The 288,358-nt window shown below is 43.2% G+C and overlaps 3 protein-coding genes and 1 long non-coding RNA gene across 13 annotated transcripts; 3 read left to right on the forward strand and 1 right to left on the reverse strand.

Annotated features, from left to right (window-relative positions):
* Window positions 1–7,910: 7,910 nt before the first annotated feature.
* STX8 (syntaxin 8) lies at window positions 7,911–122,754 on the forward strand. 3 transcript variants are annotated; one of them, XM_053376174.1, is made up of 8 exons: window positions 7,911–8,070; window positions 10,919–11,018; window positions 14,201–14,295; window positions 15,055–15,165; window positions 22,691–22,815; window positions 25,255–25,347; window positions 59,951–60,052; window positions 122,361–122,745. In XM_053376174.1, exons 1-8 carry the CDS (start codon window positions 8,054–8,056, stop codon window positions 122,495–122,497), a joined length of 780 nt encoding a protein of 259 aa, XP_053232149.1. In that variant the 5' UTR covers window positions 7,911–8,053; the 3' UTR covers window positions 122,498–122,745. The 3 variants fall into 3 exon arrangements, with proteins under 3 accessions (XP_053232149.1, XP_053232150.1, XP_053232152.1); XM_053376175.1 differs by lacking the exon at window positions 122,361–122,745 and adding an exon at window positions 80,205–81,099 and having other exon boundaries at window positions 7,922–8,070; XM_053376177.1 differs by having other exon boundaries at window positions 7,994–8,078; window positions 122,361–122,754.
* On the reverse strand, window positions 87,059–216,219 carry NTN1 (netrin 1). 6 transcript variants are annotated; one of them, XM_053376169.1, is made up of 7 exons: window positions 216,128–216,219; window positions 194,827–195,920; window positions 133,491–133,679; window positions 117,837–117,986; window positions 116,346–116,399; window positions 100,151–100,225; window positions 87,059–88,424 (listed from the first exon to the last, which is right to left on the reverse strand). In XM_053376169.1, the coding sequence occupies exons 2-7, from the start codon at window positions 195,863–195,865 to the stop codon at window positions 88,096–88,098; spliced, it is 1,836 nt and encodes a 611-aa protein (XP_053232144.1). In that variant the 5' UTR covers window positions 195,866–195,920; window positions 216,128–216,219; the 3' UTR covers window positions 87,059–88,095. The 6 variants fall into 6 exon arrangements, with proteins under 6 accessions (XP_053232144.1, XP_053232145.1, XP_053232143.1 ...); XM_053376170.1 differs by lacking the exon at window positions 216,128–216,219 and adding an exon at window positions 199,905–200,000; XM_053376168.1 differs by lacking the exon at window positions 216,128–216,219 and adding an exon at window positions 198,949–199,351.
* On the forward strand, window positions 215,551–219,241 carry LOC128407618 (uncharacterized). Of its 2 annotated transcripts, none has more exons than XR_008328842.1 (2): window positions 215,551–216,052; window positions 219,084–219,241. It is a non-coding gene; the product is annotated as an uncharacterized LOC128407618 (long non-coding RNA). The 2 variants fall into 2 exon arrangements; XR_008328843.1 differs by lacking the exon at window positions 215,551–216,052 and adding an exon at window positions 216,228–217,325.
* Window positions 219,242–237,445: 18,204 nt separating this feature from the next.
* Window positions 237,446–288,071, forward strand: PIK3R5 (phosphoinositide-3-kinase regulatory subunit 5). Of its 2 annotated transcripts, none has more exons than XM_053376178.1 (19): window positions 237,446–237,697; window positions 265,477–265,589; window positions 268,752–268,852; window positions 272,050–272,118; window positions 272,965–273,103; window positions 275,928–275,997; window positions 276,979–277,153; window positions 277,682–277,838; window positions 277,962–278,045; window positions 278,326–279,064; window positions 279,693–279,843; window positions 280,134–280,259; window positions 281,081–281,209; window positions 282,217–282,310; window positions 283,420–283,496; window positions 283,778–283,871; window positions 285,953–286,035; window positions 286,186–286,298; window positions 287,302–288,070. In XM_053376178.1, exons 2-19 carry the CDS (start codon window positions 265,490–265,492, stop codon window positions 287,447–287,449), a joined length of 2,649 nt encoding a protein of 882 aa, XP_053232153.1. In that variant the 5' UTR covers window positions 237,446–237,697; window positions 265,477–265,489; the 3' UTR covers window positions 287,450–288,070. The 2 variants fall into 2 exon arrangements, with proteins under 2 accessions (XP_053232153.1, XP_053232154.1); XM_053376179.1 differs by lacking the exon at window positions 237,446–237,697 and adding an exon at window positions 237,805–237,992 and having other exon boundaries at window positions 287,302–288,071.
* The last annotated feature ends 287 nt before the right edge of the window (window positions 288,072–288,358 follow it).

Raw genomic sequence — 288,358 nt, forward strand, 5'->3', positions numbered from 1 at the left:
GCCCACTCCCTTAGTCTTTGTCCTGTCTCTTTATCAACTCTATTTTTGTGTGTACTGCACCAGCCACGCCACCTAACAGAAAACAAACAATGTCAATATATTTTTATTAATTGGCACAATAATGTTATCTTTCTGCAGAACTGGTTAGTAGCAATAGTAAATTATCAAAAAAACATTTATTTGTGTTTAGTTTTCCATTACACACACAATTTTTTTTATTAATGAACATAAATTTTCTTCTCTGCAGCAGTTTGCAGCTCACAATTATTACAGCAGCATAAGTCAAATCATATTTATGATTTGGGATACACTTTACATAGTTCATTGCTTTCTTCCGGCAGGGATGCTTCCTGTGCCATCACTTACCATAAGTTTATCTCCATACCAAGAAAAGCTTCACCAACTAATTTTTTGCATGCCATGCTGCTATTGAAAGCACAGGACAAGGGCCAAGTCACACTATGTATTAGCCTCCGTTATGGTGGCTGTGAGCCCTAGATTAGCAGATCTTAGCACATGTAATTTTAAAAAACAGTAATAACAATTATTACAAAACAGCAATAACAATCAGGAAAGCAACATAATGCCTCAGGACCAGAGGATAGTAGAGTCATTTGTAAAGGAGTGTTAGACCTGTCAAGAAGCAATGGAGTAACAAAATTAAAAATAAGTGTGTGGCAACAGTTTTAACTGATCACTCACTTGCGTGTTTGTGATTCAAATACTGATGATGCAAGCTTTGCAGTCTCTTCAGATGTTGCAGCCTAGGTTGCCAGAAGAAAAAAGAGATTGTGAAGCAAGATTGGTGTGTGTCCTGCAGAGAACTGTAGACTGAGTGGTTCTGTACTAAGAATAATCTACAGCAGAGGTAGAGCAGCTGCAAGGAGGATGTTGGAATCTAACTCTAATCAGTTCCAGGCCACATGGCCAATGGTCCAGCAGCATCTGCAAGACGTGGGCTCCCTGCCCTGATCTACAGTATTCTATAGAGCTGTGATAACATAAAAAGGAACAACCCTTTATAACTTAAGGGACGTTATATAATAGCAAGATGAGCCACGTTCCTGCAAGATTTAGTTGCAGTGATCGCTCTTGCATAGTCAGTGCTATCCCAAATGAGCCAGCAGGATTGATATTGAAAGGGTTAATCTCAATACTATCTGCACCTAAGCTAACTTCTGCAGTTGTGGTTAAGCAGCTAGCAAAAAACCGCAATTGCAAGCTGGGAGCTACTTCCTCTTTGCAATTGCTTGAGCTCTGCAAACCAGGAACTGCTCTCTGCGCATGCTCTTTGCTGCAGTAACGCAAGAGAGGAGCACACGAACAAGGGAAGGAGGTGGGCTTAGCTAGCCAGATAGCTATATACCATATAAGGAAATAAGCTTAACCTTGCTAGCTGATTGGAGAATTTGAAGAGGTGGGAAGAGATGGGCAGACTCTCAGGTATAAAGATGCTTGTTTATTTGTATCTATGGGCCAGTCTTTTGGGAACGATCCCACTGGCCACCTCTGTGCACAGATTTCAATAAAACTTTTTTTTCTCCAAAGAAGAATCTTTCCTGGTGCTTTTTGCTCTCTCTTCGGCCCTGGGGACGCAGGCAAACGATTCCCTGGCAAGGATAAGGCTTCAGCCTTCATTTTGGTGCGTTGACCCGGGAAACGCCCCACCCCAGGGGGCCGGGGAGGGCCAGGCCCGACCTAGGTGAACAGCCCCGGACCGGCGTTCGCGGCTCCAAGTGCGCACCCCTGCCTGTTCGTGGGGGGAGCCGGCCACACCGCTCCGGAGTGAGACACCTGGTCGAGGGAGAAAAGAGGACGGCCGAAGGAGGGGTCCGCAGCGGAACAGGTAACCCTAAGGGAAAGGGCGTGGTAGGAAGCCTGGACAGCTTCACCTGGCTGTGAGCAGTAGAGTGCCGCCAGAAAAGGGATAAAGGGTCTGGCTGTGAGCAGTAGAGTGCCGCCAGAAAAGGAACAAGGGAACTGGCCGTGGCAATAAGGTGCCGCCCCGCCAGACAGGGACGGGAAAAGGGAAAAGGGGAAACAGAGGTGGCAGTAGAGTGCCGCCAGTAAGGTTGGGGAAAGGGGAAACAGAGGGAAAATTATTTTGGTGTGTTTTGTGTGTTGCATGTTGGAATTATATTGGGGTGTGTTTTGTATGTTGCATGTCAGATACTCCAGTGGTTGAATTGTCAAGTGTGGGCCGGGGCTTAGCGTCCCCTTGGCCGAGCGATTGCAGGGCTGTGCATTTCTTGGCAACGAGAGTTCACCAAGTCACAGTCTGTAGTGGTTGGTGTGTGAAAGGATCTTAAGCCCGGTTAGGAGCGGAGTATCTGAAAAAAAAAAAAATGGGGTCTGGGGCAAGCTAACGTAGTCCTCTGAAATGCTTTTTAACCAACTGGAAAGCAGCTACGAAGCATGATGATTGGGTTCAAATTGAGAAGAGAGAGGATGAGGACATTATGTGAGGTTGATTGGCCCACCCAAGGAACTAATTGGCCCTCGGAGGGCAGATTTAATTTGCAACTAATCAACCCACTATATCAAAATATCTTGAACGTCCACCCAGACCAGATCCCTTATATTTCTACCTGGAAAACCAATGTAGAAAAGAATCCACCGTGGCTGAAAGCCTGCCGAGGCGACGCCCCACAAAATACAATATGTGCAGTCCGACCGGCAGGGAAGTCAGAAAGGCCCCCCCGGTGATACCAGAACCGGAAGGAGAAGAGGGGGAAGTCATTAAACCGCCGCCACCCTATGCTCCACCAACTGCCCCTCTAGCGAATCCCCGAGGCCCAGGGCCCCAGGACCAGGGAGGAGCCGGCCCTCAGCCTGAACCCTCCAAGGTTGATGAATTAGAGAGCAAAGAGGAAGAGGATGATGAGGAGTTTATGAAGGGACTAATTGAGTTAGCAAAGAAAGGAAAAATGTGGACACAGTATCAGACAATTGAGATTGCAACAGTATGTACAACCCTATGCGAAAGAAGTGGATGTTAGTTCCCATTTGTTGGCAGCAGCAGGATGTTCCCAACACAAGGGAAGAAATGGCAGAAGAAATGGATAGAAGCAGCAACCAGGGCGTCCCTCCATAAGTCCCATAAGGCACAGAAAAAGGGTGGGACTGCAATGATGCCTCTACGCAGAGTGTATGACCCACCAGGCCCCCCAGGACAGGGTGGGGAAGCACCACCATGCACTTATACAGTCCAACATGTGCCTTTTTCAAGTGCTGATGTGTGCAATTGGAGAAATTAGAACCCTACCTTTGAGGAGAACCCAGATGATATTGCCAACGCCCCCATTATAAAGGCTGCCTTTGTAGCTCAGGCAGCGTCCGATATTCGCCAAAAGAAAAAATCCAGAAGCCTGAGGGGTTCATCGGCCATGGGCTGGAATAGATGTTGGAAATAGCTCAAACCACTTACAATCAGAGAGATGAGGAGGCCCAGAGAAAAAAGGAGAAGTATCAAACAAGGAAGTTGATGGCATTACAGGCTACCACACCCACCCCTCAGGAAAGAGGAAGTGCCCGGGGAGGAGGGCGAAGCCGTCTGGGGAGGAATCAGTGCGCCATCTGCCGACAGGAAGGGCACTGGAAGAGAGAATGCCCTATTCTATTATTAGGAAGAGATTTGTTGGTAAAGTTGCAAGCCCAAATTATTTTTAAGCCATCGGGAGAAGCCACATTGTCCACTATGTCACTTGGGGAACTGGTTGTGGAGGCACCCCTGAGGGAGTACTGGCGCCTCATGATGGTAAAAGAAGAGGAGGGACCCATCCCCGCCAGTATTCTGGAACAAGTGAACCCCCCAGGAATGGCAAAGAATATCCCACCAATAATTGTGAAGCCCAAGCCATTTGTCAATCCTGTTGCAGTAAATAAGTATCCCATCCCACGAAGGGCGACTGAAGGAGTGTGGGTGCATCTAGAGCGACTGCTCCAACATAGGATCTTGAGGCAATGCCAATCATAGTGGAACACCCTTTTGTTACCAGTGAAGAAAGGAAGCAGGCTATTATCCTGATACCAGAACCAAAGAACTCCGTGGCTTTCTGGGGTCTGCAGGATTTTGTAGGATATGGATATTTAATTACAGCATCATTGCCAAGCCTCTACATGAGTCAACCAGAGGAACTGAGAGAGACCCCTTTGTTTGAGGCACAGAACAACAGCAAGCCTTCGTGGATTTGAAGAGGGCACTACAGCAAGCCCCAGCGCTTGGCATCCCAAACCCTGAGAAACCCTTTACTCTATTCGTGGATGAGGACCAAGGGACAGCGAAAGGGGTTTTGTGCCAAAATTGGGAAGCTGGCAACAGCCAGTGGCATACCTATCTGAGCGCCTGACGCCTACAGAACAAGGCTTACCGCCGTGCATGAGAGCAGTTGTGGCAGTAGCCACCCTACTGAACAAAGCAGACAAATTTATTTTTGGCCAAGACACTGTTTGTGTGACCCCGCATGCAGTCCCAGCTCTGCTTGACATGAAGGGTACCTATTTCCTCTCCCAAGCAAAGATGATGAAGAATATTTTAGCAGGCCTGACCTCAAAGATGAAGCAAACCCCCACTGGCCTTCATGGTTTGTGGATGGAAGCAGCTTTGTTAAGGCTGGACAGCGGAAGGCAGGCTATGCAGTGGTAGCCTTGGAAGACCAAGTGATCGAAGTGCAGCCACTCCCGCCTGGAACGTCGGCCCGGCTGGCATAAATAACAGCACTCACCAGAGCCCTGACCCTAGCAAAGGGACAGAAGATAAACATTTATACTCTAAGTATGCCTTTCTGACTTTACATGCCCATGGAGCCTTATGGAAGGAAAGAGGTTTGCTTACCTCCAGAGGAAACCAGGTGGCCCACCCACAAGCCTTATTGAACCTTCTGGATGCTGTATGGGAGCCCAAGGCAGTGGCAGTTATCCATTGTTATGGACACAAAACTGGACTAGGAGAAGTGGCCAGAGGAAACCGACTAGCAGACAGGGTGGCCAAGGAAGCAGCCCGGGAACCAGCTCCCGCGTCAGTTATTGGAGCACTGGTCCCTGGAAGGATCTTGAACACCGCTGATAAGCCAATATACACCAAAAGGAGAGGGACACTGCAGATGCCCAGGGGCTGACCATGTCCAAAGAAGGATGGTACCTTACTCATGATGACAGAATATGGATTCCAGAGTCCCTTTCTCGGCAGATTACTCAGAGATACCATGAGTCCACCCACATGGGACCAGATGCCACAACCAGACAGTTGAAGCAGTGCTTCTACATAGCCCACCTTTATCAACTGGCAGCCCAGATCTCCAGGAAGTGCCCGCTATGTCAAAAGAATAATCCCAGAACCGGACCCTTGGCTCCCCCGGGGATTCAGCATAGTGGAACTGCACCCATGGAAGACCTTGTTGTGGATTTCACTGAATTGCCCCGCTGTGGACTATACCGCTACCTGCTTGTGGTGGTCTGCACGTATACAGGATGGGTTGAAGCTTGGCCTACCAGAACTGAGGGGGCGTCCGAGGTAACCAGGTGCCTGTTATAGAAGATCATTCCCCGCTATGGACTACCTAGGTCAATAGGATCTGACAATGGACCAGCCTTTGTCCACTCAGTTTTGCAATAACCCCCCATGCTAGTCAAAATGTGCAGTTTGATAATTATGTGCAGTAATTCTCCCGAGATTTTTTCTCTTTCTTAACAGGTGGACCCAGGCCCACTGCTGTTACCTCACCCCTTGGGTCCACCACACTTAAGTGAAGAAGGCTATTTTAGATTGGACAGTTACACCAAATCCTGATGATCCTCTGAAGCTAACCATCTCCAGAAGAGCGCCAGACAACTGGACAAGTGGATGGGAGGGACGCCCGCGGGCAGCGTCCCCAACGTAGAGACTTTTTTTTTCCCCAGCAAATTCTGAGGCACCGCCAGGACTTTTGATATTGGGGCCAGAACTCTTTGATATAGTCACTCTGTGTGTCAGGCCTCTGCAAGGGTGGATATATATTCCTGTGGGTATATGTTAATATATGTAGAGGGAGAAGCCCCTTTCGGATACAGTGTGTTGGGAAGAAATCATGAGAGTATTAAGCATCCACAAGGACAGGTGGGAAAATTGGTTAAGATAATAGGCTCCTCCTCAGAGAGGTGGGACACAACCTCCCAAGAAGCAAGGCAGCTGATAGAGCACGAGTATCAGTGGGCCCTTCAGCAATAAAATAGATATGTCCCAGATAATAATGTCAGCATTTCAGCCACCATTGATCACATGGAAACAATGATAGCCAGGAACCCGCTGAAAACTACAGGAGGTGATCTATGGGGTTGGGTATGTTCCTGGCTGCCTCATGGCAGTTGGCTCAGGCATATTGTGGTATTATTAGCAAGGCCGCTATTAATCCTTTTGCTTCTTTGCCTCTGTATACCCTGCTTGGTGCAATGCTTACAAGGTGTGATGCAAAAAAATAAAAATATCATGGCCCTTATTGTTCTCCCCCAGGATTATAAACCCAAGAGACCAGGACGAACCTAGGAGATAGGTTGTCCAAAAGAAGAGGAGGGAATTGAAAGGGTTAATCTCAATACTATCTGCACCTAAGCTAACTTCTGCAGTTGTGGTTAAGCAGCTAGCAAAAAACCGCAATTGCAAGCTGGGAGCTACTTCCTCTTTGCAATTGCTTGAGCTCTGCAAACCAGGAACTGCTCTCTGCGCATGCTCTTTGCTGCAGTAACGCAAGAGAGGAGCACACGAACAAGGGAAGGAGGTGGGCTTAGCTAGCCAGATAGCTATATACCATATAAGGAAATAAGCTTAACCTTGCTAGCTGATTGGAGAATTTGAAGAGGTGGGAAGAGATGGGCAGACTCTCAGGTATAAAGATGCTTGTTTATTTGTATCTATGGGCCAGTCTTTTGGGAACGATCCCACTGGCCACCTCTGTGCACAGATTTCAATAAAACTTTTTTTTCTCCAAAGAAGAATCTTTCCTGGTGCTTTTTGCTCTCTCTTCGGCCCTGGGGACGCAGGCAAACGATTCCCTGGCAAGGATAAGGCTTCAGCCTTCAATATAAAGAACAGTAATACTTAGAGCTTATCTGCTCTTTCCAGGCATGGTCCTCGCTTTAAAGCTCCATCTCTGAGCACCTTTATTTTCCCTTTTCTTTTTTGCTTTGGACCTTTCCCCGTGAAAACCCACTATTTAGCACTCAATCGGCGCAAACAACAATCCACAAAAAACCCTCATCTGTGTTTGCGCCGATTGAGCGCTAAACAGCGGGTTTTAGTGGGGAAAGCTCCAGGGCAAAAGCAACAAAAAACTAGAAACACCACAATCACCTAACTACACACTTGGGACATTGAGCTTTATGGCTCAGACCCGTGCCTGCAAAGAGGAGGGCAAATAAGTTTGGATAAGCCCTTAGTGATTTCAGTCAGTGCCGCGAGAGCCTAACCCGGTGGCGCCAGACTGCTCGGGGACACAAAACAGGTACGGTGAATTCTCCGCTGTTAATTGCTACCAATGCAACCAATGTGCAAGCTTTCCGCGTCGCACAGAATACCTCACCAGGCGATGCCCACGGACAAGTCGCATGTAGGCATTCAAGCCCGTATTAACGCCCTATATGTCTACATAGCTGTCAACTTTCCCCTTTTTTAAAGGGAAATTCCCTTATTTAAAGGGAAATTCCCTTATTCCGAATAGGATTCCTCGTAAGAAAAGGGAAAAGTTGACAGCTATGCATGCCTAGGAGGGGGAGAAGCCCGGCTGCATCCCAGAAGCGGCAGCATGGACCCCTTAAGCTGAGCGCGAGTTGTTGGGCAGGTTCGCGCACGCGCGGTTACCGTTTGCCCTGCCCCTTCCTCTGTACCCGGCGCCCCTTTCTCTTTCGCTTTCAGAGACGCCCCGCCCTTTGACCCCTCCATCGAATGCGCCCGAGGGTCGCGCTTTCCTCCGTCTCGTTGGTCGCCTGAGCCTTCGCGGACGCCGTTGTCAGCTGACCTGACTAGGAACGGCTGCAGGCACGGAACTCGGAATACTGGCTTTTTGGGTGGCTGGGCGCCGCCATGGCTCCGGACCCCTGGTAAATGTGTGTGTGTGAGGGGGGGGCAGACCTCTTGGTTGAAGCCGTGGAGCGTTTCCCTTCGGGGCTGCTGCCTTTGATCCAAGGGGTGGAGTGGGGGGGGGGCTTCACTCTGGGCCTGATATCGGCCAGAGAAGGGCAGGCGCGTCCTGCCCCTTCCACTTAATGCTAACCGGGCGTGGGCAGCCTGAAGGCATAGCGCTGCTTACCGCCTCTCACTTTCCGCCTTGTTAAGGCAGGGATGGAGAGAGTTTGACCCTCCAGGTGCTTGTGGTAGCATCTCCGTCCCCGCCCCCCCGCACACAGTTCCTGTCACCTCAGCCAGCATGGCCAATAGTTAGGGACAGTGGGAGTGGCAACCCAGAAACGCAGCACCCCCGTTCCCCCTGCAATATAGTATGAGGTTTGGTTTCTCCTCTGTCCTCACCATTCTTCCCTTCAATCTCCTTCCTTTGGAATCAGTTGTGGGGCTACTGCTGTAGAGATGGGAGAATTTTCACAGGTGCAGCTTCTTCCGCCTTGGTGCTGTAGCAATAGAAGACAAAAAAGCCCGCACCTAGCGTGGATACAAAGGAAGGCTTGTACTTGGATAGTAGCATAGCAGAGAGAATTTGCACATGTGTAGCTTTTCTTTGTTTTATTATTATTTTATTTATGATGTTTAGTTTTATACATGTCAGTAATTTTACAATCATTTCAACATTGCAAAACTGAACGTCCCTCCATTAACTTAATTTACTCATTTATTCATCTACTTTAAATATATACTCTTATAAAACTGCAGGTTATTACAATAATCCTGTCAATGTTCTTAAATGTTTACAGTTTATTTGTAAATATTCAATAAACCATTTCAATTCTTTTATAAAAATTTTGTTATCTTGATTTCATATTTTTCCAGTAAATTTCACCATTTAGGCATATTCCGTAAGTTTTTGTATCCATTATTCTTTTGCTAGGACAACTTCTTTCCATTTCACCTCTAGCTTTTCCTTGTTTGATTCCTCCTTTGATACGGCAAGTGCTTAGGTGTAATATAGTTGTACTACTTTGCAACAGAGGGAGACAAGTTTCTCCTCTTTCTCACACTTTGTAGTAGACTCAATCTGTTTTGGGGATGGGGATTCCCTAACCTGTTTGCCTATTATGAGATATTTAGATAGAATGAATTAAAAAACTAAATAAATTATATGTTCCTTGTGCTGGATAAAACACTTCTGGTTAAGACTTTTGCATTGTGGTTGGGATACAAGGCAATGCTCCCCAAGTTTGACAAGGGATTGGAATTCTATTCAAGATAGCTTGCTTTACTTGAACAGGGATTATTGCCAGGGCAATAACAATAGCAATAAATACCTCAAGTGAGATGCTTTATTTTTTCTTTAGGTTGACTGACTGTATGTTTGCTTCAACCACATATAATTACTGTGAGAGGGGGAAGTTGACCACAGTGTTTGCATGTGAATTCAGTGTAGCACTAAGAAAATTGCTCAGTCAGCACAAGCCTCTCTGCTTGTTTAATAGAACAATCTTCTTCCCCAGTACATTGTACACAGTATTCAAAACTCCCATTGTTCTAGGTGCAGTACTGTGCCTAAGATTTCAGATTAAAACTGCAGAGTGGAAGGAAAGGACCTTTTTCTGCCTCCCCACTTCCAGTTACTTTCTGAAGAGACCCTCTTAAGAATATTAGGGGGTGGGTAGGGGAAAGACTAGACCATGTGAAAAATGAACATAATATTTTTGCTGCAGTTCATTCATTTTCAGCTTTGTTTGTATTCTTATAAAAAAGTGTGCCTAGACATTACATTGTTGTGTCCATAATCTAGGTTTAAGGTGCCATTTAGCTCCTAGCTTTCAATCTGTTTCAAACATTGATTGTACATTGTTCCAGGGATTCTCTTGACCCCTGAGCAGATTTGAGAGGTGGGGCCTTGTTGCCCCCTAGGCTCATTTGGAGGAAGGGTGGAATAGAAATAAAATAAAATATCTTACCTTGGTGCTGTTTATGAATTGTGACCATGTGCTAAAGATCCTCAGTGGTGTTTCAGCATCCTGTGTCTTGTTACTTGCTAAAACTTGGTGGCAATTAATATATTGGCTTCTCTATAGGATGTTTGTTGGGATAGCTTCTTTAGCTATGCTCTAAATTTGGAGGAATTTTTTAATGTATAAGTTGTCCATATTTGTTTTATATCTTGTTTCCATCTATAGACTGCTTTACTACCTAAAATATCTGAAAGCAGTCTACATTACAGTATGTTCCACAAACCACATCAAATGATTTGCACCACAAAATATATTTTAAAAATCCATAAACATAGTATAAAATCAGAGCGAACTACTAGGCAGTATAATATAAAATTTCAAACAGCGCAGCATAAGTGCAATCATTCTTTCAATCTCACTCACCATCCATTTCACACAACCACTACAACCATTTGCTACACCAAACATTACCTCTATCAATTACTCATACTTTCAACCCACTCACAAAAAGTCATTGCCAAGCATACACAATAAGATACACTTCTAATACATGAAGCAGTATTGAACTTGTGTTCCACACTCACTGAACGATCTAATACTCATCTCCCGCCTCTCCCTGTTGTGAGCCCAAGCTCTCACCCTGGAGGGTATAGAACTATTTCCGTCCATGCACTGCCAGCTATGGAGTCTCATCATGCATGGTACTGCATAACCTCAAAACCTGATACAGAAACAATCAACTTGACTTGAAATAGGCATCTTTATGGGTCAAGGGGCAGTGGTGAAAGATTGAATATTTTGATGAACAATAAAGGCAGAAATGTATGTATATTAGTTAAACTATATTAACTTGTTTTAGGTTGTCGATGTATGAATCCACTTGCCATACTGCCCAAGAGGTTGCTGAAAAAATTCAAGAACGCAATCGATGTCAGAGGAATGGTGAAAGTACAACTAAGGTACTGCATAATTCATGGACCACCTTCCAGCTTTGCTTTACCTTCTCTTACATCTTTTAAGATCAGCAGCCAGTGTCCTCTTGACTGAGCAAGCTGTGTGCACCTGAAAACTATTTAAAGTAATCATGGTAGCTGCCTTATAACACTGGAGCTCCTATCCTTAAAAGACTCATCAGATTCTTTGACGCTGAGTGCTCTAACAGACCAAGCTTGTAGAGATTAGTAACTACCGTATTTTTCGTCCCATAGGACGCTCCGTCCCATAGGATGCACCTAGTTTTTTTGGGGGGAAATAAAGGGGGGGAAATTCCCTTTATTTCCCCCCCAAAACCAGGTCGGGGAACAGCGGGGTGGCGGCGCTGCGCCTCCCCGCTGTCCCCCGAGCTTGTGGGGCTGGCCGATGTCTGCCCGAAGCGCGGGCGCTCTGCTTCAGCGCGCCCCGTGCTCCGTGCAGCAGGCTGCTATCCGCAGCCTAGGGAGCCCTGCGGGAACTCCCGCAGGGCTCCCCAGGCTGCAGATGTCTGCCCGGCGTGAGGGGTGCTCTGCTTCAGGGTGCTTTATGCGCCGGGCGGCAGGCTGCTATCCGCAGCATAGGGAGCCCTGTGGGAACTCCCGCAGGGCTCCCCAGGCTTGCTGATAGCTTCCTGAAGCCTGGAGAGCGAGAGGGGTCGGTTCGCACACAGATTTCCCCTTCATTTTTGGAGGGGGAAAAGTGCGTCCTATAGGGCGAAAAATACGGTAGCTATTCTATTCTGTCCCCACTCCTCCGCATTGGCCTGGATTTGTAAATTATAGTTACCTGTTTTAAATCCTAGTGACAGAGTGAGATAAAAATTGGAATAAATATTTTTGAAACAATAATATTTTGTTTGGTTTTGTAAGGGTAGGATACAGACTATGATATCAGTTGGAAAGAGGATGCTCTTGATGTAAGATAGCCACCTCTGCTTCAGAACATGGACATGGCACTTTGAATCCGTATTGTTGTCAGGTAAAATGAGTGAGCTGGACATTTGCTGCAGTTCTTTTAGTTAAGTCATTGCTTTCAGCTGTCCTCCGAGAGAAGGCAACAGCACCAGAACAAACCCAGTGTTGGGACAAAGCAGAGGTTCACATTTCCATGGTATTATTAATCCGGAAATAGGGAAGCTAAGCCCTAGCTGTCAGGTAAAGGCCCAGCTCAGGTCAGAAAATACTCAGTAAGCTGGACTGAAATGACTAGCTTCATGTAAGATTGCAAAATCCTTTATACTTTCAGATGATAGGAGAATCCAGAAGGTATGGTGAGCCCTAATAATTTAGGGCTACTTCACATGCAGCATTTGTTTCACAAAGCTGTGTTTCACTTAGTAGATACCTGAAGTATGAAAGAAAGATGCACATCTTGAAATGTATGTCTGTGACTAGAGCAGTGACCAAGCGCAGATGTGTCAGGACCACCTATTGTTCCTTTGCGCTCTCCCCATACTGTAGGAACAGTGGTTCATGTTACAAAATACACTGCTCAGTAGACGAATGGTTCCCTGAAGAAAACTTTCCATGTTTGTACGTGAGTAGAATTGCAGGCACTTGCTCAGTGAGCAGGTAGGAAGCCAGCATTTGAGTCCAGTGTAAACAGGCTTCCAACAATTGCAATATTTATTGCCATAACAACTGATGTTATGGGCTGATGTTGAAAAACATTAAGCAGCTCAGTCATGTTGTCTGTGGCCAGGGAATGTTTTAATGAAGAAAAATGTTCTTTTCCCATGTTTGCCAAGTAGAGGAAATGTCATCAGTGTCTTGTTTTTCTGGGATTTTGCCACTTTCATGCGCTAAGACGTTTTTTAAAAAATGTAGTGAGAAAATCAAGCATTTCTATTGCCATTCCGAATGAGAGACAAAAGAAAGCTTATTCTTATTCCTAGTTCTTCCCCTCCTCATCTCTTTGCTTTGTTGGTAGATAATGCTTAGTGTGAAAGATTGGAAACATTCCTCAGTAAAATGTATACATTTTTTAAAAAAATGTGGAAAGCAAATGTAAGTCCACACTGGACACAAATCTCTCAAGAATGTTTCCCTTATGAATTACAGTGACATAAGAGCACAGTTAGGTGTCTGCACAAGTCCTATAGTTAAAACTGGTCTTGTTTTGCAGAAATGAGCTAGTGGATTGTGACTTCAAACTGAAAATTGTTTGTTTTCTTAACCTATTCCAACCACTTTGCCCTGATGTAGCAAGTCTGTATTCCTAAGAAGTTAAGATTTATTTGGAAGTAAATCCCATTTTAAAAAATCAGTGCGTATTACGTCCAAGTAAACATATTTAATGCAGAGGCGTTAGTGAAATTTGCCATCCACCCCTTTTTTGCTTTTAAATCAAATGTGTACGTGAGACAGGGCTAATGTTTCCATTGGTCCTGTGAGTGGATGGTATTGCTTCATTACCTTGGATTAAAGTGACATGAAATTCTGGGGAGTTCCTGGACTTTAACAGGGTTAGCTGTCAGCTTATGTCACCTTAGCAATACTTGCTGCTCTTGGACTTTCAGTAGATTGCCTCAAGAGTGCGCTTGAGATTCTGACCAGAATGAAGTCCTTGATGAATGCTTAGCACCACATTCCCCACAAATTAGCAGTTCCCTGTGGATGCATGTACTGTAGCCCTCTTCTGGTCATTCTCTGTTCCCAAGATGGTTGGCATTCTTTACCAGGCTGGCAATGCAGGGTCTGCTGCGGCTCCTTGGCACTATAGTATTGTTACAAGGGCTGACAGTTGCTCTTTGATTAAAATGGATAGGGTTTCTTGCTGGATCCTAAGGGTGGGGGGGAATGATCTAACTTGAGTGTTCTTTTCCAAGCCTGTTGTGTATAGCTGGCTTCCTTTTTCATGAATGTCTTGCTTTTTGAAAGCTGTAGAAGGCATTGGCTCACAAAAGCAGTAGTTTAACTGGAAATCAGTGGGCCAAAACAACTCAGATACATGAGTAAGTTTGTAAGTGCACCTTCCGGTTAACTGTCTGGAGTTCTAATAGGATTTTTAATAAAACTATCCTGCATAGGCAACTCTTCTCTACTTTGATGGGGTAATAATGAGTTATACACTGTTTTTATTTGCTTATTTCTATGTGTTTCTGAATGGTCTCATCTGCTAATGTTGAGCTGATCTCACGTATTTCCCTTTTGCTCTTGTCTCCTTTCAGCTCAATGTTTCCATCAGGTCACTGTTGCAAAACCTCAAAGAAAAGACGGAGCGTCTGAAGGACCTCTTGCTTCACTCTGTATCAACACGTCAGATGTATCCATGTAAACAGCTGTATACCAGGAAGGCCAGTGAGACAAGAGTGGGTCAGCATTCTGTTTTGGAAAAGGAACGAGACCATTAAATCTTTGTGTTTAGAAAATCCCCATCAACTTGGGAAAAACCCAGGTACAAAAGAAATGTTTGCAGTCTTCATTTTATTTCCAGGGTTTGTTCTGTATGTGTAAGCACTTCTTCAGGGCACTCCTAACTAAATAGGTTGCAGCAAATGTTGTGTCAGATCCAACTGGGGCCCACTTTACATACGCAACTGAATGGGCTGTGTAAAGCTGTGCCCATGTGGTTGTATTACAAGTCGATGTTCACTTAGGTAGCTGCATGTGTGAGTCTGAATTCTGCTATAAGTAGTTGCGCAGTTATGACTTCTGCCACCTTACTGTTTGTTTTTAAAACGTTCCATGTGTCTTATAGACTTATAAAATGAGGTAAATGTTGTACTTTTTACACATAGAAAAGTGTTATAAAAATGATAGTAGTCTGTCCTCAGTTCTCTGCCTAGGACAAGATAACCTCATATCCTTATTTAGTCATAACAAAACTTAGATATTTTTTAACTCTGGCCTCTCTGGTATAGATCTAGTATGGCATTTCCTGTACTGATAGGTACACATGTGGTTCTTCCTGACTGGATAAAGAAGTCATAACTTACTTGATTTGTGACTTAATACCAAAAGTATGAGGTCTAGATGTTCAGTCATTTGTTTCTGGCAATCAACCTTAACCCAGTTCCTGCAGAACACAACTTGAAGGGGACAGGCGGCAGAACTTAGTGGATGACCTCCTCACGCGACATCGTCATCTTCAGGCATCTTTCAAAAATGAGGGGACAGAACCGGATGTGATAAGGTACAGTTCTAAATGAGAAATGCATGAGAGTAGCTCTGTCTTGAGCTATGAAGCACCATTGCACCTGTACCCCAGGAATCATCCTGATGCCTGGTCATATTGGCTGGGGCCTGTTGGGAGTCCAACAACATCTGGAGGGCCACAGGTTCCCTGCTTCTGCTGTACCTTATTTCCACACAGACCCCTCCTGTTTTGTGTGTGATCAGTTATGCTCCCCTTCAGGATATTGTTTTTCATGTATTCTCTGAGTACCTTACCAGGTACCCAGATTTGATGGAGCATCTGCACGCAGAATCAAATTAAAAAATTGGAGCTGAAGGTTGCATCAAAGCCTGTCATGCTAAAAGGCTGAGTCTTAAATGGTTCAGAGCCAAGGTCAAGCCAAAGCAGACTTTAACAGAGATGGGCTCAGAAGCCACGCAAGACAAAACTTCACATCACAATGCCCACAGAAAGCAAGTGTGTATTGGAATTTAAGAGTCATATGGTGTCAGAGATGGATGAGGGAGATAGATGAGAAATAAAGAGACAGTTGCACATAGTTTGTCTAGGCAGGGTGGTTTTGCGTTCTTAGGGCACAGGCCAGGAAAACTGGCCAATTAAAAGAAAGGCAGTTACATTGTCCAGAGCTACAGGGGGATCTATGGCGTGGAATTTCCCAGCAGTGCATACCTTGTCCTTGCAGTGTTGCTCTGGATTGCCTGAATAAGGGAACTATAGAGATCTATGCCTTAAGAAAACCAGTCACACTAGAAATTTGGAAGGAGAAGGGTGGTGGGGCATAGTATTGGTCTTGCAAATTGGTTCAGGATGTACTTTTTACATTACATTGATGCACCTTTTAGTAATATTTAATGATTATATGCTAACATTAATGATGATATTCTGATTAATTTCCCACTTGTCCTAAGCTAAAGGGGGGGGCAACATAAATTTTGAAAATAATTCCAGCTGCTGGTTGGGTTTTGATGATCTATCCCATTCTCTTTTTATCTCTTCTACACAGAAGATTGAAATAGTTAAAGCATATATGTATCACCCAAGACATTTCAGGTGGAGAAAATGTGTTTTGGATTGCCTGTGTTGTTGAAAGAGGAAACTGTGGAATAATGTCTAATCGATTAATTGTTTTTCTGGCCTTGTAATCCCTTGGCAAGCAGTGCAAATCCTTCCAGCTCTCCTGTGTGCTGGATTTTGTATTTAGCTAGTTTAACTCAGCATGAGAAATCAGTCGGGCAGTGCTTTCCATATTGATGGATTATCTGAGTTGAGTCGTTGTTTATTTCATGCTCCAGCAACAGCATAAAGTGAGCCTATGCAACATTGTCTTGGGAATTTCAGTACTACTGAATTGCCACCAGGAGGAGCATGCAACTGTTGCTTCCTCTGTCCCTGAACCCACAAATACAAATTGCACCGTAAACAGGATTCCTCTTACATTTCAAGTTTTTTATAATTTCCTTTCCTATCCTCACCTTTCTGAAACAAAAATAAATGAAATATTGGGGACATTAGTGTGCCAAAAAAAGGTGGATGGCGGTTAGAAACTGCTAGTGCTAGAATTATTGTTGGCTATGGAAATTTCTGTGGATTTCTCTTGGCCAGCCAAGAATCTCCAAAGCTGTAACTCTTAGCTTTGCATGTGTATTTTAAAAGAAAAGGTATTCCAACTTGTACCTGATAGTTAGATTTTTCCAATTTGGCTGTAGTTGCTGTTGAGCTATGGCTCCCTTAGGGGTCTATAATTATTGCTATTTTTCCCCCTTTAAAAAGCCCAACCATTCTATATTACAAGCCAAATTCTATTTCATCATGCCCATGCATATTTCTATTTTCATATTTTCTTTTCAGAATTTAGAAGTTGTGTGATGTGGGTGTGGTTGGATATAGTGGGGTCATGACAGTTTGGTCTGACTGTGAGTAGGCATTCTGTTTTTCTCTTCCTGTTCCTATATGCAGGCTTCACCTTTCTTTTGTCTGATCCATCCTTAAAGTACACCCCACGTTTTCAGGAGCTTTTTTCTCACTTCTCCCTCCACCCCCACCCCCGTCCTATCCCGTAGTCATCCCCTTCATTAACCTTCTTGCATCAGTGATCACATGTCTTATTGTCCTCATGGTGTGCAATTGTGAAAGCATTCTCAAAATTAATCTCCGTTTACGTTTGGTCACCATTCAGTGAGTTTACATCCTTTGAAATCTGCTTTAATGCGAGTGCTCTTGGTGTGGTACAGTGGCCTTAGTACTTCTAATTCTTATTTTAAGTGACAACCTGGGCCACGATACAGATCAAGGCATTGCTTTATGAGGCACCCAAGTAGCTTACCTTCCGGTATTGTCAGACTTAATTAGGACACAGTTCTCAGTATCCGAAATGGTTGTGCCATATGTATAGCTGCTTCAATGCAGTTATTTCTCCCAACCCAAACCATTTTATTCAGTTGCCTTTAAATTAACCATGCAATATCCGAATGTGAAGAAGACTTATGTATCTTACACGTAGAATGCCAATTTCATGAACCATCCTAGAGATGTCATTGGGGCAAAGCTGAGGTCCAGGAAATTGTGAGATATTAAACTTAATATTTTCCCTGCGTCCAAGGAGATGTTGATCCCTTTACTAGACTCCTAATCAGAGAATCTATTAAATGGATGAAGTTGTAATGAAATGGAGCTTGATATCCTGTGACAGAGTAGAAGGCAAAAAGAGCAAACCCACCCACTTCCTGCGAAACTAATAATGCAGCTTTTGCTAATGCCGAGAGTGAACTTGTATGGCAGGGCATTTATAATACAGTTTGAGAAAAGTCCCCATCTCTAGCTTTCAGTAGCTGCAGTTGTGGGAGGTGTCACTGGAAGTATGGAGAGTGTAAAAGGAAATAGAATGAAGAGGGTGATGAAATGATGCATGTCACCTGTAGGAAGCTAGCATCTTCCTAAACTGAAAACCCTAGCTAATGCTAGCCACAGTCGTGATTAAAACCATCTGCCTGGGAGCCTCCTTCTTCTTACACAGCTAGCATAGAACTGTAGAAGTCTCTTCCACCCTTGGACACTTGCCAGACCCCAAGCTGAGCTTCTTTCAGCAGTGCTGAAAAGGCTTCCTTGTAGCTGGCTTTTGACTGGCTACAGGTAGAGGGCTTAATATTTGTATCATGTATTTTGAATTACCTATTGTGTGTGTGCTTGTACATATACTAAATGTTGCAAAGCCCTTACCCCAAGCCTAAGAGATGTAAGCAATTAATGGTTCTCAACAATCTGATTGCTAAGGACATAGATGGCAAAATCTAGATTCAAAATTATCTTGACAGGCTGGAGCATGACCAAAACTGACAAGAGAGATAAATGTAAAGTCCTGTGTTTGGGTTTAAAAATAAAAGTAAAAATCAAGTGCACTAGTTACAGGATGGGAGATCTGGCTTGACAGCAAGACATGTGGAAAGGTTCTGAGTGTCTCTGTGTGCATTGTAAGCTGAGAGAGCCAACCGGGCAGTGCAGTCGCTAAAGAGGCAAATGCAATTATGAGTTGCGCTAATCAAGAAAAGTAATAATGCCACTCTGTCCTGTGCTGCTCAGGCCACATCTGGAGCATGTCCAGTTATGGGTGCCACATTTTAAGCAGGAATTAGCATGTCCAGAGGAGGGTGACTCTGATAGTGATGGGTCTGGAAACGTCCTGTGAGGAACATTTGAAAAATCAGGCTACGTTTAGCCTGGAGAATAAAAGGGGGAGGCATGGTTGCAGTCTTCAAACAACTGAAGGGCTCTCTTGTAGAAGATGGAGCAGACTTGTTCTCTTTTGCTCCAGAGGGCAGGACTAGAAGCAGTGGGTGGAAATAGCAGGGAAACAGATTTTGGCTGTTAGAAATAGCTTCATAACAATACATGTTGCTCAACAGTGGAACAGACGGTCTCAGGAGGAGGTGGGCTGTCTTTTGCTGCTGATATTTAAGCCGAAGCTGGGTGGCCCTCTGTTAGGGATGCTGCAGTTACATCCTGCATGGCAGATCCTGCATTGAGCCCAAGGGTTGGACTACATGGCCTCCAGCATCCCTTCCAGTTCTATATCCTCCTAATGCCACCTGTTGCACCAATACAGCAAATAAAATGAAAGCAGCACCCAGTACTGGGGGGGGGGGGATGGGGAAATTCACTATATTGCCATGCAGACTGTTCCAAGGGCCTCATATCCAATGTTTTTCAGAAACCCCCAATCACATTTTACAGCAATTTATGAATCCAGATTGAAGTACTCAAAACACTTCAAATATTATTACTGTACTGCCATATTCACAAGGGGAAATGTGATTAATCACATAGACCAATGTCACATGACCTGGGTTTTTGTTTTAAAATCACTCACGTTGATTGTTCTAAGGCTTGAAAGCCTTCATGTGTGGCCGTGGTCTAGGGAAAGGTCTGTTTGACTAATTTGTGTTTCTTGGGAAATTTTCTAAGAATTAACCAGTGAAACAATGCAGTTGGGAAGATAAGCTGCTGTTTGTTAAGTAGAGGCACAACCCTTGATTATAACCCTCCAGCTTCCTTTATATTTGGGCACATTGCTAAGCCTTTTAATTAGTTAAATCTGCTCCTATAATCAAAAGCTATCTGCACACTCCACTGTGCTGTGACAATTTCAAAGATTTAAGTGATTAACTTGGCAAAAGCAGTGGGTGGCTAATTGGATAAACTTTAATCTTCACACTGCCAAAATGAAACAGAGGAAGATCAGAAGAAAGAGGAAGTTGGGCTGCCCTGGGTGGGAAGAGAGCTACCAAACATGTCAGAAAGATTATTTTTAAAATGCTAGCAGGTCACTTGCCACAACCAAAACTAGAAACCATGGTTGGGGGTAAAACTGTGCCACTACACGACATACACCCCCCTCTCTCATTGACATTTTCAAATGGCAAAAGGTTTTTCTCATTTGAGCTAGTGGAGCCACAGCTGTTAATTTTGGAGCAGAGGATTTGGCTAGACCATCTTCTCTTGGGAAGACAATGATGAGAGCTGCACCTTTTTATTTTGACAACATTTAATGGGGACTTGGGCCCCTTACAGGAGTAAAAATGTCCCCTATGGGAGTTGGCTTTTTAAAAAACACAAATGTCCCCATTATACTGTATTACACAATATTCTTGTTGAAGCCAATGAGGGTTGTTTTGCTAAATATAAATATATTTTTCCTGCATGTCACATGGCTGCCTTGTTTGCTTATTATTACTGTGAGCTCTTGAGGCACACAGTAATAATATGGCTGGTGAAGACTAGGGGAGTGCTTTGGCAGTCATTTTGCCAGTGCAATCTCTTCAGCTTGCCAGCTAGAACGACCCTCCCCCTCTGGGTGCTGTTCTGGGATTTCTCCCAAAACTCCCAGAGCCATTTTTTCTTGTGGGGTGTGTGTCCTCTGAGGAATGCTCTGTTGCGGTAGCTGGAGCCCTTCAACTGGCTTCTGCTAGTGGAACTAGAATCACAGAGTTGGAAGGGACCCCAAGAGTCATCTAGTCCAACCCCCTGCAGTGCCATTGAATCCCGCCCTACTTCTTCTGTAGTAGTTTTAATTCAACTGCAAGTGAAGATGGTTTTAATTAGAGACAAAACAAGCAGGTAAATGACCTTTAGGCTCCTTCTGTCCTAGTGAGTGCAGCTGACATGTGTAACAGGTGACAAATTGAATGGCCAACTTAACTATAGTGGATTTAATACAGCTCCTTCCTGGGTTGTTTATTAGCTAGAGATCAATGCTTTGGGTCCCCCAAATTTCATTTTATTTGGATTTGTAAATGAAGAACTCTTCTCTTTGCTAAAAAAAAGACCAAGAAGATGCTGTGGCATCTTAAGGCCTTGCCAATTCGTAGTAGCAGGGCCTGTCCACTTCTTCATATACCATCAGATTTGATCAGTGTAAAAAAAATACAGCTATCTGCTAGCTAATTGATGTGGCTGGTGGATACCGAACAGGTGAGATGGCGGTTGACAATAGAACATAGAAAAACTGCCTTATACTAGGGTAGATCATGTGTTCATCTAGCTCAGCAACCCCTGCCATAGAGAAATACTTGTTTTTATTTGGCCTTAGGGCCACATTGCGGTAGACCACCCCACTGAGAGCCACATGCTGGGGTGGATGTGGCCAATGCACACTTTCATGCACAGCCAGCAGAGGAGGAGAGGAGCCTCCACACCGCAGCTCTGGTCTAAGAAGAGAGGCTCCTCTCCTCTTCCTTGGATGGGGAGGAAAGCCCTTCAAACATTGAATGCCTCTTACTACCTTTGGAAAAGTGCTGCTTCTCCCCCTGGTGTAGCACCATTGTCAGAAGGCCTTAGAAAAACACAGCAAACAGTTTTGGAAGTATTCAGTTTTGGAAAATAGCTGTGGGCTACTAAAAATAACTTCGTGGACTGGGCTGAGCCACAGGTTTGTCACTTCAGTAGACCTTGGATGGCCAATGCTGATATCGGTCTCTCCCAGCCCTATCAGGAGGTGCTGGGGACTGAGCCTGGCATTTTTTTCCATGCAAAGCAGATGTGCCAGTGACCCACCAGTCCTTCCATAAACTCTAAGCACTAACATGTAATTCATTTGGTAGACAGGTATTTGATTTGGTGGACAGGGCACTCTTTCTAGGTAAAGTGATCCCCCCCCCTTTTTTAGCATGGCATATGCTTATAGTCAGCGGTTAAATGTATCTAAGGCATGGAGAACCTGTCGCCCACCCAACTCTCATCATCCTTGACCATCGGCCATGCTGCCTGGAGTTGATGGGACTCCAACAGCACCTGGAGAGTCACAACTTCCCCAGTCTTGATGTATCTGAAGGGCTTGTGCAACTTGCATTTTTAGCCAGCAGGTGTCTCTCTCATACTGAAAATCCACACATTTTCTGTATGCTGCAGAAATGAATTCGGTAGAGATCCTGGTTTTCATCCATTATACCTCATTCTTCTTCTGTTGCATAGATGCACTTCAACAGAATATGAGGGCCTGTCTCTGTCTTTCATTTATATTAATATTGCAGTGCTGCATAAAATCCTACCTCCAGGTTAAGTGCATGCCTGTGCACTATTTTGCATGCAAGTCCCTCTGAATTCAGCGGGAGTTCTCCCAAGTCTGGTCTGCTGGCCAGATACCACAGCAGCCACCCTGCCTTCTGGGTCCTCTCCTCTCCCAGCACCATCTGTTAAGTAGGGAGCAGCAGAGCTGTAGCTGCAGGAAAAAAAGGGCTTTGGTGTCATTCAAAGTCTGCAGTTGCAGCTCCTTCCTCTGTATAAAAAGATATTGCAAGAATAAAAGTAGGGGTATGTTTCACAATATACACATGTTGTGATCTTTGCAAATATGCAAAAAAAGTCATTCATACATTTTGTATGTGTGCAATTTTGGAGACGCAGTTGCACTTTTTTATATTAAAGCTTCAGATAATTATGACAGGCTTGCTGGGGGTTTTTTTCCCTCCTTTGAATAAATTATTTTAAAATGTTGAAGCTTGTATTTTTTAAAAAATATATATATTTCCAGGTCTAGCCTAATGGCTGGAGGGGTCAGACAAGGTGTCGTAAACCCATGGCTTGTGGAGGAGCCTGAGGAAACAAGAGGGCTTGGCTTTCATGAAATCCAGCAGCAGCAACAGAGAATTATAGAAGGTAAGTCATCCTTCTTGGTTTTTAAAGCCTTAATCCTATCCTAGAGCCTCTACATAGGCCTCATGGTTGATAGCCACTGGTGTTGATTGCATCCTTTTACTCCAGTGACCTAGGTCAGAAAATCTTCCACCTTCACCTTCTTTTGTATAGGATGGAGGTATTGATTTCTGATGTCCAGCTTGTTTTGTCCCTGACCATCCAAAACATTCGAGCACTTTGTTAAATGTTTGTTTTGAGTCCAGGGGGCATTTCTCTGCTTAAGTTCACACACTCGTCATTTGAAAAACAATTCTGTGGGTAGCTAGGAGCTGGCTTGTTAAACCGGAATTCCTTAAGATGCCTCAGATAATTAGGCACCAAGCCTTAAGTGCCAGCGGAGTTTCAGTTCCAGAATTTTCTAGGCTCCTTGGAAGATATCAGTCTTCTGCATCCCTTGGTTGCTGGTGGAAGGTCTTGGACGTACTTCACACTAGTCAGGCTAACGTATGTCAGTGTGTAGGGAAACCTCATTCTTATCCAGGCTTGTTTGTGAGGGATGAAAATTCTTACTGGCCCACTTTATCTTGCAGACCACTCTTAGCCTGAAACAACCAGAGTCTGGCACCTTGATCTGGGCTGCCTCAGCATTATGAGCTTAGAACTGGCTGGTGTGGCTTGTGTCCCACCAAGAAAATGTGGCTTACTTGGGGCTCGGTAAGCCTTTGCTGTAGGTGTTGAACCTTAAAACAGAGTTGTCAAGCAACTGGCAGGCAGCAGCATAAGCCCAGCAGGCTGTATTGGCATAGTGAGCCACAGGTTGTGCAGATCTATCCTGGTCTCTTGTTTAAGTAGATCGAGTCCTTCCCCGTGCCCAGGTTTCCATCTCCGTATAGCCTGGGGATGGGGAACTTCTGACCCACAGACCCAGTTAGGTCCTCTGGGCTTCCCTGTTTGGCCCTCAAGGCCATTTTGGCCAAGGGACATCCGCCTTCCCAACACCCGATGTCAGGTGTGGGGCAGGTAAAATCCTGGCTCAGCCAAAAGTGGGTCAGCAGGCACTGCCTATCAGCTTTTTAGCAGTGCCTACAAAAGGCTTGGAAGATAGTGCTTTGAAAGGGGCTTCTGAAGACTGATTGTCTTCAGGGGCCTGTTTCAAATTGCTGTGCGAAGACCCCTGTTAGCAAAAAAGGCCACCTGGTGTCATTGCCAGCCAGATCCAGTTACCCACACAGAATATAGCCCTTTCCTGCTCCTCTCCATTGTCATCATTTCTGTCCCCTTAGCTCTATGCTTTTTCTTGAACAGTGATTTTATGTGAAGTAGTTGTGAGGCCTCTTTTGCTGATTAAGTTCTACGTCCTTCTCCCTGATGGTAGGAGGAGTATTTTTGGCCTTGGAAACGCTCTCCCATGCACCAGCAGTCATAACGGTGTGGTGCTTGGCTATGCCATCTGTATGGGAAACAGCGTCTTGATGCCAGTAAGCCAGCTTTTCCATAACAACTTTCTGCTCCTGTAGTGCTTGTCTTAAAACCTCGTGGACACTTTGGGGGCATTTCAAAGCAATTGTATATGCTGTCAAGTAGGGAGTTTTTTAAAAAATAAAAATAACGACTTCTGCAGAAAGATCTATTGAGCCATCAGTTAGCCATTAATCTTTTGCCCTCTTTGCTTAAACAGCCATTGGCACACAACTCCCCCGCTCCGGCACCTGTAAAAGAACCCCCTCCCCTTTTGCAAAACGCTACCCACAGTAGTTGATTGTGCTGTCTTTGGAGGACCTCCCCAAAAGCAACTCTCCAAGAGGGCTCCAGTACAAAAGAGAGCTGTGTACGACTGGAGTGTAATTCAGTGCCATTGGGACCAAGGGTGTGGTAATGCCATGTGCTCTGGATTACAATAGGGGGCATTTTGTAAGACTAGAGGGAGACTTCTATTGCGGCTGTGCTGGCTGCAGCTCCCCTTGCCAAGAGTTGGATTATCTCCCCCCATAAACGCCACATTTACACGCAGCTTGAGAAACCCTTTGGATTCCTTGGTGCTTGCATCACCTATTTGTTTCTCAGTCATGTTAAACCTTCCCTGGAAAATCAAAAAGGCTTAATCAGGAAACTATATGAGTGTGCCAAAATAAAATAAAAAAACATCCAGTGCTCTTACGATGGAGGAGCAGCTGCAAATCCAGTTTCTGAAGGGTTTGGGACTCTTGGCTAAACTTTCTTTTCTAAGACACTACCCAGCTCTGTCACTTTTACCCTAGTTTCTTAAGATCTGTCTGTTTTGGAATTCATTGTCATGCCATCGGTGAGGTCTTTGGGTCATTAAGTTTTTAACACTTCAGTTGCAGACTTTTCATAATGTTGCTCTGCTGTCGTGGGTCATAAATCTGGGGTTTAGCATCAGAACACTGGAATTTAATTAGATTCATTTTTTGTTTTGTTTTTTGTTTCTCCCCTGTGCAGAGCAAGATGCTGGTCTTGATGCTCTCTCTTCTGTCTTAGCCCGTCAAAAACAGATGGGGCAGGAAATTGGGAATGAGTTAGAGGAACAGAATGGTAAGGACCGTCCTTGCTTTCAGAGTTTGATGGGTTCAAGAGAGCACACAGTCATTATTTTCGGTGTTGTACCTTCTCATAGTTCTGTTCTACTGAAAACCTTCGGCGCGTCGTCTCTGTTGCATCATTATTAACCACTCCCAATGATACTTCCCCCCCCTCCCCGAACAGTAATAGAAGAGCCACAATTAATCATCTCCATTTCTAAGTGTGATGGTATAAAAGTGAATTGACAACAGAGTTTGCTTCCCACTCCTAGCATTGGGTTCAGGCCGAGCAATGGGAAAGAGAGAATGCTGAATTTTAGGTCATCAAAGTACAGATTTCAGAGAAGTTTTAAAAAGTGAAGAATTGTTTCAAAACTGTTACTCAATCTGCCCATGTCCGCCTGGATCATTATCTCATGTATGGTTTGGTATGGCCTAGATGCCACTGTGTCATAAAATATTTACTATGCCTCCCCTTCTCTTCCATCAGTTGCAAAATTAACCAGAGTACATTGGTGTGGATGCCCCTTGGACATAGAATTGGGCCTCAGGGTACTTTTATTTTGGGCCCTGTGCCTTTGTTGGGGATCTGCCTCTTAGATCTAGAAAATGAGCTGTAAAAGGAGGACAGATTATACAGCAGTGTCCCAGGAACAGTAGGGCCTTTGCTCAAGAGGCTACAGTTTCTGTTTGTAGGTAGGTGTAGGGCAGGGCCTTTCAAACTGTGTGTCGGGATACATCAGTGTGTCGGCTGCAGTGTGTAGGTGTGTTGCACAAACACTCCTCATGCTTCTCCCAGGGCTGGAAAGGGCTTAGTTTAACCTCCGATTTGCTAGTAAAACTGAATTATTGCGTTGCAAAATGATGCAAAACTGAATTACTGTGCCACGAAATGATGCATGTCTAAAAAGTGTGTCACTAACATATAGCTCTGGTGCAGGGTGTTTGTGTGCCAGTTCATACTTGCGCTTCTCAAGGGAGCCTTCCATGAGAGGAGAGAGAGACCTAAGCAGGTTAGGTACGGTTAGCTGTTTGATTATTCCTGTCTGAGCCAGTAGGTGGCAGCACAGGACAGAAAAATGCCTAGTGCATGATCGGTTCTTGACCTTGAGGAGCACATGATTGGTGGTTTTTCGTTTTTTCCTGGAGCTGTGCAACGCACCTTTTCCAGTTTAGCATTATTTTTACCTATAGTTTGCCCTTTGGTCTGGGAGTATGCTTACACATTCTCTTTTAGTTTAAATGATCACATCTAGGGCTGACGATTAGAGCAGCCTTGCCATTATAAGCCCTGAAAAGTTGCTAGCCTGACTTTTTAAAAAAACTAAAAAAAAATGAAAGAAAAGTAGCCTCTTTGCTGCCATGGCCTCAGCCTCAAGCTCAGAGTTGGGAGGATGAACTGATCGACTCTTTGGCTTTTGCACCACCCACGGGCTGAGGAACTGAACAATACTGAACTTACGGCCAGCAGTCAGGAATGTGTGGACCCTGAGCCAGGACCTTCACGGGCACCTTGCCCCCAGCGTGATTTGCCAGATCAGTCTAAGGCCTCCTGTTTCACATGGTCCAGGAGGCAGGTCTGGCAGGAGGCCACAGAAAGGACCGCAAGCACTCTCCTTCAGGACAGGGTGTTGGCATTTTAAAAGTTTTGGCCTCTTTCACCTTAGTGCTGCTTGCTTTGCATGGATCACAACATTTGCGGGCTAGGTTTTATTATGATTATAAAGTCTCTTAACAAATGAAGCAGGGGCAGTTGTCTCTGCCCCTTGTCTGCCAGCCTACATGGTTTCCATGCTGGCCGTGGGGGAAGAGGCTCAGCTTTATCCTCTACCAGTATGTAAGCTCACTTGGTTTCTCTGCCAGCTGCAGAGGAAGCGATTTGCTTTCCTCCAGCAGGGGATATGCAGGAAGCTCCTTCCTCTGTGCCTAGGAAGGAGGGCATCAGGTTCGTGAGTGAGGGATAAGAGTGATCAGTCTTTCCTCCACCGAACGGCTGTATTTTCATTCTTGCTACAGAGGTAGACACTTCACTTCCTCCGCCACCAGTCTGCTCACTCACCTGATCGCAATGCCTTGTTTTTCCTTGTGGTGTCCCAGGCAAGTAGTTATATACAAACACCCGGCTGTATTTTACATCCTGAAGTTTCAGTGGGATCAATTGGATCCTGCATTAATGTAGCTTGTAGAAGTCTGGTGATGCACACCCTTTTCTTTTTCCTGGACTAGTATGAGAGACAGATTTGAAGTTAAACCATACTGTAGCACTCACTCAGTTGTTGAGATGACCCCATGGGAGCAAATCTATAGATTTTTGAGCTTTTCTTTTTTCTTACAATATGGTAGAACTTTGAAATGTTTCCAGCTGTGTGATCTCTGCAAAGATTTGATCCATCTGGTCTGCTTCTAGAGAGGGTTGCATGAACATTAAGTGACTGGAAGACAGCAGCTCTGATACTTCCCCATTTGCTGAGCACTTTCTTCATTGAGAAGGTGTCACTGCCAACAACAACAACAACAACAATAACAATAACAACAACAACAATAATAAATTTATACCTCACTCATCTGGCTGGGTTTCCCCAGCCACTCTGGGTGGCTCCCAACAGAATATTAAAAACATGATAAAACATCAAACATTAATACTAGTAGTCTAAGGGTCAAGTGCACATTTTGTGTCCTCATGCCCTGTTCTTCACCCTTTCTGCTCCCAATCTGATCCTGTTTTTTTCCAGGGTTTTGAAGGTGCATATTCAGCCCTGGCAAGCATTGCACAAAAGTTAACAGACTTGCCTGCTCACATGTCCCTGAGTTTATTAATTTGTTATGTACTGCGGGAATGATGGAGTGAGATCAGCCTTGAAAATTAAAATTCACAAAAGTTGTCCTAGCCTACAACAACTTTACTTGCCTGCCAGATTTGAAATGGGAAACTTTTTTTAAAAAAGAAAAGCATTTCTCTAATCTCAGTCCTCAGAGAAAACAGATTAAAACCCCAGCTGTTCTGAGATTACTAAACTGAAGGCCTTAGGAGGGAAGAGATGTGGAGACTTAAAAAAAAAAATCTGTCTTGACATAACTTTAAAAGAGCACCATAGAACAGCATTTGCAAAAAGAGCTGGGGAGAGTGTTCCATTGCTGGTTTCCCATCACAGATTTAAACTCACAAAAGAACAAACAAATAAATCAAGGTAAAATGATAATGATCTGCCCACACTGATACCAATTCTCACCAAAACTTCACAGTACGTAGCACGTGAATACCTTCTGCTGCTCATGTGTATGTTTGTTTAGTCAGAGTTGGAGTTGCTGAACTTCAGTTTGGGTCTGTCCCATGACTAGTGCTGAGAACTCCCATTCCTAGGCAATATAATCAGAACTTTGCACATGGGGTCTCTGATTAGCCTTGTGTGTGATGTGGAGCACATATTTTTCCAGAAGTGTTCCGCCCTTGATTAATATCAACTCAGTATCTGCACAAATTATCGTTCAGTGATCTGTCTTGGACAGAAGACACAGTTCCCTCATCTGTGTATTTTTGGTCTGTATTGAGGCCATTTTCATAATATGTAATCTCTGACAAGTGTACAAGCAACTGTGAGTGTTTGGAGCCAGATGAATTCGTAATGGTCTGCAGGAAAGCAGCATTGCCGAGCCTATGAAACTAGCTCCCGTAGATCTTGTTGCTCCCCAAGAGCATGGTAAATGACTGTAATGCAAACTGCAGTGAATCGAACTACCCATCATATTTCCATATCGCCACCGGAGTTAGGAGAGCCGGGTTCAAACCCCCGCAAAGCTCACTATGTGCCTTGTGCTGGTCACACACTGTCCCCCTAAACTACTGATCAGGGTTGCTGTGATGGTACAAATGATAGTGTTTACTGCTCCAAGAAGGGTGAAATAAAAATGAAATTAAAATTAATTAATAGTAAATGAATGTTGTGGGCAATGACAGCATAGGAAGCAGGTGCTTTTTGATTTTTGTTTCTTTGAAGAACAAGACTGTCACCAAAAGTGATTTGCAGAGTGTTGCAAACAATATCTTTCTAAAGAGTGAGCTTTAAGTACATTCTTGATTCTGTGAATGTTCTAGTTCCTGTGGTATATTTAATGTTTTTCTCCTTTGAGAATGGCTGAAGTATGGTTCTGTTGCCCACGCATCCTTTTTTACAGCTTTGTGACATGACTTGTATTCTAAGCCATCAATTGTGCCCCTGGGACATCTTGCTATGCCCTTAGTTATAGGAAATTTCATTGCCATGATGACACAATTCTGAAGTAAGCTGCATCATCCTTGGTGGGAAGAGAGGAATATCAAGCCTGCCTTCGTCCATCTTGGAGATATGCAGCCAAGCAAAAGAAAAAAGAAGTTTTAAATACTGTACACACAAAGAGAAAAATGAGCATTAAAACTTATTTCTTATTTGATTTTACTTTAATAGCAGGTCTGTGATATCTAAGCTCTAGTCTCATGAAAGGCTGATATTTAAGTGTAAAATAATTTAAGTGGGAAATATGAAATATATGCAAGTGTCTTCCGGTTTTTATTTTTAACGTAGCTTATCTGTCAGTCTGTTGAAGCTGGAATAGGTGTGCTAACTCTAAATTGATTCCAAACATAAATCCACTGAATAAAAATGTCCCACATCCATTTCTCCTGCATTATATCACTGCTACCATTGCATCCCTTTATTATGTGCAGAGAAAAAACAAAATGAATGGGAAGCAAATGATTAATTTTGAAGAGGAAGATATGTTGCCAGCTGAATTTTTTACCTCTACCTTTTTCCAGAGCACCTTATAAATTTAAATCCACAAAAAATGTAAATTCTGAATTCCTGTTGTTCCAGTTGAAGAAAGCAAATCCATGAGCATCGTATCACCAGAATTGACCCTTCAAAAGCTCCCCCCCCCCGGTATTTTGTAATGATGGGTAACCTATTTTTTGTCCCAGTACTGGACTTTGCATGCCAAAGGCTAAGAGTTTGACATACTGAGAGTCGATTGCATCCTAGTGATCTCATTGAAGAGGCTTTTGCCTGTTCCTAGTTTACTTAATGCTTTTCCAAGAGGATGTGTAACCCAACCCAAGCATGAACAATCATACCAGAGACAGGCAATGGAGCCTACATCCTTGGGCTGACTTTTGCCATGAGGTGTTACAGGAACAATCTGGGCACTCAGAATCCAGCAACCACAAAGTAATGAGTCACTTAGTCACATCCTGTCATTTACAGTAACTCAGGGTGATAAAGATATTTGTGTGTAATATCTAAGGAGCATAACCTCAAATGGGACACCCTAAAAGAGTACTGTTCTATTTTGTAATAGGAAATACCTTGGACAATACATATTCTAGTGGTGGAGAAGAGTCATTGGTTGCTGGCATCAATCTTGCATCTCAAGGAGTTTATAAAGCTGATAATTCTGAGTACCTCAAACATTTCGTTTCCTTACATGTCTAGGAAATGACTAATTTTATATGGGTTTGGTATATAGATGTGGTTATTTATTTTGTGAATCTTTTCTTGCCTATTTTAACATTAATCTAGCTCTTTGGATTTTTAATTCTCCATGAACTACTGCCTTCCTTGATATAGTATACTTGGACTTTCAAAAAGCTGTCCTCGAAGCAGCTCATCAAAGACTTCTCAATAAGCTTTAGTCATCAAGGAATAAAAGGAGAGGTCCTCTTGCAGCTCAGGAATTGGTTAAGTTGCAGAAAGCAAAGAGTAAGAATAAATGGACAGTTCTCCAAGTGGAGAAGCTTAGAAAATGGAGTCCTCCAAGGATCGGTATTAGGACCTGTGCTTTTTAACTTGTTGATAAACGATCTAGAGCTAGGAGTGGGCAGTGAGGAAGCCAAGCTTGCTGCTGATATGAAATTGTTTGAGTTTGTAAAATGGCAAATGCAGTTCAGTGTAAACAAGTGCAAAGTGATGCATATTGAGGCAAAGCATTTTATTTTCACATGTATGTTCATGGGGTCTGAACTAGCAGGAAAGAGACCTTGGGTAGCTTCATTGGACTGCTCAGTGAAGATGTCGACCCAGTGTACAGTGGTTGTGAAAAAGGCAGATTCCATGCTAGGGATCATTAGGAAGTGACTTGAACATAAAACTGCTGATATCATAATGCTGTTATACAAATCTGTGTCACGACCACATTTGGAATACATTTGGAGTACAGTTCTGGTTGTCGCATCTCAAGAAGGATGTTCTAGAGTTGGAAAGGGTTCAGAAAAGGCCAACTAAAATGATCAAGGGGGTGGAGCAACTTCCCTATGAAAAAAAGTTGCAGGACAACATCTTTTATTCTAGAGTTTGGGAGATGTAAAAATATCCTATGGTACTTTTTAAAGAACTCTAATAATGTTTTAATTGGGCCCAAGTAAATTTTAAAGCTGAAGTTTAAAAACAAGCTGGTTTTATTCATCATTACTGTATGGCTTCTTCCTACTAAAAACATATTCAATAAGGGAAAAATAATTATTCGTCAGCTGTATCTTGTAAAACACTTTATATAGCAACTACAATTATTGACATTAGCAAGAGATTTGTTTTTGGAAATAGAAAAGCTTTTGAATGGTTCCTGTTAATAATAATTACAGGGGGAAAGGAAAGTTAGTTACTTTAAAAAAAAGGTTCCTTGCAACAGAGTCTTAATCCTCATGTTCTTCTCTGATGGTTTGTAGAAAGTCTGTTGCTTGTACCAAAAGATTCAGTTGACACTACCAACCATTTAATTGTAGAGTTACAAATGGAGAGTTCAGATTGCTTTTTAATCCAGTGTAAAAAAAATTAGGAGCTGAATATGTTGTGAATAATCTTTTATCTCTATTCAGGCAATGATGTTAAAAACTAGTCCTTCAGGGAATGTATTATTTGTGTAAAATGGGATATTTTGTTTTAAAGTTAATTTTTAAAAAAATCTTTAACCTTTCCTGTGATACTGCAGCAATTTTCTCCATTGAGCTAATCAATTACAGTGGTACCTTGGTTCTCAAACTCCTTGGTACTCAAACAACTTGGAACCAGAACGCTTCAAACCGGAAGTAAGTGTTCCAGTTTGCAAACTTTTTCCGGAAGCCGAACATGCTCCATTTTGAGTGTTACGCTTCTGATTTGAGAGCCACACTTCCAATTTGAGTGTTACGCTGAGGTCTGTCTGGTTTTGCTATTTATTTTGCGTTTTTGTTTTTGCAGCGTTTTGTTTTTGTGTGTGTGTGTGTGTCTGCATGGAACCCAGTTCAGCTACTGATTGATTGATTGATTGATTGTGTGATTGCAGTACATTGTTTATTGCTTTCATTTCATGGATCAGTGGTCTCGTTAGATAGTAAAATTCATGTTAAATTGCTGTTTTAGGGGTTGTTTTTAAAAGTCTGGAACGGATTAATCCATTTTGCATTACTTTCTATGGGAAAGCGCACCTTGGTTTTGGAACGCTTTGGTTTTGGAACAGACTTCCGGAATGGGTTAAGTTTGACAACCAAGGTGCTTCCATATATGAACTTCTAGTAAGTTCATTTATGTGTCAAAATCAAGGTTTTATATGACAGCTAATGTACCATAGTGAATAGAGTGAGCTGGTAAGGCCTCACCTCAACCACAACTTTGCTAGGTGGCCTTGGATGAGCCACTGTCTCTCACCCTCAGCTCCCTAATTTGTAATATGAGAATGAAAATTACATTCCGCACAGGATTGGTTTAAGGTTTGTGGAGATTGGAGGTGCAGAAGGCCGCTGGTAAAACCCTGTGTGAAATACTGGAGAGCTGCTTTCAGTCATTGTAGACAAAGCTGAACTAGTACAGCTTCCTATTGTGTTCCTATTGTGCATCTGAAGTGGTAGGAGGGGAAGTGGATTTCATAAGTGAAAATTTTTATGTATTATATTCTCAGAAGGACTGATTGTCACCTGTCCTACTTTCCCTTCAACTTGCATGCGGAGAGTTTATAAATAGTGCATTAGAGCTGTATGCCACTAGTGATGGTGTCATTTACATATAGCTTCCATCTGGTTCCAGTTGCTTATCTTGCTCATTCTTCACCACTTAAGTCTTAAAGGTTACAGTGATTTTAACCGCTCGTACAGCCAGACTTTGGCATCTCCCAAATGGGGAGAAGAAAGGGATGGGCAGTTGAGAGGATAGGCATTTCGCCCTTTTGCTTTCACAGCTCATGATGGCTTATTCCTTAATGAGCTTTTGTGCTCAGTTGTTAGAAACCTACACTGCTCCCTGCCAATGTATTACCTTAACTTTATTCAGACCCCATATCATTGGTTTCCTCCTCTTTAAGTGGAAACAGCCTGGGGCTGTGTGCGTGTGAGATGAGGGCGGGCCCTAGTCTACAGTGCTCCCTCTTCCATCACCCTCTCTGCTTCACTTACTTTGGGGAGTAAGTAAACCAAGGAAATCCTGGTTTTGAATTCCCACTATGATCCTGGGAAGAAATATTGTCCAAAATGACCCACTGATATTTCTTTGTGGAAGAGGATTAGCCTCGCACAGATATTTATTCTGCAGCTTAGCCACTTAGCATGCTGCCAAGGGGACTGAACCCACCTTAAGGTCAAATGCTGGGTTTAATGTACTTTGCATGGGCAGAATCTGTGTTGGGGGCATTCAGTGTGCATCTAATTAGCAGATCTGTGCCAGTACAAACATGCTTGGTTTTACGTGAAGAGTGAATGGTAATAAACACTCTTAAATTCTAGCTGTTCACACCTCAATAATGAGGTAGCAATTCCCATAATCACTGAGATCGTGCTCTATTTCTAACCCTCTGAGAGTCCATACTGATAAAGCTTGAGTAGCTGTTTATCTTGCGGTGTGTTCTTTTTTCTATTCACAGTGGTGCCGGGGGTTGAAGGGTATAAGCTACTTATACCCAACAGAAGACACACATTCATTCCAGAAGAGATGCTCTCTCTGCCTTGTAACAGTGTGGATAAGCTCACAGGAAAACTGGAAAAGCCAAGCAGTGAACTTTGAGCTATTTGCTTTGCAGAGGTATGCTCAGTGAGAAAGAGCCCTGACACTGAGCTGGAATAGAAAAGTTTTTCCTATTTATCCAAGGATTTAACGAGTTATGGAAAGGGACTATACCTTATGATGATTTGCCTTTCTAAATGCTGGATCTCATTAAAGATAGGGACCCCTTAAATATAATTTAAGCCATTCCTACAGGGGTAGGAAGCCTGTGGCCATCCAGAGATTTTTGGACTACAGCTCCCATCACCCCTGACAGCCATGCCAGCTGGGCCTGATGGGACTTGTCATCCCGACGATGTCTGAAAGCGTCTTCATCTTTGCCTTATCCTAAACTAAAACTTGAAGGCAAAAGAAGGTCTCCCTCCAGTTCTTCAGGAATCTGCAATGCTTTATAAATTCAAGAGGTATTTAAATATTCTCATTGGAAGCAGAAATGGTTGTTTTGAGAGTGAACAGCCGTTTCATGCAATCTTAATTTGTCAGTCACCACCCTTCCTCCCCACACAATCCTTCATCTTTTCCCTCAATTAGCAGAGGTTATTTGAAATAAAATGCTTTGAGGAGGAGAGTGGCAAATATTTTCTTTCCAGAGCCTTTCTTATTTTTCTTGCTTTTAAACACCACATACAATACTTATCTTCTGTTTTATAAGCACTTTTTGGAATAGAGGATGCCATACTGGCCAGAGCTGTTGGTTTGTCCAATCTATTATTCTGTCATTTTCAGCATGCAAAATCCTCCCTTCCAGTCCTTCCATTTCCTCAAAAAAAATCCTGCATTCAACTATACAATTCATTAGGGATGAGTGAGGAGGAGAATGTGTCCTTTAACTTGAATATTTGAAAACTCAACCTTGCAGTGAAATCCTATTATTCATGGTACATTGTTACCAACTTACTTTCTTCTTAGTAGATCAGTTCTGATCACTGGTATTTCTGAAGAAAATAGTTGATTGTTCTTGTCTAGCTGCAGATGGCGGTGGAATGTATATATTATATATTTGCATTTTGATCAATTTGGCTGCAGGGATCCCATCGCAGCAGATATTTGTGGTCTGCGTTCACTGTTGATCTGCTCCTTGGTGCAATTCAAGGAGTGAGTTCAATTTGCAAAGCAGAATATGGTTTTGTGACCTTTAGATAGTTCTTTATGCCATTGTGTCTGGTTGGGTGTCTGCATTACTCATTTGTTTCAGATCTAATATTTTCTAACTTCTCTTTTGTATATGTCTAATTGTAGCATATAGGACATTGCACTGGGTTTTAAATTTTATGCAGGGGATTGCCTAGAATTTAAGAGGTAGGGGTTGACTGAGAGTTGCATCTTGTTCTTGGGAACGTCACTTTGGACAATTGTAATCTAATATTCATGAGCACGTGTGAGCCTGTAGTTAGCTTGGCCTTCGTGTTCCCAGATCAGGAATGCACAATCTACCACCCTCTCAGCTTTTCTTATATACATACATACATACATACATACATACAACAAAAAACAATTCAAGATCCAAATATCGAGATTACTCTGAATCGCTTGCCTTCCCCCCATCCCTTCCATGGGTCCTAATAATATTTACAACTGCATATCAGTACTTGTCCAATTTTTTATCCTTCCAAATTGTCTATACTTTCCATTACTTTACAAGTGGTGCTAAAATCCTGCCAAAGTTTTAATCTGTTTACAATGGTCTTGTAAATAAATTATAAACGTTTTCCCATTCTTTTTAAAAGTTCTTATCTTCTTGGTTTCTAAACTTCCCAGTTAATTTCGCCACTTTGGCATAGTACATCAACTTGGTTTGCCATTCTTCTCTGGTAGTGGTTGTCTCTTCCTTCCATCCCTGGGCTAATAGCATCCATGCGGCTGTTGTCGCATACATAAACAGTCTTTTCTGGTCCTTTGATATCTTGGTACCTATAATTCCTAATAAAAAAAGCTTCTGGTTTTTTAACAAAAGATATTTTAAACATTTTTTTCATTTCATTATATCTCATCTCCCAGAAACTTTTAGTTACTTTACACATCCACCACATATGATAAAAGGTATCTTCTTTTTCTTTACATTTCCAACAAGTATTTGGACTTGTTCTGTACATTTTTGCTAACTTAACCGGGGTCAAATACCACTGGTTTTCAATATACATTTTCAATATACTTTTTTTGGTACTGTACTGGTTTTCAATATACATTTTTTTGGTACTGTACTGGTACCTCCTGAAAGGTGTATGTTCTGAATCATGGTTAAGGCATTCTGAGATAGGTACCAGCTCTCAGGGATGGGCACTATGATCTTTTCACATGGAAGACTGAACTATGGATGAAAATGGCCCCCAAGGTAAATTCCTTCCCTAGTATTCTCCATATGTGCAGGAAAGGGAGTCTCTTTGTGCCTAGTGAGGAAGTGAGGCCAACAAATTGCAAAGCTCTGCATTTTTCACTTACTCCCAGTGGATGCTGCACAAGATGATTAATATTTTAACATCTTTGTGTTCTCTGTTTTACTTTTAACACTGGAGCACTTTAAATCACTTGGGAAGAAGAAGGTCTGTCTCTTCTCCAGTTACATAAACAATTGGTGGTACTAGAACGAAAAAGGGAAATAATTTGGGTGGAGTTAGGAGAGAAGGTAGGATGAAGAAAACTGTTTTACATGTAACGTCAAAAACTTAAATTTTCCAGCACCTGTGTGCAGAGTGCAGAGTTAGATTCCTATGTTCTGCTGGAATTGAGTTCTACAGAACCTCTGAAAGTGTCTTGTAAACAGTGTGTTGGAAAGTAGAGAGAATATTCCAGGTCTTCAAACAAATGCCTGTCCTGTTTTTCCACCCATCCCCATGTGGATAGGCCTCATTTATTAGAGGATGAAAAATGAGTCAATGACCTTGTCCACTGCCCTTCCCACATTTTATGTATTTGAGTCCTGTTTACTAGAGTAGAGATGTAAAATTTATGGAACTGCTAGCAGCATTGATAAACCTCCCCCCCCCCACACTTTTGTGGGTAGGAGGGGGGTAATGATGAACATTTTGTGAAACTCTGAAATATTAGTGGTATGTGCTTGAGAGTTCATACTGCATTTGATAATAGCCATTGGGGTCAGAGGTACTTTAAGAATAGAGATGCCCTTAAAATACAACAAACTAATGTTTGAAATAAGGAATTGCAAAGTTAAATATATTGAATTGAATTTCCAAAATATAGTAACTGCCACCAAATGTTAATAAAATAATACTGACAGTGAACCAGCCATTTACATCAGTGTAACCATTTCTATTGTAGCTTTGAAAAAATGAATGGTGTTTTTTTCCCCATATTCTAAAACCTGTATTTGAAGACTCCATGGTTTGTCATCTTAACCCAACACACCGTTATTTCTACAAATTGATCCTCTGTACCAATTGGTCAGGATCCTTAGGGTTGGGTTTTTGTTTTTCGTTTTTTTACACCTAGCTGCCAATCCCATTTTGCTTTTAAAAGTCTGCCAGCCTTCAAAAGGGGCTTGCCATGTGTATCGGAGGACTGCTGCTGAGATTACAAACCCCGTTCCAGAAGTGGTTGTTGCATCTCTCTGGAATGTGGTCCTTGAACTAGCTTCAAGCCTTTCACATCTTGGTTTGATGCTTAACTTTTGTGCATTTCCAAATTTACCTGATAGGCAATAATCAGAGGGGAATTTTTTTCCCCTTTTAAATTGCTCTTAATAAAATTAGAACAGGTAAAAAATATTTAAAATCAAAATAGTGGTTGGATATTACATTTTAAATGCTCCCTTGTTTATTTATTTGCTTTTGGAGGTAAGATTTGAAAGATAGGCTTAACTGTGGGGTACAGACCAGTTTGAATGGAACTAAAAAACGCCTGACAGGCATGCCACATTAGTCCTCTTGCCATTGTCAGTGTTTCTCTGTCTTAAAGTGGATATATGTTGACAGCTAGTGCAATTGCCATTTCACACAGCTTCCTTGTAAAAGACCTGTTGCCTGGCTTAACTTGCTTCATCCCAAAGGGTTTTTTTTTATAAAAAAAAATCTTTGAAATTACCCAAATGAATGATTCACATAAGTATATGTAATTATCTATGGAAGAATGAATCATCTTGCAGCTGCTTCCAATTAATGTCTATCATTTATGAAATAGTTCAGATACTATTTGGGAGAAATTGACACTCTGTAACTATACTGTTTGGGTCCCCCTCTGCATGTTAGTGCTGCTCTCCTGGCCTGCTGTCATCCAAAGATTTGGGTCTCTGCGCTACCCTTATGCGGATGACACCCATTCCATCTCTCCGTTCTGTTTGAATCAGTAGTAGCAGCTGTGCAGTGCTGGACCAGTGTCTGGAGGAAGTGATGGGCTGAATGAGGATCAGTAAACTAAGGCTGAATCCTGATAAGATGGAGCTGGGATGGACAGACAAGTCCTGTGTCTGGAAATTAGGAGGACAACCTGTTCTGGAAGGGGGTGCACTCCCTTCTCTAGAGGAACAGGTTTGTACTGTGTGCTCTGGGAGTAGTATAAAATACTTGCATTCTGGCTATTTTGTGATGGCTGTGGATCCGCTGACAAAGCTCTGAAATCTTAATATCTTTCTTTGTGTTTCTTCTTGTATACTAATACTTTGTCCCTTGCTCCAGCCCTTCAGGGTGGAGGAAGCTATGCATCCAGTGGAAATGATTTCTTTTTACCAGAAAGCAGCTAAAGAACAGTTTTGGAAATGGCAACATTACCCTCTTTGTTTTTACCCCAGCACAAAATCAACATTGTGTCATTTAATTTTTTTTTTTTAAGGCAGTTGCTACTTCCTCTAGAGGTCTATATTGCTGTTTTAATACAAATCACTCTCTTGATGATTACCAAATCCATTCCACTGCACGCTTGCAATAACTTAGGCTTTTTACTATTTTGCTTGACTGCTAGTGATATATTGATGTGATCTTTAGAGAGGAAGAGATGATTGAGCTAGAATAATAGCAGGGAATCTTAGGAGATTGCAAGGACATTTTTTCATATTCTTGTGTAGTGGGAAGTAGAAATGTCCTAGATGGAAGGGCTGACCATTTAAGGGCAAAACGAAACATTCCCTGCCTAACTGTTATGGAAAAACCACCCTATTTTGCCTTTTTCACAACAAGATCTTCATTGAGCTGTTGACTCATGGTCAGTCACCATCTGTTAGGACCCGGTTCACATATATGATTTTATTTTATTTAGAAGATTTATAAACTGCTCAATTGAAGAGCTCTCTAAGCAGCATACAATAAGTCGTATCTTTGGTCTCAGCTTTAAATCATAACCAACTGTCCTTTGGATATCTTCTCTGTTTGAGTCCTTGCGTTCTTGAATTTTGGGACAGTGCCATCACATATGGAGATCATCAGCTGCTATTTGTCCACATTTTCAACATCCGTATGTTTTGTTCTTATCAGTTTTATTTAATTTATTTAGGGTTAAATACCAGCTATATTACAGTTGATAAAAAAGCTAAAACTGACACAGATGGCATTGCTTGCTGTGCCAGTAAAAACAGATGTCCATCTGCATAGAAGTGTCAGTCATTTTACCCATCTCTTTCTAAAAAAAATCATTTTTCTGTAACACTTATTTCATTAGAAGACGATATATTTTTGATGGTAACCCCTTAGTATTGTCTGTTGTCAGAACTTAGTATTCAAATCCTGAATACAAGGTTCATTTTCTAAAAATTTCCATGGTTACATAATTTCTCAGTTGACAAATTTGGAACCAGTGGGGGTGATAAGAATCTGATGGCTTTTTATAATGTCATTGACTCTTATAATACTGGTTTTTTTACTCGTAGAGCACTCCATTTGCAGTGCGAGGTGTTTCATTACAAATAAAATATGACAAAAGGGATATAGAAGAACTTTAAAATATTTGTGCAAGATGTTAGCGTTTTTCATATTGTTCAAGAACTCTGGCATTTTAGGCTTCTGTTGTTTCTCAAACTCACTTTTAAACCCCAAGGTAGGTTAGTAAATGGCATTTTAGCATTACCTGGTTCCATCGCATACTCAGGATCAGTTTGGTGCTCTTTGGCAATTAAATTCTGTTTTAGACATTTATATTGCAGGCTACATGATGCAGTTGCAGCTAACTAACCCCCTTTTATGGCAGGAAAAGTGAAAACTGGTTGTTCTGTAGCAGTAAGTAAGTAGAAGCTGCTTTTCTTCCGTTTCTCAGAGTTTATGCTTCTGGGATGAATAATCTGTAAGTAATTTGCCCACGCAACATAGGCAGTCTGTACTATAAAGACTAGGCACTAATAGCACCTTCCCCATTCTGACTGCTCATTCACCCATTGCTGCCTCTGCCTCTGAAAAACTGCCTAGCATTTGTTTATGGAAGTCCAGAGCATGTAGTGAAAAAGCTGAGTAACAGTCCTTCTTCCTTTTCCCAGAGAGAGTGCAGGGGAAGATGCATTGGGCTTAATATGACCTCAGAAATAACTTCCTTAATCACAAGTTTGTAGAGGGGGAGTAAGCTTGTTGCGCCACCTGTATCGCACTATTCCCTTTTCATATGTTAATCAGTAATTAATCTTGATTTTTGTTGGGTTTAGGAGTTTTACTCTTGGCACATGTGCAGAACCAATTATATCGTAAATCACCCGCGTTTCAGCAAATGTCATTCTGATAGTTCCCTACTGCATAGAGCACTACTAGTAAAACATTTGAGGTCAGGAACTTGGATTCCTCAACCACTGTATTCAAGGAAACCCATTTATTGTTCTGTCTCAGTAGAAAAGGTTCATTTCTCTTAGACTTATATCACATTGGCAGCTAATCAAGGAAAGTCATAATTGCATTTATGCAATTGGGGGCGGGTGAGCTGAGGCCGCATTAATCTGTCTTAATGAATTAATACCACTGGCCTCTTTTCACCCCCAATATGAATGTGGCAGATTCTTAAGAATACAGTATTTTACGTTCTTTATTGAGCAAGAATTACGCTTTGGGCACTCAAACAGAGTGCTTGACCTGTGTCTCTCGCACTGTAAAATTGCTAAATGTATTCTTTGTACTTGATTCTGCAGAAGGATTTAGCGAGCAGAAGGATTGCATGAAGCAGTATTCATCTCAAATTATCCTGAGCTGACTACTGGGCCTTTTTGATAGCCTTCTTGTGATGATTTGTGCTGTGGATGATAAAGATGGATGATTTTAAAAAATCAGTTAAAAGGATCTTTCAGGCTAACTATTAAATTAGGTCTATGTAAACTGGAGGGAAAAGCAATCATACCACGTCTTATTTGGGAAATGAGAATTGGCAGCTTTCTTCTTGTCATCGCATCAGCTGCTTGAATTATGCAGAGTCTAATCATATCTCCAGGTTGTTCAGAGAGCATGTTGATTAGATACAATATACAAAAGTGCTTATAAGAGCATCCTGCATTTAAGGGAATTGCTTTTGCGCTTGCCAAAATCAGGGATGTGAGCTCTTTAATCTTGCCGCCAGCTCAGTGGGAAGAAGATGATGCATCTGTTTCAACATTTTCAGTGTCCTTGGTGCTCCTAAATGTGTCCAGCTCTCCTTCTCAGGGTGTCCTAAATGTGTCTAAGCTCTCCTTGGGCTAAACTAGTAAAATCACGATTCAAAGGCTGCATCATAGATAATCCAAATTAGATTTTGTATTTCTGTAACAATGTTTTGGCAATGGCTCGTGAAAGGCAAGGAAGGGCATGTGTTGGGCGACAGACAGGGCAACAAAGATAGGAAGACACTTTGAGAGACATGGACCCAGAAGCTCAGCCCAGTGACTGGAATGCATATCCGAGTCCTGTATTCCAGTTTTGCTCCACACTATACCATATGCAAAGGTAAATGAAGCATTTATAGCTTAGAATTCTTCTTGTTATGCCCCACACTCAGGCAAGCATCAACAGCCAATGCAATTTAGACAATTGTTTCTTAACACCAGCTCAAGGATGATGAAGAAGCTGTTGGACTCTAGTTGTTAGTAGCCCCAGCCAACATGATCAGGGATGATGGGAGTTGTAGCCCTCCAACATCTGGAGGGCCACAGGTTACCTATTCCTGCTCTAGATCCCCACTGTGCAAACCAGACCTATTCATTCTTGCAGCTCTCTCCAGAGAGAGGATTTTAAATGTATGACTTCATCACAAGTCTATAATTCCATCTTTAGTTGTGTTCCTTGTGTGTCCTGACAAGAGCTGGTGTCAGGGTTTGACTCCAGTTTTTGCTAATCGGCCATTTATTTGCTGTTTTTTGTTCCCACAGTTATTTTAGGAAGAGCTTTCTCATATTCTAGGAAACAGATAGTGGAATCCCTTTGTAGAACTAAGGGCAGAGTAAGGCAGTTTAATCAGCAACATTTTTTGTAGATGACACAAGATGGACAACATCAGATCAGTACTCTTTCTTAGTCAGAGTCACCAGTCTTCTATGCATTATTATCCCAGTTTCAAGTTCTTGCCATGTTGCACACTTCAAAACCTGATTCCATCCTGGCCAAGAATTACCATCCTTCCACACAGTGCTGCTGTCCTGGCTGCAAAGTGGGTTGTTTCTTCTGGTTCTTATTACTTAATGCAGCCTCTGTATCTGTATGTATGCATAGCTTTCCTGTTTCCATTATTGTGTCTGGAGCAGACACAGCCTGACATACTTAGCATTACCTCCCCTGGTGCTTTCCATATAATCTGACTGGATGGGGAAGGGTGAAGAGAGTGAGGCTGCTGAGTGACTCTGCTGGGAGCACTGGAGCTTTTGGCTGGGGCGCTGTGGTCCTCCCCACGTGGGCCAAATGCACGGCCATACTTGCCGTTCCATAACGACCCCATTCACATTGGCTTAGCATTAGCGCCCTGGTTCCCAGCAGGAACTCATTGGAAACTATTTATCATTTCTGACACAGAAGGTAAAATCCCTCTTGTTTTATTGAAAATACACTCTTTAAGTTTTCATTTAACAGCTGCTATGAGGAGTCTGCCGAGTGCTGGGAACTGTTCTGTGAGAACCGCAGCAATGCGCCAGAGAAGTTAGCAGTCAGACCTCAGTAAAATGAGGCAGTGTGGTCGTTAATCATATCTGTTTACTGACAGGAGGCTCATGATATATCACTTGGTCCACCTGTTGGATTAATGCTTTTCCTGAATGTTTGCAAATGGTTTTTTGCTAGACAGGTGAATGTTATCTTTTCCTCATTCTGGGAGACGTGAGGTGCAGAAGTATGAAGCCAGTATAGTCAACACGGTCAGTGACAAGGGAAGAGTTTCTTTGAGTTCCTGATATCTATGGACATTGATTATGCTCTACAATTTCTTATTTGTTTCCTTCTGATCTAGTCTAGAACTCTTTGTATGCCAAAATGTAGGATCCAGGAATGGACAATTGGACATACTCTGCCTCTTTTATAGGTTTTGCCATTTATGGATACCTTTCACCATCCAGTGGTTGAAATCAAGGCTTGAGCAACCATGATTGTGTTCTTTTCATTTTATCTTGTACAGTGGTACCTCTGGTTACAAACTTAATTCGTTCCGGAAGTCCGTTCTTAACCTGAAACTGTTCTTAACCTGAGGTACCACTTTAGCTAATGGGGCCTCCTACCGCCGCCATGCTGCTGGCGCACAATTTCTGTTCTCATCCTGAGGTAAAGTTCTTAACCTGAAGTACTACTTCCAGGTTAGCGGAGTCTGTAACCCGAAGTGTTTGTAACCCGAGTGTTTGTAACCCGAGGTTCCACTGTATGAGCAGTTTCTTTAAAAATTTTGATGTATACCCCACCTTTCCTCCACATTGAAGAAGAAGAAGAAGAAGAGTTTGGATTTGATATCCCGCCTTTCACTCCCCTTCAGGAGTCTCAAAGCGGCTAACATTCTCCTTTCCCTTCCTCCCCCACAACAAACACACTGTGAGGTGAGTGGGGCTGAGAGACTTCAAAGAAGTGTGACTGGCCCAAGGTCACCCAGCAGCTGCATGTGGAGGAGCGGAGACGCGAACCCGGTTCCCCAGATTACGTGACTACCGCTCTTAACCACTACACCACACTGGCTCTCCAGTGTATTGCTCAAATACATTGGTTTTTCTCTCCCCATTTTGTCCTCAAGAACCCTGTAAGCAGTGCTTTTTTTCAGGGGGTACTCAAGGGAAGGGCACTCAGTACCAGCACCTCTTTTTTTGGTTAAAAAGTTGTGACACTTACTGTAACAACTTCGTGGTGAGTACTGGCACCTATTTTTCTAGAAAAAAAAGACAGCCACTGCCTAAGGTAACGCAGTGAGCTTCATAGGTGAGTGGAGATTTCAACCCCGGTCTCCCAGGTCCTAATACAAAACTCTAACCGCTGCACCACACTGACCCTTGCACTGTTTCTGCTCTGAAAACATGGACCAAATGTAGTTGGAAATGATCTAGGTGCAAGTAAGTCCAGTCCAGCTCCCTAATTCCTGGAGAACTGCCACCAAAGGATGTCAAGCCTCGCCATATGCACCTCGTACAAAGCTGAGATGGAAAATCCACTGAATGTTTCTGGGATGCACCCCTATGAAAAGAATCTCCTTGGCCTAGGAAGGAGCCCATTCCTAGCAGCAGCATTTGAGAAAATCTAGAGCTGTGCTCCAGGCTTACAAAGCAGCCGGCATCTCAGCTTCATATCCTGTAATATATTTAGGGAGAATTGGCTTCCGGAAGGATACCCCTGGTTTACTACTTTTTCATAGACTTGGATCCCAAAGTGCATCTCAGGGCTCTTTTGGAATGACTTCATGCATGTTAATTTAATGGGAGATAGAGACATGGGGTGAAAGCAGATGATCAACCTGCCAAGTAATAAATGTGGGGAAGCTTGTTTGTTTCTTTAAAAGTGGGTTGAAGTGCAGCAGTAAAGATGACCATGCCTGGCTTAGTAGGATTCTGTGGTTGCTCTTGCTCCACCCCAATTAGTTAGTCAGTCAGTTGTTCTGTTGCCATGGAGTGAAGACGAACTCCACCATGCATTGCTGCAGTGTCTTGTCTCTAATTCCCAGCTCTTTGTTTCGGGAAGTAGATACTTAATATATCCTCACCAATAAAACATTCTCTCTTAGAGGATTTTTTCTGGGGTGGGGAATTTGGGACATTTAAAAAAGTAGATTGTGCTTTAAGTAATAGATGTGAAGGCATATGCTCTGTGTACTTTCGCATCGTAAAAGCAATATTTTGTATGCACATCCCACAGAGACTCTCAAAACTGACCTCACAAAACCATCAGGATTTCACAGGGGTCTTTCCCAGGCCTATCAGGAAATAAATTGGGACCTTCTGCATGTAAATGCTGTACCCCTGGCCTGCAGTAATAGTTAGGTTCTCTTCCCTAAGGGGGAAAATACAGTAGTCATGAAATTAGCTCGGAGGAATATCTTCCCCCTCTCAGTGTCACGTGCCATGGATTCGGCTCACCAATTTACCAGATGGTAAATTTGGGAAGTCTCATTAAGAAAGGGCGCTCATCTTTTACCCCACAGTCAGATGTGTGACAGAAAAAACTGCACCACATTTTAGAAATTCTGTAGGACAGGGATCTCACATTAATGCCATTAAAAAGTGTATCACATGCTTAAAACAACTACATCAGCATAAACATTTAAAATTCACAGTGAAAAATTACAAATAAGCAATATCACACAAAGAGCAGATAAAGTAAAAGTAGCCAGTTAAACATCTTTAAATTCAAAATGCACACTAAATAAAATTGTCAAACGGCTTAGACGAGTTACCCTATCAGCTCTAAAGTGGTACCTCGGGTTACATACACTTCAGGTTACAGACTCCACTAACCCAGAAATAGTACCTCGGGTTAAGAACTTTGCTTCAGGATGAGAACAGAAATCGTGCAGCGCAGCGGCAGCAGGAGGCCCCATTAGCTAAAGTGGTGCTTCAAGTTAAGAACAGTTTCAGGTTAAGAACAGACCTTCAGAATGAATTAAGTACTTAACCCGAGCTACCACTGTATATTAAATTGGAGATTATATTTCTGAAGCTTCCTGTATAAGATAGGACTTTAATAGTCCTCCTTTTCTCTTCAACACTCAGTTTGTTTGGTTGTGCATTGTCTTTTCCCTTCTAATTCCAAAACATAATAAAAATGACACTTTACAATAAAAATGTTTCTCTGCCTTCCTCCCTCAATTATTTGATTATTGAAGAAGGAATATCTTTTTGGTTCCATCTGTGTCAGCCATTATTGACTACCTCCAAACCCATGTCTTCATGTATTCAGACAGCTAAGACAAAGCATGGTAGAAAATTCCTTACCACTTAGTAAGTTGGTTGCCTGTGTGGAGCTATAGAATTAGAAGATACTAACCTCTTTTCAGCTTAGTAGCCAGAAGTGCAATCTTCTGAGTTTTATCAGACAAAAAATTAGTATTAATAGCATATAAGGGTGGCTTAGGCGCTTATACTCTATACCTGAGGAGGCATGCCATAAATGGTTTCTAGAATATTGTTGCACATCGGGGGGTCAGTGGCGCTCCATAGACAATTGACCAGCTGGACCACACATTGCAGTCTATCTATGAGGGGACTTCTACACCTTAGTTATTCTAGAACTATAGAAAAAAGAAAATCTATTTCCATATCCTACAACAGTTAAGCTTCTTAAATAATAATTAGAATCTTAAAAATTAAGATTGACACTTCAGTATCTTTTAAAGCATGTTGCTCATTTCACAGCCCTCAACCCCGAAAGAATAGAAATATGTGACCCAACTTGAAAGTGTGGAGGCAAAAATGTGTGGCCTTGTTTCTTCAATTCTTGCTGAGTCTGAAAGTGCTACCCTTTCTTCTCTTCCACTGCCAGCTACCTTTTTACAAGGAATCTTTTGTTGTTGTATGAATTCATAATACAGACACTGTTTCTAGCAATACATCAGCAAGCCTTACCATAGTCTGAGCATAAATGGGGGGAAACGTGAGACACTAGTCTGAAATTCCACTTTTCAATGTGGCTGTACTGTTTGAAGAAGACTGAAATCTATGTGCCATGTTCTGCCTGTGTAATGAAGTTTGCATTGATATTCTGTTAATGCTGATGCCACTCAAAGTCCAAAACAACTGCATTTAGGCAGCACATCTTCTTGCATGGGATGTTCTTGCTTTTTAGTTGGGTTAACAGCCCGATGAGGTCACTTCTTTGCATATCAAGCTGGTGTGCATCACCTTTTGTTCCTAAAAACAAACTTCACAAAACCACCACACAAAATCATCCTTTTTTTATTTTCCCCTATTGATCTTCAAAGGATTGCATTCTAAACAGTATATTGTGGCCTGTGAATGCAAGTTCCCCTAGTTTAGGACCATTTCCTCTGCTGATAGGCAGAAGTTGTAAGGATCATTATACTTTTCATTTAAGCTGTAATTATATTAAATGGCATTTGTGATTGGTTTGTAGCACATAAGGGATGTTTTATGTTGCACTCGTTATCTGTACATAAAATGGGCAAGAGTTTGGTAATGGTGTGTCTGCAGAATGAGACGAGGGAGGGTGGTCCCACTTTATGCAAGTAAAGACAAAAGTCATAGCATGTGGTTCCAAAGTGGTTGAATAAGAGGTACCAACATTGCTTTTAATGAGGAGTTGCCAATACTAGGTTATTATGATCCAAGTGTTAAATTAGAAAATCCTACCTAAAAAATTAGATTCTACAACTCACATCTATTATTCTCTAATGAAGAGGATATTTGCTTGATATATGCCAAGACTTAGAACCTCTCATTAAATCACATTTACTTACAATTTAGATTTTAGTTTCTGTAATGGTAATGTTGAAGCAACAAGCTCACCCCATCTAACCCAATTTGCCAGTGAAACCAAGGGGTGCTGGGCTTGCGAAACAGTGTCAGGGATAAGAGCTGCTCTCAAGTTTGTGGCACAAGCAGTCTGGAGCCCTGGGTTGCTCGTGGGAGATGAGTACTCAGCTTTATCAAGACTGCATGCCAAATATCAGTTTTTCCTTGCTGTAAAAATAATATGTGAAAGGGCTCTTGAGAAATCAGCAATGTATATATTATATGAGAGTGGGAATGAGGAGGAATATATGTGGCATTCATTCAGCAACCAGATGTAGAGGTCCCGAGCTTCATTTTTTCTTATTATAAACCTGTTGTGAATTAAAAACAAGAAAGAAACAAGCTACCGTGAGATCAGATGTAGCGTTACTGCTGTCAGGTGCAGGATTTATTTTCAAGAGCAAGATTTATCTGCGCAAGTCCTTTGGAGAAGTTGTCCCAGGGAAAGCTAGCTGTACTGTGAGTTTTATCTTCTTTCCAAACTACACTTGTTTTTAAGTGCACGTTTGCTGTTTTCCATGACCAATCACCCTCTTCCTAAAGATTTATAACTCAGCTGTTTCAATTTGTGATGGGCCGAAACTTTGGAATGCAGATTGTCAGTCCAGATGTCAGACCTTTCCTTAAAAAAAGAAAATGAAGGATTAAATTAGGTATGTGTGATTTCCCCCCCTTTTCTTTGAAGGCTCAAAATGTCACTTGAAGTCCTAAACTTATTTCCTGTTTCCTTTCAGATGTGATGGTTCACTTTTAAAAGGGAAAACATATTGCTGAGCACCAAGTGCTGAACTATAAAAAATAAAGTTAACTAGAGTCCTATGGCTAATGTGTAGACTTAAATGAGAATGTTATAGTATCATCATATGTAGTTTGTTTATTTATAATAATATTTATATATCACTATTTCATTTTTTAAAAAACAAAGCAGTTAACAACAATAACACATAAAACCGTACAATTAAAGCCATATGGAAGTTAAAATCAGACTTCAATTAACTATTGTGGGAAGATGTCTTCTTCATCGCCTGCATAGGCTTGGCAGAATAGAAAAGTTTTCAGCAGGCATTTAAAAGTTGAAACAGAAGGTGCCTGCTGAATCTCTGTTGGTAGAGTACCCCACAATGTTCTCTCTTTCTTGTTGTTATCAAATGAGCCTCACCAACTTGGGAAACTATTAGTGACACTCCTGAAGATGAAGTACTGAGATTTATGCCACATACTGTTCAGGCCTTGCCCATCTGTTTCAGCAGCAGCAGCTCCTCAGTATAAAGGTAAAGGTACCCCTGCCCGTACGGGCCAGTCTTGCCAGACTCTAGGGTTGTGCGCTCATCTCACTCTATAGGCCGGGAGCCAGCGCTGTCTGGAGACACTTCCGGGTCACGTGGCCAGTGTGACAAAGCTGCATCTGGCAAGCCAGCGCAGCACACGGAACGCCGTTTACCTTCCCGCTGGTAAGCGGTCCCTATTTATCTACTTGCACCCGGAGGTGCTTTCGAACTGCTAGGTTGGCAGGCGCTGGGACCGAACGACGGGAGCGCACCCCGCTGCGGGGATTCGAACCGCCGACCATGCGATCGGCAAGTCCTAGGCGCTGAGGTTTTACCCACAGCGCCACCCGCGTCCCTAGCTCCTCAATATACCAGGGAGCAAAATTGGACTGCATAGTGCCAGAGGGGGCCTCCAGGAGCACAGATAATTAGATGGCTTCCCAAATAAAGCCTTCAATAGTCATGTCGTGATTGGTGTCACAGAATGAATTTGGGGGCCCAACCACCCCCTAAAGCTTTTAAACACTTTAAACTGTCTGTGTTTCCATTTTGAGCAAATAGGAGAGGAAAACAGATATTATAAGTAAGAATAAACACACTCGATAGGGGTGTGATCTAGCTTCTGGTTACCTGAATATTAAGCACTTAATCCCTTTAGATATATACTAGTATCTGTAGCCTGCCTTCTAAAGCTGAGACATCCCTTGCTGCCACTGGATAGTCCCCTATCAGTCTGAGGATTGTTAAAGCACGTGAAAGGGAAAGTTTCCCCAAAGGTGCATACTGCTTGCCCCATTTTCAGATTTGCTTTCCTGCTCTCGCTAAAAAAAATTCCCCTCCCCCAGAAAGAGGTTGATTCCAGTGTCAGTCATTGCTTTAGGAGCTGGGCTGGCATGCTGCCCACGGTTGAGACAGACTTCATATCCCCAAGTTTTGAGGGGGAGATGTATGGACTTCCTTTCTGACTTTACAAGCAGTCAGGGTGTTTTGGAATATGTGAGCATTAAATTTCAGCTTTCTGTGTGTTCAGTGGCATTTTGGGTACATCCTTCAGTTGAGGTATCAAATGAGGTCCAATCCATTTTTATATATAGATACCCCAGTGTTTGTTTAAGTCTGGATTTTTTTAAAAAAAGGAAATTAGTTCCCTCTAATTTTTCAGGAATTCCAGGTTTATTCTTACTTGTCTTCACCTATGTAATTCAGGCATTTCCAGAATCTGAGACTCTTCTGAAAGTGGAGGTATTTAAGTTTGGTTTCTCTTCAAGCACAGATAATTGTCACAGTGACTTTTCTTGCATGGAAGAATAGTATGAGCGCTCTGATCAGTGACTTAAAGCTCTTGGTTCTGCAACTAATGGTGTTTACTTTGATCTAGTTAAAGTAAACTGCTTGCAAGGTGTTTGAGATGCTATCGCTGTACTCCCATGTGGCAAGGTCTTTGTATTGCAGCAGGATTCCTGCCTTTTGTGAGTTATCAATCAGTGCATAGCTTTCATCACTCAGTGCCAAGCAGGTCAAACAGAGGAGTTCACATCTGTGTCTTGCTGACCAGTGAGTGTTTTCTAATGGTCCTTTCACTGGTGATATATTGCCAAACAGGCCAGCAGCTCAGAACGGCAGTGGGGATTTATTGGGCTGAATCTCTTGTTGCCCATTGAAGTTTATGTGTGTATTGGCTTTGGGGCCACCTTGTTTCATAGTTCATGAAGGGCTATCCAGCAGGAGACAGTATCATTTCAACATAGATTTAATGGCCCAGTGACTAAAGGATTACATGTACATCTCTGTTCCCTACTTACCAGGGTCCAGTAGTTCTTCATTGGGATGTAATATGCATATATTCTGTCCAGTGTAGGAAATATGGACAGAATATATTGATATTAGGTGCTAATTTTATTCCAGGTCCAAAGCCCAGAGTTTTGCACAATGCAAACACACCTGTGGTTTAGATTCATACACACGCTACAGCAGGAGGGAAATTATAGGTCTTGAGGACATAGGCAGGACAGTTATGCAAAACTAGGAAGTATCAGAAGATCCGTTGTCATTTCTTACCTGTTGGCAGATGTTATTCATGTTTTCAAGCTGGCTTCAAACTAGCATTAGAATTAATCATATTTTGATTTTGTTTTTCATCAAAATGACTTCATGTACCAGTTTGGGGTAAGCGATGCTTAGAATAGAATGCAGTCAAAGTTAAGGTATCCACATCCCATTTGGGATGGAAAAAGGATTGGAGCAGCTAATTCCCTTTGATTCTTTAGCTTAAACTAGATTAAATTACTTTTGTTGCAGCTGCTGTTTGTATTTGTCTGTGTTTTGATTTGTGTGCCCACAGTGGGAACAGAGTGGAACGGAGAAACGATGCACACAGAGCTGGAAAGAAAACAGGCTGCAGCTTCATTATAAATGTGTACAATTGCTTGAAATAGATGGCAGGAACCAGAGACTGACAGTACTCAGGCCATTGGTTCGGTTTAACTTTTCAGCTGGAAGGAGTATGGCACCAGGATGATGGCTGCTGCCCATAAACAAATTATTGAGGCTCAAACTGGCCATGACTTTAAACACATGGTTTTAAACTGTGCTCAGACTAGCCATGCCTCTCTGTTTGCAAAAAGGTCCTTATCAGGGCCATGAAGTGGTGGGAAGATGGCTTACTTCTTCTCTCATGCTGTTTTCCTGCCAAAAACAATACCCTCTGAAAATGCTCTTACCTATAACTTCTAAAAATGTGGGGAAATAACAGTTGGGGAGAAGGAAGTTATCAGCAGGAGAATGCCCCAAATTGTTAGCCCTCATCCCGTGCAACATCTTCCACTACTTTTTGCTTTTTTGTAGACAAGATGTGACCAGTCCAAGCACCTTCTTACATCATGTGCTTAAAGCCCCATCTAGTTAGCTCTTGAGAGGGTAATTGCTTTCAACTCTGCCAGTCACAGAATGTATTTGTGTGCTAAAAACCACTAAGGTCCTTTAAGGAGGCAGCCTTTGAATTTCATGCAACTCCTATCCGGCTTCCCCATCTCTTTCCAAGCCTCTTCCTTAATGTAAAACCTTCTGTGTAACAACATAGGCAGTGCTTATATTCACCACTCCTCTTAGGTATATTACCCCTGCCACACCCTTCACTGGCCCTGCTTTGCATCCTCCTCAAGTATGTATGTCTGACTAGATTAGAACATATCCCTGATAATGCAGCTTGCTTGCCTGGATGGGAATAGAGAGGAATGTGCATAAAAGATAGTCTATTGTACAAAGGCAAGCTTGACATTTATTGTTCTGTTCACTTTGGTTTCTGGTCCTGCCCAGCATTGGCATATGCCCCCCTGAAGGTTGCCTAGAAGGGAATGTGACCTGACCTAGCATGTTGGAAAGCCACTTTGGTCAAGTCGTGTTCTGTTTTACCCTAAACCCTAATCAAGTACCAAAACTGCACCACTGCAGTCCTAATTCTGCTTCTGTTGAACATCTAAGGGCCAAACTAGATGTAACATTGCATGCATCTTTTCATTTAATATGTACATTTTAGAAATTAAAATATCACCTGAGGGGGGCTTCCTGTATATTTTCGGGATCATGGAAGGCAAGGATGTGAAATTTAACCTATTCCCTCACTGCATTCAATGATAACCATTTTGCTAAAGCTGCTATTTGCATTGGAAAGCAATTCTCCATTGGATCCAGGGTGACAGCCGGGGGCGGGGGGAGTTCCCTCCCAATACAAATTGTGATCATTATCAACTAGCCTTTCCTATTTGCATTTTAAAAAAAATAATGTGCAGAGATGTCTAATTTGGCTCATTTGCTTTGAGGAGTTACATAAGGTGACACGACCACAACATTTTGCCCCCATGAGTTGGAGTGGCCCATGCAATGTTTCTTGTTAAGGTCTTTCAGATTGCAGATGTTCATGTTTTTATGATCTGTTGCTTTGCTAACTGTTGGTCTGCCTCACATTCAATTTTAATGAACAGCAAAGCAAGGAAAACTTTAAGAATGAGGGGGAGAAACAAGTGACCTCGCTTTATATTCAAATGCTTCCAATTAAGGGGTCTGTTATCTTACCCAAGATAACTGGAAAAGGATACTCAAAATACTACCTTGTGTAAATACAGCTATTGCCTGCATTATATCACCAGGAGTTCTCAACACATCTGGAACGAAAGTAGTTCCAGTAACATTAAAGCATCCTATTTTGGTTGGCACGCAGATGCTGTGGTATATGCCAGTCAGTAATGGGTTTTGGAAACAAGCTGCTCTAAAACTCTCCTGAACTATTCTCCTGGGAAATTATTCAATTAAATACAACTAAAATTAATGCTTGTGTGTTTTGTTTGAATAAAACAAAATAAGCAGCTGGAAAAGAAAATCCCTGGTGCATGTTGGAGAGCAAGGGCTCCAGTTAATATTCATGGATTCTGAGCTCAGTTCTTGCCCCACTACTCTTTCCACCAAGTACTCATTCTAAGTGATGATTATTGCTGTAACTGATGGTGCGTAGTTATTCTTTCTTCATTCTCTGGAATAATTTTGCAAATATAAATAATTTCTTTAGTTTCAGGGTAGAGAACCTGTGGCCTTCGATATGTTACTGTACTTCAGTTCCCATCACTCCTGACCATTGACTATACTAGCCAGGGTTGATGGGAGGTGGAGGTTTTTAAGCAGAGGTTGGATGGCCATCTGTCAGGGATGCTTTAGCTGAGATGTTGTTGAACAAAATGTTCAGGGCGATATTCGTTCGTTCATTCATTCATTTGTAGATTTGTATACCAAAAATCCTAGGGTGGTTCACAACATAAAAATACAAAAGGAGAACACAAAATACATAATGGAAACAAGAACAAAAACAAAAACAAATGAACAACCCCCTTTCCACAAACATTTTATTATTTGCTAAATTTAGTAAATAGTCAGATGGAGAATAAAATCAAGGAGACATTCAAAAGAGGAAATGTTGTAGTAACAGGTGACTTCAATTACCCTCACACAGACTGAGTGCATAGAATTTCAAGATACCCTAAATGACTGTGCCCTAGAATAGTTGGTCACGGAGGCTACCAGAAGGGTAAGCAGTTCTTGGGATCTGGTGCATGATTAAATGTTGTTGAGCAGACTGGGAATAGGGACCATAGTGCTATCAAATTCAATATATATGTAAATGGACAGTTGCCAAGAAAACCTAACACACACATTTGACTTGAAAAGAGGAAACTTAGCCATTACCAAGATGTTCTACCCCTCCACTGTCAGAGACAGTATGCCTCTGAATACCAGTTGCTGGGAATCACAATGGGGGAGAGAGCTGTTGCACTCATGTTGGATGCTGAGCCAGGTGGGCCTTTGGCCTAATCTAGCAAGGTCGTTCTCATGATGTCAAGACCATTGCCTCTAAGCATTTGCTGAGGAAAGCAAAGTTTATATCAGCACAACTTGCTTCCGTTTGTTATTATTTGAGACTAGCTCTTGTGTAAAGGGCTGCTTATAGGTTGCTTCCTCTTAGACATTTATGAAACTTTCCCATTATTTGGGCATAGATGAGAATTTATGGCTTTCATTTGCTTTGGGTTTTAAATTTTTCTTTGGGCTTTAGATTCCATTTGGTGCTCAGTATTAAAGCACTCTGCTTCGCATGTGCACATTGGCCACAATCTTTTTCATCACTGGCATGATACACAATGTTTGCTTTCTTCTGTTGAGCATAGTGTTGCGTTGTTTTGAAGTGTGTAGCCTGGTGTTTTGCGTGATTCATTTCCTTGGCATTTCACTCTAAGGTGCTCCCTTGGATGGTGGCAGTGGCTATGGGGACTGGGTTGCCTCCAGATTAAGCTTCGTCATACTGTAATAATGTTCTTGGTATGATATGAAATGTTCTGGGCTTCAGGTTTTGAGATGTTTTTCTTCAACCCGGTTCCAGTATACATACATTTGCCATGTCCCATGACTAATTTTGTGGTGTATATTTTACAGATATACATTACTCTGTTGATATAGATCTATTTGGAGAAGCTGGGTTTTACACGGTGTACCTCCAGAATAAATATAAGGGATTTGAGCGAGGAAGCTACTGGGAGGCTTCCAGGCATCCTGATTCCAGCTAGCCAATGCCATCCATGCAGAGGCTGGCTGCATTGTCACTCATTGGTTTGCCAGCCAATTGTGTACTCCATCATAATCAAAATGGTAGGTGTGGGGTGTTCTTCTCTTGCCACTATACTAGTACAATGAACCCCTGGTACTAATGTAGTCTTAATCTCTTTCACATGCTCATCTGTTTCTCAGTCCACATCACCCAAACCTGCTGAACTACAATGCCCAACAGCCCTCCAGCCAGCATGGTCAAGACTGAAGGGAGATTTGGTCAAACAATATGTGGATGGTCAAAGGTTTCCCACACCTGCCTCTATACATACTCTCTGCTTGTCTCATGTGATCTTTTTGTCTCTCAGGTATCTCTCCCTCAGTCTTGCCTCCCTCTGTGCAGATTCACATCTCTAACTGCCTGACTTTTAAAAATATTTTCCCCCATCGTTTTCCATCACAGATGGCATCTTCTTGCTCTTCCAGGACATTTATTCATTTCTTTTTATAATTTATAGTCCCTTCTTCATGAAACAGAGGCAGTTTCTAATAATGAGAATAATGCACTTTAGCCACACAACAAAAATCAAATCAGTCCATTAGAATTGGCTAACATTACAGGTGAGAGGAAGGAAATCTGTGACAGTTTTCTCAAACAAGAATATCCTAGTTCCTCACCAGACCTGCTACTATGTACCTGCTTGTCACCAGTGCCCATCTTCTTCTACTTCTGCTGCCACCTCCCGAAGCTCAGTATGCATAGCAGCAAATCATATGCAGGACCTAGATGCAGCTGTTCCTCCACAGCTGCTGCCATCTCCAGATGGAGAAAACTTAAAGGGTTCTGCAGAAGCAATGAGAGGCTCACCCAACCCTGATACAGCATGCCAGCCAGATGGTAGAAGGACATGTTGAACATGGTCCTCCTCCTCCTCCATACAGAACTCCAGAAGAGTGACTAATTTCACTCCCCCCCCCCCCAATGTTATGTCAAAGGGTGGTTTCTGAGGTTCTGGGGCAATAACTTTTACCTGCAGGAGGTGGCAGCAGCAGTAGAAGAAGAAGAAGATGAGAACAGTGGCATTCTTTGCTTCGGTTACCTGTTATGTCTAGTGCTGAGGGCGCTGCCTTGCCCTGCCTTTGTCCACCATCATTCCTTCCCTTTGGAACAATGTGTGTTTGCCTGCACTTAAATCATAGGCACCATCTCTCTGGGTGCCTAGGCTCCCACAAAATGTTAGTTATGTGTGCCCGTGGGTGCCCAGCCTTCACTTCTGCCTCCTCTGCAGCTGCCACTGCACACTGGGTGCCACCACCACTGCCTTACCTCTTGCACTCTTGCACAGCCACTGGACCTGGGCTTCTGCCTCTGCCACAAGGCCCTGATCCAGTCCCCACCACGGTACAGGCCCCGGTCCAGTCACCACCATGACGCTAGAGTGCAAGAGGTAGGGCAGTGGCCGTGGCACCTGGTGTGCAGTGGCAGCCTGGCGTCACACTGTAACATCATCAAGTTCGAATAAAAGCCTGGCTTGGAACCTCACACATGGAAGAAAGGCTGGGTGGAACTGAAATAAAGGAAATCCTGCTCTCCTGTAGTCTTATTAATCTGTAGCTAAGATGCGATTGTACCTAGCACTGCTGCTAAATCCATTCCCCTCTTCATTTTGCAAGTGCAGTTTGTATTTGGCTTACTCAGTGGGCAGGAACTGTGAAGCCTGTTCTTTAAGGCAGCTGCCAAATCCAAGTAAGGCTTTTACATATTTTAAATAAATCAGAAAATCAATTAGTACAAATACGAGGAGGTTATATGGCAAGCAGCCTGCTTTTCTTCTGAGTGCTATAGGAATCCCGCCATGCTTGGGACTCTGTGTGTGGTTCAGAAGTATAAAAACTCTCAAGCCTCTTGGGAGAGGGCACACCTGAGTAGCATACAGACAGAAACTCTGATTCAGGATGGGATGTAACCAAGTAAATCTTCCTTCTCCCGTGGGGGTGGAGAGAAGGAGCATTTTACTTGCTACAGAACAAAAATGTTATTTACTTAAGCTGAGCAGTTTCCAGTTTTCCTTCTTCATTGCCCATCTGCCCTGAATTTCACAGAGTTCTCTTTCCCTCTCTACCCATTTCCCCCTCCAAATTCTTTCCTGGTGAATTCATGTTAAAGAAGAGTGATGGAAGGGAAGGCTGTTTATTTTCCTTTTTCTTAACATTTTGTAATGTCCTGGGTTCCTGATCGGTGCCTCACACAGACTGCATATTTTGGGCTCATAAAGATTAGGGACTTCCAGGCTTGGTCTACCTGGAAACCACAGTGGCGCCTTGCCATGAATGACAGCTTTCCTATACAATGTATAGTATACATGGAACACTTCAGGAATTCAGTACACTTCACATAATCTCAGCAGTCCTTGCTACACCCCTGTAAGGTACAGCAGTATTTCCCCTCTCTATTACTGATGGTAGGGCTTAACACCGAGAAGAATGTTAGCTTGCCCAAGATTATCTAGTGAATTTGTGGATGAGGTTAGCAGGCAACTCACAGCTCACACTCTTGGCTACTGAAATACAATAAAGTACAATATCATTTGTAAGGTTGGTATTCCAAATGTAAACCATCCCCATAGATGTAACTGTTTATAAAGTGAAGTGTTTATAATGTACAAACTACAGGGGTGGTTTAAGCAATGAGGCCTTGAAAGTACTGTGGTTGCTCAAGAAAATGCTGTACAATTCCTCTTTTTTATTGAATGTAAATGGACTCAAAGTGGGGCATGGTCAATTTATACACTTGGCAGTTGTTCTTTCTGGAAACAGTTTTCTGCTTTGTGCTCCAGAAGCCAGAAAAACATAATTCAAAGACAGTGACACTATTTTTTGTTTTAAAAACTACTTTAATGTGACTGTGTATCTTGTGAAAGTCCTCAGTTTTGAATTTTCATCGCTCGAACTGAGCAAAGGTACTAGTAGAAACTTTTTCTCATAAATTACTTCTTAACCTACCACCTGTCAGTTGGCCTCACCCCTGCCACACTGACTGTATATGTGAAGACGAGATTGAATTTACTAAAACGTTGACCTAATATCCGAGAGCAGGAGGCTTGCAACTGGAAGACAACATGTTGAAACTTCACTCGGATGTTGGCAGCTTGCTAATTTTTGTACTGCTTAATAATTTTCCTTGTTTTTTCACTCTGAATCCACTGCGAGGTCTGTGATGGAAACCACCCATTCTGTAAGGAGCTGTTTTATACAGAGTCACCCTTGTGAACCTGATGAGTTTTCAGTGGATGTATGGCATCCTTAGGAGATGCTTTGCTCTGCCGTTATCTATGATCTCTTCACCTGGATATGCCATCTCTGAAGAAACTGGAATGTTAACCTCTTTCTATACATATTTTTATGTTCTTATGCTTCTCAGTGCAAGTGGGACCTGTGCTAAGTGTGGAGTCCCAGGCAGCTGTTCCTTCTTTCCCCTCTCATTTCACTTTATCCCTCTTCCCTACAATGTTCCATTCTGCCCCCTGCCTTCCTTCAGCAGTCAGCCAGCATTCTGTGTCCACTGAACATGCTCAGTCTCTCCCACTCCCCTGCACCCCCCATTTTGGGGGAATACATGTGAATCCAGATTTGGAGAGTGGAGTTTGCTATTCACATATATCAATACCTGCACCTTGAATCTCAGCTGGAAACAAATAAGCAAGTAATGTTTTTTTAAATGCCAAAGTGCAGTTAGTGCTTGCTTATAGTCATGATGTCATTATTTGTGCTGAAAAATGGAATATTGGTGAGAAGAAGCACAACTGTAAGAGAGATATTCTATAAGGAAGCTGTTTAAACAGGATCATGCTTCAGTTTTTATTCTCAATTATAACTGAGCCTTAGAAATTGTATTTATACCAATATGCAAAGGTGCAAATATTTTCCATTTGCAGGTTTGGACAAAATCTGTGGGGCAATAGAGTGCAGTGCAAGTAGCATGAGGGCTGAATGTGTGGGGCCAGTTTCTAATCTCTGGTCATTTGCAGGTAGCTTTGGGGTGATCCTTGCCCATTGCAAAAGTGGAGGTTCTGTGCAGCCACTCCAAACAGCCCAGATAAAATTTTCACCCTTCTTCTGGTCTAAATTTATAAAGCATTTTGTTCTAACTACTAACCATGGGCCAAGGAACAGATGTGTCTGCACCTTCTTAATCCGTTATGCTAGCTAAGTGCAGCATCTACATGGGCTACACCTACCGTGATGCTTTTGGGTGGCTTCTGCTTGGCTTCTGTCACATTTAAAACAGCCATCTGTCTAACCTTCCTCAGAGGGCTGCCATGCCAATAAGTTAGATCAAAGCTGCAGAGCTCTTGGTTGCTGGAAGGGTGCCATAAAATGATAACATTGCATTTGTTTGGGTGTGATGGTGGAAAACCTGGATATTAATACTATATAACGATATCTCTTTTTTAATAGAAATCATCGACGATATCACCAATTTAGTAGAAAATACCGACAACAAGCTGCGCAACCAAACCAAGCGTGTAATGACAGTGGACAGAAAATCATCTTCTTGTGGTAAGATATGGTTTGACTTAAAAGTCTACTTTTTAAATAATTTTTTTAAAAAATAGCTGCCATTTTGTAGCTTCTAATTATTGGCCTGAAGCAGTCTAAATAATTTTTCACTGTCATCTTGTAATGGTTAATGGCAGTTAATTAAGCACAGTTTAAGCAGCTACTGCTTTTGAGAAAGAGAGTGAGGAGAGAAAAGAAGACATGATAGAAGAGGAGTAAAATTAGTATCCTCATATAGAGAAGGGGAGTTATTTGTAGAAGTGATTCCATTTGGTAAAATGTCTGTGCCTACAGATACCCTACAAAGCAGAGAGTTCTCTTATGTGAAGGCCACCAATGTTGCAATTTGTGTTTCTACTATTGCACTTTCCATATTGTCAAACATAATAAACCAGGCATAGGTAAACTCCGGCCTGCCAGATGTTTGGGACTACAATTCCCATCATCCCTGACCACTGGTCGTGTTAGCTAGGGATGATGGGAATTATAGTCCCAAACATCTGGAGGGCCGGAGTTTGCCTATGCCTGTACTAAACTATGTTGCCAGTTAAGCCACGTGTGTACATAATTTTAAATCTTTATTTTCTTGGCACATGGTAGGTATAGGATATTTAGCACCATTTTGTTTCCATATAATACGCTGGTTTAGTGCAGGGTTTCCCAAACTTGGGCCCCAAGCTGTTTTTGCACTACAATTCCCATCATCCCTGACCACTGGGATGATGGGAATTGTAGTGCAAAAACAGCTTGGGGCCCAAGTTTGGAAACCCTGGTTTAGTGCAAAACAGTATGAAACACTGGTTGGGCTGATAAAACACAACTGAATACTCTTCTACGATTCCTTGATGTTTCAGATAACTGCATGTGTTAAATTTCAAAAGACTTAGATGTAAAACCAGTTGTGTGGGGCAGGGGAATCCTTGATCTTTATTGTTGAGTTTTGTGTTTACAGTTCACTTAATTTACTGAATGTCTTAATACTGAATGTCTCTTAAATGACTGAAGCAAAAAAGAAGGAAGGCCATCAAGTTAGACTCTTCAACTGCACTTAGAAAGAATAATCCTGTGTTTGTTAGAAGTATTTGTATCCCTCCTTCTGTCTGGCAGAAAAGACTTCAATGCCGCGGACAGTAAATGGAAATTAATATTTAATAAACATAATATACTTGGTTAAGATAGGGGTGGTTCATGATGGCTCTGCGGGAAGGAGGGGATGATGATGGAAAATGTCTGATCTCCTGGCTTTAGATGTTGCTATAAATGTTGTCGTTGTTATTTATTAGCAACTTTACCATGGTACCGGGGGCGGGGGGAGCTTCAGAAGCATACAGTTTGTGCTAGCATTATTAGCATTAACATCTTAGGCCTGCTGGCAGTCAGCCATTTGATATTAAACCCCTACAGATTGCTGTGTAGTTGAGTTCTGAACCTGAAAGCAAGGATTTGCACCCGTATCTAGTCATGAAATCATATAGTGTAGGCTAGTGATACTTTTTCCCCATCATCAAGCAGATGGCAGTTGCTTTTCAGATTGATTCGATTTTACCTAGCAACCTGGCTCTATGAAATGCTAAGAGTCAGAGAAGAAAGGTATATTTCATCTGATATTTCCAAAGACAATTAAAGATGACTTAGTCTATCCGCCACGCTTTCCCCTCTTTCCCCGCCAGTTCTTCCAGCTCACTAGAAATGCATATGAATGGTAAGATATAGGAATGGGTTGTATTAAAACCTCCCATTTTCTTCTGTTCCACAAGGTGGCATCGCAGCGAGATGTCTCTTTGCTTTTAGTTTTTATGGTGTCTTTAGGGGAGAACAAAAATCATGGCTTTAATTTCTATCACCTAAATCGGTATGCGCTGCACTGTATTAACTTCTCACAGGAATATTATTTTTTTACGGTGTTCCTCAGACTTTTCTGCAAACTTTAAATAAATCTGCGGGGTTTTTAAAATGTGGATGACATCCTAAAAGAATGTCCCTAGAAAGTAGGAGTATGCCCCCAGCTCTCACCTTATTCATCATTCTGGTGCAGTACCCACATTCTTTGGCTATTTTTCTCAGAAAGTCAATTGGCTTGATAAATTCAGGGCTGCAAGTAATCAGGTTTGTTCAGCTGATGCAAAGTATATATATTTTGACGAGTGAAAGTTCCATCCGCTTTATTTTTAGTATTGCGGAGAGCTTAGTTCAGTGTGACATGAAGTCAGCCTTTCCTGTGGCCGGTTTGCCAGAAGATTGTGCCAGCGTTCTTTCCAATAACTGCACGGACAATTGCCTTGGGTCTGAACCAAAAGATGATTTCCCTGAAAAAACTTTTTTCCCTGGTTTATGAGCTGTTCCATTTTTCTCTTTGCTCCTTTTCATGTTCCCTAAGCCCAGCTATCTGGGTATTTGGAATCACTTTCCACGATGTTACTACCATTTGGTTTGTGATGTTGGCCGATCTTATTCCACGAAGTGTGTGTGACACCTCATACCGATAGCAGAGCAATGGACCAAGTTTGGAGAAGGGGCATAAAAACATAGTAACTTCTTTTTGTAAGATTGGAGGTGGGTTCTTATTTCAGCTGCTATTTACATAATAAAAATGTGCATTAATTTCATTTATGAAGTTAAGATCGATCTAATTTGGCCCTGAGACATAGAGATAACTTGTCTGGATGGTGGCCAACAGTGGCCTTTGGCTGCAGTGGGGCCCTGTAACTGCTGAGCTGTCATTTATTTCAGATTCAGACGCTGGGACCTCTGCGCTCATATATCATCCCCTTATGCCTGTCAAAATGTTTGTGCTTTTTGAGGACTTCAACTGCTGTGGCATGTTAATCAGAAGCTCAGATAATTGTGCCCAGCATGCTATGATTTGCAGAGTTCAAGACCCTAAGCAGCAGTGGACGCTCACAAGACAGCATCGTTTCATACATATTTTTTTCTTCTTTATATCTTGTCAAGAGCATCACAGATCCTAATATGCTCACCTCCTACCACCATCAGATGCGCTCTCTCCTTTTCCCATTCTCCTCTGGTGAAGTGGAGTAACGGATAAGTTGCTTGACTTGCCAAGGTCACCCAAACAGCCCCATGGCATGGCTATCATTAAACCTGTATCTCTGGAATTCTATCCCAATGCTTTAATCACTGAGCAACCTCTTTGTCACTTGGCAGAAGTCCATGGTGAAAGCATTCAGAAAGAAATAGTCTGGACAGTAAAATCCTTCCAACTCCCACAGTCTCCCCAAAGAAAAATAAACCCCGAGCTTAGTTAATATTTTGTCTCGTTAGGCTTCCAAGAGCAGAAATCTAAAAATTTAGAGTGATAAGACGCAGGATTGTGAGCTACTCTGGTAGGCAGTTTGGATCTGATACTCATAATTATATCCTTGTTATTTACTCTTTCTTGAATCTCAGAAGAGGATTTGGCATGTCTAGTGAGAAAATGCTGTTGTGTGTCCCCCCCCCCCCAGCCTTTCACCTTAAAGCAATGGGTAAGGGGAGTCTAGCATGCCTATGCAGGCTGGGTGAGCGGAAGAGGCCAGCAACACCTAGTTAATTACATTTGCATATGCAGCTGTTCAAATAGAGCCTCTCTGGTGCCTGCTCTCACCTCGTGGGGGATTTGGAGCAGCTGTTGCTAGACCCGGCAATCTGGCTCTGCCATTGGAGGGCTGGGGTGCGTCCCCGGGACGCCCCCTCAACCATCTATCATTTCAAAGGCCAAGTAATTAGTTATATTTGAATACAAAGAGGGGAAACCTGGCATTGTGTGAACATCCAGGGGCAGCTGCTTATAGTTTGGTTTCCAAGGATACGTGTCCAGGAGTTAAATCACTGCTTGATATTTCTGGAAAAAGTGCAGAAATGTGATAATCAGAATTTGACGCCTGCTGTTTATTTTATAGCACATCCTGCAAGTCGGAGGAGGCTTCCCTGTGATTTTAGGTGGTTGTTTAATTTTCCTTTAAAAACAGAAAAAAATACAATTGGCTATCGTGCTGAGGTTCTGTTGAGATCATGACTTAGTTTGTTTTGTTTTGTGGGAGCTGGGTGAAAATCATATGTGGCCCGCTTTCCTGATTCTGCATGCATTTTTCTGAAGCTCTTTAATTCCCTTCACCAGAAAGACGGGCATTTCAAAAGCAGATGCTAGGCAGCAGAAATATAGGGTGCAGATACTGGAAGGATGGTGGAAAGCTCCAGGATAAAGACTTTCCCCACTTATAAGGGCAATCTTAAGGTGCACGTCAGCCTCCAAAGTAGAGATGATAAGGATTCATAGTATTTCATTCCTAAAAGCAAGGACATCAGGGTGCTTTTTCTGGGTTAAAGATACCTTGGTTAACATACCTTGTTCCACCTGAAAGATTTCGCATATCCAACCAGGCAGTCTATTGCTGTTGCTCCTTTTCCTTTCATATCTGAAACAAAACTGAGAGATCCATTAGGAGCAGTGCAGACATCATTCCCTCCACCACATGAAACCATGTGCGATGTGAACTGGCCCTTCCTCATGAGTGCCTGATCACATGCAGGACTGATCTGTAGCATTTCTGAACCTCAGGAAAATGGCGGGACAGTCACATAAACCAATAGTTTGTGCAGTTGGCCGTTCATGCTGAGGGCCTGTTTGTGTAGTAGAGGAGAGGGACCAGCTCATGTTTGCTCTTCATTGTGCAACTGCAACCCTACTGTTGGTTTATGATCTGGGGCCAAGGCATTGACCATTTTTCAAGTAAATGAGGAGGCCAATCTTGAGGAAAGCATCTGAATCCACGGTGTTGTGTGGTGGATTTCACTGTTTCATTGCTGCCTTAGATGGTGTTCAGTTAACTCTATCCTCCCTTTGGAGTCCTCAAAAAGAAGGAAGGGTGGAATAAATGCCCCCCCCCCGCTTTCACCAGAGAAATATAACTGCAAAGTAATTGATTGCCAAAACAGTGGTGAGTGACAGTGTGGATCTGTGATGCCTGTCCTGTAGATGTACATGGGACTGTAATGTTTGGAAATAAGGGACACCTATCATTTCCCTGTATTCATCCTGGTCTGCGGTGTCTGGGCCAGAGACCGCTTTGGTGCATATGCATTTCATGGAAAGTGTCATAAGCCACACAAATCCCTGGTTACTCGAAAGGACTTCTCTGTTGCAGTTTTCAGTCTTCCCAGTCGTATTCCTTGATGGCTCAATATAACATTTGATGGCCTTTTCATATTTGCCTTTGAAATGCTCTCCAAATTTCTGTGGTCTCTCTCTCCCTTCATTTCAAGGGTTCAGATTTGCTCCTTGTCTCTGCTCTCCGTGGATTCGCATTGTGGAGCAGGAGAGACTGCTTTAGGGTGGGTTTATTTACCTAATAAACTGGCTCTTGTATCGTCTAGGAAATGCTGACATTTTTGAAAGAGGAACTCCTAGTAACAGGCAAACAAAGGTCCAGCAGTTAGGTCTGGTGAAACAACGAAATGAAGGTCAGCGAATATTGCCCTCAGCCTCTTTCCCGGTGGCCATGACAGCAGCGGAGGTTTATTTGAAGATCCCAGACTCAGAGTCATTGCTTGCATTGTCACCCATCTGAGCGTTCGAGTCTGTGCCAACAGTTTGGGATATTAATGTATTCCACAGATCAGTGAAAAAAGGAATTCCTCTGCACGTCTTTTCTTTTCTTTTCTTTTTTTTGTTTTCCCTAATTTCCCCCCCTCTCACTCCTTTCCATACACTTTGTTTGCAGTGCCTTTGTCTGGCGGATGTTGCTGGGCATTTCTAATGAGAAAGCAAAGAATTGTGGAGAGGGAAGGGGAGGGGTGTGTTAGCACTTTTAAAACATAAGGTGAAAGTTTTTTACAAGCTAGTCAGGTGCATAGAAATTCGTATTCTGGTTGGGATTGTGAATGCAAATATACAGTAGAAAGCTCCCTTTCTGACACATAAATCTCATTGATTTGCTTCCTGGAGCAAGAAAGTACTTTAGGAAAAATTAAACACTGCTGCTCCACAGGATGCCATGCCTCAGTGCTTCTTTAGTATTCATCCGTGCTTCATTACCACAGCCACCTCTCAGCCCACCCTGAGCAGCTGCTAAAAGGGGCAAAATTACAGCAATTCATACTGCGGGTGACTTACTGCCAGGGAATAATTGGTTTCTGTTTGCAAGGGACATTATCACAGCGAAGCTTGGAAAACAGAAATTGTTTGCTGGTTTTGGGGAGGGGGGTGTTCAATGGAATGTATTTATCAAGATTTTCACAGGATTTGTAGAAAGGGCAGCTCAATGGAAAGAAAAGCTGTTGTTGTTCTTGCGAAGAGACAATTATCTAATAAAGAAATGGGTCAGGCAAAGGAATTTGCACAGGTTTCTTAAACGTATCTGTTTATGCGGCTTCCCTAGCAGGAATTGTACTTAATACTTAGATATTTTTTTAATATATTCTTTGATCCTTCATGGAAATGTTAATGAGACGAAATGGGCTAAAGAGCTCTCCAGACACTGCCTGGAGAGGGAGGAATGAAATGCAGACCCTCTGGAGGGCTTCTGACACACAAGAAGTCCCTTTGTTTCCTGTTTTACAAACCAGAGACATGTCTAAAATCAGCAGCAAAAGAGAGCAGGCTGAAGAGGCAGTGCCGAAGACTAGGCTTTCTATATTTTAAGGGGGGGGGGGAATTGTTTGTTGCTGGCTGTGAATGCCTTGGCGTGCTTGATGGGCAGTGTTCTGTGGCTGTTTGAAGTCCAGAATGAAGGTACTCAGAAGATGTGAGCAGGATGTGGTTAGGCCGTCTTTCACTTAGACTTAATTAAGAATCTTGGAGGCTTTGTCTCTTGGGGAGCCTGTTTCTGTGAATAGGGAGCTTGGCCCCAAAATTGTATATACCAGGCCCACTGCCTTTGTGTTGGGTTGCCAAACTGAAGACAGTAGCAAGTGCAGGCCCCATGTTGCTGGAGGTCATCCTCTTGTTCAGAGAAGTGAGCCCACATCCCCAAGAGAAAGCGAGAGGAGCTGAAGGGAGCCATTCTTAGGAACCGGAGAGTAACCAACCTTTATATATGTGTGCGTGTGTGTGTATAAATAAAAAGCCAGTGGGAGGTAGAAGAGGTTTTGTAACACTTTCCAGCGGATGATTGTTTAGCCTTAAGGAAGGTCAGAGGCTAAACCACAAAGGGCAAACACTTTTCCTCAGGGAGTCAACACTGGGTCCATTTCTGTATGTGGGACTATATCTGGGGTTTCATACCCAGATATTAATGAGTCCAGGTATACAATTTATAACCTATGATGTTCCCTTCTAGAGGAGTCAGATTTATTTTTAATACTTTAATGATTAACAAAAAAAGATTCATTGTTATTTTGGTTTTTCACAGGAGAAATCCTAGCACTTTGAGAGTGTTGTCCAAAGCTTAATGGCTGGCCTTCCATTTCCAGCAAAAGCCTAAACTCCTGGTTATGGTTTTAGATAAGCCATAAGGTCAGGTCTTTCTATTCATTTGCATGAGAATTAATGCCTATAGAAGTGACATTTGCCTCTCAGTTCATCAGAGGTCTTGGTAGTTGTAACTGTGTTTAGGGGAGAGAAGTCGAACAGGTGAATAGTGAGGTGGCCTGGATAGGCACTTGAAGGACTCTCTATCCTCTATCCCATAGGCTGTGAACATGATTGGATGAGGTAGGTCAGGAGCAGGCGCTGTGTTCCCCTCCAGATGTTCTGACCACCCTGCGTCATTGGCAATGCTGTCTGTGGTTGATGAGTTGCAGTCCATAACATCTAGAGGGACCAGGTTGGCTACCCTCAAGGTAGGGGTGATGTCTCTGCTAGAAAAGCAACTGAGAAGAAACTTGGACCATGCGCTTAACTTGCCATTCATGGGGCACAACGATAGAGAGAGTCTAACTCTGTGCATTCCTGCATGAGACTGGTAGTTTTAAATCTGTTTCATTCTGGCTTTAGGCCAGATTTGGGCCCAGAGACTTCTCTGCTTGTAGTGGACAATCTCAGCTGTTGCTACTATACCTGCTGATGCCATTTGACAGTAGCATCCTTCTGAATCATATTGCGGGGTTGAGGTGATTCTGCTTCCTTTCTGACTGGTATAAGAGGGTATTATTAACAGCTGTTCAGTCTATTTCCCCACGATTCTTGTTTCTGTTTTGGGGAGTGGAGATCCACTTGTGAATCAGCATCTAAAAGCTCTTGTGGTTAGATAAGGTGGAATAGACTTTAAGCAGAAGGCAGACAAGACTGAAGATGCAGTGCTTCCTTCCATTCATACTCACTTAGAAGATCAGATACCTAACCTAGAAATGTCCCTAGTGGCCATGGGTGCTTTTTTTCACTTACACTCAGTATTAGCTGCTGCAACTCTTATTGGAAGGTAAGACCTTCCTGGGTCGCTCGGTCCCAGCGCCTGCCAACCTAGCAGTTCGAAAGCACCCCCGGGTGCAAGTAGATAAATAGGGACCGCTTACTAGCGGGAAGGTAAACGGCGTTTCCGTGCGCTGCTCTGGTTCGCCAGATGCAGCTTGTCACGCTGGCCACGTGACCCGGAAGTGTCTGCGGACAGCGCTGGCTCCCGGCCTATAGAGTGAGATGAGCGCACAACCCTAGAGTCTGTCAAGACTGGCCCGTACGGGCAGGGGTACCTTTACCTTTACCTTAAGACCTTCCTGGTGCTGGGGCGGGGGGGGGGGTTATCACTCATAATTGAATTATCTTAAGAATTTGATTTGTGTAATATGCTCTGTGTGAACATGCCTGGAAGCTTAGCTTATGCAATACTTTACTTGTATGATGAGGTATGAGACACTACCTGCATATTTAAAAATTCCACTGGTTACATGCTTGCTTTTTAAGAACAATTCATGGTGGTTATTTACGAAGCCCTGCATGGCTAAGTCACAGGTATCTCAATAAACACATGCCACATTAAAGTATTCCACGTGTTTGGATCTTAAGGAGAGTTTCCTACTCTGTATATTTCTTTTTCCAAAGAGAGGGAGGCATTTAGTGGAGGCGTTCGTATTGAGAAATTTTGTTCTTTCATAGCAATATTAAAAATAGAACATCGGGGGTTGGAGTTTCTAAGTTTACTCTCAAGCTGAGTTGCTGTAGCCCTTCATTCTCTCTGCTGATACTTGTGCACACAGAAAAGAGAAAAATATTTGCACATGGATTAACATTTTCTAGAACTTATTGCCATTTGTAGGGCAGGGAGAAAACAACAGGATTAGGCAGAGATTCGAATTAACGTACAGTCATTTTGGATTCTGGTTTATGAGGTGAATTCATAGGTTTAATTTGCTGCCATGCAGTTTCCACAATGAGTTGCATTTGGAATGAGTTGCAGTTAAAGTTCTTTTGGGGAGAGAAACAGTCAGACTCCTGATTAACTGAGGCAACCCTAGTTAAAACTAAGGGTGAGTGCCCAAAACAAAATCCCTTATACTTTATAGCAGCCTCCCTCAACCTTGGGTCCCCAGATGTTGTTGGACTACAACTCCCATCATTCCTAGCTAGCAGGACCAGTGATCAGGAATGATGGCAGTTGTAGTTGAGGGTTGAGAGAGGCTGCTTTATAGGTATTGGAGTATGACTTGGGACCTTGGGGTTCATTACTACTACTACTACTACTACTACTACTACTACTTCTAATGTTTTTCAAAGTTTTAATACATACATGTTCTACATATTTTCTTCTATCCATTCTTGTTGAATCCATATGAGCACCTTTCTGTCCTCAGTTACTGCAGAGCAGAGCAAATCCTTCTTTAAGGATTTTTCAATGCAGAACTGAGATTGGCTTTGCTTAAATTGTACGAGTAATAGCAGCTTCCTACTTTAGGGTTTGGTTGCTTACATCTCACTGTGTTTAAATCCCTTCCCCTCATAAACTAGCTCTTTCAACATCACTGAACAAGGTGGTTCAGTGGATTAAATGTTGGACACCGGAAGCCCTTCGGCAAGTCACCACCTCTTGGCCTTCTTTCTCTATATCTGCAAAAAGGGGATAACCCACGAGTGAATGTTCATGAATGAATGAGGTATGGAAAGTTCAATTGCAAGTTTAAATAATCAGTTTGAACTCTTGTGGCTGTTTTATAACAATTATATGATCTACTTGTGGAAGCCTTTTGCTTATCTTTTGTTGTTGATCAGGCAAGGCTCCCTTTTTGGACTCCTGCAGCGCTTGTCCTTAGCAGTTTGCACCAAAGGACTGAGGAAGTAGCTTAGGGTTGGTTGTTTAGGTTTCCTCTCAGTAACTTTATCTGAGCACTTTCTGTTCCTATCTACTTTCTCATGGATAATCTCCTTTCATTTTGTTGAACTCTTCCTGTAAAACAGTTTCTGCTGAATAGCACATGAGTAGTGGGCTATTTTCACATCATGCTATGCTTCAAGCTTCCTTCTGTGCATGTAAACCTATAAAGAGACTCATTAGTTATTCAGCCACAGGTAATTCTCATGCACGCTTAACACACCAAAGAGAAAAGTGTGTGTAAGGAAGGAAGTAGGCTGAGAGGAAAGGGGCAACACTCTTCCCTTATTTTCTCTCTTAACTGAATTTGATAACCAAAGCTACTGAGGACTGTTGAAAATTACAAAATCAGGAAAGGGAGGAGAATATTTGGGCTCCAGTTTGTGGCTGATAATGTTCAAGACTGAATTATAAGGAGGAAAGAACTGGGAAAATCAGACAGTGTAACTTGGTGTCAAGACAGCCACAGAGTTTTCTCTAAGCACCCATTCTTGCCAGGGCATGTATGTGTGTCTTTAGTGAGCATGATCTATCAGAGTGATTTAGCCAGAGATGCATCTGCATTTTTGAAAAAGCTGTTTTTGCAGCAGCTAGCGGTGAAGCTTTCTTTTGCACAAATAAGTGTGTTCCTTTCCACCTGCCATACCATTGGTAGAAGAGTATTGGAAGCTTCTGTAAAGGTTCTTGATAGCAGATTATCCAAATGCAGTTGATGAATGTTCACTGTCAGGAGCAGGAGATTTGGAGTCTGCATTTCCCAGGGTCTAATCATCTCATAGGGCAGCTGAGTGTGACTCCTTCCCCAATAATCTACTTAACTCAGTAGTTTTCCCCTCCTGTTGCCTCACAAGGAGAAAGAGGCTCCTAGGCTGTTTGCATGATAAGTAGCTTCAGACTCTCCAAGCCTTTGAAGGGAAAGCTGAGAGTTAATTGTGGCAGCTTGAACTAATGGTTTCCCATGTTTACTGGTAGGTTAAGTGAGAAAGAGAGCTTGAAAAACACCCTTCATTTAAGTGCAGTAATGGGCCTTATAGTGAATTTCAAGAGACAACATGTTAATAACTATTCACTGATCTGGGGGAAAATGTTCGCCATGTTCTAAGGCTGATGGATTTGCAGGAAGAGTATGAATAAGTACATCAGGGTTTTCTCTTGGGGGAAATTAACTGGGAGATACTCTTGTTTAACTTTTTAAACATCTGCATAACCTCTGTGGAGAGTTACCAGCAAGCTGAGTGACCTTTAGGTGGTAATTGATCATGTCTCACGAAAGTCCAACTCACTGCATGTAAAAATGCCTACCTGTGTATGTAGGAGATACACATACCCACAGGACTCATTTTACAGGCAAACCAAATATAAGCTACTCCATAACTATTGTACAATTCTGTGCTTTAGGTTTGTGCTGTTCATTTAAGTTTAGAATCATGGTTAGAAGCATTGTATTTGCCGTCAAATGGTAAAATAATTCCTGCATTTTCATGCGAAAAACAGCCAAAGAAGTGTTAATATCTTCAGCAGATTTATTAGACTGCACATAATCACGATGTCTGAAAACTTTACATAGAACTTAAATGCTTAAAAATCATCCCAGTTTCCAGGAACGTTACAGGATGGTGCACCCTGGGCCACATCATAATATACAGAACTAGCACTGGTTTGAGTTACTTAGGTATTCTGGAAACCAATTTAAGGTGAATTATTTCGAGACACTCCATTCAGGTGTGCAACATGAGCATGGAGCAATTCTGGCAGTAGACTTGTAACAGCTGTTACAAGCTGTTAGGCAACTGTGATCAAATTTGCAAGCTTAAAGGAATGACGCAAGCAACTGCGGCTGAGTGTATCATTTGTATCCCTTTTTTCTAATAAAATTGTGGTGTGTTCTTGGAGTCCCAGATGTCTCTAAATTGCATTGTTACCCAGTTTATAGATCGGTGATTCCTTAACATGGATTGATGATCTAGTAACAGGTCACAGGAGGCTTGTGGTGCTACCGCCAAAGTTTCAGCAATGAGCCTTGAAGACAAGCAAAGCAAAAGGTGCTAATGGGGCTTCACTTTAGAAAGTTAGGCATGTATTGGTGGTTCTCCAGTAGGGCTGCAGGGGTGCGACACAGAGTAGGATATATTTGGTCTTAAGTCATCTACCTGTAAAATGAGTCAGAGAGGTGTGAGATCATACTCGTGATGTGAGCTGGGAAGGGGTGACAGAGGGACCCCATTTTTTGTTTTATGGTATGAGGACAACATGCCAGCAATGTCTGATGCAATTAAAACTTAATAAAGATAAGGTGCGAGCTCATATTGGCTAGATTGAGCTCTATGGCTCTTGAAGCCAAGTTGGCATGATCTGTGCATTCTTTCAGCCCTGATGAAATGAAAAGTGAAGGAATGCTGCATGAAACAAATCAGTTTGGATACTTCAGCAAAATCTCACATCCCAGTCTGTTTGATTCTCATTGCCAAGTATTCAGTCAGAGATGCTGGAGTCTCTTGCCTCTCTTGCATTAGGCTTGTGTTGGAACTGATGGACAAGGGTTCACCAATAGTCGCAGGACTGGAAAAGAAATGTATATCCTCCTAGCTATAGGATGGCTCGAGTTGCTTGAGGATTTAGGAATATAAATACTGAAGATTAGATGATGCACTTGTGTTTTCTTGCTTTATATAATACCTTAGCTTCTGTCTTGAAGAGTGAATATCAGGCAGAGCATAAACTCAAAGTGTGTGTGTTAGTGGAATTTTTAATATATTATTTAATATCTGCATTTCCCATGGGATGTGTGCATTAATCCATCACACAAAAATCTGTTTGCTTCATAGGTTTGTTCTCTTCAAGATGAAAAATTATGTAGCTGGAATTTTTCATGCTTAATTTCTTAAAAACTGATTTATGATGGCAGTGGAGCTAAGAGTTTTTCATTTGTGATAACAGGGCTATGATGGAAATAGAGAATATGAGCCTGGGGACTGGGTAACCCATACTGAAATGTTTATTGCTGTCTTTGAAATGCAACATATTAGGATGAAGATGTGTCTTGGTAAAAGAGAACAGAGCAATACCAGGCCTAGGGGATATTTTTAGTCTTCCAATAACTGAATGCATTAAAGAGAAATCACTTTCATTGTCATACTATGATCAAGAATGCAGAAGTATTCCAGGGACCACAAGGCCCATAAGGATCTAATATTTTCAATATACCCTTCTATTTGGGTATAGACCTTTTTTGCATTAACATGGAAAAAACCCAGCCAGTGTATTTCTCCCAAATTATCCTTTCTTTTTGTTGTGCTGATGTAGTCGCCTGAGTCAGGGCTCACTTTTTCTTTTGCTGGAATGTCTACTTGCCTGCTCGTATGTTGTGCACGAAGACGACAATAATTCTAGAGAAAATGTCTATTCTGTAAAAGGTAAAGGGACCCCTGACCGTTAGATCCAGTCACAGACAACTCTGAGGTTGCGACGCTCATCTCGCTTTACTGGCAGAGGGAGCCAGCGTACAGCTTCCGGGTCATGTGGCCAGCATGACTAAGCTGCTTCTGGCGAACCAGAGCAGCGCACAGAAACACCGTTTACCTTCCCGCCAGAGCGGTACCTATTTATCTACTTGCACTTTGGCATGCTTTCGAACCACTAGGTTGGTAGGAGCTGGGACCGAACAACGGGAGGTCACCCCATCATGGGGATTCGAACTGCTGACCTTCTGATCGGCAAGCCCTAGACTCTGTGGTTTAACCCACAGCTTATGCTACATTTGTGGGTGGTTGGTTTTTTTGTTGGTGTGGGGGGGAATAGAGACCAGGTTGCAGTAGCTTGGTTGAGAACATGCTCAAGTGGCTGTTGCTGAACTCACAACTGGAGGTACTCACTGTTCCAATTTGAGCAATTGTTGTGGCTCAGGAAAGGGCTTCCATGACGGCAAAATCATGTTACAGTCCCAGTGTCAGGGTGCTAGTTAATACAAGCAGCCCTTGCATCTCAGTGCTTCGTGGCTGCTATCTCAGCATGTTTCTGCATTACTGAGGGCAGGGAGGTAACCAAACTGTGCATCTCTTTAGTTATTGTCTTATCTTACTATAGAACATTTTTGTAAGAAAAAGGTAATCATGCTGCAGCAGTTTGCCTCTTGGCGGCCATGTGAACTGCAGCACAATGAGAGCAGGTGGAATGAGTGAGAAAATTGTCGCAGTGAGCAAACGAGCAGGCAGCTGAGTGGCCCAAGTGGTCTTTCCCTGCTCCCCTGTCACTGCCACCACCCACCTGCTTGCTTGTTAGCTCGTTCACATGCACAAGCAAGAAGCTGAGGAAAGCCCAGGCAGGGAACCTGGCTGAGCAAATGAGCAGGCGAGCCATCAGGCCTTCATGTGCTTCCTGTTGCTGCAGCCCTTTGTCTGCTATCACTGTCAAAAGACACACTTCCTCCTCTTCATTCCTCTGTGAGGGGTGGCCAAGGAGGAAATGAGATTGTCTTAGAATTGTAGAGTTGGAAGGGATCCCTGAGGATCCTCTAGTCCAACCCCTTGCAATGCAGGAATCTCAACTAAAGCATCCATGACTGATGGCCATTCAACCTCTGCTTAAAAACCTCCAAGGAAGGAGAGTTCACCACCTTCCAAGAGACTCTTCCTGATGTTTAGCTGGAATCTTTTGAAGATGGAAACAACATTTGCTTATCTCGAGTCCACAAGGAGTGTTCTCCAAGAATTCTCAAATATTGTAGACAGAGGCTCTGAGATTACACTTTTGGTCAACTAATATCCTTATTTGCTCACAGCTTCCCCCATTTCATAGCCAGCAGTGGGAGCTCCTTGTGTTTTTGGAGCTGCAGACTGTGGGCTATAGGCATTTGAAATTACTCTTTCCCCACAACGCTATACAGAGGCAGTTTGTATCCTGTGAGTAACTTTTTTGCTTATGCTTTTTATTTATATGTTTGTCACTGAATCATGTCTGTTGTCTCTGTTTAGTTTCATTTTATTTTCAAGCTAACAGGGCTCTATCAAGTAGTCGTTATGAACCCACCTGAGTGTTTGTAAGGGTAGAGGTATGATTGGAAATACCATAGAGAGACAAACTAATATCTTTTGACTGGACTGCTACATGAAATGGAAATGTTTCAAAATATGCTCAAAGCAAGCAATCCTCTGATTGGAAAGGTTTGCTCTAAATAGAGGGTTTGAAGCAACTCTTCTTTCTGGAAAGAAAATAGGCCGTCTTTGAAATTCCACTTGGAAATAGCGATGCATATTATCTGGCATTGATTTCTCTTTTAGAAAAGTAGCAACAGATTATATATATATATATGATGGAACCAGAAATGGAGGTCTAACAATGATAGATGAGGGGAAACACTTATCTCATTTCCTCTCATTCAGTTGGGTTATGCATGTGGTTTGGGACCATAAACTCTAGGGATTATTTCATCATAGAGACAATAAACATTTTGGACTGAAAACTCACTACACACTTTTTCTGACTGAGTTTGACATGCAGGAATTCTCATGGACTTCTGCTTTTTATTTTCTCTTCTTCTCATTGCTTTGCCAGCCAGTCTCAGTGAAAAAGAAAAGAGTGTTTCTTACCAACTGTTGGATTGGGCTGTGAAGATTTTGAAACTGTTGTATCAGCACACATTTATTTCTGATTGGCATTCCTGTAGAGTGATTATAGCTTTAATCATTTTTAATCTTTCATACTGGAATGGTGATAATAAATAAATGCATAAAACAATCTCAGGTGTTTCCATGATTAAAGGATGCAGCTTGCCTTGTTTGATCTTGGAGGAGCTGTTGGGGTCAACGGGTCATACAATAAAGTTGATGGTGGCCTTGGAGGAAGATGTTATTAAATCAAAGGTGCAGGTTGTAATCCTTCTGGGCAGACTCTGTCTTGCCCTTGGGATGTCTACAGTGCCTAGAAGAATGAGAGTTTTAAAATGTGCACAGGAGTTGATTTAGAACTGTTGTTTACAATACAGCCTGAGTTGGAAACTGCATCTATTTTATCAAAGTATTATAAATCACTTAAAGCATTTTAAATCATTTAAAAATATGGATAAAAATGGAAGACAAATTGCACTTCAGACCTGAGCAACATATTGCACTTATGTGACACTAGAAATTAGACCAGAACTGGTAATTCATACAGGTTAGGGAGTGGGTGGCGCTGTGGTCTAAACCACTGAGCCTCTTGGGCTTGCTGATCAGAAGGTCAGTGGTTCGAATACACACAACAGGGTGAGCTCCCCTTGCTTTGTCCCAGCTGCTGCCAACCTCGCAGTTCGAAAGCACACCAGTGCAAGTAAATAAATAGGTACTGCTGTGGCGGGGAGGTAAATGGCGTTTCCATGTGCTCTGGCTTCCATCATGGTGTTCCGTTGTGCCAGAAGCGGTTTAGTAATGCTGGCCACATGACCCGGAAAGCTGTCTGTGGACAAACACCAGCTCCCTTGGCCTGAAGTGAGATGAGCGCCGCACCCCATAGTCAACTGTCCAGGGGTCCTTTACCTACCTGTCATATAGGTTCTTGAGATTTTTTTGGAGGTGCTCAGGCCCAGCATTAATTGAAACCCCACATTATAATTTTATATGGTTCAGAAACATAAAATTGCCAAAAAGAGAAATTAATTAAAAAACAGTGTTGCACAACACCTGCCTTTGTTTAGCTAATGGCAGGCAGAATTGTAGCAAGAGCGTCTGTCTCTGACTCGGCGCTTGTTAGTTGACAACTGTGTTGCAAATTTCATTTTTAGTTCCCGCTGGCATCCACAGGAGACACAGAAAATGTATCGGTAGCTTACACAAATAGTTTTTATCTTCCAACTTTTAAATCTGGAGAAACATTAACTTCACTTATGCCTTGCATGGTGTGTTAATTTTGACAAAGCCCTTTATGCTAGGTGGGATTTTGTAACAGTGCTACTTTCCAGAACAATCCAGATATTTACATTAAAAACATGTGGCTTATAAATGAGCATTTACTATTTTATTTAGTTCTTGTGGTATGGATCCTTTAACGAAATATTGCTACTAGGTTTCCATAATTTGGCCAGTAATCAAGCAGTTCCATTAAACCTGCCTTTTTAAAAAATGAATTTTTCCCCCCAGTATGTTATCATCATGTCTTGGGCTATTGGCCATCTGTGCATCACATTTACCATTTATATACCAGTAATCACATCTTTTCAACTTCCAACTTCTGAAATTGAATGGTGCAAAGGGATGTGTTTCTTTTATCACAGATTTGACTCTCTGTTTGGTGCCAAACTTGTTCTAGGAAGCCTAGGAAATTATACATTTTCTCAGACTTCCTGGATAGTTTTTGTTGGTTGCTATTTCTCAGCCTCAGTGCCTGGTGTGTACAGTGTAAGTGACCTACTTGGAACCTCTGTCACATAAGCCTAGTGGGAATTGTAAAGGGAAATGTGGAAGAGAATGTTGACTGGTTTGAATCAAAGCTGTCAACTTTTCCCTTTTCTTGTGAGGAATCCTATTTGGAATAAGGAAATTTCCCTTAAAAAAAGGGAAACGTTGACAGCTATGGTTTGAATACGACTGGTTTCTGCAGTAAATTTTAACCTGGGGTCTTTTGGAGATAATTGAAGAAGGAAAAGCCTGTTCCCTTCCTTGAGATTTGGGAATTGGGCTAACAGCCAATCCAATAAGCTTACATACAGACCCTCACCATTGGATGTGACTTTCTGAGTCTTCAGCAACCACTCACCTAAGCCTGCTCTTGATAACAAAAGCGGACTAAAGAGTTAACATTGTTTCCCAAGCTGTAACATTTAAAAATGAGGTCAAAAGTAATAACGGGTCAGTTTCCTTGGTGCAGGAGGCCACATATACACTTGAAATGTTTACACTGACACATTACTCAGGTGAAAGAGCCGGGCTGCCACAAAGTAATACAAGACCAATTCCCTAGAGAGGCAGGTGAGGGTATTTACAAATAAGCTACCTTGAGGGTGTGGAATATTGACTTAAGTGACTGCAAAAGTGATCACTTACCCAACAGGAAAATGTCAGAAAGGGAAAGGGTGAGTGCATGGGGGAAGTGTCTCTTTAACAGCAACAGCAGACTGGTTTCGGTTAGATTTATGCATTCATCTTCTAGTTCAGTGTTGCTAAGCTGGTGCTTTCCAGATGTTTTAGACTGCAACTCCATCATCCCTGACCATGAGCTGTTGTGGCTGGGGGCTGCTGGGAGCTCCAAAACATCTGCAGGGCCATATTGGCTCTCTGTGTCTTACAGTTTGTTCTCTGATGTCTGGACACTGTTAATTAATTGGAGCTTCAACAGGAAAATGAAAAAGAATAACATGGAACGGCAGTTCTCTGGTTGCAGCCAATCTTCGCTCTCAAAAACTGGTGACATTTTGCATAGCAAGAGCAACTTGCCTGGGCATCTTTATCACCCATTCCCAAGGTGTTGAAAAAGCACCAAGAGAACTGCTCACTAACTTGGCAAGACTCTGGCACTTGGAAGCCCTGTAAGGCAGGAGACAGTGCCCATCATTGTGCAGTCCTTCTGTAATGTATGTGAGTGAGTAAAACAGACCCGAGTGACTCATTTCAGGGGTACATTTCTGTTTACATTTGCCATGCACGATTTTGCATATTTTCTTTGGAGGCCTAATTTCAGTCATCATGAAAGTAACTACTTCCCTTTTTTGAGGCATAGATCTCAAATTTGTTCTTTTCCATCCAGCTATACTAGTCTGGCTTTCCCTCCAGATTTCAATCTCAGCCCCCCCTTCCTTTTCATCTTCCTCTTATATTTTAACAATTCTACCTCTCATGCTATTTGAGGGAGTTTCCCTAGAAATATTATGTATCACAAATTTCTATCTATGATCTTGATCTGCTTTCATTCTCTAAGAATCTTGTATCTTTTGACTACTGATTTTAAATTAACGCATAGAATCTAGCAATGAAAATGTAACGGATTTTTAAAAAGCACAGAGAAACATAGCAGAAAACTGAAGTATAAATATTCATTGTTTTCCTCCTCTTGTGCAAAGACTGTGCCTTTAGCTACGTCGCAGAGAAATGTACATCCTATCTTTCAACATAAGTAGTGCAATAAAGAACCAAGTTACATATGGCACAGGACAGCCTTCACTATCCTGATGCAGTCCAGATGTTTTGGATTACAACTTTCATCAGCCCCAGTCTCATCTGGCTGTGCTGCCTGGTGCTGATGGGAGTTGTAGTCCAAAACATCTGGAGGGCACAAGGATAGTGAAGGATGGCATACAAAATGGCCATCACATCTCCAAATATTTTTAGTTTTCTTTTAAAGCTAAGACTTCCCAATTGGACCGGAACACCAGCTAAACATAAAAGTAGCCTTGTTGGGGTCATAGAGCTATAGAGTTGGAAGGGACCTTGAGGGTAATCTAGTGCAAGCCCCTGCAACGCAGACACCCTGCCCACAGCCATCCCTGGATGGGTTCGAACCGCCTACCTTCTTGATTAAACAGCATCTCTTTGTAAAATTAGCCATCAGGGAGGTGGGATGAGAATAGTAGTGTCTCAGATGATCGAGTTATTTGAGATCAGAAGTTAAGTTCCAGAACTCATTTGTGTTTTGCTAATTACTGAAAATGTCCATATGGCATTTTTCATGTGCAAATCTCTTTTAAGCTTCTAATGTAATTTACAATCATATTGCCTTCATTAGTGGAGATGAGCTTTGTTCCCATTTCAAACTAGGGCTGAGTGAGCGGCACTTGTGCAGAATCCACAAATGCCCCTTCTTGTATTACGTCAGCTACATGGGAAGAAGCTTTTTTCTACATGGGAAGAACTGTTTTATGATGTGAAGTTGTTCTTCTAGAAACATTAATTTTGTATTTGAGATTTATAATAATTACAGAGATAATTAGGTTTTGTTTTGATTCCTTTCAGGGATGATGGTGGTGATCGTACTACTGCTGATTGCGATAGTCGTCGTTGCTGTGTGGCCCACAAAATAACCAACGGAGCTATTACTTTGGAGCCATTGCACTCTGAGGCAAGGAAAATTCGATCTCATTACTGACACTTTCTGTGGACTTGGCTGTATTTGACTCGTTCTCAGTGCACTGGCAGAAGCACGGCTGGTGGAGAAATTCATTTTGCAAAAATCTCTATCCAGTAGGAGTTGATATTTTTGAGAATGTTACTGGTAGGAGCCGAATCTCCTAACAAACATCAAAGCATAAATGCAATTAATTCCAGTTCCACCTGTCTCTGCTAGGTGGGATCTACAGTTAATCTCTAGAATGCCAAGCTAAGATATTGGAGTTTTCATTCTAACATTATCTTTGAAGCTGAAATTAATACATCTTGGTTTTGAATGTCAGGGCAGTGGATCTGGTGGTGTTCAGGCAAACTGCTGCTCTGATCCATGTTCTGTTGCACATGGATATTTGCACAAACCTTTCAGATGCACATAAATCCTGGATAATCTTTGGCTTGAGACAGAACAGTTACTGCTGTTACATTTATATAGACAGGAGCAAATTGGTATTGTTTGGAAGATCAGATGATATTTCTATCCTAAAATGCAAACACTAACACATTATGCTGTGCTGTGTAGTTTTCCTCCTAACTACATTAATAGCAGGGAAGAAACATGATTACCTGAAGCTCCAAAATCTATATTTTAGATGAGAAATTAAAATAGTTGAGAGTAGCAATACAAAAAGTCGCTATTTAATGTTTGCTTACCTCTAGAAATCATTATTTTGCTACATATGTGCCAACTTGATTGATCAATTTACTACAATAACAAGACGGAATAAAACACTTAATTTCTGTATTACTCTTTGGGCACATCATTATTTCATTTTCTGCCCTTCTTTTCTTTTCTTTTCTTTGTTTTGTTTTCCTGTGGGTCAGGGAAGTTTGAAATCTAAAGAACTTTAAAGACTGCCTCTGGCTGTCAACCCACCTAAGCTCTGATATTTGTTGACTGCATGAATTTTGGGAAATGGTTCTATGAGAACAGTAGATTTTTAAAGAAAGCTGCATTAGGATGTGTGTGCCCACATCCAAGACAATGCAGGAAGCAGCTGTGCAAATCCTTTTATAATCAATACTTCAGTCTCCAGAGCATGTTGTTTTGGCCATGCTACAGTAAATAGTGAACCTCTAATCTACTGTTGGGAATGGGTGGTATACTGCAAAGATGAGAAATCCTAGATCAAAAAGATATCCACTGGAAGGAGATGGGTGCATGTGCAATCATTAGCCCTTTTGTTAAAGACTCCATAGAGGTGGTTGGTTCTAGAGCTGCTCACCATATGGATGTTCCCTTACAATAGCCAAAAACAACGTGGGAACATGGGAAGCTGCCTTCTACTGAGTCAATCCATTGGTCTATCTGGTTCAGTATTGGCAGCAGCTCTCCAGGCAGGGGACATTGTCAGTCCTACCTGGAGAGGTTAGGGGTTGAACCTTGGACTTTCTGCTTGCAACGCTCTTATCACAGAGCAAGCAAAGAATGCAAAGGAGAATTATCATGCACAGTCATGCAGTGATCGCATAAACATGGCAGACTCTGGTGAGACATGGTCAGCAAAACTATGGATTCTGTTTGCGTTCTTCTGGAAAGTAACAGCACCACTTTCCACTGAAGATCATTCAAACATTTTGTGTTACTTATTACTGGAGGTTATCTTTTGAACCTGGGGCTGGCTGAAAGTTGTCTTTTCCATAGATGGTTCCCCCGCCCCCGATCCCCCTTTCTAAGTTGTAATAAAGAAATGAAAGCCAAAAAGTAAGTAAAGCAGCTTTTCTAGAAAGAGATGCATTCAGCCAGATCTGTATTGGAACCCAAGTTGGTTGAACTGTGTGGTACTGATTAAATGGAGGGAAGAGCAAGAGACATCACCAGAGTTGGGTGCTTCTTCCATTACCTGTGGTGTGGCTGGTACTCCCCCATGGCTTCCAGAAGAGCTGGTATGGAAATCTAGTGTTTCATTTCTAAAATGGTGCATGGAAGTGTCATCTTTTGAGCAGGAAGCCTATCCCTAACTTCAGATTTTGGAGAGGAGTTGCTCATGGTTCCTTGGTAGTAAAGGACTTAGTCAAGGTAAGTTCTCACTCTAATTAATCCATGGAGCAACAACAGTTGCAGGTTGGTGTTGCCACTGGAAAAACCTAGCAGTATTTCCAAGCTTCCCAGTGGGACCAAACTTACAAGAGTAGAACATACTTATTATCTGTGATAATGAGTAACAATACCCAATTATTTCTGCTTGGGAAGGCTGGTGTCTGGTGTACTTCCTTCCTTGGTTCAAATATATGCAGAATAATTGGCTTTCTCAACATGAAGGGTGTTTTGAAGGTGAAAGAAAAATGCAGTTGCTTCAGAACTTCACAAAGGCCGTAGTTACAGCAGAAGCAAAATTCAGTACACATAAAAACAGCTTATGTTGTTGTGCTTGCTTGATTCTCCACTTCTGATCTAGTATTGTTGCTGTTTTTCATTACTTTTCGAAACCTTAGAGGGAACAGTTGTAAGAAATATTTGCTTATTTTCAGTGGAAGATATTGTATTCCCCGAAGCTCCCAGAATCACACTGCTAAGTATGTAAGTGTCCTTCGGATCATACCAAAGGCCCATCCTGTCCAGCATCTTGATTTTCACCGTGACCAGTCAGATGCTTAAGAGGCGCCTACAACAGAATATGAGCACAATAATTAACTCTCACTTGTTTCCCACAGCTCTGGTATTTAGAGGTAGACTGCCTCTGATCCTGGAGTTAATCAGGATCAGCTATCCCGATTAGCAGCATTCGATAGCCTTATATCATCCATGAATTTGCCTAATCCCCTTTCAAAGCTAAGTTGATGGCAATTAGCACAACTTGTTCATCCTGTTTCAACAGAAGAGACTGGCATAAGGTGAGTAGAAGTTTACAAGAGTTTATTTGACAGATGTCTGGATTTAGTCCTATCAAATGGATCCTGCACAGTTACATGCTGCTCCTGGTTCAGTTGTCAGCCCATCTAACAAATAAAAGAAAACGGAGGGAGGGGGAATAAGAAAATCCACAACTTTTTTCCCACATGTCATTAAATATATTCATATATATAACCATAATATATTAGTATGCATTGTAAAGAAACATTGCCCCAAAACTATATGTAATAGTCATAACTAAACAACATTTACAATTCATGATATTAACAGGAATAATCAAAACACATCTGATTTTTTTTCCTGTGTAATAGGGAAAAGGTAAGATGATCAAGGGAATGAGCATACAATGAACCAGCTAAAACAAAACATAAAATGGGGAGGAAGCCATTGTTCAATGCTACTCATGAGTGGTGATTGTTTTGGCATTTCAGCTGCTTCTCAGAATGGTTTGTGTTGCCCTTTTACCCTGTCAGTGTAGAGCTTGGAATGTTTCTCAAGAAGACCTTGAATGTAGTCTGCTGTGTGGCACTCCTAGAGCAGGTGCAAGGCATCGACTTCCTTCTTTTGAGATTCATTTAAATACTAAATTTGGTGGTAGTTTTACTTATTTTCTCAACTGCCAAAAAAAATTAGTTCTTTAGGAGACTACGGCTTGCCATTCTGCTTCCTAAACCACCACCTTTGCTGGGCTGCTCTTGCCGAGTTCTAGTCCCTTAAATTTTGGCTGTGAAACCAACAGGAAAGGATTATTGACCTTCTCTGTTATGAAAGGTTGCGTAACTGAGTGTTAGCCTCCGAATAAAAAGGACAACCCTAAATGTAAGAGACAATCCTGACCATATACTACCTCCTAAGCACATTTGATGGTGTAGGAAGATTTGAAGCGCCACCAAATAAGTAGCCCCAAGTATGCAGAGGCTTGTTGCTGTATTTCTGTTTTAGAGAAAAAGAGAGAGGGGTTCTAGAATGTAAGCCAACCCCCCCCAAATATAACTCCTTTTATTTCATAGTTTACTGATGGAAGCTGAAAGTTCTCTCTGACTCTCCTATATGCCCATTGCAGTACACCTAGATAGGTATATTCTATAAATGTGGGATGTGCAAAACAAACCCTTAAGCCTGCCAATATAGATGACAAGGAAAAGGCTCTTCTTACTAATTTGGGATGAGGATAAAGTAATCTAAAATATTACATTTCTGGTTAATATACAGTTTCTGAGTTCTAGCCTATTTTACATTTTGTACTATACAGTCAGCATTCTTGGTTTTCTCTATAAGCGCCCCTCCCTTCATCTGCCTTTTGCTATCTTGGTGTCTCCATCCCCCTTTACAGCTTTCTAGGATATTGGTGTCCACTATGGAAGCGCAGGCCATTTTCCAGCTGTCCTATAGGGGATTGGGCACACGGTGAGGGTATCTGCTTGTAAACATTGTTTTGAGGAATCATTTAGTGGTTATCAGTACTAATTCCCAAAACCAAACATAGAACTGGCTCGTGAATGCTCACAGGAATATGTATGTGCTGCTGTGTAGTTAAGATGCAGAACAGAACTGTCAAGGGGAAACAACATCACACCAAGATCTGTATTGTAGCCAGAGAATTTCATATGGAAAGTGAGTATGGAGAGGTTTGTGTCAAGGAGAAGGGTGCACTCATCAAGCTGAGATGGATTTTTAGGAGCTTTGATTTTCAGGATAAATCTTTTCTCAGACTAGTTATATGAAAATCAAATTGTTTTTGTTCAATGCTGGAACACTAATGAGAACTCAGACATAAGCCCCTCCCCTCCTCCCTGCGTTCCATTGATTTTAAAATAAAAGCCAGGCTTTTTGAAGGGCTCTCTGTTTTCTTTAGTGTCTAGGTTCTATATGAAAAATAGATGAAATTTTGAGAGGGGCGTTTGAAAGCATGAATTTAAAAAAAAATTCAACAGTAGCAAAAGTGAAGCTAAACAACAGAGGGTTTCAGTTCAGCTTTAAACCCAATTACTACTTAAAAAATGAATGTTCCATACAGGAGTACCTACCTCACCACTGATGTTTATCACTCATGGGCCTGTATTCAGAGTCTATATCAGTGCTAAGATTTTACAGACTGCTCTTTCAATACAGTACACTTCAACATGTTGCTAACACAAGAAAGCTGATGGCATTTGAAGAGTTTTGAGCAGTGGTTTTCAAACTGTGGTCCTAGGAATCCTAGAGTTCCTTAGAAGTTTATTCAGGGTTTCTCCTGTTGAGAAGCAGGTCCTCTTCGCTCGCATTGCACAGACTGAGTAGAATGCTGCGTGGGCTCTGGGGAGCGTCTCTCAGGTAGGCCCAGCGATCATGGCGGTTATTGCACAACAACAGAGTGCACAGTTCCTCATTGGACAAATCAGTGTAGAACAGGTATCCTGAAGATAGGAAGTTCGAAAACCAATGACCTAATAAGATGCAGCTTTTCCGGAGTTACTTACTTTGGTTCTGTCATGCAGCAGGATTAGGGGGTAGAATCTGGAGGTGATAAAATGGATTGTACTACTCGTGGGTGAGAAAATAACCATTTTGAATGCTGCCTGGCATGCAAAATTCCCTGCAAGTTAAAAAAAAAAAGGAAACAAACTAGCATGTCAGGATGGTTCTAGCTCTTCCTGCTGTGCTACTTTTATATGTACAGGGAGTATTTTATGGAGGGCGTCACTCTAAAATACAGAACCCCACTATCTATATTATGCTACCTAATTTCACAGTATGAGTAGATCAGGGCAGTGTGTGGCTGAAACAGGACATGGCAACAAGCACTTTTTGTTTCAGTTGTTGGCTTGGCTCTTTTTTGTCTTCTATTTTAGTAGGTAAACTAATTCCCTCTGAATCTAAAATGAGAGTCAGTATGAACAACACTGATAAATGTACCTCAGCTGTGAGAATGTTCTGCATATTTCTTTTTCAGCAACTAGGTTCATATACAGAAGTGGGAGCCCAGAAACTCTCAACAGTGTGCCGAGCAGTTGAGTCAGAGCACTTCGTTCCCACCCCTTGCCTTCAGCCAGGGATCCTAACTCCTGTTCCCCTATTCTCGGCTTCCCCGGCATCTGGCCACTTTACACCTATTTGTGCTACAGTTTGTTTTATGGTAGTTTATGTCATTATATAAATATTGTCAATTGCTATAAAACAAGGCAAAACCACTGGAAAATGTCATTAAAAGGATGTTTCCATATTTCCTAATAGGAAACATCTTGGGGAAGTTTGTATTTTGCAGAGCAGGCGTCCCTGAGCTCACGCGTGAACCGCCTGCCTAGACAGTCCTAGTTTGCAAGTTAGGGCTGATGGGAGATTTGCATGAGTGGAACAAAAATCTCCTTCAAATGGAGGTTAGGGGAAGGAAAGCGTAGAGAGCTGCTGTGGGAGTGTTTGAGAGGGCATTTCCTTTATTCTAGGTATGTTATTGGCTGCAAAACATACGTTAATTAAAGCTACATTTTGGGTTCTTACAAACATGAGTTTCCTTGTCCGAAGTGACACTCCTTGCTCCATGTAAGCATTAGTAACACTTTTGTTCTTTTGTGTCTTTTCCCACTTGGTCTTCCCTGGAGCAGATATGGTACACATCTTTGTCAATTCATTCCTTGCAGACAGAGCCAGCACATAGGATTGTCTGCAGCTCAGCAACCCTCCTGGTAAAAGAGGAAGCACTGAATGGATCTTACACTGAGAGATTAATAACCATTGCTGTGGAGAGGCACAAAAGTGGTAGCTTTGTTTGTGTGTGTGTGTGTGTAGAGTCAGTTTGAATCTATCAGTGCTAACTTTTGCTTTTGAGATGAGTATTGATAGTCTAGTGGGTGTCTCAAGAAGTTATTACTACTTAAAATTATAGACAGAGTTTATTTCATTTCCTAGTGAATGCATTTAAAAATAATAATAATAATCCAGTGGTCTCAGGGTAGGGCTATATTCACAAAAGCAGCAGTGCAAGGACAACTCCTAAAAAAACGAGTCATTTATATTTGACTAATTCTTTAGATTACCCATTAGATCGGTGGTGGTCATGTTTTCAGATATTGCTATTAAGTAATTATTATTTCAATTGCTCCATCGATGCTTCATAGCTGTCAGCTTTCTTTCCTTAGCAGAGTGCCTTTTAAAGTCAGGCAATAAGACCTTAGTCTGGGGCTGCATTTTCAAGAAAACATACCCCTCTACTGACTGCCTTGTATGCAGGGTAAGTAGCTTATATCTCTGTGAACTTTCATTAGATTCTTATAAAAAGGTGACCCAGTCCATTAAATGCTGCATGACAGATAATGGATGAGCTACTCAGGCTGCTAGTTTGCTGTTCATTTGATTGTAGCCCCAGAAATTGGTTTCAAGCCATGATCCATATGCTCAATCTTTCCAACCAATAAGAACGTGATTTAATCTCCTTTGGAGGAGATGTATTCAAAGGGCAATTTCTGTGCAACTTCAACATCTCTCTTTATATTTGCTTCAGTGACAGGTTGAGTCCTTTCTGTGCCTAGACTTTAAGACTAGTTGATGTTAGAGAACTTAAGGCAGTTGGTCATTCTTCTGATTAGACAGAAATAAAGAGAGAAGGAAAGTCAAAGGGGATGATGGGAACTAGTAACTGGCCTAACATTTGTTACTATGGTGAGTAGGGTCTTGCATGGCTGTCCTTCTCTAAACTTGTCACTTCTCACTACATTTTGTGGTTTTTCTGTATTGTGAGGTACATAATTGGCATGTCTCACAGAAGTTATTAGCCCCTCCTTTGCCCCCCACCCCGTCACACATAATGCAAAGTGAGCTTCTTGCCAGTGACCCTAATCCCATTCGCGTCTGCTTCAAGTCCTACGCAAAGCAGTATGTTCAGTCTCTCTTCCCATCTCCAGTTCTCTCCCCCTAGGCTTTCTTGCACTTCCCCTTCTTTTCCCGTTGCTGGAACTTCCTCAGTCGCCTAGCCCATGTGTCCCTCCACTGTATAACAAGGCTGCTTTTGTCTGCCACGATGCCGTTCTGGTCAGGGGAATCCTCGTCGTGGCCCAGCAACAAGTATTTCTTCATGGGTTTGATTTTCGGGCACTTGCAGGCAATGTCCTTGGAGCGTATCCAAAGGAACTGGTCACCGCGCCGTATCCGGTTTGTCCCTTGCTTGTACACTGAGATGATGTTGACTGTGAACTTCCACCATTCTCCAGCCTTATCTGCTTTCAGGATGTGGATCTGGACAGCTGGGAACAGAAAGCCAAGAACAGGGACAATCAATTTAACACCTCAATTCTCCTATCAAGGACAAAGCAAATGTTGCTTGAACAGCAGTGGTTAACCAAGAGCAATCCAGAAATATGCATGAAGGACGTCATATTGCTGTAAGTGACAGACTTGTAAGTTACATGATAGAAATGTTCTTAATGTCCTTTATGGGGTAACTGATTTGATAGAGGAATGCTGGGGATGTAACTGCCCAGCTGCATTATGTTACCTAGAAAAAGTGTGATATGTAGTAGATTCCCTTACAATTCCTTCTCTTTGGAAAATGACCCATTATATATATATTTTAAATGGGATCGAGTATTCATCCAGTATTTTCAAATGGGTAGACCGTATGTATATAATCTGCAGATGAGAGGAGTTGTCTGTACTGCAGAGTCTGTTCCCAAACTGGAAGTTCATTGAAGGGGCAGTGGGGGACTATCAGTATCTGTCTGTCATTGAAGTAACTGGTCTGTTTGTCCTCGATAGATGGTCATGGGTTTAGTTTTAAGAGAAGAGTTGCCCTTACTTGTATTGCATTCAGATTTCATTTGATCCTGCCTATTTTTTCTGGAGTTGTGACCGAAATGTGCATTAGAGAGAAAGAGAGGAGCCATCCCATTTTTCCTGATTGTAATAAGTCGCTTTCAGTTTGGTTAACTACTTTGTTCCATTCTTTGCTTAACCCTTCATCACTCTTTCCTGTGACTACATATGTGCCTGCCCTAAGCAAATTGGCATTTGGGAATAATGTATCCAGCTCTCTTCTGCCTGTGGAGACAAGTCTCTCCCTGTCCAACTCTCCCTTCTTTTCATGCTGGGCATCTTGACCTCTGTGGTCTGTGCTAGTGTCCCACATTCCAAGTCTAAGTATGATGGTAACCGTTTCCATGTTTCCCTTACCTAGGGATTTGAGGCTCAATGAGAACTTTAAAAAAATAAATAAAATGTGAAGGAAGTCAGGGTCTTGTTTGGCTGAAGTCATGAAAGGTGGCCATGGTAACAAAAGGCACCCCTTTCATTTTGAGCAAAAGGTTGGGGGGAAGGGAATTAAAACCCACCAAGAACTTTGCCACACTGTTTGGTTTTCTGGCATGTACTGGGGCTAGCCTGTGAAAAGAATCTCGCTGCAATGCATCCCCACAGAGCAGAGTCCCTACCTTTTAACCCAATGCTCCTAGCTCATAAGCATGCAAGATTTGTCACACTGGGGAGGATGAATAGACTACCAGTCTACTGCCTTATCTCCAGTAGCAGCCAGTAAGGGTCTTTTAAAAAATGCTCTGCCTTCCCAGAAGTACTTGTGATAGTATACAGAAATGAAAAGGCAATCGGGTGACCCGGCGAAAAGTTTACAGATGGGTGAATCAAATCACAAGCGTAGATGCTGTTAGACTAACCAAATCATCTCAAATCCACAAGATTTTCATGGTGAGAAAAACAGCCCCAACCTAAAATCTCAATATTCGGTGTTAGTAATGCTGGGTAGAAACCATTCACAGCTTTGCTTAAAATAAATATGATATATGCTGCGCACCAATTACTTTTATTAAATTTCCTTATAGGCTACAGAACCTTTATCCTAAATGGATACTAATACAAAGGTTGAGGAAACTCAGCTGAAAGACCTGAGCAGTGTTCATGTAAGTCTCCAAAAGGACTGACCTAGAGCTGGCTCCCCACAAACTAAGCAACTTCTTCTGGTGTGCCCCCTCCAAGTCTTGCTGTGGCACTGAGCAGCTTCCCAGGATGGTCCGTTTTAAGACTCACTTTCAGCTGGGGTTGCATAGTTCCTCCAGGCTTATCCATGGGCTTCACCTCTCTTGGGCTAAAGCAACTCCCCTTGTTTTGAGAACAATTTTTCTTTCACACAGACAAAGTGGGCAATCAATCTGTAAAGTTCCTATGCTGTCAAAAGCACAATTTTGATGCGAAAATTGAAGCTGGCGACTGTTCAGCTCCATCCTAAGTAGGCTAAGTACTGCTGAAAAGGGAAGTGGCTGTTTGAGAATTCTTCCTCTGCCAGATTAGACAACTGAGAAGAGTCACACCCACAGTAAATGATGTGACAAGGGGGAAGATCTTAAATCATTTTGGAAAGCAGAGCATTGCTTGATATGTGGGAATAGGGTGATTGTTGGCTGGAGTGCTTCAAGTTGTTGAAAATAAAGAGAGCAAGGGGTATATATAGGAGGTTCAATTTAAAACCCAGTGAAGCTAAACTGATTTGGATCTTTGGTGTTCTTTTTTACAAGGTTGTGTTTCTTTATGTTATTTTATTTATTCCATAAAATTCATACATCCTCAAGTGGTTTGCAAAAAGATAAAACAATAAAGATGTGAAAAAATCACGACCATACTTTAAAGCATACAAAAGTTAAAATACTAGAAGTTCCAAACTCAAGCATATTTGATCTTCCAGGAGGAAAACAATTCCTGCAGACTCCACAATTATACTCTTCCCCTAGGCTGACTCTCAAAATCCCCATATCTTGGATTGTCAGGATCAGAAGGACAGGGCATTGTGTGAATAGGGTCATTAGGAATTCGTATGCCATACCAACAAACTCCACCTGCCCCACCATTAACAACCTGGATAGCAGGTATAGGAAAATGAGATGCACCGGAGTCTACTTAGTGTGGGAGCTGGCAGTTTCCTAGTATTCAGTAGGGAGGGGCGGGTGGAGGAAATTATGGTTCTGGTCTGGAATAAAAGGGATAATGGCTATTAATTAACTCTGGAGTGCCAAACTCAAATGGACTGGAATGGGGAAAATACTTTGATTGGATGGATGGGTTGGGGGGAGGATGAGGGAGCCAAGGGTTAACTTCTGAAAAGCAAGGTGCTGGGGTTCAAGCCTTCCTGTAAGCTTGGAAGTCTTACTCCTTAATCCTAGATATGTTGGGACTTGTTCAGGTTGCTCTGCAGTGAAGGAAATACACTGAGAAAGTTCAGAGGCAAACACTTTTTATTTCTTCCACATAATGATTTGGTATCAAATTCAGGTGGAACTGCATTTTTGGGTTTGTTTCTTTTTAAGCGAGTCTGGTATCTGTATGTGGTGGGTGGTGAAGTTGGCCTTCTAATCCATTTGAGTTTGACATTCCTCTTTATTGTTTCCTTTGTGAGTGAAATTGCTTCATCGAGAAGCTGAGTATAATCCAATCAGTTTCATTTCCATCACTTCACTATTTAGCACCAAGAGGAGTCACTATAATTTTAAATGGCTTCTTCTTACATCTGGGACCCTACCTGCTCTAGCAAATATCAGCAAACCTTATATGAATCTGACCACTATAAATACTTCCCAGACACCCAAGAGTGTTGCAAATACCCCCCCCCAAAAAAAAAAATATTGGTTGACAGATCAATTTATGAACATTTTGGCATTGTCTTTTTTTTTTGCTTGGAGATCACTTGTCTCAAATAGGGCTGCCATATGTCCAGATTTTCCCAGGCATATCCAGAATACCGCAGTTGGCAGCAGCGTCCAGGTGGAAATTCGGAAAATCAGGACGTATGGCACCCCACGTTGCTGCTTTTCCATTAAAATAGTGATTTTGCCCAAGAAGTTCAACAACTTTGGGCCAAAAAACCCTGAAACTCAACAACTTTTCTGTCCGGATTTTCACTGTTTGAAATACATCAACCCTAGTCTCAAACTGTGGTAATGTAAGGCACTGAATATTTTTAATTATACTTGGATTATATCTCAAGATGCTGCCATCAACTAACTGCTTTTTTAAAAAGCATATGCTGCACTGTAATGCAACCTCCCTGCTTCACCTTGCAGTCCCAATGTGGCACTGCTGATTGCAAACCCAAGACACAAAGGTCCGATCCTGGCATCTCCAGGTGCAGAAGGAAAAGAATCCTGCCTGAAAACCTGACTGTGTAAGTCAGCTTCCTATATTCATAGAGACCTGTCCGACTAGTCCACATAGAAAAATTACAAGCAACATTCAGCAACAATGATATGCCTGTTTCTTAGCCCCACAACCACAGGCCCACTCCAATTCTCTACCAGCCAAGCTGTACTGCACACAATGATACAAGGCAGCCTGGCTATGCTTGGAAGCAGTAGTTTACTGCTAAACTTTAAAGTGTGGTGGGAGGGGGGCTCTGGCTTCAGTTAAAATGAGGACAACCTATCCTGAATTATGCTGGATTTAGCCTTCTGTCCCCCTGCGAGAGTAACACAGACAATCCTACAGCTGCTGGCACATCCTTCCACAGCCTGCCAGAGTAGAAAGAGAACAAGTCAGCATTCGGTTAAAGGAAAGAACTGACAAGCCAGCTGGTTAACAGGGTTGGTAACCTCTCTCAGCAGGGAAGGAGGGAAAATTCCACCAGGGGCAGCATCTCTGTTCCATTCATGGCTGAGCTTGTGCTGTGAGCTACAAAGCCCCCCTCCCAGTCAAATCAGCACAAGCAAAGTGGATTAGACTGAGCCCTGGCACCAGGAAAAATGCGATGGGCAAAAGGATTGGGATTGGTAACTGGGGGCAAGTGGATGAAGCAAGCAGCAGGTGCCCCGTAAGCAGCTCTGCAAGCCTGCTGTGCTCTAGCAATGTACCCCCTGAGGGGGAGAACAAAATAAAATGAGTCACAGCTTTCACATTGAGCTTGCTGCTGCCTGGGCCCCCGATGACACTAGTTTCTGACACGGTGTGGCGTGTGTCCAGCTCCTCGCTAAAAATATCTCAGGCATGCACCATTGGGAGTATATGAGCAGAAGAGGGCAGGGGTCCCCAGGCTGCCATCGGCTCACGGCCCTTACTGTGCAATTAAAATAAGCAGCAGACTTGGTGTTTGTAAACTCTTCTTTTAAACTCTTGTTTAGAGAAGAGAAGGCCAAGTCAGCCAGGAGTCATCTTTCTTGGAAATTTAAAAATGACAACAGGAAAAAAACCTTCATGCATGGCCAATTTACACAGCCCAAGCCTTCTGGGAAATAGCTGGACAATAAGCTGAGCAATGAGCAGAGCTAGGATACGGCCTATTTAAGCCAGGAACACCTGTGGTGCTGGAAATACGTCTCCAGAGAAAGGACTGCATCAATAAAGAATAGAAAACAGAATCCACCAAATCCTTACCTACTACCCTGTAGCAGTTTGGTTGCCATTGCCTTCTCAACCTCCCGTTCTTACAGGGCTTTTAAATGCAGTGTTGAGGATAGATGCATATCCTTTGAGTGCGGGGCCAAGGCTCTGTTAACCAGCCACCAGGTGGCATTGCAGCACTTCAGGCAGCTGAGAAACTGGCAAGGGTCACAATCAGGGAGGAGGCACAAACCTCTTGTATTTCCTCCGCAACGTTACAAGTTACGCATTTATAAACACGTTATTTGAGGGCTCTTAACAGCACCTAAATGTTGTAACATGGATGCAGCGCCACACACACAAACCAAGAAATCTTGCTCACTGTGAAATTCCCAGACATGTAGCAAAACCTTTTACGTTCTTTAGGAATTATTGCTTGGACCGACAATACCTAATTGCAACTGCCCAGAGGTTTGACTGCAAGACAATCTCTCCCCACAAATGCTAGGAGTTGCTTTCTTACTCACAATACGTCAAAGACTTGGGAACAGAGGAAAATTCAATAAATTCACTGAGAGTTCCCCTCGTTCACCTTCCCATCCTCTCCAGATGTCCACAGGCCCTGAACAAATATGTTTGATATGGTCCTTCATTCTTTGAAAGTATCTAAGCCTAGACCAGGTCATTCTAGTTTCAACCCCTCTCTGGTGCAAAGTTTGTCATTATTATTATTATTAAAATCTTACTTTTGAAGTGGAGCTAGAAAGCTTATGGGGTTTACCTGTTACATCTGAGTTTAATATTGAAGATTTACGAGGTTTAATCTCTGCTTTTTGTGAAGGGTGTGACCCATCCAGTCACTTTCCTCCTTTGCAAGATTTAATTCATTTCCCCCTCTATCCAGTTTTATGGCCACCCTGGCAGGGCACATTTCCGCACAACTTCCCTTTATCACAAAGATACCCATGCACTACATATGGATGCAGTTACACCCAGGATTCGCCATGAACGAACTGCCACCCCAGAAAACTCCCCCCAAAGCTCAGAAATATGGTTTCACCATATTAATGTTTGGAAGGCTAGCTATTAGAACAGCATATGTTTCCTCTCCCTCTTCAGCTCTATCCTCAGGAGTTTTGGGTTTCTATGTGGAATACTTTTTTAAAAAAGATCTTTTGAAAACATATTTTTTTATTTTTCCACGTACTGCTGCCAAAGTGCCTTTCAACAAAGAGGATGACTAACCAGAGTCTCCATGAAAGAAGGATTTTTCCAAGGATGGCTAAAGGTGGTAGGATGGTGATATCACCTTTTGGGATAGGAACCCCCAGACTCACTCCTCGCCCCTGCTCCTTCCCAAAAAATAAATAAAAATGACGATTGCTGGGAAGGCAGTGGGAATTGCTAGGTTCCTACTGGTGGTTTGTGAAACAAAGGGAAGTCCTGTTTGGCTGGTTCTGTTAAGTACCAAATAGGGCCTCAAATGATTTATTATTTATTTTTCATCCATTTGCTTAGTGACCCTAATGGACCATAACCAGAGGCCAAGCACCTTGGACCAAGCACCTTGGAAAAAGAAGTCTACAATATTTTACAAATGCATGGAAGTGAACTAGATCAAAGTGACTGCCTGCCTGAGACGCTGACATTCCATCTGCTGTCTGGGGATGAAGGGGGGGGGTGCATGTGTGTCCAGGCAGCAGAGGAGAAGGAGTGGTGTGAACAATGCATAAGAATTAAGAGATTAAACAGCCCAGGAAACTGAAACCATCTCTTGCCTTTCCCAGTCCAGGTGTGGTGCTGCGCAAGCACACTGAGGTGCAAGGGAAGTTTATTCCCTTTGGACGCAAACTCATCTGATCAGAAGGCGATGGTTACCTGGGAGTGTAAAGGTGTCTCCATGCCCCACCAGATTCGGCCCAAACTTACTGCTGTTGCTTTACCTTCTCCACATGCCTATTTATGCATTCACCCACATCTCCCTCAAGCCCAGACATCAGACGTGCCCAGTATGAGAAATGAGTACAATCTAGGGATGAGCAAATCTTTTCTCTCCCCCCCCCCAAACATCCCCCATTCAATTTCATTATTATGCTGTGGTTTGGCTGTGCCCAGCATTTCATTCTGTCTGCCTTCCGGTTTAACTTGAAGAATTTCTGGGATTAATTTGGTGCATGTGCTGTATGCTGCAGTTTTCAGTTTGTATTTCTTCCCCTCGACCCTTTTTTTACAAGTTAGCAAACGGGCATGAGTGCATATGTACACTGATTAAAACACAGCACAAAACAGAATATTTTTAGATAGTGAGCTTGTATAGTGCCCATTGTAGTTAAGGCACTCTTAAAATGCAATTGGGACATAATGGTTATGAATAAAATAACAAGATATAAGCAGTTATGGGAGGGAGGGAGGGAGGGAGGGAGGGCTTCAGTGAAGATTTTTAGGAGGAAATTGGTAACATTTTTGCACTTTGAAAGGAAGGAAGCAAATAAGTAGCCACCTCTTTTCATAGCCCATGAAGCAGTGGCTTCAGCACTGGTGTCTCATGGCAAACCCTGCCTTTTAGTATTCTGTGGCTATGCAATGAGCTACTTATAAACGTCCCAGAATCTCACAGACTCTCCAAGTCTACCAGCTCATTTCCCCCCTAGCCTTCCTGTTGAAGTTAAGCAAAGTCATTAATTAATTCAACTTAGAGGCAAACCAAAGCAATTTTGGTTTGAGCCAAAATAAAGGTGGTTGAAATTAAGTACCCTCTGGCATTATTCAGCTCCAAATATTTGAACAGAATTAAATTTGCTTATGAATCTTTTTTAAAAAGGTATAAATAATAGTAAGAGACAGGATTTTTCTTTGTTTTGTATTTTTAAAGACACACTCCCCCTTTTGAGCCAGCAAATTAAAATGATGATAAAAGCTCTATAGAAGCTAGTTGTCCAGATGATAGCACCCCAATTTAGCTCACAAGGGAAGTAACCATGTTCAATCTAATTAGGACCTGTTAGGATATTCAGAACTGCTATCATTCCATAAAGTTGAAGAAAACAGTCTCCTAATTGGCTTCCTGCTGGGAAGTCCGCGAAAAAGCCTTTATTGTCCCTCTGTGTAACCCACTCTGCACTTTCTTTGCAGCTGGACTGTTTTGAACACTGTGCTGCCCTCACCTAAAGGCATGGCTGCAAGAAACTTTCATGCTACTAGTACGTGAATGTTACTTGGCGTATCAGGAGTTTTTCTCACAATCGTGTGTGCAAGGTCTCACATGCCTACTTGAATATCATTTGATTTTGCAGCACTCCTATCTGCAATCTGTTCTAAAACTGGGGGGAGGGGGGGCTTGAAACATTTAAATACCTGCATTTAAATTTTCCTCCTGTCCATAGGTGGGACCCAAAAACTGAGATGCAATGGGGTATGGTGCTTGCAATCTCTAAAGAATGGATTTTAGAAGAGCCAAAAGAGCAACTGCACCTGGGCTTAGATTGTGAGTTGAGAACACAACACCTTACCCTTAATTTAAGTGAACAGGCTCCTGGCACCTCCCCGCCCCCGTTTTACTCAGTTTCAAAAAGAAACTGAGATGACATTTCTGATTTTATGAAGCATTGCCTTTTACTTTCCTAGGGAGAGTAAGGTTATGCAACAACAGAGGCAACTTAACAAAGCAGAAAGTAACATCACACCTCAGTGCAAGAGAGGACAGAGAAGGTGGAAAGTACAGAAGTGCAAGATGGCTCTAAGCTAGATCAGAACTGAGTACTGAGGGGAGGCAGGACTGGCATAAGAGATGGGAGTATTTGGGCACCTTCAGGGACATATTGCAGTTCCCCCAGGGTTCTTGATCATGCTGCTGCTCAGTGCTGTCACTGCCCCTTCACCTGCCCTCTCTGAGTATGCAAGCAGTAACAAGGGGGAGGAGGAGATGTAGGAATATCCAGCCTTGTGCTTTCCCTCTGGGTGGTTTTGTGGGTTGGGCCCAGAGAGGGGGAGAGTATGTGAATGAGCAGTGGAGATGGAAGGAAGGGTGATGTGGGCTCTCTCAGGGAGTAGGCCTACTGAAGGCATCTCCTCTCCCCCCGCTCCAAAAAAAGAGAAAAGACTAGAGCTGGCATTGAGATGTGTGCTGTGCTGTGCTAGATATAGCCTCCCAACTCATGTTTGCTCATAGCCATGTGACTCTTCTTTGTAGCCCTGGTTATGAATATTTATTGTGGAAGAAAGGGAGGAGGGGCATTCTCATTTAGGCTTCAGAACACATTTGCCTTTTTGTAAAAAGCGAGTCGAAACAACAAGCTTTTGCATTTGACTCTCTCAATGGGGGACTGGCAAAGAAACTAACAACAGTACTTTTTTTACTAAATGTCACATACATGCACAGTCTGCACACTGTCCTTCCATCGGAAAAGGATGTGATAAATTATTCAGGGTTTATCTCTGCAAATGCAAGTTGGAATTTTGTTTTGCTGGAGTGGGCAGGTGGCCATGGCCTGGTGAAGTGGGAGGAGATTTTGTGTACAAGGAGAGGGCCGTTTTGTTACTTGCCTGTTATTTGGTGCAATCTTGCTCCCATGAATTTGCAATAAGCTGCCTAGATACAAAGCAAAATCCCAACACGTCCCCTGAACAGAACAAACTGAGTTACTGCCAGAAATTCCCTTGTGGCAAGAAGCAGTTGCGAAGGCGTGCTACCTTGAATTTAGTTCAGCATTTGCAATCACATCCAAAGTGTGCCTTAAGTTTCAAATGAGCAGAATGTGCTGCTGCTGGAAATTCTGATTCAGTGAGGAAACCGGGGGGGAAGAGGCAGAGGAATCTTTTCCAGAGACCTCCAGCGATCAGCAAAGTTCATCATGAGCATACATGACCGATAGGCATACCAGCAGTTTAAAGGCTACATTTTCAAGTTCTGCTAGAATATAAACAGACCATGGCCAGGATTAGCCTGAGAATGAGATTAGGCTGAGAAAGGGATTGATTTCGTTACCAGTAAAACCAATAGTAAGGGAGCTAGAAGAAACAAGGGTGATATGCACAAGCCTGAGCAGGACATTCCCAATCTGGGGAGAAAGAAATGCTGCTCAGGAGCAAACCTTAAATGCTTCTGCCCCCAAGCATCTGCAGATGCATGAATAGTGTTAATGATAACAATTATTTTGAACTTCAGACTTCTCAGATATGCCCAATAGTATAATAGTTAGACTCAAGTTGTATAGATTTTTGTACCACTGTTTAAGCAAAGAAGGTACCATCAGCAATAATCTGGATAAATACTCAGAGGTTAACCATTGCCTATTTTTTTCAAGGGAGGGAACGGGTGTCAAAGAATGTTGTATAGAATTCTAACCTAGGCTGCATATGCACCATTTATTCAAAGCACACACACCCTTCCCCCCAAAAAAGAATCCTAGGAATGGTAGTTTTTTAAGGGTGTTAGGAACTACAGTTCTTTGAGGGGCAAATATAATTTCCAGGATTCTTGAATCCAGGAATTTAGGGTGTCTAGCACCCACAAACTCTTAACACTGTCAAATACCTCCTGATCACTTCTACAGTATTCTTAAACAGTAAGCAAAGTTAAACACACCATACTCTTACGAATAATTTGGGCATGCCTCAGGTACAGAATAGCCTATTAGTTCCCATTGATGTCCTTTTAGTTCCAGTTCTATGGTTTTATGCACAGTTGTACATATTTTAACATGAATGGTCAAATGCAAACTAGTTAGGTTTCTCATCTGTGACCATCTCTGTGTCCTCAGATGAAGCAAAGGATAATTGATGGCATATTACGTGATTGCTGACTTTCGCTGGAAAACCACTGACAAATCACATCAGAAAGGAATGCATAATAATAATAATAATAATAATAATAATAATAATAATAATAAACCATCAAGCAGCTTTTGCAAATTGGCAAACAAGGAAGTTTCTCTTCCTTCTCCCACTTTTCCTGCTTGTCTCGCACTTTTGCTTTTTGATTTGAATAGAATACACTGCCAAAAATACAAGACCTGCTGCTTTCTGCTGGGGCCTGGCTTCACTCTGGATTGAAGTTCCAAAGTGGAACTGACCACAAAGGAGTTAGCATTCCATGCTGATTCAGACAGTCCCTGCTGCCAAACACTTGTGCACTCCCAATTGTTCCTTGGCAGTCATGGCTTTTCTAGTCCTGCACCTGATGTCATATGCTATCGTGTGAGTGGCAGGTGGGTGTGGCCAGCCAAAGCAGCCATGTTTGGCTGGACTGATGGGCCTAATTTGGCCTACAGCATGAAGGTCTCTCTCCCTTCCCACACATACACAAAATATTAGATAAAAACCACCAACCAAATTGCCAGTGAGGCATTTACCATCATGTAGTTAGACCGTCAGTGAGTGACAAGACTGAGTGGTCATTTGAAGCTCTCTGAGCAAAACCAAACTGTCTACCTGCCACACCGCTCCCACACCTCCCCAGTATTTATGTCCCTCTGCTGCACCCTTTGGCAGGGGCTTCTCCAGAAACAAAGTGTCACAAATCCTGCTTACCACAAATGCAGGCCCAGGCCCATCAATTCTAGAGAGGAAAATAAACCGAACTTAAATTGAAATTTCTGACATAAACAGAGGCAGACGCACACTAACTCTAGGGTGCCCTCGGGGAGGAGGGACGGTAGCTCACCATAGTCCTTCTTGCAATATTTCTTCATGTTGATCTTCAGTTTCCCTTTGGATGCCTTGCAGTATGAATCACAGTCTTCAGGGGAGCCGAGGAGGAAGAGACAGAAGAAAACATTAACAAAACAAATTAGTCTTAAAATGAATGAAAGACTTGGGAAAAGAAGGGAGTGTGTATGAGAGGGGAGAAGCGAACAGTGAAAGCTGTAGCCTGCTATGAATAAGCAGCATGCCTGTGATATCCATCTGCCAGGACCTGATTGGGTCATCTAATGGGGGCATTCACTGAAAACCTTCCTTTCTAAAGAAAGTAACTCACAAAAGAAGCTATCCTCCTCTCCCTTTCCCTCCCCTCCTATCCCCGCCTGACAAATTCTTTAAGCTGTCCTCTGCAGGCTGCCACAACTTGGTTGCCTCCATGGGAGACCCCAGGGCCTCGCTTATTGTGCCACCCAGATCTTTAGAGAGCCACAGCCCCCCCCCCCAGTTCTTAAACTGCAAACTGGAGTCTGATTAAAGCCCACAGAGGCCTCTTTGTCACCCCCTAACCCAGACCTGTGTCAGGCTTTGGCATTCATTGCAAAGGGATTCTGGCTGGGGTCACTCCTCGACAAAAGGGGTCAGGGAGGAAATTAGCAGCCTATGAAGCATTAGCAAAGCCTTTGGCGTCCACTCTACTGGAGTGTGCAAATAAAATGCCCCAGTGGGACTGCTTCATTTCTATGGGCCTTACTGCTGTGATACGATGGATTTACTCCTCCTGAACATCATCCTGTGTTCCAGTGCCACTAATGTAATGCTGTGTTGAGTTTTTTGGCACTGCCTCAATCTTGCTTTGGCTGTGCTAGAACTATTTTCATGCCACTTTTGAGCACTGGGAGTGCAGCTTGACCCTGAGCATGAAAAACTGTTATTTCCTGTGGCATTTCTTTCTCTCTCTCTCCAGTCTCTGGCAAGGCTGGGCTGCACATAGCTCAGCCTGCACTATGTTTCCCAGGTATGCCAGAGTATAGTGTTTCTACAGCAGTGTTCCTGCTTATCCAATTGGTGCACAGATCTGTCAGGAATTATACTTTGCTGTTAGGAAAACATATGATGATGGGCAACTTGCTTTTCTGCAGTGATTGATAAATATTATGGTTCATTATATGTTCATGTCCTGCTCTTTCTTTAGCATGCTCAAATCAGCTAACATAGGTCTCCTACCTATGACTGATCATATTCACCTCTTGCTTGTCTGCAAGCAGTATGCTCAAGAACGAGAGGCCCTATGACCCTATAGGGGACTATACAATGGAAATGAGCAACCACAGCAATATTATTTACTGATGTCCCTCCTTCCTAGCCAGAACAGCATCATTTAAGGTTATAAATCCGTATAGTGTAATTACCTACCTGATTGTGTTGCAAACAGGATGTACAGATAAAGGTAATAAAAATACTTACAAATTTCCGTATTTATACTCATGAGCAATGGAGAAAGGGAAAAGTTCAGCCCCACCACATTCACACCTACAACCTCCCTCTGCCCTTCTTTTACACCACTGCCTAATGCAGAGCTTTGCCTACCGATTAAAATATAGCTCAGTACAAGTACAGTTCAACAGCTCTAATTATTGCCTAAGATAAGAGTGTATCCCTTGTGAAAAGACATTGGCCACATCAGGATTAGAAGGACCAGAAATGGAGAAGGAAGGCAGCCCCATACGGACAGTTAAAGCGATCTGACCATTGCTATAAAGCAAACATAATGAAGGATTGGATGCTTCTTTCAGACTGACTAACGCTCCTTGTTGTTCCTGGTCCATCATTTACCATACAGTGAATTGTTCTGGGCCCATCTCACACTAATATATTTGTCCTTGAACTATTTACTATGGAATAGTTCTGTGGATCTACTGACAATATATTTTTTTTAAAAGACTCATCTCACCTAACCTCAGTTAGTTTACCACTATCAAAGGCTGCAATTCAGTTAGATTAAATGGGGGTCTTGCCATTGTCTTCTGTAAGAGTAGGGCTGCATTATTATAGTCATTTTCCAAGTCCTGGAGGAAAAGTTGAATTCTCTGTCCCAAGTCAATGAGCAAAAGCTTGAATGTGTGTTACCAGGTTGGCTAGAGCCCCCCTCCACTGTGTTGAACACTGTTCTGACTGCTTCCAATTACTGATCCATCAACAGAAGCTGAGAGCATGCTTGCAAGCAGCAACAAAGAAAAGTAAGACAGACATTTTCAACCAAGAGATGATAAGAGCAATTTTGGGTCAGTTTGGGGTTGAAACAAAGGTACTTGTATAATATATCACGATGTATAATTGAATAATAAGTCAAGCTTTCGTTTAAGTTCTAAATGGAATTGTGGTTCAAATTCATGTTTCCTTTTTGTTTACTTCTACCTTTCCCCAATAGCCAAGAATATGCACTTTCTAAAGGAAATTTTGTTTCTTATTTTTTCTATGTTTTCCCCTCTGCATGCCATTTCCTTTGTTGTGACAATAAAAGTACATTGTCTCAATTGAGTTGATAAATCACTAATATTTCTGGCTGATCCCCTAGGAACCAAGGCAAGGCTCAGAGTGGTGAGTGGTCTCTCAGGCTTTAGGCCTTGGACTGCTGCTTGAGAAAATGAAATGTACACTGACAATACCCCAACAGAACCTTATTTCTGCATGGAATTTCTGGCGTTATTGCTTCTAACTGTTTAGCATCACTGGTCTCAAGCTGAGCAATACTCTTCCAACAGAGATTCAGGATACACCCTTGCTTTTGACTTTCAGGCATCTCTTGAAGACTTGTTTAAAATTTCATTGATGGCAATTTCACTTGCCATCTCAATGTAACGCTTGAAAAGGGTGGAAGAGTACAACTCCAAATACTTTTCACTAGTATTCCTGCTTTCCTCATCTTGCCTCAAACTACACGTAGCCCCTTCACAATTGACACAGAAACTATCTAGCAACAACAGAGTGCATTTAGGTTATCTATTAAGGACAGTGTTGTTAACCTGCTGCATTATGGCAAGGTATGTCCACGAAACTGTCTGCAACAGCAGTTAATATCAGCCAAAAATGTATAAATAATCACAGGAAAATTGAAAAGTGAATTATTCACTTGTTGCACTTTCGACTGCTGATTCTGAGCAGAGCTCAGCATCTATGCACAGTACCAAAACAGGACTACAGATGTGCTGTGTAGATGATACTTTTATCTCCCATTTCCTTCACTGTAACAGAAGGCATGTACAGCATATTCACTCTCCTGCCTCTTGATTCTCTCTCTGTTTGGACCAAGCACTCTTCTGGGGGGGGGGGAATGTGAGAGAAGCCTTGTGGAGTGTGTCTATTGCCCACTTGTGCAGTTTGTAAGAAGAGCAAGGCTCACCAGGAGCTGGGGTACCACAGGGGAACACAACACACATAAACCTCCCCAGATTGGAGAAAATGTTAGTCTTATTTAAACAAACAAACAAACAACCTTGGCAAGCTGCAACCTCAAACCCAGCAATCTCATGCCCAGTCAAAACAAAACAGATTTGGGAAATGGTACGTTTAATATATATACAGTGGTACCTCGGGTTAAGAACTTAATTCGTTCCGGAGATCCGTTCTTAACCTGAAACTGTTCTTAACCTGAAGCACCACTTTAGCTAGTGGGGCCTCCCGCTGCTGCCGCACCGCCGGAGCACGATTTCTGTTCTCATCCTGAAGCAAAGTTCTTAACCCGAGGTACTATTTCTGGGTTAGCAGAGTCTGTAACCTGAAGTGTATGTAACCTGAAGCGTATGCAACCCAAGGTACCACTGTATATAATTTTAAAAGCAGGATAAAAAGGTGTGGTGGCTGTTTGGTCTCACTTGCAGCTTCAGAACATGTCAGGAGCATTTTTTCCCCTTTCCTATCTGTTAACTTAGTTATTTTCTGAACGATTCCTTCACAAATCAGTGCACTCACCTTTTTTAGTGCTTCTTGTATTTGCACAGCGTGGAGAGCATTAAAAACCCATCATTGGGGTTTCCATGTGCTGGGCAGCAACTGACACACAGCCTTGCCTGAAAAACCTCCCTGCCCTGATCCTTCTATGATCTACTAATCCTTGAACAAGGAATTCCCAGCATGCTGCTGTCTGTGCTCACAGGATGGTGTTCATGTGGAGATGGAGATCATAGGATAATCAGAATGCCTGGCACTAAAACTGCACAGCACTAAACACTTCTTGAGCAACGGTACTAGAGCTATTTGGAGCCTATGACAAAGTGCACTTCTTGTGTCAGCTGGGATGCATCATCCCAGATGGAATGCCAGATGCTTGAGAGACAAAGTGGACATGTTTGCAGTACATGATATTCTGGTTGTATTTTGTGGGAGATTGGTTCATATTGTTCACAGCACATCTGTTTTATTCCTTCTTCTGCTTCATGTTTTATTTCCCTATGTATGCACATTTCTTGGGGTTCATTTCTCAGGGCTGCTCACCAGCTTCCCACTCAGAATGGTCATCATCAATATCATCATCTTGATTTCTCAGAACTATTCAGCACTGTTGCACTTGTGTCTGATTCAGGAACAGAACGTATCTCACAGAGAGACAAACTGGGATGGGGAGAAGACAGCGGCATGATGTCTCCGGGTCGTGTGGCAGCTATTATGGCTTTCCCATTATGAGCTCCAACATAAAATTTGCCATACAGTTTTAAGCAGGATAACATGCTTGGGTGAGACAGAACACTACAGATAATCTCAAGTCACATGAAAGTTACCTGTGAAGCAGACTTCAGAGCTGATCTTTTGGAGGAGTTGGCTCTGTTTCTACAGCTGGATGAATCAAACACCCTAAATAAGAATATTGCTTCAACATTTTCCATGCCTGCAAAATTCCTTGTTCTCTTGTGCTACTACGTCACACCCAGTGTGTAGGAGCAGGCAGTACCTGTCTCCTGAGAAGATCGAACAGCTAAAGATGACAAGAAAACTACCAGTGGGTACCATGAGCACACTTCATTAAAAAGGGATCAATGCATTTGCTTGGGTAGCTACTAAGCTCTATACAGTACAACACACACAACGAAAATATGGGCCAACGAGTCAACAGACAGCATCATTTCAAGTTAATCCAGTCTCTGGAACTGCATGCTCCAGCTGCTTTGAGTTCCAGCTGCAAAGCCAGGTCTCCAAACCCCTTTATAAGAAGCTGTTTGACCCCAAATCCTGCAGCAGGCCACAATTTCAGCATGAGGTATAGAATGTAAGAGAAAGAGAAGGAGAAATGGTGTCATTGAACAATGGGCCAGAACTGTAATAAAATTCTGCTCTGAGGAGCAGGAAAAGAACTAGTAAAATTACCCATTCTCCATAGCTGATCACATCAAAGTGTTAAAAAGGAATGAGACACGAGGGTTGACTTTAGGTTTCCACTAAATCCCAAAACAAATTCCAGTTAGAGAGAATAGCCTTTTCCAGATAAACCATCTGAACATTTTCAGACATTTCTCCAAAACACAAATATGAGCCACATGGCCCCCCATAATCATGCAGCCAGTGCTGGAGAGAAAGGGTGCAATGAGAAGTCAAAAGCTAAAGCAGGAAACACCTCACAGGTAGGTTACCTGGGGTATTGCTTTTGCTAACCTTGTTCTTTTACTAACAGAATATCTGGCACCATTTCCATCTCCCATGTTAAAATACAATTCAGATAAAGTAGGCCAATCAGTTAGTGATGGTTCCTTACTCTTGCTACAAGAACTCAGTGATATGCAGGTCCCATCCCATCCTACAATTCTATGATTTTATGTTCAGGCTCAATCTGTCCTTGGAGTGAGTTTATTGGTTTTAATATCTTCAAGATCAACTTCAGAGCAGCAAATGGTTCCATGGGTGACAGTAAAAATGCTTTTGCAGAGCCAGTGTCTGCTTTCTCTGCCAAGTAGCTACAATTTCCTCCAAATGTTTTGCTGCTTCAAGCCTTTCATTGATTGAGCCTGCCTTTATCTTTGCAACCTTAAGGTGACGGGTCACTGAGGGGCTGGGGGCTGGAGATGCTGTTCCCATTGCAGAAAATGGCATGCAGTGGTTCTGCCTTGGTACCATAATTCAGCACAAAGCCTGGGTGGATCTATCAGACAGAACACTAACTGTGTGTTACATGAGAACTACTTCGCAGAAGAAGATACTTCTTCATAGAAGGCATTCTGAGAACAGGATTAACATGAAACCTCTATGCAAGTTATGATGTGACATCATACATGTGTAAACTGCTTAGCATGCCTTGTGTGGATTAGGAATGTCATCATGTGGCACTGACAAACAGGGCTCACATTAGGCTGAAGAGAAACTCAGTTTTATTTGTTCCTTTCACTCCGATATTATTTTATTATACCTCTCTTTAAATTTTAAAAAAGCGAAAGTCTTGTCAGTGGTGGAGGAAAGACAATAAACCAACTACATGAAGCTTTTGAGTCTGGTGTAATGTTTGACGGGTCAAATATTTGAGGGGTCAAATGTCTCCTCTATTTAGAGGGTTATTTATTAAATATATGACATCACAATCACATGGGTAGCAAATCCCATCAAAATTTATTTTATTTGGTGGAGTTGGTGAACAGGCAAGACCTTTTTCTTTTTTTCTATTTCCTTCATTGTACAATGTACATTGTGTTTTTATATCCCATTTATAATTTTATAGATGAATCATTTCATCCACTTCTGATTTTTTTTTTACTTTACTATCAAAAGGGACTTGTATAAATTATTTTGTTGTTAATGTTTTTTTGTGTGTGTTTTTGGTGTATTGTCTGTTTCTGTTATTCAATTTTTAAAAAGCTATTCTGGAACCATTTAATGTATCTTTTTATTTTTGATTTTCAAGAATAGCATCACTCTTGACATGTCAAACATTACTCTTCCTTTTCTATAACATTTATATCAGGCATGCCCATGTTAGAATGAATGTCATTATTGCAGAGATTTGTCTATTCTACTCTTTGTACAGGGCTTATCAGTATTTTCAAATGCTTAATATATAAAAAACAGCAACAAACAAATAAATATCTATTTACTTTTGGCCCGGCTAAACATGTCCAGACTTCCTTAAACCTTCTAGCAGCTGGAGAATGGAAGTAAGAAACAAGAACATAGTTCAATAGCCATCTGGTTTTTACTTGCTTGCTTTGTAGCGGTAGAGACAATGGCTAAACCAAATGGATTTCCTCCCCAGTTTGGCACTAGCTAAGGGCCGTACCAGCTGCTCCCCCATTATCACCTTTTAAAGTGTGCAAGGCTGCCTCGGTCTTGCAACTGGGCAGCATTTGTGCAGACATGTCATTTACATCAAGCTATACAAGTAACCAGAGCCAACTGTTATGTGAAAGCACTAGCTCTCACAAACAGGGTCTAAAACCTGACAGTGGTCCTCCCCGAATCCCAAAGCGATTGCGTGGTGACACTACTTTGCCAGTCCTAGGCTGTATATGCAAAATTACATTCTATGTTGCAGGTGCAGTTCATATGCTCAAGGTGATTCCAAGGAGGTTGGCTAGATAATTCTACAGATTCACTAGAGCAGAGTTACAGCTTTTGTCCTGACAAATGCTAATTCACTGATACCAGCTCCCTCTGAGCCACACTGGATATTCTAAAGAAGCACACTTCCTCTCCCCATGCTTCCATGTCTCACACAAAGCAGGGTAGATTGGCCCTGCCCTTCATAGATATTTTCCCCACTGTGTTTGTTCCTGCAGTGGAAGAACACCCAGCTCACCCATGGGGGTGAATATGCACCACACCCCTTTGGATGAGATCTAGGAGAATGGAAAGGGGAAGTTTGGCTTCCTCTCTCTTGCCACTTCTACAGCACGCCTGGCACGGCTCTTGGTCTGTTCATAGTGTTTGAGCAGCTTTGTAATGCTTCTTATTAGTAACTGTAACTTCCTAATTCTGAATTTTTAATTATTTGTAACCTGCCTTGGGATCTGCTGGTGAAGGGCCTGTAATAAATTTAACAACAACAATTGCAGAGACATATATTCTGTTTTAAGAACAGAAGTCCTACTGAAGTCGTTGCAGGGTTCTGCTGCTCAAACTGGTTCAAGTGCCCTTGGTATGTAAAGCGTGGTTGGTATGTAAAGTTAGGGCAGAAGAGGATGTGCCAGATGCAAACAGGGAGCTGAAGTGAACAAGTAAAGCTCCATGAACCCTGCAGCAATCCCAGCAAAGCATAACTGCTATTAACCTCACCCTTGGAACAAGACCGAACAAATAAGCCCCTAGCAATATCCTTTCTTCTTGCTGAGCAAGATTGATTGAAAAACAAATTGGCGCAAATAAGGCATGAAATTAGATTAAAGCCTCTCACTTGGGGCTGCCAGGACGGAAATCAAGACTTGGGCAGGCTTCTGTGGGAGCCGAGGCACCATTAATAAATCTGTCTGTGGCCCCTCCTTGTCCCCGCAGCCTTACAGCCCAAGAGAATATACTCATAGCCACCACAGTATTATAATCAAGCAGAAAGAGTTTTCTTCTTGTTCATGGGTTGCCAAATGATAGTTCATGAGGGTGTACTTGTGAACTGCTGTGTGCTGGCAAATTTAAGAGTTCCTGATTACAGCTCCCTTTAAGGAATACAACCCTGCTGATTTCAGATCCGCCCAGTTAAAAGCAGGAATAGGAAACCAACTTGATGAGATTTTTCCTACTGTCTGAACACAGGGCAGATTTTCTGCCTTGCCTGTCATTTGCAGATGACGGGGAAGACAAACAGCAATAAGAAACAAGTTAAAGGTGAGTTGAATCTTTTAGAAATCTTGCAAGATGGCGGGTAGCAGAGGGGGGAGCACACAATCAACTGTGAGCTCATGCTCCCTGGGCTCCCCAAATTACCTTCAAACAACAATTGTCCAAGTATTCAGCTCACCCTTCCAAGGGCTGGAATACACCTCCCATCTTTCAATCCAATGCAAGTCCAACTGTGCAAGACTTTAGCATATGAAAAGAAGCAGCAAAATACTTGTCCAAGGATAGACAGAAAATAGTATGTCATCAAGAGTGGGACAATGAGTTGAACTGGATGCCACGGGGACCGTAGAAGTTTCTGTTTCTTGAGTGGCAGCAGTACTTCTTTAAAATTCTTATTCACCCTTCAGAGGCTTCTAGAAGCAGAGAACATACTGCTGGGGCTCCAGAAAGGAAACTGATACCATCACACTGAAACTGGGTTTAAGAAAACAAAAAAGGAAGGTGGGTTACACTTCAGCCCTGGCCATCAGGGGTTCACACATTTTGTCTGGTCTAGACAGCCTGCTAAAATTTGTGATTGCCAGATTCCTGACCCTTCACTAGTAGGGAAGGGGCAGTGTCTTACCGCTTATGTGTTCCAGAAAACAGTGGAGGTACATGATACAATAACCTTGATTAAGCAAAGCAGTTCTGATCCTTGTCAGTGCTTGCAGGGCACACTGATTGTGAATCCGTGTATGTTAACTTGCATCCCATCACAGAACAAAAACAAGGCATACAGGTAATAAAACAACTATGTTGACCTTCAGAGGCAATCCAGGCACTTGGAAGTGTGGTGTGAGAATGGATGATCCACTGCCTTTCTGTACTGAGCTTCAAGCTCCAGAGAAGAGCTGGAGCACATCCATACTGCACTGCACTTCCAAGAGTAGCAAATCCAGAGTAATACTACCAGCTTAAGAAAAGGGACTTGCACGAGTTTGTGATGGCAGACTCTGCTCAATAGAATTTCACTACACAAAATTTCATTCATGTTTCCTGGTTCACCCCACAGCTAAAAGTGTAAACTGCTTATGTGAATTCATAAAGCCAATCTTGAAGTGAAATCATTATACTATCTTTGGTTCCCACCTACTGTTTACAGTGGTACCTCGGGAGCCCGGTTTGCATCCTGAATGGAACGTAAGATGTGATGGCGCGTCTGCGTGTGCGCGGGTCACGTTTTGACGCTTCCATGCATGCATGTGACGTTATTTTGATGGTCTGCGCATGTGCGAGCGGCGAAACCTGGAAGTAACGCGCTCCATTACTTCCGGGTTGCCGTGGAGCACAACCCGAAAGCGCTCAACCTGAAGCACATTCAACCCAAGATATGACTGTATTTGGGTTGGATTGGGGAGTAAATTTACATATGGGACCTCCCTTCGGAACAAACATTTTATTTTTAAATCATGCATCAACCCCTCTCTCACCCCCACCCCAAAATGATGATACAATTATTGGGAATTAGTATAGTATTGTAAAAGAATTGTGGGAAAGTGGCATATTAAAAATGCACATCTATTTTAAAAGACAATGAAGAATTTCTACTATATGGAAGTGTTTCAGAGGAGAATGGAATGCAGTTGTCAAGGGTACCCACACCTGCTTCCTTCCCTTCTAGCTTCTATCAAGATGCCCTATTGTGGAAAAGCAGCCATATCCACCCGCAAAACCAAAGCAGAATGAAAGGGCTCAAACCCAGAGGTGGCGGTGGGGTGTACAAAGGACTTTGCTTTATGTTTGACAGCAAGTCATAGCCCCCGGTGGGCGCCTTCTAACCCTTGTCATGACCTTCGGCTCCCTCCATTGTAAGGGGGCTCCATTGTGAAGTGTTCTTGCTGAAAGCAAGGGGATAGCGTTAACTTGCTGAATGCCATTTTGGGGTCTCTCCCATTAGGGTATGAAGGCAGGAAGGACAAGGAGCAGCCAAGATGTTTTGTTATTAAAGCTTGAGCATACTGCTTAGCACCGGAGTATCTCATTCAGAGCCCACTGCGGCAGCATCTGTCTTCCCCACTTTGCTGCTTCATCATATCAGAGCTCAAATGGAGGTGTCACAAGGTACCTCACATTTCAGAAAGCAAGAAAACTGGAACCCAACAGAATCCAGCAACGTGATAACAATAGGGGCAGGGATGGGAAACCTGTGGTCCTTTGGATGTTGCTGGATAATGACCATGGTAAATGGTCAGGCATGATGCAAGTTGTAATCCAACAACATCTGGAGGGCTAAAGGTTCCCCGCTAGGGAATACTTCGTGTGCATTTTCAACTACATTTCTGATATTTCTGCTTAGATGCTTCAACATAGTCTCAAGTTCAGTGTGACCAAAAACAAACTTCTCATCTTTCCTCCCAAGCCATCATCTCTTTGTCCGTTACCAGTGTCACCATCCACCCAGTTGACCAGGCACAAAGCCTTGGTGTTCTATTTGATACTTCCCTTCCCTTTGCCTCTCAAAATTATTCAGCTCTCTCAGAACTTTGACTTTTTGGCCCTCATCTTTAAGTCCCTTCTTGTCTTCAGCATTCAAAACCTTCCATAACCTCATCTGTCCTTGTCTCTGCACATATTTTGCAAGAGATCATTTTGTCTAGCTCTACCATCCTCAGCCATTCAAAGGTATCCTTGCTACCTGAAGTAACATTTTCCCTTGCTGCTCCTTATGACTGGAACTTCCTCCCGCATGGGACTTACTACCAAGAAACAAGCATAGGATTGAGCATCCCCATGCATATTTATACTAGTTGCACACTTTTCACATGACAAGCGGCAGAGCCATAGCTATGGGGATAGCCAGGTTTTTTTGCCCTAGGTGAAGCCTCCAGAGGGGTGCCATTGAGGCTCCCTGCCTCTCTCTCTCTGTGTGTGTGTGTACACAAATGCGCATGGGGGGGTACCAAAGTGAGTCTTTGACCCGGGTGAAATAAAGCCTAGTTTCTTCCCTGCAAGTGGCTAGATAGAGTCTGGCAGGTAGCCCTGTCAAAAAAACTAACTTGCCATGCCCAGCTTGCAGGGGGAACCACAAAAAAGACTCTATGCTATATGACACCCATTCATTGACTTTATCAACAAACAGTGGGATTTATGCCTACTCCCAACAGCCCATACAACTTTCTGGAGAGGTCTAATCCTTCATGTAGCTGATCCTGTGTAAAATGACAACCCCACTGCAAATGTTAATTGAATGTATTTTCATGTTAAAAGTTTAAAAAAATATTTGGGGTGTGTGTGGAAACTGTGCCGGTTGCATGTCAGATGAAATAACTCTAAACCACCAACCTACAGTATCATTCTAATCTGAATTGTCATGTATTTAATTTAGAACATGAATTTGTATTTTACAAAGTATAACAATGCTAGTGGCAAGGTCAGTCAACATAGCCATTCCAGAGTCACAGTGGTTCGCCTTCCTGATTATCAGGAAAATTACCAGAGTTTTCTCCCCACCTTCTCTCTCCTACCCCCATTTCTCTCAGCTAAAGTGTTTATGGAACTGCAAAAGGAGGAAATCGAAAGGCCAAATGCAGCCCATCTCCAGGGGCAGAGAAAGAATGTTCCCTACAGTATGGCCTCTGGGCTGTTGTCCTGCCCAGCTTAGGTCAGTCCAAGCATTTGCGTAACTGCATTATATCACAGCTGCTGCAAATGAAGCACACAGATAGCCAAGATAGAGCAGGTCATATCTTACACTGTTCTGCTCCTATACTTTGTGGGAAATCCTAGGAACGTGATAAGACCTACAGGAAACCCTAGCCCTACAACAGAGCAAAAAAAAAATTTCAGTTATTATTTCCAGTAGCTGCCCAGGGCATACAGATTAGCCTTTTCAGCAGCAGCAGTTCTATAATCCAGGAAAGAATTTGCAGCCAGAAATGAATGACGCTAACAGCAACTAGTAGGGAAAACTGGCAAGGCAGGATGCTGGTGCACCAGAAGAGAGGTAAGTCGTGCAGAACTTCGTAATGCGGCTCACAGGCCAAGTTTACCATATGGAATAATTCATTTGAGTTAATGAAGGTTTGTTTAGCTGAAACAATCCATGTCTCCGATCACTGTTGGAATGCACTAAATCAGGGCTAGGCAAACTTCAGGGCTGGGGGCCATATTGGTTGGGGGCTGCATACCAGTGGTGGTCAGGGCCAAGGCCAAAAAGTGGGCATGGCCACTCCCCCTCCCCCTTCTCTCTCTCTCTCTCTCTCTCTCTCTCTCTCTCTCTCTCGCTCTCTCTCTCGCTCTCTCCTTCCCTTCTCTTCATCAATCCATCCCCCTCTTCTCTCTCTGACATGCACACATGTGCGTGCATGTGCGTGCATGCGCGTGCGCACACACACACACACACACCCCTCACACAGACATGGATGCTGTGCCTGTTTCTCAGCCAAATTCCTGCCTGGTCAGCCCCTTCAGAGTGAATGTCAGAGCATCTTCTAGTCATCTTGTCCAACAATGCAATCCTCTGCTTGAAGCCAGAGCTATATTCCCATTCAGTAGCCCTCCACAGATATACCTGCTGCACAAGCCAGAGGCCAATGTGCTAGGAACAGAGCAAACAGACCACAGAAAAGTGCTTACATAGCAAACAGATTGAAATGACTCAAACAAACAACATATAGCATACATATAGCATACACAGACATACAAGCAAAAGCAAAAACACACCCTGGAACCATTACATTTTTGGGGCAACATTTCTCAATTTATAGATTGATTCTGTACCACAAAAGTGACAAGTAAAGCAGTGCACAATCATTATAAAACCTGCAGTACTACCACTAACAGAGGCACAATACTAGGACAAAGGCACATCCCCACAGTGCAGCTACACTTAGAACATAACTGTAGAAAGAAACAGCAGAAACCAACTCCTTGGTTACTCACTATACTGTGAAAAGTGAAAGAAAAAAAAGAAAGAAAGAAAGAAAGAAAGAAAGAGATGCAATGTATTAAAAACTGCCAGAAAAACAGCAGCAAAGGAGCCAACTGGCAAAGCATTCCACAGAATGGGCTTAATCAGTAGGATATACAGGCCCTAAGACAAAGTTTTTCCCAACCTTGTCCTCCAAAAATTTCAGATGGACTGCAACACCCATCCAAAATGTTCAGTTCCAAAATGCTGGGGGTAGTTAACCTAGCCTGTACCCTGGTTTAAAGTTCATCACTCATACTGCTAACTGGGCCCAGAAGCTAACAGGAAGCCAGCAAAGCTAGAAGCAATTTTACCAAGACCTGTGATGAGTAACCTGTCAAAGATGAACTGCACCATATCATACTCCCCCAAACTTCCCAAGTGTTTTTGAAGGTGAACAGCAATAACCAACGTGAGAGACTAAATCCTTGTCTAAGCAGCCACACGGCTATCCCATGCCCACTGCTACCCTCCAGCAGCAAGACAAGGTTTAGGAGTAGAATTATAAAATGAGAGAGAAGTAGAAAATGTCCAGGTTGCTCAGCTTAAAATGTTCAGCGAGGCTGCTGGCTCAAAACGTTGGCAAAGAGCAATTTTATAAAAGCAAATGAATTTTAATTGCTTTTCCAGTCAAATGCAGATGTTATATAACTAAAGCAAACCCTGGTGCAGAACCAGCAATGGCAATGTTTTCTCTCTTTCACACTAAGGCTGGTCTTGGCTCGTGATCCATTTGAGATTTCTCTACAAAATATACATTCCCTTTTCTTTCAGATTTGAAGCCACTTTCAACTTGAGCATTTATTTATATCCTGCCGTTCCTCCAAGGAGCTTGATTCCCCACATTGGCATTCATTCCCACATTTTATTATTCCAACGACCCTGTTTGGCAGATTAAACTTCGAGATAAATGACAGGCCCAAGGTCACCCAGCGAGTTTCATGACTGAGGATTTGAAACTGAATGTTGCAGTCTGACCAGAGCACTCTATCCACAACAACACACACACTCTTGAAGAAGTGCGGCAAAGTGATTCTGTCCAATGGGCTGCTACATATAACTTCCATCCAGATTTCTTCTTTTAGATTGCAATGTTCAGACAGCCCTCAGATTGCATTTAGGGGTGGCTGTGCTATCACCTGCGCTTATGCCAAGTGACATGTAGCCAAGACAGTGTTGTGGACTTCTGGGGAAGTGTGCAATGATGGAATCTGAAAGGTGCCACGCTCCCAAGTGGGCTAGGCAGTCAAATAAAAATGATAAAATACGGGAGCTCATCCTCTCTGACTAAAGTGGTGCTTAAAAACGTCAATAAAATTGCTACTAAAGGGATATCATGCACTTAGGGACCCACCGCCAATCAGATTGTTCAGTTTGGCTGAACTTTCCTTGTGCTTTTAAAGAGAAGGCGCCTTGTGCTGCAATCTGCTTCTGAAAAGATGGATTGTTCCATTGAAAATGATATACGCAGGGGAATGAATAAATAATATTTTTTAAAAAATTTAGGAATCCAGGAGTTACTGTTGCAAGTTTGAGTGTTTACTACTCCCTCTCCACCCTGTAAATAATTTTCTGTGAAAAGAGAATAAAAACTTGCACTTCTATAGCTTTTAGCCTAAACTGAAAGTAGCAGATGACAAGAATAAATGAGTACCACAACTGTGATGTTGCTAATGTTCCTTAAAAGATACAATAATAGCATATTTAAACAGCTGGTTCTTTACTTCCATCTGTTTGTCAAATTTGTTCTGCTCCAGGTCAAGCTACCCACAAGACTGTAAAATACCCAACCAAAGGTAATACATTACAGGCATCTCCTCACTTACACAGGGTTTACATTCCCAGGTACTCCACATATACATGAAATCACGTATAGTGGGGGACACCATCTAAAATGCCTGTAAACACCCTCTAAACCTCTGGAAACTCTTGAAAAACCCTTTAAAAAGCCAGCAGCACTTACCAAACTGGCATGAATGGTGGCAATGGGGGCTCTCAGTTTTCCTCATCACTAGAGGATGATGTTGAAAAAATGACAAGGGGGGCATCCTGTAGTACCAAACTCCACAAAATCCGCCAAACTCTACCACAATCACTCCCTCCAAAGCTTTCTCTCAAATTCCAACTCTCCACAAGCCTCAAAGCAAAGACTTCTGGGATTGCTAGCCATTCTTTTCACACATTTTTTTTGCCTTTTTCGTGTCTTTTTGCAGTTTAAATATATGTACTTAATTATTTCTCAGAGCCTTTTTTTTATACAATACTACACAAACACTATTTCTTTTGCTAGGTAATAACCCGTTCTTGACATTTAATGTTAATTATTTTATTGTTAAATGAAAAAACCCAAATATTATGCTTATGACCTCCCCCTCACCTACAGGAAAAAGCCTTGAATAAGTTTCAGTCCTGCTTACTTTGTTGTTGCTATAACTTGTTCAGCAGACCTATCTTGTCTTTGGAATAGGAAATCCCCCCCCCCCGACAATTTGAACAGGATTAAAACAAAAGTATAACATACCTGCAGGTTCTTCTGTGCTACTGGCTACAGTGGTGGGAGGAACAACAGGTATCTCTGTGGTAAAGAAGAAAAGGCAAACAAGGGAAGGATAAACAAGAAAAAGTAAAAGTTGTTACTGTCTCCAGGAATGAACGTTTTCACAAGACAAGTTCAAAAGTTGTCAGGAAAAAAAGTGATTGTGCAAATGAACCTTCAGGGACCAAAGAGGGTGTTCCGCAACTGTGTGCATGTACATTTTAGTGCAGCACTAACCTAGAGTTCGCCTTCACCAAGCACATCTAGTTATGTCCATCTAAATATCATAGCGAATAATAACAATGCCTCCGATGATTTTGATGTAATCAGGACTCCATCAGAGAAGAGAAAGGCATATATTTCCTGGAGCCATATTTGGTTCTAGGAATAATCTCATTTCAGTTCCTTGTAGTGAGTTCTAGAGTCTCATACTGTATGTGATGAAGAGGATCCATGATCAGATGTTTCTCACATCTTTTATCTTATTTTAAAGAAGCTGTAGGGAGAGGCCAGGTGCAGCGAGGTTCCTGCATCATATGCCTTCAGACCATAAATACTCCATAACAGTATAAGAGTATGAAATTTTCATGACTATTCCAGATTATCAGAAATGCATCCTGAGAAGTTATTCAAAGACTTGATTCTTTCAACCATGACCTTATTTATTTTATTTTTGCATTAGTATTAAGGAAACAGGGTAATGGCCATTATATGGCTGTTCTGAGTTTCTTTTTGGCTTTTCAAAGTTGCTTTGGTCTTTGATTTATTTTTCTCTGTATGACAGAGACAGAACCAACTGCTTTGGTATGAAAGTTGCTCTGAACAATGATGGTACCCAGGCTGTCTAATGCTTTTAGGAGGAAAACATTGACTACGCCCAAACATGATTTTAATCAAACATAATTAAAGAACAGTAGTAGTTTATTGCTGGCATTGCTAGAAAAAATGGTTCTGCAACACAGAAAATCATGTTTTGAACTTTGAAACCTTTTGTTTAAGTGGGAACTTGTACTCGCATCACCTTCCTAGTGTGATCAATAAGATATATGTATAATTCATCCATATATTTATATACAGAGAGACATGCAAAATGCAACCTGGACATACAACACACAGGGCCACTGCACAAATTACAGCTTTAATGGGTATACATTACACAGTTTTACTGTGTACTCACTAAACCTATCCCAGTTTCCAGGTTCATATATGTCTTTCCTTGCTATTAGCCCCAGCTCTTCACTGTGCATTTTCACTGAATAAGCGAGTTGAAATAGTGGTGGAAGTGAATGTGCCTTAAAACCTGAAGTTTTAGGTTCACAAAGTGGACCTGTAACTACTACCCATGAAAACTGCAATGTGAAAAGTGGCCAACAGTATCTCTAGCTATATTAATTAAGTCTATCAGGTGTTAGTAAGCAGACCAGATTTAGGATCCATTACGTTATGGTACCAATGTCGGAAAGCGCATCCACCTACTTATGCAGGGGGCAATGGGAGATCTGCTTTGCTGGTAACCTTTGGCACATCGGTTGCAAGTGATGCCTGTCACGCCATCTTTGCAGGGACATTGCCCTGTGGTTTGATTACAGGTTTTTCCAGCTGCACCCACGGGATGGCAATCACATGCTGTGGGGGGAACACACAACAAGAGGATCAGAGGTGAGGAGCTGGAGAGGAAGGAAGGATTTTCCAAAAAGAACAAGCATTTTCAACTAGCAAGAGTATCCAAAGACAGCAAGATTTTTTGTAGCAGAGCTATAGGAATGAGGTGAGAAGTAGCCAGTGCCCTGGACTGCAGGTATCATCTCATTCTAATAGCAGTGCTCTATAAGCACAGCAACTTTCCCCAGAAAATCTGAAAGCAACATGATGGACAATCAGTGCCAGCTACTACATTACACCACAAGGATTATTAATATACTTGTGGCCTAAAATGAATTTAAAAGTTTTAAAGCAGACATTTACTGCTGCTGAGTGGACTTGCCTAAAGCCACACCTAGAATTATTTCCCCACCATTCAATTTCTGTACGTTTGCTCTTTGTTCAGTGCTTCAGGAAATATTCTGTTCCAGCCTCACTATCAGCCTCCAATCATCACAGCTGGTGGGAGCAAGAAGAAGAGGAAGGGTTTCCTTTTCTCTCTAGAGGTCATTGAAACACCTGTTCTGTAGCTGGAACAATAACTAAACTCAGCGGATTGTGGTGAATTCTCCTGGCTAAATTCCTGTTGAAGAGCATTCAGGGGGAGCTCTGCTGAATCAAACCAATGGTCCATCATTAGCCAACAAGCGACAGCCATAAATTGTCAATAGCTAACCAGATGCCTCTTGAGAAGGCAAGCAAGGCATGAAAGCAATAACCCCACTCCTTTCCTTCGGCAGCTGGCACTCGAGAGGCATACTGCCTTCGCAATCTAGTCAGGAAAGGGTTGTGGCTCAGTTGTAGAGCGCATACATTACATGCTAGAAGGTCCAAAGTTCAATCCCCAGCACCTCCACATTGAGCTGAAAAAAACCCTGGTCTGAAACCCTAAACAGCTGCTGCCAGTTTGTGGTACATGATCTAGCTATATGGTGCAACTCAGTTTTAGATAGCTTCCTATGTTCCTATATATATATATCAGTGGCAAGGAACCTTTTCAGCCCAAGGGCCCCATTCCATTCTGTGACCCTTCTGATGGCCGCATGCCAGTAGGGGCAAGAGGCAAAAATGGACAGAGCAACAAATGTAAATTTTACTTTCTATACATAAGACATAAACTCCTCTCTATCCTCCAACAGGACAAACAATGCATTAGAGTTCAAGGGCACATTCCAGCCAGGCAAAAATACTGAATGTTAAGCAGGGCCAGTGATGGGTGTGGCCTGGGGAGAGTTCCAGGGGCCAGACAGAGACGTCTGGAGGGCCACATTTGACCCCCTGGACCTGAGGTGCTCCACCTCTTCTATAAATAAACATATAACCATCATAACCAGTCAACATTAATTCTTGCATTCTTTCCACTTTTAGAGTTAAGCTGCCTACTAAGCCAGGACTCACATGATAATGAAATGTTCTCATCTCACCTTTTGAAAACTTAATTCAACATTTAGAGTTAGCTGTTTGCTGAACCAGAGCCTACACAATTCAGATTATTTCTCATTTAAGTCTTTAAGATAAGCTTGACATTTGAGCTATTGAATCTTTGTCAATCATACTAGTCAATCTCCAGTGATACAGCTCATGACAATCAAATTATCTGTGAATATGTATTTTACTGGGGTTGCATGGCTCTTTGTTGGGGAAATCTAATATGTTTCAGCAGCAGATATGTATAAGAACATTCAGTACTCATTGTTTACTTATTTTTGTCAGTTCCCTGATTAAATCTAGGTTTTCCCTCTTGAGGTGGACTTCTTTTTTCTTTTCTTGTTGCTTTGCATTTGAAACATTCATATTTTCAATGACACAGAGGTGTGATTCAAAGCTCAGAAATAGTGAATGAATGTGATACTTGGAAATAAAATTAAAGTCCAGCCTTGAGTTTATGGTCTAGGGCTGCTATTTCTCTTTCTATCTCTATCACTAAGATGTTCATAGTCATACATTTAGAAGTCCCAGAACCCATCTGTCAACAATGCTAGAACATGCTGGGATATGCCTGTCCAAAGACAGGTCGGTCAAGCCAGTTCACTAAATATGTCACAATAATTTCCAAACACTAATCTCTCTGTGTGTCAATGTATTGAAAGATACAGAAAAGACTAAATCTTCTGTCAAGCTAGATATTGATTTAGAATGTGACCATTTAACATTGAAGGAGTAACAGAAGGAATTTACATTCTTTTAAGATCAACAGCTTTTTGTTACACAGGAAGCTATACTTTGTCAAAGGAGACAAAGTTTATGAACTCAAGAAACACAATTTACCAGTATCAGAGACCATTTGCCTAAATGTATCTTGCATATTTTTCACAAGTAAGCATTATTTTAGCTTTTGTGGTATATGTATTAATATACCTTGTATGTGCTGATTTGTCTCCATGTTCTAAAACAATCCTGTGTCATTTTGTATGGTTATGGCTTACTATTTATAGAAGTCTCCCCACCACAACTAGTGTGCATCATTTTCATATCTATATTTTATCACAGTGTATATTACACATTTCTTTTAAAAAGTTGTGTATAACTGGCTGTGAAACGAGCAACGATTCTGAATTCTAAGCATATTGCATTCATTTAGTGATAATATAATTATAAGGGTTTAAGCTGCAACAATATCATCATCATCATCACCATCGATTAAATTTGTATACCACCCTTCATCTGAGGATCACTGGGCAATTTACAATATTAAAACACACACAAAAATACCATAGTAACAAACAAAAACAAAACTCCCAGTTTAAAAGCTGATATATTGTTTAATTAACCAAAGCCTAATTTCTGCACTTTTCATTCAACCCTTTCTCCTCAACAAAGGGTGGTGGTGAATGCTTGTATGTATGTACAACCCACCTCACAAGTTGTGTTACAGAAGTGGTGGGGACATGCAAACTCTCAGAACTCCCTAACTACGCAAGGAGTTAGAACCATTGTGGCCCACACAGTGTTACATTAGTCAGTTAAGGTTGTCCAGCTTTTCCTCCATTCTTTGGGTCATTCTATTAGCCAAATTCTATGGATCCTTAAGTCCCACTGAATTCAATGGGGCTTTTGCCAATAAAGTGTGCACAGAGCTGCAGCTCAGGTTCTGCTGCTATGTGTTTCCTCACAAGTCCTTTTCATTGCTTCTAAAATTCCACATCAGTGTTCTCGTGTACATTAATTTGAATGACCTGTACATTTCAATGGTCTCAATTATCATTCTTCAGATGACTGTGTTCTATTAATAGATTTGTCCTCATGTGAGATTCCATATTTGTGCATTATTAAATTGCCCCAGCACTGTACACAGAATCACCGGTAGTTTGTGAAGATTGTTACAGCAAAATGCTCACTTTTTTGGTTTGTTCATTCCTAGAGTTTGTGGGGGGAAACAGAGGTCAGCAGTACCTGAATTTTCAACCCCTTTGGTGAATACTGTAGTTTGTAATGTGGCTTTCCTTTAGAAATTCTCCTTGATTGACTATACCTTGCCTTCTGTTATTGCCATGGTGGCTTGCATTGTGATGACATATGATGTTGCCATTTGAGTTTGCATTGCTGCTGCTGCTGCTGTTTTTAATCAGTGATTCAATTTTGTTCAGTTGATAACTTTATTCCACAAGGTGATATGAAGCAACACTTCTGAAGCCCACAAAATCAGAGAAATTTTGAACCAAGGTTTGATCATCTATCTGAAGCAGCTAAATACGATGAGCAGGAAAACAGTCCCCAGCATGTAGGAATAAACAAGCAGATTTTCTGATCAAGAGACCACAACTATCCCTTTGCATTTCTCCTCCCTTCTCTACCACAGCTCTTCTTGGGCAGTGGCTGATTTGGGCCCTGTTTACATTTTCATCTGTGAAATAATCTTATTTCCTGAAGCCAAATACCAAAGGTATGACAAATGAGAGCATCTGTGCAAGTGCAGAGCTCCTACGCTTTAGAAGCTGCAAGCACGTGCACCAAGATATGATCACAAAAACAGGGAACCCCTGAATAGTTCTCATCCATTTTTTGACTGAGCTGTGTCACAGGGGATGTCTAGCAGATATGTCAGCGCAATGTTTTGGAAATCACACCGGAGGTCAGATGCAGTTCCAAGAAATCTTTGTCCTGTTTATGACCAGATGTGTTTCTGGCCTTTATGAAGGACCACGGAAAGCCTCATCCTTGTTCCCCCACCCCCCGAAGGCCTTTCTGTTTTTAACATTTGACAGGGAAGGGGAAATACGACAGGCTTTAATAAATTCCTAAAATCCAGGAGAGGATGTCCTAGAATCTTTGAACTGGAGTGCAGGGGAAAGCAGACTTAAACGTAATACTCTTTTCTCAGCTGAAGAAGGAAATTCACTGCCTTTGTATTTTTTATAGCAACAGAAAGTCAGAGTCCCCAGTCTGCTGAGACAAAGGATAATAAGTTGTGGGGGAAGAGACCACCTGCCAGAATTGAGGTTCCAGAATATCACCATCTGAACCATAACAAGTCTAAAGGGAAAGTGACGGGATGATCCTTTCTGGGACACAAAACTGGACTTAGATGTAATCTGGGTGGAAGTGTATGAAACCACTGGCTTCTCTGGAGCTTCAAGACATCTGCAGCATGATTGAATTCTTGGCACCAGAGTGACTTCACTGTAGTGTTATCACTGCATGTAGACAGACTTTCAGTTTGCTCAATTAATGTTCACGAAGCTGTGGCTGGGGCCTCTGCTGCTGTAGCTCATTGATGGCAAAATCCCCACAACTTTCTGTTTGTGCTTTTCAGAGCAGAAGTTCTTTTTCTTTCCTCCTCCTCCTCTTTTTCTTCTCTTTCCTGCATTTTCAAGCATGCTGGGGCCTCGTGCCATCAAGTCAGTGTGTTGAAGGAGCAGATTTAGGGAAACTGGAAACCAGACTTTTAAAAATAACTGGGAAAATTACAATACTAAAGTTGCAATATTAGTATGCCTGTAAGTCCCACTGGATTCAACTGGCCTTACATCTGAGTAAGCCTGCATAGGACTGAGGTTCACACCAGCTCCTTTCTTCTTTTAAGTCAGATGGCTTGCTTTGGGAAAAGGCTCTCTGTGCTTGCTGGGCACTCAGAATTTTGCCCCAAGCATGATATAGTAAAAACAGAGAAGAGGATGTGGCATGACCGGGGTGCAGTGAGACAAGGAGATTTTTAAGCAAAGGATTAGAATGTCTGGGTAAAAAAAAAAAGAACCAATTAAATAATTAACCATTACTTGATTTTAATGATTTACATTTAACAAAATCAAATAAGTTTACAATGATGTGGAAAGGGCTGTAGATCAGTGGGAGTCATGCAGGAAGTCCCAGATTCAATCTCTGGAATCTCCAGGTAGGCTGAAATGGACCTGCCACCCCATACCACCTGAAACTGCTGCTGCCAGTCACAATACAGAGCAGAAGGCAGCTTCCTATGTTGCATTTACTGGTTATTGTAGAAATGATTTGTGGCTCCAAAATATCCAATAGGCAACCTTTTAAAATCTACTGGATTGCTCCTGCAATGTTTATTTCTCCCTCTTTTACGACAGATAATGCATATTTGATTACCACTGCTTTCTATGCAAATAGCACTGTTCTACTATTGCTATGGAAATAATTTTTGTATTTGCATATGATTTACCTTTAAGCTTTCTTTTCCCCCAAGCATATTGCAACTTTATGTTGCAAATACTAAGAAGAAAGAAAACAACAAATGCTTTAAATAGACAAGAGACTGCAAATATATAACTGTAGCTTGTTAGCAATTCTGAGGGATTTCACAATGATGATATACAAAACACACTGAATAGCTGTGCAATCCTCTACTTGTCTAGTCACAAGTAATTCCTACTGAAGCAAATGGGACTTACTCCCAAGTTATTCAGTGTAGAAGTTGCAGTGTGGTAGTGACATCACAACTTGGAAACAATGCTTTTTCAATTGCAATAAAACACTGTTAACTGTGGGTATTACGGATTTTTAAATTATTTTAACCCGGCTGGAAAAGCATTGCTTCCAAGGTACCAGATCACTACAATACTTGTTCTTACCTCAAATTTAACTGCAGCCATTTATCTTTTGAAAGCATATTTCAGGAGTGCTGTTTGTTACCATGGAGATATAATATACTGTAATGTCACGAGCTTTTTCTCAGTGAACTGTGCTAATTTGTTTTAAAATGTTATAAACCCTTAAATGTTGGGCTTTCTTTTAAGACCGTTGTAGCCATTTGACAGAAAGAAAGAAAGAAAGAAAGAAAGAAAGAACTTGAGCAAAGTGTATTTGATCTGGATATATCAAAATTATGAGCCTGCCAGTCTTGTCTCTGTTTTCCATAGAAAGAAACCCAAGGAAGCAGACTGCTCCATGGTCATGCAGTGAGCTGAGGTTCAGCTCACTATAATTCAAAATGCTGCTGTTCATAGAAGAAAACTGGTTAAGGCTTGGTCTTATTTCTTCTCACAAAACTCAAATCTCTGTGCATGTGAGAAGGAGCAGCAGCTATTGATTCCCCAGGGGGAGCAAGCTGAGCAATGATTCTTTGCTGAAGCCTCAAAATTTGGCTGAGAATCTCTGGAGCAGACATTAGGAGGAAGATTGGCATCCTTAATTAAAAGTTTAGCCTGCATTAAGCCAACTTGCCGCCTTTCCATATGTTAAATTCCACTGCTCCCCAATAGGTTTATATTGGCAAGTGGAGCCTGAGTGCATTCATGGTTCATATCATTCATCATTTTTTCATCAAAAGCATGGAAATCCTTTCCCCAGTGTGCAGAGCAGTTTTACAGAAATACTATAAAACTCGACAGCGGCTCTGTTTCAATAGAATTACATTGGTATCAGTAGCCTGGTAAATATCAGAGTTGAAATTAATCAAAGGGGCTTATGGAACCAACTCCAAATATATTATACAGCAAAACAGGTTTTACATAGAAAGGTCATTTGGAACTTCCCTATCAACCTCACTCTTTTTAAGAAGATGGGGGCGGATATGGAGGAGTGAGGAAATAAAAATAATGTGATGGTTTATCTAGGAGGACAGGAAGGTGAATGTTCCTGTTTCACCTCCTGCTTCAGGAACTCTTTGAGAAAGCTGCGAAAGGTGAAAATCATATTTGTCTCCAGTTTCTAAGGCACAAATCCAAAACTTCATCTGAGCCTACCTTTTTTTAAGGCCCCTTTTTATAAACAAACAAATAATGCATAATATGTAAACAGGATGTGGAACATTTGCTAGTGGCACCAACTCAGCATATGCAGCAAGAAGCAGTCTCGTGCTTGCAACTGTCCACCTACACTGCATATGTTTCCATAGGGTGCCATATTTACGTAGGCAGCTGCCCAACAGCATGTCCAGTACTTCAACAGAATAGATTGGTAGCAGAAGTTGTGTCGCCATTCCTGGATCAATGCTATAAATGTATTTGAACACAGAAAGGGTTCTGCATGAAAACATTCTTCTAAACAGAACAGACAGAGCGGAAAAATAGGGTTGCTTATTTTGAGGTAGATGTTCAAGGAACAGTTTTACTGTAGAGAAGACAATGTAAGATTAAAATAGGCACTTAGGTTGCAACACTAATATACCTACTCAGGAGTAAGCCCAATTGAACTCAATAGGATTTATTTCTAAGTTGACATGTATAGGATTCTGGGGTTAGTTTCCCTTTTAATTTGGAAACTATGCTAGAAATTAATCCTCTTGGTGAGATGGGGCAGGGACAGCTGCCAGGAGAGAGAGAGAGAAAGAAAGAACAGGAGTTTTGGGTCATTTCTAAGTCCCAGTAGTACCACTCTAGTGATAACACAACTCTTTCTTGCATTAATTTTATGGGACATGATTTATATCCTCCATCTCTCAAACATGATGCCTTCTTGAACCACTGGCATTTCATTTATGCCTTTGACCACCCAGTAGCATACAGCAGCCTGGCTCCTTTTCTGCTTCCAGGCTGCTTCAGTAGGCCTTGGCATGATCCCAACCCTGCCACTTCATGTGATATCCCTACTCAATCTGTCATCTCTTTTCCTGTTGTGTGGCTTCTTTCCAAGTTGCAGTAAGGAGCTCATCACACTTGCTGGTCTAGCAAAAGGTTTCCTTTCCTTTCCTTTTTCCATTTGCTTAGTATTGGCTTCTCTGAATGGTGCAGAGCTGAGGGTACCCGGTTAAAATTTTCTATACAAAAAGCTAGCAGGACAGACAAGTGACAAAGCAGCATAATTCTATAAGTGATAAAGTTGCAATATATTTAAAAATTATTTAATTTGATCATTTTAGATTCTTAAGAAAAGTATTACCCATTTCATTTGTCTTTTGTTTCCTCCAATAAAAATGTTCACATTCCATTAAATTGTTTACTTTTGTTTGTTTTTCCTGCTGATTTTTAAAGAAAACTGCTGAAATTAAGGGATTGCATGATTATTATTTTTCCTATCCTTTATTAATTTAATGTTTTAAAGGTCATGGAACTATCTTTTTTGAAATTACTATGTTCATGTGCCATTCACTTATGAAGCTTTTGCAGCAAAGAGTTCTTCCTTTTTGAGCTCCCATTTGTACCTACAAAGACTACAATGTTACTTTCAGATCAAAAACTGAAATTAAACGTTCTGTCAACTAGGATTTTGTTAAAACAAACAACAACAATTTTTGAACATCTATCATGTATCTGTTTTTAAAAGGAAGAAAAACTGTTTGTACATATGGAGAAATAAAATACATAAACAACTTCAGAAACAAACAAATCAAATTTACTTTTCCAGTGTACCTTCAAAGTAACTCAACCTTTCTGTGTTTTCTTAACAGTGAATCTATTGCCTATTCAGAAATACCAGCTCAGATAGTATGGTGAAGTGACAGATGGAAAGCGCAGGGATGAAGGAAAGCAGTTTAGCACAGCACGTCTGTTAGAGTAAATGGATGAAATTGCATTATTATGGACAAACACCCCACACAGCCTCTTAACAGAATGGCAGGAGTTACTTCATATCAGCCAACAAATACTTGCAAGAATTATGAACCTTGCTGCATGCTTGCTTGGCAGGCAGTTACTCACTTTTACTCTCACAAGGCATTGACATTTCATTAGATGCATTGATTTAAATGTATTAAATGCAAGTGCAAATGAATCAGGACTAAATGGTTGAAAGAATCAAGTCTTATGGAGAAACATTCTCAGCTATATAGGATGGAAGATGAGTTGCTGGTAAAGCTGATGGCAAATGCAGAAAGTGGGTTAATTTCTTAATCTGAATTGTGTCCAAACCTCATATTTCTACGAATCTGGCAGATTTCTATGAATCTGGCAGATTATCTGATGAAGTGGAAATTAATACTATTATCAATAGAGATATGGCTCAGACAGTTAGAAGGTAACTTTTCACAAAACTTTTAGCACGATTGTTTTAAAATGTCCCAAAAGCAAAACATCAAGAGCACAAAAGATGAGGGCCCTAGATAGACAAGAGTACTCTTTGACAAAGCCCATGCCTCAGAAGAATTCCCCCTCGTGCAAAATACCACACCAGTCAGTTTGCATTAAATAATAGAAAGCAACCACAAGAAACCACAGCAAAATAGTGTTGAGCTGCTATTGAGCCAGGGCTTTCTAACCTGTAGCCTAGCGCTGCATTCTCTTTACATCCATTGGCCTTGACAGATGTGTTTGCTGTGGCTCACATGGCTAAAAGGGAAGAAAAATCCACCAACGTGTTGCTCTCACATTCTGAAATCAAGGGAGGTTCATACGCCGAATCATAAACTTCAACAGAAAATATTTTCCAGACTCTTGGCAAACTTCACAAAACAATATTCACAAAGCAAACAGTCAGCCGGATGTAAAGGAGACAAACATTTAGTTACGGTTTTTATAGTTATGGATTAAATATTCTGCGGCTGATGGAACTTGAGCGATGCAGTGTCAGACTCTGAATTAGCAAAGTATAGGGGTCCCCCACAACTCTTGCAGTCTAATGTTCAGTGCTCTATCCTTCATCAGTCATCAGGCCCTGGGTGGTACAGCATGACTAAGATCTATGTTTTATAATGTCTGTCCCACTGCATGGAAATTTAATCACATCCATAGAGTCAGGAGCACAGGTTATGTTGGGACGAGACTTTTGTTTCACTGGGCCACAGACAAGTTTTAAGTGCTGATCCCCATTGCACTAGCCACCACATTAACCTGGCCCATGCTGAATAGTTTCCACCTGCTTAGTTAAAAACTAAACAAAACTAAGCAGAGTTTTGGAAATCTTGCACAAACATGACATCATTGTTTTTTAAAGGAACAAAATGAAACAACTTGAATTCTTTGCAGTCCATCTAGAAGAGAGAATGTCAGTTGAAAATTGTAATACTAGCAACATTCAATGCACAGTCAAATGTAAATAGGTTTCTATTAGGGTAAGCAGGAAAAAAACAAGGTTGCTGTTGTGTCAGTGGAAAAATGGATATTGGGCAGCACTGATAATTTTTTTTCAGAGGAGGAGAGAAGGGTACTACTTTTTAAAGCAAATGAATGAAATTAAGCCCACTTTTATGAGGACATTAATAAGCAAACCATTCAACAGAAACTTTGAGTACAGTACTTTAGAAGTGGTTCCTTAAAATCAAGGAAGCTAAGAGGCAAATGTTTTATTTAGCTATGGAGCTTCTAAACTGACCTTCTTGTAAATAGAATCCAGAGTAGTTTGCAAAAATTAAATAATCAACCAGTAAAATGCAATTAAAATTTTAAATCCTACACCAACATTTCTAAAAACCCTCACAAATGAAGAGAAAAAACAACCCAAGGATTATGGATAATCTAATTAATTCTACAAAAGACAAAGGAAATCAAAGGTGTCTGGGCAATATTCAATGACCACATTCTGTCCGTGCAAGGATTTCCACTTGTGCAATAGGTGTCCACCCTCTCTCCTCCCCCCACATGCACACTGCACCCTTCCCAAATAAGCTCCAGAGGGTTGAGGGAATCCCTATAACAGATTTAGGTGCACTGAGTTAGAGGGACTAGTGGTATATTGTTGTTCTGATGGTGTATAGCAGGAAGCCAATGAACCTGCTATCTTCCTGAAGATTTCCGAAGATATGGGTGCTGTTTTCCCTCTGAACCTGATTCTAGCTGGTAGTAGATGTATGACATCCAAATCCAAGATCCAAATCTTGTTTTGCTTGAAGAAGTGCCAAGTCCTTGAGGCAGCCATATGCTTATTCGAGCCCAGTTGTCAGCCTAGTCAACATTTTGCATCCTCAACAACGACCTAGACCTATGGTAGTTCTGTGGGCATTGGCAGGTGGGGAATGTCACTAAATAAATGGTGGGGAAAACCCATAGCCACAGAAAATTCTGCAGATACAGTGGTACCTTGGTTCTCGAATGGCTTAGTTGTCGAACCAATCGGTGCCCGAAGGCCGCAAACCCAGAAGTAAGTGTTCCAGTTTGCGAATGTTTCTCAGAAGCCGAACGTCCGATGCAGTTTCCGCTTGAGTGCAAAAAGCTTCTGCAGCCAATTAGAACCCACGCCTTTGTTTTCAAACAATTTCGGGAGCCGAACAGACTCCTGGAACGGATTGAGTTCGAGAACCAAGGAACCACTGTATTTCCTTATTTGTGTGTGTTGGGGGGGGGGTGTTTTCTTTTTTAAAAAAAATATTCTGAGAAATGTTGGTTTACCTCTAGTTCTTGTACCTCTTTCTCTCTGCGTCTCTCTTGCCCCTTCATCTGTATTAGGAAAGGGGCCATGTCTTAAGCTTTCTCTTTGTTGCGTGCAGCCTTTGTTACTTAGCTGAGTTACTTACTCAGAATTAAATTGTCAGCTTCATTACCAAACATACTTTCCCAGTGGTCTGCCAGCAATTTGCCAATAAGCATGCTATCCCCCTCAGGAAAGCAGAGCAGCTTGAAAAATATTAAAACTGTGTTGTGTCACAGTTGCTTCCCTCCCAACTGCGGGCTTGATTTTCTTTCCTCTTTCAGATCTGCCTGCTCTTGTGGATTCCAAACCTGCCAAGCAATGATGTCAAGAGATCTTTTCTCTCACCCCCCCTTACTTAGTGCCCACATTCAGTGATGTGGCTGTTTCACCCTCCCCTGCTGCTGAAATTCCAGCTTATTCAAAAGGTTCAGGCTGTTCTGAGTGGCCCACATTAGTTGGGCATGTTTCCTTTCTATCAGATGAATGAGGTGGGTGCACAATACATCTGCCTCCCACAGACATACACTTAGCTGAAATGCAAGGCCTTGCCCACAGCAGAGAGAGAGAGAGAGATTGGAGAGCATAAGCTGGGGCACTGTATATGGCTGCAGTTATTCCATGAATTTCAAATATTGGCTTCTATTGTCATATTCCTGAGATTCTCAACTTTCACTTCTAGCCCTCCTGGTTCCAAATATAACATTTTAAAAGCAAAAGGCAACATCTGCTAAAAGCTCTGAGACGGGGGTGGGGGTGTCTCAGAGGAGCTTCCAGCATGCAAGTTTCTTGCAGTTTCCCTGTTCACAGTTCCCTGTCTCTACTATACACAAAAACACATTCCTAATTTACCTCCCATACCTCACTCCTCCTTAGGAACATAGGGTGCTATCTTATACCAAGTCAGACCATTAGTCCATCTAGTCATGTACTGTTAGTACTGACAGGAAGCAGCTCTCCATGATTTCAGGTAAGGAATCTTTTCCAGCCCTATGTAGAGATGCCTAGATGCCAGGGATTAAACCAGGAACCTTCTGAATGCACTGATCAACAGCCTCCTTCCCCTTCACTTTTGCATTCATTTACATGACAGAACATGCTTAACTTTAGTGTGGGTAGCATTGCCTTATCTAGCCTTTTATCTCTTCTGTTGATGCTGAACAGATTTTGCATCTAATGCATAGCAAACATTCAAATTTTAAAAGATGGAGCACATAGGTAGATAAATAGATTTTGTATAAATCCTCCTGTTGACAGGAATAAATTATCATCATCATCATCATTGTTATCATTATTGTTATTATTATTATCTGGGTTGCCCCAAAGGCTTTGTAGGAATGGCTTGGCTGCCATTGTCTTTTAAGTTCCTGTTTCTTTTCCACTGAACTCCAGTTTTCATATTTGCAACTGCACATTTTTATATCATCTTGGAAAATGAATCTGGAGTAGAAACTTAGTAATGGATAAATAAAATCCTTGATTGTAAATAAACTTCCTTTGCTTTGTAGGATTTTGCCAAGCACTGAATGATGAGCCACTCAATGAAGAAAACTTTTAGCTTTCTATTATTTTGTCCAGATAATAAAGCTGTTTTCATATGGATTAGGGATATATTTGTCTCTCTGTGTGCATGCATGGTAGATCTGTGTCTATGTGTATTTGCAAAAGAAATAGTCTTTGTCTTCCCAGATACTAAGCCTATTGAATGGAGCCCAGTGTTTGCTGGTATGCACACCTGTGGGAAGGGGAGGGAAGGCGAGCTTTTGTTTTGATGTGAGAGGCCCATATGCTGATCTGAATAACCTCAACAATCCATTCACACCTTTGTCTTTCTTCTCCTATGTCTGAGGTCCCTTTTCCACTTCTTTGTTTTTACTTGTCTAGTCACACGTGTTCTGAATAGCTGCTCTGAGCCATTCAACGTTTCTGCATGTGTGCCTGTGCTTATGCGTTTGAAGGGCGGGAATGGTGAGGAGGGGGGAGCGAAAAGGAGGGGGAAAGGCTGATAAGCTGTGACAAGTTGAACAAAACAGACTTCTGATCTCTCCCCCCCCCCTTTAAAAAAAATCCTGAAAGCATTATGGTTTCTTGGACATAGCACATAGTCCAGACAAGTGGAGCTTTCAGAACTGAACTGCCCAGATCTCTTTCCTGTAATAGCAGTTGCAGGACCAGCTTCTCATACAGCTAAATTCCATACCTTTCAAAGGGGAGGGAGGTCTGTAAAGGTTTGCACAAGCTCACACATCTCCCATGGAAGCGGAGCTGGGGTCAATCCCTTGGGCTGCTCCAATTCTCCCACAGCCCAACAGGCAAAGAGAGAGAGGGGGGGAGGTTCGGAACTGAATTGTTTGTTTCTCTCAGGAGTAAGATTCCAGCTCTAGCTTCTGACAGTAATGAATCATCCCAATCCTGAACAAAAGTAGGGAAAAACTGGAAGAAAGCACTGTTGAGAACACAAAGGTAGGGAGAAGCTGCTGCTGCTGCTGCTGCTGCTGCTGCTGCTGCTGCTATCACTACTACTGTGATTCTTGGTCACAGAGCCAGCCAGAACTAGAGAGCAGAATAATCCTCAGGTGCCATATTGATGGACAGCCTGCATGGGCAGTGTAGGAGAGGGAGAGGTGTATTGTGGCCTAGGATTCCCCACACCAGAATCAATCAATAACCACAGCTTCACCAGTGACACCCAGAATTAAAACCATGAAATGATTCTGTGTGTTTTTTTCTAACCAGAATAACACTCCAAGCTTGCAAAAGGGGCTGTGCTGCTTACTTAAAGAGGAACAAAAATAGTTCAAAGATTTTCAAGCAATGGTGCTATCATGACAAGACTCTGGGAGCAGAGATCCAGGGCCCTGTTCAGTAGAATGAATAGGATGGCTTCCAAATGCAGAACGGCAGGCTTCTCAAATTGTGAAATCATTGAAGTAACACACATTACAAAAAATGAGGGGGGGGAGGGTTAGGCACCTAAGACTATTAAGTTCAAAGACTAACATTACCCAAGTGCATCCCTACTTTTGAGAATGTACATCTGGACAAGCCGGCCCTGAGGACTCCAAGATCCAGGTCCTGCAAAAACAGTGTCTACCTAACACTGTCATCATTAGATAGCTACACTTTTTTCGGCATGCCAGGCAGGGGGGGAAAGTTGTAGGAACCATTTTAAAATTAGGATATTAGTATGTTTCCTCCTTTCATGCAATATATGTCTTCTTTCCCATGATAGACTGCTACAAACGTGTAGTTTGTGTTCAAAAGCCCCCCCACTTAAGACCCTTTCTTCCAAGTGTTGCAAGCCTAAGCTGCCACATATAGGGATCAGTGTAGAATAAGCAACTCACTTTTTCAGCTTCAGTTCTTTATAGTAAGCTCAGTAATGGATAGTATATCCAAGTTTATGAGCCGTAGCTCCTTTACCAGTACCGTAAGACCAGCTGTGTAGACACAAATCAGGCTCTGAAGAGGTGTGATTGCTCTGTTTGTGCCTGGCTTTTTTCTTTAATTCCCCCACTCTCAACCCATGAGTGTGGCTGTAAAGAAGAAAAAGAGGAGAGGCAAAAGAGTCCAGAGAATTCGATGCAATTTGTAATTCTGAATATAAATAGGCTAGAAGCAGACAATAAGTCTGCCATCTTATGAACATTTACCCAGAAATATGTGCCCCATTGGACTCAGTGGAGCTTAGTTCTGAATAAACATACCAAAGACTGTTGGAAAGAAAACACTTACAGATAGGGCAGAGAAGGAAAGGCATTAGTAAACCTGTTGCTGTTCCCCTGGCTTCTGCTACCCTGACACACATACCTTTGCATGCTTTCCTGTGGGTGATTGGTTTGGTCATGTCCCGATAGTACCCCTCCTTACAGTAGTGACAGTGACGACCTGCTGTGTTGTGGCGGCAATTAAGGCAGACACCTCCACTCTTGCGACCAGATAATTTGTAGAGTTCCATATTAAAACGGCACCTTCTGGCATGCAGGTTGCAGTTGCAAGCTGAAAAGAAAGGAGACCAAAAAAAAAAAAGAGAGAAAAGGAATGTTTCTGCCAGTGAACAGTGGCACACATTTAGGATTACCCTTGACAAAAGTGATACATACTTGTCCTTAATAAATCTGAGCAAACCTGAGAACACCTTAAGCGTGTCCTAAGCCCCCAAGTTGTCATCCCTGCTATTCAGAGTATAGAAGGAAATAATACAAGAAAACTTGTAGCTGAAAATCTTTGGCAGGGCCAACCAAAGTAGTATAACAAGTTAGCATGAATACATGAGTTTCTGTTTTCTCATGGAAAACACAAGACACATTTTAAGCATATAAATTGTTTGTACCAATTCAAAATCACAATTTATCAATTAAATCTGAGCTACACAAGGCTCCAATTTTCTTTCCCACAGAAAATTCTGATGTCAACCAAGTCACCAGGATTTTGTTTTTCGCAATAATCCAGTATGATCAAGAGGGTTGTGGCGCAACAACTGCAAGTACTCTTGGATGAAAACAGTTATCTACACCCATTCATTTAGGTCCTGGCTTACAAAGAAGACAGGTGCTGCTCTTACTGTCCTTTTGGTGCCAGTTCCTCTTTCAACAAGCCTTCTAAGCGAAGGTGTGGGGTTTTTTTTTTTATAATCCTAATCAGTATCTGTATTGGATGTGAAATTGCTTTTATATATGCAATTGTCGAAACTGTTTTCATATATGCAAGTGCTTTATATATGGTTTTACTGTATTGTGGCATCACCTCTGGATGCTTCATAGGAACCAATTCATTCATTCATTCATTCATTCATAAATAAATGAGAAATGAAGATACATCAAAATTGACAGATGCATCTATGTCCAACAAACACTGCAAATCCACACCTGGACTTCCTAGGTGATCATGAAGGTCTCATGGCTCATTGTTTCTCACTTTGGTTTGGAAGAGAAAACTCCTATTCCTTTGTTTACCTGATACAGCTGGCTGGAGATTAAGGCATTATATTTGCTTAATTATCACATTTCAGTCCTAAGAATTACAATGTAGCTTCTTGCTCTGTGTGTGTGTGTGTGTGTGTGTGTGTGTGTGTGTGTTAAGTGGTCATAACTCTAATGTGGACTGCCAAACTATCTCTTATTGAAATAGAATAATAATAGAATATTGTTAATAGAATAATAATAGAGGGTCATTTCATCCAACCCCCTGCAATGCAGGAATCTTTTGCTTCAGTGTGGGGCTCAAACCAACGACCCTGAGATTAAGAGTCTCAGGCTCTACCAACTGAGCTATCCCAGAGGTTTATCTGTGTGCTACGTCTATGGCAATTGAGAAGAAAGAAGAGTTATTTGCTTTTATTTTGTGATAAAACTTTAAAGTAAATTACGTAATACATGTTGGTTTCTTTTACCAATATTACGAAGTCTGCTGGGTCTTAAACAGGTGCCCTTCAATCCCAAAGCAACAAACCAGTCACTTGAAGTAAGAAGTAGCTTCTTTAGCAAAGGAAATGCTACCCAATCAATTTTAAAAGTTTTAAAACCATTCCAGGCATAGGAGGAAGGGAGGAGAAAATATGTTAGGACCTGGGCCAATCAAAATGTTGATTTTTCCCTCCCTTTGGCATAGAGCTGGGGAGAGGATTTATAGATCCCAGAGCAAATGTGAGTCAGGTTCTCCTCCAACACATGCACACACACCAACCAAACCTAGCCTACTAAATTCAGTCCTAGCACAATAGGCCATACACAATGGGTAGGATTTGTTATCAGTGCTACAGACCAGGAAACAACAATTCCGATACAATTAGTCAAGGTTAAAAGTCCCATTGATAACACCGTAGCAAAAAGCTGTAGCCAAAGTTTGTTGTTCTATTCTGCCCACAAGAAAGTAAGAGAAGTAACAACAAGAGTAGAACTTCACCTTCTCTTACGCAAACTCTGGTGTCATCCATTCTTGCCCTGCCTGCCTGGTTTTTGTCCATAGGTGGGGAACTTGTGGGGCCCCAGGTTCTGCCGGACGACAGCCCCTATCATCCCTGACCGTCAGCAATGCTGGTTGCAGGGAGTTATAATCCAGCAACATCAGGAAGGCCACAAGTTTCCTTCCCCAGCCGTAGTGATTGAATTCCTGCCTATAGATGCACGCTCCATCTTAGAAAACATCTAAACCGCGTACACAAAGCACTCATAAAACAGTATAAAGTATCCAGCCTGGCAGAAAAGCTGTCTGCATCTCGCCTCCTCTCCTGTTTCTAATCCTGGGTTAGGGTTTGGAATGCAGCAAGGTTTCTGCTTCCTTATCGCTCAAGTAATCACTGGGAAGCTGCTCTATGTGCCAACTCGCAGGGCTTTGGTTGTGTCTGGGGTTCTGCCACCATTGTCCTCTACCACACATTACAACACATCCTAGCTGCTTTAGATCCAAAGCAGACACTCTTGTAGCTGCTTATTTCCTGCCTTCACTGTGCACCTGTATGCAGAAACCAGGCCCTGCAAACCATGCTGGCTGGCACCATTGGAACAGCAGCTCATACAGGCTCTAATTTCATTAGGAGTGGAGATGGATGGATTAGAAACCATTGTCTTCACCCTGTCCCTGAATGCCCAGCTTCTGAAAATCCTGCCGCTGGGTTGGCCTGGCCTCCAGCCAGCACTCATTGGCAATTATGCTTGTTAGCCTGCTGTGTTTTATGATGCCCCGTGGAAGAATTGGACTTGCTAAGAAATACTCTTACCATTACAGTAACTTCCAAAAAAAGAGAATGAATGCCATTGGCACATTTAATAAAAAATAGAAACAAGTAAAGAGTAAAGGCTGGAAGAGGCCCAGGAGGAGCAGAGTTACATCCTATCGCTCCCATGTACCATTCCCTTGGAAGGCCGGACGTGATGCAATTATGGCTTTCCTCCTTAGCTGCTGAATTATGATGGCTCTGGTAAACATGCTGCTGCTGAACAACTGCTTCTGTAGCTGTTCCATTTTGTTCAAGGGAACACAGGGAACCCACAGGAGTTGGGGAGGAAACAATTCCAGAAGAGTGGAGCAGCTTGCTTTGGGGTGGTGAGTCTACATCTCACAAGTGTAATAATAATAACAATAATAATAATATACTCTGCCGACTGGATTGTCCCAGCCACTCTGGGCAGCTTCCAACAACTATTAAAAACATAATAAAACATCCAACATTAGAAAATTCCCTATACAGGGCTACCTTCAGACGTCTTCTAAAAGTTGTATGGTTTTAAGTGTTTTGAAATGAGAAAGTCTCACAAGAGGCTCCTCCCCATACTTCATGATTCCTGTAACAGATCAGACTGGCTTCTCTCCCATTGGCGAGAGCCTTATTTTCTTTTGGGTCCACTTTGTTGGTGGTGCTGGCCAATTCTTTTTTCTTTAAAGATCTACTTTCTCTTTTTTACAATATTTTAGCAAATAGGAAAATGCAATTAAAAGACAGCATCACTTTTTAAAAACAAACAAACAAACAAACAAACAAACACACATTTGCTGCCTTCCCTTTTCACAAAATAGGTAACTGGAGAATGTATGTACACATTGCAAATCAGATGCTTACTCTGAATGATTAGGTTTAGAGAAAGTCAAGCAAATCCTTTCCTTGTCCTTGTGGTGACTTTAGGAACTAAGCAATGCCCCAAAGCAACCTTAGGGGAAAGGGGAATAGGGTCTTATTTAGACAATGTACCAGAAGGCAGTGATCAGGCTTCCTTCACTTTTAAAGGGAGCAAGGGCAGCAAAAACACATGGTAGCTCCCCCTGTTGGCTGGGTAAGAATCAAGCTGTTCTACACTTCCCACTCAGCCAGAAAAATCCCCTATTCCTCTAAGCCCCGGGATATTTCCAGAATGATGAGAGAAGAGCTCATGCACAACCACTGCAGTTCCATGTCCAGTTTGGGGATTTAGGGATTGGTGAGGATGTTCCAGCTCTCTTAACTTTTCTGCAAGGGCTAGAAATCCCACCTGTCAGTAAAGACTGCCTCCTATACTGTCCCCTCCCCAATAGAGTCACCCCACCCATTCTCTGGATGGTTCAAATGCAGACATAATGATTTACAAATGTCACAATTGCAAATTAGTCTCAGGGTGGCATCCGACAAGATATTTTCTTCCTAAGCCAAGGGGCTATTTGCACATTTAAATGAGGCTTGGTGCTCCTGGGGGGTGCATATGGAGGGGCTAAGAAAATAGGTTTTTTTAAAGTGGGTATTTGAAGCAGCAAATTAGAGATGGGCGTTGTTTGACAGTTTCTCCTCTTACAGTTTCCCACTCAATTATATTGCTAAAAATGCTTGCTTGCTTACATGGCTGGGCACATGGGCTGTTCCTGCACTCCTATAGTTCTGCTACTGCCTTACTACCCAGGGATAAACCATGGCTTGGCTTAGGGTTGTGTCCAATATGAGCTGATAGCCAAGATTGTTGGGGTGGGTTTTTTTTCTTTTGTTTTCTTTTAACTCCTTGTGGTTTGTCTAGGGGAGATAAACGACGTGCCAAGGCTTGGACGTGATGCTAAGCCAAACCATGTCTTAGACCTTGATAGCACAACAACAGGAGGAACTGGGAGAGGTACACAGAGTTTATGATGTTCACTCCTGCAACTGACACATTGGCTTGCACTAAACCATGGTTTGGCTTAGCATTTCATGCAAACTGGGCTTCTAGATAATACAGATGCCAAGCCTGATGCAAGGTTAATGAATTAAATCCCTATTTTAGTTGGGGAAGCGAAGAGCAGCATGTCCAGTTAGAAATAAATGCCTAAGGGCTTGCAAAATGTTTTTTTAGCACTCAATTGGAATCCACTTGGGAACAATTTGTCCGCTTAAGCTATTTGTCTGTACAATCACAGTCTTATCTGGTTAAGATCTTTGTTGCAGCTTTCTCTGGCTGCAGGGAAAACAGAACCTCTCTGCACACAACTTCTACCTGCTTCCCAAATATTCTCAAGGCTTTTATATTCTAGATTTGTTGCTGGTTGTTCTTGTTACTCTCACATGCTGATGCTATCAAACTCTCTTTTTAGAATTTCCAAATCTTTGTATTTCATAATGAGAGGCAGACCTTTTTTTGATTGTGATTCTCATCACCTTATTTCTGAATTATTTGTTTCTACCTATTCTTTTACCCACATTTTTATAGACTTATTAAAAAATAATTCTCCCCTGTGTGCCTTGGAGTTATGCACTTCAACCAACCTCTGCAGCCTTTCTCTGGTTCCCTTCACCATTGGAGGTCGTGGGGACCAAATCTGGAACAGCCAAGAGAGATACATGAAATGCTATATATTCCCTGCCCACTTTTATTATCTGAGCAGCAAATGTGATCTTATTCCAGCAGGCTTTTCTCAGATGCAATCTTTTAATGCTCAACAATACTGTGAAAGAGACTAGTTGACTTCCCAGCTATATTAGCTGAACATGCCCAAGCATCACCACTTGACCAGAAGGAATCGGTGACAAAATTTGCAAAGGCCACAGCACACAAAGTGAGATATTGATGTGCCTGAAATTGAAACTTTTAAGAGACTTAAATTTTAACATCACAATTCACAAGATTATTCAAAATGATCTGTGTGCTAAAACATTGTCTTCTGCATATGAGAAAAATAATCAATGATTGTTGTATTACTTATTCTTGCAATTTAAAATAAATTTCACAGTTTCAAGGTTTTCGCTTTTCTTTTTTCTGCAAGACATCCGTTTTTTGAAAATTCAAGTTAGCAATTTGGGGGGTGGGGGGTGTGCAAGTAGTTAGTCTTGCCTAAGGCGCAAAATAGCCCGGCACCAGCACTTACAGTAGTCAGTGATGGTCAATAACTAGGGTGTCTTTTTAAAATGATGGGGCAAATTCATGAAGGATAAGGCTATCAATGGCTTCTAGGCATGATGGCCATGCTCCAACTCCATTCTCAGAGGCAGTGTGCCTCTGTATACCAGTTGTTGGAAATCACAGGAGGAATGAGTGTTTTTGTGCTGAACTCCTGCTAGCAGGTTTCCCACAGGCATCTGGTTGGCCACTGTGAAAACAGGAAGCTGGATTAGATAGACCATTGACCTGACCCAACAGGCTCTTTTTATGTAAGATTAAAATCAGTTCTCTTTTCATGTTATTTAGCTTTGGATAAGACCTTGGAAAAGGAACCACATTATCCATGGGATGTTGCAAATCCAGTCTGGATAGAAGTGACTCACAGGGTGAGCCAATGGCTGGGCAATGACTACAGTTTGGGAGCTATGAGCTTTTTCATTTTTGATCTCACTCTTAAGGTCACACCTTAGCCCTGAGCTTGAAATGTTACGGCTGCTGCCCTGCCGTGGTTTCAATATGAAGATGTTAAGCAACATAAAAGAGGTCCTTCCTGGATTAGACCAGAAATCTACCAACTCCAGCATCCTGTTTCCAAGAATGGTCAACCAGATGCTTCCAGGAAGCCTACGGTCAAGGCATGTAGGTGACAGTGACAGCTGTCCCTTTCTCTTGTTCTCAAGGCAACCTAAAGCAACTTACATACAAGCAAACAACACCCATATAGACACATTAAAACCAAAACATTAAAAACATTCCATCCACTTATAAAAGGCCACAGATAGTTAAAGGCCAAAGGCCTTGTTATACAGGAAAGTTTTTGTCCAGCACCTGATGGTGACAGGCCATCATTCCACAAATGGTGGAGCCACTGCAGAAATGGCCCATTACCCTGTTGCTACCCTTCAGACCTCTCATGGAGGGGGCGCATGAAGAAGCCATATTGCCTTGAGTATCCATATAGCCAACATGGATAATAGGTAAAGGTAAAGGTACCCCTGCCCGTACGGGCCAGTCGTGTCCGACTCTAGGGTTATGCGCCCATCTCACTTAAGAGGCCAGGGGCCAGCGCTGTCCGGGGACACTTCCGGGTCACGTGGCCAGTGTGCCGAAGCTGCTTTGGCGAACCAGCACCAGCGCAGCTCACGGAAATGCCGTTTACCTTCCCGCTATAAAGCGGTACCTATTTATCTACTTGCACTTGGGGGTGCTTTCAAACTGCTAGGTGGGCAGGAGCTGGGACCGAAAGACGGGAGCTCACCCCGCCGCGGGGATTCAAACCGCCGACCATACGATCGGCAAGTCCTAGGCACTGAGGTTTTACCCACAGCGCCACCCGCGTCCCAACATGGATAATAGGCATTTATTAATAGGCCAATCATCCATTAATTTAGCAACCTTGCTGCAAAGGTTTTCATCAGCTGCAGCTTCTGGACCAGCCATTAAGGAAAGCATCACACAGAACAATTCAATATTATTTGTTTATTTATTACCTGCCCTTCACTCAAAGGTCCCAGGGCAGATCACAACAGGGAAATATATTATTTTTTAAAAAACAGTTTAAAACAACTTCCAATCACAAAAATATGGGGATTACCAATGCCTGGACTACCCTAGTCAAGCTATCCTGATCAAGGAATGGTTGAAGTTGTCACACCTGCTGAAGATGTCAGAAAGCACACCTAGCTTGGGCCTCCAGTGACAAATATATCATTCCAGTGACAAAGATGTATAGGAATACCCACAAGTGATGTATCTGCTCCTTCAGATGGAGTGCAACCTTGTTCAGAACAGCCAACTGACACAGACCTGAAAACCACTCATCCACAGAGCCTCCATCTTGTTGGGATTCAAGCTCAAACTATACAGTTGTACCTTGGTTGTTGAACACCCTGGAACTCTGACGTTTTGTCTCCCAAACAATCAAAACCCAGAAGTGACTGGTCCAGTTTTCGAATGTTTTTTTGGAAGCTGAACATCTGATGGGGCTTCCGTGGCTTCCGATTGGGTGCAGGAGCTGCAGAAGTCACAACTTGGAAGTCAATCACTTTGGAAGTCAAACAGACTTCAGGAATGGATTCCATTTGACTTCCAAGGTACAACTGTATTCTATATGTGGAGATAACCTGCCGGCACACTTTGATATCTACTAATAACCAATTCATATAGGTGAGCAAACTAAACACGTAAGATTGGGTCTGTGGTCCACAATTACTGCAGTTTAATGAGCATGGAATACTAAGATGTAATCTGCATGTAGCTCAAAAATCAGGTCCCTGTAAATGCAGAAATGTCACTTCATTCCAAGTACAGTGGTTAAGTATTGCCAATGAATGGGTGTTACAACAGCTTCCAGGAGAGGGAACTGGGAACTTCACCTGACGTGTAACATTGTGCCATTATAGATGAATCTTGCAGCCTTGGAGGGGGGGGTAGGGACTCAAAAGATGGCCACTAACACACCAGAACTGACTTTTTCACACAGTCAGCTTGGCAAAACCCTAACTTTCCCTCTTCCTGGTCTCCTGACTCGTGCTAGGGAAACAGAACACAGTGTGAGCTCTTTGGGAGCACTTACTGGGTCCTCCTCCTGATGCCAATGAATTACAAACCTCAGCTCAGCCTCTTGATGTGCCAGACATGCTAACAGAGGCTTGACAGATTGCAGCTCTTGGGAAGCACTGGTTTTTCCTCAGATGTAGAGCTGGCTCCAGGGAACAGTTGGCAGGTCAAGCTGCTTGTTTCTGCCCAACAGAGCAAAACCAAGTGTTTGTGCTGCCGTAGTACAACTTGGCCAAAATACGCTTGATCTCCAGTTTCCAAGGTGGAGCTTGAGAGCAGGGGGTGGGAGATGATTTGTTTGCCCAGGATAAGGATCATTCAGTGGCTGATTCTCCTGCTGTGAAAGTGTGTGCATGGGGCGGGGGTCTCAGGAGCCAGGCAGGATATTGAACAATGAGAACCATTATGTGGGTTTCATGCTTTTCCACAGACATCTAGTGTGGCTGATTATCAGAGAAAAAGGACCAGCCGTTGAGTTTGCTGTGGTAACTCCTCTAAGCTTAACTTTTGTGTTTTTCCACATGCCTACTCGCTACCCCATGCAAGAGGCGCTGGATGCCACTGAGCACGTCAACCTTGATAGAGTTTTCTAACAGGATGCTAAAGGTTCATTGGGACACTAAGAACCCCCGAAAGATCACATGAGAAAAGAATGAGTAACTGGGTGGGATCTGGACTCTCGCTAAGTGGGGCAGGCCTGAATGAATTCTGAAATGTTTGCATTTGTCAATATTCTTCATTCAAATTTGAAAACTTCAGAATGTTAAAATGCACACTTCGTTTGTTTATTTCTTTAACTGAGTTCATGAAGCTTTAAAAAATATTTGTGACTGTTTTAAAATCAGTCTGGGGAAGGGTTGCAGCTTAGTGGTAGAGAATCTGGTTCAGTAGGGCTGGGGAGAATTACCATATTTTTTGCTCTATAAGACTCACTTTTTCCCTCCTAAAAAGTAAGGGGAAATGTGTGTGCGTTTTATGGAGCGAATGCAGGCTGCGCAGCTATCTCAGAAGCCAGAACAGCAAGAGGGATTGCTGCTTTCACTGCACAGCGATCCCTCTTGCTGTTCTGGCTTCTGAGATTCATAATCTTTTTTTTTCTTGTTTCCTCCTCCAAAAACTAGGTGCGTCTTGTGGTCTGGTGCGTCTTATATAGCGAAAAATATGGTATCTGTCTGAAACCCTGCATAGCCATAGGCAGTCAGTGCAGCCAATAGTGAGCTAGAGACGGACCAATGGTCTGATTCAGTGCAAGTGTGTATATGTACTTGTGTTGTATACTTGATGTTATAAGATTAGTTAGCATGGGGAAGAAGTTGGGAACCTTTTTCAGCCCAAAGGCCACAGCCTTTCCAATAGTGGGGAGAGCTGAAGGCAAGTAAGTTGACCAAATAATGGATGTGGCTCTTACTGTTGTCCAGTAAGCTACATTCCAGCAAATCTTTGTAGATTCATAATCTACAAAAAAAAAGCTAGAAAAGAGAAGCCAATAAATGCAACATGTGAGGGGAAGGTGCCACAAACATGGCAATACATATATCCCCCTTTTTAGATTTGGTATTACTATGCAAGGCAACAAAGACAACTGGAAATAATAAATGGCTGAAAGAACTGGATGTGTTCTACCTAGAGAGAAGAGAATTGCTGATAGATGATAGATAGATAGATAGATAGATGATAGATATATTTTTAAAAAACATTTATATTTTAGAATATATTTCTATACATCTATAATATTTGGAAAATGTGTAAAAATAGACAAATCAGAATAAAGAATGGGGGAAACTCTTCTTCCTATTAGTTAGGAAAAAAAGCAGAGGTTTTAAAATTCACAGAAAGTAAAAAGTGAGTGAAACAGTGAAGAATAAACTGCCAGTGGAAGATACTGAATTTCCTTCAAAAAAGAAAGGAAAGGAAAGGAAAATGGGCACCAAGGTTGATGAGGAACATGGCAGGAGTGTTTGTGGGTCAAATGTGCCAGCAATTTGTGAACAGGGTAGAGGTTCAAAACCATAATGTGGAGGGAGGAGTTAATTCTTTACTCCATGCTCAGTGAAAATTGCTCCCCAAGCTACTATTTTCACAGCAGGGGAAAACATACAGGTATGATTTTGGTAAAGAAGCACTTTTGAAGAGGTTTGTGGGGTTTTTCCCAGGAGACAAATTTATTAACCCAGGTAGTATAAAGCTGAACACATTTCAGGCAATGAAGCTGAAATCAGAATAGGAATAGCTCACGTGTTGTACACGTGATGCTAGAATGACAGGTTTTTAAAAAGATTTTTAAATGCTTCTCTGAGTTTTCTGGCACTTAAAATGCATTGCCTTAAAATCTGTACATTGTCAGGACTGCAAAAATAGCCCCTTTTTAATATATTGAAGGAGGGGAGGTTTGATTCAAAATTTATTTTGTTTAATAAAACGTATATAACCATTTGATTGTAAAAACATACCGTATTTTTCGCCCCATAGGACGCACCGGCCCATAAGGCGCACCTAGTTTTTTTGGGGGGGGAAATAAGGGGGAAAATTTATTTTTCCCCCCCAGGCGCGGGGCTGGGACGGGGGAAGCCCGAGCTTCCCCCGACCCCAGCCCCCAGAACAGGCAGCTCTCCGCAAGCCATGGGAGCCCAGTGCGAAGCCTGGAGAGCGAGAGGGGTCAGTGCGCACCGACCCCTCTCGCTCTCCAGGCTTCAGAGAAAGCCTGCATTCACCCCATAGGATGCACACACATTTCCCCTTCATTTTTGGAGGGGGAAAAGTGCGTCCTATAGGGCGAAAAATATGGTACCTCAAAGCAGTTAACAAAATAAAATGATCTAAATAAACAATTTACCATTTTGTGAATGAAATGTATCCCTCATATATAAAAGGAAAGGCTATTTTTACTTCTTTCTTTTTCATTCCGTATTACAGCAACACACAGAATGATCATCAGATGGACATGGTGTAGCTCCCTTTTATTAGCTTTATTCACAGGAATGCAGTGGCTTGTCAATCCTCAGCAACACATTCCACATTGAAGATGGTATATTTCTCACACCTGTGACATTCTGCACCAACTTTCAATATCACTGTTGTATTGTAATGGGCTCTGCCACTTTTTTTCTGATTGACGTGCTGATCTACATGTATGTTGCTACTTGTTTTGGCTATTGATAATATTTGTCGTGTTGTTAAGTTTAAATCAACGAAAGCAATGTTTTTATAAAAACAGCACCACCGCAACTCTTTAAGCCAAATCTGTATTGCTATCCTTACATTTGTGAGAGTTCCTTACCTAAGGTCACTGCTTCACATCTGTGAAGATAATTCACAAATTCTAGAAGCCAATACAGCATGAGGAGCAGAAGAACTGCACGTCTAGCATATGGAATTTAATTGGTAAGCTAAGAAAAGGCGCCCAGTCTCATAGTTCTACTTATGAGAGTAAATTGGGAGTGCAGTGAATAATGAGAGAATTGTGGGGCTGCAATATATGCTTCACCATATCCCTCAGTCCAGCGCTAGCATATCCAAACAAGAAAAGATCAATCAGCTAACGACCTGCAAGACATAGGCCAAGGCCCCACCCCAGAATAGCACCACGGAAAGTCAACATGAATGGATGCAAAGGGAAAGTCTCTGTGTTGCCAGAGTCAATTCTGAAACACAGGGTGTTAAAATCAGCAGTCCTCCCTTTCCTTCCTTTTGTTTGCTATCTTCAAAAAGGAATCAGCCTTGGATGCAGCTTGTCAGGCCAAGGCTTTGCTTTCAAAACATTAAACAGGTGTGAAGAGCTTGTTTGCTCAGATATGCTAGCGCCCCTTGAGGATTGTTGACAGAGCACTCTTTTGTGAACAAGGGCTGGCTGACCCTTCAGCAAACACAGCCAGTTTATGCCCAGGGGCTTTATCTAGGAGAGATCTAAGGGAGAAGGAGACCCAATGGCTTCTTTGACTGACACCCTGGCCAGAGTTATCACCAACTTGCCTAGGATATGAAAAGCATTACAGGGAGGTGTCAGGGCAAGTCCTGGGTCAGGGCAAACACCTCACAGCTGTTTGGATGTTTCACTAAAGCCACATAAGCCAGCAACAGGCAACATGTTCAGCACCGAGGTCACCACCTGGTGTGTGCTAAGGCATTCTGGCTGTTTTTCTGACTCTCTTCTTTTCAATAAAGTGCCACTCACAGTTCTACACTATGATTAGTTTCTACATTTACAGGAAATGATTTCACAGGTATTAATAAGCAATGGGCATTTTTCCCCCACTGCAGGAAGCGGCAGTCCCAGGATCAACATTGGACTCATAATATAAGAAACATAGGTCATTTGCAGGCATGATAACCTGGTTTATAAATTGCTTTTGAATTTTTGAATTGTAAATTTAAACTTGGAGAAAATATAAAATATGCAATGCTTCTAAACTCTGTGTGGTTATATTTCCAATAAAATTTCAGAAACCATGCTTAAATAAATTCAAACTTATTTTAATTTGCCTCCTGGCTTCTGAGTGTGTAGAATTTGTTGGTAGTACAGTTTCAAAATTATTTCAAGAGAAGGAGTAAAGGGAAAACAGCAAGCAAAGCAGCTTTAAGGCTTTACATGGAAGTGTCCAAGGATGTTGCTCTCTGAGCAAAACAGTGTCATGGAGGGCACTGCTCTATATTTCTTTTCTGTCTCTTGAATACTTACCGTGCTTTTACATACCACAGTGAAATTGTCTGGACCACCCTTTCTGTGTCTATGAATACTCTTGTCTAAAACTTAGAAAATCTTTGAGCCCTAGAAGGAACTTATACCCTCAGTAACGGACCAGGCGACACTATTAAAAACTACTTGCCAATGTTGTTCTTTTGCTGACCAGTTCGCTCTATATTTTCCTCACTGATTTTCCTCTGCAAGATATTGCCAAAATCTTACTAGCTACAGCCAATACTACCTTGATCAGATAGTATTTATGAGATGTATGCAGCAGATGAATCCCAAGCTGAAGTGGAGGCATTCTAAAAGTGAAGCAGGATCTGTATAAGGTGCCCCAAACCAAAGCAAGGATCCCCTAAAGCATTTTGTGATGTCTTGGTGATTCGGATATCAGAACAATGCTACAAACAAGTGTCTGCTAAACATGAAACTAAAGGATTGTATCCAAATAAGTTCTATTCAGGGTATGCTCATTTAATGTAATGTACCCATGTTACTCATGTTCTCTAATTCTATTAATGTATCTAAGCATGGGGTGAAGGGGGAGAGAAAGCTCCATGGTGACTGACAGGCAAAGCTTGTCATCAGAGGGAATTATTTTACCTGGACTCTCCAATCCCACTGCTTTGGGGCAGGGATGCTGAGGTAAATAAACAGCCTTGGTTTTATGTGCTTCTGGCTCTTTCACAAGTTCTGTCTCTGAGAAAGAAGAATGCTATTAAAAGAGTTCTAGTGGAGCAATTGGAGTGAGACTTTTCTTTTCCTTACGTCCAGCTCAGTCCCTCCCTTTGCCCACCCTTTCTTTTTAAATCCTATAGTTCTTTTCTTCACATTTAAATCTTCCATTGTTACCTTGTTCTTATTAGAGTCAGTGGACCCCCGCTTTCCCCCTTTGAATAGTTCTGGTCTGAAGAGTTGATGTAAGTTCAGTAATCTGTTTTATTTAGTCTGTCTCAAGTGATTTTATTCAGCCATAGTCTACTTTACATTATTAAATTCTTAGTGTGTGTTTGTGTGTGAATTTTTCACATGCATGCACAAACCTTAGTTTATCCAAAGTGATACGGTATATTTCCTGTATTATTTATCAGCAAAGTATTATTTATTATTTATTATCCTGTATTATTTATCAGCTGACTCCCTCCTTTGGCAATCTTTACAAAACTTTAGTTTATGGTTGCCATCAATTTTTATTTTAATTAATTTTTATAATGTTTTTTATAATGTTGCACTGTTTTAGTGTTGTTAGCCGCCCTGAGCCCGGCTTCGGCTGGGGAGGGCGGGATATAAATAAAATTTTATTATTAGTAGTATTAGTATTAGTATTAGTATTATTAAGTCTGCCTTAAGTCATTCTATTATTACTAGAAGTTGCACCTCTGCTTACTTCGCCACCCCTGCCACCCCTCCCACCTCACCAACCCCTACTCCCTGGACCTCACCAACCCTCCACTCCTGCCCCCATTAAGTCCTTTGCTTGCCAACTCCCTCCTGCTCCCCCCACTCTGCACCCCCTCCCCAAGGAAACCCATTAGACCTTTTCCTTTTCATCTCACATCAGCATTGCTTCTGCAATATATTACAAGGCTGCGGCCTAAGGCAAGGAGTGGGAGAGCCCTCAACTCAGGTGCCTCTAAGCATCAACAGGGTACTCTTATCTAGAGGGATGGAAAGGCTTGAAAAGCACAAAGTAGAGATAAATGGCCCCCTCCCTTAAGACTTTCTCCTAAGAGAAGGAGGGCCTATTATGCCTACACATTTCATCCGCTTATACCAAATGGGGCAACAGTTATAGCAATAAAAAGAAATACAACATCTAGCAGCCTCTTAAGTGCTTTGGACTGAGGTAGACTGTTTTATGAAGCACTAAATCATAGTACAGAGCAAATTCTGGGGTTGCACCATATCCTTATGGCAAAAAACTAAAACAAAATCCAAAGCAAGTCCAGCATTTACTGATCCAGACTAAGGGCTTTAGTGGACACTGAAACTGATGACAGTATCTGCATGTCGAAAGCATCTTTAAACTTGGCCAAGGCAAAACTGAAAACACAACACACACAAGCTGGAACATAAAACCACTCCTGCTGGATTAGGCCAAAATTCCATCAAATTCAGCACCTTGCTTCTCCCATACAACTAAATGCCTTCACGAAGCCCACAAACAGGGCATGCAGGCAAGAGCTCTTCCCTACTTTTGTGCCCAGCAACTGGCATGTAGTGCATATTGCCTCTGAACATAAACATAGGGGCATAAGAAGCTGCTTTTTAGTGAATCAGAATGTTGGTCCAACTAGCTTAGTATTTTCTACACTGACTAGTAGCAGCTCTCCAGGATTTCAGATAGAAGTCTCTTCCAACCCTACCTGGAAATACCAGGGATTGCACTTTCTTGAACTAAAACAATGATAAAAGCTCACCAAATCATTTCTAGAATTACCAAGGCATCTTTGAGGCAGGTGATTGCTGTGTACATATCCAGTACCCATCCCACTGTGTCCACTTCAGCCCCATTGCTCCCCAGTAAGAAGGGAGCTTGCACTTTCTCTTTTCTGGACATCAGCACTCTGATCTTAGCTGCTCTGAACTGCAAGCAAGCTTTCGTTAGGCCAGGGGTAGCCAATATGGTGCCTTCCAGATGTTTTGGACTCCAACTCCCATCAACCCCAACCAATATGGCCAATGGTCGGGGTGATGGAGGCTGTAGTCCAGCAACATCTTACACGTGTTGGCTACCCCTGTATTGAGCATTTGCCTGCCTTTTGCTCCTTTAGGGATTCACAGCAGTGTTCACCCTGTACCAAAGGTGAGTAAGATTTAGAAAAAGGATTGCTGCTTCATGAAACCAAAATTACCAAAACATCAGTTTAGTTGAGGAATACACACACACCTTCTTGTTCAGTTAACAAAGAAGTTGGTTAAAAGTTCTGAATACACTTGAATAGAGCAATCAGAAAATGTAATCATTATATTAGAAAATATATATGATTTCAAGGAGAGATTTAAAAGGGAACATTTTGTTCTGCCACTGGGCACTGGTAGCTCCAGCAGCATAGTACCAGCCATGGTTGTCCCATGAAGACAGCAAAGCAACCCTGTTCTGCCCCAACCACGCACTGTACTGTCCATTAGGAAAGAAGATGCAGTATGACTGGTGCAGTCAATATACTGTGTGAATGTTTTGAGAAGATACTTGCTGACTGAAGTGTATGGATGCGGGAGTGCGGGGACCATACCACACATTATTACTCTGAATAAGACCTGAGTTCAGCACTGAATATTCCATCAACAGAGAGATACAGCCCATCCCAGCTCCCTGACCTGTGTACCTGCATGAAACATCTGTTTGACACAGTTACACTTTGGATGTACTCTTAAAACATCTTAATGTGTTCAACTAAAAATGGAATATATGCAGGGACCCTTACAAAGTAATATTTCAATTGTCAGAGACCATATATAGAGTCTCCCATAAATGGGATGGAGGGAAAGCAGGAAGAAATCATGCAACAGAGCTGCCTTTTGACACCATACCAAAATGTGCAGATAACTCCTAACTTCTGGCCCACATTACTGGTGGGGGTTTGGTGGAAGTACCCCTTGTGGGACTCTGTGGGGTTCTGGTGGTGATGGTGGTAGGCTCTGCCAGCAAAGAAGCCCCCATTGTTCCTGCCAAAAAGTGCAGTGGAGCACATGCTATTACTGGTGGTGTTCCTGTTGGGAGTAGCTGATATCAGGTGGCAAAATGAAATGTTTGGGTAGCAGGGGAAGACCCTGGCAGTGATGGATTTGCTAGATCCAAAGCAGGGCCTGTTCCTGGAGAGGGGCACAGTCCAGGCCCCTGTGCTGTGTCAGCCTGGAGTTGGTGCTGAAAAACTGGGCCCCACCTTATATCCTGGCCAGCAGGACTGTGGAAGTGGCAGACAATCCATCGGTGCATGCCCCAATTAAGGTACCTCTGTAACAGCTGGTACAAGTCCTTCACTTGGCAAACATGGCTTATAATCTCTTTAGATAAACAGGTGCAGAAGAGTGTGACATAGTAAGGAGAATAACCAGGAAACATTTCCTTGAATGTTGATAACTTTCAAAGCAAGTGCCTACACAACTAGTTTCAAACAAGCTAAGCAATTTTACCCCCAAGGTCAACCTAACTAGTGACCTATTGCTACCGCTGTTTTTAGACTCGCTTGCTCACTCGCTTGAGCCATCTGGAGCTGTTTTACTAGAATCAACTGTGCAAGCACCTCTGACAGACATATGGTTCTTTGTTTGCTCCTGCTACCCACCTGTAACATTCTGGTATAAAAATAAAATGAGCAAATTGGGAACAAGATGCATGGTGTGCATGTGATTCAGTGTATAGCTTATGCAACCTTGGGGTGGCAGGAAGGAGCTAAATTGCACGTGGATATATTTAATCTTCCATGCTTTTGTGAAAAGCATTTAAAGTGGTTCATATCCTTTGATTGTTTAAATGCTAATATCTCTTTGCATTAAAACATGCAGTATCTCAAAGCAGTGGAATGCTTAAAGTGGGTGCTCTTGTCAGAGTTTTGAACTCTGCAAGCCTGTTATGATTGGCTGTAACACCTTCAGCCCCATGTCTATAATCCTGGATTCCCAATTCCCTGTCAACAACAAACAAGTGCCAGGCATAGAGAAAAAGCACAAGAAAGGCAGGCAGTGAAAAGAGCAGGTTTAGATAATTAATGCTGACAAACTGAGGTGGAAGGAGGGATAAGCATGGAGAAAGACCCGCTTGCTTCATGATGGCATGGCTACTGGAGTCCCAAGTGTGCCAAAAAAGATTTATATCAGAGTCATTTAATTAGTTTATTGCAGGCAATTAGCTCCATCACTTATGTTTCCCCTCAGGGCAGCTTAAGCAACGCAGAAGGATGTGGAAGGTGCTCAAGAGAAGCTTTGTTTTCCCATGTAAACCAGGGAAACTCTGAGCTTTCCCTAACACACGAAGCAGAACAGGCTAGGAACAGCAGATACTAAGGATATCTGTTTAAGCTCTGGAGTGTCAGGTGCAATGACCCTTGAGCTTGCATGTTCTTGGAGGGGAAGAATTGAAAGAACAAAGGCAGTAATAACAGTAACAATTTTAGTACTTATAACTGTGCAATCACTCTATATCTTAACAATACTGTAAGGAGAATTATCAGTATTATGTCGTCTAGAAATCTGTAGCAATTTTTCCATGAATCGCCAATTCTGGCAACTCTCCCTTAGGCTCTTTGAAGAAAACCTGCCTGCCTTCAAGTTCGCCTTGGGGGCCCTCTTCAGGACACCCTGTAATCTGAAATGAGGTAGATTGGAAAATAGGACCGCCTCAGCTATTAAGGGAGAATCACCTGACAATTTGTTATCATTTCAGGGCCGGGCAAAAACCCCTTTTGTATTCCCATGCCCTTTTAACAAATTTAACAAATTTAGTTCGTTGGCTTAGTTTTCTCCTGCTTTTGCCTGTTATTAGTCTGATACTGATTGCACTCTAATAGGTTATATTTTATTTTTATATTTTGCAAAGCTGCTTTGAAAAAAGCAGGGTGGGATCTCAGTTCTCTAAATAAATGAATACACAAATATATAAAAAATACTTTTTCACAAGAAACAACAGCAACATGTTCCTAATCCCCCACCCTAAGAAGTGTTTCTATGGAATTCAAATTCTAATGCAGTGAAATATATTGTATATATAAGAAATAAAGGAAGTGATCAAAAATACAATCAAAAACCATACAGCATCTAGCACAGTGTATTCCAGTTGCTTCAACAGGCAGAAAAATCATTAAGTGGCACTCCCAAGACCCTCAGGAATTTTCAAGTGCTCTTTGGAAACTTAAGTTTGAGAACCACTGTCCTATGGCCTATGTGGGATGCCCTCCCCAGAAATGTAGGATTACACCTACAGAAATCTTTAATTTTGTATATTTGGTAAACCTGTATTAAGCTTTAAAGATATATAATAAATGAAACGGGGGGTGGGGTAGAAAATATGTAACAGCAGCATTTGTCAAGAACTCCAGAAAGGTAGGTGAGTAGAAACCTGCAGCAGTTCACCATTATACATCCTAAAACCATTCCCATAAACCCTACTCCCACTTATGCTGCCACTATCTGGACAGAATAAGGCAATAAAGACTTTTCTTATTTGTTGAGGGAAAGGAAAGGAAGGAATTCTTTTTCTTAACTAAAAAGATGCATAAAATATACATAAGACTAAAATTAACTTGTTGCTTTATTTTAGCCTAATTTAAAGTTATGCAGATTAAATTACTAGAAAATATACATTAAGTGTCTAAAATCAAGTAATAAATTTGTCTTGAGGTCTTTATATGGATGACAGTCCTAAGAGCTTTACGGGGGAATCCACTGCAACATTTTGTTGCAGGCCCCACATTCATCATCACTCCAGTCTTTGACAAAAAGGATAAGTAAAATAAAAAGGCATATTATTATAATTATTAAGACAATGGGTGTAAATTAAGAAAAAATATTTCAGTATTTAATCATTCAAAATATTTAATAATTAAATTAAAATTAGAAATATATTAAGTAGTAAGTTACAGAATTCAAAACCATCCAATGATAACTGATGAGTAACTGGGACTGAGGGTCATTGACTTGCATAGAGCAAGTCAAACAATGGATCTTAGTGGGAATCTCAGACCAGCCTAGTTCACATAAGGACTCAGAAATCAAAGCCGCAGCCTCAAGTGTTACATGCAGTGCTAAGGGAGGGATTATGGCAACGTGGCGTCATTGCATCATTTAGTCTGTAGTTTGTGAAGGATCCAAGTTTCTCTCTAGCATTATGAAATCTTCTCTGCAGTGCTCATGTTACTGGGGAGAAGCTAACCTAAAGATGCAGTTAAAATATTTAGTTAAAAACTTAAAAAGTCAAGAGAAACATCATCAATGTAGGTTGATGCAAACGAACAAGGAGAGTGACTCTTTCCACTGCCTTGCAGATTGTTAACTCCAAGTTAGTTCAAAATTCTGGCATTGGCAAGAACAGAGGATGCCAACCATATAAGCAGGGCATCAGAACCAATATGATTCTCCTCTCCCTTTTTTGTTTAAAAGGCTATTTTTTTAATTCTCTTCTGTAGAAATTGCTTGAAAGTCACACTGTGCAATATATGCATAGACTTTTCAGCAACAGTGATTCTCGTCATGAAGTTCAGCCAAGTGGAGACTGGAAGGAAGAACTCTGCAGATCAAAGTACTGCCAGGGAAGTTGTGGGAGAGAATCCGTCTCCCTCACTCCTGCATTTTCTCTGGTGGGCTGTATGGGTTGGAACTGTGCCACAAGCAGCCAGACAGAATCTCCCTGACAGAGAAAAGGCATAAGACCACCTACACAGCAACTCCTTGCAAGCAGGAGCAGAACAAGTTCTGCACAATGCCACCAGTATTCTGTAATGCTGCAGCAGTTCAAGTGAAGGGATGGGGCCCCGTAACATAAAACAGGGCCCCATAGAAGCTCCCAGGGCAGCCCAGATTCTAAAAAGGACACACTCCCCACCACTGGCAGCTTTGCAGTGTGCTATCCTTTAAGCATCACCATACATAATATCTCAACTTGGCTCTCCAGCCAGGTGTTGCAAATTATTATAGCGATCGCAAAGCTCTGGTGCAAGAGTCCCTCAAGCACTTTTCATGACAAAACATTCTAAGTTTCACTCGGTTCCAATTATCTGGTTTAATAAATGTTGTCATCCCCCATGTAATAACTTTTAAAAAATTATCTAATTGTTTTTTTTGTTTTTTTGCTGGGGAGATACACTGACAAATCATTTCCTGAACTGTGGGAGGGAGACGGGTTTTCTTTCCCCGCCGTGTGGATGTTTTTAATAACATCGATTGTCTGCGAAAGGCTTTCTGACCTCAAAACAACTCCTGGTTCAGTGCATTCCTTCCCAACCACAAACCCAGTTAGAATTTCTTTACACAAACAGGAGGAGTGTTTTCAACAACAATACACAATAAACCAAGGAGCTGGATCTTAAGGGGGGCAAGTGGGAATCTCCTGGAATTCACATTTGACCTGAATGGGCTGGTGCAAGCAGAAACCTGCCAGCATCTGACTTGTTTTTAACTGATCTGCTGTGCCAGGGCTTTTACACAGGCCAAGTCATCTTCCTAATTCTCTGGCATTTCCCTACACCCTCCATGTGTAAAGAGAGTTGTACTCTGCAGAGACGTCAGTATTTGTCCTTACGCCACTTTAGGCACCAAATCACTTAAAGATGTTTGGTTAATAAATGCTTCTGGGACATGCAAGGGGCCCTAGAACAGAAAGCAAAGAGAAAATGCTCATCTTGAGCATTTCACAAGCAGATCCAGCTTCGGTATTTAGCAGAGTTGAGCAACTTTTCACATATCTCATTTAAGCCCCACACATGCGCAGAATTTTGTATCAGTTTGGCACACAGTTCAGTACCTTGAGAATATTCTCTCTCAATTGGGAGAGAAGGTAATATATATATATATATATATATATATATATATATATATATATATTACCGAAATTCATGAGTTTCTAAAACAGTTTGTGAGATTATAAGCTCCTCAGGATGGGAGTATGCTTTTGTACTCGGAGGTACATGCAGTTATTGGTGCTATAAAAAATATAGCAGTGGCACCAATGTTACCACCTCAGCCTTAGATACCTGCTTGAAAACTGTTACACCTATCTAGTTCTTGCTCATTTGAAGAAGTATAAATGCTGCACTTTAAGCAATGGGGTCCATTTAACACTAGGGTAGCTACTCCAGCTGCAGAACCCACCCTTCTAACATTATCCGAATGGAATAGGGGGAAATGCAGATTCATATTTACAGAGGTTAGCTGAAGAACTTATGAATTACCTCGAGCAATATAGGAAATTGTAAATAGAGGGAAATCTTAGGGCTGGATTACATGTTTCATGCCGAAACAAAATGGGGCTGGGATTTTGTCAAGCAAACAGAACTTTTCTAAAGCCAAAAACCACCAACAAGTCTCAAATCAGCTTCTTTTATTGTATTGTCCTTTTCCTGAGGGAGGACTCTCATCTCACTTTGTATATATTAGCATCTTAAAATGGAGCAAGGTCTTTCCCGCACTCCCCAGCTGCATTTCAAGCTGCACTTGTAGGAGTGAGGATATCTTCACCCAATGCACTTTACTTGTTTGGTTTTCCAGTGACTGCAGTCTCCACACCCACACCCAAATTCCTAGTCACGAAGCTGTGATCTGTGCATGTGCAATGGCTGTCTCAAATATACACACCTCAGCTTAACTGTGAAGTGAATATGCTTTACATTTTCAAATCAAATGGAAGCTGGTTTGAGGGAAAACCAATCAAACAGCAATACCAGATGGATATGGTTTGTAGCTAACATAATGTGCACACGACTTCAAACACCAGCGGTTAGAGCACACTTATTTGGAAACCTTATTTCATACTCAGAGCAAATTTCAGGTTGTCTGGTCTGACATTATACTTAAAAAAATAATCACTGTGTATAGGAAAGCATGGCTGCATTTGGTCAAGAGATGTACCAAATTAATATGCAGAATAAGGAGACATTCATTTCTCCACACTTATTACCACTGAATGCATTTCAAAAACACAGTTTACCATAATTCTGTGCTATTTACACAGGCATTAACAATATATCCCCCTCCCATTTTTATTTTATTGTGGGGTCCAAAACCCCTATGGCCCCTAGAAGTTGGCTCCTATGCCCTGTGGCCATGGTGATGTTTCAGTGATGTAGATAAACATGAGGCCAGCCCAAGATGGGGCCAGGACCTTTTGCAGCACCTGAGGACAGCAGGCTAGTTCAGGGAGCAGACTGCACAGCATGCATAGCTCTGTCCTCCAATGGAGGGGAATCCACCTGAGGGGACAGACTACTGTCACTGTGCAACACACACTGGTATCTGTTGGCTAAGGCAGCTGCCTAACAGCAGAGCCAAACCTGGACAAAACTAATATTCTGTGTTGTGATGTGGGGTTTGTGATTTCAGCTCTCTTGACATAATATGCTGGAGACAGTTCTGTAGTAACACTTCTTTATTAAAGCAAACAAGACTGAGAACTGAGGAGGGGAGAGCTACATTTATAGGGACAGGGAACTAGCTAGAAGGGATACATTTTGGAGGGAACAATATCAGGCAATCACAGTCCTGCCTTTTGGAGGAAACCAATAAGACAGAGGATCCAAATACAGCAGCTTAAATGAACCAATAGTAGCTGTACCCTCTGGAACCAAAAGGCAGTTACTTTACCCTAATGCACATACAGACAATAATAATACAGATATAAAATCCTTTGACTCAATACATAACATTCTGCTCTGTATAACACACTTGGGTAGCGTACGGAATGCTTTAAAACTCTCCATTTTCTGCTCTGGATAATATGTCTCTTTAGATTCATCCCATAACTATCTCCTTCTTTGTCACAGTCTGGTGTTCAAATGCATTTGAGCTGTGTTTACAAACGACTGGGCCCTTAGGAAATACAATGTGTACTGCCATCTCTTTACTCTTTGTTAGCACTCAGTAAATTATATTCGTTTCCTTCCTCATGCTCAGAGTTACTGCAAGTGCTGTGGTGAAGCCCATGCCAGACTTCAACATTGTGACAGTGAAGAGTAAACCACAATGTTTTTTTATTTAAAAAATTCTGGCGCATGGGAGGGATCGTTGTGTAAAGCCAACTTAGGCGCTGGGGACTCTGCCTATCCTGGGCTCCTGCAGCATGCACCAGCAGGAAAGCATTTGATACGGTCCATAATATTTTATTCTTTCCCAGCCGCTCATTAATTCTCCTAGAAGTCTTGCCAAGCCTCAGCTACAAGTGGTAAAGGCCATGTGGAGTTACAAAGACAGCAAAAGATCTGCGTATTACAGAGATGGAAGAGGTCTGCTTGTATGTTCATGTTTGGTCGAGGCAGGAGGGAAAGCTTGATTAGATCAATTGTAAAGGAGTACATCACCAAAATAATGTTAAAAACTGCTAGCATAAATCTGCATGTTGTTTCAGTCACCTGTGAACAGTGTTGCACAGTATGAAAAAATTAAATCCCTAATAGCAAAGTAGATTTTGCCACAAAGAAAGAATTATTAAAAGATAAAAATGGGCAGGACCCTTCAAAGAAAACATTCAGTATGAACTTTGCATGGTTTGAGAGTAACTTCACAGGAGACCCAAAGAAAACGAATGCAGAGTCGGGGTGGGGGGACCCATAACCGAAAACATAAAAGTCAGGCCTGAAACTCAGCCAGCTGCAATATATTCAGACTGAACATATGAACATAAAATACATACTTTCCATATCTTGGCTCACATTTACAGCAACAATTAGACTTGAGCCACAGAAACTTGGGAAACTGCCACTGGATCATCTAGCACAGTGTTATTGACACTAATATTGGCAATCGTTATCCAGGATTTCAGACAGGGATCTTTCTCAACCCTTCCTGGAGATGCCATGGGTTGGACCAAGGATATTTTGCAAATGTTCTACCAATGAACTACAGCCCATCAAACCACCTACCAACCCTTTGTTTTGCCAAGCTCTCTCCCTAGCATCTCCTCTACCTGCCACCAGCTCAGCTGCACCAAGTACCTGAAGCCAGCCTAATCCTCAAAGCCAGCATTGCTGTTCCACTCATGCAGCAGACTTCTGCCTGTACAACATAACTTCACCTTCTTCTCCTCTCCAGTCCCCTGTGCACCCTCAAAATTTGCTCAGAGAGGTTTGGGAGGGAGCACGGGGACAGGAGGAGAAGGGGAAGTCCTGTGCAGCTCTGGATAAACCCTTTGCTGCTTGTGTGCATTTCCACCAAGCCACTAGGTGCCCACTCCAGTGCCAACAAACAAAACCACAGGAAGGAAAGCTAATTCGGTTGAGTTCTCCCCTTCCCTGCCTGCATCAACTGTAAAGCCCCAAAACTTATACATCTGTTTGTCTGCAATTTGGCATGTTTCTTACCCAGGGACACTTCTCTCATGCTGTTGTTTGCAGACTACTTACCCACAAAGAGGTTAAGTGATGCCAGTGCAAAATAGCAGCTCCAGCCTACCACAAACGCCACTACTGCAATCATCTTGTGTGGAAGAGAACATACAGCCTGAACCACAATGTTAACAGTCGGAAACCTCCAGGGTAAACAGAAAGGTCTTTGGCTGTCTGCAAAGGCATTACATGATTAAGTGCTTGCTTGATGCCCATTGGGAACTTACTGCATAAAATGGGTGAAGCAGTAAAAAAAGAAAAAGGGGGGGGGAGCCCTTCGTTGAACCTTGGGCAATCAAACTTTGGTAGGTTATAGTACTTTCAGGAGGTAATTACCAGGTAAACCAGGCTTCTGCAACCTTGGCCCTCCAGATGTTTTTGGCCTACAACTCCCATAATCCCTAGCTAGCAGGACCAGTGGTCAGGGATGATGGGAATTGTAGTCTCAAAACATCTGGAGGGCCGAGGCTGAGGAAGCCTGAGGTAAACTGTAAAAGGCCTGACAATTTGTATCTTACTCACATGTGGAACTAGCATAGTTATAACTACGTATCTCTATCAAACTAGCGCTAGTGTATAAGACAGAAGGGTATTTTATTTGCATATTTTAGCATTAATGTATCAGCAAATTAATAGGAATTATATTTTTCAATGCATTCTTATCAATTAACCTAATAATAATTGCTCGCTTCTCAAACATTGGATGAGATTTGCTAGAGGAATAGATATAGACAGAAACCCTATCTACATTTACATAGAAATTAGTTCCATTGCACTTAGCTGGACTTCCTTTTGAGAAGACATTGACAGGATTGCAGTGTAATTACATCATAACCCCAGCACCCAGGAGCATCACACCCAGTCCTGATCTGGAAGGGTTTAAAGTAGGCTGGGAGATACTGCAGACTTGCGTACACTAATCCAACCTTGGACGAATTTTTGGCCTGTGTTTTGTTTTAAAAGAACAGAAAGACAAAAGGTAAAATCTCAAGACTAAACCAGCAGCATCTTTCACCACCCAGGCAGGGAAGGAGCAGCAGGGGGGATAACAGAGGAGTCATGGTAATTGACTCAGGCCAAATCCTCATTTAATATGAAGTAGCTTAGTTCCTCTGACATCAGCCTTATAGTGTGTCCCTCACACTGGCTGCAATAAGCAGCCCAAGCAGCTTCATGTAACTTGGCTCCAGCTCTAGCTTTTCTTTCTCACTTACCTCCCACCAAATACCACCCCTAGAAACTGTCAGCAGCTTCCCTCTACCCCCACCTCTCAACTGTGTAGCTGTGTTGGCCAAAATGAACAAGACCTCACATTGGAGGCAGTTATGAGATGTCTGCTCATAGTTCTGCTTAAGTGAAAACAAGTACCCCATGCCAGTTTAAATATAAATTCCCCTCAGATGACGTGGAAACCATCTTTCAACAAATTTCCTTTCCCCACTGTTCCCCCTTCATTGTACCCTAGACTCCACATATATTTCTTGGCTGCAATGGCATGGACCCTCACAGGACAGCACAGCTCCATGTCAGCCAGACTAGCAATCCTGCATGCAGTTCATGCTAACCTAGGCAAGTGATGTCTACATTGAGTGTTGGATGTTTTGCTAAGCTCTGAAGCCGGTGCTAAATCCCAAGGCATCCCTCCTTACCCACCCACACATACTTGTCCTCCTCTCACCCTCTCTGTTTCACATCATCATGTATCTGTTCCTGCTTGGAGGTCATTAAATTTGCCAGCTCTCTGCCAGTCAACACAGGTTGTTTAACATGCCCTGTAATGTATCACTGCCAGCTACCCTACATAGCTGGCATCTCCCCCAGGCATGCTTTTTGGCTATTGTGAGAAGTGCAGATATTAGAATGACCCTAACCTGATTATGAAGGGACGCGGGTGGCGCTGTGGGTAAAAGCCTCGGTGCCTAGGGCTTGCCGATCGAAAGGTCGGCGGTTCGAATCCCCGCGGCGGGGTGCGCTCCCGTCGTTCAGTCCCAGCGCCTGCCAACCTAGCAGTTCGAAAGCACCCCCGGGTGCAAGTAGATAAATAGGGACCGCTTACTGGCGGGAAGGTAAACGGCGTTTCCGTGCGCTGCGCTGACTCGCCAGATGCAGCTTTGTCACGCTGGCCACGTGACCCGGAAGTGTCTTCGGACAGCGCTGGCCCCCGGCCTCTTAAGTGAGATGGGCGCACAACCCTAGAGTCGGACACGACTGGCCCGTACGGGCAGGGGTACCTTTACCTTTAACCTGATTATGGCAAAAATGAACCCAAGTCCACGCACCATAACCATGGGTAGACTGATCCTTGGGGAACAAGGCATAGTAAGATGACAACCAAAGGAAAGCATAGGCATGTCTGTTAGAGACAAGCAGCTGCCTGACCTTTTGGGAAGAGAAAGAGTGGAGATGGATCTACCATCCATTACTGCTTTGCCATTGGATTTTGGACTAAGGGGTTAGTTCATTAAAACAATTCTTTTGGACAGAAGCCATGATGGCTTGCACTCTTCCAAGAGAATTAGAATCTTGGCAGGAGCTGGAGAGCAGTCTATTAGGTTAAAGAAACAAGATTTTTGAATCCTTTCATTGAAAACCACCTGTTTATTGATAAAGAGGAGGGTCAGGTCTTGAGCAGGCTAAAGAATGGGGGGGGGCTATTCCACATAACAAAACCTCCCCTGGAAGTGAAAGTCACCACTGTCAAAGAGCCCAGAATCATCACTCATTTACCTCCCACAGCAATGTCCCAGCAGAGTGTGAGACATGTGCAGCCTCCATCCTAGGGAGCTTTGAGAGGCACAGGCTGCCTGAGCTCCTGCAGGCACTTATCCACTACAAACGAAGGCCACGGCCAAAAGCAACCCTTCAGCCATCCAAGAGCCTGTCTCCTTCAGCGGTACTTGGGCTTCAAGCAGCTGCAACATAAGCCTCTAGGGACAGACCCTGCTGGAAATATCATTAGTGTGTGTCACCCTGCTTGGGAGGATTAATCTGCATGAGGAGGAGCTGTGCTTTTTAACAAGACCTTCATGGTGCATTAAAGAGGGAAAGAAATAATTCCCCCCCGCACAAAAACAACACAACGGAATCTGATCTCCCAATAAAATTTATAGAGCATGGAAATAGCTTCAAGCTGGTGCAGTTGGCATAGAGGACCGTAGGTTACCGACCTCTTTACATTTTGAGATACTTGCTCTTCCCTTGAGGTTAAGGAACAAACACCATAGTGATGAGTCAAGATAAATCTATACATCTGTTTTGACTGTGGAAGAGCATCTTTTAGAGAATAAAAATAAAACCATTCTCCTTGTTTTGCTCTCTCCTGGAGCAAAGAGTTCGCTCATAAACCTTCCTTGATTATCAGATGACATCCAAGAAATAATCCAACATGTATTTGTATAATGGATGAGAATTAGAGCTGTGCTATTATTCAGTTATCTTTGCTTTAGTACAGTAAAAAAAAAAAGGTTAAACATGAAGACATTGTTCTACAAGGTCTGAAGTTAGAAGGATGTACACTATGTTTCTAGTGTTCAGTACCTCAACACCCATGACATCTCCCTCTTCCTTCCTGCAACCTCGTCACTATCTCTGCCTCACACATCAACTGCTCCCACCCCCAATTTCATTCATATATCTCATGTGATAACTCCTGTCTTTTTCACACACACAAAAATGAATCTAATTTCCTCAAAACATAGAACTTTGATTACTCAAAGTGAGCTCAATACATGATGTTACTTTTCCTGTGGATAAGTTAAGACTATGGTGTGAAACGGCAATGAGAGCTTAAAGTTACTCTATGGTTACTTCCTGTTTCTGCCAGGAAAGCTTTCCAACTCTGTTCCAACTCCATACAGTTTCAGTACATAATGTGTGGGGAATGAAAAGTGCAACCTTCCAGTAATAGGTACTATAGCACTTAATCACATCTGCTTCTTTGCAAGCTGTCAGCTAATAGCTTGTTTTTCATATTTGAGGTTGGTGTTTGGTTAATAAATATATAAAATACAAGTTCTCTTGGCACTGAATCTAGAAAGTATGCACTTTTTTAGAGAGAGAGACAGAGAAGAAAACCAATAGACCAATTGTCTATGACAAGGGCAAGTGATGACTTCTGGTGAGTTATAGCCTAGCCTTAGTAGAAGAATTATTTTCTACAGAGACAGTTCTTTAAATAAAAATAAAAACGAGACATTAATCAGTCCTTTTTCAGCTAATGCATTAAACAACTCCCAGTGATCTTATCCTTTGGTAGACTGAGAATGCTCCCTTTATACTGTTTCCTACCACTCAATTTGGACTCCCAGTTCTCTATTTCTTTAGAATCCTCCTTTTAATCCTCCCTTCTGTTAGCTTCCCACATTTCTTACTTGGCACTGTAGCAGTTTCATGGGACACGCCCACAGAAATGTATAGGGAGCTATTCCTGCTGATGCAGTGGATGTTATACCCTACATGGGGTTGCAGGGACCAGAAGCACTGAAACATCATTTTTGGTCACCCAAAACAGGTGTAATTTCTTCCTCCTGCTCAGAGTTTGTCCCTTCTGCTTGCATGCATGCTAATTGTAGATGAGCTCCTTTTTCATGCACTTAACATACACCAAGCTGTAAGAATATATTTCAGTTTCAGCTTAATGTGTTATGTCCAAAGAGTAAAAGGAAAACACATGCTAGCATTGTTCCTCAAACACTTGTAAGAACAGAATGCTGGACTAGATAAGTCTCTGGTCTGATCCAGAAAGACTCTTTTTATGTTCTTAAGTCTAGTGCAACGTTGTTGTTTTCCATGCTACACCAACTGTGTAATGTTGGGCATGTTATTTCTATAGATGGGAATATCTGAGAATATTAATCAGTTAATGGAAAACTCAATTTTTGAGAAGGTAAAAATCCATGATGATGATTATTATTGCATTACTTCTACCGGCGCCCTCCATTCTTCAGTCTTTAATAACTAATGTAGAACACAAATGTCTTAAATGAGACATTTACTGACAATTTATTAACTGCCAATTTTTGTAAGCTGCTCTCAGGTGCCTCACACATATGGAAGGGCCCCTGGGCAATCAGTGATCATTATTCTCCTATTTTATGATATTTGTTAAGGAGCTAAAACAGATAAAGGAAGAATCAAATCTGGTGATTAGACTGGAATGAATAGGTCTCAGCTCCCTAGTGAGGTAGGAAAGGGTTGAACAGGAGGCGCACGCTGTTAAGGCTCGTTCCTCATTTCAAATGTGGTATAGTTCACAAAAGGGGTGAATAATATCAGTCTCTAAGGCAGTGAGTCCATGCCTTGCCAGTGATAATTATTTTAAAAAGTGAGAAAAATGGCTCAGATTAACAGCTTCCATGTCCCACCTGCTGGCTTGGGCTATTATTCCTCCATGCAACAGGGCCTCTAGCTTCCCCAAACCCTTCACTCCCCAGGAGCCACCCTTTTCCGGGCCACCATTCAGAAGCCCTACAATGCATTAAGGAAAAGATCCCGGAGAGCCCATCCTGTGCATAAAAGGACAGTCTGTCAGCAAGTCCACTTCAACACAAATGCTTGGCTTCTGAAGAAGGGAAGAGCTTGGATTTCCTGAAAGCTTGGCGTCAGAGGGGAGGGATGGACTGCACAATAGATTCTAGTTAATGCGTGAAGTGGCCTGCATGTGCTGGTCCCAGAAAGCCTAAGTATCTCAATGGCGTCCTGGGGACTCCTAATCTGCCATTATGTCACTGTTCTGAGGTAGGGAACCTATACGACCTAAGGAGAGCTATTAAGTCTTGCCTCCAAAAGTGAGGCAAGGCTGCTTGACCAGCCCTCTCCTCCTAATGCCATAATGTATGGATAATTATAAGTTTTTCACATGACATGACATCAGTCATTGACTTCCTTTCTACTAGCCCCATGAGAAATCCTGCATTTCTCAAGATGAGCAGAATACCAGGCCCAGCTTTACAGCAACCAAGAGCAATGACTTCTTCCATATTTTAGCTTCCTGCCACACTCTTGTGTTCTGTTTCCCTATAGTATTAGCAAAGGTAGTCATTTTCCTCCTTGTTGAAATGGCTGGAGATTATTTAGAGACATGCCTTAAGAGACATGCCACCTCCAGTGTTATTTTAGAATGTCCTTTGAGCAGTTCTTAGAACCCTGGTGATTAAGTGTTTCAAGTTGAGTTTTTGTTGTGTCAAAAATTTGTTTTATAAATATGATGGCCAAAGTACTAAATAACTGAAAACATTGTAGGAAGTTAAAATAATTTAGGAGCCTGTACTCATTCCCCTACCCCACCCACGTATTAATATTTCCTGAGTCAACCTCTGTTTCATTTAAAGGCTTCAGGGAAATACTACTATAGATGGTTCAAAGCTTTCACCAACTGTAGTTTTAAATCTGCCACTAAAGTGAATATTAAATGAAAATTAATATTAATGAACATACAAACTGAAGAATGTAATTAGCTGTGGCTCCATCCCATGATGCATTTCTGATGTAGCCATTGCACAACTTTTTCCTCATCGGTTTTGGGAAGAAATGTTCATGTATCGTGTCTTCACACAGTTCTGTTAATTAATTCCATCTTTTCTCCCCTCCCTCACCCCTGACGCTAGCCTTTATCCCTCAGTCAGACACTAATCTTTACAACTCATGCTATGAAACCAAATGGACCAGGCGCAAGAGCTTTAGCATTTTCCAACTTGTCAAGTCTAGCAGTTTTCTGAACATTCCATGACTTTGTTGAGCCTTTATTTTCTTCAGTATGCACAGAAAGCCCAAAGGACTGTGCCGTCATTAAAAGGGACATGGCACATAATGAGTGACCAGCACAGGAGTGGGACCTGAATCACCAAAATAGCAAAAAGGCTAAATTGCCACCACAGTCACACTCTGGTTGGCCTCCACTGCAGCTGTGATTCCAACCCACCACTGTGCACTATTCCCAGTGGGTGCCTGAGGCTCCCCACTCATGATCTAAGAAGAACTAGGGGAAGTACTTCTGCCTCCATAGACTCAGTACCTCAGCATTGACCAGTTTACTTTAGCATGCAATTCAATACCAACAATTTGTGCCAAGTTATATTCAACCCAATATGACTTTATTAAGATTAGGGAAGAACATCTGGAAAGGGCTAGGGAATAAGGTGGAATGGAATAAGGCTGCACATACTATCCTGCATAACGAAACAAAGGGAGTGGGGGCTTTTTTCATAATAAAGTACCTGCCAGAGCATATGTATCCCACGTAAACGACTGACCTTGAGCTTTTCCAAAATGTATACTTTTAGTTCTCACATTATTAGCATTTCTCCACCACCTGTTGCCTTACGTTGTTCCTTCCTTACCTTTCTTTGAAAATTTAATTCACACTCACGGAGCCAAACGCACGTCTCAGCCCATTCCCAGGTATGAGCTAAGCACTGACATCATGTTTGCCTTTCACATGCAGCCATCTGGTCTGTCTGGAAATCTTAACCATGTACAAATTCATTATCCTGATACTACCCAATCTTTTAGATTCTTTGCTCAGACGCCCTGAACAGCGTGTCCCCACCAAGTGAGATGGTTGGGTGGGTGGGTGGGTGACTGCCTGGGAGAGGGCATTATCAGTGGTAACTTCCTTAGCTGTGAAAACAGCTTCCCTGGAGATACTCACCTAGTGCCCAAAAGACCATAAAGAAACAAGTGGAGACCTTTGTATTCACCTGAGTCTTTTAAAAACTACCATTTTAAACCAACAAAATCTGAGCTGTCATTTTGCTAACCATGTTTTGTTTTATTGAGCAGCTCATTTATTGTATTTATTTCTGTCAAAAAACAGAAGTTTATTTGAAGCTTTCAATTATTACCTTGTATTTTACTATAATATGTTGTTGTTGTTGTTATATTTACCCTGCCATTTTCCCTGATGAGACTTTATTCTTTTACGAGGGCACATCTGATGGGTGATCATATAAATCTGCTAACAGAGGTTATTATTTGCTGTAATCATACCCATATAATGCCTATATAGTAGAAGTAATAGTATAGTATTATTACTACTCATGTCTAGCACAATAACAGTATAATATTAATATTATAAGTAATAACTATCTGTGTTATTAATGTATCATTATTCTCATGGTGGGAGGCACAGAGAAACATGGGAGATCCAAAGTTAAGTACAGGGCAGTAAAACTATAAGAAAATATGACTCCTAGTACATTTACGAGCACAATTCAAAGTGTTGGTGCTGATCTTTAAAGCCCTAAATGGCCTTAGCCCGGTATACCTGAAGGAGGGTCTCTACTCCCCATTGTTCAGTCCAGATGCACGGAGGGCCTTCTGCAGTTCTCTCACTGTGAGAAGTGAAGTTACAGGGAACCATGCAGAGGGCCTTCTCAGTTGTTGTTGTTGTTGTTGTTTAGTCGTTTAGTCGTGTCCGACTCTTCGTGACCCCATGGACCAGAGCACGCCAGGCACTTCTGTCTTCCACTACCTCCCGCAGTTTGGTCAAACTCATACTGGTAGCTTCGAGAACACTATCCAACCATCTCGTCCTCTGTCGTCCCCTTCTCCTTGTGCCCTCCATCTTTCCCAACATCAGGGTCTTTTCCAGGGAGTCTTCTCTTCTTATGAGGTGGCCAAAGTATTGGAGCCTCAGCTTCAGGATTTGTCCTTCCAGTGAGCACTCAGGGCTGATTTCCTTAAGAATGGATAGGTTTGTTCTTCTTGCAGTCCATGGGACTCTCAAGAGTCTCCTCCAGCACCATAATTCAAAAGCATCCATTCTTCGGCGATCAGCCTTCTTTATGGTCCAGCTCTCACTTCCATACATCACTACTGGGAAAACCATAGCTTTTAGTATACGGACCTTTGTTGGCAAGGTGATGTCTCTACTTTTTAAGATGCTGTCTAGGTTTGTCATTGCTTTTCTCCCAAGAAGCAGGTGTCTTTTAATTTCGTGGCTGCTGTCACCATCTGCAGTGATCATGGAGCCCAAGAAAGTAAAATCTCTCACTGCCTCCATTTCTTCCCCTTCTGTTTGCCAGGAGGTGATGGGACCAGTGGCCATGATCTTCGTTTTTTTGATGTTGCGCTTCAGACCATATTTTGCGCTCTCCTCTTTCACCCTCAATAAAAGGTTCTTTAATTCCTCCTCACTTTCTGCCATCAAGGTTGTGTCATCTGCATATATGAGGTTGTTGATATTTCTTCCGGCAATCTTAATTCCGGCTAAGGATTCATCCAGCCCAGCCTTTCGCATGATGAATTCTGCATATAAGTTAAATAAGCAGGGAGACAATATGCAGCCTTGTCGTACTCCTTTCCCAATTTTGAACCAATCAGTTGTTCCATATCCAGTTCTAACTGTAGCTTCTTGTCCAACATAGAGATTTCTCAGGAGACAGATGAGGTGATCAGGCACTCCCATTTCTTTAAGAACTTGCCATAGTTTGCTGTGGTTGACACAGTCAAAGGCTTTTGCATAGTCAATGAAGCAGAAGTAGATGTCTTTCTGGAACTCTCTAGCTTTCTCCATAATCCAGCGCATGTTTGCAATTTGGTCTCTGGTTCCTCTGCCTCTTCTAAATCCAGCTTGCACTTCTGAGAGTTCTCGGTCCACATACTGCTTGAGCCTACCTTGTAGAATTTTAAGCATAACCTTGCTAGCGTGTGAAATGAGTGCAATTGTGCGGTAGTTGGGGCATTCTTTGGCACTGCCCTTCTTTGGGATTGGGATGTAAACTGATCTTCTCCGATCCTCTGGCCACTGCTGAGTTTTCCAAACTTGCTGGCATATTGAGTGTAGCACCTTAACAGCATCATCTTTTAACATTTTAAATAGTTCAGCTGGAATACCATCACTTCCACTGGCCTTGTTATTTGCAGTGCTTTCTAAGGCCCATTTGACTTCACTCTCCAGGATGTCTGGCTCAAGGTCAGCAACCACACTACCTGGGGTGTACGAGCCATCCATATCTTTCTGGTATAATTCCTCTGTGTATTCTTGCCACCTCTTCTTGATGTCTTCTGCTTCTGTTAGGTCCTTACCACTTTTGTCCTTTATTATGGTAATCTTTGTACGAAATGTTCCTTTCATTTCTCCAATTTTCTTGAACAGATCTCTGGTTCTTCCCATTCTGTTGTTTTCCTCTATTTCTTTGCATTGCTCGTTTAAGAAGGCCTTCTTGTCTCTCCTTGCTATTTTTTGGAAATCTGCATTCAATTTCCTGTATCTTTCACTATCTCCCTTGCATTTTGCTGCCTTCTCAGTAGACACCACATAAAGGTAAGGTAAAGGGACCCCTGACCATTAGGTCCAGTCATGGATGACTCTGGCGTTGTGGCTCTCATCTCGCTTTATTGGCCGAGGGAGCCAGCGTACAGCTTCTGGGTCATGTGGCCAGCATGACTAAGCCGCTTCTGGTGAACCAGAGCAGCACACGGAAACAACGTCTACCTTCCCGCCGGAGCTGTACCTATTTATCTACTTGCACTTTGACGTGCTTTCGAACTGCTAGGTTGGCAGGAGCAGGGACTGAGCAACGGGAGCTCACCCCATCGCGGGGATTCGAACCGCCAACCTTCTGATCGGCAAGTCCTAGGCTCTGTGGTTTAACCCACAGCACCACCCGTGTCCCACATGCAAGTAGGGAAACTGAAATATGCTGTACTTTGCTGAACACACTACTTTCTGAAGTATGTATGGGTGTTTGTTGTTTCAACCAGAATTCAAAGAAGGGACATGTAGATACAGAAGAGAACAATGCTTACAACTTAAGGTTTGCTTCCTTTTCTCTCCTCCTCCCGCCCCCCATGGAGCATTTATGATTACATTTTTAAAAAATCATCCTTAAAATTCTGTGAGTCAATCAAATGAAGAGACATTAAGCTCCTTTGGGTGAAAGTCACATTCCAAGTCTTGATCCTCTATGCTAAGTCTTTGCATATTAAAATTATAAGTCTCAATCCAGGTAGCTCCATCTCTGGGACTTCCTTTTGCTTCTGGCTCTCTTGAGCCTCATCTTAAAATAAACACCGTATTTCTAACCTTTTGCATTTAAATTCATTCATAAAGCTCAAGTCAGTTCAAATACTTAGGCCAGGACATAATGAAATTGGCAATGACTGTAAGCAAAGAGGATATAGCCCACAGGCTTACTCTGGAGTGGGAATGATGTATCTATTGGGCTACTGAGAAGTGCTTAAGGAAGCAGCAACTTCAAAGGACAGGGCTAGATAGCTGGCACCAGAGGGAGCCCAACTGACTTGCTGTCTTGAGAGCAGAACATTCCAGAGCAATCTCAGAGAAGTATAGGATGTACAAAACGTGGTGGGATAAGGTCTTCTCGTTTAGTCATTTGTAGTTAAATCTCTCGTCCAGCATACAACTGGATCTGATCCCAGGCAAGTATCTTAAACCAACAAATACCACCAAAATAATAAAAAGTAGCAAAGGTAGTAAAAAAAGTGAGCACCACACCACAGATATATGAAGCAATATCCTCATTAGTAGATATATATTTACACATATTGTTGTTGTCGTTTAGTCGTGTCTGACTCTTCGTAACCCCATGGACCAGAGCATGCCAGGCATTCCTGTCTTCCACTGCCTCCTGCAGTTTGGTCATGCTCATGCTGGTGGCTTCGAGAACACTGTTCAACCATCTCGTCCTCTGTCGTCCCCTTCTCCTTGTGCCCTCAATCTTTCCCAACATCAGGGTCTTTTCCAGGGAGTCTTCTCTTCTCATGAGGTGGCCAAAGTATTGGAGCCTCAGCTTCAGGATTTGTCCTTCCAGTGAGCACTCAGGGCTGATTTCCTTAAGAATGGATAGGTTTGATCTTCTTGCAGTCCATGTATATATTCTATTAAAAGTATAGTAATGAGTTCTAAATTTACATCTAACGATATAATGGATCTGAAAAATATATACAGTCCTGGGTCCTTTCTTGTCCCTTATTTGGACAAAGAAGCACCAAGCACTTCATGTGACTGTGTATGCAATGAAGCTAAGTTGCCACTTGGTAAATGTTGGTAGGAAGTCATGTTAGACTTTATAGCTGTATAAGAAGAAGTGTGCAACATTAGAGACTGACCTCCAATGCAGCAATATAAGTTTACTTTTCAGATGTCAGAAATGGAATTGACCACAACAGGTAATCTGCATTCACTCTTAGAGCTGAACTTGAAGAAGGCACAAATCAGCAACCCTTGGGAACCCAGTCAAGTGCCCTAATGACTTGGCCTCTGCATCAGCTGAATGTTGCTCCTTCAGCTGGTTGTTGAATATTCTCATCCATCATGTCTTCCCCCAGGCTCAGTTCTAGCACCGGTGTCTTGCTCAGCACAGTGTATTTACTGCTTGGGTGTTCTGCTTGATGCTCCACTCCCCATCCGCAAAACTATTGTAAGAATGTGTCAGGGGAAGTGGTTGATATTTATATATGCCTTGCCAAAAGACTCCCATTTTGAATTAAATGGTGATAAAGTTTACTGGGCTTTTTTATGACACTGCTTCATGAGCTGATGACATTTTTATGGACTAATAAACCCCCTAGATAATTCTGACTGTTGATGCATCAGAGAACACTGGGGCTTCTTGGACTAATGAATTTTCTTTTGCCAGACACTTGTATTAGCTAGAGAGCATCATATAGAAATGCAATTGTTCACTCTACACTGAGGTTCTGTAGTCCTGCCATCCAGTCAAAGAAAAACCCAATCACCATCCTGCTTTGCAGTCATCTTCCAACTGGACTGGAGCTACACCACGCAGTACAGAGAACAGATTTTTGACTTGCAGAAGACGACTTTGGAACTAGCTTTTTTCCAAACAGTTTTTGTAACACAGCATTCTAGAACTACAGAACCAGAAAGGACATTGGAGGTTACCTAAAGCAACTCTCTGCTCATTACAGGTTTTTCAATGCAGGATGCAACTATAACATCGCTGACCATGGTCGTCCAGACTCTACTTAAATGTCTCCAACAAAGGAGAGCCCACACCAAAGGAGAGCAGTGTATTCCACAATTAAACAATTCATACTGTTAGCTTTCTCCTGATGTGTAACCAAAATCAGCTTCCCTGGAGATGACATATCACACTTCAGCAGAGCTTCCAATGTGTGTTACATAAGCAAGATAAAATGCACCAATAAAATATAACAGCAGCATGTTAAAAGAAAAATACATTAAAATGCCTGGGAAAATAAAAACACATTTTATGTGACAAGAAAAAGATAACAATATGTGTGCCAGGTGGGTCTCTGAAAAGGGAATTCCACAAATGGAGTGCCACCAGTGCTTTGTTTTTTTCTTCAGGGGGTACTCAAGGGTACTGGCACCTCTTCGTTTTTGATTTAAAAGTGTGACACTTACTGTATCAACTGGTGTCATTATCGGCAAGGTCATAATAGGACTTAGCCATTAGGGAGCAAGACGGAACACCTGGACTGAGTTCCAGCACTCTTTCCAAATACAAGCACCACATACACACACACACACACACACACACACAACACAAATCATTAATTTGCAGGGCTGTCCTAGGCACGCATTTATGTAACACTCAAACCTGTTATGGCCAGAGGTCCACCACCAATCGTAATTGGGCACTGATCAACATGATGCAGACATATCAGAACATAATGAATGCAATTGAGCTAGTCCAAAGGTAGCAAAAAAACCCTTCCTTTCCACCCTGGCATTGAAAACTCCCGATTAAGGCTTCCTTGTATGGGGAACTACATCCTGGCTGAATTAAATTAATGATTTGTTGGTGGGTAACAAATGCCCTTCAGCTGCAAATGTTTGGTACTGTAGGGTTTTTCCCCCCTTTTTAAAAAGTGTGGGGTGGGAGGGTACAAAAAGAAAGAATAAGAAAGAGAATTCTCCCATGCAGAACAGTGTTACAGGGTCAATGGAGAGAAACCCTCCTGCCTGAATACCCAATCTGGGGAGGACTCAGAGCCTGGCAGGAACAGCTAAGGTCTGGGTGTCTGTGTTGTCACACTGGCAGCCAGGTTACCATGGCTCATCCACTGTGCATCCACACCCCGGGGGGTGCCTCTCTCCCCCATTCAATGGGACTCAGCTCTTCCAGCATTGAGAAGGACAGTTGATTTGCAGAAGAAAAGAGAGCCCTTAGTGGGGCTGTCATGTCATCACCCCAGGGTTCACAATGGATTGTGGGTGCAAAGCATAATAGAGCTGGCTGCTTATGTCTGCACGGCACTGGACAGTTCTCATGGCTCAGAGGTCCCTCCACAGAAGCCACACATAAAAAGAACTTCCTTCTTGGGACTACACAAATGGTGGCAATCCAAATATAACTCAGGGCTCATCCACGCTTCCGCTTGTGCCATGGCTAGAAAACATGGGTCCATGCAGTTTTCCGCTTGACTCACACTTTCTAGGCACAGGTCTGAGCAGTTTTCCCTTCGCCCCACACTTTTCCAAGGGAAAACCCACTCTTTAGCAATAGATCATAACAAATGGAAATGTGAGGGAAACCTGAATTGTCATTTGCTTCAATTGAGTGCTAAAGAGTGGCTTTTCCAGGGGGAAAGCAGTGGGACAAGAGGAAGTGTGGAAAAGCCTTCAAATAATGTGTTATATAGAGAGTGGGTTTCCCTTTCTTACCATAGGGTGCTACTTATGCTGTGAAGTGCCTGAGATCTTCAGATGAAGGGCAGGATGCAAATTGAATTAATAAAATATAAAATACCTGCCTCCTATAGCACCCACCTTTTCGGTTAAGTGTTGTGAACTTCCTTGTATGGAAGTTCCACCTTGTCCTCTGGTTCTTCAGTTGTCTCCCTCACCATCACGTCACAGTTTCACAGAATAGTGAATAGTCTAAAATGTCTACCTCTATCTGTTGATGATTAAGAAAGTGTGATTCAATATAGACTAGACACTGTGTTGAAAGACCAGTGTTCACATATGGAGCTTAAATCCAGCTCAGCCAGGGACTCCTTGTGTGGCCTTGGGCATATCATTATCTCTCAGCCTCACTTTCACATCTGTAAAATGGGAATGACTTACTACTCAGGGACATTGTGTGCAGAAGCACAACATAGGGATTACACATTTAAAGAGAGATATAAATGGATAGTGAAGATAAAGCATTCTAAATCATTTCTAGCTGATGTCAACTAGGGTTTTCATATATCCCAGAGAAGAAAGGATAAACTTCATATATTAAAAACCACTTAAATAGATGGAAGATTTAAATGACTGATTACCTATCAGGGAAGGCAGCCTTTACATGCCCTCAGGGTACTAAAACAAAATGTTTAGCTTAATTTAAAACTTGCTAGCCTTATTTCTGTCAACTGTTCTGTTACTTCTATGACTGTGCTATATAGCCCATAATAAACCAATGATTTGATTCAAAACAGGCATGAGAATTACGAATTCATCCAATTTGAAAACAGAATTCATATATGCTACCCTAAAACTATACATCTCACATATAGGAGTCTTACTTGCAATTCTGCCTTTCTCCTGCTGCTGCTCCTGGCTGAGCCCCATGTTCACCTGAGATGCTGGATTTCATACAGCCTTGAGAGGGTCAGTGTTTGAAAGTCTGAGCTTCTTGGTGGTAGCGGGAGAGAGAAAGAGAGAGAGAGAGCATGGTTTGGGCCCTTATCTCCCTCAATGCATCTAGCCATCCACCCCCTCCTCCTCTTCCCAGGGAAAGAAAATTTAAATAAAAGCTCAATTTCTTTAGAAAGCATGTCTGGCTATGGGAAGGGTCCCTGTATCCACGCAGCTTTTCCGTCCTCCTCATCCCATCTGCGTAATCTCACTTCTGGGCCTGAATTCATTCAGATGTTGTGAGGGATTAGCTGACCTTTCTTTCTTTCTGTGCTGGGTAAGCTTGTGATGTTAAAGCTTCCCAAAAAATTAAACTCTCAGGAGAATGGCTCAGCCGCTGAGAAGCCTGGAAGCCTGTTCGTTTTGTGCCGGCAGTTTTCCCCCCATTGTCCGCTCCAGGGGCACTAACAGCCATTCATTCATACAAGTTGTATTGTCCACTTCTTCTGGAAAACATACAGTTCCACCTACCACCCCTCTACGCTTTTGTATATAATGAGCAAAACTCCTCGTGACAGACACAGCGTGCTGGGATTGTAAAACAAACAATTCCAACCATGCTGGTTGTTAGCAGTTTTTTGGAAAATGTTTGAAATTCTGAAGGGTAGGAAGTTAAATGCGTTTGTCCAAGGCTACCTCTGAGATGGGAAAAGCAATGCCCATCCACTTTCAAGCAGAGATGGTCTTGTGCCATGTAGCCTGCACACAGAAACTATTCATTTACAACAGTGCAAAAGTGGGTTTCCAACATTTCTGCCAGGGATGAGGGGTTTTATTTCCACTTTCCACTTGGAGAAATGTGTTTGTTTATTCACAGCATTTGCAACCTGCCTTTCACCAATTGGTCCCAGGACAGGAATACAAGAATAAAGAAAAACCGCCCCACAATGCAAATAAAACAATAACCATATGTATTATAGCCATATACAGCATCAAAACATTCTTAAATACACAAGATCAACTAGCAGCAGGCAACAAATAACTTCCTAGAGTCACTGCATTTCTCATTCCCTCCCAAAGCACAGCTTTGTGAAAATAATGTTTTGGCATATCTAAAATAGCCATGGTGGATATTTTGCAACACACAAATATCTGCAAGTGAGTATCCCCCTCCCCATTATCTTCCTAACATGGAGGGGGAAACATGTCACATTTCCTGCCTTAAGAAATGCACACATCCATATGCATTAGTACAGCAACGGGTAGACTTCAAGCCTGAGAGACCTACTTTGTTTTTTCCTAGGATGCCAAGGGCTACCATCTGGGGCCAAAGAATTAAGGAACAAGTCACCTCTGACTGCACCTTAGTCCAGGAATTCGTTTTCAGCATCAGAACTGAGGTCACATTCCTTTCATACAAAAATCTATTCCTAGTTTCCTCTCACACTCCTTTGTTTCAGCAGCCTAATTTGGAAACAAAGTTTCTGCTGTTGTTAAAACAATTGATGATCAACCCTATCTTTGAGATCTACCAGTAGACCGTAATCTACCTTTTGGCCATTGCTGCAATTTTTTTGTATTCAAATCTAATGTGAGAGAATAGAGTAAATTCTGGATTGCCAAACACAGACAGAGGATTTTAATATGGGCCAGCGTCTACCACAGGGGTAGAATCCTTTGGCCCTCCATATGTTGTTGAACTACAACTTCCATCAGCCCCAGCAAGTACAGTGGTACCTCGGGTTAAGAACTTAATTCGTTCCGGAGGTCCATTCTTAACCTGAAACTGTTCTTAACCTGAAGCACCACTTTAACCAATGGGACCTTCTGCTCAGTGGCGTAGCGTGGGGGGTGCCAGGGGTGCCGGCCGCACCGGGCGCAACATCTGGGGGGGGCGCGAGTCCAGAGGGCCCAGCCGCGTTGTGCCCTCGGCCCGCCCCTATTGTCAGAGCGGCCGGCCAGCCTCCGCCTGCTCCTACCTTGCCCACCCAAGGACTGCGGCAGCGCCCGCCCCCGTGGCCACCTACCCCGCCCCGCCTCGCCCATTGGCTCGCCTCCCTCGGCTCCGCCTCTCTCCGATGGCCGCGGGGGGTGTCCTGCTCGGCGCCGGCGCCTTTTTTCAGGAGGTAGGGAGGCTGGATGGGGAGGTGGGGTCAGAAGCGGGCAGAGAAGGAGGGGAGCTTGTAGCCAAAAGGGCTGCGCCGGCCGTCAAATGGCCGGGGAAAGTTTGGAGAGGAGAAACGCACCGTCATGATTCCCCGGTGGAAGCGGCAGGATTAGGGATGGCGAAGCGTAATTACGCACGAATTTCGCTGGGTGAGAGCTTCGGGGATCGATCAGCGGAAATGGGAATCAATTGGAATATGAGAAAGAGAGAGAGGGGGGGACCATCATTCATAGGCATAGATTTGTAGGGTTAGGGGGCGCAAATCCACGGGTTAGGGGGCGCAAATTACTTGCCTTGCCCCGGGTGCTGACAACCCACGCTACGCCACTGCTTCTGCTGCCGCTGCACCATCAGAGCACGATTTCTGTTCTCATCCTGAAGCAAAGTTCTTAACCCAAGGTAATATTTCTGGGTTAGCGGAGTCTGTAACCTGAAGCGTATGTAACCTGAGGTACCACTGTATGGCCAATGGCTAGGATGGTGGGAGAAGAAGGGTAACATGTGGAGGGCTGAGGGTTCTCTATCCATCACCTATCCGAGAAATTTCCAATATGCTGAACATTCAGGTATAATGTTCATTGTTCATATGTTGCATTGATACCTAAAGAAAATCTAAAAGTTTAGGTGGTAAACCATAGAACATACCTTGGCTAGAGGCCCATGGCTTGTCCAGAGCAAGATAAGCCATGAACCCAGGTTTAGACCTAATACTATACCAGACAATGCCTTTGGTATATACTGTACCAAACAATTCTGTATTATGTTCTAACCAGGCCATCTTGCTATCCCTACAGAGTAAATGGGGGTGGGGGAGTGTATGCCCTGGATAGAGAATCAGAGATTATCAACCCTTTGCTTGATCTGTAGCAGCTGATATTTCAGTAGTGTTGGAAATAATATTTGACTCGAGTTTCATCCAAACTGCACCCAATGGTTTGTGGCTTCTTTCCACAGAAACTTTCTTCATGGGTGAATTGGTGGAATCTTGTGCCACCAAACTCTGTTGCCAACATATACTTGGATCCCAAGATAAGTGAATGAAAAGAAGTTCGCAGATGGAAAGTTTCCCATCCCCTCCTCCTCCATTGTAGCTGCCTGCACCCCCTGCAAAGTCTTTTCAGAATCCCTACTGAATACTATAGGATGAGGTACACAGGATTGTGCAGAGGGCAGGAAACTTTCCTTTTGCAAACTCCTTTTGCAAAGTTATTATTAATCATAGCCCTTAGGCAAAGTATACTGCTATCTGAAATTTCAACTGAGCTGTCTTGACTTTATATATGAAATTTAGATGAAAATTAAATACCTGCATTTCGTTCCCCACCCCCAGGAGTATGAGAGTAATCTGCTATTTGAATCTTGAATTTTGAAGTGGCTCCCATTGCAATGTTTTACTTACAATTGCATGAGCTTTGTTTCCTTGTGCCAGTTTTGAAATTCATTGTTTTGTGAACATTTATGACAAGATCCATATTTCATACATCTTCCAAAGCTGAAGAATTCAGTACACCCATGGGTTTTCACCTGTTTCTGTCAGAGTAAACATGGCTTTGCCGTTGAACTTTTTCTCCCTTGCTGTACACATTTCTCAACTGCATTGTGGTTGCTATTTCTTCTACGCTTACATCCAGTGCATGCTGTGGAGTTAAATCGCTCTTACAGTAATCTGGATCTTACATCTGTCTGACCTTATGCTATGTGCTGTGATTTCAAATAAATAATTCGGACAGCTCCCAAAAGTTGTGCCAACAGTTTTAAAATCCATCATACTTCGGTCTATGTTTTGCCCTCCATTCAGAGTGTAGTGTATATCCAACATTAAATCAAAGCAAATATGTTGTCGCAAAACCTAAAGCATTTCATTTTCTTTTGCATGACTGCAGCTACAATTCTTTCAGCCCTGCTAAAACTATTGAACCAGTCCTTGAGGTGCTGTATTGAAACAAGCCTTATTTTCTTTTGAGGAGCTTGCCGTGCATGAATGTTTCAACTTTAACATTTAGCAGAAAAAAAAACATTTTTGTGTGTGTGCTTCCCTGCAGTTATTATTTTTTACTATAGATTTCCGTCCTCCAGCATTAATGTGCCTTAAATTTTCCAGACTTCGTACAGCACCCAAGGATTAGAACCCTGAAGCTGGATATTGTGCAGGTTTTGGAAGCTCAGTTCACACTGCAAGCCTTGCTCTCTTCTTGTACTGTTTCCAGCACTTTAATAGGACAGTATATGCCTAATTAGTCACCTCTACAATTATCCACTAAACAAGTAGTTATTAGAGCTGTGTTAGGGGATGACATCCTCTCTCACATTCAGACACACTGCTCTAACATGAAGGAAACCTTCTACCAGTGCTAAACTGACAACCACTCTGCTACTCAGTTGAAGGTCACAGCCCTCGGAAAGCCATTGGCTTCTGGCACAAAGGAAGCTATTTAGAAAGAACCTTTACATATGTTTTTGGACCCAGTTTAGCTCTTATTAGTAATACCTCAGTATGTCAGTCAATGTGAAGGTATCTATTGATGTGTAATTGTTTGGAAAACTTGTTTTAAAGCTTGATCACAAAAATATGAGTCAGCAGAGAAAGCCCTTGTTTCCGTCTGTTGTGGTAATGAATTATTTACAATTCCTTGCATACTGTAGCTATCTTGGTTGGATGCTTCTTCACCTATTGCACTACAGTCGTACCTCGGCTCCCAAATGCCTTGGGAGTCAAACATTCTGGCTCCCAAACAATCAAAAACTGGAAGTGAGTGTGCCAAATGTCTGACAGTGCTTCAGCGGCTTCCGATTGGCTGCAGGAGCTTCCTGCAGCCAATCCGAAGCCATGTTTTGGTTCTTGAACATTTCAGAAGTCGAATGGACTTCCAGAACGGATTCTGTTCGACTTCCGAGGTACGACTGTATATTCTTATTGAAGAATGGTCTGAATACACCTGAAAGTCAGACCAGTTCATACTTACTGGTTTATTGTGAACACATTTTCAGGGCTGTGTCCCTCTTGCAAACCAGCACACAGAGAGTAGCAGACCTGGGGTGTCAAATTTCAGTGGCACCTCTGCAACGCTGAAATTCACCACCACCACTCCCACCTCCCATTCTACATAATAGTTGTGGAGCCCTCTATGGCACCCCCAAGGCTCCACATCCAGGGCAACCAAACCAGTCATGCTCCCCTAAATCCGCCTCTGCACACAGAGAAAATAAACCATGACCTCTGCCTTCATGTTTGTCTGATACAGAGATTGCAGCTTTATTTGCTCTAACAAACCATGATTAGTAAGCCAAGAACAAACCTTGGTGGCAGGTCCTGGAGTGTTAGAGGCAAAACAAACCATGATCCCAGTGATTTCAGTTCCACTGTAATTATCTGTACCACCTGACAAGTTTGCCTGATGCTAAATATAAATTTAAAAAAATAATGTTGCAAATTCTATTCAAGTTAATTGACTAAAGCTTCACTAGATTAGCTAATTGGTCCCAAGTTTAATTACTGAGGCTGCAAAGTTAAGGCAATCTTGTTTGTATTTGGGATTGTTTTAATAAGTTTAATATTGAATGAAAAAGAAATATAAAATACTATGTTTCATTTTAATAATGAGTGGTAGTTTTTTTTATTAACTCGTGATTCCTTCAATAACTCATAAAGACAACCAATACTGAGGGTCTAGAAATATGTCAATATATTCACATTTAATTTAACTGAATGATAGACTGATTAAAGATAGTTGATTAAGCAACTACAATATTTAATCAGATTAAATCCAATTTTTGTCAAATATTTTGGTTTCCTTTTTTTAGATGTGCAGATGCTGGGTTGCCCTTGACTTATGACTATCCAAATGCCAACATTTCAGAAATGTGGCAAGGAACAACTGTGACTTACGATTTCACAGCCTAAGATTTTGATGCATCAAGATTTGGGGGTGGGAGTTAGGGAGAGAATAGGGGTGGCATTTACCCAACACTGAGCCTTCTCATGTTTCACTCAAATTAATTCTGAAGGGAACTCCTCACATTCCTGACCAGAACAATTGCTGAAATATTAGCTAAGCTACAAAAACAAACAAACAAAACCCCATTCGGGTCTATTTTATTTGTCCTCTTTTGTTCAGCTTGCTCCAGCGTGAAAGTTGCTATTTAAATTTCAGCAAGGGGCTGGGTATCTGTTCCAAAGCATCACCCTGAGAGCTTTTCAGCAGAATGTTTGCACAGTTCAATTCATTTCAAAATGCTCAGCAGAGCCTTCCCCACCACCACCTCACCACCCGCCCCACTCTAGCCAAACTCACACCAGCAAACCTCTGCTCTCAGATCCAATGATGTAAAGTATAGGGCCTGGGATACTGATCCACAAAGCTCTTATGTGCAAACACAAGCCACTGTTTGTATTTGACTTCACACAGTCAGGACTCGATTGTGCAAAGTGCAAAGCCTGCTGCCAACCCGCTTTCAATATCTACACATCCATCCTCAAGCTTGCCAGAAATGCTTCTAAACTCCTCCCCACTTTTCCTTTGAAGCGAAGCAATTTTTTCCCCGTGATGCAATCTCAAACATTAGCCAGAACTGACTCTACTATCCTTAAGGAGGAAAGGGAGAGTAAACAACCTGATGGCTGTAACCGCAAACAAAGGAGGGAGGCAAAAGCTCTGCAGCTGTTCTGTGGGTTCTAAATGTCTAAGGATGCTATTTGGGGTGGACCTGAAGCCACTGCTCTTCCCAAGGGTCTGGGATTCTAGTATTGGGAGGCCCCAGGCGTGATACACAACAAGTTTTAAGGAAACGGCACAACTTATTGTGGGAAACTCACACTATTTTAAAGGCAGCTTCTTTTCATGTGCACAGGCACCATAGAATAGCCCCACTATTGTGTAAGCACAGCATTCACTTAGAATTCAGCAGCAGTTACAAGAGACTGCCAGATACAAAGTCAGTGCAAACCCCATGAAATAGCACCATGCAGATTTGGGATGTAGTTAAATGCAACATAAATATGCAAATGAATTCTGATAGATAGTACTTTTGCACTCCAATGGCATTTACTCTACACTTCAAAGGTAAAAGTAAAGGGACCCCTAACCATTAGGTCCAGTTGTGGACGACTCTGGGGTTGCGGTGCTCATCTCGCTTTACTGGCCGAGGGAGCCGGCGTACAGCTTCCGGGACATGTGGCCAGCATGACTAAGCCGCGTCTGGCAAACTAAAGCAGCGCACGGAAACGCCGCTTACCTTCCCACCAGGGTGATACCTATTTATCTACTTGCACTTTGACGTGCTTTCGAACTGCTAGGTTGGCAGGAGCAGGGACCAAGCAATGGGAGCTCACCTTGTCGTGGGGATTCGAACCACCAACCTTCTGATCGGCACCACCGGTGTCCCACTCTACCCTTTATACACTTTCCCTATTTTACACCCACTGGGAGGGAGGGAGAGAGTATGAGAATGAATGCATTGGATGAACTGGATGATACTAATCCATAAGAGTTTATACTATAATAAAATGTATGACAGTATTTAAAATAACACAAGACTCTGTGTTGCTTTTGCAGCAATACAACTACTCCTCTGGAAATTCTCAGTGATAACTTTTGATTTGTCCTCAATGTTCATATAAAAATTAACTCGAGACTGCCAGTAATTTAGGGCAGGAAACTTGCTCTGTGTTCAAAGAACTAGGCGGATGCTCAGCAGAATAATCATGATAGCTACAGTAATAATTTTTCCTTTCATCTTAGAAAAAGTTCTTATAATATTTCCTGTCTTGATCATCATCTCTGATTAAACACTAAGCGCTCACTGCAGAATGTGCTGGCTTTGGCTCCTAGGAATTCCTCCTTCTTCTGGAGCTCACTCACTGTGGACCAAACCACATATGACGTTAATAACATGGTTTGTCTTTGAGTGCAAGCTTTTTCTTTCATAAACTTCCAGTGTAGTGAGCCTGATCTGGATTGGAACCATGGCGCTGTCACTGTCTGTCTGTCTGTCTCTCCCTCTCTCTCTCTCTCTCTCTCTCTCTCTCTCTTTAACCTTCTGTTCCTTCCTGAAGTCCCAGCTTGGATCAGGGTCCTCATGCCTGCAATTTTCCTTGGGGGAGAAGCTTCTACTGTACATGAAAGAAGGCTGTTCTGACAATCTGCAAAAGGAAAAGCTTGCACCAGAAAGGGCAAAGGGCATTCTAAAATTTAGCAAAGCAATAACTGCCACAAGACTGGTATGGCAGTGACTGGTTTACTGGATTTTGGAATGCCCCTTGCCCTTCCAGGCAGTGTTTCAAGCTTATTTCTGCAATGTCCTTTGAAGCAAAACAATTTTTATTTCATGATGTCATCTCAAACATTATACAGAACTGACACTACTATCTATTATCCTACAGTGGGAAACTGAGAGGAAACAACCGATGGATATAACAAAAAACAGAAGAGGCCAAAAGCTGTTTGGCAGGGGTAGTCAATGTGGTGCTCTCCAGATGTTGTTGGACTACAACTCTCATCACCCCTGGTCATTGGTCATCCTGGCTAGGCATGTTGGGAGTCGGAGTCCACAATGACCACCTCTGCTCTTTGGATAGGGTGAGAAGCAACTGTGCTCTTAGCAAGGGACTGCTGCTAGGCCTGGCAAGCCCCAAGAATGATGCACAAGGTTGACCAAACTACCCATATATTTTATAGGAAAATTATCCCATGAGTAAAAAAGCAGTTGGAGGGGTATGTAGGGAAGATTTAAAGTGGGACAGGGAACTTGCAGGCCTCCAGATGCTATTGGACTTTGACTTCCATCAACTGCAACCAGCATGGCCAATGATTAGGGATCCCGAATCCCCGCGGCGGGGTGCGCTCCCGTTGTTCGGTCCCAGCGCCTGCCAACCTAGCAGTTCGAAAGCACCCCCGGGTGCAAGTAGATAAATAGGGACCGCTTACTAGCGGGAAGGTAAACGGCATTTCCGTGTGCGGCTCTGGCTCACCAGAGCAGCGATGTCACGCTGGCCACGTGACCCGGAAGTGTCTCCGGACAGCGCTGGCCCCCGGCCTCTTGAGTGAGATGGGCGCACAACCCTAGAGTCTGTCAAGACTGGCCCGTACGGGCAGGGGTACCTTTACCTTTACCTTTATCCATGCATTAAAAGGTTTTGTTCTTGGCCATCTGCTGACATAAAACTTCTGGGGATTTAACCTGGGAACATATGCATGCAAAGCAGAAGCTCTACCACTTACCGGTAGTCACTGACCTTTCCCCAGAATAAACGTGCATAAGACTGAGTTGCAAGCCTTCATTCAATCCCCAGTGCAACGGAAATGCTTTTGACTGAATAAAATAATGCCATGATCCATACAGTCATTAGCTATACCTGAAATAGCAAAGGTTGTTTTCCCCTGTAGATGAGGGTATGGCTTTTCATTGGAAGCAATAAATGGAATGATACCTAATTGGAATAAAGTTTGTTTCATGCAGAAGGAAAGGGCGAGTGTTGTTTGCTATATGACCAAGGGAAACAAAAGCTTATGTTCTAACTGTGTATGCTTTCTGTTGAACTATGGCAACCAAAGGTATAATGCTGAATACACTTATTTATAAAGACATTTCCATTGAAATCAATAGAGCTTGTTCTCTAGAGCTTGACAGAATCAAAGCATAAAAGAGCTCGTCTTGACAACATTGTTTTGTGTTTTGTTTATATTTTGTTTTCCCTCATGGCCACAAATGCAATTCATTGGAAACAAGTGCAAAGTGTTGGGGCAAAACATGTTAATTTCATGAATACACTCATGGGGCCTGAAATGGAGGTGACTGTCCAGGAATGAGAACTTGGGGGTCAGAGTAGATAGTTCAATGAAGATGTCCACCCAGTGCATGGTAGCCAAGAAAAAGGCAAATTGCATGCTAGGGATCATTAGGAAAGGAACTGAAAATAAAAGTTCCAGTATCATAATACCATTATACAAATCTTTTGTGTGACCACATTTGGAATACTCTGTTCTGGTCACCTCACCTCAAAAAAGACATTATACATCTGGAAAACAGAAAGGGGGGGCAACCCAAATGCTCAAGTGGATGGTGCAACTCCCCTGTGAAAAAAGGTTACAACATTTGGGACTTTTTAGTTTAGAGAAAAGGAGAGTGAAAGGTGATATGATAGAAGTTTATAACATTATGCAGGGCATGGAGAAAGGGGATTGAGAAGTTTTCTCCCTCTCTCACAAGACTAGAACTCATGGACATGCAATGAAGCTGAGTGTTGGATCATTCAAGATGGATAAAGAAAGTATTCCTTAACACGATGCACTATTAAACTATGGAACTCACTCCCACAGGAGTGGGATGGCTTTAGAGAGGGTTAGATAATTACTTCCGGAGGCGGCGCCACTGACAATGGCGGATTCCCTCTAATCTAGAGGGAGAAAGCCCCGCAGAAATCGGGTCCTACCGCTGCAGCGAAGCGGGGACCCTCTCGAAAACCACAGGCGGTGAAGCCTGCGACCGTGGGACTCGGCGGGCACCTTTTGCGCCCCCCCCCATCGGCAAAGGAACCCTGCAAAGGGCTCCAGAGTGAGTCAATCGCTACTTCTGCGGAGCGAAGCTGCACAGCTGATGTCGGAGAGCGCTGTCCTCTTTCCTGTGACAATTCAGCTCTTAAACAACAACCCGTGAGTAGGTCAATTGAAAGATCGGGAGATCAAAGGAATTCCCCCTTTGATCAAAGGAACAACCTTGAATTTGGCACCGAAGCGGGAAGGTGTAAACAGGAAGTCCGCCTCCCGTTTTTTGTAAATAGACCGAAGCAAAGATCTTATAAGCTAAAAAGCCGGAAAAATTGATTTTAAGATTGAAATTTCCTGCATCTATAACTATAAAAACCCCCCTTGACTGCAGGAGAAAAGGGGGGAAGAAATTTTGACCTTTTAATCCTGCAAAGAGAGTGAAAGAATACAAGCTCCCATCGTCCCAAACCTGGGGACGGAACGTCAGGACAGAAATTGTCGGTGATGATTACTAATTGAAAACGGGGAAACTACTGACAGACAGAACTAAAAGAGAAATAAAATAATTCTAATGCTGCTTTCTGCTTGTTTGCATTATATTGAAAGGAAACAAAGAATCTGAAAATCGAAAGTAAATTTCCCTTTGTTGGATACACTTTAAAGATGGATGTTAAATAGTAATTGTATCCCCTAGAGGGAGCTAGCCAGTGTGTTTGTTGCAATTTACAGGGAAGATATAACATCTGTGAAAATTAGACCGTGGGACCAGCTATTTGACCTTGACAGAAAATGAATAGGGAGGAAGCCTTACTTGCTGCCCTTGGCAAAATAAATGCTGTGCTGCAGCAGTTGGATGAGAAAGTGATTTTGATGAACCAAAAGTTGGATCTTATATCTGCTCCAGCTAGTAAAGATGAACTAACAGGAAACGAAGTCAAAGAAACCTCACAACAGCCAATACAGGAAACTGGTTCAACAAGGCAAGTCCAAGGGCAGAGGAAGATGGAAGAGGTTGCGATTGCACCTCAAAAGATACAGAGACTCAAAATCCCGCATGACCAAAAACTGCAACATTGGAAGATTGAACTTGGAGAACATCTGTTAAACTTTGGAGTTAAGGAAGTCATTAGCTCTGGTGGGACTGTGAAACAAGTTGATGATCATTTTTGGAACAACTACTTTTTGGATTACAAATCAAATATTGGGGAGTGGATTATCGGGGAATGGGACAATCTGATAAAAGAAAATGGAGAATATTTCTGTATGGAGCTCCCCGGAGATTCACTCCCCAAGGAGAAAGGGAAGAAAATATGCAAGAATCCAACAAGGGACAGGGATGCGTGCAAGTATAAACAGGAACAAGAAAACCTGCAGAGGGGGCACAGAAGGGACTTGAGAGCCTCTGATATTAGAACACCCGATTGATGGATAGAACACAATGGTGTAAGGACTGACATTATCCGAAACCAGGAAGAAGGGACGTTGGATAAATCCAGAATGAGAATCTCTTTTTTATAAACTATTTTACTTTTGGAATTAGTGTAATACTAATGAAATACTAAAATGTGCTGGAAAGGAATTAATGGGCTTTAGCAGAAAGGTTTGAAGGAGTTAAGTTTAAATATGGTTTAAATTCTAAAACTTTAATGTTTAGAAGGTAAGATAAGGTTAAAGAAATTAATGGTAAACTGAACTGTAAAATTTTTAAATGGTAATGATGTTGAAATGAAACGAAGCAGTTCTAGTAATAAGGTAAAATAAGAACTTGTAAGAATGGATTGATATTAGATGAAAATCTGAAGTGACAACATATGAGGATAAATAATTAAGGGTAAAATAAGAAGGTATGAATTTGCTGAACCAACTTCTAAATGGAATACAAAAAAGGGAGGTGAGAGGAAGTCAGGAAAATAAGTAAATGAATGGTAAGAAACTGAAAAGAGGGATTTTTATTTTTTTTCTTTCTCTTTTTACTTTTTTATGTTAAATTTTGGTTTTTGTATCTTTTTTGTGCCTTTTTACTTTTCTGTCTATTGTTCTGTAACCTTTTTCTGTTAAAATCTAATAAAATATCATTTAAAAAAAAATAAAGAGGGTTAGACAAATTCATGGTGGAGAGGGCTACGGAAGCTGAAACTCCAGCGGATGCAGAATGCCGCGGCAAGGCTCCTTATGGGGTCCTTGCTGTGGGATCACATTCATTCAGTGCTTTACCAGCAGCACTGGCTCCCGGTGGAGTACAGGGTCATGTTTAAGGTGCTGGTTTTGACCTTTAAAGCCCTATGCTGCCTAGGACCCTCGTACCTATGGGACCGCCTCTCCTGGTATACCCCGTGGAGGACCTTAAGGTCCATAAATAACAACACTTTGGAAGTCCCAAGCCCCAAGGAGATTAGATTGGCTTCAACCAGGCCCAGGGAACCCCTTATATGGGATTTGTATATAAATTTTCCCTTGGCTCTTTTTGCTGGCCCATGTAGGACCAGCATGGATAGTTGGCCCGGGTGAATATTTGACGTTTTCTCCCCTTAAGGCTTTGATCTATAGGCTACCACTAAAACGAGGCTGCATTTTAAGTGCTTTGGTTGCATTTTCATGGACTCTGGCAAATCCAATTAACAAAATCAAACATCAAAAAAAATTCAAATAATAAAAATGGTTGCTGATCTCACATCAGCATCAGGTTCTCTTGCTATGGAGTTTAGCAAACACCATTACTTGCCTAGAGACAGTAATACCCCCACACAATATTTATTAATATAGAATACTTTTAAAGCATCAAATAGCACTTCAACAAGTTTGTTCTGAATCCTAGGAGGATACAGATAATCATGAAAACCAGTATACTTGTTACAGGGACTAACGACAGATATTAAAGCCAAAGGGGGGAAATGGCTTTGGCCTTCTTCGGTCACTGAGATGTGAATAATCCCAAATGTAAACATGAATTACCGTAGTTTTTAAATGCCACCCTGATCTAAGTCAAATCTGGATGTGAGATAAGTGTGTTAGTTCAGTTATCAGCTCCTAGATCTGCACCATGCTCATTGCAAAAAAAAATGCAGATGTTTTCATGAAGTTTAAAACTAATGAAATGAGAGAATGGCATTGTTTACATTTAAAAACTAATAATGTGGTGGGCATATTAGGAAATAACCCCTCTACATTGTCTCACTGCAAGGATGCCAAGGCTGACTGAGCTGGAAGGCAGTGCTATTGCTTGCATCTCCCACTTTCCCAAAAGTGTTAATGAGAATCCCAGCAGTGCCCCTCCTGCAGCTGCTACAGGCTAAAGGAGATAAATTACAGCGCTAGAGTGTTTGCACATTTTAAGGGTACTTAAGGACTTCCCACAAGGGACTGAAAATGCCCTTTCCCACCAAGACCATATCACTAATAACGTGACCCTGTTAGCCCCTCAGATGCTGGTACTCTAAGCACTGGGGGAAGCAAAACCTTTGAGATGTCACAGGATAAGCAGAGTACAAAATTAAAGTAACTTAAACAAAAGCTGTATCTCTCCCCCCCCCAAAAAAAATAGGGTTCTCAAATGTGAAAACAAACTGCAGTCTTCACAAGGCAGTAAAGGCGATAAAGTCTGTACACAACCTGCATGCTGAAAATTATTATTAGATCTCTCTGTAGCAACCAGTTCCCAAGATTCTGTCATATCCCAGTATTGACAAACTGGAGGATGTCCCAAGAACTCCCTTGCCAGACAGATTTGCCTGGCACCATTTTTATTAGCTTTTCAGCATCAGTTGAAAACTTTTTTATTTGCCCAGGATTTTTAAATTGGTGTTGTATATTTTTTATGCTAAACTTTTAACTGCTGCTGCAGTTCATTATTCTCAGTAGTTTAGGGCATTTACTGTGTTTTCTGTTCAACTCTCTGAGCTCCAGTGCCAAAGAGTTGCAAAGATATGTTCAGACAGATCATTGTGAGTTATTCCAAATCATAATGAATTAAAGTTAAATGATTTTTTTAAAAGAGCCAGAACAAATTGTCTTCATAAATCCCTTCTGTGATCAATCAGATGACTATCCCGAAAAAAAATCTTTTATTTTGTACAGTACTTGCACACTCAGGAGCATTAAACCTTAAATAACCTTGTGTTGCATGTATCTTCTGGGCCTCAAAGCTCTGATAGCTCAGGGAAATGCTCAATATGTGTGTTTTGTTTCATTACCATCAAGTGATCTCATAGGTAGAACTAATACAACGTAGTACCAAGGGGCTGGTTTTCACAACCCTGACTTGCTGTGGTTTTAAATTACAGATGCTTATTGCCTCTGGCTGTGACCGCTGAATTAGTTTTCCTAAACTTGAGCCCAACCACAGACTTGAGAAGCACTGCAAGCATTTGCCTTGCAAGTAAGTATTTTAAGTGTTTTCAGCAATAAAACACCCAAGTAGGACATTCTTCATCAGGAGTGGATTAAAACATCAGCAAACTTTGCATCTCATTCTGGAAAACAAGTTTCTCCGCCCCTTGGAAATATTCTTCAAGAGACCTCCCCAGCCTGAACTCTGTAGGAACAATTTTTTGTTTGCATGCATGAGACACAGATGGGAAGTTTATAAAGATTGCATGGAGCTCCATGTGTGTTGCTTTAGATTATGTAGATAGTGCTACTATATAATCCCATTTATGGGTTTTTTGCAATGGAGAACGAAATTAGTAAATTTTCATTGACCTACACACATATATGCCAGATGATACCTTTTAAGTATACAGTGGTACCTCGGGTTAAGTACTTAATTCATTCCAGAGGTCCGTTCTTAACCTGAAACTGTTCTTAACCTGAAGCACCACTTTCGCTAATGGGGCCTCCTGCTGCTGCCATGCCGCCGGAGCACGATTTCTGTTCTCATCCTGAAGCAAAGTTCTTAACCCAAGGTAATATTTCTGGGTTAGCGTATGTAACCCGAGGTACCACTGTACATCATTTGTACCTCAAAGCTGCAGCTGAATTTAAAATCTTGTTATTTCACCAAGGGACATAATAACTTCACAGCTATGCCCTTCTCTTTTAGACTTTTTCTAGAGCAAATTTGTACTTGAGAACACTGAACAGAAAAACCAAGTTTTCCACTCCAGAATTTTAGTAATAGCTGGAAATAGTATACTGCTGTGCATTCATTCTCTTTACACACACATACACACACCCCAAACAGTAATAGTAAGATGGAGTGTAATGTCTGCAGCAGGGGTGGGGAATCTCAGATCAGGGGGCCCAAATGTCCATGATGGAATGTAATCTTGGGCTGAAAAAGGCTCCCTACCCCTTCAGGTTCTGAACCCAAGCGGGTTGTGAAACATCTCAGTAGAAAGAACGCAATGTGTCTGTCGTTTAATTCAATAAATCATTAAGTTTGTTGTACTAGCCAAAGGCATTACAATTTGCCAGGCTGCAAACCATAATAGAAAACATTCACCAATAATATAAACAAACATCAATAATATGAAGGAAGAGAAATTGGTAATACTATCAGCTAGCTCAGACCTGGCTCAGCTTCAGATTCAACTTCCAAGTCTCCAGAACAATTTATAGCAATGCTGAATCGTTTAATTTGATTCACAACACAAACCAAAGCCTATGTAATATTAGCAAAACAAGACAAGTATGTTCTCAAAGGCAAATTGAACCATAATCCACTACAAGAACTCAACCAAAATGTGGGAGCTGATGTCTCTCAACAGGAACAAAAAATCCAAGAAATAATCTTTCAAGAGCCCATGCATGTCTGTATTTAACATTGTTGTGACATATTCAGCTGTATCCGTTTTCTAAAGGAATAAATCTCAATGAGCCAAACAACAGCCATATGGTGACAATATTTTGTTTTGTTAACAATCCTGGTGTTCAACAGCAAGACAAAGACATGAGGAATATCTTTAAAGTCACATCTGAGTACCATTTAATAGAATGGAACTGCACTTGTGCAGCAATATTATTCTGCAATATTATTCAATTGCAAATCTTTCAAAGGCCAAAGAAAACAGCACTCACTGCCCATTAAACAACATGATCCAGAATCTTGCTATAGTGTGACTAAAACCTAGAGGAGCGAACAGAGTAATCGGAAATATTCCGCAATAACACCCACAATCCCTTGGAGTCATCCTTGTGGTTTAAGAAACTCAAAGGGGTGAATGACAAGTGGACAAGAGTAAAAAAAAATGTTTCAAAGTGGCCTGTATGAAACACAGTACGATTCCAAAATAGAAACATTGAACGTACTCTTGTTACTTACGGAAAATCATTTAATAAAAACATTTTTTAAAAAAATGATAGAAACTTGTTTGGTCCTTCCACAGCATGACAAATTGGGAAGGGAAGTGTTTGAGCAGGGCACAAAGCAATGACAAATCAAAAAGAAAGGGACTGTATGAGTTGGGGTCATGGCTGATGCACGGGCAATGACTGAACTGTTCCATCTGTGAACTTTTTATAATTGCTTAAGGCTCCTTTGTAGGTTGAGTTTTTTTTGGGGGGGGTTAAGGATACAATCACACATTTAACAAAGAAATGATTCCTTTACCATTCTCTTAAGTTATGTGAGAGCCTGCGGAAAACAAAATCCAGAAACAAGAAAAAGCTTCTCCAACACAATTTTTTTAAAATCAAAAACCCTCAGAAAATTTAAAATGCTCTCTATCCAAATTACAGTTTCTCCCTTTTTGAATAAATAGTGGCTCTCCTTTTAAAGATAGCTGACACACATACACATATTAGGAGGGGTTCTAGCTCTGTATTTATGCATAAACAGCAGTTTGTGCTAGATGGCCTATAACCTGCCCCCCAACTCTAATGTTTCTCGTGTTTCCCAGGAATAAATGATAGTTGTTTTACAGGTACGGTAATTGCAGCTCAAATACTGGATAATTCTGTCATCAATATGTGAATGAAAAGTGTTGAAATATAGTTACTAGTTCCAAATAGATACTAGTTCCAAATAGTTACTAGTTCCAGATAGTTATAAATCTTCTTAATGGTACTCTGTTTATATAGTTATTGTTACTAAAACTGATACAGTATTCCTTAGAGCAGGTCCCTAACTTTGCTTTCTCAGAAGGTGTCACTTTCTCAGAGAAGCTTGTTACCAGGTTAGTGTGTTTCAGCTCTAACTCCTATGCATGGGGAAAGCAGGGTACAAGTTTTAAAGCTTCAACCTGAAGTTTAGTTACATGTAAACTTATTGAAGATTTTGGAAGCAAGTTTTATTTCCGGGGAGAGAGCTTCCATGCAACCTTTCTTGGCAACCTGAGTTGCTTCTCTTTTCCAACAGTAATCCTAAACAAAATGCATTAAAACCAGTCAAAGTTTGCTTTCAAATTCACCTGCTTAGCAATGAGACTGAGAAAGAAATAAAGTTGAGTTTTAAAAAGTGTTTCATTTCCCCAAAAACATTTTGACCATTTTTAAGTGATGTTTTATCACCTTATCAATTTTCCCCAGCAACAGCACACACCTGACACAACAAGTAAGATAATCCGATACACCCCAATCATCTCTCTATCCAGGGATCGCTTGAGGCCAGTCAACCTTCCTCTCAGTCTCTCCGGCTGCACCCCTCCCTCTGTGCTTTTCTGACTACAGCAAAAGAGGACCGAATATTGTGCCTGCCTAGGCCCGCCCATCACAGATCAAAGAAATCGGACTGGAAGAGGAAGATAGTATCTCTTTTTTGAATTAGCAGAGTCCCGCAGCAACACCTGGCCCCTGTGACCAGGCAGCGGCACAGAAGGAGGAAAGGCTCAGCCCAAAATCTAGGCAGTACAAGAGTTAACCAGGCTGCACAAACTCGACCTTGGGTTGGATTCCGAAGCACTGCACCACTGCTGGGACTTCCACCAAACAATCTTTTACTCTCCCTAAACTCTAACTCTGTCCCCCTTCTCAAAGTCGCTTTGGGGAGACAGTGCGAGAGAGTCCCTCCTGCCACTTTGCTCTGTGCTTCCTATACTGGCCCCGACCCACAGGAATCTGGTGGAAACAAGCTTGCAAGCACATCTTTCCTAAGGGAAAGACCCACTCTGGTCTGACCTGGCCTGCTTCTTTAGGGGAGACATCGTGGCTGGGTGAGGTGAGGGGGCCAGCCAGGGTCACGCAAGATAAACCTACCGTTTGCCCTGCCTTTCTTCCACCAGTTTGTTCCTCGGCATACCAAGACTATGTTGAAGAAGGGGACCCATTAACTTTGGAAATTAATTTCCTGCCAGGCTTATTTTAACTAGCCGAAATACTTGGACTGATGCCGAGTGAGCTGAGGAAACCAAGTACACGGGATGAACTGCGTTGTGAGAAAGATTGCCTTCTCGCAGCTTTGCCAGAATCACCTTATATCCCTGACCTCATCCCCACATGCTCCTCCATGGATCACAGGAATAGCAAAGCAAAGAGCATCACTGGGCAACTGCCGAGGTGCCTTCTCTTCAATCCATTCGTCCCTAAAAAAAACCCCTGGGATTAAGGGTGGGGGAGAAAGCGAAACACCCCAAGGGTTCAGGACTTCAGCTTGTTTTTGCACAAGACTGCTGCACCACTAACAACTGTCTTAAGGGTTAGAAATTCAGCAGGTCAAGTTTTCCTCCACACTGGGAAAAGGTGTGTCAATGTATTTTTTGTCTCTTGTGCCCAATGTCTCTTGTGCACAATGTCTTTTTGTCTCTTGTGCACACGTGCACAGGACATTGGGGGAAAGAGTGGGAAGGAGAGGAGCCTTAAAATGGTGTGTGGCTTTACTTGAACCAGGGTTTAGCCACCTATTAAGAAATACAGGAGAAAGCCTTTCTGCACATGCTGAGCATGTTTGACTTCCCAGCCAGGTCACAAATCGCTCACCCATTTAGCATTATACTAAGGGTATTAAATCTGCCTGCAAGGACAGCAGAAGGTTCAGTCCCGGAATCTGGTTTTAATACTAAGGCTCAGAATCAGGCCAGAGACTTGCAACTCATTGCTAAAACAAACTGTTCTGTTTGCAGACAACATGTAAGCGATATCGCCAATAAACAAACTAACATAGCAGAGTGCCTCTGAGCATGTACGAAGCCTCCAGTGCATAAACCCAGATATATCCCACCTATCTGAGATGGGTCAGGCAATTATTGCAGTGTGGGTGGGAGGGAATCAACTGCATTTATTGCAAGACACACCACTGTATATTTTGGCGACTAGCACCCCCCCCCCATGTGAACAGACTCCACTGAACAGGCTTGCAGCATTTGGCCTCCCACAGCCCCTCATATGGAAGGTACCCCAAGGGCCATCTAGTCCAACCCCCTGCACTGCAGGAATCTCAACTTGGTGTAGCCTCCATTCATGGCCATAGCCAGCTGCTCTCACCTAAATCAAGTAAATAAATAAAAAATACTTAACTAAAATTACAAAACTGTAGAAAGATTGTGACAGATTTTTCTAACACCTGGGGTAATTTAAAACAACTTTAAACTCTGAATCTGCTAGACAGAGTTAGGCAGATCAAGACAGATGAGGAGGAGGACAGGTGCGTGTCCTGCCTCGCCCCCCCCCCATATAAATCCATGCCCCCATCCAATATGAAACCCTACCAGTTCCTGCTTAGCTTTTGCAAACGTTCTCGCAGTTTTTTCGCTGCGCCACTCCGAGGAGCCCCTTTCACACCTGGCTCTCTGCGTGCGCACCTGTGAAGAAGCTGCAATTACCAGAACCCTCCAAGTGTCCCTATTTTCCCAAGGACAGCCCCAGATTTACAGAAGCCATTCCGGTTTCTGATTTGATCCCGGAAGGCCCTGCTTTTCCCCTTAGGACGTCTCTACATCAGAGAAATTTGGAGGGTACTATTACCCTATTCTCATAAGGAGAAACCCTTGGAAGGTTATAGCAGGAGTCCCTCCTCCTCACTCACCGACGCATTCGTTGGCTTCTCGGGCGGTGGCCCTCTGCCAGGGCCGGTCGTAGTGGAAGGGCTTGCAGCGGTCGCACTCGGGCCCGGCCGTGTTGTGCTTGCAGTCGCACACGAGGTTGTCGTCGCGGTCGCGCACGCAGCGGGAGGCGTGCCCGTTGCACTTGCAGCGCCCTCCCACCTGCAGGTCGGAGACGGCGTAGTAGTAGGAGTCTCGGGCCAGCTCGGAGTCGTCCTCGTTCTCGTCGCCGAAGGTGTGCAGGCGGCTGAAGACCACCTTGATGTCGGTGGCCGTGACCCAGTCCTGCAGCACGGGCGAGTTGTCGAAGTCGTGCGCCGAGGGCCGCCCGTCGAGGGTGCTGAAGGCGATGAGGCCTCCGGCCAGAGGCCTCATGTCGGTGTGCGAGTCGGTGCAGATGGCCTCCTGCTCGTTCTGCTTGGTGATGGCGGCGCGGCTGGGCCGGTTGTACATCTTGCGGCACTGCGTGGAGTAGAACTGGAAGGGCACCCACGTCTTGCCGAAGTCCATCGACTTGGCGATGGCCATGGACTCCGGGCGAGGCGAGCAGAACTGGAGGCTCACGTACGTCACCTCGAACTTCTTGCCCAGCGCCAGCGTCAGCGTCACGTTGAGCGGGTGCTGCACGTAGCTCTCCGACTGCCAGCACGTCAGGTTGTGAGGGTTGTTGAGGTCCGTGAGGTAAGCGGCCGGGCGCGCGCGCTTGGGGTCGGCCGCGTCGCACAAGTGGCAAGTGCGGCTGCGCTCGTCGCCCTTCTCGGCCAGGACGCAGTAGCGCGCCTGGGGGCGGCCGCACGTGCTCGACACCTTCACCTCCTTGCCGAAGGCGGCGTTGACGAAGTCCGGGATGCAGCGACGCGGGTGCCCGTTCTCGTCGTAGCAAGGGTCCGGCTGAGGAGCCGTCTGCACGGCGAACATGCTCAGGCCGCCGCCACCTCCGCCGTAGCCGCCGCGCACGCCCTCCGCCAGGCAAGCGGCGACGGCGGCCAGAGCCACCAGCGCCTCCCAGCCCGCCGGAGACATGCCGGGTCGCCGCGGGAGGGCGCGCGGAGGGGGAAGAAAGGGCGGGAAAGCGAACCTGCAGCGGGGAAAGTGGAGAGAGAGAGAGAGACAGAGAGAGCGCGTCAGCGTTACAGGTGCTGCCACTGAGGCTGAATTAAGTCTGGCGCTTGCTTGGGCTGGCCAATGAACAAGTTTGGGCGGAAGAGCAGGAGCGGTCAGTGGGCGCCTTCCAAGCTGACCCAGCGCCTGCCGGAGGATTAAGTGACGGTCGGAGTGGGAAGCGGTGGGTGTGGCAGGGCGCGCGCGCGGGGAGGAACCTGCGAGGCAGAGCGCGCGAGCCGCTGACCCACTTTTGACGGACAAGCAGCACCGCCCGCCTCTTAACGCGGAGGGAGATTCCCGCTCAGGTTAAGCGGGGCTGAGTCAGCCGGGTTTTAAGTTGAGGCCGTTTCTCTCGCTCTCCTATCAAGTCCCAACTTTCATCCTTGGAACCTGCGAAGTATTCATAAAGGCGCTCAAAAGAGCCTTCAGCGTTTTTCCTGTGTTTTTCTAGGCGCTAGACCAGCGTTTCCCAAAGGTGAGTTCTCCAGCCGTTTTTGGACTACAACTCCCATCATCCCTAGCTAACAGGCCCAGTGGTCAGGGATGATGGGAATTGTAGTCCGAAAAAAACAGCTGGCGCTAGAGAAAAGTGGCACATGGCACACTATCTAAAGTGTCGACTCGAGAGTAAGGCCCGTTGAGCTGTGCTTAAGCGGGAGAGAAGGTGAAGGAGTCTCTGCTGCATGAGCCAAGTGTCACTGAAGACACATCGCTACAGATAAAGCTGTATTATACCACTTTAAATAGCCATGGCTTCCCTGCAAGAGTCCTGGGAACTGTAGGTTGTTAAGGGTGTGGAAAGCTGTTAGGAGAACCCTGTTCTCCTCGCAGGGATACAATTTCCGGAGTTGCCGATTGATCGTTAAACCACTCGGGAAATTGTAGTTCTGGGTGGTGAACTGGGGTCTCCCAATATCTCTCAGCACCTTTAAACTACGGTTCGCAGGTAAATGGCGTTGCTGCTGCTGCTACTTTAAATATATACTGTACCGCGAATGGGGCCTGAGAGCGAGGATTTGATTCAAGATAAAATGCTACAGTTTTTATCTTGCCAGCAACATCCTCTGTCCTAAACGGTGGAGGAGGAGATGAAAAGGCGTTCCGCTGAAGCCATGAGGATGAGGATCCATCGACTCCGAGCAAGCAAACCTCCTTGCAATCCGGGAGATGGGCGTCCGCGCAACGGGCTTGGATGGTGCGCGGATTTCCACGGCAAACTGTCCAGTGGCTTGAGGGGTGTGTGGCGGTTTCGGCAAGCGAGAAAGCAGATGAGAGAGAACCCCAAGCTACCTTCAACTGAAGACCCACTGACTGGCAAGAAGTTCTGCGGAACCAGTAGGACTCCGTTTTAAATGGACGACGGGGCGCCTTCAGACTGAGTTTTCCTAAGGCATGCCAGTACTTCGACCACCTCACAGACACCTGCTATTAGCCTTTCTGAATATGGGTCCCCATCCCACGCGCTTCTTCCACAGAGAGCGCCTTCCTTCACTCTTGGGAGGGCCTTGCCCCGAAAGATCCAGAGCCATTTAAAGCAAACATACGCACCTCATTTAGATGCAGGCAGAATATTTAACAGCCATTAAACTGTTCTGCAATTAGGGGAAATTGGGCGGGAGAATTTCAGCCGGCAGACCCAATTTATTTAGGTCTTCGAAACCCATGCACGTGGGCAGTCCCATAATGTCTGGAACTTTTTACTGCGTAAAGAAGACCCAGTGATTTCTGGTGCATCTGAACCAGTAGGTTCTCTCTTAGGTAAATCTAGCGCAACAGTAATGAAGTTCAGGACACAGGAGCCTTGGTGGTGCCTTCTATGCGAGGAACTAACAGCAGAAAATCGCTTGTGGGACTTCCTTCCATTGCAAGTGGCGTTCTGGGCAATCCTAAACAGGTCTACTCAGAAGCAAGCCCCACTACGTTCAGTGGTGCTTATTCCCGGGAAAGTTTTAGAGGATATCCGCCTTGGAATCACAACCCTGCAGCCTGAACCTGTGCGTGGTTCAGCCCTTGCTGTGGGAATCGCCCAAGCGAGCGTGCCTAGGATTGCCTTCGCTTCTATGCGACACTAAACCAAGCGATGTGGCTTACCACCAGGCTTGTGGTTCTGGTTGTCAGAGGATGAACGAGGGAAAGTAGAAGGTGAGGAGAGAGAGGGCTCATCTCAGCTCCATCCACAACCCAGTTCATCCAACCTACCAGGGTTTAAACGGAGCCATTCAGCGAATGCTACTGCTACTAGTGAGTAAGCCCCATTGAAGACACTGGATCTGACTTTTGAGTAAACATGCATAGGATCGTACTGCACATATCTCCTAACGAGAGGGAAACGAAAAGCGGCAGATGGGACTCCAAAACGGCTCGGGGCGGGGGGGGGGAAGGCTTTTTTTCAGTTATTCCAACTGAATGGCCAAGAGAGCAAACTGCTCTTTCCTTCGCTCCAGAAAATTCGCTGCTCTCGCCTGCTTAGGAGAAGGCGACTGAGCTTGGGGCTGCTTTGAAAATGCCGCCTAAGTTTCGCCTCAGCGTCACACCCACCCACCCTAGCAAGAAGGAATCTGGGCACACTGGTGGCCGAGAGAGAGAGATCGACGTCCGGCCCACAAAAGTTGGAACAAGGCATGCGGGAGGTTCCCCAGCTCCGGGAAGCATCCTGCAGCCTCCGGCGGGGATGTCCCTGATCGGTTCGAGCCAGATAACTTCTCCGGAAGCGCCACCCAGGACTCCGTCTCTCGCACCCGGGGATCGTAAAAAGGCAGACCGACCAACAGTTCATCTGCCAAAAATGCCGCGCCGCACAGTGACTCTCTGGAGTTTCAAGGAAGAGTCTTTCCGGGCCCTACCTGGCGACGCGAAAGAAGGAACTTTTTGCGCACAAAGACGTGGGCTATGCCCCGGAGAGCTGAGGCAGCCGCGACTCTCTTAAGGAGACCTCCACCCCCCCCCTTCCTTCCCGCCTCGAAGCTCCCCTCCGCCGCCCTCCTAGGGTCCCTCCGAGCTACCTTGCTTGGTTTGGCAGCAGCAGCCGCAGCTGCTGGGGGGCGGGCAGTCGTTTCGCGGACGGCGGACTTGGTTCCTCGGCGGCAGCTGCAGCCAGCGGGCTTCGGTGGCTCAGGGGTCGCGCTCGCTGCCCATCGTCCGGCCCCAGCGAGCGGCCAGGCTCCGTGGATGCCCGGAGCTAGTGACGCGCCCGGCTCGGGCCGGGGCTGAGGTCATCCCGGAGGAGTGACACCCCGTGGGCTCGCGCGGGGGAAGAAGCGACGACATCCACTGGGGGGCTGGCAGGGCGCGCGGCGGGAGGGAAAAGGGGCGGCGCCGGAGGGGGAGGAGCCGGGGGAGGGGGAGTTGGCCAGCCACTGCAGGATCGGGCCCTCCTAGGTGGCTGCTTCCCCGCGAGCTCAGAGGGTCGAGCCTCGGCAATCAGAAGCCGTTGCGCAGGGGAAACCGGGTGAGCGAGCGCGGGCCGCCGAGCTTTGCGGCCGGGAAGGAGGGCGACACGTGAAGCTCCTCTCCCGCGGCCAAACCCGGGCTTGGCTGCCCTAAGGGAGACCGAAGTGCCTCGCGCTCCGGCTTGCGTGGAGGAGCCCAGGAGAAGGAAATCCCGCGAAGGGAAAAGCCTGAGCTTCGTCCCGACGAACTGCTGTTGGGGCTCAGCTCCTGCTGGTGGAGCTTCTAAGGAAGGACTGGGTGCACTCGGAGCCGGTTAGCTGCCTGGGGCAGGGGGAGGGGGGCAAATCTTCTCGCTTAGTAAATCATACACCCCCAAATTCCCGTGTCCAAAAAGATACCACGCACAGGGGCCTCTTTAGCTACCTCCGGTCGCGCTGGGCTGCCAAACTTCCCACCAGCCTAAAATACTTAGTCGAAAATACTGCGCCAGACAAAACACGCAGCCATCCAGCCGTCAGCCGCCCTCCTCTTCCCTCCTCCGAGTGAACTAAGCGTATCTGTTGCTCACCTCCCGGGGCAAACTCGTGCGAGTTGTTAAAATACCCAGCGCCTTCTTCCTTGCTGGAGGCAAAACGACGGTGTTTTGGCAGCGAGGATCCTCAGAGTTACTTTCTCTTCCCACCACCCGGTGTTTTTTTCTTGCCTTCCTTTATTCCTCCGATGTTTAAAGCCGACTTGGAGCGACACACCCACACCCCTGGTTGTTCCAGGGTGTCGAATCCTGTCAACCTGTCTAAAGAACATCTATTACCAGCTCTTCCTGCTGTTCGTCTATTACTTGCATAATAAATCCAACTGCCTTTTATTGTGCACCCAATTATGTGCTCATTACAATTCCTTGGGGAGGAATTCCGCTGTTATCTCTGTTCTTTGGGCAGACCTGTGTGGCGAAATCCCGTCGTTTCCTAACAAGTCCTAGCTTCCCACAAGCACCTCGCTCACTCTTATGGAGCGTTTGTCGGACTCGTTGGATACAGAGGGTGAAGCCTTGGCTCCATCGCCAATTTCTCGTACTGTATGCGTATGTGTGATTGTAGAGAAGTACTTTTGTATATTGGGTTGTGTTTGGCGGTGGCTAGCCAGCCTGGTTTCGCCCAGACTGCGTGTTATGAAGTGTTAAAACTGAATACACGCACTGCGCACACCACGATCCGTTTGTTTGGGATCCCATTCAAAGGCCGCAAGCGACTCGCCAAGAAAAAGGATGAAGAGGCATCACACGCACGCAAATTCCCAGAGCCCACGTAGAAAGTCCATTCGCTCTCCAGACTCTTCCGAGAAAGCTGGACACCACCACCTCACCTCCGCTTCCAGAGAGATTACTTCTCTGGCGCTGCTGGCCGGGAAATAAGTTTTATTGCAAAATCTGAAAGTGACGACTCCTAGCACCGATTCCTCTGTTAGAAGCCGCCCTGCCTAGATCCCTCGCTACAGCCCAGGGCCTAGAAGTGACCCACTCCCAGTACTGACCCGTTGCTTTCTCAGTTCTGTCACCCGCAGCACACCTGCCAAGGGCTGCAAGACAACCGGCCCTCCCTGAAATTCCCTCTTCCACGCAACCAGGCGCGAGAGCCCTGGTCTCTTTTCCGCCTATGCAGTAGAAATGCGGAGGGATGGCAGCTCAGAAGAGGAACTGAGTCTCCCAGGGGAGGAAAGGTTCAAACCCGGCACGAGATTTAAAACGGAGTTTTCCAAGGGCTGGCAAGGGCTGCCTTGTTGGAGCCCAAACATGCATTGAGATCCTCAAGCTCCGGCCTAGAAGGAAAACCTGGTCCTTCATTTTAAGTGGGTGGGGAACAGTGGCGAGGGGAAGGCACTCTGTACATGCTCAGAGGTACTTTTCTTTATAGGTTGTCACGTCTGTTTCATTCGAAAGGGGGGGATGATATGGCCAACAGGTGGGAGAAGATTCTAAATGGGCGTGGCGAAAGGATGAAGGTGGAGCCACGAGGCCCATAACGTCTGCAAAAAATAAAAAATGGAAATCCTCTTCTGACACAACGGATGATCGCTCTCACAAGCGCACATACACTGGCGCACATACACTGATGCACTGTTTGTGTACGTACACAGAGCACGAAGTTGACTAGGCACTGTGTGAAGGAAGAAAAGCCTGTAGGCAGGAATGCACAAGTACCAAGAAAAAAGGAGAATGCTTTCCTCTTGAGATGCAGCTACCTTAGTCTGCAGAAGAGGTCCACGCGCACCTGCCCTTTTACAGTCCTAGTCAGTCTATCCTCCTCAGGCCCTTGTCCTTTCTCTTCAAGCCAGCCTGTCGGTCAGCTAACCAACTGAAATTGCCTGGGAGCAGAGTTATCTTCCACATTTTTTTTAGCGAGGGTCTGTCCACCGCCTCTGGAATATTGGATTGGGACACCCTAGTGCCTGTGCTCTAGCCACACATCCGTATCCTGCACGGCGGATCCTTTACAACGGGAGATGCGCCTACGCTCTCCAGAAAGACACACACACACAAATCATAAACACAGAGTAAGCTGAGATCCGCCAGCTGATCGAAGCTTTGCTTCCGGGTGAAAAGTGCTAAGGATAGCGATGGACGGGTGTTTTTAACTGGCAGAAAACAAACTACAAGATCAGACTTCTGGAAGAACAACAAGCCAGAATGGTAGCCTTGTTCGTCTGCTATAGTAATAATAATTAAAAACAAAAACCTACGCCTCCCCCGCTGCCACCACCAAACTAAATTAGAGGCATTGTGACACAAAGGTTGGTGTACTGCAATCCACTGCTGCACCTGAGGCATCAAGGGTTATGCACAGTTGGCAGAGCAGGGCATGTTTTCTACAGGGCTATGGGGACCGGGGGAAAGGTATAAACAGTGAAGCCGAAGCGACATTTCTATGCAAAAGCTCAAATGTATACAAGATCAGCCACTGACCGAGCGTTCACTGCAAGCTGCAGTAACTGGCAATAATACAATAATGCAATATTGCAAGGTTCGCCATGTGCTAATTTGGTGCTTGTAACGTATGTATAAGCGTGGAGGGAGGGGCGTGTTGGGAGACCCTGAGATCTCCGCTGGGATTAAACTCCCGAGTAAACTCCGGAGAGAAGTTAAAAGGTTCCCATCCATTTGAGGCGCTGGATGCTGTGGCTGACAAGCGGAACGCGCTCGGCAAACTATTTGTAGGAGCTGACTCAGTTAGTATGTGGGTTCTAGGAGGGGACCAGGGCAGTTGGGGATTCCTAAATCGCAGGGCGGATTGCCTTGTGGTTAAACACCGCAGGAAAACGAGCTCCAGCCGCCTGCCAAGGACTAGCGCGTCCCTTAGCACCCTGTTACATTATTCCAAATCACCCCAAGCAGCACATTTCCTTGTAGCTTCTTTAATTCTAAATAGGCCCGAGTTCCAACTTTCATACAAACGTCCTTCTGCCACAGCGATCTATGAATTAATTCGTTGATTACAGATGCAGAATATGGGGCCAAGCTCCTCTCTTTTCAGTCTGGCCTTTGGCCGGTTCCTATCCAGGGTGACTTCTGCAATAATAGCTGCTGTTTTGTAATTAAACTGTGAGTTGGATGATGTTGTTTTTGTTTGTTATTCATTCATTAATATATAAATTAACTTGCAGCAACGAATCTCAAAACGCATTACAAACAAGTTCAAAAGTATCACACACACATAATGAGATCCAGCCAAAATTAATTGCTTTGAAATCCATTTGCTTTTAAAAGGGCGACATGAAGCGGGAAACTATAAACATGTTCACCAGGAAGCAGGACCTGCTGAGCGCACTAGGGTCTAGGCTACGGTACATACTACGACAGGTCTGTGATTCCCTTCCAGGAGCTTTTAAAACTTTAGCCTTACACCGGCAGCTAACTTCCTCACATTGAAGTCGATGGGGCTAAAAGGTACTTAACGTCGATGGGCTCCAGCTCCGAGTTTTTCCACAACGCGAGCCTAGTTTTTTTGTTTTTTTACGTGCTGATGATAGTCTTGCGAGCAATGGAAGTGCGTTTCTTGATTTAGAGAAAGCCGCTATTTCCACAACAACAAACAAATTGTAATATTTAGTGGAAAGCCATTGTTAACATTTCTCTCCTCAGGCACTGTAGAATTAATTTCGTTTCCCATGAGATGTACGGATAAAGGGCGGTATACAAATTCAATTGGTGATGATGATGACGATGATGATGATGATAATGGGCCCCTCTAGATACTCGTTTCTTCCCCATCCCTCCTATGAGGCTGCTATGAAAAACACAAAAGATTTTCACTCTCAGATTTTCAGGACTGATTCTTAGTTTTAAAGGTAAACTATTCGTTTATTCTAATGATATTCCGATCGTTAAGGTGTGCATCGCTGCGCTGGTGGAGCCAGTGTCCCGTTTGGATTAATAAAATATAACTACCTCTAGAATCTGAGCTGCTATCCGGATGTTTTCAGAACTGTGAAGCCTGCCGTTAAGAGTTGCTTTTGCAGTTCGATTTAAATCTGTAGGAGTTCTGTCAAAGCCTGCTCATTTAGCACTGAAGTGCAAATATGCTGGCTATCAGGAATATCCGCATTTTACAAAAAAAAACCCCAAACAACAACAACAACCACCAGGCAACAATAATAGAGAAACTAAACGACTTCTGATCGAGACTCCGTTTTTCAACGAAGCATGCAGACTACTAAGAGATTGCACTCGCATCTACCCCTTCCTCGGGTCTTTGCAAATTCCCCATCCCCTCTCGGTCCGCAATAAAGTCTTGAAAGGAAAACATCCAACAACTAGAACCGATCCAACGGAGAGGGGAGCATTTCTTCAAATATTATTCCTGCACATACAGTATATTGGCCTTATAGAAAGGGTACCATCCATAATGTTAAAAGAAGAGGCTCTCCACCTCACCCCAAACCCTGTGGGTGGATGGAAGGGGCGCGCGGAATTTTTCTGCTTTAGCCACAATTTATATTGTGCTGAGCGCTGTTCAGCAATCAGAAAATAGGGTGAAGGAAGGCACATATGTACGTAGCAGAACTTTTTTTTTTTACTTTTGTCCCCTCTTTGAACCTGCACTCGGGTGGGCAACACCCCCCCCTTTCCCCTCCTCTCTTTGCAGGGTCTTTTGCCTGCTTTCGCTATAGCGAAGACTTCCAATCAGAGACTTTCTCCCCTTATTCTTCTCTCTCGCTCCAAGCAGGCATTGCTGTCCCTTGTCTAAGTAAGGAAGTTGGTGCAATTTGTTAGAGAGCTTAAGACGCTAATCGCGTCCAACCCTGCACAATACTGAATAGTTTCTGCCGCATGGCGCACAGGATCGGGTTGCGCATCGCAGGCTAAGAAGCAGAATAAGGAAATCTGGCGCAGCTCTTATTGCACATCCAGAAGGCCTTCTCTGGTGTGATTTCAAATTTATTCCCCATTCTCCTCCTCCCACTTTGCCTCCAGAGTTCAGGTAACAGCTTGGAGATCCCAATAATCCTCTTCCTTGTGGGAAAAATAACTCACCCCCTAAGCATCTCCCCCGTCACACCTCTTTGACCCCCTTCCCCCTGCAACCCCTAATCACTCAGTAAGGGTCAAACTCCAATAGTATAATTTTTAGATTATTTAATTTTCCAAAAAGCTGGGACGCCCACTGGAATTTAAATATTATTATGAATAATAACAAAATTGGTCCCTTGTAAGCAGACATGGCGTTCCTTTCTAAGGCTACAGTCCCCATCCCCATGCACTTACCAGGAAGTAAGTCCTACATATTGAATTCTATGGGGTTTATTTCAGAGTAGACATGGTTAGGATTGCAGCCTAAGGCTTCTCAGACACCATGAAGGGCTCTGGGTTCAGGTCAGGCACTTTGCAATGCAAGAGTAACTTGCAAGTGGAGCCCCAGATCAGCTGGGGTCTACACCTATAGCAAAACAAGTGGACACTTATATATGCCAATTTGGGAACTATTGGGGGGGTCACCTGGAATCAGATGCTAAAGGACTGTATGAGAGGTATACATTTCAATTTAGTTCAACATGTAGGCGGTTATAAGCTGCTTTTAATGAAAAGATATGTCGCAAAGCAGTGTACAATAGCAAACTGCCCTCCACATCAATACAAGTGTTATTTAAAAACATCAAAATGCAGCCACGCTTCACGGTAGTCAAAAAACCAGCATAAAAACAACCAGCTAGCCTAGCATCAACTTGACACACTATCCACAATTTATTAAAACATCATATCTGCCGCCCAATTTGCATCAGCCACTGAAAGCTACAGAGGGTGGCAATGGGGGAGCAGTGTGAGTCTTCCATGTAAAAATACCAGTTCTACAAAACCTCTAGCATGCAACTAATTTGATGGAAATGTCACTTTGAGGAAGGAAGTGGTAATGATGGCCTTTGAGCAAGTACCCCTGCTATAGATGAGCCATCAGCACCTTCTAGATAATAGTCCTCTCTCTTTTGCAATTGTGCAACCAGTTCATATTATTCAGATTTATCCCCGGGGACCCTAACCCTTCAAAGTCCTCCCATATCCCAAAACCCCTTCCTTACACCCACCCCCCCTGCCCACAATCCCTATCAATCCTTTCTCACCCCTCCCACTTCTCTTCTCACAAAACCCAGACATTTAAAGAAATCTCATACCCAGGCCTTTCTAAAGAGATGCCCTCTGATATTTGTATTGCACTCCAGCCAGATCCCTCCGTCTCTGGGGTTTTTATTCTGCAGCATACTTTAGCCCAGTTTAGCCTCGTCTCTGGGGCCAACACAGCCATCGCTTTGTTGCCAGGGCTGAATTAAGACACACTGAGGTCCTAAGCTGTGTCGCATTGAAGAGGCCCCCAGAGCATTACCCAAAAGATGTGTATTAGTCTAACAGAAAGGGCAATAAAAATAGAAGTAATGACATTTTACATTTGCATAAATACTAGTGCATAGTTGAGGATGCAGCCAAAAACTAGCAAGCTAGCTAAAGCATGTAGCTTGCCACAAGCCTGTTTGCATATGAAATAACTTCAAATGGATATACCTTATGATTTCTTACTTATCAAATATGGAAACCATATTATAGTTAAATCTGTACAAGTTTAAACGCAATATATCAACTAATGGTGTAGGCATGAAATATATATTTGTGATGCAGTAATGATGTCTGTTTTTCCTGTTTCCATTATTATTATTATTATTATTATTATTATTATTATTATTATTTAAATCTTGACAAATATTGTTGTTGTTTGTATTTAGAGGCTCATCATAATTTGTGGCCTTAACTGTAGTTAACTTTTCTTATGCACAAATCCAGCTCTGTGTACTGCAGACCCTTGCTACAGCCCAGGTCAGCCCCACTACTCCCCAAAGCGGGATCTGCTTCCACTGGTTGCCTAGGTACCTCCATACAGCCAGTTTTCAGAAGCTGGCTAGCTTGCCACAGCTCTTCGCTTAATGACCATGCAGCATTCCGCTACCAAATTATACCAAAAAATATCTATTAAGGTTAAGGGGGGGGACAACAACTGGATAGTATATTGGAATGGAAAACAGTCTAACTGCAAAATTAAATTTAACAATATATATATTTGACCTAAGGGATGCAGGTGGCACTGTGGGTTAAACCACAGAGACTAGGACTTGCCGATCAGAAGGTCGGTGGTTCGAATCCCCGCAACGGGGTGAGCTCCCGTTGCTCTGTTCCAGCTCCTGCCAACCTAGCAGTTCGAAAGTATGCTCCGGCAGGAAGGTAAACGGTGTTTCCATGTGCTGCTCTGGTTCGCCGGAAGCGGCTTAGTCATGCTGGCCACATGACCCAGAAGCTGTACGCCGGCTCCCTCGGCCAATAAAGCGAGATGAGTGCCACAACCCCAGAGTCAGCCACGACTGGACCTAATGGTCAGGGGTCGTTATATTTGACCTACATTTCTCTTCTAGTACCAGTTAGTGCACAGAGAGCAGGATTCTCTATTAAGTATCTTTTACAGGTAAGTGACAGTGGGTTTCTCTGCAACCTCTGCCTCCATCTTAAAACATCCAGGGTTGGTAATCTCTGAAAAAGCTCACCATCAACCCCTTTGCAATCAGGTGGTGTGGCAGCTACTCCTCTATTGCACCAAATACTGTATGAAATGCAGCCAGTTTTGCTATTTCCTTCTTATTCTGACCTGTGCCTGGCTCAGAAGTATTTCAGAGTGAAAGGACTTAGTGAGAGTATGGCTAAATAGCTGAGCAATGCACTGGGAGGCCTCTAGCTCAAATCTCACCTCTGTTATGAATTCACTAGGGAAACCCTCTCTCAGCCTTTGTCCCTCTTTTACAGTGTGGGGGAAATGTTAAGACTGTACGGACCCACCTTACAAGTTTTCATTTTGCTGGTTTTGCTTTCATTACCTATGTCCTCCAAGCAAGAATTTATTTTGATAGGAAAGTGTTTACCTTCAGGAGTGTCTGCATTGGCAGCTTGCTCTTAAACAAGAGTGGTTTACTAATGGTTTCGTTACATTCTCTGCATTGCCAGCCTGAAGGAGGAATAACCTAAAACTGCAGTTTGGAATGATGTGATTTACTGCTGAAGTTACTTGCTAAACCCTATCCTGTTTGAGAGTGCAGATGTCAATATACTTGTGTGTAAACTAGCTTATTGTATAAACATGATTTTAATCTGTGTCTCTGCCCACTTTTATTCAATAAGCTAGTTTACACACACACACACACACACACACACACACACACACACACACACACACACCCCTCAATCTTCCATTCAGAGAAACAAGAAGAATTATCATAGTACAGATGTCCACACTTGTCCCCCAGGCCTGAGATTCCCTACCCTTGTTCTCACTGCATAAGGGGCTGATAGGAGGAAAGCCCAGTTTAATGTTGCCATTGGTAAACTAGGCTGGACTGGATTATGTTGAGGTGATAGATGTATAAATGAGGAGTCAGCAGAACATTGTAGTGCATCACCTGGACCTCTTGCACAGGATTTTTAAAAAACGAGTGGGGTTCGTTTCTTAATATATGTCCTTAGATCAGTTGTCAGCTCCTCTCTGCATGAGTCAGGCAATGGGAATCAGGCACCAGGAACTGGACAGAGGCCTTTTCTTGCTTTCCTGTCTGCCTGTCTACTTGCAGAGGGGTTGGGTTTTATTTTATCCCCACCCTCCCCCTCCACAACTGAAAAGGTCTGATTTTCACATCATCTGGATGCCCCTTTGCTTCTTGGCTGCAGCAATGGAATGAACCAAGCTGACCTCCAGGGAGGTTTGTTTAGGGATGAAACAATGTTTGTCTTGTCCAAACACCATGAATTTCCCCGTGCTTCCTCAACAGCAGTGCAGCCAGCAGATACAATATAACAAATGCTTTGCCATATTTTACCCTTTCAAAGGGAGAGAGAAAAATAACCCTCTAAAAATTCTAGCAATGGCAGAGTTCACAGGGTTGAACGGCAGGGGGTGAGGGGGGACAAGGAGCAACTATAAAGGCTTGGTCCATCAGCCAGAGGCTGGATGCTTTAAAATGTGGAGCAGATGCTGCATTTCAACACAGAAGTTAGCTTTGGTGTGATGAACAGTAAATTTAATGGAGCTTACTCCCAGGTAAATGGGTCTAGGATTGCAGCCTAGCACCCTGATCCTAAATGCCTTGCATGGAAATGGACTCCACCGAAAGTTGTGCAGGCTACTTTTAATAAATGGCCGTGATTTAGAAAAGAAAAGTCAATCACATGAGTACAAAAGACAGGAACAGGACTGAAATTCAAAATGTCCCGGATAGCCAGCAATATGACAAAACTGAATAAATACCAATGTGTCACACTCACATTGGAAAAAAGATCCAAATTATGTATGAATGCAAAATTGAACAGTTGTATCCTCACTTAATGCTGCTAACTTTTTGACCTAATTTTTCCTAATTTTTGAAAGGGCAGAACTGTGCAAAGCAGCAACAACAGTTTTATATATTGTGCCTGATGGTGGCAACTTTCTCACAGAGCAGCTGCTCTAGGTAATGAGCCTTGTTTATTTGCTGCAACATTCCAAGAGTCAAAGCCCTCTGCAATCAAATGCACAAATGAAAGGAAGAATGAAGGAAGTTCTTTCTTTATACATCTGAATTTTGGGCAGGTGGGTTATCTGGGATGGCATGCAATTCTCCCTGGTTTTCTGAACTAAGCACCATAGAGGAGGGAATGGGTCCTGGGCCTTGACAGCCAGTGTGATTTAGCAGTGGGCAAAACATTGGTGTAAGATAGAGACAGGCAGATACAAATCCTTGCTCCCTTTGGCAAGTTACTTTCTCTCAGCCTAAGTAGCCTCCCTAGGTTACCATCATGAAACAAAGCTGTGGTTCTGAGAGCCAAAGAGGGAAGGGCAGGCAGGCTGCTGGTGTAATTAATATTCATTTCCCATTTCTACCAAACTGGTTCTCCCATCAAGAAGGAACATAAAGCTGGTCTGGCACGACCTGTTCAAGTGACCATCCCATTTCCAGTTTTCATCTAGATGTTTGGAAATGGCAATGGATGAAGGAGGGCTGAGGAAGGAAATAGCAGTGGACAGCAAAAGCAGCAGAGTCATGAATCCCACTGAAAACTCAAATGGCAATATACCCAAAATGGCTACTAACCATTACTACTATTTGAATCTAGGTCATGCACTACTGATAGTTGTTGCAAAATACAGGGTGCCCTAGATTGTCTTTATTATTCATGCATTTATTTCCTTCCCCTTTGAAAACTCATAGCAACTTATCTGTGTCTCCCAGGAGCCTCCTCTCCAGGCCCCATCCACACCTGCTTAGCTTCAATAACACTGTAGCATCGGTTGCTCCTAGACCAAGCATAGCCAAACTTGGCCCTCCAGCTCTTTTAGGACTACAACTCCCATCATCCCTAGCTAACAGGACCAGTGGTCAGGGGTGATGGGAATTGTAGTCCCAAAACAGCTGGAGGGCCAAGTTTAACCATGCCTGTGACCTAGACCATTCTTTGCGTCTCATCATATAACAAAGTAGCTGGAAATAACCACAAGAGTGATCAGGATCAGCCTTCCCAAACCTGGTGCTCATCAGATATTTTGGACTTCAACTCCCATCAGCCCCAACCAGCATACCCAACAACCATTTCTATTTTATCTAACAACAGAAGACTTGAGCCCCTAATTGCATCAGGGGCTTCAGTCTTTCAAATTTCAGTGGCTCCCTGTGTGAGGCCAAAATTCAGTGTCCCCCTTCCTCTCACCTTCCACTCTGCACATGCACAATGTCATAGTTGTGGTGCCCTGCGGTGCCCCCCTTGACTCAGTGTCCAGTGGGGTATGTGTGTGACTGCTTGTGCTTCCCTAAACCCACCTCCGATTGCATTAAAGCATAGCGTGGCCCAAACTAGCTGGACATGGTTTTTTAAGTTCCTAAACACATTTATTTGGGAGTAAGCACCGTGGAACACAGCAGAACTTACTTCTGAGTAAACATGCCAAGGATTACATGGCACAAATGTGGGAGAGTCTCCTTGACCTGCAGATTTTAATCCTAAAAAAAACCCCCAAAAAACCAACGGGCATTTCTACTCACCTGCCAGCAAATATATAATAGTAGAGGTACCAGAGCAGTGAGGTCTCCTATTTCCAGGGCTTTTTTTCAACAGAATGATCTGTACTAACATTCCAAAGACAAGGGGATTATAAGTAAACCATAATGACATAGAAAGTGGGGGAAATGATCAAGTTAGCTTTTTATTATGCTCCTCTACATAATTGATAATTGATAATATTAATGAGTGGGCATTTCTATGCTGTAATCCGTCCTAGTTTCAGGACACATTTTGGGCAACTAACTTCTTTTGTCATAAGGAGACAGAGACACCTTATGCAAAGCTCTCATATTTGTAAGTGGATTTTTCTTTGTTTTTAACAAAGACTCAGGAAGTGCTGCAAATTATTTTTTATTGCTGGTCTCATCTTACCCTATACTGTTAGCCTTTTAAGAGGGCTAATGAGTGCCCCCCACCCCCGATTTGTGCTTTAATCATTGGTTTTGTTTGTTTGTTTTGGCAGCCCATCTGGAGATGGCCCCTAGGTGGAATGAGGGTTTTCTTTTCTTTTCTCAAATTTCAAATTCATGGGGTATAGATCTTCCAAATTCACGGGGAAGTCTGAGAGCATTAATGAATAGTGGGAATGGAACTTCCAGGCACAGAGACCTCTGAACTGGAGAGCTATGGACAAACACTATGTGAGGACCTTCATGTGGACTTCCAGAAGCGACCACTTTAGGAAAAAAATACCAGGGATTCCCAAACTGTCGTCTGCAGACCACCAGCGGTCCACAAGTTTCATTCAGGTGGACTTTGTGGCATGCCTCTAAACAACACTTACAATTTGATTTCCTTAGAATCCAGATTGCCAGACAATGAAATACTACATAAGAAATAAAAGAAGCAATACGAATGCAATTAAAAACCACACATCTACCACAGCACATTACAACTGCTGCAATGGGCAGAAGAATGATTAAGTGGACTGCCAAGAGCCTCAACAATTTTCAAGTGGTCCATGGAGGGGAATGTTTGGGAACCACCAGAAGGAAATATTGGATTGGATGGTGTAATGGTTTCACTGCGGAAACCTTACTGGGAGAGAGGAGACATACTCAAACCCACAAAGTGTGAATTCTTTGACTGAGACAGACAAAGCTTAACCACTTTACAGAGTTGTGGGTGAAAGCTAATTTTAGTCAGAGCAACCCCATTGAAATCAAAGTAAGTTCATTAATTTTAGTGGTTCTACTTCAAGTATGATTTAACTGGATCCCCTATTCTTATTCCTAACCCCTTACAAGATAGTGAGGAAAACAAATAAATAGCACCTTAGGTGGTGTGAACACAATATTTCACTCTTGATTCAATGGAGACTGAATATTTGTTTTTTCTACCTAGTCTGTACATAACCTAGATCTATCACATATTTTTTGCAAATGAAAACCCCTTTTGGGGAACTGGCTTCATTCTGAAAATATTCTGCATTACCCAATGGGGTGTCCGACAATGCGGTGTGTGTGTGTTTGTTTGTTTGTTTGTTTGTTTGTGTGTCTCCCTAGCTGCCCAATGACCTTGTGGTGTGTGTAGAGTAGACCAAGAGGCAATCATCATTTCCTTCTTCATTCAACTGAGGCCTGCACAGAGAGGAAAAGACATAGATAACCTAATCAAGGGTTCAGGAGGGCAGGATCAATGACAACCAGCACAAACATTTATGGATTGCAAAAAGCTACATTTTTATGCTACAAACAGGTTAGTGCCTATGCAGCAAAAACATAGGTACATTTGTGTATGCACTTAATTCTCTATAGTAATCTTCAACAATGAATCCCGGATATCTCCTAGACCTATTCTGCACATGACTGCAATTCTATGCACAGATACCTGGGAGTAAGCTCCACAGAATACTGTAAGGGATACTTCTCAGTAAACATGCATAGGATCACGATGCACAATGCTTAGTCAACCTGCCAGACCTTAAGGCCAATTGCTGCTGGGTTTGCTAAAATCCTTATGCTGCAGAATCAAGGAAGCCCAAACTAACTTTCATTCCAAGAAAACAGTTCAAGGGCAGCATTAAGATGATTTCCACAAGGCAACCCTATTACGGTGGTACCTCAGGTTACATACGCTTCAGGTTATATACGCTTCAGGTTACAGACTCTGCTAACTCAGAAATAGTACCCCAGGTTAAGAACTTTGCTTCAGGATAAGAACAGAAATCATGCTCTGGTGGCGCAGCAGGAGACCCCATTAGCTAAAGTGGTGCTTCAGGTTAAGAACAGTTTCAGGTTAAGAACGGACCTCCGGAAATGTATTAAGTACTTAACCTGAGGTACCACTGTATATTCCTTTTTTTAAAAAAATCAAAAATCTAGTCAATTCCATGGCAACGGAGCTACCACCACATTCTCAAGAAAATGTTACACCAGAGGTGGGGAAGTTGTGCCTCTCCAGGTGTGACTGGACTCCCAACCCCCATCAACCTTCAGCCAGCGTGACCAATGCTCAGGGGTGATGGGTGTTGCAGTCCAGCAACATGGGGGGGGGGAGGGTGTTCCCTGTGCTAGACGGAGTCACCACCACGTGTATGTTTTGCATTGGATGATGACCGTCAGGTCAAGCCGCGTCTTGGATACATAGAATAGACACCCAAGACCAAGCGCCATCACGGACGGCGAAGCACAGTGACAACACGCCTCTGTTGTCGCCAGGCCAGTGTCTCCTAAGATCAGTGACGCATGAGGCGCCAGGTGGGATACCTGCTTGTGCGAAGGCATCTTTATCTGCATGGATGTACCCCATTGCCAATATTTCAGAATTTCCCGACCCGTCTCTCAGCCGGCCCCCCGCCACCGCTCTTTCCTCCCCAATCCTTTCCCAATAAGGTCTGTTCACATATTATGGACACCTCTCCCCTCCTATCTTTACGCGATGGCGGGTCCCCGCGAAGCGCAGCTCAGTGGCTCACAAGCTCGACCTCCGTTTTGCTCTGTCCCAGAGGCTTCAGGGCAAAGTTGGCCGGCGGGATTTCTCGGTTTGGAGAGTTCCCTTGGTGGGGAACGACGCAACGGCGAAGGAATAAGGGCGCGGCGGGGAGGAAGAGGAGGAAATGATTGTATTGTTCTCTTTGGAGGGTTTTAGTATTTTAGAAGGAAGGACTTTCTGCATGGTATTACTTCTTGCGGGAAAAGCGGAAAGCAAACTTTCTGGTTTGATCCCGCATTAATCAGATTTCCCACGCCCCCCTCCCCCCCAAAAAAAATTTCACCCGCGTTCCCCAAGCTTTCCTCTCTCCTCTGGGTGTTTTTATCCCTCCTCACTCGTGCCCATTTCCCCCTCGTCCAGACCCGGGTTCCCCGAGTTTTGATCAAGGGCGACTGAAACCAGCGCCTCGTCGGCTGCTGCCGCGGGGCCCAGGGGTGACGGGGTCAGCCTTGCCGTCCGATGAGCGCTTTCTGCTTAGGGCCCCTTTTGCTTCGGGTTAGAGACCCTCCATTCCGCGCAGCGATTGGACAGGGGTGGGGGAGCTGCCAACCCATCACTCTCTTCCCTGGGGGCGGGGCGCGGTGTTCTCGCAATCGGTGTAATTTCTTGCGCCGCAGCCTCGCCATTAAAGAGGGGGAAGCGCGGAGCACGCAGCCCAAACGAAGCCCCTTTGACCTATCCTTTCCAGGGGGTGGAAGGATGAGCTTAATTTTGCCTGGGGGGGTACTTTCCCCGCAATATGGGGAAGAGGAGGCCCTGTCCTTAACTCCCCCCACCTCTCCGAGGGCCTTCACCTTTCAGAGTAAAGTGAAACTTGGCTCGCTTTTGGACCTCGGAGACTTGATAAAACAATGGAACGAAAACGGAATACTTAACCCCTATAAATATGTTGTTGTATTTGTGCGGGGGGAGACCACGAAGAAAACTATGCTAAACACAATATGCACTACATTGCCTTATATTGATTGCAACGGAATCACAGCCTTCAAGTGGTGCGCACGTCTAAACTGAACTGTTTTGAAAGACAGCGCATTTTGAATTGAATTCCGGATTTCGGACGTGATCTCTCTCCCCCCTCCCGCTTTGCACATGTCCTTCTTTTCATCTCTGAAACAACACGCTTATTTTCAACTCCCTCTGCCGAGGATTGTTGTTTTGGCCCTCTCTTTCTGGTCCAGAGGCGGCGCAAAAAAAGAGAGAGAAAGGAGTTAGGGAAAGAAGACATTTTTCCTTTTCTGTAAAAGAAAAAACGCACTGCAGCCTAAATATATATTCTAAAAACTATTAGTGCAAAGTTATTTTTTAAATGGGGTGGTGGCTTTTTTGGGGGTCGGGTTAGAAAAGAAATAATTATTGGCTAAGGGACGAGAGAGAAAAAAGTTCGTGGCGCAAAGGCGAGGCAGGAGCCCCGGTTCGAAATAATCAGGAGCGATTTATTCCGACGGAGTGACAGCTCTTTTGAACGCGAAGCGAAAGGCGTTTTCTGTCTCTCTGAAAGCTTTTCTTCCAGATTGTGTTCAGATTAGGCTGGGGGGATGAATGGCGGCTTTATCCAGACCAGGGGCTTTTCTGAAATGCCAAATTAATTACCAAGGCCTGAATCAACGCACTGGGGACAGGGAGGAGGAGGAGGAGGAAGAAGAAGAAGAACTGGCGGAGGGTGGGGGTGAGGGGAAGAAAAGAGAAATCTAGGGCACTTTGGCCCGGGTTAAAATTGTCTCTTGGGGTCGTTTCAGTGCGAATCGGCTGGGGAAGAGAGCAGGGGTAGGGGAAGGAAGAACACCTGCCCCATCCTGTTGGGTTGGTGTTGGGTTTTTTTAAGCTTAACTTATTTGAGCTAAGTATTTTTAAGGACCAGCGAAGCAGCTTCCACATTTCGGCTGAAGAAGCCAATGCGAGGCGTGCGCCGAAGGATGGGCTGGTAGATGGGAAAGAGATCCGCCTTAGGGAAACAGAAACCACGCAGTTGGGACCAACGAGGTCTTAATGAAGGAAGCGAGGCGGGGTAGTGGGAATAGCTGGCGCTTCCTCAACCCGGACACGGTCATTTGCCCCGACGGAGCCTCGCGTGGTGGGCCTCCAGATCATCCTGCTTCCTGGGGTGGATCACCTTTTGCCGTCTCTTTTCCCCCAAAGAACCGCCCTGCCCCCGATCAGCAGCCCCCGGGGTTAAGGTAAGCGGGGTAAGCGGGATTCCCACGCCGCCCGTGCGCCTTTTGGCTGCCGACGATTCACCGCCATGGACTTACCTTTACAGGAAAAGGGACTCAGCACCCTTCCAGCCCTCAGTCCGAGAGAGGAGAGGGGAGATGGCGCGCCTTCGTTCCCAGTCAGCCCACCACGACCCTCGTAGACGCTGGGGAAGGGGGTATCCCTCTTCGGATCGCGCCCCCACCCCCCACCGGGGTCTCCACCCGAATAGCCCCGACGTCCTTCGTGTCTGGCGTCCTATCGCGTTTGCGATGATCTAGGGCCTCCCTCCTTTGGGGATTTCTCGGGGGGGGGCGCTTAGGGGGTTCGCCGATCTAGACGCGCCCCCAAAAGGGGGATTCGGGTCAGGAGAGGGTCCACTTCTTATTTTGCGTTCCTAGAACCGCTGAGGAAATCCCTGCAAATGTCCCCACTCCCGATGTCGAGCAAAGAGGGGAGGGGTGAACACTCTGGGGCTCATCCGCGCTGTGGACCCACCGGGACGCGAAGGGAATCGAGGGAGTTGGGAAGGGAGCCTGCCTTCAGACCTCCCCACGATTTCCTCTTGCAGAAATTGCTGGCGGGTGGGGAGAGAGACAGAGACAGAGAGAGGGGGCTCGGAAAGCTGGATCAATAGACGAATCACTAGAACCTGGGGAATCCTGAGTTCGAATCCTCGCCTGTCCTCGTGGCTCGCTGGGTGGTCTGGCAACAAGCCACTCTCAGCCGGGGCCTCTACGTCGGGGTCATTTTCTCACCTCTTTCAAATCGTGGGGGGAGTCTGGATTCTTGAGAATTGCGGGGGAGGGGAGGCGCAGGTAGTCGGGGCTGCGGCGAGATCAAGCAAGCCTTTCCGGTCTCGTGCTGATTCTCTCCTTCACCCCCCACCCCCCAAAACCCGGTGGCCTAGAAAGCCTGGAAAACAATCGCAAGGGCAGAGGGAAGCCCGACGTTGCTTTTCCTGAAAGAAAGCCACCTGGGGCTAGACCAGCAGGGGATTAGCAGGATGCAATCCAAAGATGCATCCGAGATCTAAAGATGCTCCCGAAGATCAGGGCGTGAGGCCGTAGTGCCAAGGATCGATAACAACGCGCCTACGTTTTCAGGTGCTGTGCATCAGAAAAAAGCAAAAGCAGAGCAGTGGCACCGTTTCGACTCCCAGATTACCTTCGTTTTAAGCGTGACCCTAAGCTGGTTTATCAGCCTCATCAGCGGGAAGGATCCGCATCACATTATCAGGCGCATCATCAGTTAATGGTAGGTCTATCAAACCACCTGTGAACAGGGAAGAAACTAAGCTCGACAGTCCCATCAGCACGGCAGGAAGAGGACAGCGACTAATAAAGACACTCTCCCAGAGGCGATTTTTCATTTTTGTTTTGGGCTCGGTCCAGGTGGAAATGAAATCCAGGAGTGAATGTGTTGATCCAGGAAGTGTATGCCAGCTCGGCCACGCAGCCACTGCATTACTTCGAGTGATTCCTCAGCCTCAGTTTTTCATCTTCCTGAAGATAAAAGAGGGAAGGAGATACTGTGCTTGAGCTTTGGGATGTAGACGTCGACATCAGAGACGTGTAGCCCAAGATCTGGCTCTAATGATGTTAAACCAATGTATATTGAATGGGTTTTTGATATTATGGAGGTGAGATGCCCTCCAGATGTCTTTGGACTGAAAAAAGGGATGGAATGCTTTAATAAATAAAATAATGCAACATGCTTGAAGTTTTGCCCTTCTTGCCCTTCCAGAAACTGGACATGTGTGTTCTTTTTTTCTGAGCTCATTTTCTCCCCCACTCTCCTCCCTGTTCACTTGCCTCCCATGATACCAGGGTTACCTTCATCTCATCTGCTGCCACTGACTACACCTCATTTTGTCTGACTCAGCTTCCTATCTTACTCAAGACACACACTCTCTCTCTCTCAACTCTGTTCTTTCCGTTTCCTACCACTCCCCTCCCCTCTTCCTACTGTGGCTGTTTCTCTTTCCACCCCTCTTCCTCTTTCACCACTCCTTCCCTTGCCTTACTGCTTCTTCAGCTCTCTGCTGCTTCCTGCCCTGATGTCACTCCCTCTGCTGACATCAGGGCAGCTCATCCAATAGCAGCCAGGGTGGAGGTTTCGCACTACTGGTGGAACATATACAAATATTTGATTGGCGTGGTGGCTTTTCATAGGGGAAAACCAGGATTTTAATCTTTATAACTTTGGTATGGAAATGAAAATTCATTTCTGAAACATCCTGAGATGTCACAGAACACAAAAGGTTGGTGTAAATTACCTTTTTCACTCTATAAGACGCACCAGACCACAAGACGCACCTAGTTTTTGGAGGAGGAAAACAAGAAAAAAAATATTCTGAATCTCAGAAGCCAGAACAGCAACAGGGAATGCTGTGCAGTGAAAGCAGCAATCCCTCTTGTTGTTCTGGCTTCTGTGATAGCTGTGCAGCCTGCATTTGCTCCATAAGACGCACACACATTTCCCCTTACGTTTTAGGAGGAAAAAAGTGAGTCTTATAGAGCAAAAAATACGGTATATAACTCGGCTTAATTGGCTATGATAAATCTTTCAATATAAAGGATCCAAATGGTGCATAGCTTGTGATATCAAGAAGTTTTGGAGGTCCCCTCATATTTGAAATATTGCACCAGAGTTTCTTGAAATGAAAATGGCAGAGCTGGAGCAAACTCCACTTTCGCTCCATCCCGCAGCCACCAATCACATTCTCCCTTCTTCCAACACCTGCATTGTCAGAGCACACTCTTGACTCCGGGATTTGTTTTCAGTGTCAGAACTGAACTCCCAGTTCTTTCATACAGAAATCCATTCCAGGTTTTCCCCTTCCCAAGCTTTCGTTATTTTAGCAGTCTAATTCTTTTTGTTATCTTTGGCTTATTTATTATTTCTTTATTTGGGTTTTCAAAACAACAGCAACAACATACATATAAATGACCACATGCATTTCCACAGGATAGTTATCACTTTTCATAATATAATTTTTTTTTAACCTTCCAGATGGATTTGTCAGAGAAGAGTATTGAACAGCGTCGGGTTCTGAAAGAACGGTCCTAGAGTTCTCAGACAGTCCAAATCCTTCTATATGCTTCCCAAATCTTCCTGCTATTGCTTGATGTGTTGGTGTATACAATAAAGTTGTACCAGTCCACAGTGAATGTATCTATGTATCCATGTATTCAGTAATGCTAACTGTTAAGTTTCTCCAATGGTTTGCCTATTATTTTGCTCAATTCCTGAAACAGATAGTTCCAAATTCTTATTGTCTTAGTGCATGTCCATCACATATGTTGGTATGACCTCTCTTCTTTGCGTCTCTCCAGCATAATGCTGGGTATGTTTTTTAAAATATATGATAATTTTAGGAAGTGAGGTTTTAAATATCACCTGTGCATAATTTTTAACATAAGCAGCTTATTTATTTATTTTTAGGTAGTGAGAGGAGGAGCATTTTTGTTGCTGCTGTGTTAAACCTTCGGGAATCAGACACCCTGGCAAATCTATTGCAAATCAATAGAATTTACTTATATGTTTAATATGCCAGCCTCAGTGTGTTGCTTGATCCTGAATGGCTGGTTTTGACCATGATAATTTAACGATGGGGATGGGTGGGATTATCTGAGTCAGTTTCTTCATTTAAAAAACAACTGCATGGAAAGAACAATTGTAGAAAGTGCAACTTCTACGATACTGTCATAGTGGTAGCAGAAGCTGCATTTGCTGAAATTCCCCTTTCTATGCCATTATTAAAAGCATCGGAACTTGGTCCACCATGAATTCATCAAGCCAAGATACACCAATGTCAAGTTTTTTTGTTTATGTATTTGAAATTTGTCAGGCAACATTATTTGCTATTTTCCATTATTCCACTAAAGAATGCTACTGAACTCTCAACTTGAACCCAACATGCAGCTCTGGTTTACGAAGGGGATCATATTCTGCAGGCACTGACCTGCCTGATACCTATGCCACTCTTTGTTCTTCCTGGAGTCTCTCAGGCAGTCAAACATCTGCTTATCTCTGCATCCAAAAATTGCTGCCAAGTTGTAAGCAGTGTTTAATTTCTCATACAATCAGAAAAAATGGCCACTGATGCTGCAGTAGCTTAGCCGGTACAGCACGAGACTGTTAATCTCAGGGTTCACGGGTTCAGGCCCCACATTAGGCAAAAAGATTCCTGCATTGCAGAGGGTTGGACTACAGAAGATGACCCTCATGGTCCCTCCCAACTCTGCAATTCTATGATGTCCTGAAGGAACAGCCACCCTATATTATTTGTTTTAAACAGAGCATTTGTACCCCACTCTGAAGAGCCAAAAGGGCTCCCAGAATGGTTCTCATACAATCAACTAAAATAAGACAGGCCCTGCCTGCAGGCTTGCAATCTAAAAAAAGTGAGAAGCAAGGGGGAAGAACAGGGAGGGAAGAGACGCATAAAGCAAACTAAGACACTAATGGTTAAAGAGCATTTTTTATCATGAGCAGCAGGTGTAGAAATAGTTCAGGGGTAGGAGGTGCCTGATGCAGCTGGTCTTTCCGCAAAGCTGATGCGAGAAGCCTTGTTTCCCATCCCTCCCACTAAGGCAGCCTGATGGGATGGCCGTTCTGAGCTGTGGGAAACTTTAAAAGATGCCAGCAGTGGGAGTGGGATAAACTTGTTAATTCACATGAAAGTACTTTTTTATTTTAAACAACCATCCTATTGCAACGGGTCCCAGGTTGTCTGGAATGACAGCATAATGGTTAATGCAGCCCTGATCAAAGCACCAGGAACTACAAAAAAATGAAAAAGAAAAAAAAGGGGGGGAGTTTTTGCCAAAGCTCTAGCCTTGACCCAGGATACACCAAATACTTATCTATACTTTGCAACATTAACCATCAAGCATGTTTAACTTTGCCTCAGCAATAATTGTGGCTTTAGCTTGAAGAGGTGTATTTGCACTTTCTGAATAATGAAATGTGTGAAAGCTGTAGGTGACAACTTGCCAGGACATTTTAGCTGCCAAACACTCCCCAAGCCCTTGATCCTGCCATCCACTTCCTATGAATGATACCTTATCTAGGAGCTGCTTTTTAGCTTCCTTCTTTTACCACTTTTCCTAATTCTCACTGTTATTGCAGACTTTGCTAATCATTGCTGTCAAGTACTTTGGGTAATAGCAAATTAGCCCAATACGACGCGGGCAAGCAGAATGAACACAAGCTTCATATTTGTCCTGGCAGTATGCTGCTGTTTCCTTTGCTAAGGGCCAGCTCCATTCCTGGCTCTGCTTGATAACCCTTATTCACCTCTCTCTTGCCCAAACACAGCAGCTTGCCCACCCCCCCACCCCCACTTCTTGGGGGACCACCGTCCTACCTGATCCATCTTCCTTAAAACAACAAAGTCACCTGAAAGAGGCCTTGTTTGCCCACTCAAACTCCAAGGAGCTTGACAAAGTTATTTTGAAGGGGTTCAATCGCTTTAAACTCAAACACTTCCTGTATGAATCAATTGCTTGAGGTATATGTCCATGCAAGGAATAGATGCACGGATGCTTCATTTGAGATTCCTGCATTGCTGGGGTTTGGAGTAGATGACCCTTGGGGTCCCGTCCACCTCTATGATTCTATGAATGTACCTGGTTCAACCCAACTCAAGGCAAGTGACCCGCAGAGAGCTATGTCAATGTCCCAGATTGCCTTGAGATGGAGAGAGAGACCTGCTTCCTGCTCTGGTAACCCTCAGCAATGGAAACACACACACACGCACCAATCTTGCTATGTGAACAACATTAAAAAGAGCCTTGAGGCATGTGGTTAGAAAACAATGGCAAGCATTGTTATCAAATAGCAGTAGCTGCATCAGTGTTATAGGAATGGGGTTGTGGAACTACAGAGTAGATAGAGACCTGTGCATTTCTCTTAAGAAGTTACCGTATTTTTCTGTGTATTGGATGCCCCCATGTGTAGGACGACCCCTGTTTTTGGGAACTCCAAATTTAGAAAATGGGGGGGAGATTGCTCTGGCTTGTTGAGGAGCTGGCCGCTGCCGCTTGTGAGGAGCAGGCTACCAAAGCTTGTGCAGAGCCAGCCGCCGACAATCCTCTATGTGTCCATTTGGAAGATAGTTGAATTGAGTTCAGTCGGGCTTATGTGGTCTAAACCACTGAGCCCCTCTTGGGCTTGTTGATCAGAAGGTTGGCGGTTCAAATCCCCGTGACGGGGTGAGCTTCCATTGCTCTTTCCCAGCTCCTGCCAACCTAGCAGTTTGAAAGCACGCCAGTGCAAGTAGATAAATAGGTACTGCTGCGGTAGGAAGGTAAATGGCGTTTCCATGCGCTCTGGCATTTGTCACAGTCCTCTGTGAGCCAGCAGCAGTATAGTTATGCTGGCCACATGACCCTGAAAACTGTCTGTGGGCAAACGCCGGCACCCTCGGCCTGAAAGCGAGATGAGCACCGCAACCCCAAAGTGGCCTTTGACTGGACTTAACTGTCCAGGGGTCTTTTTCCTTTACCTTTTTACTCCCAGGTAAGTATAGGATTGTGGCCTCAGAGTTTTAGCTAGGATTAGGGAACATCACCTTTGCTCCATGTAGGAACCCATGCACCCACTTCCTTGATGGCCTTTCCAGATAACAATGAGATTTTATCTGTAGCATTACCCTTGACATATAGCTCCACTCAATGCCAGTAGCATGACTGCAAAATGCTTCTCTACCCGTTTCAATCTGATTTCCAGCCTGGTTAGAGACTGAAATGAGCAAAGGTGGTGGTGGGAAGCACTGAAGTCAGCAGAAAGAAGAGGAGCTCTGGAATGGTCTGAAAATCAGGAGAACATGAAAGAACCATAAGTTTTACCACGACACTTTTATAATAAAGGTTACCCATCTAGGGTTGTAGAATCAGCCTTAAATAGGGCCAACAACTGTAGATGTGTTATCATGTCTCCTCAAAGAAGAATAGCAAACAACAGAATTTCATGTATTTTATTCCATTCAGCCAGGTCACAAAAAGATTTACAAATGCACATATGTTCCAAATGGCATGTAGTACAAGACCTGCCATGTTTGACATCAAAAAACACTTGGTGGTTTTAAAAGAACCAACAATCTTAAAGATTGGTTGATACATAGTGAATATAGAAGTCTCAAGTATACTTATCTTCAGTCCACTCTATTCCACACAACCAGGCTCACAAGGACACCATCCATGAAAATATGTCCATGGTCCATTCTGACTTGCAGGAGTCATTTTTGTGGTTGCATGTTCCCACAATAAGATTGTGTGTGTGTATCTGGATGCCAAAACCCAAGTTTGGAGCAGGTACTCTTGGGTGAGAGAGCCCCAGCAGATATTTAAAGTCACAAAATATGCAGCAAAGAAGCATGTGGAAAATCTAGGCTGTCAGACCTTTGAAATACGCCCTTCTAAGTGAATTCCATAATTCCCCTCTGCCACCAGCATAGGAAAAGACCACACATTTGGTTAGTCAAAATTTTGTTTACTTACAAACTCTTCAAAGTCCTGGTTCATGGTTTTAATTAGACTTCATGCATTAATTAGACATAAGCATGTTGGTTCTATGAGGTTGGTTATCCCACAGATCTATGGAGGAAAGACATCTAGGCCACTTGCAGCATCAAGGAAGGGGGCCTCAATTAGTAAAACGTTTTCTGGAAGAGCAATGTAAATGCAATAACATTATGTTGTGATCCATTGAAAAGGTCAGTGGTGATGAAAGACCGTTAAGTAAAAAGGAATTGTTTTGGACTGTATCCTATGAAAGTCTGGCTCCTAGGGAACTCAGTGAAGATTTTCTGTACAAATATAAACAAGATTTGGTGTATGAGATTTAATGGACCTGTTATGCTAGAACAATTGGGATGTGGATAGGGATGATGGGATAATTGGAGTCCATCAATATTTGGAGGGCCACAGGTTATTTGATTTACATCCCTGATTCACATGGTTACAGAAAACAAGAAACAGAATATAACAGGAAGAGGGGTCATTGGACCCCAAACAATGATCCACAATATTAATCCAAGTAAAAGAGGCCCAACATCACATAAAAGTCTCAGCAACCTCTCTTTTAGGGTATATAGGCAACATTATTTTCCCGTGTGACCAAAACAGCAGTGACAGAGCTTTATTCCACATCTGTTAGGTAATGGGGAACTGTCTCTTTGCTTCTCCTTATCCTAAGGTTACACTGACATCTAGTGGAACTTTGCAACATAGCAGTATAGTGAATGCCTTGAGTGCAACAATTTGAGCAATGAAACAAAATGTGTATGGTGCCATTAGTAGAAGAGTTCTGCACTGGTTTAGGTTTTAATTTACTGCTGTTTTTTTTAAAAGAAAGACATTGCTGTGTTGCATTGTATTGATGTGTTTTCTGGCTGTATTGCTGATTTCCACCCTGAGTATAGATGGGCCAGAAAAGTTGCTTACAAAAGGAAAAGGAGAGGAACCTACAGGTAAACTGCAAGTTGCTTCACACTTTCCTTTGCAGAGGAAAGAGGGTGGATGGTTACTTTTTCTTCCTTTGCTTTTCTTTGCTCCAACAGCCAGGTAAGTCCACTACAGTTGGTCATTTATACTTCCCATTTACCCATTTGCCTTGCAAATCCTTCTTGGGTTCAAGAAGTACTATGATTCAGATAGCGCACCTTAAAGCTGGGGTGAGAACACAGAGCATCCCAAACAAAGGCAGGTCAAGCAGACTGTAGACTGAAAAGCAGAGTCCATGTCCCTACCTGACCTGGAATTGTATCATGCTGCAGCAGGTCTGACCTGGTTAAGGGAGTGGATTAAATTAAAGGATACTGATGTGTTAGATCTGGAGGGAGTAGGCACTCGATTTGGATGGCATGCATACCTAACAAATGAAAAGGTGAGAGTCCACAAGGGTTTTATGGACCATATTATAAGGAAATCACAGTATAAAATATGGATGAAATATAAAGGGATCCTAGAATCCAAAACACCTTGGTGGACCTCACCCTTAGAAATCCTGACCGTAAAGAGAAAGAATATGGATAACAATTAGGCAACATATAAGGTATTATTGGAAGAGGAAAATAGCAAACTTAAATTGAAAGAATACAAGGAAGTTAAAAAATATTTGAATGATTGGCTGCAATATTTTCAAATTAATCAGATTGGCAAAAGATAAACAAAAAGCATCTGAGAAAGAAATTTCAAGTACTTAATCCAATCTAAAAGTAAACCTATTTCCAAATTATATGATTTGTTCCTAGAATGGGAGGTAAAGGAGGAGCAAGTGAAGACAGTGATGGTAAAGTGGGCCCAGGATTCAGGGGAAAATGTTACGATGAGCCAATGGGAACGGCTCTGGAAAAGAGATATCAAATTTACAGCATGCTATAATTTAAGAGACAATGTAATGAAAATGCAATACAGATGGTACCTGACCCCAGTCAGACTGGCAAAAATGTATAAAAACTGTAGTGATGTCTGTTAGAGATGCAACAATGGGGCAGGAACCTTTCTGCACATGTGGTGGGAGTGCGAAGAGATAGTGGGATTCTGGGAAAATATCTATAACGAATTGAAAAAGATGTTTAGATTTTCATTTGGAATAAACCCAGAATCCTTTCTCCTAGGTATCATGTCAGAGGAAATAAAAATAATGGTCAGACCAATATTTATGTATGCAACTACGGCGGCAAGGTTATTGACTGCCAAAAACTGGAAAAGAGCAGTGTCCCAACTACAACAGACTAGCTATCCAAAATGATGGAATACTTCCATACTGCCGAACTAACAGGGAGGATAAGAGGAGATATGGTACAAAAAGTGAATAAGGAGTGGGCTATCTTTAAGGAATACATCAAAATTTATGTGGAAAAAGTAGAATTTCTGACAGATATTGAGTGAATCCGGAAAATGATTAGAGTGAAAGGAGAGTAAAGTCAAGACAGAAGAAGAGATTAAAGAAATAATGAAATGTGTTTAAGCTAGTTGGAAAAATAAAGTAGCAAAACAAGAATGGCTGGAAGTCAAGTCACTTGGTGGGTGTCTGTGGGTGGTAGGTGTGTAGGTATTATATAGAGTAATGTAGGTATGTTTTATGTTATGAAAATAAGGTAGTGTGTTGTGTATGTGTATTGTGTAAATGTAAATGTATGTGTTTTATATGTTTAAAAAATCAAAAAGGGAAAAAAGAAAAAAAGAAAAGGAGAATCCATATCAAGGAGAGCCTATGAAAAGCTGTGTTTCATTATTGAGAAGGGAGACTAAGAGCCACACAGATTGAATTTTTTTTTTTTTGCAAGTCACTGCCTCTAGTGTCACTCCATCACCCTGCAAAAGACAAAAAGCAGCACTTGGCCAAATTCTCCCTTCTTACAGCTACTAAGGGTCTAAAGGCCTGAATCTGGCAGCTGTCACATGCCCCAAAATTGGTATAAAAAAGGACTGGACAGATTTCAAGCTTTTGAGATCTGTTTTCTTTCTCCAAGAGCCCCGTGGTTTATCTGCTGATGTTAAGTGTAATATAGTGGCTTAGAAAGAGGGGCAGGCACACACTTATCATTAAGGAACAGAGCACCTGTGAGTGTTTCTCAATCCAAGAGTTTATTTTCAGTACCGGAAAGATGCTCTCAGTCATTTCACACAAAAACTCAATCCTCGTTTCCCCCAAGTTTCCTTTGTGTCAGCAGTCTCATTGGGAAAATTAGAGTTGGTAATTGTTGGTGATCTATTGAAAAATAGGCCAGAGATTCCAATCTACCTTCTACCTACCCCTGGTATAAAATCAGTGTGTGAAATTCAAATGCAAAAGTCAAGAACCACTTGGTGTGTGTGTGTCTATGACTGACACTGACACACACACACACAATGTCAGGTGTTGATTTGAACTAATTAGTCAAATGTTTGAGAAATGTAGTCATTCAGCATGTCATAAAGAGACTGAGGGAAAGAGAACCAGGGCTACCTCTTGGGGGTCATTAGGGTTTCAGTGGCAGCTTGAAATTGCACTGTGCATTGACTTCTTTTGTTAACAATCTTTAGTTTATTCATAGCAACAAGCTCTGCTTATTAGAAGAAGTGAATGGGCTGTAGCCAGCCATGCTGCATCCTGATCAGGGCCTGATCAGGAATATAAAAGAGGATTCATACCCTGAAAACAATACAGTGTGGAGGAAAGAGTTGTGTCACATGCTTGGTGATGCCTTAGGTACCACTTATTAGAAGAGGTGAGTGGCTGCCTGCCTCATTGCCAGGGAAGGATGTTCCTTTGATGGTCTTCCAGCCAGCTGGCTAAAGCACGTGTCCCCCACTTACCCCACCTCGATCCAGGCCTGTATAGACCTGGCTGTAGAACATTTTTCTCTCTCCCAAGGGCCATCTGACCACCTCAGCCTTTTTGCTCTCTGGACAGGAGAAGTACTGAATCTCTAGCACTCTGGACAGCACCTTTGAGGCTGCTTTGCTACTTGAGTGGTAGAAATACCAGAGACTGTTAATAACGTTACCTTTGATTTCAGTAGCTCCAAATTTGCTTCCCCATATATTACAAATAAGTGATGCACAGGCGTCTTATACTCACAAATTTGTTTTGATGTTGTGTAGGTGACTGCATACAAGACTCAACATCTGTGCATGTATTTGTCTTCGAAGACAACACTTTATGTTTACTGATTTTTTTTAAAAAACGCAACCATCAAAGTTTGCAAAGAAAAGAAAAGAAATTTTTTGGGGAAAATAAATGTCTTCTAAGAACATTGTGGCTCAACTCTGCTTTAAGCCCATTATTTGCAGTTACCTATGGATGAGTGAAGGGAGCGTCTCAAACAGGGAGCTGCTATGATGATACCCTGTCATCAAACAAAGTGTGGAAAGGAAGGGAAGGCAAGGGCAAGATAAATCTGTGGAAAGCAAAGCATGCAGCCCAGAAGGAGCCTGATTTCTCTTGTACATGAGCAGCTGATAGCGGCTTCCTGGGCTTCTGAAAATGCATTGTGAGTGCTTTAGTACCAGCAGATGGCGACCTTTATCATGTAATCTCTGCTTCCTATTCTGCTTTGGCATCTCTGCAAGCACATTTCCTATATAGAGCAGAACTGTAAAGCTGGAAGGGTTATTGATATAGATGGGACTGGCCATAACTCCATGAGTACCACTGTTAGCAAGCTCTGTTCCCTTTGTAAAACTACTTTTTTTTATTAAACACATGAAACAGATTAGAAATACAAAGCAAAGCAAATTCCCGCATATTTGCCGATGCATGCTGAGCAAATAGAACAACCCAAAGTGTTCTATACAAATAGAACAACCCAAATGCAAAACTTCTATGTCTCTAGCAGGCAGGTTCAATTCATACAAGAAATGGCCAGCAATGTGGTCGCTACGGCCAGCCTAAACAAATGTGGGGAATATGTTCCCTCTTGATCACAGGACTAGGGAACCTTTTTCAGTCTGAGGGCTGCATTCCCTTCAAGGCAATGGCAATGGTGGGCAGCGCCAGAGGCAAAAGTGGGTGGAGCAACAGATAGGAATTTTACCTTTGTACTGTAGGCTATTTTCTGTGAACACACTCTAGCCTCCATCCAGACAAGCAAAAGGCATCATTTGAGTTCAAGGACACATTCCAGCCAGACAAAATGAGTTGTGGGTACAAAGCAGGGCCAGTGAAGGGTGTGATCAAAGAATGGGGTGGTCTGGAAGATTTCTGAGGGCAAGAAAGAGAGGGCTGGAAGGCCACATCTGGTCCCTAAGCCTGAGATCCACCACTCCCACCCACAACTATCATGCTTACATTTGTTGCTACTAGTTTCCAGGAGAGCATCTGGCTAGGATCCAGCTAATAACCTCCATTAGTAGAAGTCTACACAAGAGCTTCCACTAACACAATGAGGGACTTTCCTTCCCTCTATTCCCACCCCACCCCCCAAAGTGGTTCTGTGGGTCAAGAGAACTCCCATAGCAGCATGTAGGAGGAGGAGATTGTCCCACCTAGCAAGCTGAATAGCTTGTGCTGGTGAAACGATTCCTGTAGCACTACGCTAAACTCCCCCTCCCCCAGTGCTTATACATAGCAGCAAAGCAAACGAAGAGCTCCGTGGTACTGAAATGGCTGAACATTCCCCTATGAGACAATAACAATGTAAACTTATGCATGTATGCTCAGGGGCATCCTAATTATATTCAATGGGGCTTACTCCCCAGTGCAGAGGTGGGAACCCAGATGTGGTTATCCAGATGTTGCTGGCCTCCTGGTTGGAGCTGATGAGTGTCAGAGCCCAACAACATCTGGATGGTCACAGACTCCCACCCCTAGGATGCTACTTTGTACTGAGTCAGACCATAGTAGGCCCGTTTAGCTCAGCATTGTCTTTGCTGGCTGGCAGTGGTTCTCCAAGGTTTCAGGCAGGGGTCTCTACCATTTCTTACCAGGAGATGCCAGGGATTGACATTCTGCACGCAAGTCACATGGTCTACCCACTGCGCTAAGGCCCTGCTTCAGTTTATTTTAAGATTGCAGCCTAACAGCACTTTTTGAGACTCTGTCATACAGGATGGGTGAGTGGTAATAACGTGAGAAAATGGAAGAGAAAGCAAATGCACAATTACTTTACAGATGGATTTAAAGCAAGAGTCAGTGTAAGCCCTGATGTGTGAAAAACGCCCTCACTTAGTTATTTGTTGTTTGAGTGAATCGTGACGGCATGATGGATAAATGTGCAGTCCAATTTTACAAGGAGGGGTCTAAAAGGTGAAGAGTCACCTGATAGCAGAGAAATAAGTACGATCCAATTACTTAAAGAAAATAAGCATATTTTGCATGTACCTCAAGGTTATGTACAAACATACCATGAAAACAGCTAAAAGTATATTTAAAATTGTATTTATGTTTATGTCCTCTCAGGCATTCCCAGACTATACATGAAGTAATTACTATTTTTCATGAAATATCCACCAGTTTAGGCTGCAGTCCAATATGTACCTATCTGGAAGTACGTCCGATTGAACTCACTGGGATTTCTGAATAGTACAGGACTGCGCTGTTCGTTTTCCTTCAAAGGGGAAGAAGTATCCATTGTGGATGCATTAGAATTCAGCCTTATCACATTCCACCCACTACCTCAAACTTTTTCTTTCACTTAAGCACTTTCCTTCCTAAAACTCCATACACTTAAGGCCAAATGCTGTGCTACATGCATTCGTGACTGGATGTCCCAACTATTCTAGGACTTCAACACAGCTATGAGGAGCATAGCTAAGATGCAAATGAAGCCACCCTGAATTGTTCTGTAGAAAAGGGGAATTTCAGCAGGTGTATCTTGTCAATGCAAATAGTTTGTAAATTAAAATTTTTAAAAATGCTTGTTGTTGTTGTTGTTTTTAAAAATGACATTGTAAGTTTCCAAGACTACGAAATAGTGAGGGAATAGATGTAAGAAAAATCGGAGTGACTCATTCCATTCCCTAGAGGGGGAACTTCTGGGTTTACAGAATGTGGAAGACAGAAACTCCAGTGTTTGCTGCTCCCTTTGGCTAAATGAGGGGACCTAGTCACAGCTATTCTAACAGAATGGACTTCTCCATTGTTTTTCATGGGCAGCTTTCACTTCCGCCTCAGGGGACAACAACAACTCATGCTCAGTGCAGTCAGTAGATTATCTCATTAGACCTGACTCAGGCAAACGTTGGCTTCTTTCCACTGTTGCAGGGCTGGCCTTACCATGAGGCAAAGAGAGGCAATTGCAGCATCTTGTTCCTTCTAAGACCTCTGGCCATTCCTCTCTGTTAGAGAAAAGAGTTTTGTAAGCTACATGACATGTCTTTGCTCCTCGCCAAACTAGCATGTTTCCTCAGGTGTTCATCAGATTCATGCATCAGTCCAGTTGGCTTCCATACATAGAACAGGGAGGGAAGGGTCACCATCTGGTCCTTCAACTCAGGCAGCAAAATATATTGGATTGTCCCCAGTTGTTGCATAGTACAGGGAAGAGACTAATGCTGAAAGAGCAGGCTCTTATGCAAATATACATCATGCCACATTGTGAAACCAGCTTCCTCCTTTTAGTGTACACATTGTTGATGACAAAGGCCCTGTAGGAGAGAGAAGCTGCTTACTAGATCTGATCCATCTACCAAAGGAAGAGGAGACTGATTTCAGGCTCGCTTTATTATTAGAACGCCAAGATCTACCAATGGGAGCCTAGTGCAAAAGAACAACAGGGTATCCCTGAGCACATTCTGAACCTAGGGATCTATTTTCTGAACTGAGCTCTCGGTCCTTTTTGACAGAACAACACTCCTGTTTAGCTTTCTTCATCTTAGCACCCTGCTGGCAAAGGTGATTTTATTGCTGCTATTGTTAAAAGGATTTGGAATGAGAAAGCTTTGCCAACCTATTGCAAACCACCCAGAGAGCTAGCAGTAGATCCTGATCTCTCTTCTGCCTGCCCCTCCACCAAAGTAATGGGGGGGGGGAATGACAGTCAGCTCTCAAAACATAAAACCCCATGAATTACATACCTAGAAAGTCCCACATCATATAGTGCTTAACAACATTATATTAAAAGGGCATGTCCCAGAGATTTTATCAAATGACTGTCTTCTTGATTGTTTTGAGACCCTTACATTGATTCTGAATTCCCCTTATTTGGCATTTTGGTTCGACCTGTTTTCATCAATGTGTTTGAATTTTAACCTGCCCTGTCTCAGGAAGCTTGGCCTGGGCTGACAACATTTTAACTAAGTTGTAAAAACCCTGCTGTTACCATAATCCCCTTCCCAATCCTTGGCCACAACATGCTTTGCTTGCATTCTGGGATATTGCATTGCTGCTGCTGGGAAATGCTCAAGCTGGACTTTGTGAGGAATGCTGTTCCACAACAGAGCGGCAATCACCGAGAAGCAGTCTTTGCTGCTTGACCTGCTTGCCACATGGGAGATGGAGCAGCTGCCATAAGCAAGCACAGGCAAAGGGACCATCTTTGAGGCATATACAACTCAGGCAGTACACATACTCCCATACTGTATAGGGATTGGGGGAGGATTGCCATGTTGTTGTTTAGTCGTGTCCGACTCTTCGTGATCCCATGGACCAGAGCACTCCAGGCACTCCTGTCTTCCACTCAATGTCTTCCTTGTGCCCTCAATCTTTCCCAACATTAGGGTCTTTTCCTGGGAATCTCTTCTCATGAGGTGGCCAAAGTATTGGAGCCTCAGCTTCAGGATCTGTCCTTCCAGTGAGCACTCAGGGCTGATTTCCTTAAGAATGGAGAGGTTTGATCTTCTTGCAGTCCATGGGACTCTCAAGTGTCTCCTCCAGCACCATAATTCAAAAGCATCAATTCTTCGGCAATCAGTCTTCTTTATGGTCCAGCTCTCACTTCCATACACCACTACTGGGGAAACCATAGCTTTAACTATACGGACCTTTGTCGGCAAGGTGATGTCTCTGCTTTTTAAGATGCTGTCTAGGGATTGGGGGAGGATTGCCATGTGGCCCTCCATACTGGATCCCAACTTGCATCATTCTTGGCCATTGGCTTTGCTGGCTGCAGTTTATGCAAGTTGGGAGTCCAACACGGGGGGTGGGTGCGGGTGGCATGGGTTCCTCACCCCACTGCTGTCTTTCACAGGCTAATAGTTTGAGCCAAAGCATCTAGCCTAGCCTCCTCTATGTTATATTTCCTTTCCATGGCAGGAAGATTTTCATGTTGGCCACTTTCAAGCAAGCCCACCCCTACGTGCATTCTTTCAGTGTGGCTCAGTCACATGGAGAAACTATAACAGGTGCCCTCCTGGATTCTAGAATCACCTGAGGCTATTCCCATAACATTTAAAATACACCCACTGCATAAAATTCTGGGAACTGTAGGTTTTTTTTACAGATGCTGGGAAGTGTAGCTTTGTGAAGTGTAAACTATAGATCTCAGGATTCTTGTGATTTGTGTGTGTGCTTTAAATGTACGGTGTATGCTCAGCCTCCCTCTTTGAAAAACAGTGCACTCTCTTAATTAATATGACTAAAGGGGAAATATTTGCTGCTTCTTTGTTCTCCCTATCGCTTGGATGCCGACTTTGCATATTTCTAAGGATAGGTTTGCTTAGAGAAGGGCTATGTTTTATGCAAATCTATTTCTGCAGAAAAATGCCATTCGTGGTTCTGGGGATATTGTGGGGCCAAGGAAGCCAATGGGAAAAGAAGAAGCCAGGAGAGCCAATAGTCATGCCACGTGAGTACCAAGAACAAATGATGAATTTGTATGTCTAGAGTTACTTATACTGGTCTCAGATGCGGCTGGGGTGGTCATGTGACAAAACGGGATGGGACTGCTGCACCTGCCATGGTTGTGCAGAAGAAGGGTGTTTAAGAAGTATAGCTTGTCCTGAGAGACACAACAGCTGAAATTCTCTCTTCTGCACCACTATTGAAAGGTCTGCAAGGCTTATTCCCCCCCATCCACTCTCCTTTTAAGCCCTTCTGAAAGAAGTGGGGCAAATTAGTCATGAGTAACTGCTTTCGTTAATTTCAGTGGGACCTTGTCATTACTAGCTTTAGCTGGATCGGTGCCATTTGATCATTATCTTAAAAACAGTCTTGTTAACTTTGTAAGCTTTGCTTACATTTGCAAATAAAAGTGTTAGTAGGAAATGAAAACTCAAAACCAGCTTTAGTATTCAGGTGGAATTTGTATGTATATATGTGTGTGCATGTGTGTGTGTATATATACTGTATATATCTCCTTAAGAAAGAGTCTGCTTAAGAAGGAATCTCCTTAATGAATGAAGGAATTGTTTAAAAGAAATTGATTTTAGATTTCTTATGGGAGTGCATATTGCTTTGAACAATTCTTTGTAGAGGTGTGGAAGCTAATTCTGTTGCTGAGTTGTTTTTTCCTGGGGGATTACAGACACAGCCCAGATCATACCATGCCAATTCTATAGCTCAGCTTAAGGATAGATGCCACCTTGTTTACATCTTTTGTCGCTGACAATTGCAGCAAGCTCCCAGCCAGTGCACATGGCCCGGAAAACCACCTTCCTCCTTGTTCTGCACTTCCTTCCTCCCAGCATGAAGCCCCCAGAGCCTACGGCCATGTTCGGTAATCCCCTTCGGCTGGCAACCTGCCAAGGAGTAATTCCCTTGAGCCGACTTGTGGGTTATGGTGAGCAGACCATGCAAAGCTCTGCAGCTAGCAGTGCTGTACATTCAGGACATGACTTCACAACTCACAGAACTGCATGCTTTCTAGAAGCTACACGTTGCACAGGTTGAAGAATTAAGGGAAGTTCCTCTGCTGCTGCAGCACACCACACAAGAGAAACACATGCAGACTGAATCAGATATTTTGGGACCTGGCACCAGTGATAATGTTAGGGAGTGGCCCTGAAAGCCCAAAAGCTGACCCCAGATCTCCAGCCTGCTCCCCCCCCCATTTTAAAACTCCCCTTCTTTCTTTACAACTCTGCACCCTATACATTTGTGCAAATCTGCCATGGTCTGTGCCCGGAGTCCTTTAAGCACCTAGCAACACTCATCCTCAATGTGGCTCAAATGCAAGCAATGCAGATCAGAAGCATGGTATGCAGTGGTGCAGTGGAGTAGAGATGAAACACTACTACTTATTTCACAGTAGGGACTATGACACCATCTCCTGTGGTGCTATTTGCCAATCCTCCACATGCCATGCTGAATAAACAAACTTTGCTCAGAGAGAGTGAGCAAGCCACTAAATAAGCTAAGCAGAGGAAGAGGTAGGTTACATTGAACAAGCATGGCTAAGAGTTAGTCTGCCATTTTTATTTTGAAAAATTCCAAAAGCTTCAGGCTGGATGTTGAACAGGGTGGGAGGGGGAGGGAGAAAAAAAGTAATGATATCTGCATTGTTCACAGGAACATAAAAAGAGTTCCCCTTGATCAGATCAAAGGCCCATCAAGCCCAGCATCCTTCAATTGTTTTTTAAATGCATATTTAACAAGGAAAAGAAGAAAGAAAATTAAAGAACAGAGTGAGCGAACAGAAAATAATAATAATAATGAAACAATACTAACAATGACAGTAGACCACATCAGTACACAGTTCTTAAATGAAACATAAGCTAATATAAGCCTTGCAGATATCTGCACAAGATTGATGCCCATATGAAATATGTTTGAATGTTGCCAGAGCAGTGAGGTCCTCAGACTATTGCGTAGTAAGACAGTGGGTAGTCATCCTTCCAGGGTCAACGTATCTTAGTCACCATAAGGGCTTACACAATCCAAGTAAGAAGAGCCCTCATTGCTCAAATCAAAGGCCCTTGTAGTCCAGCACTCTGCTCTCACAGCAGCAAACAAGCTGTAAGTGAGCACAACAGCACCCTCTCCTCCTCCTCATGATTCCCACCTACTGGTCTTCAGAAGCATACTGTCTCCGCTGCTGGGGGCTGTAGATAGCCACCCTCACTAGAAGCCATTGCCTTATTCTCCACTCCACATATTTGTCTTACCCTCTTTTAAAGCTGTCCAAGGTGGTGACCACATCCATAGCACAAGAGCATCTTTGCGTTGGAATGGCATGCGTCTTCCCTCGTTCTCTGACTTGGGGGCATGACCCTTCAATTTGAGGCAGGGGACACACACAGACACGGACACACACACACACACACACACACACACACTGTATCCTTTCCCCTCGAAGAATTCCAGGCCCTGTAGTCGGACCCCCTTGCAGGGTAAGTGTTCCCAGCAACACTTCACCATAGAATCACAGAACTGTAGAGCTGGAAGGAACCCCCAGCAGGGTCAACTAGTCCAACCCCCTGGCATGCAAACTACAGTACCCAGAATCCTTTGAGGGGGAAAGGTAGAGTGTGTAGCCATGGCTGAGAGAGCATCACGCACTCTTATGGCACCAAACCAAAAACTCAAATGCTTTCCGGTGTCGTCAAGGGACATTTGTTTTCAGGCTGCAGCAGTGCCGGATTTACGCATAAGCTAAACAAGCTATAGCTTAGGGCCACACTCTCTTGTGGGCCCCCCAAAAAAAATTAAGGGGAAAAAACTGGATGTACATTTCCAAAATACAAGATAAAAAACAAATTAAATAAAACCTATATACAGCAACAGCAGGGACGCGGGTGGCGCTGTGGCTAAAACCTCAGCGCCTAGGACTTGCCGATCGCATGGTCGGCGGTTCGAATCCCCGCGGCGGGGTGCACTCCCGTCGTTCGGTCCCAGCGCCTGCCAACCTAGCAGTTCGAAAGCACCCCCGGGTGCAAGTAGATAAATAGGGACCGCTTACCAGCGGGAAGGTAAACGGCGTTCCGTGTGCTGTGCTGGCTCGCCAGATGCAGCTTGTCACGCTGGCCACGTGACCCGGAAGTGTCTGCGGACAGCGCTGGCTCCCGGCCTATAGAGTGAGATGAGCGCACAACCCTAGAGTCTGGCAAGACTGGCCCATACGGGCAGGGGTACCTTTACCTTTTTATATACAGCAACAGTGTTTTGTGTTGTGTAGGTTGCTATGATGTAAGTAATGGGCCTCGCCTGCTCTCCTGCTTGCTAAAATATCACTGGTTTCCTCAGAGCCTAGGGCTTGCCAATCAGAAGGTCGGCGGTTCAAATCCCTGCGATGGGGTGAGCTCCCATTGCTTGGTCCCTGCTCCTGCCAACCTAGCAGTTCAAAAGCACATCAAAATGCAAGTAGATAAATAGGTACTGCTCTGGCGGGAAGGTAAACGGCGTTTCCGTGTGCTGCTCTGGTTCGCCAGAAGCGGCTTAGTCATGCTGGCCACATGACCCGGAAGCTCCCTTGGCCAATAAAGTGAGATGAGCACCGCAACCCCAGAGTCGGCCACGACTGGACCTAATGGTCAGGGGTCCCTTTACCTTTACCTTTATATCCCTCACAGTAAAGGAAGAATTCAGTTCAGGGCTGTTATTTTGGGTGGGAAACTCCTGTTTGTGGTCCCTTTACCTTCCTCATGGACTGGTTGCATGGCAACATGTGCAAATGGCTTCAGATACCGATTAGGTCCATAAATTACCACATAGCATATATTCAACACAAAAACCAGCGACAATTTGTTGTTGACAAAGGACCTCTGGACATATAAAGGGCGCCATTACCTTCAGTAGCTTAGGGCCTCATCAAATCTATGGGCTGCAGCGCTACCGACCAAGGAGAGAGGGCGACCCCAGCGGACTCAGCTGGGCTGACTTCCGAGTCAAGCGCGCCTCAGGCTGTGGCGACCAGCAGCCTTCTTCAGAAGAAGGCCGGGCTCTACATCACTTCACCCTCTGACATTTTGAAACCAGCGGCGGGGAAGGAGGAAGTAAAGGGCGGGTTTACTTGGTTGGGGGAAGGCGACGGAGATAGCGACCGAGTCGGTCAACAAACAACGCCTCGCGCCTCAGACCCCCGGCCGCTCTGAGGGCGCCCGGCTTGCTTCCTCCGCCCGCCACCTGGCCGCCCGGGGAAGGGGCGGGGCCAGCCCGGGGCGGCCGCTTCGCGCCTCTTCTTCCCTCAGCTGAGCTCGACGCCTGCAGAGTGTTGCTCGCGGCGGGACAGCGATGGCAAGGACTTGAAGCGCCGCTGCTGCTGCTGCTGGGCTGCCGCCGAGGATGGGCGAGACGCAGGGAGGAGGCGCCCAGAGCAGGTCGGTCGTCGCGCCAGCACTGAGCTGGGGCTTGGAGACCTCGCGGCTGCTCCAAAGTGGCGGGAGGGCGCGTCCAGGCTTGGTTGGGAGGGGGCCGGGGTGGGGGGCGCGCGTTTGGCTGTCTCCGAGGCGGACTGAGAAGCCCGGCGGCTGTCAGTGGAGCTTCATCCTGACTGAGGTCGCCTGGGCACGGCGTCTCCGTTTCAGAAACGCGTCCTGTTGGTTCGGGGCCACACGGATGCCGCCTCTGCCTTGGGAAGGGAGCGCAGAGGCCATCGAGTCGAGCCCCGGTTCGGTGAGGAAATCTTGCAACATCCTTGGTCCTCCTCCAGACTTCTACTCTCTCTGTGTGTGATTTTTTTTTTTTTTTTTTAGGGTGGGTGGGAATATAAAATGGATAATTTCACCGGTGAGCGTTGCCTCGTACCATTTCTTGGAAGTGAATAACGGGGAATGGATGGGGGGGCGGCGGCGATGATCTGCTTGCCCGCTTCGTCGTGCTTCCCTGCGAACCCAATAGAGGACTTGCTTCTCACGGGTTGGGGAGGGGGAACGGGTCAGGGTGTGAATCCTGCACCAGTTCAATCCAGTTTCTGGGTCAAGGAACGCGGACACGGATAAATCTTGCGCATTGAGCCCACGGGAACAACTTTTTAATTTTTTTAATATACATTTCGCACCATTTTGCTGTGTTTACTGTTTTGCATCGTTTTATTCCGGTTAGGGAGGAAGGAGCTATTCAAGGCACGGAGGGCGTCCTCGCCACAACTACCGGAACTCTTTTTCAGCCCCTCCCCTCTGGCTGAAATGTCCCCTTCTGAGATTTCTGAAGGTAGTTTGCTGCAACTTTTGTGAGCTTAGAGAAATTGAATCTTGTTCCCAAAACCAGAATCCAAGTTTCCCCCTTCTGTACTCTGCAAAATTACAGCCCTGATGAGAGCCCAGCAAACTATATTCAGCACTTCCTTCAATTTCCTCTTATAGCTCTCAGCCTCCCCTCCCCTTATGTGTTGCAAAATCAACTTGGGGCATATGTTGTGGGAGGGGGGGAATCCTAAATACATTGCTTCCCTAAAATGTAACCAAATGTGTATTTATTTGTCAGTAGAGGTGCAAGGAAAAATATGGAAGGTTCAGGCTACTTCATACTCTGCATTTTGTACACACTAGACTTTTAAAGCACACCTACCCCTGAAGAATCCTGGGAACTGTAGTTTAAGGGTGTTGGGAATTATAGCTCTGTGAGTGGCAAACTACAATTGCCAAGATTATTTTCTGCTGGGAAGGGAAGTACTTTGAATGTGCTTTAAAGGTATAGTATGTATACACAGCTTCTAGAATTGTGATTGGTGCGGATGTGTACTTTCTCATCTGGAGTGAAGGACCACCTGGTTATTTCCTCTTTCCATTATACCAGGAACTGATGTCCCACCAAATGCCACTGGGCTACAACTCAGGGGATCCCTGACCATTGGCTGTGCTGGCTGGGACGGATTGGAATTGGAGTCCAACAGTATCTGAATAGCCATACAGGTTCTCCACACACCTGTGTTGTATGCCTCAGGAAGTTGGTGCAGGTGGTGACTTCCAGTGTGGACACTAACAGTGCAATCCTATGCATGTCTACTCAGGTGCGAGACTCATTGTGTGTCACTTGGGCTTACTCCAGGTGTGTGTATCTGTTGGTTCCTAACAGTGTAGTTGGGTTTACTTCCAGATAAGTGGGTTAAGGATTGCACTCTTAAGTCCTCACTTTGGCAATTATTTATTACTGAGGGAGTATATGATCACATTGCTTATTCCCAGGCTGAAAAAAATAACATGATGTGGCCTTTGAAGAATCAGATGGTATTCAAAGTTAACGCGTACTTGTTAATGTATCTGCATGGTAAAAAGATAATGACTTCTTTACTTTGTAGAGATGTTGATTATGTTTCTTATATTTGTCCCCCCTCCGCCCCCACTTCACCATAAGGTGCTGTATGTGTGTGTGTGTGTGTGTGTGTGTGTGTTTGCAGTGTGATAATAATTATTAATATGGGAAGTGGCCTTGCCAATTTAGTCAATTGGTTGGTGTAAAAATACAGAAGCACTCTTGAATGTGTATTGCATTAGCCAGTCTGTTCCTGGGTGCCCAGAGCTTGGTTTGCTCTTGCAGCTTGCTTAAGAGGTTGTGAAATGCAGTGTTGTTTTCTGGTCACAAGTGCTTTGTCTAAATTCCACATTCATTGTCTTCCACTGTTAGCCTGTCCATTCCCCTCAGCTCCTTATCTTGTTTTATCAATCCTCCTCCACAGCTCAGTTGTTTGACTAATTTGAAACATAATCAAATGATCATTGGTGGGTTGTAAACCACATAGATACCTGACCTTAAATTCCAGGAGGGGTGCAATTCCCCCCCCCCAAGACTTTGCTTCTAATTTTTACTGCCTAACTCTTGAGGAGTTCACATTCTTATCCTGAGATACAGCTTGCTTTGCTCATTTAAATACTGTATTTTATTGTTCATTTGAAATATCAGTCAGGGTCATGCCTTCAAACTTCTTTTCATGTAGCCATGGCAAGGATACTTTATTATTATTACTGTTATTCTAGATCATCTTGTATCCACTGATCTGTCCAGTTTTGGAATGTGACACCAACAAAGGATCTATTTGCAACATTGAGGCTACAAAGCTATGCATTCTTTCTCTGGATGTAAGTCCCACTGAACACAGTAGGACTTACTTCCAAGTAAACATGGACAGGCTTGTGCTGCATATGTGTGAACTAGAAGTGAAATGCATTTAAGAAACAAACACTTAACAACAGTTTTAGATGCTACAGTTTGAAGGTTCCTCCTCACTGAGGCTCACTTGGCCCAAGCATTACTTTCCCTACTCCTAGGCATTTGGTGGTATGTGACGGGCTACATTTAGTGTGAATTGGTTAATGCTGGTGATGTCTTGCAGGTATCTCTTTATTTTTGGGGTTGCATATTTTATTGTTATGGTTATCAATTTCTTTTTGTGAGTTGACCTAGAACTAATTTTGTGTAAGGGGCCTATGCAATCAAAATCATGTTAAATAAACAATACAGCCAAGCATTGAATTTGGGCTCCCTTGTTTAAGGCGTTTGCCATTTCAAACGCTTATGGACTGATGCTACTATCCTTTTTTATATAAAAAAACCAATACTAGTTTCAATTACAGTGTGGCTTTATATGAAGCTTTGGTATCACAGAGGAGGCTGTGAGTTTCTGTAGTAGCTAAAAGTGGAGCTTTCATTAAGAAACGAGAACTCGGGAGGGTACGCTGCTTTCATAATGAGATAGTTTTCTACACTGCCATTATGGTGCTGAAGAACCCAGCTGCCAACTGCTACTTTGGTAGCACAATTCTCCCCTCCACCCCCACTTCACCCCTTCTAGTGTCCTCTATGAAGCTTTGTTGGTAAAACACATGTTTTGCTCCCCCCTCCATCCCCCCTCCCCGTTTAGCAAATAGAAAATGTACAGAATACCCTTGGAAGTCAATGAATGAAATCAATTTTCTAAATGCTTTTTAGAGCCTTAATTTTGTTTGCTTTTTGCAATACATATGTTCCCCCTGCAAGTAAAGAAGAATGTGGACGAGGGGGTGGGGGTGGGGTGGGGAACGGGACGAACATCCACTATCTCTAAATGAAAATAGTTTTGAAGTCCAAAGAAAGGCTTAAGTCTCAAGGGAGTCAAAGCCGTACATACCCTTCTGAGAACAGTCATGGGAACAAAAGCTTCATTCATTTTAGAGTTGAGTTGGATGAACATATGAGGTGTGTTGATTTATGTCCTACTCTTGACTACCTTGAGCTCTAGTGAGTGTTGGAAAACCTCTTAGAATTTTTACCTAAATGAGTGCACAGCCTAAACGATTACCCATATGAAGCAGAAAAAGTGGTCTTAAAGCAAGAGAATCTTAACATGAGGCTGACACTCCACACCAAGTTGTCTCCTCCTGGTTTCCAGTGCCTCATCTGCCATTTATCTTTCTCTCTCCTCCCCCAGCCATACATGAAACTGTACGTTCATGTTGGATCCCTCCTCCCCAAATGCTCCATGCTGCAGTCACTTTGTGTGTCAAGTGTCTGCAGACTTTGTGTTGCAGGGGGAATTGATCTAATTGGCTGCTCACCCACAGCGCGGTTTTCTCTTTGGCTGTTTATTTCTCCTTCCTTACCTCTTTATCACAGAATCATAGAGTTGGAAGGGGCCATGAGGATAATGTAGTCCAACCCCCTCCAATGCAGGAATCTTTTGTCCAAGGTGGGGCTTGAACTCACAATCCTGAGATTAAAAGTCTCATGCTCTGCAAGCTGAGCTATCTCCCATCACTCCTGAACCATCTAGTCTCTGCCCTTGAATTGAATCTGGCTGCCTGAATACAGCAGGCATCTTATGCATGCAACTTGGGAGCAGGTCCATCACTATGGGACTTAACTGTGGGGAAACCTCGTGGGAAGGAGCAGTGAAACTCACTGGACATCGGGAATGTCTTCTACTCACCTGCTTGTCCTATATATTTAAGAACAAAAACCAATGGAGCAAAAAATTCCAGAGCACTGCTACAGATGTTTGTGTACATTGTCTCTATCACATCTTCATTTTGCAAACTGTCAATTATGACTTTCAAGTTACGGTGTTATAAATCTTTCAAAATGCCTCCCATTGTTTTTGCTTGATGTTGGCTGTTCCCTTGAGGAGTTATTCCAAGTCACCAGCATAGTATATCTATTTAGATTGTATCCTGGATCTGGAACTTTGTGTAAACAAAACAAGCATCCTTCCAGGTGCCACTTCCTTCTATTTCCTCCATTGTTTTTAGCCATCTGCATTCATGAAACATATTGGCTGTTTTTTTAAAAAAACAGTTCACATGTATTGATGCAATAGTTTGCCTTGTACTCCTGGTGTTTGTCGATTCATAGGAGAGCAGATCTGGGATTTACACTGGCCAGGCTCCAGACCCTGGCCCAAGCCATTTTCCTACCTGAGGTGGAGCAACAAATGTTCTCACATCCTAAAATCAAGGTGCAGAGTCTCCAAAACTGGTCAAGGTATTTTGGTACCTGAGACAGAATATCCCACAATTGGCTCCCTCTTTCCCTGAAAGCAGAAATGAAAAAAATTACCTCATCTGTACTATAGGTTTAAAGCAGAAGCATACCATTTTAAATAGTCATGGCTTTCACCAAATAATCCTGGGAAGTGCAGTTTGTTAATAACAACAACAACAATAATTTTATTATATATACCCTGCCTATATGGCCGGGTTTCCCCAGCCACTCTGGGTGGTTTACAGCATATATAAAAACATAATAAAAACATTAAGGGTGCTGAAAGTTCTTAGGGAACCCCCTAATAAACCACAGTTCCCAGGAATTTGCAGGGAAACCTTGACTGATTAAAGTGGTACGATACTGCTTTAAATGTATAGTGCAGATGGGGCCAATAGCAATTCACTGGGTTTATTATTATTATTATTATTATTATTATTATTATTATTATTATGTACTTCAAATAAGTTGCCTTGCTCTGTCTAATGGTAGAGTTGTCCTTGCCAGGGTCTACAAAATGATAAAATGCAGTAGTTCACTATATAAATCACATCTTGAGGCAAGAAACATTTTTTGTCTTTTTTGTGCCACTAAACAAGGGCACATGCTCATGTCCTGCCACCTTCAAAAGAGCCAACAGTGAACAACATACTGTAGAGGAAAATTATTTGCAAGACATCTGCTGCCTGATACTGTTGTACAGCTTTTATTCTCCTATTTTTTCCACAGTCAGTGATGAAAAGCAATCTTGTGGGGCTACTAAATTGGGGCCTCATTGCAAAGAGAAAAGACTAGATCACCTTCTTCCTCCGGACATTATGCAGGGTGTAGAGAAAGTGGATAGGGAAACGGTTTCCCCCCCACCTCTGATAAGGCTAGAACTTGGCAGTGGCAGACTTCAGACTTAAAAATTTCAGTAGTGTTCTGTGCAATGGTGCCAAAATTTGGTGCTCCCCTTCCTTTTGCTTTCAATTGTTAGTCATTGTTGCAGTGCCCCCTATGGTGCCCTCTCAGCTCGGTGACCACCAGAACTGGTTGTGTTTCCCTCAATCTGCCTCTAAACTCAGGTCCATCCAATGTTGGAAGGTTTAGCTACAGCTGGGTGAAAAAACTTTGCCTGAAACCCCAAATAGCTTCTGCAAACCAGCACTGAGCTAGACAGACCAGTGATCTGGCTGCTTATAATACAGCTTCCTATGACCAGGAATAGCTGTGGCTCTTCAGATGTTGTTGGACTATAACTCTCCATCATCTGAGTCCAATAGCACATGGAGAGCTGGTGGTTAGCCAGCCCCATCTAGTTCTTTAGCTAATCCCCATTGCCACACTTCTCTTCTCACAGTATCTGCTAATACATGGGGGCATGAGATGCAGGCTGTGTAATAAAACACTGCAATGTTTTTGCCCATGTTTGATAATTGTGTTGCTCACACAGGGTTGAGAATGGTGAACTGGACCAGACTCATTCCTTTGCATTGGTAGAAATGTTTAAATCTTTAAGTAGCTGGACTTTCATCTTCTTTTGCAGAGCTGTGGAAATGACCTGCCAGCCAATAGGTTTGAGGTAGAATAGTAGTTAATAGTTGAGCTATATAGGTCAAACTTTAGGCTACCTAGAGGTTCATGCAAAGTTCAAGAACCAAGAGGAGTGGATGCTGATTAGAAGAGGCAAGACAACAGTTGTAAAGCCAGTGAGGGTATAATGGTAGGGTTGCTACTGTAACCAACAGAGAAGAATGGAGGTGAAGAAATGCAATGGAAGAGAGCAGGAGGGGAGGCAACCTTGAACTTAATCCTAAGTGATGCTCAGGACTTAAGTGATGTGCAAGTGTTCTTTGGCTGATTGGGAACAGTGACCACAGTGCTGTCAAATTCAACACATTATATGCAGGTGAGCAATTGCCAAGAAAGTCCAACACAGTCACATTTGACTTCTAAAGAGGAAACTTCCCCCAAATGAGGGAATTGATAAAAAGAAAGTTGGAAGGGTAAGTGATTTGGCTCTCCAGTTAATACATCGTTCTGATCTAAATATTTTTTTAATGTGAACTTTTCCATACAAGTGTCACACCCACACCGTACGTTTAAAGCATTCTTATACCACTTTCACAGTCAGGAGAACTGTAGGAATTATTAAGGGTGCTTGGATTTGTAGGTCTGCAAGGTCAGATTGTAAGTATGCAAGGTCAGTATGCAGGATTCTTGTGGAAGCCTGACAGTTAAAGAGGCATAAGAGTGCTTTAAATGTATGGTGTAGCTATAACAAAGAACAATTATATGTTGTTATTTGATTATTCATATTGACAGCTAATATCCCTTAGCCGAGTATTGCTCAGGGACGCAGTACCTCAAGGACTGCCTTTTCCTATATGAACCTACCCAGACTCTGAGATCATTTTCTGAGGCCCTCCTTCGTGTGCCTCCTCCTTGAGAGGTCTGGAGGGTGGCAACACAAGAACAGGCCTTCTCTGCAGTGGCTCCCCATTTGTGGAATGCTCTCCCCAGGGAAGTTCGCCTGGCGCCTTCATCTTTAGGCGCCAGGCAAAAATGTTCTTTTTTAACTAGGCCTTTGGTTGATCTGATGGACATCCTATACCCTTTTAAAATTTGGCTCTTTTTTGGGGGGGGGGTTATTGGGTTGTTGTTTTTATTTTGATTTTATATGTTGTGGTGATCTTTTCTGTGAACCGCCCTGCAACAACAACAACAACAACAACAACAACAACAACAACTCACTCTATAAAGCTGGGAGAAGTTGTTGTAAACTACCATAATAGAAGCTCTGCTACCAGAATGCAGACTGCAATTGAGGCAAGGTAGCACTAGGAATGAGAGAATGCCAGTGTGGTTAATGAACGAATTCCACATTAGGGAACATTAGGAAATGATTTTTTAAAATAAAAAACTTATAATATCTTAAAGACTTAGTATAAATATATAAATATAAGTGCAATATATGCACTTGGAATACTGTCTTAAGTTACGATCACTGGTGTTTGTGCATTGGGATATACTTAATTTTTTTTAGGGCGGGCATCAGTGGCTATGTAAGCTGGACATTTTATGTGAGGCAGGAGGTGAAGGGGATTTTTGCATATATGATGCAGTTTGGGGAAAGATTTGAGAAACGCTTTCAGCATACTGAGAAATTACTTCATTCTGCCAGTGGTCTGGGGGTGGGGAAGTTCCCTATTTTTTTTCCTGCATCAAAACATGAAATCCTGTGACATTATGGTCATGAAGAAAGGGTTTATAAATAAAAGTCTGGAGGAAGCATGGGTTTGCAAAATAAAATATAGGGACGTTTGCTAAAGACCTCTCTAAAAGTTCATTTAGGCCAGAGATGTGAAACTTGTGCCCCCCATCCCTGATGCTGTTGCACTCCAAGTTCCATGAGCACAACCAGCATTACACATTGGATAGCTGATGCTGCTTTATAGAATGAGCACTGTCCAATTTGTTTTGCTGGGAACACAAATGCAAGAAAACTGTCCAGGGAGCAGTGCACTGAGGCTTTTAGCAATTGTCTGGGTGCTAGTGGCCCCCAGCAAGACAAAGAAAGTCATGCTATCGGCTTATAAACACAAGATCTTAATCTAACCTCAAAGACATAGCAACCCACCACAAACAAAAATACACACTTTGCTGGCTTATAACTGCTCATGGTGATAGTACATATTTCTATGTGCAGAAATTAAGGTTTCGCCTGCTGATACCCACACATCTGCTTCCGTCATCCTTATCTATGCACACATGCTTACTTTCTTACTTTATGCTGCTTCTTCCATTAAGAGACATATTTCCATACCCACCACCCTAACCTGCCTGGGATGAAAGGGTTTGAAGTCAATCAGTGTTTTAATAGAACTTATTGACTGCTTTTCGCCAAAAGGTCCCAAAGTAGTTTCCCAACATAATAAAAAAGTGCAAACCTTAAAGCAAAATAACCCGACAACAACAATTAAAATTCTGCTTCCTCCTTTCAGTTCTCCTGGGAAGGTCTTGATCTATACTTGGGGAGAGATGTGAGCTCTTGCCATTCAATGTGGGTTGCTTCTACTCCAGGGTAGAATAGTTTTGCTTCATTCACTTATATCCACACAATGCCATTCTCCTATGATGCCATCCTACATTTTCTCTGTGGCTCCTCCCCATTTTGTCAAACTACAAAAAGTCTGACTTTCCCCACCCAGAAAAATGGAAGAGAAGTACAATCTCTGACGGTGTAGGTGCCTTCCATCTTTGGCTATAACTTTTATTATTACAGTTATATCTAGGGTTGAAGATGCTTCAAGTTGCGCTCCGTAGCGCGTTACTTCCAGGTTTTGCCGCTTGCGCATGCGCAGATGCAGCGAAAAGTGATGCGTGTGTGTGCAGACGTGCCGTCGCTACTTATGTTTACCTCTAGATGCGAACGGGGCTCCGGAACAGATCCCGTTCGTATCTAGAGGTACCACTGTATTATTATTATTAAGAGAGGCATAGCACTATAACACCATCATACTATACATAGCGCAGGGCAAGGCAGCCCATGAGACAGTTGATCTGGCTGCCTCATCCTCTCCCACCCATTTCCTTCACTTCAGCCCACCTCCTCTACAGGTGTCCATGCCCTCTGCCCTGCTACAGCATTATCATAGTATGTGTCATTAGACTGTAGCATCATAGCGGTATGGTTATAGCAACCCTAAACCTCTTTGATTTTAAAAAAGCCAGAAAAGTGTGTTAGTGATCATTATTAAAATATTTATTTACAAGAAAAACAAGCTCATAAAATGACAGCCACCACCACCAGGGTTATAGTGAGTGTTCTCTAAACTGCAAATGGCCTTGCCCACTGGTATGGGAATTATACATAGAAAAAGTTTGACACTCCTGAGAGCGTGGAGAGTCAACTGCAATTCCACTTGCAGATCACAGCAGAGGAGCGGGTGTCTGGGTAGCATTAGAAGTCCCCTGTCTGGAAGCAGGCTTAGTCTGTTAATAGCAAGACGTAAGAAACCATTCACAAGACATCAAACCCTTAACCTTGAGTAACCCTACATTATGGGGAACTGTCTTCATGGTAACCCTCGTGGTACTCTCTGTTATGGCTGCTTTAAAGAATGTTGGAGAAGCGAGAGACTCCTTTCGTTTATGACAACAGCCTCACTTCCTTTCTCCTACACACGCTCCTAAATGTTGGGTGTCCAGATGCTTCTATTGGCAATAAAGCCACCAGTGTATCCGATCGTGGAACCTATGGTAGTGTGGTTGCTCCTGGAATTAAGAACAGGCCTTTGTGATGACGACTAAATGTCTCCACAGGCAGGTGCAGGGAATGGGGCTGTGGCATAACAATGACTGTGCTTCATAGGTTCTATGGATTAGCTGCACTTAAGCCTCCAGCATATTTGTCGTGCTCCCCGCAGGGTCATGTGTGTGCCTGTGTGTGTATTAGCTTTACAGCCTTTACAGCTGAAAAGCATTTTTAGCAACATTGAAAAATAAGAAGCAACCTGGAAATTCCATGTTGGAGATGAATATATCTAAAAGCTCAATCTGTGTAATATTCTCACTCTTTCTGGTCCCCTCCTTTTGACTACTTCTGCTTCTACTCTTTCTGCAAACCAGTTTCCACTTCTGCCTTGGGGTGCAGGCCTCTGAAGTCTCTCTAGTGGCTGCTGTTAAGGATGTGGCCACACACATCTCCTGTATCCTAGAATAGTGCCAGATAATCCTCAAAGGTAGGTGATTGTGGCTTTGGAGCATCTAGGGTGGGAGCTTGTGCCCCTCTAGAAACATTTCCAAGGCTGCTGAAGCTGGGGGGTGTTCATGGCATCTTATCACCACTGCGATGTGGAGGTGGGAAGAGTTGGGTCCGCATTTTCCTTATGTTCATGCCATTTGCACAACTGCAACATTTGGCGATAGTGATATCGAAAAGGAAGGGAAATTGTGTTTTCCTGTAACAAAGCACTGAGGGTTTTTTTCCTGCAGTGATGGTGTGATCTCCCACAGCAATAGAATGACAGGTGTGCTTTTTGGAGGGAGAATGTCTGGATCATCTCCAGTAACAGATTAATTGCTAAGCTCTGCTTCTTTACACTATGATATTGAAGTCAGTAAAATCTTTGCACTTCAACACCATGATGCTGAATGTGCTCTGTGATGCAGAAGTGCAGCATGTAGAATTTGGTGCATGCAGTCTTGGCTGGTTCATAAGGAGTGAGACTGGTAATATCTGGGGTGTGGGTGTGTGTTTGTTTGTGTGTGTGTGTATTTTACATACACTCAGTTCTTAAAAGTTTTGAGCCAAGAGTTCAGCAGAACATTAACAGAAACAAAATGACATGTTTATTTATATACCACCCTTCAGTAAAGGATTGCATTACTTAAACAAGTTGTAGAATCTAGCTAAAATCTGGGCTGTCCAGGTGCAAAAATGATTAAAAGCACTGTGTACAGAATCTCTCAGAGTTTGTGAGCTGCTTCTGTACGTCTGTGCTTTCCTCTATCTGACTGAAGATGAACATGTACTACACAAGAAAGAGTCATTTCCACATAGTTCATGTATGTGTCAGCTTTGCATGCCTTGTGCAATTGTGGATTTCTGAGATGCCATACCTTCCAACACTTCATGGATCTAAAATGGGGAACTCTTGTAGCACTTACCCTACTTCCACCTATAGGTTGTATTAATTTATTCTGCAATAATTTGTGCAGTAGAGTCAAACACTTGACAAGGTGAGAAAGGTCAACCGACTGGTGACATGTTGGTCAAATGTTGGTCAAGTATTCTTACTGAAACACATCTGCATTACTTTCGTGCCAGCTCTTAGCATATAAGCATAAATGAAACAAATTGCAATTGGGAATACAGTGAAAGCATAGATAACGGAATACCTCAGAAGATTTTGTTTCAGGAATAGCCAACATGGGGTTGTAAATACCTAACCTTTACTCAGAGTAGACCCATTGAAATTAATGGATTGAATACAACCCAGGATCCCCTCCAGATGTTATGACCAGTAGCCAGAGATGGGAATGTCAAAGGAGTCGATCACTCTGTTTGAGTCTTCTGTGTTGAGTTAATGGGTAATGGTGATTTTGTGATTGCTGGTGTGTTGCCTTTCCACCCAACAACTTTCAGATTATGACAGTAAATTATTAAACACATTTCTTCATGCTTTCCTGTTCCCCCAAATCCAGCTATAGGTTTTGGAACTTGTATTGGCGCTTAATCAACCAGCCTCTTTTCCATATATTGAGACTGGGCACTCATAATTCACAGTTTCTTCTTAGGTTCCCTTCACTTGAAGTGCTGCAGAATGAAAAGAAGTCAAATCTGCCACAGAACACATGATGCTTGTACAGCAGAACTTAATCTGGGACTTGGGCTGCACATAGTTATGAATGGAGAATGTTTATTTGAAACCAATTGAGAAAGTGAACTTTGCTGTCAGCAGAGTTGGTGCACTGGAAATGAAAAGCAGAAGTGGGGAGAAAAAGAGGAACTGAATGGGCAAAATGTTAAATTATCATTTGGTTGATGCTGTTGGATTCCCCCAGCCCACCCTTCTTCCATTCCATACACAAACAAACAAACACACTTCCCTCCTGTCTATTTGTACAGAGAATAATGCTGACTGTTCTAGGAGCTGCCTGAGTCTAGCAGAAGATAGCATCCAGAAAAGATAGAACCTGGACCAGAGCTGAATCTCTAGATACACATGCTTGATGGAAAGTATTATAGGAGAAGATGCTTAGATAATGTGGACCTAGACCATTTAAAGCATTGTAATGTTAAAACCGGGTGGCGCTTGGAGGCGGGTGGCGCTGTTGGACGCAGGTGACGCTGTGGGTAAAACCTCAGTGCCTAGGACTTGCCGATTGTATGGTCAGCGGTTCGAATCCCCATGGCGGGGTGAGCTCCCATCTTCAGTTCCAGCTCCTGCCCACCTAGCAGTTCGAAAGCACCCCTAAAGTGCAAGTAGATAAATAGGTACCGCTTTATAGCGGGAAGGTAAACGGCGTTTCCATGTGCTGCGCTGGTGCTGGCTCGCCAGAGCAGCTTCGTCACGCTGGCCACGTGACCCGGAAGTGTCTCCGGACAGCGCTGGCCCCCGCCTTCTTAAGTGAGATGGGCGCACAACCCTAGAGTCGGACACGACTGGCCCGTACGGGCAGGGGTACCTTTACATTTACCTAATGTTAAAACCAAGTACCTTGCATTGGACATGGGGAAAGAAACCTTTTAATACCTGTATATGTCTTCAAATAGGAGTTATGTGATCACACAACAAGCATCCAACAGTGGTTAGGTAATGGCGTTCAGTACTAAATGGAATTGCTGAACCATCATAAAAGGCATTCCCATGTACAGCACATTACAGTAATCTACATGGGAAGTCACTAAGGCATGGATACCAGTGTCCAGGTCTCTGTCTTCCAGAAGGAACCTCTTCTAGTGAGTCAACAAACTGTGGATTGCCACTGACTGCAGGCACTGCTTTCTGCAGAGGTTGGCTGCTCTGGTGGATAAGATTGCTCTAATGAGTATGCACTTTGATGCATTAATCCCAAACTGGCCATTTTGACATTCCATAGACTAGTCTTAACAGTCTTGGCTTCTTAATAAATACATGGGTCCTCACCTGCCTGGTGCAGTGGAGTTTGTTATTGGAAGAGGCTGGAGCCAAAGGGGGATGTGAAGTCATAGTCCAGATCGGGAAACTGCAACAGACACTTCCCAGCACAGAATTTGGTGCTTCCCCTTGAAGGTGGTTTATGTGGGAGCAATTGCTGTATTTAAAAAATACAGAAGTATGGAAAGCTGGTAGGATCACTTTTGATGAAGCAACCATTTGATGGGCCTCCATGGAAGCACAATAAACAGTTTATGAGCATGAGAGAACTAATGTCCCATAACCTTGCAGCTTGTGGAAGAGTTAGTCAAATCCACAGAACTAAGACAGTCAAAGATTTCTTCACCATTGCTGTCACCAAGGAAACCTGACTTGTATGGCAGTATTTCCTCCTGGGGTTTTCTCTGATTGTTGAGTACGGTTTCTCTCTCCCCCCCCCCTTCCCACTATGAACACTATAGTCACATCATAGGAAAGTGAGTCACAAAAATATACAGCTGGTGCCTGTGTGTTTCCTGGTGACTGGCCAGTGTTGCACCAAAATGGTAGCATGAGGGTTGCAATTGTGACAGTGCTGGTGCAAGAGATTTTTCTGTCTGAGTAAGAGTAGTAAACGTAGTTTCCCACCATCAACACATAAGTCAAGGTGCATATTAGCCAATGCTGCAATAAATGTTAATCCCTTCAAATTCATTCTAGTACCCAATGTCACTCAAGTTATTTGGATGAAAAACCTACCAGTGCTTCTTCCCTATTCTAGCAGTAAAAATACAACAATAATGAATAACCCAACAATTTGCTGCTTTTTCATGACATCTGCCTGACAGGTGCCATCTTACTATGGCAAATTATAGGGTGGGTCCTGTTGAGCTACCATCTCTTGTTTTCTGCCAATGGGATGTGCCCAGATGATCTAGTCTCGAGTTAATTGCTTAATGGCATCTGATGTTGCCTTGAGGTGGACCTCCTTTGTGACGTTTCAGATCCTTCTGTGATTAACTAGAGATGCTTTTGCTCATCTGTAAGGGAACAGATAACCTTTTAAAATCTTCTGTCTACAGCTTCTCAGGTCTGTGTTTTGTGTGAGAGAGGAAGGAATTATTTACTTCCCATGCAAAAGGTTCTTCCAGTCCATGTAGACAGCACTGAGCTGAATGGGTCAATGGTCTGACTCAGGCAATTCCACATGACTTCAACATGTTTTGGACTTTTCTCTAAACTACAGGGTTTATTCCATAGTTCTCCAAATAACCTTGTGTGATAATCATCTATTGCTGCTATAGATTGCTGTCATTTTTGGTGCTGTCATCAATTCTCTGCCCACAACCAAATGTCACCTGGGCGGTGGTTATGACATTATTCCATTGATACAATTTTAACCTACTTTCCAGTCAACCTTTATATAAGAAATAACCAGATAAAACCTCTAAGCCACAGCAACCCTGTTCTGTCCTTTATGTTGCATTTCTGCCAGAAATTGAAGCAATTTTTGTGTGTGACAAAAATGGAGGGGCAGCTGCCAGAAGAACCCTTTAAATAAAGCATTAGGCAGAAAAGTTTCAAATCTGACAAAGTAGGTTTCCACCCCCTTCTTATAGGTCAATTTTCATTTCACACAGAAGTTCTAGCAACCTATATGCACAGATGTTTCTGAGATACCTCTTCCCACTTCCATGTATCCACCCCTGCACTTACATTGTTTGTTTAACCCAATTAGCTCTTCAATAACTTCATGGGTTGATGATTTGGCCATATTTTGCTTCTGAGGTATCCATGGCAGGATGCTCTGGTTACGACAAGTGGTTCTTGTGGGTTAAATGCAACCTCTTTAAAATTGTTTGTGCTTGTTTTCTTTTAAAAAAAGTTTAATCCACATTTGTCAGCTTCACAAACAATTTCATGAAGAATTTTTTGCACGGTAATGAGGTCAGCTTCTAGTTCCTTTTGAAAACGTTCATGGCTACACAGTTCTGAAACACATTTCCAGACCCAGACCCCAACAGTAAGACCATCTCCCATCCTGGTTGTTCACAGACGAAGTAAGCTATTGCAAGACACCCTTATTCAAATGACCCATAACATTTTAATCAAGCTTTTTAAAAACAAAACAAACAAAACAAAACAAAATGAGCTCCCTAATAACCTTGAATTCTGGATTCCAGTATTGTTCCTTTCCCTTTACACCTGTGTTTATTAATGATCAGTTAAACTGGTGTTTTAATAGCGCATTAAGAATACAAAGCCATTGGCAAACATTAATTCCTTCAGTTCTGTGAAAGAGGTCAATACTGGTACCTGTTGGTTTCAGGCATGACACACAGAATGATAAATAGAGGGTGAGTGGCTAAGTTAGATTTATGTCCAGACATAATTCAACACATTTTTTGGTGATGTATTTTTCACCTTTTTTGGCAATGCATAAATAACCATGCTATCTGGCTCTGGTGCCACTAAATCAAATAGCTAGCGTTCCATGTTAGAACTCAGTTTTTGAAGGAGCACATGGATATAGGAGGCAAACTTTCCTTTGTAGCCAAGGGGTTACGCCTAAGAATGAGACTCCCTGTTGACTAGCAGTGTCCATTCCTTAATTCTTGCAATTCTTTCCTTGGGATAAATTGCACTCATTTTTTTCTCTTGCATAAGGACTGCTCTGTTTTTGCTTTGTGGCAATATGTGCAATGCATTGGATATGTCTTCCCCGATCCAGCTCAAGGAGGATGGGGGAGAAAGTGCACACAGCTCCTCCCAGTATGCCAGCCCTTCCTTTTCCATCCCCATATGCACAAACGAATCTGCCTTGAGTCAGAGCACTGGTCCATCTTGCTCATTATTGTCTTCTACACTGATGGGTAGCAGCTCTCCAGGGCTCTAGATGGGAGACATTTGCCATCTACCTGAAGATGCCAGGGCATGCTCATAGCACTGAGCTACACATGGAAACAGAACATACAAATATTGACATCTGTGCATACAGTTCAACACACACAGCTGCAAATCATGTGGCTGAGTTCCTCCTTTCACGTAGCAAATGGTCCATATGACTTTTCACCCAAGTTTGTTGGCTGAAAGATGGTTAGGTGGCATTCACACAATCCATATGGAGGAGGCAGCGCTAGCACACTCAGCGCATGTGGAGCAGCTGCGCATGCTTTCTCCCTTCCATGTTCTGGGCTGGACCAGGGGAGATGTATCATCTGATTTGGGCTTGTGTTAATTTAGAGGACCTACACATATATGTATTTTGACATTGGTAACGATACTGCCAGGATAGTGGTTATCGGTCCATCTGTGAAAGAGTAAATCCACTTGCATGTTAGTAAACAAACTTCCAACAGGCCCTTTTGATTGCTTTGTTTTGGTCTCTGTGCATTTAAAGGAGCATTTTAAGAATATGAGTGCAGAGGAACAACGGCAGAGCATTTAGGCCTCTGTGGATACTCTGTTTCTGATCTTAAGGTCTCTGGGCAGCTTGAGATGTGGAATAATGCAAGAGGTTGCAAAGCTGGAATTCATCCATACGTTAGACTTTCTCAAAGCTTGAGCAAAGATAATTGATGGTGCTTGCACTGCAAATAATGTACTGGATGTGGACTGGATTTTCTCAGGGGATCCTCGGTAAGGTGCCTCCTGGCCTGCCTGCATATGTGTGCGTGCAGGTGTGTGTGCGCGCACACGGTAACTTTACCAGATGATGATGGCCTTTCACCCTTCCATTGGGGTGGTGAACCAGCCATGCTCAACCTGGTTCTGGTGACGGAGGCTGCAGCTGCCTGCAGACTATATTTTCCCCAAATGTCTCTGAGCCTTGCAATTCAACTCCCAGAACAAAAAGGACTGCAGTGATCTACTTCATAATTCACTTTCTGTAATCTTTTCCTGTCTTTTATGCCCACACTGATAAGTAGGTCATTATTGTTACTGCAAATGGAGCGAGCTATATTTTTTCTGTCTTGTATAAGATTTGTTTAGTTTTCAACCATTTCCTCTTTCTTCTTCAAGTGAGAGAAAAGGAAACATGAGGATAAAACTGATCGTGAGTGCAGAAGTATGTGGCTCACAGTGCACTGCATTTCTAAGAAATTCTTGTAAGCCTCATCCTTCCTATATTGGCCACAACTATGTTTGCACCACCCCGCATGGTTTCAGATGTGCTTATGGCGTGTGCTGGTGAAGTAAATACTGTTCAAAGGTTTTATGTTTTTCAAAATCTTGATAGCATGGTACCTGAGTGCTGGAAGAAAGACCTGCTCCCTGCTGAAAGGCCCATTTCCACCTGGCCTAGGGGGCGGGGCCCACTACTTACCCTGAACAGCTAAAAGAGGCCACTGGGACATTGTTGGAACAACTCTTGGGTTGGGGCAACTGGCTAAAATGTTTTAAAAGGTTCTAAACGGTTCTAATTTTGGTCCCTCTGTTTCATTTTTCTTGGGTTGGTGTTGTGTAACATCTAGTTGGGGTTGGCAGTTACTTTAATTGGGGTATAACTGTAAACTGCTTGTTATTATTGTTATTGATTTTATTGTTTTATTGGTTTGTTTGTTGCTTGTATAGGATATATTGTTTTTTTAATGTTGAATGTTTTGTTGTGTTTTATATGTTGTAAGTTGCCCAGAGTGGCTGGGGAAACCCAGCCAGATGGGTGGGATATAAATTAAAAATTATTATTATTATTATTATTATTACTATTACTATTATTATTATTATTTATTATTACATGGTGACAAATGTGAATGAGGCCGTACAGAAAGAATGTTGCTGTATGAGGAATTTTCAGTGCAGGTTTGGGGAGAGACAGCAACCTTGTAGGGTAGGTCTTTAGATTAAGGTTTTGAATAGTCTTGCTGAAAATCTCTTAGATCAGCTGCCTGGTGGCCTCTGGGTGTCTTGGACCTGAACTTCCATCAGCTCCAGCCAGCCCAGTCAAGCTGGCCATGGCTAATGGGAGTTGTAGTCCAGACCATCTGGAGGGCACCAGCTTGGAGAAGGCTGCTTTAGATATTCCCTCCCTGTTAATTTCTTCTAGTGGCCTTCAAGCCAATTAAATTGCCTGGGTCAAGTATCCTGATCCATGGAGAGTTGGGAGGCAAGGGTTGAATGCCTGCATGGGAAAGCAAGAAGGAGGTTCTTTCCATGAAGAGAACAATGCAACCTGAACTTGGAAGTGTCTTCCTTGCAGACTATTGACATTGCCTATTCTGCCAAAGCCAACAGAGGATGATCCACGAGGCACAGCTGTATTTGCTCAACATTGTGCATATGCTGCGAAGTCTGAATGGTGGGGTCTGGCACCCATCCTCACCCTTCACTTATTTATTTGTTTGAATCATAGAAGGGCCATCTAGTCTGACCCCCTGCAATGCAGGAATCAAAGCTAAAATACTTCCACTCCATGATTCAGAAAGAAAGCTCCCAGAGCAGCTTAACATCTATCAGTAGCATCATAATCCTTACTCTCTCAGACTTACAATCTAAAAGGTGAAGCACAAAAGGAAATGGCATTGGAAGGGAGAAGGAAAAGTGGGGACCTGTCCCACCGATCATACTTGTTATTGTGCTAGTTGGAAGGTGGCATCGCAGGTGAAGGCACATGAATAAAACAAATTGTGTCACTGGAAATAGATCTCGTAGCTGCTCTTCTTTGCCAAAGCTGCTACAGTGTCCACTAATGTTCATTGTAGCTTTCAAAAAGTCTCTTTTCAGGTTGGATTCTGGAACAGGTTTGCATATGGTATTTGTAATATGTGTATGCGCTGTTCAGATCAATAGATTTGTGCAATAGCATTGAGAAGGTGGTGGTTCCACTGTTGCCAGTTCTTTCCTGATTTTATTTAACACTATTTGCATGCTGCTTAATCACCAAAACCTCTCAGCAGTCCCTGAAGCCAAACGATACGCATTTTGTACGTTGTGTCCTTGTTCCTAATAAATGCAGGCCAGTGAGAGGTGAAGGGATCTCACCAGCGTGCTTATATTCTCATTACCATGTGTCTTTAGAGCCACATTAAATCCTAGTAATAAACCATTGATGTGAATGGAGTCTATGCCAGAGATGAACGCGTTTCTTTGTATTTAAGAACAGAAGAGTGATTGCACTGAAAGCCTGCCTCTCAGGGCAATAAACAAAGCCTTGTTTGTATCGAGATATTCGGTTTAATTGGTTTGCTTTGAGGCAAAAAAATAAAGCAAAACCCAGGCTCTCCTTAATGTGTCCGTAGTAGCAGTAACCTAGTAGAGACTGAAGACGGACTGCCAGCAGGTAAGGGGAAGAAGGGGGGGTGAGTGTGTGTTGTGGTCAAAAGCCTAACATCTTAGTTCCACATTTGTCAGTTTCTTTGGAACTACCATCTTCAGTTCAGCAGCTTGTTACAGAGAATCTAGAAAGAATGTTTTTCTCAAAAGGCTACAGTTCAGGGTTCCTCTTTTGGCCTCCTATGGTTTTTCAATCTTGACTGATGGCTATTTGGTGGCGGGTGGGAATAAAAGGCAATTGTAGCACTGCTCTGTCTAGTTTGAGCAGGCAAAAGCATATTGAGATGTTTCAAGGATCCTGTCCCTTTTTAATTTAAAGTCTCCTGCTTGCAGGATGGGGCCTATCCATTCCCTCAACCCCCATGGACCATGCTGTGGATTAGCGATGAACAGACTCTTATTTGCACCTTGACTAGTCTTTCTCGGTTGGCCCAGTGCCTTCCTTTTGTTCTGGGCTAGGAAAAGGGGGGCAAAACAGCTTTCTGTGCATTTCCCTCACTTCACTTTTAAATCAAAAGAGCTCAAAATTAGTCCAGGAATTATGAACCAAAAGATTTGTGTTCTGGATGCTTCTTTAAAAGTTGTGCGTTGAACTCTCTGATTAACACATGCATTTGCAAAGGTTGTTCATGTAGTCTCATGCGTTTGGGTTATAATTTAAAATAGCTTCTCAGCACCCCCCTGCCCCAAATATAGTGTTATATTAATAATACTTTCCTGAGTAGGTGCTATTTTAGCCCTTGTTAACAATGGAGACTTTCGTTGTGTTTTCTCTAGGCACAATCCAGTGTTAGGGCCCCTCCAAATTGCTGTTCATTTTGTTTTTTCAACATGTCATTGATACAATAATACTGCATTAGTGAAGTATTTATATTGGACCATCCGCCTATCACTCCACTATTAGTTGGTCTGTGATGGTTGCCCAGTGTTTCTGCATTATTGCCATTGGGAGGGGCACTCTTGCACTGTAGTGCATTCAAAGCAACACACACCTGAAACATTTGTGGTACGACAAGTTTCAAGATTTCAGCAGGAAGCTGCAGGACATGCATCAACTGGAAACAAAGTAGTATGTCTGCCCCCAAAACATGCAGGTTGGGAGTTGTAGTCTAGCTACATCTGGAAAGCACCACATTGACTATCCCTGCTATATAGAAGCCATTGAGTGTTGTGTAGCTGGAATGTAGCCTACTGTACAAATGTAAGAGTGGCTGTGTTGCTCCGCCCACTTCTGCCTCTGGCCTGAACCACCACTGGCAGGTGGCCCCTGGAAGGGAATGTGTGGTCTGTGGTCTGAAAAAAGTTTCTCACCCTGGCATTAGAGACCATACAGTTTGCCCTCATAGAGAAGGATCAACAGTATCTCTAACTTAGTGAGTTTGGCCTTTGCTAATTGTAAGAAGGTAGCACACACTCTTCACACATGTGCACTATTTGCCTGGTTTGTCAAGACTGAAGTTTCCAAATACTTGGTTCTGAACCTTGAGCTAATACTGTTAATTGCCAGTATGGAGTTTTGAAGCCTTGCTGTTCTGTTCTGCTTTACCTTCAGCAGGAATAATTTATGCAGTGGTGATATTTTCCCTAGCCATGTTCTCCTTCCTGTTGTGTTTCCTCCTTCAATTCACTTAATGACAGTGAACTTTATATGCACACAAAAACATACTCTAGGTAATTAGGAAATAGATTGCATTCATCATGTGCAAGTCTGATGCTGTGGCGTCTAGACTTGGAAAATACTGTTTCCCGACTGCTAAATTTCCAAGAGCAAGGCTTTGACTGTGGTTAATATGGCTTCTTCCAAGTAAATCTCTGACCAGAAGATGGGTTTCCAGTGCTGCAATTTAGAAATAAGCTCAGTCCCTCTACTTTCTTTTCTTTCTTTCTTTACTTAAAAATTATATTTTGTGAGTGAAGTATGTTTATTTAATCATCATGGTTTATATTGGGATAACTGACCTTTGGCCTACCAGATATTGTTGCACTACAATGCCCATCATCCCTGATTATTGACCACGCTGTTTGGGATTAATGGAAACTGGAGTCCAACAACTTTTGAAGGGCCACAGGTTAGTCACAGCTAGTTTATACGGAGTGCATAGTTCAAAGATGAGAGGAGAATTAAGACTTCTGTTGTCAGTTTTTTTATAGGAGGCCTATCCCTTTAAGAATCCCTGTATTGTCCAACAGACTCACTATTCCATTTCAGAATGGCAGGCCTATCATGTCATAATAATGTTACTTACTGAAAAATCAGCATCAATGCAGTGGCCCCCAGGATTCTTCTTTGTGTAGGCCAATGGCCTATTCACCATAAGCAATGGTGATGCTTTCTTGGGTTGAATGCCAAAGCTGCTCATTTCTGCCCCCCATCCTCCAGTGCATGCTTTGGCTGTACTTTGAGTGCAGTTCATAAAACATGGTTGTCCGTGAGCCAGTTCTGCTTTAGGGAAGAATGTTAATCGGTTGACGCATTTACTAGTGGTTAATGTGACTTTAGACTTGTGAGCTTACTTCATCAAAAACCTCTTGAGCGTGCATACACTGCAAAAAAATGGAAATATTAAAAGAACAGCTAGTTTAGGGGACTTCTGTATTCGTGTGACTGTGGTAAGCAAATGTCAATCCACATACAAAGGTGTGTTTATGTTGCCCCTGGAAAAGGCTTAGATTTTTTTGGGGTCAAATCTCCTAGGGAAAAGAAAATCATCAATTGTTGAACAGTAGCCAAGAATACTTGCTGGCCCTCATTATTCAGGAGTTTCTGCATGAGTGGGATTACAAAGAGCTAAACCTTGGGTAATCTCTTTCTTTAGCTCTTCAGGCTAGTCATGTTTAGCGTCTTACATTTTTGGGATTGAGCATAATCTCCCACCGACTCAACGACTGTGGGAATGAGTCCACCGCAGTTACTTGACAACCTACCCACACCTAGATCATTGCGCATCAGTGGCTGAAAAAGAGGTGGGTTTGAGTAGAGAGGGAACCTGGATGCCTCTAGAATGTCAGTATTGAGTTGTGGGAGCAATTCAAGCACATATCAGGAAATTAGAGTTTATGCATTAAAAAAACACAGTTCAATAATAAAAAGTAAATAGTAGCAAGGAAAATGGTTTTTTTTAGAACAGGTAGAAGTGATTTCAGTGTGGAAGAAAATTAAAATTGTTGCTGGCATCCAACTACCTTGAGAGAGACTGGAATGTGCCTCCCGGGATGGAGAATCACAGCGCCTGCTGTGGCTGAAGAGACTGGTAACTCATAACTGTGACCTCCTGCATTGTTTTGCTGTGTTAGCAGCTCTGAAGTGAACTCTCCAGGGCACAAGCCTGGATAGTGTGTATGGAGGCCCTGGGCTGTGTGAACAAATTATAAAGAGGTGTTTCATTTGTGATTCCAAAATTCAATGAACAGGACCCATCTTTCAATAAATTTGCTTGGTAATGGCATTATATTGCATATAATTGCAATATAGTGGGTTTATGCAATTTGAAGAGGATTAAAGCATTCTGTTGCCCCAGCACAAAGAAAGAAACAGATATTTTGCTGCTGGGAAAGTGATAGGGAAATGCATTGGAAAATATGGAATGAACAAATGGTTAACATGAAGACACAAGCAAATAACGATGAATGCAGCTGGAATGCTCATTGTCGTATAATATCCCTACAAACTAATGGGAAAGAATGTTTAAAAAGACTGGATACAATCTAACGTCTGTGCAAGCAGATCAGGATGACTTTATTATTATCATTAATCATCTTCCACACACGTGTCTTAGAGCGATGCACAGGATAAAATAAAAAGAGCTTTTAAAAGCAGCACAAAAATATAGTAAATGTGTTTTAAAAACAATGCAAAGTAGACTCCTGCAGCAGAGACTTATTAATATAGCTGACAAAGCAGTAAAGATCATCTGGAGGAACCCTTGCTTATCTTTTGGTTTAGGAAAGCTTGCTTGTCTGGACATTGTCAGAACCAAGCAACTGTTTAAAAACTTGAATCAGGCATAACATTCCCTTGGGTTTCTAGGGACACTTGTATGATAGCAGATACCACTGTAATATAAGGCTTCGTTCTGTTCTCTACCAGCCTTTTGGTGACTTTTGAACCCTTTTGATTTAGCTGATTTCAGAAAGTTGAAACCCGCCCTATGTTGTACCGTTTTGGTTTCCTTGTTTTGTTTTTTATCATCAGTGTGTATAAGTGAATTGTAGATAGGGCCTTTATCAGCAAGATTCTGCTCTGCAACAGTTCTGCAGGAGTACCCATTTTTCACTTGTCCTGCTGCCAATGTTCCTTCTTCTCACCATCCATTAGACATTCAATGTAAGAACTACTTGCAAATATAAATGCAAAAAAATTAAATCGAAACTGAAAACCAACAAAACACAATCTTTTCTAAATATAAGTAATTTATAACATAAAATATAACTCATTTCTATTATTATAATAGATAATATTCCTCACACATGTGGTTTGTTTTCTTAAAAAAAACCAAAACCAAAAGAAATAAATAAAGAAAATCAAATATTAACTCAGGTGAGTGGTTGAAAGCAGCAAATCCTTTCATATTCAGGAAACAAGATCCCTTTGTTATGAATCATTGACATCTTTCTTTCTTTCTTTCTTTCTTTCTTTCTTTCTTTCTTTCTTTCTGATATAATGCATTAATTCCATTGTAAGCACATACTCCCATGTCTTTTGTGTCACTTTTTGAAGGCATAACTTGTAATTGCCATATTTTGGTATATAAGGTTCTTGTTGTTTTAACTATGTACAAGGCTATATTCCTGATGAATTAAGCTACCCATGTAGTTTAACCCAGGCAGACATGTGGGCCAGGATAGATCTTGTCTAATAACAACTATTATAGGATAACTATTTTATTGTTTATTGTAATTATCATTATTTATTTAATTTATATACCACCCTTCATCCAAAGATCTTGGGACAGTAGCACAAAATAATTTAAACAAAAGCAACCCCCCCCCCCCGACACACACTTAAAAGGATGTAGAATATTAATTAGCCAAAGGCCTGGTTGAAGAGGAACATTTGCCTGGCAGCTAAAGACGTATAGTGAAAGTGCCAGACAAACCTCCCTGGGGAGAGCATTCCACAAACAGGGAGTCACTGCCAAAAAGGCCCATTCTCAGTGTTGCCACCTTCTGGACCTCTCTACTACCAATTTATGCCTTTCCCCTCTACATAAATCTCCCTTCGGTTTGAACAACCTGCAGTAAAAAAAAAACCCTAGTTAGTTCTTTTTACTCCAGCAGCTTTTTCAAAAGCTTTAAAAAGATTTTCTTGATATAATACAGAGGTGAGAAATATCTAAGGGGTTCCATCGCTGGATCTATTTAACTAAGGGATGCATAAGCTTGCCTTGGTTTTGCTTGTGACTCTTCCTATCTCTATAGGGCTATAAAGAAAGGGACTGAGTGGTGACAGTTGCTTTCAACTTAGCAACAACATGAACTCTGGCCAATTGCCCTTGATGAATAATTAGTAACCCCTGAATGGTGCTGGGAGTAACTAGCTGGGAATGTATATGCTGCCAAATTCTGCATTGGCTGGAATTTGGCAGCAGAATTGAGTTCCTGCCAATTTTGAGTCCTAGAATGAACCAGGCACTTGCTGGAGTCTATAGCACTTTACACCCCAGCTCTAAATGGCTTCTTTGATGTTGCAGGTTGTACCTGGAGATGTGATGACACTTTGGCTGAGTAGGTTTCAGTGCTATGTAGTATGGATCGCATTAGTGAAGTGGGGTGTTTGTAGATTTTTGACAATGTCCCATGCTGCTCCAGTACTCTTTGAAATGAGGAGACTACAGAGTGGTTATTTCTCAAGCCACAACTATCTACTTCAGGCCTTTCTGAGTCTTCTCTGGATAGATATGAGAGGTGGGTGGGTGGAAATGGAAACCACTGCACTTAGGTGATATATGAACTATACTCAGAGGTGGAGCTAGCTGCTCCGGCACCCGGAGCGGCGCACAGGCTGTGCACCCGGGGACGGGGCTAGCGTCCCAGGGGGGTGCTGCCTGCGGCGAGCAACCCAGGGGACAGGACAGCAATGTCACCCCCCTCAGGGATGACACCTGGGGTGGACCGCACCCACCGCACCCCCTTCTCCGCCAGTGACTATACTTAGTCAGCCACTGATAATTGTCACATTTCTATTTTTTGGCCTGAAATGATGGCGATGACAAGTATGACTAATGCTAGTTGGTGTGGTGCAAAATGCCTCCCCCCCCCCCCAGGAAGCCACATGCCAAATGCTTCTATACTTGCTCAACACGATACCCAAGCCAGGCATGTTTGTAGTGGAAGATGACACAGAGGTTCAGTCCAGATCTTGCAGGTTCATTGTGCACCAAACCTTCAGATATGGCGTTAACAGCCTTTGGCAATCTGTGTGTAGTGCGTATATTATTGATTCAATTAAAAGCAAAGAGTAACATAAGATCTGAAGGGGGAAAGAACAATGCAGCACCTTTCCTTTTTCTTTTACAAAAATCTGTAGAACAGAGCCGTAAAATAGCAGAAGTGGGATTGGGAGGAGGGAATTGGCAGCAAAAAAGCTACATGCAGACTAATTATAAGTAAGGCATAGCCTTGTGAGCATGGCCATGACTTTAATATAATTATATAGTTTTATATAGAAATCTAAGCCGTTTCCTGATGTGTAAAGGCAGGAGTCTCTGGTGGCATCGTGTTAGGAAACGATGACAGGAACAGAATCTGTATCCTGTGGTTTTTGCACATTACGGGAATGTCCTGTCCTATCTCTGCTGTCAGTTCTCGATTGCACAACCCAGGGTTTTGAGAGAGACCAAATTTGCTGTGAGGACTGGTCAGACTTCCTGCCAGTGCGTGACCAATTGGGGAAGGAAAGCCTTCTGCTGATCACACTTTGTGGTGTCCCATAAGGAACTGACATAAGAGAAGACTATTTCCAGGCCACTTTCAGGGTGTGAATCATGCCCCTTGTTCAATCACCACTTTCCTTGACATTTGCATGAAAATGTGATTAAGATGTTGAGAGAACGTGGGGATGCATATATCCTTTTCTATTTATTCTGTCCTGAGCTCCTTTGGGTACACATAATCTCTTCTGTACTGTTGCTATCTTAGAGTGGTAAACTTGCCCATAGAAGGATGGTCTTGTGTTGAGTGTGTATGGAGACCTTTAAGCCACCTGGGCATGTTGGCTGCTTGTCCTAGATGCACCTCTCCTGTGGAAGTACTCTTTGTCTAACTTGCACAAGTTATTGGTAACACTTTGATGCAGTGACTCCTGTCAAAATGCAAGGAAATGCTCTTCAAAGGTCACTTCAAAGATTCTTGTAGCCCTGAAATTCTGATTGCATGAGTTCTAGCTGGTCAATTGGCCATCCTGTTTGGTGCTGATGGGAGTTGTAGTCCAACAACATATGGAGGAACACAGGTTCCCCAATCCTGGTATAAAAAATGGATGTGTATGAACAGGAGCAACAACATGGTAGAACACAGCTCAGCTGTGGATCCTTTCCTCTCTTTTATCTTGATGTCTTTTGAACGTATAGGAAGTGCAGAGTTGTGGATTTTCATTTACCTTCTTGTTGTTGCAAAGCTTTACTGTTGGGTTATGTGAGGAGTCAAAACAAAGGCAACTGTTTCCCTTTTTCTGACATCTCTGAATCCTACATGATCATGAGCAGAAGAGGATTGGGAAGCAGACTAGACACCAACTGGAAAAATTGGAGTAAACTAAAAACTGGGTTTGATTTATGTTTACCACTTGTGTGTGGCTAACTCTGACTTACTTCTTTTTATATCTACAGGAGATGAATTAAAATGCAGCACACGACGTGCACAGAGGACAGGATCCACCATGCACTGGAGAGGTGCCTTCATGGCCTCAGCAGAAGCACTTTCTCTGCTAGCACTTGGACTGGTAAGTGACTAACCCCATCACCATACCAGGATGATTTTTCTTTCCTCTTCAGTTTGTTATTGAAATATATTTGGATGCTTTCCCCCACTCTTTTGTGATTCTTATTGCAATAGCAATGTTTGTTCATGTGTAGTCAAACTATTAACCAATGAAAAGGGAAGCAATTCAACATTTAAACAACGAACTGACGTTAATCCTCCTTCTTACCCAAACTCTCTTGATTTTTCCTCCTTCTAGTGAAAGCGCTTGAAAGCCTAACCAACCCCCTGCTAGTAAAAAATGTCTCATTGATAGTTTGGGGAATAAGATGAACATCACAGATGTTCCCAAATATTCTAGTATCAGTAGAACACTGGCCACATTAGCACACTACACTAAGGCAAGCCATGGTTTAGTGCAAATGCACTAGCTCCCAAGGAAGAATTTGCAGCTGCTCTGCTCCTCCCTGGGCTTTTTAGGTCAGCACAGTGCAGGAGCTAAGTCAAGGTTTGACTTTGAATGCTGTGTGTCTCCTCCTTAACCATGGCCTTAAACTATAGGAGATTGTGGTTGAGGAGGAGAGACCTTAACTACAATGCTGGGCTTGGAAGACGTGCTAAGCCTAACCTTGGTTTTGTTGCTTTCCTCCATTGACCTAAAAAGCATGGGAAGAGGAGCCAAATGAGCGCATGTCAATCTCCGGAAGCCAGTATTCTCATGTGGCCTTGCTAAGCTATGCTCTGACTTACTGTGGTGTGGAAACCAGGCCATTGCGCTGAGCTCTCATCCCACATGATGGGACATGTTTTCAGAAAGAAATCTGAAGCTAACTGGGGCTATGCAGCCATGTTGCCAGTTTACTGATTTGAAATCCTCATCCTACAACCTCAATTTTTAGTTTTCAACACGGCTTTTATGGATTGTGGGGTGGGTTTTTTGGAGCCTCAAAATTCTTGATTTTTGCTCCAACCTCTTTCTTACACCAGAGTGGGGGGCAGGAAGATATTTGGCAACATTTACACCATGCAGCACTTAAAGTGCTGTGATACCACTTGATGCAATGGAAGGCATCTTTATAGGTTCACATTTTTATATTGGCCTGCTCCAGGGTTTGGTGGGCATGGAGTGGGGCATGTGCAGCTCACACGTGGAGCCATGGTGGTTACAGCATCTCAGTAATGTTTCACAGCAATTGCTGGTTGCAAGCCATGAGAACTGCCTTTCAGAGAACTGAGAGAGGAAATGCTAACCATCAGTGCCACCCTACGCAGGCAGCACTTGCTGGAGAAGGCAAGCAGTCCTCAGAAGAGAACTCACTGTTTCTGTTCCAAGAAAAACATTTCTTGAAGCTCATCTTAAGCTGCCAGCCGCAATGGTGGGTGCTGCTGCCACCCAACTTTTTTTTTAGCTGTCCTGCTGCAGTGTGTTGCCATCTGGATACAGCCTTGCAGTGTCAATTTCCTCTGTTGCTGATCTAGCACTATTTTGCTAAACTTGAGGGGGAGGACCAAGGTACCAGAAGTTAAGGAAGAGACAACAAGGAGCGTAGCCAGCTGCTCTGGAATTTGCCTTCCATGCTGACCCTGCTATGATGATGATGATGATGATGATGAATTACAATAATAATTGAATTAATAATAATAATATAATAATTTTTTATTTGTACCCCACCCATCTGGCTGGGTTTCCCCAGCCACTCTGGGCAGCTTCCACAAAAACAAAAAATACACTAAGATGTCACACATTAAAAACTTCCCTGAACAGGGCTGCCTTAAGATGTCTTCTGAATGTCAGGTAGTTGTTTATCTCTTTGACATCTGATGGGAGGGAGTTCCACAGGGCGGGCGCCACTACTGAGAAGGCCCTCTGCCTGGTTCCCTGTAGCTTTGCTTCTCGCAGTGAGGGAACCACCAGAAGGCCCTCGGCGCTGGATCTCAGCGTCCGGGCAGAATGATGGGGGTGGAGATGCTCCTTCAGGTATACTGGGCCGAGGCCATTTAGGGCTTTAAAGGTCAACACCAACACTTTGAATTGTGCTTGGAAACATAATACCCTGCCCTTCCCCCCTAAGGAGCAAACAGAGCAGCAAACAGATAAACAATTTACAAGCAAAAACAAAGCAAAAATAGATTGAAACATTCTAAAAAATAAAAATAAAAAACATCTAAACACAAGTACAATTTACAACTTTCTAAGAGCAATTACAAGTAACAGCTGTGTCCTTCCAATTATCTTGAGGTTGCCTAGTTGCTAGGCCCTTACCTACCATTTAGATTCTTATTCTCGAATACTTAAATCCCCCCCAATAGCTCAAGGTGGGACATAAGCTTCTCTCTCCACCCCCTCCATTTTATCCCTACAACAACCCTGTAAGGTTGATTTAAACTGAGAGACAGTGACTAGTCCAAGGCTACCCAGCTAGCTTCATGTTTGAGTGGGGATTTGAACCTGGGTCTTCACAGTCCTAACCACATTAACCAGTATGCCACAGTGGTGCCCATCCCTGTGTGGTTTGCACACACTGCATCAGTGCACGTGTCTCTTTCTCTCTTTTAATCCTTCCATGCAGGACCAGCAATTTAACCACAAAGATTCAAAAGAGATGCAAAACTTTGCCACAGATCCTGTAGCAGGAAGAAGATGGGGAGTAGTATTGTCTATGGGCTGCAATGGCTCTTTGCTTTTACTGCTTCACCTCAGGGACTCAATGAATTATGTATATTATGGATTGCTTATATTATTTGGACATGTTGCCATAGGAAACTTTGAGGCAGCTCTACCCTAACAGTTAATGCACATGATTTGTTGGAAATGTTGCAGGCTAATGAATTAACCCCAACTGGGAATAACTGGTGTAGGTCAAAAATACATCGTTTCCCTAATGCTGTATTCCAGGTTGTTCTTATCCCTAATAGGGTGGTAAATGCATTTTCTCTCTTGAAGAACTGGATCCACATAGTAGGTGACTACTGAGAAAGAAAGCTCATGCACTGTATCTTTTTTTAAAAATAACTCCACACACATCTCGTATCTTTCATTATGGTCCATGAATCTCTTTCATTTTGCCTATATCTCATCTAGCTCAAAATTGCAATGAACATCTGTCTTCTGCAATTAGGACACTGAGTGCTCTGGAATTCATTCCATTCTCAGAATGTGACCTGTTTCTTCATTTTTTGGCAGCTGGGCTTTGTCTGAATTGTTGGAGTCTCCAGGAGTTGGTCAGTCGTGATGCAGGGAACTACCTCATCCTTCTGGAGAAAATCTTGCAAAAGACCCAAGAGGTAAATCAAAGAGGGCAATAGGAAAGAATATTTGTATAAAGGGAGTTCTTGCTCAGTCTGGTGTGCGCGCTCTCTCTCTCTCTCTCTCTCTAAGACTCTGGAATACCTCTAGTACAAATAAGAATGAAAAGTGGCTGGTTGCTTTGTGCATCAGCCCAGCCTGCTGCTGATTTCAGTTTGCCTTTGACCAAGTTCTATGCTCTGCATGGTGTTTCAACATGTTAAAACAATTTAAAGCAAGAGAGTAGATGCACACAATACCTTGCAATGGGAGTACTTCTTTCCAAAATGGCATCAGCATGTCCTGGAGGAAGTCGCTAGTTTTTGAGGCCATGTGGAACTCATTGCTCTGTATGTTGGAAACAGAATCTGGTGTTTAGGTCAGTTTGTCACTCACAGAATTGCTCCCCCCCCTTTGCACCCTGGGAACCCACACATAAGAGGATATGTCCCACTTTTTAAATGTTTAGTATTTTACAGGTAAGAATAAACCAAGCAATAATCCCACCCCCATCCAACCAACCTGCCCCTTTACTTGATGTTGGTTGAATCCTGCTTGGAGTCAGCCATGTCTTTAGGGCAGCGACAAGGAACCTGTGACCCTCTAGATGTTGCTGGAGCAGAAATCCCAGCATCCCTGGCCATTGGTCATGTTGGGTGAGGCGGATGAAAGTTGGAGTCCCTGGAGGGCTTCAGATTCCTCACCCCCTTTTTTAGAGTGAGGTATCTGTATAGTTAAAGCCATTGTTTTCCCACTAGCGATGTATGGAAGTGAGAGCTGGACCATAAAGAAGGCTGATCGCCGAAGAATTGATGCTTTTGAATTATGGTGCTGGAGGAGACTCTTGAGAGTCCCATGGACTGCCAGAAGCTCAAACCTATCCATTCTTGAGGAAATCAGCCCTGAGTGCTCACGGGAAGGACAGATCCTGAAGCTGAGGCTCCAGTACTTTGGCCACCTCATGAGAAGAGAAGACTCCCTGGAAAAGACCCTGATGCTGGGAAAGATTCAGGGCACAAGGAGAAGGGGATGACAGAGGATGAGATGGTGGGACAGTGTTCTTGAAGCTACCAGCATGAGTTTGACCAAACTGTGGGAGGCAGTGGAAGATAGGAGTGCTTGGCGTGCTCTGGTTCATGGGGTCACAAAGAGTTGGACACAACTAAACGACTAAACAACAATCTGGCCTCAGCAGCAGTCTCTGGGAACTTTTAAAGGACAGCAGTTTGCCAGTTACTTTGTTTTGCACATTGCTGCAAGGAGTGAGCACAAGACACCATGTGTATTGCTTCTCCCCACTGCCTTCCCACCCTGCAGCAGAATGTCTTGAGCCGGTGTTGACCTTGCTGTTTATGTGGCAATGCAGATACTGTGCATGGGATTCTATGGGATTCAGAGTCCTTGAGGATCATGGGTTGACTTAAGCCCAGCTCTGCTCTCTGTTATGCTGGATCTAGAGGTTTGAATTTCATTGCTGGGAAAAAGAGGACAATGAATGAGTTAGAACACCTGGGTCAGCAACTGTCAGAGTCAAGTGGAGATTTCCTACTTCCTGCTTTGTCCAACACCTCCCCATTAGGGAGCAATTGTCTCTCACATGGCAGAATGTTGGGAGCTGCTTGGCAGGCTGAGCTCCCTGCCTCCATTGTTCCCCAGCTATTGTGATGGCAGGCCAGTGGGGAATTGAGGAAGGGAGACCCCAGCTTGTGGCATGCAAAAGGCTTTCCAGGACTCTTGTTTGCAACAGGGTCACAGCAAGGTTGCTGCCCAGGGAATGAATGTAGCAGGTTTTCCTGTGAACCCGTTCGTTAGAAGCTGTTTCCCCCCGCCCTTTCTTTTTAAATTGTTGTCAGACAGTATAACTTCCTGGTGGGTTTAATGGAGGCCCTGCCCTGGCTATTCTGAGGAATTTTTGGCCTAAAAATAGTCTTGTGGCTCAACATGCAAAAATCTGCAGCAGGTGAGAGCCTGCAAGAAGAAAATGTACTGCACTTAGGGGTACTATGTGCCACAGCATCATTATAGGGCCTTGCAAGAGCAGAAAGGGCCGTAGATGGGTTGTTCCCCTCTTCAGGGAGCTAATCACCTCTCTTCCTTCTCTAGGAGATACTTCAGTTATATAAAAAAAATTAGTAATAATAAATAAAATGATAGTGATAGAAATAATAATAGTAATGAGGAGGATGCACCTAAGTTGTTTTGTTCACAGACCAAGGTCCCCTTGTGCAATCGGACTTTCCCTCTCCACCCCCACCCGCCGGTGCCCCTCTGCACCCACTAAATCTGCTCTGGAGGGTTGGGGGAACCCCAGAACAAATTTAGGAGGCACATGTGAGGAGGAGTGCGGGAAAGTCTTCTTGAGCAAGTGGACTCATGCAATGCCCCACTTAGCCCTACGCTGAGTTCCACGTAATAAAAAAACCCCAAACAAATTAGTATGATTAGTAGTAGCAGCAGTATTCAGAGTCCTACATTTTAAAGCGGATGATTCTCTCTACTGGCTGAGCAGTCTAACTATTGCTTTCCAGTGGCTTACGTAAGAAAACCACAGCATAAGAAATTTGACCTGGAGATCTTGATATCAATTTACCTGTGCTAGGGTGATACTGAGACCCTGTCACACAGCTTCTGTTGTATTTTGTTGTGCAACTTGCAGCCTTTGCAGCTGTTCTGACTAAAGATGCAAATATACCATGTTTGGTTGCTGAAATGCTGCTTGGTTTCTCTTCTTGACAAAGAGGAACTGTGTAAGAACTTCCCCCTGTTCTCTCTCTCTCTCAGCTTACCCAGTGATATTCTACCACTGGATCAAAAATACCACATTGTTAGGAATGTTTACTAAGGTGTGCCAGGCACACCTTCTATATACAAAAAGGGAAATACAGGAAAAAAATTGTTTAGAATGGCTAGGAAATAGTGACACTCTTCTGAAATGTGAGGGCCATTTGGAGAAGGTGATTGAAGAACCCATGAATGATGTGACTGGGCTCAAAGTCACCATGGAGGAGCGACTTGCCACTGCAACAAATAACACCTGGAGAGTAGACTTTACCTAGAGAGAAACAAATAGCAATCTTGTCAAGTCACACATCAATTCTCCTCCAAAGCTTCCAGGTGATCGGTTTGGGCAGCTTTTCTTTGAGTAGTTTTACCAGAATCTCACTTCCCTCTTGTGCTTTCTTTTCTTCCTCTGCAGGTCCAAGAGAAATGCAACTATGATCTCTTTGCTCCGCTGGCTCTGCTCTTCAGCTCAGCTGTCATGTGTGTAAGTTGTCCCAGCATTGCTGGAACGAATAGCTGAAGGCATTGGCTCTGTGGCTGTTAAAGTTGATGAGAAAACCTTTTCTTTTTGTTTAAAAAATTGTATCCAGCTTTTCACCATGTAGGACTCAACAGAGCTCACAGCTATTCATACATACAAAATTAAAACATAATTAAACTTTGAGTTTCCCTACTGACTCAGGTCAACCTCTGTATTCCTGATTTTTAGGAGAACCATTGGTAGTTGGGATATTTTTATCTAGCTAGATACTGACTGCTGGTTTACACATGCATGCTCATTGTGTGCTGACTTGTAACACTACCAAAGAGCTTCTGTCTCACCTGATGTCAATTATTGGTACTCTTCAACAGAGGAAGTTCTAACTGTTGACTGCAAATTGAGTGCTGCAATGATCCATTGATGAATTCTATATGTGTGTGAACTCCCCCCCAAAAAACCCCTATTTATTTGTTCTGTTTCTTTATATGACTAACAGCAAAGTCAAATTACACTTTGGATTTCACCTTGATGCTTTGCTTTCCTCTGTGTTTGATGGTGGTGTGTGCACATCTTTTGGGGCTATCACTCAAAGCATTCAGCACTGTTGCTCAGCAGGGGAAACTTGAACTTGAGCCCATGTAGCATCAGCCTGTCTTCTTTTTCTCCAATGGCTTCCTTGGCGGGAGGGGGGGGGTTTGCTGAATGAACTTGATCACAGCGCTGGCAGCTGAAGCTGGTGGTGGGAAATGTGCATGGTTAAAGTTGCTGAATTCCTATATCTGGAAGAAGATAAGGAGATGCTGGCCTCCATTTCTTGGTCTATTTATGCCACTGCTATTTTCTCTATAGACACCACACTTTCCTTCAGAGTCAGATTTCCTTCTGAGAGCCATGAGGACTTACCGTGACTTCCTTACCTGGCCTGTGCCATACTGCAATATCTGCCAGGAGCTCCTGACCTTCATCAGCAATGAACTCAAAGCCCCAGGTAGGGATCCAGATTGTCTGCTCCCAGCAGGGTTCCTTCAGCCCTCTGTGGTGCTGACTCTTCCTTCTTGGGGAGGGGGGGGGTGCGCTTGATGTTGATGAATGACTGAGAAAGCTAAAGTTGTACCAGTACATTTATGGGCCATATAGGCATTGAAGCTAACACTGTGCTATGAACTGGAGTGGGCTGCATACATCGTGGCAAGGGTTATTGCCAACAATGCAATTATAGTCAAGACAGTGATCCTGATAGTTGATTTTTAAAACACTCGTAGCCATATGTGTTCATGTAGAGGCACTCTCTACAGCAAGCACAACATTTTTGGAGGGTGTTTCATGCACATGCCTATAAGAGTGTGGTGGCTTCATCCCACACCATAATCCTGCTGGCATGCTGCATGGTGTGCAAATGGTGCCAGCACATAGGGTAAAAGCATTAAGGCTGTATCTTGATGAAAGAAGCTTACTCAGTGCTTGCATATCAACAGTATTGGTTCTGAAACAAGATGCATTATAGACCATATTGGATGGGTTATTTACAAAAGGCCCATCAAATAAAGGTTATTAGAATCATAGAATTGTAGAGCTGGAAGGGACCCCAGGGTTCAACTCCCTGCAATGCAGGAATTTCAGCTAAAGCATCCAAGGCAGATTTGTTTAGTCATTTATATTACTTTCAGTGAAGAAAGCACTTTAACCCACCGAGGGAAATTCAGGTAGGCTGATGGACTGTCCACATCTGAAATAAAGCCCCAGCACACAAAAGTGTATGCTACTATAAATCTCTTAATCTGGAAGGTGCCACTCTTGTTTTAGCATTTTATATCGGGGTGGGGAATGTTTTTCTGCCCAAGGGCAAAATTCCCTAGATGGCAGCCTTCCAAGGGCCACATACCAGTGCTGGTAAAAGTAGGCAGGGCCAGAGGCAAAAATAAAGAAGAAACGAAGTGTGGAACAAGGGATGCAGCATCAACCTTTGGACAGGAGGCTACATTTCAGCCATGCAGTATCTCAGTTCGAGGACACATTCCAGCGAGGGTAGTATCTTCCTGTAGGGATTAAGAATGGGAGTACAGTGGCTTGTCTAAGGTTCCCCCTTCTGAAGTAGGATTTGAACCAGAGGCTGGAGAGCTCCTTTCAGTACTCTGACCTTTTATAAGCCCATGGTTTCCACCCAAGGATAGAACGTTTCTTGTGCAAAGTCATTTGCCTGGCACAATGGATGTGGTTGCACTCCATTGCTCTCCTACCCTCCAGCTTCACTTGAAAGGGGATGAATAGCTCATCGAAATGCTCCAGTAACAACAGAGAATCCATTCAGGTAGACTTGGACTTTGAATGGGTAACTGTGTCAGATAATTTCCATATGATACACTGGGACTTCTGGTTTCTGCTAGTGAACTATGGTGCAGCCTCTGCTTAATGAGCTTAGACTCTGCTCCTGTTGATTATCAGCACTCATAAGGGTTCTTAAAGTTTATGCAGTGGAAGCTTCTTAATTAGGCCATGCTGGCAGCCAGCCTTCTGTTACTCCTCATTAAGCAGTTTCCCCAATTAAATGGAGAGGCTTTCTTAGAAAGTGCCTGGGTGCCCAGCATTGTGTTTCAACCTGCAACAGATTCAGTGTCAGATCTACCTTGGAAGAGCCTATTAATGCCATTAGAGGTGAAATACAGGGTGTCTCTTTTTCATTTCCTCATTAAGGCTGCCGATTCCTTGCTTCTGCTATAAGACCTTTCAGTAAATCATCACAATTTAAATTGAACTATTGGAGTTCTTAGGGAAGCTGAAGTTTGAGAGAGTTCAGTAAGCTTTTTCATTATGCAGTGCCTGCAATCATTAATCTGATTTATCTTGTCAAATGTCCAAGGGTGCAAATATCCAGGGCCCCAGTAGCTACTGGTGCCTTAGAAAACAGGTGCCTCATCCACACCATGCATTTAAAGCACATGGTTTCCTTCCAAAGAAACCCTGGGAACTGTACTTTGTGAAGGGTGCTGGGAATTGTAGCTCTGTGAGGCGTAAACCTTGGAGACACCATGCACTTCAAATGTATGTTGCCAATGTGAAATGGGCCTAGTTACTACCTTATTGCTTCCTTGCAAACCATGTGACCACATGCAATAGAGAGTTTTTGAGTGGGTAAGTAAGAATTGCTCTGTGGGGTGCATGTCCTTCAGCTGGACTGTTTCAAAAGCGGAGAAGCTGCACTGGAAATGGGTTGAATATTTGTGGAACATGGAAGAACTGTTGGAGTAGTGGATGTCACGTAGGTAGCACTTTCTCAATGTGCAATGGCTAGAGACAGAATTGCGCAGTGGTGAATTATTGAAAGCAAGCAGTAGCTAAGCACTCCTAAACAGGGGAATGCAAAACTTTCCAATTCCATTGGTGGACTGACTTGAAGCTATCTTTCTCCAAGGCTGAGAGATTTGGAAAGCTGCTTTATGCTTTTTGCTCACCTTGCATGGTGGATCCTTCAGTCCAACAGATTTGCTGAGAGGCAATTGGTCTGATGGGTTGTTTCACTGCTGCAAGCAAATTGTATATGCTTTCTTTCTTTCTTTCTTCTGCATAGCTCTACACATTTGGGGAAATCAATGTTGGTAAAAAAAAACCACTGTGTGTCAAACTGTTTGGGAGTTAGACCCTATCCAAGAAGATAATGGTGAAGAGTGGTATTCAAGCTGAATTCCTTCTTTCATTCACCCCCATCCCCATGGGGTTCACCTGTCTCTTCCACCTGAGCCCACCAGTTCTGTGAGGTCTCAGTGAGAAGTGGATGCCACCACTGTGTTTTAACAACCTTCTCTTTCTTTTAACAGGGATTTCATTTCAAAGGCTGGTTAGCGCAGAGCAGGGTCTGTCTGCAAAGAGCTGTGAGAGTTCCATTGTGTAAGTATCATGCAGGAATCATGACTGCTTTCTGGGGGTTAGGAAAAGGAAGGAGCTTTTTGGGATATTGTCCTCCTTTAAATTTCCCAGGGCCTCCTGTTGCTCAGGGCTTGGCTTATACCAGGGCTCAGCCCCAGCATTTATTTTAGGTAACAGAGGAAATTCCTGGACTATATGAAGGAAGGATAAATGAAATAGTCCCCTGAGTATGCAGAGTGACTTTCCATCACTACTGAGTAGCTGTGAAACCCCCCAGACAAAAGATATGGCTCCCAGACCAGTGGTGGTAGGGTGACTGTAGGCAGGCTTGAGACCTGACAGATCGTAGGTCCCAACTGCACTAGCAGAATCCTGCCACTTAAACAGCCATGGCTTCCCCTAAAGAATCATGGGAATTTTGGTTTGTTGATAGCAGGTCTCTGTTCCCCTCAAATAGGTACAGTTTGGGAAAGGAATGTGGATGGTGGGATCATAATGGATATGTACAGGATCAGCCCAGACTCTGAAGTGACCTGTGTCTGACCCTAAATTGATGTGTGTCTGCTGAGGTGCAGACAAGTCTATAACTCCCCCTTTTCAGTCCACCACCCCATCAGAGATGATATAGTTATGGTTATCAGTTGTTCATGGATAGGGCGGGCTAGTTGTAGATTATGATTATTTCTCTGCAGCCTTATAACTGCTAGCTATCTCAACAATGCCAGGCTATGTTTTCTAAGCATGCTGGTTCATAGAAGGGGAGTGGGTGTAGAAAAACAGAAAAACTGTGCCATCTGCTGGTGCTTTGATGTGAATTAATTGAAGTATGGAGCCACTGCATTTTTTTCTCCTGCCCTCCAATAGCTCATAGATTATGGAAGTGATCTGTGGCCCCAGGCACAGATAAACGTTGAGTCTCTCCATTTCTGAATTGGGCTGTTAACAGCTTGCCGTCCTATTGCCTCTTCTCTCTTACCTATTCCCCACCCCCCACCCCCACAGAACAGTCCTGTTGCTGAACCCTTCAGAGGTTGATGGGGAGTTTCTCTCAGTCGCTGAAAAGTTGAGCACGGCAGAGCACTCCCAGCACACGGTACTGGTGACACTCCTGGAGCACATCTACCAAGCTAACTTTGGGACCAAATGTGACCTGACAAGACTACGTGAAGTTCTCAAGGTAGAGAAAGCTGTGTGGCCTGGGGCCTTGGATGTGCCAGGCAGGCAGCGGGTGTCAGTCTTAAGATACATAGCTCTGTGGAATGATTACTGAGCGATCCTTAAGTTCCAGGAGTTTTCATACTTGAAGAAGCAGACGTTTTGATGGCAAATGAATCAAAACTGGCATAGCTAAGAAAGTGGCTTGGGTCAAAGGGTGAGAGAAGGAAGGATACTGAATAACTTGCCTCGCATTGTTTGCAGGTTGACTATTTAGTTCAGGAAGTAGATTGGTTTTACCCCAAAAACCACAGCAATTTTTTTTCTGTGTGTGTGTCCTTGCAGCACTGCAGGATATTTACTTAAACCTAAATCCTCCTGCCTAAACTGTGTGATCCTGTTCCTTGCTCAGAACAGGGCAGCACAGCCCATGCATCATGGTTAAACCCTGTCCTCCCGTCCTCCCACCTGTTGTATATTGTGTAGTGTGTGAAATGGATGCTAAGATACCAGATGGATCTTCTGCTGACTGTTCTCTCTCTCTCTCCAGCTGAAACCTTTAGAAAAGCTCATGGAGATATTTGCCAGCACCACAGAAGCTCAGGAGCTGGCAGCTGCCACCAGCAATGACCTTTCCATGGCTAAGGAGCAGCTAGAATCTGCTTTGCTGGAGATTGCAAAGGCAGCTGGGCTGCCTGAAATCACAGGTGGGAAATTATATGGGCAGTTTCTTCCTTGGGGTGTGGGTGGTCATGTTTGGATGTGGTCAGTTCCATACCATCCTGAAGGAGCTTGTTGCACTCCTAACCTCTGGTTGCTTGTCTCTTTAGGGGAAGTCCAGCCTTGTAAGCTCCACCTGATCCCCATCCCAGTTGCCCGGTGTTACACCTACAGATGGGATAAGGATAACTTTGGTAAGCTTGGAAACATGTAAGCAAGTTTGGCTTGATTCCAGGAGATGTTCCTTGGCCCCAACATGGCTTCCCATGCACAGCTGTGTATGTTTCTTTTCCCCAGGGGGTGATAATCCTGGCAACATCAGCTGTGATCTAGTGGGGCCCTTGTGCCCTACTACATCTCCAAATCTAAAGTGGGTGCTATTAGAGCAGAGCGTATAAAAGCAATCTCAAATTTAAAACTCTATACATTTTCTCCTTTTCTATTCCTAATTTTGCACCTCTGTCCCTTTTGCAGACATCTTAAATGAGGTACTAGACAAAGAGGGGCACTTCCCAAAGCCTGTGGTTTTGGAAGATGAGGAGGAGGAGGAAGAAGAAGCTGATGGCTACTGTCCAGAAAGAACTTCTCTGTTGACTTCCCTGGCTGCTGTCTCCAAGGAATCTGTGTATTCCGTATTGTCGGAGGTCAATCCCCGTGACTCGCAGGAACCAGTCCTCTCCGCCCTTTCCAAAGACTCTGAGCTCTTGTTGGCCTCTAAAAACTCCTTGAAGACTTTTGTCTCCAGCCTGAAGGACTACACAGACAGTGGTTATGTGGAGGACAGTGATGAGAGCTCCCTTGAGCTAATGGGCCGCCTGGATCCAAAGGAGGAGAAGGCATCTCCCAGGCACCGGTATCGCCTGAGCAACAGGATAATCAAGCTGTTCAAGAGCAAGAGCCAGCTCATCCTGGGCAGGGAATTGCGGGACGTTTCTGAGGTGGCGTCGCTCTCACTGCCGCTGCGCCGAGCCGAGAGCCTCTACAACCCCGTGGTCAAAGAGCGCATCCCCACACGCTCACGGCGTGCACACTCTCTGCCGCAGCATGCACTGAGCGCCACACTTTTCCAGACCCGTGTGCCGCAGAATGCCTGTGTCCAGCGCAGGCCCTTCCTGAGCTGCGACGAGGACACCAAGGTCTCAACGCTGCGGGTGGTCGTGTTTGGCTCTGACCGCATCTCTGGGAAAGTGGCCCGGGCTTACAGCAATCTTAAGTAAGTGGCAGAACAGCCTGCTGGCTGCTGGTGATCTCCTCTACTTGCTGAGTCCCTGTTAAGGGATCAGCTGGCAGACACAGGAGGGATTTCCTCTTAACATCCTGCTTACCTACCATTGGCCCAAGGGAGTGGGTGATAAGGTCCCCTCACACCATCAATTCATATCCTATCTTACCCTTTCATGCCACCAATATGTCATGAAAATGGTCTCCGACATGGGTTCTGAGTTCTGCAGTATGCCTAACTACTACAGTACTGTACCCTTCTTTTTATACCTCTTGATGGATGCTAGCAGACTGTAGCACAGGGGTGGGGAACTGGGTCTGTCTGGATCCCCTCCCCACGGGCTGAGTTTGATAGGTAGTCATGACCACCCATGTGTCAATCAGCTGAAATTGCAATGTTGTCAGGTGATCCAGTTTTGCCTGCTGGGTTTCAAATCAAACCATGTGATCAATGGCACAGCATTCTGTGAGCCCTGGTGACCAGGTGTAGGGCAGGTGGGTGCGACTTGGACAAATAGGGAGGCTTGTTGGGCTTAGTTAGGACTGTGGACTGAAAGCTGTAGCAGGGTGGTCTCCATCTCACTGTTTCCCATGTGTCCATTCCTATTCATTCGCTGCAGATCTCAGGAAAGCAGCTGCCCCTGGCTAACTCGGTACTTCAAACTGCAGTTTTACTATGTCCCCGTGAAGAGGAGTGGCCCTACCTCATCTGCACTGACCTACCCTCCTCCTTCTCCAGGAGATCCACATTCCCGTGCCTGTGGATCAATGGTATGCATTTGGGGAATGGCAGGCTTCCAGGGGGCATGTTCCATTATGCCAGGAGGCACAATATCTTCACTTTTAGCTTTTACTGGTGCTTGTTGGGTGCCTTCTTTTGGAAAGAACCTACTTGCATTATCTGAGATAGTGAGGATAGCCTGGCTTGTGTGCCTCCACCCTAAGAATCAAGAACCTTTCACAGCTTGATCTCTTTCGATGTTGGGAGCAATTCTGGTGAGACCTGGCCATCGATAGCAGCAAGCTAGCTAATGAGCTATGCTTCTTTCTTTGATTTTCAGGATCCTAGTTTGGCAGGGGTGGAGAGCAGCACAAACGATATCTCGGTCTACATTGGTATGCTGGATCCATGGTACGAGCGCAATGTTCTTGGGCTGATGAACCTTCCCACAAATGTTCTATGCCAGGTAGGTCCTAAACTCTATACTTATTATGCTCTAAAACAGCAGTGCTCTCTCTTTTTGTAAGATCCAGGCCTCATGGTGTAGCAGTGTCCTATGAGCTCACACTCAGTCATCTCCCCCATGCTTTGAGCTTAGGTGCTGGGTTAGTGTGGGTTTAGGGCCATGCTCAAGGCTACAGATTGCCATCACCACTGCCATCTCCTCAGCTAGCCCAACTAGCTGCCTACTCACTGATGTTGCCATCACCACCCACCAACTCACCAGCTATTGCTGTTGGTGCTGGGTTCCTATGGGGGCTGTATGGAGCACTCTCCCCATCTACATGTATCTGCCTGAAGAAGGGGTTCTTCAAAGTAAAGCACTGAAGATAAGACAGCTGCTGAGAATACTTATGCTGTTCTCATTTTTTTCTGCAGTGGTTGGCGATTCTGTTTTTAAACAGAATTGTTGTGACCAAGCGGTGCACATTTTCAGGCAAATAGCCACAGGGTGCTCAAATGTTGACTCCTCTCTTGCTCTTGGAGGATGCCAGAGCTCAGTGGTAGAACACCTGCTATGCATGCAGAAAGTCATGGGTTCAGTCCTCAGCAAGTCCCAGGGAGAGATGCCTGTCTGAAACCCTGGAAAACCAGTGAGTTTAGACAATGCTGAGCTAGAGAGACCAATGGTCTGACTTGGGATAAGGAAGTTGCTTATGTTGCTTAAGAAAGAGTTACTAGAGTAGGTGCTGCAATTGAATCACCAGGGCATCCACCAGGGCATCCTTGACCTAGACCTGTGTGTGTGTGAATGAGGGGTTTGTTCACTTTTTGCTCTTTCCATAGCAATCTGCCAAACCTGAGGGTGAGCCCCTAGAAGATACAGCAGAGCAGCTCCCCATCCTTGCTGACATGATCCTTTATTACTGTCGTTTTGCTACCCGCCCAGTGTTGCTGCAGGTCTATCAGGTAGAGGTGAGTTTGGTCCTAAAGCCCCATGGGATTGGCCAAGCAGCTAAAGACTCACTTCATATTTGCTGGAGAGATGAGAAGCAACTGCGTGTCCCCTGCCTTGTGTTTGGCCAGGCTGGGCCTCCATGATATGAGCCACTACTTTCACTCTGTAACAGTCACATTTGTCAAATATAGATAACTTGCAATGTGGTGGCCACAATCAGTTGTCTGTCTCTCTCTCACTCACTCACACACACACACACACACACACACACACACACTCCCCTGTCTACTAAAAATGTTGTCTGTGCCTTAATGACAGGAAAATTGGAAGCCCCTCCATAGGAAATTGATATGGGTCCCATCAGAGAACAATTGTCTGCTCTTGGAGAGGACCCAGATGTATGGTTGTCAGGCTCATGTGATCTTTAGGCAAATCACAGCTCATCTCCAATCCAGGACTGGAAACCCAGTTCAAACTGAGGCTTCCAGTTCTAGTTTAAGGCAAGCAATGGTTTGTCATAATCTTATTTTACTCAGTTCAGACAAGATAACAAACTCTGGTTTACCCTGAAATGAGAAATGAAAAAGTGTGTGAACATAAGTGTCTGATACTCGTTGTAAGTGTCTGATGACTGAACCACAATCTGAATGAAGTCACTGTGTAAATACGAAGCAACTGCCAGACACAATCTTCTGCTTGTGGCTGCTCTTGAAGCCAACTCTGTGCGCCCTCCACACACACTGATGCTGGCTTCCTTCCTCCAAGCCTATTTGTTATACTGCATAGAGTGACTTCCTCAGCAGCATATAACTCTGGGTCCTTGTGTTTTTCTTTTCAGCGATGCCTTTGAAAGGACCTGCTCTGTGTTTAAAAAGTTGTGTATTGGAACTCTGTTAATTAGAATCCCATTTTTGCCCCTCAGCTACTGGGTTGTTTTTAGAAAATGTTTGACCTAAAGAAGGGCTGAGCTGAATAGGGTGTCTCAGAAATGCTGGATTGACCTCTTCCTTCCTCAATTCCGCAGCTCACCTTCATTGGAGGACAGACGAGGACAGAGATCTTCATCCACTCCCTAGAGCTGGGCCACTCAGCAGCCACACGGGCCATCAGAGCCTCAGGTATGCTTCTGATAGATGTCTGCAACAAACTAACATAGCTATTCCCCTGAAGGGGAGAACAGAGGTGGGCAGGAGGAAACCAAATTCCTAACCCATAGAAAAAGCAGCAAATTGAGAATTTGGACAGCATGATGATCTGCTGGGATGGGTATTCTCCTATTAATACACTGCTAGGATTAGGCACCTTTGAAACTCTTGGTGAATACAGACATAACACTGTAGAAGAGGAGGAGGAGGAGGAGGAGTTTGGACTTGATATCCCGTCTTTCACTCCCCTTAAGGAGTCTCAAAGCGGCTAACAATCTCCTTTCCCTTCCTCCCCCACAATAAACACTCTGTGAGGTGAGTGAGGCTGAGAGACTTCAGAGAAGTGTGACTAGCCCAAGGTCACCCAGCAGCTGCATGTGGAGGAGCGGGGAAGCAAACCTGGTTCAGCAGATTATGAGTCCACCATTCTTAACCACTACACAAGAGGACCTTTTGCAGTTGTACTGACAGACATGCATGCTACTGGAAACTCCAACGCTGGACTTGCCTCTCCTCCTCTTCTTGAGGCCTGTTGCCTGTACTGGACTCATCTGTCTATCTGGTATCCTCTGCTGCCATCTCCTCCTGCTGGGGAAAGTTAACACAGCTGTGGACAGCAGCAGAAACAAGAGGATCACCCGCTCCTTCTCCTCTCCCTCTGCAACATGCAACAGAATAGAAAGGGGGGCGTGGAGAGCCTGGTTTTCTTTCTACCTTCACAGGATGGGATGTGTTCTTTTCCTCTCTCAGACACCTATGTAGAGTAGGTTGATCAATTCTGCGAAGTTACTTCCAGTTGAACTGGGGAATGTGGCAGCAGAGTATGGGATGGTGAGCCTGGGACATGCAGAGGCAATGCTGATGACTGGGGCAGCTTTTCAGTTTTTTGATTTGCGCATCTGTTTGTTCTGTTGCGAAGCCTTCCATGTTCTGCTGCTGAAGAACTTGCCCTTACGTTGCACCTGCCTTTCCCTTTGCTCTTGAGTATAATGTCCTGGGATACATTACAAGAGACTCTGCACTACATAGGCCTTGATGTAACAAGATACTACCTCCTCTCTTTCCCCCTTTTTTTGGTGCAGGTCCAGGCTGCAAGCGACTGGGCATAGATGGAGACAGAGAAGCAATCCCACTAACACTACAGATCGCCTACAGCAAGGTAATTCAGAGGAACAGCTGCTGCTTGCTCCTATTGCTGATGTTTGCCTCTAATGTTCAAGCCTGGTCCTTTAGCTGGGCTGGAAAGGAGAGGACCAGCTGCAGAGAGGTGAAATACAGGGAATGAAGAGGCCACATGTGAGCGAAAGACTTGCACTCTGGAAGCACTTTTGGAGAATGTTTTAATTAGATGGGGCTGGGGTTGTGAGCAGTGGTTGCCCCCCCTTTCTTGCATGCTTCCACAGACTAGAGAATAACTGGGGTGCTGTGTGATCCCTCCAGAGAGCAGTCAGTGGACGGAGCCGCTGGAATGACATTCAGAAAGTCTGCACGACCATCAATCTCAGCAAGACCTGTAAGAAACAAGAAGAGCTTGGTGAGTCTTTATGCTAAGGTGAACATGACTTTTTGCTACCTTCTCCCAGCACTTAGGTGGAGAATGGGCCAGGTGATTTGGAGAAGCCCTTTGCAACAAAGGCAGCTCCTGATGTAGATGAGCATGCTCTTCTCAGTGTCTGTGTGTGTGAGAGAGTTGTGAGCAAGCTGTTTTGTCACGTGTGTGTATTTCTATATAAATATATACGCTGTTGTCTTGTTCTGATGGTTCCTTGTTTTGCTGAAGCATATTGAAGGGAAGCTGCTGACATGCACATTTGGAATGGAGTTATGCCAGTTCTGCCAGGCAAGGAAAAGGCTGCTGCACACAAAATCCACACAATCTGGCTCTGTTGCATGTGTAGTTAGCCCCTTGGGGATTTCAAAACCTCTTACAGATAGTGGGACAGTTGGCATAGGAATGTAGGCCAGACCCCAAACCACCACCCACCTGGATTACTACTTCTGCCTGTTGCATTTCTGTTGACCAAATGCTGCAACTTCCTTTTTCATCCCTCCCCTTTTGCTTTTTAAAAACAGCTTGACAGCTAGTTTCAGAACTAATCTGCCAGAGTCATGCAGTAATACACTTGGCCACAAGGTGTCACAAACTTTCTGGCCAACACTACAAGGACTCTGGCTCACCTGCACGAAACTCAGGGTTGACTCTGGTCCAGCTCTTTTAAAGAAATTCTGTTTTTAGCCCACTAAAGCAACTGGCTTTCGATTTGAAATAATTTTAATTGCTTGCATCGAATGAGTGGGGTTTTCTCGCTGAAATACATTTTTAGGAAGCATCTAGCACAACATCACAGATTGGTTCTTGGATTTTGTAAGGTGTGAAATGGGGAGGCACTGCAGAAAAGTGCAGGCAAGTATCTGCTGCATGCAGCCTTGCCCCCAAATTATGTGCCAGGGAAAGGGATTGAGGTTAAGATAACTAACACATTGGTATTTGATACTATGGTGGTGAAGGAGGAGGAAGAGGAGGAGGGATGGGAGATGAAAGTGTGATGAGTTTTGGAGTCAAGGGTGTATTGAGGTGCTGCAGAAACTGTAGCCGCTGGACTAGACCTTTCATAGACTTCTTCCTGAAGCTTACAGAACTTTTGCAGAGCAGACCTGCTGTCTATAAAATGTAACTGTGTGTGGCTTCTTCTATAATGGGCCTGTCTATAAAATGTAACTGTGTGTGGCTTCTTCTATAAGGGTCCCTCCAGACTGGTGCTTTTTTGAGGGTGCATTCTGCAACGTGTCACTAGTGCAGTAATAGTGCATTAGTGGCAGGTTGATGCTAAACCATCCACACATCATTCAACTCTACTAGTTGTTATTTCCTAGTGTTACTGCATCACAGTGTTCGAAACTCCCATTGTTCTAGGCACATTTTGTGACAAGAAATTTCATTAGCGCAAGCCATTTCTGAGCTCTGGGTGCAGTAACATGCCTGAGATTTCAGATTAAAACTGCAGAGTGGAAGGAAAGGAGGACCTTGTTCTCCCTCCCCATTTCCAGCTACTCTCTGAAGACTGGAGAAGAGACCCTGTTAAGAATATTAGGGGGGGGCAGGGGAAGGACTAGACCATGTGAAAAATGAACATAATATTTTAGCTGCAGTTCATTCATTTTCAGCTTTGTATTCTTGTTATACAAAAGCATGCCTAGACATTCCATTGTTGTGTCCATAACCTAGGTTTAGTGTGCCATTTAGCTTTTAGCTTTCATATCTCAGTTTCTCACACTGCTGCATTATTGACATCTGGAGGGGCACTCTTGCACAAAGTGCAACAAAAGTGAGACATCACCCACCTCCGGGACATGTGTGGTATGAAAAGTGACAGGCTTTCAGTAGGTAGCTATGGAACATGCACAGATTGGAAACATGTCTGCCCTAAAACCTCTGCAGGCACAGAGTATTGAAAGCAGGATCATGTATAACCATCCTGATACAATCAGAACACAAATAATCATGAATGCACAATAAAAAGGATGTCTGGAGGGACCATAATTGACTTTACCGTGAGGAAGGTGTTGTTCTCAAAGTTCCATATACTAGTATAGCTCCTTTCCTGTTTCTTCCAGATTCAAAAACCGAATGCTTAACTCTCACTGCAACAGAGGTAATCAAGAGGCAGAGTTCCAAGTCCAAGAAGAGTTTCAATCAGGTAGCCTGACCTGTGGGTCTTGACCCTTTGTGGATTTATTTTCATCTCATGGTGTTGTTGGGTGGGCAAGAATGCTTTTAGCCTTGGTGAATTTCCCTGCTGCTGCTGCTGCAACCACCACCAATAATTTGACTGATTTTTCTTCTGCAGCAAATCAGTGTGTCTCAGATGAAAGTGGACAAGGTCCAGATTATTGGGGTGAACTGTTCCTTTGCTGTGTGCCTGGACCAGGATGAGAAGAAAATTCTGCAGAGTGTCACCAGGTAGGGAAAACATGGGGTTGCACGCTCATCTCCCTCTATAGGCCGAGGGAGCCGATGTTTGTCCGCAGACAGCTTCCGGGTCATGTGGGCAGCATGACTAAGCCGCTTCTGGTGAAACCAGAGCAGCACACAGAAATGCCGGTTACCTTCCTGCCGGAGCAGTACCTATTTATCTACTTGCACTTTGACGTGCTTTCGAACTGCTAGATGGGCAGGAGCTGAAACTGAAAAACAGGAGCTCACTCCGTGGTGGGGATTCAAACCGCCGACCTTCTGATTGGCAAGCCCTAGGCTCTGTGGTTTAGACCACAGCGCCACCCACATCCCTGGGGTGAAGCAAATTCTTCATTCCCACCAAGCTCCAGCAGATCATGTAAGAAGTTAGTTTTGGGGACATATTCTCTAATCCTCAGCTGCTTTGATTGTTCAGGGTGACCAAAGTATCCCTTTACGGTAATTTGGTTTGGGGGCAGCCTGTCAGTTGTCTCCCTCTAGATTAAGTCCATTAAAAAGTATATAGTGTTGAATATTCTTTGTGGATAGCCTTAAGCTTAGTCTACTTTATCCAACAGTAACCCTTCACTCCTGATTATGCAGCTTAGTTCACAATTGAAAACTTTCTCATAGGAGACCTCTGCAGTGATCTTCAGGATCCAAGCTGGGTGCCATTCACTTTGTGTACATCTGGGTTGCAATGGGGATCAGGACTTCTGATCTAGGATAAAATCCATCCAGATATACTCCTTGTGTATGGTGAAGCTGTGGCTTCTGAGTCTAAGTTTTCCAAGTAGAGTCCCCTTCACTGCATAGTCAATCTACAGGTACAGGGGCCAAGGAAAACCTGCCCTATGTATTGCTGGTAGGTGGCTGCACCAGTACGCCCACCTATTGACTGAACAATATGCTGCAACTTTGCTCAGAGTTAATAATGCACTTAAATGTGTCTGTGTCTCCTCAATAAATCAACTTCTGCTTCAATCTCAATGTCCTGCTGTATTCACAGGTGTGAAGTCTCTGCATGCTACAAGCCCAAGACCAGTGAGCCCTGCATTGAGGAGAACCCCTGTTCACTTCTCCCTACCCAGAATTCCTCTGACTTCTGCTCTCTTCTCTGCTTACCCATTGCCACCTTCAGTGGGGCACTGCCCTAGGGAGTCGGAAAGGATGGAGTGAGTGAACTGCTTCCAACTCCCAGTGCTGATCAAAGGTGCTACCAGGCACCCAATGGAGATGAACCTCCACTGAAAGAGGAAAACCCATGGCATGCGTCTTCCTGCCCATGCTGGATAGCTTGGCTTCAGCAGAAGCAGAGCATGGTAGTCCTCCCAGAACTGGGAAACAAGCACTTGACACCCCTGGAATATGAAAGGGTTTGGTGTTTTTAGGGGAAAGAATATCTACTATCTGTGGTTCCCCCATGAGTGCTGGAGAGAGAGAGAGAGAGAGAGAGAGAGAGAGAGAGAGAGAGAGAGAGATTGCAGATGACATGGCATGAATGTGATGGGGGCACATCTGAAATGCAGAGAAGTTGGAGGGTTTGACTGGCCAGTTTCTGCTAAACCACTGAAAAACTTCATTGAGAGTGAGAGAATGGCAGCTGTCTGCTCCCCCCTTTAAACAGGGCATTGCTGATGTGACTGGCCCAGGGTGGGGCCTGACAGGCCTATAAGAACTGCTGCTGCGGCTACCACCCAGGAGGACCCCCCTGCTCAGTGTCTGAGGGCCCCAGTCCTGCCACTCACCTCCTGGCCCAGGGCAGGGCCTGATGGGCTACATAAAGGACTGCCGCTGCTGCTGCTGGGCAGAGAGGGCTCTGTTTGTTTTTGTTTTTTACCTATGCCATTTTAAACTCTGATATGAATGGTGTATTCTTAGTTTTAGATTTTGATTTATGTGGAAATTGTTTCCCATTTGGTTGTGTATTTTTTTTGGTGTGGTTTATTTATTGTTTATGACTTTTGTAATTATGTAAATCTTGTTATGCTGTAAGCCGCCTTGAGCATTGTTGTTTTAACTGTGGAAAGGCGGCATACAAATAAAAAATGATGATGATGATGGTA

This window comes from Podarcis raffonei, chromosome 2 (assembly GCF_027172205.1).
Source record: "Podarcis raffonei isolate rPodRaf1 chromosome 2, rPodRaf1.pri, whole genome shotgun sequence".
Taxonomy (NCBI): Eukaryota; Metazoa; Chordata; class Lepidosauria; order Squamata; family Lacertidae; genus Podarcis; species Podarcis raffonei.

Coding starts and splice junctions, on each gene's coding strand:
- STX8 (XM_053376174.1), top strand. Junction 15,166..22,690: donor ACAGAACCGGATGTGATAAG/GTACAGTTCTAA, acceptor ATATATTTCCAG/GTCTAGCCTAATGGCTGGAG. Junction 25,348..59,950: donor TGAGTTAGAGGAACAGAATG/GTAAGGACCGTC, acceptor CTTTTTTAATAG/AAATCATCGACGATATCACC.
- NTN1 (XM_053376169.1), bottom strand. CDS start 195,865: ATGTCTCCGGCGGGCTGGGAGGCGCTGGTGGCTCTGGCCGCCGTCGCC. Junction 116,400..117,836: donor TCCCATTGCCCCCTGCATAA/GTAGGTGGATGC, acceptor TCTTTACCACAG/AGATACCTGTTGTTCCTCCC. Junction 100,226..116,345: donor TAGCACAGAAGAACCTGCAG/GTATGTTATACT, acceptor GCTCCCCTGAAG/ACTGTGATTCATACTGCAAG.
- PIK3R5 (XM_053376178.1), top strand. CDS start 265,490: ATGCAGCACACGACGTGCACAGAGGACAGGATCCACCATGCACTGGAG. Junction 281,210..282,216: donor TGCAGGTCTATCAGGTAGAG/GTGAGTTTGGTC, acceptor TCAATTCCGCAG/CTCACCTTCATTGGAGGACA. Junction 282,311..283,419: donor ACGGGCCATCAGAGCCTCAG/GTATGCTTCTGA, acceptor TTTTTGGTGCAG/GTCCAGGCTGCAAGCGACTG.